The sequence below is a fragment of the Tachypleus tridentatus genome, chromosome 1 (assembly GCF_004210375.1).
Source record: "Tachypleus tridentatus isolate NWPU-2018 chromosome 1, ASM421037v1, whole genome shotgun sequence".
Taxonomy (NCBI): Eukaryota; Metazoa; Arthropoda; class Merostomata; order Xiphosura; family Limulidae; genus Tachypleus; species Tachypleus tridentatus.
In genome coordinates, this window is record NC_134825.1 from 133,264,718 (window position 1) to 133,508,909 (window position 244,192).

The 244,192-nt window shown below is 31.4% G+C and overlaps 1 protein-coding gene across 1 annotated transcript; it reads left to right on the forward strand.

The window, feature by feature from the left end:
• The first annotated feature begins 1,934 nt into the window (after nt 1-1,934).
• On the forward strand, nt 1,935-213,006 carry LOC143233166 (KICSTOR complex protein SZT2-like). The gene is made up of 65 exons (XM_076469126.1): nt 1,935-2,112; nt 2,218-2,328; nt 9,931-10,068; nt 26,583-26,765; nt 38,719-38,796; nt 40,005-40,097; nt 47,363-47,500; nt 51,040-51,190; nt 60,085-60,305; nt 60,815-60,948; nt 68,892-69,033; nt 69,714-69,786; nt 70,009-70,105; nt 70,442-70,600; nt 72,031-72,174; nt 73,290-73,355; nt 80,488-80,691; nt 82,114-82,228; nt 82,920-83,107; nt 89,635-89,859; nt 92,028-92,106; nt 94,261-94,391; nt 100,696-100,855; nt 108,547-108,865; nt 119,046-120,018; nt 120,249-120,503; nt 122,619-122,796; nt 123,366-123,495; nt 124,855-125,124; nt 125,866-126,094; nt 127,411-127,492; nt 130,746-130,931; nt 133,504-134,148; nt 134,539-134,818; nt 135,337-135,475; nt 136,297-136,393; nt 137,407-137,557; nt 137,752-137,898; nt 138,402-138,501; nt 138,937-139,010; nt 145,957-146,024; nt 147,818-147,956; nt 151,552-151,676; nt 154,018-154,176; nt 155,859-155,952; nt 157,162-157,338; nt 160,882-161,082; nt 163,453-163,613; nt 170,657-170,876; nt 171,902-172,086; nt 172,382-172,544; nt 173,171-173,400; nt 175,435-175,627; nt 176,594-176,896; nt 178,893-178,954; nt 183,852-184,040; nt 187,879-188,141; nt 191,538-191,784; nt 192,124-192,337; nt 195,657-195,787; nt 197,750-198,147; nt 200,345-200,582; nt 203,053-203,256; nt 209,550-209,618; nt 211,054-213,006. Exons 1-65 carry the CDS (start codon nt 2,041-2,043, stop codon nt 211,195-211,197), a joined length of 11,934 nt encoding a protein of 3,977 aa, XP_076325241.1. The 5' UTR covers nt 1,935-2,040; the 3' UTR covers nt 211,198-213,006.
• Nucleotides 213,007-244,192: the final 31,186 nt, after the last annotated feature.

Below are 244,192 nucleotides of genomic sequence, written 5' to 3' on the forward strand. Positions count from 1 at the left end.
TCTTACTTAGAGATATCAGAAGAATTGCATTTTTTGGAGTACGTACATCAAGGGAGCTTATATATCCTCAACTGGAACTAAAGATACACAGAAAACTCTTGTATTTGTACTCAGAGGCAAGAAAAAGTCGATTAGTGCATCAAAATGCGTTTGTAGTTTTATTCATACAGCTAGAAAACCATATCTATACACTTCTCTGTTTCCTACTTCTTATTCTCGTAAAGACATCAGTATTTGTCTTTCAGTTTTTTTAACAGGAATTACGAGCATTAAGAATAAAGAAGACCGCAGGTCTGCTGGGTTCAATAATTGAATATTTAATGATAGAAGTTAGCTGATTTACTACCGTCTTCAGATAAGCTCTCACATATGAAGAAAGATAATGCAAGGACCAAACTTTCTGCACCTCTATTCATTGTTTGTTTTATAGCATATTTGTGCAGTGTGATACAGAGCGGAGGTACATTCGGATACTTGAGGCTCAATTTACTAAATTTTTTGGTTACAGAAATAAAGTAAAATCTGAGTGCAGTTTTAACATTTTCAATCAGATATTCAGTTGTGATTTAAAAGAGTTAACTCACTGTAAAAATGTTGTTGAGAGTGCTTTTTTGTAATCATCATAAATATTTATTTATAAGTAAACTTTGTTAAATAAAGTTTCACTATCTTTCTGTATGTATAATTTCATACATTTATTTTGTCACAATACAGTAATCATGTTTGTAAAAGATTAGCCAGTTTGTAATTCCGCCCTTTGTTTTCTTCTTTAATCAATAAAGTATATGCTTTTGCCTGTTTTTTCCATAGAGTTCTGCTTTAATTATATCACTTGATATACATTACTACAAATGTCTTTCTACATACAAAAATCTGAGAGTGTGCTGTTATGATAAATATCAGGTGTGTGACATGAGAGCATATCTTGCGTTTTCTACTTTCTATAGTGGCGCAGAAATCTTTTGATAATTTATTTTTGGCACTGTCATGGTAAATACAAGTTCTTAACATTTTCATGTCTTTTTTTTACTTCATGTCTTTGGTTTCTTTAGTTGGTTTGGTAGAGCTGCTTTTTTGTTCTCTGTGGCAGACAATACATATTGAAATGATATTGTGGCGACATCGCAAATACGTGTTGAAAGGTTTACCGCCTGCAATATTCTCTGCTGGTCAAATGGATAACGTCTATACGTTACAATTAGCGAATGCCGTGACAGAACAAGAGGCATAAAGTGATGCCACAAACTGAATAAAGAAACCGAGGTTATCTGGTCAACTGAATATTTATTTTGAGGTTCAGCTTTACATGAAGATCTACAAATTCAGTTTATTTATTTTCTTAGATTAAGGTGCATACATCTATAGGATGCTGGGAAATAGGTACTACACACACATATGGGAGCGTAACTCATCTCACAATAATAATCTGCTGAGTAGTAAGTATCTTGCTAAGATTTTAAAAATTAAAACCACGATGAAATAGAAATGACATTCTTATTGTATGAGCAAATAAACAGGGTGTTTTTCTTTTTGTGCAGGCCCGGCATGGCCAAGCGTGTTAAAGCGTTCGACTCGTAAATCGAGGGTCGCGGGTTCGAATCCCGGTTGCACCAAACATGCTCACCCTCCCAGCCGTGGGGGCGTTATAATGTTACGATCAATCTCACTATTCGTTGGCAAAAGAGTAGCCCAAGAGTTGGCGGTGGGTGGTGATGATTAGCTGCCTTCCCTCTAGACTTACACTGCTAAATTAGGGACGGCTAGCACATGTAGCCCACCTGTAGCTTTGCACGAAATGAAAGACACAACAAACAAACAAATATGGCAATTGTACTACAAATTTAATTTCGCACATTTTCACTTAAAAATATAGCAAATACTAACTTAATTCATTCATTCCTCTAAAGGGGGTGTTGGTAATAAATACACACAGTTGTGGCTGATGAGTGGGGGTGAGAGATATTAATAAGAAATGAACTTTGTGAGTTGTACTTTGGACTGGTACTAGACTGTGATAACTATAATATATACGATTAGCTGATGTGTAGTATAACTTACTGTGAATTTCAGTTGGTTATCCATATTGCTGCGATAGAAAGAAAGGAGAGTTTTGTAAGGAAAGTAAATTAAATATATATGTGCTTTCCTTTTTCTTTTTTTTTATCCTGTCAAATGTAATGATTAACGTTGTGTGATTGTGTTTTTGTCGTAAAATAGAAAATGCCGTTTTCGCCTGTACTTCTTGCCTCTACTTGTAGCAGTACTACCAATACTACAGATTTCAATGGAATTGATTGCGAAGATGCTAAACAAGCATGCATTTATGAGGTATAAGATATTTTGACACTGTTTTATACTTAGTTTATAGTAACTATAAAGTGTAAGGTAGTTTAATACTGGATAACAGCAACAGAACGTTGCCCTTGTTGTTTGAGTGACGTGCATACATTTATACTAAATTTCATTTTAATTGGACCAAAGGAAAATGAAACTAATCCGATACAAAATCGTTAGTGGTTTGAATTCGTAATTAAAAGTTTAGGGCTTTATTTTACCCAACCATAACATGTAGAGGACAACAAAGATCTTGTTGGTCCATTGAGGCGATTGCATACAAATAAAATAAAATTCAGCCTTAATGATTTAAATATTTAATGAGTTTTATGTTGAAAAATGTACAGTTATGTCTCTTAATCCTTTAAACTCACCACTAACATGTTTTAGTGTGTGCATATAAAAGGATGCATTGAGACTTAAATGTTTCACTCAAGTTGTTTACTACTTCTGTTTTTGAAAGAAAACAATTTTGGAGATCTTAACTTCTTGCATGTAAATTTTCTATCCAATTTATTACATAGCACCTATCTCTTGAACACTTTTGAACAATTTGGTGTTTTTCCTTAAATGTAAGATGAGGCATTATCAGTAATCTGTGTGATGAAATGATATTCCTATTGTCTTGGTTGTTTCAATTTATTCAGATGTATAAGGGGTATGAGGGGGTAGGTGGCTGTTAGTTATTAGTTGAATGCTATCCCATTAAAAAAATATATCACCATTCTTATTTGATTGTGCCAAAGGAAACTGCAGTTACGTACCATGTGCCTTTTTGGCATGAAAAATATTAACTTGTGTATTTACAAGTGAAACACATATAGTAAAATTATTAAGAATAGATATTGGTTGAATTAATTTTTTTTATTACATATGTAATATGTATGGTAAGTGAAAGAAAAAAATCAATTTAAAAACATTTTTTTTTAGAAGTGTGTGTAGTATGCTATAAGTTTGAAGCTCTAAAAATATGTGTATTAATAATATATGTAGTAATAGCTATAACAGAGGTTTACCATCATTATTTTGGTCCTTTTAATATAATTTGAAGAAATTTTTCAATTATTTTTAGGTTTATCTGTACTGTTCTAACACTGTTTATTATGTGAATATAATGGACATACAATAAAAAATTTTCTTGCTAAGAATATGTTAGTAAATAAACTTGTTCAATTTATACAAGGAATTCTATGATATTACTTTTATGGGAGTTTTATAACATTTGTGGTGTGTGTAAATGCAACAAAGTTGGGTATTGTGAAGTGTAAAGTTAAATATGTGGGATTTGGAACTTTGAAAATATTTCTTTTTATGAAAGTAACATCAGTACTGTAATAAGAAATAATTTGAGAAAAGTTCAATTGTGATTACTGGCAAAACCCAAAAATTCTTTGCAGCATGTTTAGCTATAGAGAAAATAGTTTTTGGTTTTGTATACTGGAGTTTTAAAAGTACAAAAAGTTGGTTATCTACAAAAGTCTTTTGTTTAATTTGGAGTGTTCTGTATTGTTTTGGTACTCTCTTTTCCATACAGGAAGGATATCAACAGATGTAGGCTAGTGAAACAAAAGAAACAGCATTATTTGAACTGTTTCAATGTCATTCACCCTTGAATAGTTATCATAAAATTTCATTTATTTCTTTATAATTTATGTTCCATTTTCCTTATTATATATGCAAAGTTAAAGATTATGTGTAATAGTGCCCTTTCCTCATCAAATTTACTAATTTGAATTTCAAAATTCAAATTTGAAAAGGCATAATGAGAGAATTTTTAAATTTTTACTTTATTTTACCCCTGAACAAAACTAAAGAGCAGTGAGTAGCTTCCTTATTAAAAAAAATTTTTTTTGTACATCTTATAAATTTTATATGAAGAGAAAAAAAATGACTATCAACATATATCAGTTAGCAAAATAATTTTGTGTGATATAATAAAACGGAACAAATGAACGACTATAATAATGTACAACTTTCAAAAGTAATTACTGGCAAGTGTCGTACATACCATTACACATTTAAAAATCTGTTTGTAATGTTAGTGAATGGAGTGTTCATACGTTCCTGCGATGAGCTACTAAAATTGAGAATTAATTTCATTCCCCAGAGCATCCCACATCAATATCTAGATCAGTTATTCACCCAAAAAGTTTCATTGAACAGTTTAACCCTTATAAACTGTAACCATCATCAGTTGATATTGCTACCTACAACATTCTTGCAGTTTAAGGGGTAAGAAGCACTGTCATAAAGTGGTGTAAGCAATATGTATGAAGAACTAACCTTAGTCTTGAATATCCATTCTCAGAAGCACAGAAAAGTTAGAGTGGGCTTGACTTAAGTGTTCAAAGTTTTTTAAAGTTTGGTCAGTGTTTCTTTAAGTGGCCTGATTTAAATGATGAAATTTAAAATATCAAAAAGATGAACTTAAATATTAGGCTAAAGTATGTCTTGGTCAGATAGCTTAGAAACTGCTTGTTCAGTTTAATTTTGTTTTAATTGTTTGAAGTCTGTGAGGTAGCTGAACTTTTAAATGTTAGTGTTTTGTCTGTTTTTTCACGAGATCAGATATTATTGCTATTTCTAACCACAAACATGTTTTCGGAAATGTTGAAATTGACCTGAATCCTGTAGGTATTAATTTGGTAATATGTAGAAGGATTGAGACTAAAAGTGCATAAAGCACCATGACCAGACAATATTTCTCCAGTGTTTTAATGGTTAGAGATCAGATATGTTTGTGTGAATCACTGAATAGTGCCTGAGAATTAGAGAGTTGCTTGTTTATCCTATTTTTAAATAGAATAAATTACCCTGAAAATTATAGGCCAGTTACTTTTTTTTTGTATTTTAGTTGGTATTTGATAGAAAAAGCTTTACATTTCATTCATTTAAATATGACATCATTAATGAAATGTTACCTTCAGCATCATTTAAGGGCCTTGTACTAATTCTAATATTTTGCTTGTATTTAACATATTTAAAAAGTTCTATAGCTGATCAGCCCTTTTGGATCTTATGATTTTGTTTTTTGCCAGATTTTTAGATAACTTAATGTTTTTGTTCCTGGATAGTATGCATTATTTCTTAGTTGCTTATGTTGTAAAAGTACAGAAAATGGCCATTATTCCCTTCAAACTTTGCTTTTGTGACCTGAATAATGAAATTTAGAAACTAACCTATTTTCTATGTAAAAACGGGCAAATTTGCACATTTTCATTTACATAAGGTCTCAATAAAACAACATATGAATCAAGATTTACAGGTATTTATACTAAAGTTATACAAAAATGTTTAGAAGTGAGTAGTTTTTTGAGATTTGTGACTGCAATATAAATTACTTTTATATATCAGCCCCCAAATATAGTCTCATGTTTTTGTTATATGCTCCCAGGTCACAAAAGCAAAGTTTAAAGAGAAAAATGGGTTTTCCATTTCCTTTACACATAAACAATTGGGAAATAACACTTTCTGCTGAGGAACAAGAACAAGTAAAAAAGTTTGTTACATAGTGTAATTATTACTAGATATGTAAGAAAAGTGTATTTCATTAACTATGCTGCAAACCAGGTTAATTTCCCATTATACTCCAAGTATATAGCTTACTCTGATTAGAAGTTATTGTTTCTGAGATGATACCTCACCTCTTCACAGAGAATACCAATGTACCCCTTGCACTTTTCCCTACAAGATTTGCATGCCATTACCTTTGAACTGATTTTCACCCAAGACTTGTGTTTTATATAAATTGAACTGGTGTAGAACAACAACATGTGACAATATCTTTCCACCAATAGGAGGGCAACATGTGTAGTAACTTTTTAAAGAATTTTAACTTGGAATAACTTCATTCTTTCCTTTGTTATTATTTTGAATAAATGTGTTAATTTTTTCTAGTTTACATTCAGCATATTGAGATTTGCATTTGTTTAAGAAACTTGTTTTGCTCAGCCTTAGATTTTGTTTCAAAGGTATCGGATATTATAAGGAATTCTTGAGTGGTAGTAACTTTGAATTTGTTCAGTGGAGGTCAGAAAATTACAAATGCATGACATGTTTCTATTATGGCTTCTTGAAGATTGATTACTTTTGAGGTTGTTATAACTATTATTCACCATGCTATAGGTCCCGTTATGTACATAGGACTTTCTCTTCCCATCCATTTGGCTGACATATCTTATTTTTTACTTGAGAATGACCAGGAGGACAACAAGACTGACTTTCTCCTTACATGGATTTGCTTTGGGTACTGCCTTATTGGTTAAGGAAAATCATTCATTTCTTAATCTTTTTTTCTGTGTGATTTCTCAGGAGTTTTTTTTTTTCTTTCGCTTTTGTATTGTTTTCCTCCTTTGTTTTTTTGAAAGAAACCTATTATTGGGATTAATTAATCTTTTACATTGTGAGATAATAGGGTTTATATTGAGTTATTTCTTAAAAAAACACTCTTCCCCAACCCCTCATCTTTCTTGCCTCCTTAGCTCTTTTTATATTGACTTACAACCACTTTTCCTTTCCTTTTCAAGATTCCAAATTTTTGGAATCTCTTTCGTGCTTTGAGAGTGAACCACTTTTGACCTCTCTTTCACTCTATACTGTCTAGTTTTCTCATCTTCATCTTTTTCTTACTACCTTCTTGCTCTACACTTTCTCCCTCTCTCCATTATGTTTGAGACACTTCTTTGTGCTCCAAAGGGGTTTTACAGAGAGATTCATTCTCTTCTCTTTACAACTTTGGTCCATACTGCTTATTCTGCTGTTTCTCCTCCTTATTTGGTTCCTCTGATTTTAGGACTTGAGTCAAGATTCACTCTTCACTGGTATTCACTACCACTATTCTTAGCTGTGTTTTTTGTGCTTTTTTTCTCGTGTATCTCCTCCAGTGTGACAGAGGTAAGCATGGAGACTTTCAGTGCTAAAAATCAAGGTTCAATTCCCTGTGGTAGATAGAGCAAATACCTCTTTATGGCTTTTCTCTAAAACAACAAATGAACCTACTTCACCTATAAGTCTGGTGGTATTCCTGATTCACAAGATTCATGCTGAAGCAACCTGACATCAGTTTTCATTATATTCTCTCTTTTATTGACTTTGTTTCTCACTTTGCTAGTCTTTAGTCTTAGATTTTGGCTGACAGATGGGTTCTTTAGATTTTTTACACATGGTCTCTCTCTCTCTCTCTCTCTCTCTCTCTCTCTCTCTCTCATTTAAATTTTTCCCTCATCTGAACTTACACATCTTCAATGTGTTGAAAATGTGGTCTTGGATCTTTTGGTTTTATAAACCAAGATATTCAACATCAGTATCATTGAGTTTAGGTGTTCCACTTCTTTCTTTTTTATTTTCAAATTTACCAGTTTGAATCACATGAACTTTAAAATGCTTGAATTTCAAGTCTGCATCAATTTTCAGAGTCCAACCAGTATCAAATAAAGTTTTTATTCAAACTCTGTCCTACTGACAATTCTAAATTTTGTTTTGGGACATTGCATGACAACAAAACTTAACATGTAGTAATTTTTTTCAGTTTATTTGTGGAGGACTGTTAAATTGCTTTTTGTTTTGTTTTTTCTAGCATATACTGATATTTTATGCTAGTTCCTTGCTTGCTTCTTTCTATGTAGTTAAGATGCTACATTGGGTGCCATAACAATTATTTCAGACTAAATTTGATGAAGATGTTAATTCAAGGAGAACCCTTATGACATGCTTTTGGTACAAGTATATGAGAATTCTAAACAAATAAAATATTTTTATCCTGGCTCATTTAGTTGTATTGAAATTTACGTTCTTTAATGGCATGGAAGAATTAGTGCAATAAAATGAAAAGAATAACAAAATACTCTCTTGCCCTTTATCAATAAATTTAATGGCACACAGAATACCAACAGCTTTGAACAAATTTCCACCCAAGATTTGTGTGTTTAATATAAATTGAACTGGTGTATAGCAACATCATCATGTGACAATATCTTTTTACCAATAGGAGGGTGATATGTGTAGTAACTCTCTTTAAAGCTTTTGAACTTGGAATAACTTCATTCTTTTCTTTGGCATTATTTTGAACAAATGTGTTGATTTTTCCAGTTTACATTCAGCATATTGAGATTTGCATTTAAGAAACTTTAGTTTTGTTCAGCCTTAGCTTTTGTTATAGCTGAAGGTATTGTAAAACAGTGAGTGTTCTCAACAGATTTCTTGCATTTTAATAAAAAAAACAATTATGTAAGAATCTTAATCCAAGGAAACTTTTCTGTTATTTGGAGCTGTTGCATGATACTAACTATACATATCAATATGTTGTATACCACGACAATGTATGAACAAAAACAATCTACAAAGTGCTGTGGGTGTGATACATAAAAGAAAAAAAAAAGCATTAAAATATTCTAAATTTTAACAAACAAAAATAAACTTTGTGGAAAGAAAAATACTCATGGTAAATGGTTTTCAAACCTATAGAAAGTATCTGAATATAAACATAATTCAGAAAATTTTACAATAATGAACTTGGTGTGTGTGTGTGTGGGTGAAATAATAAATACAATATGGTACCATCTATTAAATGAAACCACAAACAAAAATCCATAAACAAATTCCATGCTTTAGGTATTCAAGATTAAGGCAAAGAAATTATTACATTATGTGCAACAACAATTTCTTTACCACAAAACATGGTTTTAAATAAAAGTACTGTCCTCTTAATGAGAACATGAATTTTACTAAAGCTGTATTTGAGGGTTTATTGTTGTAATTTGTAAATATAGGTACTAAAAATTGGAGTATTTAAAAAGGTTTTTAAATGAAGGGTACTGTTTTTAATGTACACAAACATTATAGTTTATATCAACAAAATCTGAAAACTTTTTTTCCCATGAAGTACTTCCCAGAAAAATCCCTTTTAGAAATTCTCACTTTTTCTAAATTTTTTTTTGTTTTTGTTTTAAATGAGTTACCGGTACAATGATTAGTAATTACTAGCCCAAACAACCATCTGTAGGGAGGTGTTTGTTAGTATGTATAATGGTCATATACATTCTACTTTACTAAGAACTAGCATGTTTTTATCATTTTGTATACACCCACTTCAAAATTCTTGCATCACCCTAGGGTAATCAAAATATTCAGAAAATAATACTAGGGCAGTTCATCACAGATATACTATAAAAGTATAAACAAAAGGTTCCTCAATTTTAGAAGTAATGCAATAACATGTTAAATTTATATACTTTATAATTGCATGTGAAAGAATTATTTGTTTGTTCTGTTTTAAGCCATTTTAGAATGCACAGGTTGTCATAATGGAAATATTTCATAGTTGCATCCCAGTAAAATGTTAAAAGCATTTGATAGAAACTGTAAGTGAGATGGAAAGAAAGACTTGTATGTACGTGTAAAATGTTTGTATGTATGAATGGTGCATTTATGTTGTATTCTACAGTACATACAACTGCGTAAGTATACATAAATCTAAAATATCATAAATTTATTCAGATTATTGTACATTATACTTAGTTGATTTAAACTTCATCCTGCAGTGACTTGATATCAGAGGTTTGTATTTAATTGGAATAATGACTTATTTTTCTGTTTCAGGAGGAAAATAAAATATTAGAAGCAGAACATGTGTTTGTATTAATGAAGAAGGAATATCGTATATCTCGCAACATTCGAGCCCAGTGGTATTTTGGTCATTTAAATAAAACAATTAGTGTTTTACCAAGGAAGAATTTGGTGAGTTTCACTCTTTTTAATGATTCATGTATGCAAGTCTAGTATGATTGACTTTAGTGAAATGCTCATTAATGCATTGGCTCCCAAGCTTATTTTGCTGCTACTTTCCAGGGTCCCACTAGTTATTTTACAACTACCTTTTCGAGGAATGGTATATATGTAACTGTTGTGCCCCAGCCAGTAGGGGCCCTTTGAAATGTAAATAGAGCATGACTTACTGGTGGGTCTTGTTAGAAGACTATCATGACCCACCTGTGGGTTGTGTGGGAGCCAACATGTTGAAGTGGAAATACTTGTGCATGTCAAAGTCAGCAGCTTAATGTTTGTGATTTACATGTTATGCATATATTACATAATTGCTTTTGCTCATTAACATTGGTTATTTACATATGCATGTATGAATAGGTAATTCTTTTAAAGAGAAATGACCATTTCACATCTTAAGGTATGCATTTTTCCATTTCAAATGCACTTTATATTGTGTCGTATGATAATTCCAGGTTGAACAGTTTCTAAGTTTAAACTTGTATCTTATAAGTTAAGAGAATGTAAAATCTTTGCTGTATTGAATGTACAACTGTATTAAGTCAATTACCAAATATTTTGCAATGAATCAGTATGTTAAGAAATTTGCCAAAATCCAGGCTTTAAATTTAGGACCAAAGCTTATATTAATGCTTTGACTCGCTTTACAGCTCGCATGTTTTGGTCTTCTTTCAATTAACTGCTATTAGTACTCAAACATACAATTACTATACCAGGCCAACTGCTGGGTCAGGTGATTTTCTTTGCCATTAATTCAAATAAAATGTTTTTAGGATATGGGCACCTTTAATTGAGCATAAGTTATGATATCTACCCTGACCATGTCTTATCTCTATAAGATATATATCAATGTAAGGTAAACACATGAGCTATAAAATATATCCTGACATTGACCTGACAAACACAAGAAAGATACCAATATGTGTGAACAGGAGTAATAAAATCTATTTATTTTAAATTCTTAAGGTGGGTACCAGTATAAACAAGAATTGACATCTATCCTGACCATAACTTAAGTCGAATCAAATGATTCAGATCATTACAGTAAGATTGGTTTTCATTTAATACTTGTGTAGCTTATTTTGAAGAATATATAAAGCTAATTTACACTTGCCATATTTGCTATATTACTAACTTACCCACTTTGCCAATCAAAAACTTTATATAAATATATGTATTTGGTGCTGCTTGTGATATTCTTGTAGACAAATACAATAACCTTGCATTATGCAGCTACACCCAGTTTTATCCAGTTAAAAGGACTGGAGCTGACCTAAACAAAATAAACTAGTGTAAGAGTAATGGCATGAAATAGGTTAACAGTTGTAAGGTTTTTGAACATAGTTCTTGATTAATTAAACATACTTGATGATTGTAATTAACAAAAAACAAGAGAGAATGAGAGAGACAGAGAGAGAGAGAGACTTAATTTGATAAGGAAGTGCATACTTTAAATTACACAAGTGTGAACATTGTTAGCAGTTGTATTTTGTAACAACAATGTATTCTAGGCATTTGGTGTATTTCATTGAAGCAATGCAGTTACTTAAGGTATTCTGCACTCTCCCATAATGGTCTGCTCCAGTGCACAGGAGCTGCTACACATACACATAATGCTTTGCTGTTGTTTTCAATACAAATTGAAGAATGAACATTTCAGAAATCAAAATATTGAACTTTTCATGTGAGAAACATTTAACATGTGATTGATATTAAAACGTTTTAAAATGATTATTGTTATCAAGAAACAAAAAAAAAAAAAATTACCTCTTACATCACCTGACAAACCTTTAAACATTTAGAACATTCTTTAAATTTCAGCCACTGAGGCATTCGTAGCTCCCAGACTGGGGACATTTAATGTGGTTCTTTATCTCTTCACCTTACCTCTGTTTGTGGCAAAGAGGTACCTGGCTCAGATGTGGTGCAGTGCCACTCTTGAAATCTTCTAATCTGTTCCTTTTCTTTTTTTATAGCTGATTTTTTGCATGTTTCTATGCTTCTGTTCCATCCTCCCTCCCCTCGGTGTGGATCCCTGTACGTGGTGAGGGGACCTCCCAGGGAAGGTTCTGTTCTTTCTGGTTACCTTCTCTGGGATCTAAACATCCACCCACGTGTTTGCCATGCGTGGTGACCCGTGAAGGGGAGGAGAGGATCCTGGTGGTTGAGGGGTCCAACCCTAACACACCACTTTGTCCTTGAATTCCTGTAGACGGGCAGCTTTTGGGTGGCCCCCTTTTGGGTCATTCGGCTGGTCCACTTGGGCTAGAGCCAACCAAGTACCAGTGTTGGAAGTTCTCAATGGGTGTTGTGGACATTGTATCTGATGCTGGTATGTGGGTATAGTGCTCACGAAACCTTGGCCTTGCATCCTCTTTTAGGGCTCCTTGGTAGGTGGGGTTATTGGGTACTGAAATTTTCCTTTTCTCCAATGGATCCTCCTATGAAAAATTTAAATAACATAGTGAAAAACAGTCCACAGGTAAACGACCATGCCTTGAAGATTCTGAGCAGCAATCCTCACCATCTGTAACACGCGTACCTCATTTTCTTATTACATTCTCTTTCAGAAAAACCTTTTGTCCCCCTTTTTATTCAGAAGGGACTGGAGGGACATGCTGGCTCTCCAAAGTTGGTAAAGAAGCTTTGATCTGGAGATATATTGGTTGAAACATCTACATCCCAACACAGTGAACTCCTCTTGAATTCAAAGGCAAGTGGGGATGTACCTATTGAGGTTACCCCTCATGCTACCTTGAATTCATCATGAGGAGTTATTGTTGAGAGGGATTTGAAGAACGTCCCTGAGTCAGAGATTCTTGCTGGTTTCTCCACTCAAGGAGTTTCTGCAGTGAGATGCATCTCCACTTGCAAAGATGGAGTTACACTGCTGACAGATATCCTCGTTTTGACATTTACATCACCATGTGCACCTGTTGCCATCAAAGCAGTTTATCTAAGTTGCAGGGTTAGGCTGTACATTCCAAACCCTCTCCGATGTTTCTAATGTTAGAGGTTTGGCCACTCAAAGACGTCATGTCGTGGTTCCCTGACATGTGCTCGTTGTGGTGGCAAGGACCATGATGCCTATGAATGTGACATGGACCCACATTGTGTCAACTGCAATGGTTCTCACCCTTTTTACTTTTGTTCTTGCCCAAAATGGTTGGAGGAAAAAGAGGTGCAGTGTGTGAAAACTACTTGTTATAACGTTAGTTATCCTGAGGCTCGGAAATTGCTGTCTGCTACTACATCTCGGACATATGCTGCTGCATTTTGTTCCACAACTCCAGTGGGAGTGCAGACAGATCTCTCTCTGCCTCCAAGAGAATCGTTTTCAAAACAAATGAAAAGCCTTTTAACCTCCATAGTTAAAAAGGTTGATGAATCAACTTCTACACCCATCTCTGTTCCTCTCATACATTCCAACGGACCCCAAGATCCACATCCTTTGGTTTCAAATACAGGCATTTCTTCAGATACATCTTTTTCTCCCACCCCAAGATGCAGAACAATAATTCCATTGTGCCATCAGTCACTGGAATCCTCTTCCAACAACAAAGACCTGCCCAATTGACCCAGGGCAGGATATAATGGAGGTTGATAGACCTCCTCCGAATAAGGATAGTAAGGAAAAAAGACAAAGTCATAAACATAAGGGCTCTCCAGCCACTTCACCTACCTGTCTTTAAAAATGGCCACTTGATACAATGGAACTGTCGAGATTTATGTTCTAATCTGGATGACATCAAAACACTGATTACTTCCTACCATCCTGTATGTCTATCCTTACAGGAAACATTTCTGAAACCTGCTGATACAGTCACCTTTCGGCAGTTTTCTCTGTACAGAAATGACAGGCTGTGTGACAGATGAGTGCATGGAGGGTTGGCACTGTTGGTTGATCAGCATATGCCCAACCTGTCTTTGTCACTCAACACACCCTTGGAGGCCGTAGTTATCCATGTTTCCTTGGGTCATACCATCACTGTTTGTTCTCTCTACCCGTCCCCTGGAGAGACATATGATCAATCAGACCTTGATGCTCTCGTTGTACAGTTGCTGTCTCCATTTCTAATCCTGGGGGACTTTAATGAGCATCATCCCCTCTGGGAAAGTGCTGTTATTGATAGGAGGGATCGCTTTGAAGAGCTTATGCTCTCTGATCACAACCTTTCTCTTTTCAGTACTGGTTCTTCCACGTATTTTCACACACCTAGTCAGTCATTTCCTGCTATTGATCTCTAGGTTTGCTCCCCTTGATTATTCTCCCATTTTTCATGGTGGGTTGACAATAATCCACTAGGCAGTGATAATTTTCCTATACTTTTGAGACTGGCCGTGGTCGATGCCACTCTACCTGCATGCCCCAGTGGGAGCTGGATCAGGCAGACTGGTCCACTGTCACAATTTTCACAGAACTTGATCCTGCCGTCATAAGCCAGCCATCAATAGACGACTGTGTGGCAGCGGTAACTGACTGTATTATACAAGCAGCTGCTCAATGTATTCCTAAAACCTCGACACGTTTTCCACTATATCTTCGTCTGTGGTGGATTCCTGCCTGCCACATGGCACGGAAGGCTCAAAAACGGGCCTGGAATTCATTCCATAGTTATCCTACACTTTCAAACTGCATTGCTTTCCAGCAGGCATATGCACATGGTAGGTGGATAAGACATCAAAGCCAGAAGGAATCTTGGGTTACGTTCACAACCAGCATATTTTCTACCACCAGTTCCAAGGTCATATGGGACAAGGTTCGAAAGGTCAGTGGGCACTACAATTCTGTCCCCTTCGCGATCCTACTCTCTGATGGCCAAGAGATAGCTGATGTCCAGAGCATCACTAATACTCTAGGTGAAAGCTTTTGCTGGGTATCTAGCACTTCTGCTTGTTCCTCCACCTTCTTGGCCATTAAGACTCGGGCAGAGAGTTCATCTCTTTTCTTCTGAATTGACTGTCTCTTTGACTATAATCGTCCCTATACACTGGTAGAATTGTCAATGGCCCTTCATCGGTCTAGCAGTACATCTGTTGGACCAGATGATGTACACTATGACATACTGTGCCATCTATCTCCTGCTTCTCTTGATATTCTTCTAATTGTTTTTACTGGATCTGGCAGGAGAATGGTTTTACTAATACCTGGCATCAGGCACTCTAAGCCTGGGAAAGATCCCAAGATTCCTTCAAACTACTGTCCAATTGCTTTGACGAGCAGTCTCTGTGAGACCTTAGAGAGGATGGTTAATGCTTGTCTTGTTTGGTTCCTCGAATCAAACAACCTCCTCTCGCCCACCCAGTGTGGGTTTAGGCAACTTTACTCCACCATGGTCCATCTAGTTTGACTTGAAACGTCAATCAGAGAAGCAGTTCTCAAATGACAACATCTTGCACCAATATTCTTTGACATTAAGAAGGCTTATGACACAACATGGAGGTATGGCATTTTACGAGACCTCCATATATACCCATTTACCCATGTTTATTAAACATTTTTTAACGGACAGGAGATTCCAATTTCATGTGGGTTTGACACTTTCCTGTTCTTTTCTACAGGAACTTGGGGTCCCTCAGGGCTGTGTTTTGTGAGTCACACTTTTCAGTATAAATATTAATGCCATCACTGAACAACTCCCTCTCACTGTTGCAAACGGGCTTTATGTCGATGACTTTGACATCTCGTGTCAGTCGTCGAGCATGAGATATATTGAGAGGCAACTACAAACTGCCCTCGATCGTGCACTGAAGTAGACCATGGAGAACGGCTTTAATTTTTCTCTCTCTCTAAAACCGTTTGCATGCACATTTTCTGCCAACGGGGTATTCACCCTTTTCCTGAACTCCGTATTGGTGAAGTTTTGCTGCCAGTGGTCCTTGAGACTAAGTTCTTTGGGCATATCTTTGACCGTAGGATGACATTTATACCACACTTAAAGCAGCTATGGGTCAAATGTGCAAGAGCACTGACATCCTCCGTGTCTTCTCTACCACCAGTTGGCGAGTGGATCGATGTTCTATGTTAAAGATATATTGTGCTCTTATTCGATCGAAACTCAACTATGGATAAATGGTCTATGGCTCTGCCAGACCCTCGGCTTTAAAGATGCTGGACCCATTCATCATCAAGGAATTCGACTCTGCACTGGACCTTTCTGCACCTCCCCATTTCAAAGCTTATAAGTAGAATCTCATGAACCTTCTCTGCACCTTTGTCGTTTGCAACTGTCTTTACTATATTCTTCAAAACTTCGTTCCTTACCAAAGCATCCCACCTGGGGATGTGTTTCCCTTCCTCAGTGGGCCATACTTTTTCAGAACAGAGAATTTGCCATTGCTCCTTTTGGCCTTTGCATCCAGGCGAAATTGGATGAATTGGGTCTGTCCTTGGATAACATTGCAGAATCCCACCAGGACTTATGTGACCTTTCTTTAAATCATCTGAGAAAAGCAGATACTCCCTATTGGAAATACTCTCTGCTATTTGGTGAACATCTTTCGAACAATCTTTCCATTCCGATTTATACGGATGGTTCCAAGTCAGGTGACTCTGTGGGCTCTGCCATGGTTTGTTGTGATTCGGTGGTTGTATGCAGAATCCCCTCTACAGCTTTTGTGTTCACTGCTGAACTGTACCCCATTTCTCTTGCCCTGGATTATATTGAAGCTAAGCAGTACTCCAACTGCACTATTTATACTGATTTGCTTAGTTCTCTACTGGCTCTGGAATCTCTTCACGTTGGCTCACCCCCTGTTCTTGCTGATATTCAAAACCGACTGGCCCATTTCTCATTAACATCTACTTCTATCCAGTTTTTCTGGATACCAGGCCACGTTGGTATTTGTGGGAATGAGCTTGCAGAAATGGCAGCTAAATCTATCTGCTCTGGCGTTATCACCTTGCTTTCATAAGGATTGGAAGGAGGAAGTTGTTCTGACTAGACTGTGCATTGGTCACAGTTTTTTAACTCATCGTTTTTTTTTATCTGGAACTGATGCACCAATGTGTAGTTTGTGTAACACTCGGATCATTATAAGCCATATATTTCTGATAGGTTCTTCTCTCCCCTCACTCTTCCCACTGTTATTCCCCACACATTTCTGGTATTTGAATCTTCTATCAAACTTTGAAATGATAGTTTGGTAATGGTGCATAAAGGGAGTAACATGCTCCACATGATAGTGTTCTCTTATTGGTGGAGAGGCAACACATGATGATTTGCATGAGAGAAGTTGAATCTTTGGATTCAAAACAGAGGGATGATGATGGTTTATGGTGTGCATTTTAAAAAGTTTGCAATGAGAGGGCAGCAAAGAATGAGAAAATTTAATCTTCTGAGTGGAGAAAAGTAGCTATTGGAAATGCATTTTCATTTAGGAAAATAACTTTCCTTCATACACTGTGTGTAAAATTAACAGGTATGCCTCAAGTCAATTGGTTAACAAGGAAAATCTGTCTAAATGTAACTTCATAAGGACAGAATGACTCCTCTGTATATGCTGAATTATAATATAAAATATAAAACTATCATGCTTATTTACAGTTTACATAAAATAAATGAGAAGAATAAATACATTCCTATGAAAAAATGCCATGAAACTATTAATTGATTATTTAAAATATTCACAAATACTGAACCTAATCAAATCAGAAACATGAACGTAGTAATATTTCATAAATGTAAACCTGTGAATATTTGTGTATGGCTTTGCTGGAAGATTTCCTTTGTACTGTATATGTATTTTCCAAAGATTATAATGAAAACTGTATGGTAACTTTAAAAGATTTAATATATATTTGTTAAATACCAAGGATGTATAAACCAATAAGTTTCCTTTTGGATTAAAGTGAGAGAGAAGTTCCTAATGGAAACTTTAGAAATCTATCATTATTCAATTAATAGTATGCAGTCTTTTAATTGTGTTTGTATACAAACTAATCAACTTGGTTTTATTTTTAATGATTAACTATTGTTTTTTAATAAACATCATTACAGTGCTTACTTGATATTTATGGAAATAGCAAAATTTTGATTTTTAGGCTGTTAGACATTATCATAGTTTGATCATTACTTGTGTGGGAGTCACTTTTGAAAATAGGGGGTTATATTTCAAGTTCATGATGCTTACCTGTTGGAAAATATCTACACATGCCAAAACATATCAATGTATGGTGGTTTTAAGAAAGGTAGGTGTAGATTTCTGTGAATGGACAAAATTTAAACACCTGGCACAGTACTGTTTAAATAAAAATGAGTCTTAAAAATGAAAAGGAATGTCAAAGTTTGCATTATACATGATGATATGAAGGCAAAACTAGGATTAAATAGACTTTAATGTTTTGCATTTTGTTTATACACAAAGTTTTATCATGTTAAACTTGAAATGCACATGCATGAAAAAGAACCTAGTCATGCATCAGCCAAAACCAGATCGTTAAATTGTGTTCTTTTATGAACAATTTAGATATTACTAAAACAGAAAAACAGCCTTGAATAACACTCTTTTGAAATGATATTTATCACCTATAAAATATGATTCCAGACTTAACATGAGAGTTTAATTTTAATAATGTCTTGAAGCATTGTTTAATACGTGGACAATTTAAGAGCAGTCATGAAATTTTGCCCCTCTGTTCCTATAGTCTAGAAATAAGACACTGGAGACAGGTTTATGTAGTAATAAGTAAAGACTGAAACTTTAAAAACATTAACTAACTTGAATGTATAGTGTATTGATGTGTTTTAATAAACTTCACTTTATCATGTACATGTGTGGGTATTTTTACAAATGTAGTTGAATATATGTTTTAGTGTTTGGTATTCTAGATCTTTGGGTTACAACCTACTGATGGGTCACAAGAAGTGTAGAAGTAGGTTTCAGAACAAGATGCAGTAAATCATAGATATTCTATTATAAAATCTCTTGTAGAATATCATTAAAGATTATATTCAAATAAACAAAATAAAACTACTTAACACAAGAACACTATTAGACGTTATTGAAATATATAAAAACAGTAATTTCTCAGTAGAACATAAGTTCCGTAACGTCGAATGGCCACTTTAACTGGTCATGAGGTGAGGATATATGAGAACCCTTGTTGTAGAATAAATGTAACTTGACATGAAAGATTTAGTATAAGGAATAGACATTCAGATATTGTACTTAATGCAGAAATGTTTTCTCACTGATGCTACTAAATTCATTTGGAGACCAGTAAGTATTGAGCATTATTTAATTTGTTTATTTAGTGTGAAAAAAGTGCCTCAATTCCTACTTTCAGACCCTTCTGAAAAGGAATGTTAGTTTACATGACTTTTATTCTGGTTTTGAGATTCTTATTGGTTACATATTTTGCCTTTTTTCTTTTTTTTCCAGACTCAGTGGAATAGATTTATTACCTTTTAATGAGAGTTAATTCTTTGATAAGGTGATAATTGTTGGATATTAAGACAATATTAAAGAGGATATTAAATTGTTAATGAATACCTTAATTTCAGAAGGTATATTTTATGTGGATGGGGAAAGTTTATTTGAATAACAATCAAAGGTTTAGAAAACTCTGCTGCCATGTATCAAATGTTTGGAGGTGATGAATGTTTTGAAAATCCATTGATAATAGCATTTAATTCAGATATTGAGGACATATGAGTCGGGGAAGACATTTTAGTGAGTACATAGTTAAACTATAAATATATTTAACCCATAACAAAATACCTTATTTCAATGGTTAATTACTCGGAATCAGAACAACCAGGTATCAAATTAACTTGAATATGTTACTAACACCTATATGTATTAATCACTAGTTTTCTCACCTCTATCCATTAGTAGAGGTATACATTCTACTTTTTCACACACCTTGAGTATCATGTGAAAGGCTGCTTGGAATATTTCTACCCGAGTGTGTTACAACATTATTTTTGTCAATAAGTTGCTTTCATACTATTAACTTTTGTCAGCAGCTAATACCCATTTAACAGAGGCCTAATCTACTGTAAAAATCATCATTCACAATAATGATAAAACCTATAGTGAATTTTTCAAGTAATTATTATGAAATTATTGCATGCGTAAGCCAGTCTGATTTACAATCTCGGACAGCCCAAAAGTCAATTCAGGTACTTCCAAATGCTGTTGTTAAAACACTGTTTATGGAAATATGCTATGTGACAGTATGATTTCATTAAATGAACATTTCAAATGCAATTTGAGGGTCCTAAATGCTGCCATTACAAAGTTGGATGGGCCATATAGTATTTTCTCTAATTTTAAGGGATATACCGGTAAAATAAATAATATAAAATTACAGTTGACATATTTTTGTTCTGTGTTTAGTTGAACAAATAGGTAAATATTATATTAACAATCTGATAGAAGCTTTAGTTGTTTAAAAAATAATCTTGGTGTATTTTCAACATGTTAAAACAACGAAAACAAAAGTCTAGTACACAAAATGTACTGGCAGAAAATTTCTTAACAATTGAGAGATTAACTGTAAATGTGTATGTGGATCTTAAAAAGGAGACAACCTGATAGATCTTCAAATGAAGAGAAGTGCCAATAATATTTGTGACTACTGTTTTGTACTTGGAGCTCTTAGAATCAACATGAGGCCTTCAGAAACACAATTGACAGACTTTCACATAACAGACTCAAAGCAAACACCGTGAGGGGAATATTTACTATCACAATGAGAGATTTGCTAACCGTAGGACATTATAGATGAGAAGCCATTGGATGAACACAGGACTCTTCTGAAAGATGCATGGCAGGAGACTTGCATAGATGTTTTGGGCAAGAAAGACAACATAATGAATGACTGTCAACTAAAACATGGACTTTGTTAAAGTAAAGAAAACAGTCTAAGCAATAAATTAACTGTTCTGGAAATATTGTGAAAAAAGAGCTTCAAATAAGATGCAAGTTTTTAAATAAAGATGTAAAAATAAAGAAGTTCCCAAAAAGACAAAAGAAAAAAAAAAAAAGACGTGATATTGCAGTGAAAGCAGAAGTTGCAGACACAAGGGATCTGAGTACCCCCAGAAAACCATCAGACTTGTTTCAGGTAAGAATAGGACTCAGTCAAAACCTATTTAAAAAACAAAATAAACCAGGAAATATAATCATAAAGGTTAAGATGAGCTGAGTACTTGTAAATACCTAGGACAGTGCAGTAGCTTGTTTCCTAATGGGCAGCACATAGAAACAAAAATTGATAGGCTGATCATGAAAACAGTAAAGACAAAACTTGTTGTGCACAGAGAAAATAGAAGTAATGAAGATCCAAAGTAAGCAGAAAGAGGCCATCACATTAAATTAGAGTAACCTGAAAAAGTTGCTTGTCCGAGTAGTATTTCATCCATCAGCTGAGACAAATTAAGATGTAAACACTGAATGGAGAAGGCTGGCCATGCCTTCATCACCTTAAAATAAGTTTGGAATTTAAAGGTTTTATATGTAGAAAGAAAAACGCATCAAGGTTTATAATAGCAACATTAAGTCATTCATGTTGCATGGCTTTGGAACATGTAGAGTAAATGCCACTGCATTCAACAGACTCCAGGCTTTCATCATCAGATGTTTAAGAAACATCTTGTGAACTAAGTGGCCATTAAATTTCAGTAATAATGATTTAAAACAGAGAACCAACTAAGATCTAATGATCATTCATACTGCCAAAAGAAAATGAGACTGGATTGTACATGCCCTTAGGAAATCATTGGATGTCACAGGAAAAGTCTTGAGTGGAATTTGTTGAACAAAAGAAAAGTGGGCCATCTGAAAAGAAGGCAGCCCAAAAATATGTTTGATTTTAAACTGTTGTTGAAACTATATGCATTGTTTAGAGTTTCAAAGTGTAAATCTTTTGTAGGCTCTTAACTTGAAAATGTGTAGTGTTAACTAGAGGGAGTTTTGTGTAAGAAATAGGGTGAAAGCTATAAAAACAAGAGGATTGGATTGATTATTGAGTTAAGTGGGTTAGTTAATTTGTCTGTTACTTAGTCCATTTATCTAGTTTTGTTAACTTGAATTTATTTTAAAATTTAGTACAAGAGATATGGATAAGTTTGCAAGTAAGTTAGCACGATTTATGAAATTGGGGAATATGTCTTTGAAATTTGTAGAACTTGTAGTAGAAGTAAAATGCTTTCCTTTTCATTAAGTGGACTTGATAATGTATTGTTCTTCACCAAATATGGGGCATATTGTTTTTTTGCTTACAACCAAACAACTTTATCAAATATTTTAAAAAGAATCAACTCAAGGACACAAGTACTTTCTTTACTATTTAAGCTAAGCATGAAATGCAGAGCTGATAAATATTTTTTGAAAATCTTTATTCAACATTGAGTTTAGAACAAAGATATAGATATAAAGTAACACAGTTAATTATTCATATTTATGATGTGTAAATTTGTTATTTTAGCTTAGATTGTAATTTAAATGTGTGAGATGAGTTTTTTTTGTTTTACATTTCTACAAAAGTTCAAAGCTTTTGTCTCTGGCATGCAACATACACTGGTCATCCTTACCTACCAAAAATAACTAATATTTTGTACAAAAAGAAACCAGGTAATCATCTCCTAACTAATTCATTGTGTCAGAAACGCATTTCAATAATATACATGGATGCTCGAAGTGGATTCCTGTATGTGATGAGGGGACCTTCCAGAGAATGTTCTGTAATTTCAGTTTACCTTGTCTGGGGTCTGAACATTCACCCATATGTTTGGCATGCATTACAACCTATGAGAGAGAATCCTGGTGGTTGAGGAGTTCAACCCTAACACTCAACTTTAGCCTTGAATTCCTGTAGACTGGCAGCCTTGGAATGGCCCCAGTCAGCTAGTTCACTTGGGTTGGAGTCAACCAAGTGCCAATATTGGATGTTTTCAACAGGTGTTGTGAACATTACATCTGTTGCTGGTGTTTGGGTACAGTGCTCACAAAACTCTGGCGTAACTGGAGTATGGTCAGTGGGCACTGAAATGTTTTGTTTTTATTTTATTATGGATATATCCCCCATTCATAAACAAATAAAAATGAAAGAAGAGAAGAAAAATGATTATTAGAAAATAACTATGTGAACAATTTTGTTATATAGTCATCAAAGTCAGACTCAATTTCTTATTCTGCATTCATTGTCTGTGAAATCATTATAGCAGATGTCTCCCTTTTTCATTCAAAAGGATTTAAAGGGAGTTAGTGGTTCCCCAAGTTGTTAGGGAAGCTGCGCTTAGGAGACATCTTGGTCAAACATCTTCACCAAAACATGCCAGCTTCTTCCTTGGTTTGAAGAGCATTAAGAATATACTCATTAAGGTTGTTTCCCATGCTACACTGAGTCCCTCAAGAGGAGCTATTGTTGAGGGATTTGAAGAACATTCCTGAGTCAGGTCCTTGCTGATTTTTCAAGCCAAGATGTTTCTGTGGCATGCATAATCTTCACTCACAAAAACTGAATTATGATGCCTACCAATGTTCTGATTTTGACATTTATTTTGCCATGCCCACCTGCCATAGTTAGGGCAGGTTATCTAAACTGTGAGGTATAGCCATACATTCTCAACCCTTTCAGATGCTTCTAGTGTCAGCAGTTCAGTTACTTGAAGACATGATGTTTGGATCTTTAACATGTATTCATTGTGGTGGCAAAGACCACAATGCTTATGAATGTGAACTGGAAATAGTGTTAACTGTAGTGATTCACACCCATCTCACTATAGTTCTTGCCTTAAGTGAGCAGAGGAAAAAAGTGCAATGCTTGAAGACTGTGAACAATATCTTGTACCCAAAGGATTGGAAGTTATTGTTTTCCAATCCTTCTTGGACATAAGCTGATGCACTCTGTTCCACTGCCACAGTGGGAGTGTGGACATATCTCTATGTGCCTCAAGCAGTCATTTGCAAAACATCTGAAGAGTCTTTTTGTCCTCCATGGTTAAAAGAGTTGAGTCAACGTTTGGTCCCACTTATGTCCCTGCTACTCCTTCTAGGTTCAGGCATTTCCTCAGGTCCATCTTGTTCTTCGGGGACAGAAGTGTAAAATTATTATTTACTGATGAACTCAGTCGCTGGAATCTTTATCCACAGGCAGAAACCTGCCTACTTGATCCAGAGCAGGATCCATGTAGGTTGATAGACCTCTGTCCAATAAAGAAAAAATGTGGTTGAAAACGGAAGGGTGCCCTACCCCATTCACTTCCACAGTGGAACTGTCAAGTTTGTTTAAATATAGATGACATTAAGGATTTGATTTATTCTTATCCTATATGTCTTCCCTTACAGGAAATGTTTCTGAAACCTGCTGTTTCAGTCACCCTTTGGCAGTTTTCTTTGTACAAAAATGAGAGGTTATGTGATGGGCAAGTGCATGGAGGGGTGGCAATGCTGGTCGATTAGCATGTGCCTGTCCTGTCATTACCACTCGATACTCCTTTGGAAGCCATAATTGTGTGTTCCCATGGGTTGTATCATCAGTATTTGTTCCCTCTGCCTGTGATCAGTCAGACCTTGATGTTCTCATTGAACAAATACCATTAAGGGATACTGATGGACATAATCCTCTATGAAGTGGTGCTGATATTGGTTGGAGGGGTTGTTTCATAGAGCATATGCTTTCAGATCACAACCTCTCTCTCTTCAAGACTACTTTCTATACTTATTTTTGTGTACCTAGTCAGTCTTTTACTGCTCTTGATTTCTCTATCTTCTCCCCCCTTTAATTTTCTTGGAGGAAAACTCATAGGGCAGTGATAACGTTCCTAATATTTTGAGAGAGACTGTCTTTGGTCAGTACCACCTGACCCCCATGCTTTGATGGAAGTGGGACTAGGCCAACTGGCCCTTTTTTCTTTGCTCTCTTGGAACTTGATCCTGCCATCGTGTATAATCTATTGATAGAGGAGTGAACTGTCCAGGCAGCTGCTCAGTATTCCTAAAATCTCGACACATTTTCCATGGCATACTGAATTGGACCACAGCAAACTGTTTTATCCTTTCTCTCTAAAACTATGTATGCACATTTGCTACCAACAGGGTATTCACCCCAATCTTGAGTTCAGTTTTGGTGAAGTTGTGGTTCCTGAGGTAAAGTTATTGGGGCTTATATTTGACCATAAGTTTTCTTTCATTCCACACATCAAGTAGCATCATGTCAAATGTACAAGGGCATTAAACATCCTCCATGTCTTCTCTTTCATCTCTCGGGAGCAGATTGATATTCTGTGCTCAAAATCTATCGAGGCCTCATTTAATTGAAACTGGACTATGGATATTTGGTTTATGGCTCTGCCAGAATCTCACTATCTGAGGCTTAGGCTCTGCACAGGGGCTTTCTGTACTTATCCAGTCCAGAGTTTGTGCACTGAGTCTCGTGAAACCCCTCTACACTCTGTGCGCTCTGCCATTTGTTACGATTTGGTGGTTGCACACAAGATCCTCTCTACAGTTTGTTCACTGCTGAATTGTATGTCATTTCTCTTGCCCTGGCTCATGTAGAAGCTATGGAGTACACAAAATGTACTATTTATACAGACTTGTTTAGCTTTCTGCTATCTTTAGAATCACTTCACTTTATTTATCACCCTATTCTTGTTGATATTGAAAACTGATTGGCTTATTTCTCTATCAGCTACTTCTATCCAGTTTTTTTAGATACCAGACCATGTTGGTATTTGCAGGAGTGATCTTGTTGACACCTCAGCAAAGTCTGTCTGCTTTGGTGCTATTACTACCGTGCCTATTCTATACATGAACTACAGCCCTGTATTCAAAGCTCTGCTCTGATCCAGTTGGTAGTTGACTTGGAGCGAGCAATGTAATAAGCTTTTCCAGATAAGACCTATTTGATTTTGGCCATCATGTTTCTGTAAGGATCAGAAGGAGGAAGTTGTTGTAACTAGGCTATGCATTTGTCAGTTTTTTAATCCGTTGTTTTCTTCATCTGGGACTGATGCACCAATGTGTAGTCTGTGTTGACACTCAAGTCACAATAGCCCATATTTTACTGTCATGTTATAATTATGACCATGAGCGACAGCACAATTGTAGATGTTTTTTAACATGGGTTTACTCTAGATGTTGGATAGTGCAATTGGCGATGGTGACACTGTCCATCTTGCAAATGTTTTTCATTTTATAAGGACCAGTGGCCTTTTTAATTCTATATGACATTGGGTTACTGTCTTTGTTTTAACTTGATTTCACTTTACACTTTATAATACTTTAACTGTTATTTTATTTTTTACCAGTTGCTTGGTGCAGATAGCCTGGTTGCTTTGCACCATAAATTGCCAAACAATGACTATGTGTACTTATAAGGAAAGACAATTTATTATACCATGACTGACATTTGTACAGATATTTAATATATGCTTATTTGCTCATGATCAGGTTCTTTGTTCATATATTTTTAAAGGTATCATTGTTTGAGTAATTGTTATTATTGTACTTATTAGGCTGAGTTCACAGAAGAAATTGGGGTAGTTTCTGTCCTCCCAAAGACATGTCCTGAAGGTTGGAACCCTAAAGAAAGTCACAAATACCAGTATCGCGTAACACCTTTCACGAAAATGATGTTTTTTGCACATCAGTATCGTATTGTGTTTTGCTTGGATTTGAGTTCATCAGTTGGTACAGTGGTAAGGATGTTTTTAAATATGCATTGATATTTTTTGATAACTATGGAAATAGTCAGTGAAAATTGTGATATTTCATTATATCTATGAGCTGTTTTATTGGTATGTAGTGAAACTGTGATATTTACCCTATCTGAAAAATACTGATAAAATGCAGTGAAATTTCCTTCTTTAAGCACAAATATGGATCATACACGTATGTATTTTCAGTGTTTAAAACTTTTTGTTTCTGTATATCAGGAAAAGTAATGTTTTAACAGATTACTGTTAATATGATTGTGGAAATGAGGTATAGCTTGAAGAAATTAAAATTATAAGAACTTGTCAATAAATATAAAGCCTGTTTTTCTGTTACCAGTGGTCTAATTTTTTAATTAATAAACTTGACAAAATTAGTTAAATTATAAAGTAACAACTTCCCTTTTTGTCCTCTAATTGTAGTTTTTAGAAGCTTGATAAAAATGCAATTTAAATTACATCATACAACCATTTTAAAGTAAATAGTAGCAAACAAAAAGTAGCAAATTGAAAATAAATTAAAAGTGGTTGAGTGGGCGGAATTAAATATTGTTTGGAGCTCTCTTGTGGAATATTTTATTACTTTTACAGCTGGAAAACGTGAGAAATCAAAAATGAGGCTGAATATTTTGGGTTTAGTTAAAACTGTAATTTCTATAAGTTTTATCAAAAGTATTTTTATTTTGAAATTGTCAGAACAGCTGAATGTCTTTGTAAACTTATTTGGATGTAAAATTTAAATTGCTGCATTAAATATAGGTAAATCAGCAGCACTAAATTTCTGTAAAATATCTTTGGTGTTATGTTCACTTGTAAGCAAAGTGTTTGGCAAATGCTGTTGTACGTTTAGGGTTTCAATCAATATTGAATGAGTTCTGTTTAGACCTGGGACATCGTGTCTTATCATGAGGGCCAAATCAAGTTAAATTTCAGATTTTTTTTTTTTGTAAATATTAGCAGAACATTCAATTATTTGTACTATATTGTATTACTCAATGAAGTTTGAGGAGAATTTTAATTAAAAAATTGTAAAATAAGTTTGAGACTACAAAAACAAATGCCCTGTGAGAAGAGCATTTTTTCATATTAATTTTTTTCTTGCACTTTAGTGTTGGTTCTGCCATCTACAATTTGGCATCTGAAGCTTTTTTTTCTAGTCCATTTTCCTAATAAAACAGTGTCTGGGTGTGTTAAACCTGAGTTATAAAATTTAGTTACTGAAATTGATACCTTCGATTACAATTATTACGTTTTCCAATCTTTGTATTTCACAAAGTAAAGCACATGATGAAATGTTTTCTGGATTTTATAGCATGAACATGGGTGTTTGTTATTATAATAACTGCCATTATATGTAGAGGTTGTATTGAATAGTGGTCAAAAGTAATTTTTTTATATGTCTTTAAAATATTTGCTTCTGTGAAAAACACCATAGGATGTGACTTTTTTGTTTTTGTGATAGTAGCTTCAATCATGCTGATTCATTTATCTTCTTGAATTAATCATTTATGTTGAAATAATAACTCAACAGATATATTTTTAGAAAGGAAATTGATCTACGAATATTAGGGTTAAGTTCTGTCAAGTGGTGAGTGTACACTCTTTTTGTGAATTAGGTTCAACACTTTTGACTGAAAGAATTTGCAGTTGTTATATTCTTTTAAATTTAAATTAGCAGTTGTAGGATGAATAATTTAGGGTAATTTTATATTTAGTTTATAATAAAAATTTGATTCTGTATTTAGAATTATTACCTTGTGTGATTTTTACATACTACCAGTATCACATAAGAACTTTTTTTCCTATCTTTATTTTATCGTAAGACCTACACTTCTGTTGTTGCTTTACATTTAAAACAGTTTAATTCGTATATTAAAAACTTATTCTGATTATATTTTGAAGGGTTTGAAACTTAGTGTATAAATGACAACAATAAAACAGCTATTAACTTCTGCATCTGCTAAGATGTCCTTGCTGGAAGTCTTTTATGGAACTTCCACTCTTACACACATTAATATATATTGTGCCATCGTATCATTATTAGAAAATAAATACCGAGTAATACAGCAACACATCTTTTATGTGCAGCAAACCTGGAAACACTAATATAGTAACAAAGGTTTTGTTTCCTTCCTCAGAACTGCTTTTAGATGGGTATTCTTAAGAATTGTCAGGTTTTTGTTATTTGGAATGTTTTGTTACAATTTGTGATATAATTTTTTTTCTTTTTTTTTTGGTTATGAAGAATATGCCAAATTTTGAATGTCTTTCATATATTTGATTTAAATATGTATTGGCTCTCAATTTTTTTTTTTAAATCGGTGAGTCTCACAAAATTTATTTTGTACCTCCTCCTGGATTTATTTTCTCTTCCTTTCCTGGTCCTGTTGTTACTATTGAGTGTTCTTCCTTCTCTGAGGGCTAGGCATAACTGGTTTTGGAGGTAACTTGTTTCTGAAGTTGCCCCTCATCTTCAGTTTGGGAGCTAATCTCTCTCAACTTCTGTATCTGTAATGCAGTTACTGGGGTTACTCAGATGCTTCCTGAAGGTTTTTCCCTGCTCTTTCATCTCGCTTGCTCACACACTAGGGTTTAAATCTCGTTTTTGTGTTCTGATGAAGATAGGAGGTTTGTAACATGTTGTAGACCTGTCTCATTTGAACCTGCTTTGATAGTCTTTCAGTTAAGATGAATTGTATTCTCAGTTTGAGGGAGGTACTCTGTGTAGAAAAGTATCTAAGACATAAATCCTAGTCATCCACATTTCGGCATTCTTTTTTATCCTTTCCTTCAAATCATTCTGTTTATCAATAACAGTTAAACATTGTTTGCTCTTTGTGGCACTTGCATGTTGTGATCTTTCTCCTTTGGGAGTTAGATTTTTTTGGGGTGGCTGGTTTGAATTTCTAGCTCTGTCTTGACTTGCATGGAATTTTTCATTCACTTGGATCTTTTTCAGTTCATATGTTGTATGTACGTGGTCTTTTACTTTAAGGTTTTGAGATGGGAACTTTCTGATACCAAGGCTCTTATGCTTCTTTCTCTCTTTCACAAAAAGGTTTTCTCTCTCTTTGGGAATTCTTTTGTTCCTCCTTGATATATCTATTTACATTCTCTTTAATGGATTCTGGTTAATTAGTGCAAATATATCCAGAAATTTACTGTTTTTCTTGTGTTTTTCCCTCCATCCCTTAATCACTCGCACAATTCTGGACATCCGTCTTTCCACCTCACCTTGACCTGGCATGGTCAGGTGGCTAAGGCACTCAACTTGTTATCTGAGGGTTGCAAGTTTGAATCCCTGTCACACCAAACATGCTTGTCTTTTCAGCCATGAAGGCATTATAATGTTATGGTCAATCCCACTATTCATTGGTAGTGGGTAGTGATGACAAGCTGCCTTTCCTCTAGTCTTACACTGCTAAATTAGGGACAGCTAGTGCATATAGCCCTTCAGTAGCTTTGTGCGAAATTCTACACAAACAAATCAAACCTACCTCACCTAGATTTGCATCTTTTTGGAGTCCCCAATGGCTCAACAATAAGTCGGAATGTTTATAATGCTCAAATTGTAGGATATCATACTTGTGGATGGTACAGCTAAGGTAGCAAACTGTGTAGCTTTACACAACCAATCCTAGGAATGAAACTTTTCAACTAATTCTTTATTCATGTAAGGTGTGGTTTTGGCTTTCTGATCCATTTCTAGAGCTTTATCTCCAGTGGATTGTTTTTTCTGTACCAATGCTCTCAATATTATGGTTGTTCAACCAGCTTGCCACCATCTTCTGACTTGTTTCTCTGGCTTTTTTTTATCATGATCCATTCATATACCCCTGCTATACCTTCCATCCATTGGTAGGGAAGCACTTGCTCTCATACTCTGTTTTCCATGTTATATGCTTTTTTCTTTCAAACCCACAGTCATTAAGTTCACTTGTTTGACTAATGTCTTTGTGTTGATTATCTTTCCCTTTCTGGATTATTCTCAGAGTGGTCTGTCTATACTTTGGTGTTTTTGTTGAATTTGCTGTCTTTTTGGTGCCCTATCATTGCTGTTTAATTGACCTTTCTCATCACCTAACTTTTGATTTTGTAACTTCACTACAGCTCTGACAATGGATTTTCTGAGCATTGATTTGTTCCAATTTTGTATATACCTTACCTCCTCTTTATATTCCTATTTCTAAGTGGTTCAGGTTGGTTTTGTGCTTGACCTTCCATCTCCTTACTGTTTTCTTTTTTCTCACTTTTATAAATCTTTTTTTTAAGCCTTTTTCACCAGTTTCTCTACTTCTTCAATTTCTCATAGGTTCCATTCACTATGTTTAGATATCAGGACTCTCATATTCTCCATTTGAACTGCTGGCTGCCTGTTCCCCATACCATTTTTCGCTTATTTGTTTCCCTACTTGTGGAAACAATTGTGCTAACAATTTTGCTTCATATGCTTCCTACCCTTTATAACAGGAAGCAGATTGATATTAATCTGTCATAGCTCATTCCTCCTTAAAATCTGAGTTGCTTGCAAGGTATTGGATGCTTTCACTCATCATTTATTACCTTTATAGCTCCCCTCGGTGTGGATTCCTGTACGTGGTGAGGGGACCTCCCAGGGAAGGTTCTGTTCTATCTGGTCACCTTCTCTGGGATCTAAACATCCACCCACGTGTTTGCCGTGCGTGGCGACCCGTGAAGGGGAGGAGAGGATCCTGGTGGTTGAGGGGTCCAACTCTAACACACCACTTTGGCCTCGAATTCCTGTAGACGGGCAGCCTTTTCGTGGCCCCCCTTGGGTCAATCTGCTGGTCCATTTGGGCTAGAATCAACCAAGTACCAGTGTTGGAAGTTCTCAACAGGTGTTGTGGACATTGTGCCTGATGCTGGTGTTTGGGTATCGTGCTCACGAAACCCTGGCGTTGCTGCATTATCCTTGCGTGACTTTGTAGTGCATCCCCTTGTAGGGCTCCATGGTGGGTGGGGTCAGTGGGTACCGAAATTTTTCCTTTTTCCTATGGATCCTCTAAAAAATTTAAATAAAATTGTAAAAAAACAGTCAATGGGTAGCGACCACGTCTTGAATACTCAGAACAGCAATCTTCAACATCAGTAACACACGCACCTCATTTTCTTATATTACATTCTCTTTCGAAAAACCTTTATGGCAAATGTCCCCTTTTTTATTCAAAAGGGACTAGAGGGACTTGCTGGCTCTCCAAAATCAGTAAAGAAACTTCGATCTGGTGACATATTGGTTGAAACATCCACATCCCAACACAGTGAACTCCTCTTGAATTCAAAGGCAATTGGGGATATACCTATTGAGGTTACACCCCATGCTACCTTGAATTCATCATGAGGAGTTATTGTTGAAAGGGATTTGAAGAACGTTCCCAGTCAGAGATTCTCACTGGTCTCTCCACTCAAGGAGTTTCTGCAGTGAGGCATCTCCACTGCAAAGATGGAATTACACTGCCAACAAATACCCTCGTTTTAACATTTACTTCACCACGTGCACCTGCCACCATCAAGGCAGGTTATCTCATTTGCAGGGTTCGGCCATACATACCAAACCCTCTTCGATGTTTCCAATGTCAGAGATTTGGCCACTCAAAGACATCCTGTCGTGGTCCCCTGACATGTGCTCGTTGTGGAGGCAAGGACCACGATGCCTATGACTGTGACATGAACCCACATTGCGTAAACTGCAATGGTTCTCACCCCTCTTACTTTCATTCTTGCCCAAAATGGTTGGAGGAAAAAGAGGTGCAGCTTTTGAAAACGACACATAACATTAGTTATCCTGAGGCTCGGAAATTGCTGTCCACAACTCCATTTCGGACATATGCTGCTGCACTTCATTCCACAACTACAGTGGGAGTGCAGACAGATCTCTCTGTGCCTCAAAGAGAATCGTTTTCAAAACAAATGAAAAGCCTTTTGACCTCCGAGGTTAAAAAGGTTGATGAATCAACTTCCACACTTATCTCTGTTCCTCCCATACCTTCCAACAAACCTCAAGATCCACGTCCTTCAGTTTCAAATACAGGCATTTCTTCTGATACATCTTTTTCTCCCACCACAAGAGACAAAACAGTTATTCGTTCGCGTCCTCAGTCACTGGATTCCCCTTCCAATAACAAAAACCTGCCCACCCGACACAGAGCAGGATCCATGGAGGTTGATAGACCTCCTCCGACTAAAGACAGTAAAGAAAAAAAGACGTGGTCGTAAACCGAAGCGTTCTCCAGCCACTTCACCTACCCGTTCTTAAAATGGCCACCTTGATACAATGGAACTGTCGAGGTTTACGTTCTAATCTGGATGATATCAAAACGCTGATTGCTTCCTACCATCCTGTTTGTCTTTCTTTACAAGAAACATTTCTCAAAACTGCTGATACTGTCTCCATTCGGCAGTTTTCTTTGTAGAGAAATGACAGGTTGTGTGATGGTCGAGTACATGGAGGGGTGGCACTGTTGGTTGATCAACACGTGCCCACCCTGTCTTTGTCACTCAACACACCCTTGGAGGCTGTAGCCATCCGTGTTTCCTTGGGTCATACCATCACTGTTTGTTCTCTGTACCTGTTCCCTGGAAAGACATATGATCAATCAGATCCTGATGCTCTCATTGAACAATTGCCATCTCCATTTCTAATCCTGGGGGACTTTAATGGACATCATCCCCTCTGGGGAAGTGCTATTATTGATGGGAGGGGCCAATCTGTAGAGCGGATGCTCTCTGATCACAATCTTTCTCTTTTCAATACTGGTTCTTCCACTTATTTTCATGCACCTAGTCAGTCCTTTACCGCTATTGATCTCTCAGTTTGCTCCCCTTCATTATTCTCCCATTTTTCATGGAGGGTTGACAATAATCCACTAGGCAGTGATCATTTTCCGATCCTTTTGAGAGAGACTGGCGTGGTCGATGCCACCCTACCCACGTGCCCCGGTGGAAGCTGGATCAGGCAGACTGGTCCACTTTCACTGCTCTCGCAGAACTTGATCCTGCCATCGTAAATTAGCCATCAATAGACGACTGTGTAGCAGCGGTAACTGACTGTATTACACATGCAGCTGCTCAGTGTATTCCTAAAACCTCGACACGTTTTCCACGATATCCTCGTCCGTGGTGGAATCCTGCTTGCCACTTAGCACGGAAGGCTCTAAAGCGGGCCTGGGATAGTTTTTGTAGATATTCCACACTTTCAAACTGGGTTGCTTTCCAACGGGCCGTGCACATGCTAGGTGGGTAAGACGTCACAGCCAGAAGGAATCTTGGATTAAGTTCACAACCAGTATATCTTCTACCACCAGTTCCAAGATCATGTGGGACAGGATTCGAAAGGTTAATGGACACTACAATTCTATCCCCCTCTCAATCTTACTCTCTGATGGTCAGGAGGTGACTGATGTTCGGAACATCGCTAACACTCTAGGTGAAAGCTTTTGCTGGGTATCTAGCACTTTTGCTTGTTCCTCCACCTTCCTGCCCATCAAGACTCGGGCAGAGCGATCACCTCTTCCCTTTCGAACTGACTGTTTTTTTGACTATAATTGTCCCTTTACCCTGGTGGAACTAAAAATGGCCCTTCATCGGTCTGCCAGTATGTCTGTTGGACCTGATGATATTCATTATGACATGCTGCACCATCTATCTCCTGCTTCTCTTGATGTCCTTCTGATTGTTTTCAACCGGATCTGGCAGGAGAATGTTTTTCCTGATGCCTGGCGCCAGGCTATTATTTTACCTTTCTCTAAGCCAGGGAAAGATCCCAAGATTCCCTCAAACTACCATCCAATTGCTTTGACGAGCTGTCTCTGTAAGACATTAGAAAGGATGGTTAATGCTCATCTTGTTTGGTTCCTTGAATCAAACAACCTCCTCTCGCCCACCCAGTGTGGGTTCTGTCGACAGCACTCCACCACAGACCACCTAATTCATCTTGAAACATCTATCAGAGAAGCCTTTTTCAACCGCCAACATCTTTGTATCAGTATTCTTTGACATAGAGAAGGCTTACGACACAACATGGAGGTATGGCGTTTTGCAAGACTTCCATACATATGGGTTACGTGGCCATCTACCCATGTTTATTAAAAAATTTTTAATGGACAGGAGATTCCAAGTTCGTGTGGGTTCGAAACTTTCCCGTTCTTTTGTACAGGAAGTTGGAGTCCCTCAGGGCTGTGTATTGAGTGTTACACTCTTCAGTATAAAGATAAATGCCATCACTGAACAACTCCCTCTCACTGTTGCGAATGGGCTGTATGTCGACGACTTTCACATCTCATGTCAGTCATCAAACATGAGATATATTGAGCGGCAACTACAAACCGCCCTCAATTGTGTACGGAAGTGGACTCTGGTGAACGGCTTTAATTTCTCTCTCTCAAAACTGTATGCATGCACTTTTGCCGTCGACGGGGTATTCACCCTGATCCTGAACTTCATATCGGTGAAGTTTTGCTGCCAGTGGTCCTGGAGACCAAGTTCTTGGGGCTTATCTTTGATTGTAAACTGACCTTTATACCACACTTAAAGCAGCTTCGGGTCAAATGCACAAGAGCACTGAACATCCTCCGTGTTCTCTCTTCTACCAGTTGGGGGCAGATCGCTGTTCAATGTTAAAGGTATATCGTGCTCTTATTAGATCGAAACTCGATTATGGATCAATGGTCTATGGCTCTGCCAGACCCTCGCCTTAAAGATGCTGGACCCGTTCATCACCAAGGACTTCGACTCTGCACTGGGGCTTTCCGTACCTCTCCAGTTCAAAGTATATACATTGAATCAAATGAACCTTCTCTACACCTTTGCCGTTTGCAACTATCTTTACAATATACTTCGAAACTTCATTCCTTACCAAAGCATCCCACCTGGAAATGTGTTTTCCTTCCTCGGTGGGCAGTACTTTTTCAGAACAGACGATCTGTCATTGCTCCGTTTGGCCTTCGCATCCGGGAGCAATTGGATGAATTGGGTCTGTCCTTGGATAACATTGCAGATTCCACAGGTCGGCCCATCCCACCATGGCTTATTACAGCCCCCAAATGTGACCTTTCTTTCAGTCACCTAAAAAAGGCAGATACTCCAGATTGGAAGTACTGTCTTTTATTCAATGAATATCTTTCAAACAATCATTCAGTTCCCATTTATACAGATGGTTCCAAATCAGGTAATTCAGTGGGCTCTGCTATGGTTTGCTATGGGTCAGTAGTTGCGCGCAGAATCCCTTCTACAGCTTCTGTGTTCACTGCTGAACTGTATGCCATATCTCTTGCCCTGGATCATATTGCAGCTGAGCAGTACTCCAACTGCACTATTTATACTGATTCGCTTAGTTCTATACTTGCTTTGGAATCTCTACACGTTAGCTCACATCCTATTCTCGCTGATATTCGAAACCGACTGGCCCATTTCTCATTAGCAGCTACTTCAATCCAGTTTTTCTGGATACCAGACCATGTTGGTATTCGCGGAACGAGCTTGCAGACATGGCAGCTAAATATGTCTGCTTCAGCACCATCACTCCTATGCCTATTCCGTACATGGACTATGGTGTTGTCTTCAAGGCTCGGCTCCGTGCCAGCTGGCAGTCCACTTGGAATGAGCAACGTGACAACAAACTTTTCAAATCAAACCCAAAATTGGACTTTGGCCATCTAGCTTCCGTAAAGTTCGGAAGGAGGAAGTTGTTCTCACTAGGCTACGCATTGGTCACAGTTTTTTAACTCATCATTTTCTTTTATCTGGAACTGATGCACCAATGTGTAGTTTGTGTAACACTCAAATCACTATCAGCCACGTTTTACTTTCTTGCCATCGTTACAATTCTCAACGACGGCAATATTTTAAACATATTTTTCCCAGGGTCAATCTGTAACATTGGACAGAGTTATTGGTGATGGTGACTCTGTCCACCTTGATAATGTTTTTAATTTTTTAATGGCCATTAACCTTTTTAATCTCATTTAAGTGTTGCATATTTATTCATTACACCTTTTTAATTGTGGTTCCCTTTTAAGAGTCTCAATCTCTCTAGTTCAATTGGAAAATGGCCATAACATTAAATAACTCAACACCAGGACTGGAAAGACCAACTTCAGGTGACTAACGCTGCTGTTTGAACTACTCGTTAGTCGTCCTGGCGAGTTGTTATTATACTTTTGCTGCATATCGTTTCACACTTTTACTACTTAACTTTTTAGTACTGGCCATATTGACTCATAACCCGGAACCAGGACTGGAAAGACCAACTTCAGGTGACTGACGGTGGTTTTTATACTTACTTGTTAGTCTTCCTGGCGGGTTATGAACATTACCATTCTGCTACAGGTAGTTCTTTACAACTTTGTTGACTGGATGTCAACATTGGTTTTTACGCCATTTTCTGTTTTAATTGCCGTTTTGCTTTTATCTTCAATTACTTTTACAAATTTTACTCCATTTACTGGACTTTTATCTTTTTACTGGACATTTGGCTACTCATTATTACGATTTTATGGAGTGTCTTTTAAAACTTTTATTCTTTTACATTTTGATAATAGCTGCTATGACACATAACCCGGAACCAGGACTGGAAAGGCCAACTTCAGGTGATTGACGGTGGTTCTTGAACTTACCTGTTAATCTTCCTGGCGGGTTATGATCATTACCTTTTTGCTAGAGTAAATACTTTACAACTTCTTATACTCTGCCTTCTATCTTAACATTGTAGACTAGGTGTCAACATTGGTTTTATACTTTTTTGTTTTACATTCATTTCCATTTATGTCTATTACTACATTTATTTATTTATTTATTTTATTTTTTTTTTACATTTTTACCGAATGTCTGGCAGATAGCCTCGCTGCTTTGTGCCATAAAACACTAAATCAATCAATCAATCAACCTTTATAGTTGTTGTAACCTTGAACATCTCCTTTGTTTTGTATGGAATGGTGATTGGTTGTTTCACTTGTACTGTTTCTTTTCAAGGCAGTCAACTGTACCTTTTCTTGCTATAGGAGGGAATGGATTTATCTTCCTCCTGTAACTTATTTCCTTCTATTTTGATTGGTTTTGTTAACTACCTCATTTTGTCTTCTGTTTTTTATATCTCTTTAGTTTGTTATCTCATGATTTCTCTTGCCTTGATATTCCCTATACAAGATCTTGCAGAATATGGATGACCCTCAATACATTTGTCAAATTATTTAAACTACATTGCAGGTTTGTCTTCCTCCAGTTGCCATGTTTTTATCTTCTGTAGGTAGGGTTTTTATTCATTTTTTCTTTGGCTTTAATTCAATGTCAACAGAGACAACTAATCTTACCACATGGCTAGTGTTACCTCATAGGGAATACTTCTTTCTCCCAAATTCTGAATAAAGGTGGAGATAAATCTGCCCCTGCTCAGTGCTTACTATGGAGATGGTGTTTTTGAAAGACTGTTTCAGAGCTATATCAATATATATTATTAACCACCCAGTGTGAGCTTGTCCTTAGATCTGTTTAGCATCTGCTGTGTATCTATTCACAGCAACCCAGTGCCTAATCTATCAGTGTGATATTTTCTGCAAATGATAGAAAATTACTGTTTGATCTATGTACTTTTCTAGTGTTTCTTTCCTAAGTGAATTCCTTCCCCTTTTTATTCTAGTGGAGTAATGGAAGATTCCTTCCTTCTCCAGTCCCAAGCTGCTGGAGAAGTCCATATGGACAGTTTCCCTTTATGTCAATGTAATCCCATTCTTCAGTGGTAAGTGGGGCTGGGATTTTTACAGGATGTAAAATCTGTATATTGGACACACTATTAGGCTTTTGCAAATTAATTTTCATGAACTTTGTTCACAGAAAAATTATCATTAGTGATGTGCTATTCTTACAACTTAAGACTCTTGAATTTATAATGCCAGTGCAATGTGTGATGGTTTATAATTTATTACAGGATATACAGCATGGAAGTATCTTGTTTGATGAGATCTATCAAGTACTTCGAAAATGTACAAAAGGAGCAGTAAAACCGGTTTGTACAAATTTTATAGTAGATGCTTAAGTTCATTATTGAAAAACTGTGGTTTTGTTTTTAGTTTTGGAAGATAAGCATAAACATTATAAAAATAATTTACTTTTAAAGTGGAAACTTGTTTCATATGTATCCTTTTAGTTTGAAAACATTTGTAACAGATTAGACAAACATTTTCAGCTTATTTTAGAGAGTATATTTAGAATTTATTTTGAAAATTAATTACTAGCTAAAGAAAAAGATGCATTTAAGCACAGCCAAGTTCATTGTTAAAGGGTATGGATAATCTAAAATTTAATTTTCAAATACCATTTTAAATGTCGAAGATTTAGTATTCATAAAAACCTTTGCTGTACTAGCTGTACATTTATATGTTATTTTATCATGTTTACCATGTAATGTTGAACATTTGTTATATATATATATATATATATAAAAAACAACAAAAAAAACAATCTAAAAATATAGCCATTATGACTTGATACATCTCATGTGTGTAAATAGTTTTATAAACTTGCCTGACATTAAATGATTTTTCACTACATTCCAAATACAGTTTAATGAAATTGCTTTTAAAAACACAATCAGATTTTTGAAAGCATTTTCTGTCTTTTACAAATGTACATTTAACAATCATTACATTTGTTATGTCAAATGAAATTTTTTTTTGTGTTGTTGAAATAACTCGTTTATAGGCTTATGAAAATAATTTTTCGTGCAGTTGGTAACAGATCGACTAGAGAACTTGTGAAACAAATTCTAAAGTTTATTCTAAATTTATTTTCGTTGACTGCAGTTGTTTGGGTAGTGAAATTAGTTTTGTGTATTCATAATTATTTATCAAAACTATCAAGACTAAACAACATGGTACCATAATGTTAACTTAGGTTTCCATATTTGTATTAAAGAAGTTCAGCAATAAAGCTGCCCTTACAAGAACTTTTGAGAAGTTTTAGTATTTTTATTTATTTGCTAATATATTTATTTACTGAAGTTTGTAATTTGTTATATATAGGTAACTAAAGGACTGCATGTAGTTCTCCTATTTCCATCTTCATGATATTTGGGGAATTGGATTTTGCAGGAAAATTGTTACCTTCATTTTTGTGTAAAACAAACCAAAAAGATTGTATTGTGTAATATTGTTGAAATTTTTCTCTATTTTCATTAAGTTCTGAATATTCTATTTTATTTCATAATTTCACTAGTTTGAGATTCCTGGTAGTGGATTCCTCTTCAGACCTAATATTTATGTTACTGTTATTGCCCATATACCATTCTACAGATCAGGAGTTAATCAAGTGAGTTTTTTAATTAAATCTGTTTTCCTCTTATTTTTACTTTATTAATTTTTTATACCTTTTAAATGTTTTATTAAATGTAAGTAAAACTATTCAAGATTAGTCTTCAAATGTTTGGGTTCAAAGTGTAACTTATTTCATAGAACATGATTGCTGATAAAATGCATTATTTTTCTTGCTAATCATTCTGATTTATTCATTATTATAATGATTTCTTATTGAATGTAATGTAAAAATGTGAACTATTTAAAGTCAACTTTCAGAGGGTAGATAGTAATAGTGGCTTTTCAGAGTGCATTTAAGCTGTGGAATATGCTTGTTATATATGAACTAACTGGCTTAAGCTTTTCAACTTCACCTTAATGTTAAAGAATAACAATCAAATATTGCAGGCTACAATATATAGTTTGTTTTCTTCTTTTGTTTAGTTTCCAAAGGTAATATTATTTTATGTATATAAAAAGCATTATTCTTGTTCTTATAACATCTTTTACAATTGAAGCATGTATTTAAAAAACTACTTTTTCCTTGAAGTTTTACTTTGTAGCATCCTTAGTGATTTAATACTTCGGATCACTGTCTTAGGCTTAGAACATTCAAAACCAGATTATATGAAACCTCAAAAGTGCATTGTATTCTTGTACATTTCCTTAAATGTTCATGTGCTCTGCATTATAATCTTTCTTTAATGAAAAAGTACAGGGATTAAAAAGTAGAAATTATAATTACACACAAAAATATTTTACAAGAATGAGGTTGTAATGAATTAACTCCTGTAAACATTTTTACTGTTTTGTTTTTCACTTTTAATGTTGTTCCTCTATCCATTCAGATACTGACACACTGATGTTATTCTTACATGAGCTTAATCTTTAAATTGAGTATAATATGAAGTATCATTTCTAATACATAATGTTCTACGTATGACAAGCATGTATCGGACATGAGAGGTGACTTTGGATCACAGTACAGTTGTAATTTTATAGTGATTTTATAAACTCAACAATAATTAGAGTACTTCAAAAATAGATAGTCTGTAAGACATGGCATTTCAAATGATGGTTTTAACAACTATTTTCACTTTCATTAGTTTCAGAACATTTTTTAATAACAGAACAATTTGAGACATTGATTTCTGTATTTATTCAATGGAGGAAGTAATTAGTCGTGTATTTAGGTAGTAATTTGAGGGGGCTTTTCCCCAGGATCCAAGGTTTTGATAAAGACTCCTATTTAATAATTTTATTTTAGGTAAAATTACATGAGGTGCAGTGTCCACAAAAATTATTAGCCACTGGCCCCACACAGCCTTAAATCTGCTACTAGTTCAAATCATAACATTTGTAATTCATGTGATATATTTGTCATTCAAACCTGTTGATCCTTGCTAGATGTAAGAAAACCATTTTGGTGAAAAGGATTTATCAGATTTATACATGTTTTTGGGAAATGTCTTATTGAAAAACTGAGAAACTAATTTTGTACAGTTTCTGTAAAGAAGGTTTTTTTTTACTATTTTGATAGGAATAGGCAAAAATGTTTTAAATGAAATGTTAAGTGTGTATAATTGACAACATTTTGACCACTTTTTTGCTACTGAGAGTGAGAGAAAAGATCTGTTTTAAGAATGTCTATTTTTTTAGAACTTAAAGGCCTATACAGTTCCTATTTTTATTGTTTATTATGATTTTTTAAATTTTCAGTGGTTTAATAATCTATGGACACCTTGTATATTTTGCATAAAACATCTGGAATTGTGCTTCATACTTTATTCTATATGTAGATTTGTAATTATTTTTTCACATACTTGTGTATCTCTTACTGAAAGAGTTCACTAAACTGAATTATTGAACATGTGAAAATTTAAGATTACATTTATTATTATTATTATTATTATTATTTGCTATTGCTGTTTCTCAATGTATAACTTTGATAGGTAAAGTAGACATGGGAAGAAATTGCATGTTCAAATATGAAGGTTATGAAGCATTTATCACTGGTAGAGGACTTTTTTTTTGTATGATGTTAATGCATTAATATATATATATATATATATATTGTACTAGTTGTTTTGCTGTTTCTTTAGTTAATTGCCAGTTCATAAAAAAAACGTTTTTGTCATCATTTTGAAAGGATGGCATTTTGTACTGAAAGGACAGTTGTTGCAACTTGTTGAGTAGAATTAACAAATGTTTTATCACATACATATTAATTTATATCTGCTTAAAATTGTTACATTAAACAACAGAGCTTGCCGTTTAAGTTATCTTAGGAAGTATTGGTGGAGATTATTACTGAGGGCTAAATTATTGCTGCATAGCAGTTTTTTGTTTGTGAAATTTATATTGTTATCTTGTACGTGAAAGCTTTTTTTAAGTTTCTCCTAGGATTTAAATTACTTTAAATACTTCCATTCACTCGCATATGTGGTACATAAATTTGGTATTTAAGAATACTGTCTTTTGATTTTTATATTAATAGTAGAACATTTATGGAATTAATCTGCTATTGAGTACATGTGCAGTTTTCACCTGTTGAAAGAATGTTTGAAGTGGATTTTATTCAAGGCTGCAATGTTTCTTACTTTTGAAATGAAATAACCAGTTATGTAAATAACATTGATTAGAAGTGCACTTGTACACATCACTACCACCACTGTCATTTACTAAACTGTCTTTGGTGGAACTTTGGGGTTGTGTGAGAAAAGTTTGTTGTGTAATTGCAACCAAATGTTGAGCATAAAAGCTTATCAGCCATTAACTTGCACTTCTCTGTATCATTTCTGTCATTGGTTATTTCATTTATGGGTGGAGCCTACATGCTGACTAAAGTTTGTACTTGATTTTCACTGTGTTTCAGTGTAACAAATAGAAAATAAAGGGTTTCTTAAGGGTTCCATTAGTAGTTTTAGAGCCCAATGGTTGAAAAAGTTTAGGAATGTTGGTCTCTACCGTCTTATCCCCTATTTGAACTCTCAAAAAGAATGAAGTTTAATCTAAATCACTTGCTGTAAATTTGTCAGTGCTCAGACAAACTGTAATTTTTATAACCATCCATTTCACTTTTATACACCTTCAGTTACAATAGGTAGCTTAGATGCATTTGTAATATGCAATTAGAAAACCAGAAAAATTGTGATTTGTTAGAGGAAATTGTCTGTTTTTGCATGTTGTTAGTTTATATTTAGTGATTATTTAATAAATTAAATTTAGTGCATTGCTACCATAAGTATTAAAAAACAAACTTTTTTTTTGTATGTGGAAGACTTATGTTAATTAAAAGACTGCCAAAATTTGTGAAGATATATATACACGTTATATTGGAAGTTAAAAGCATTAAAATCTATAAAGATAAGTAGCTGTCCTATGAATGTCTTTTAAGGTAAAGAACCCAATACTAAACAAAACACTCCAAATGTGGCCTACATTATAACCTCTTTGGACTTGTATTTTGTCTTTCTGTAGATACAGCCTAAATTCCTATATGCTTTACCACTGGAAACAGCATATTACTCAAATGGTTTAATACCAATCATCTACTACACCAAGATCTTTCCTTCCATAACATTGTTAAGGTTATTCTCATAAACATTAGATTCATAATTCAAATTGTGATATCACACATGCATTACCTCACATTTATTGTAATTGAATGTATCTCCTATTTATTTATATAACTTGCCAAATAATCCAAATTATTTTTTAAAGCAGCACCATCTCCTCATAGCGAGCAACACCTATAACTTTATCACCAGCAGACTTAAATAATTTACTATTTATTCCTTATCTATCACTGATGCAAGTCAAATAAGAGCAAAGGTCCTAATACTGAACCCTGAAGTACCACACTTGTGATCTTAGTCCATTATGATTGAACTCCATTTGCAACAACCCTCTTCTTTCCTCCATTCAGCAGCTCTTCTCTCCAGTTTAACTTGTTCTCCATACATAGAGATGATTTTTTTTTTTACAAGCCTTTTATATTTCATCTTTTCATATACTTTCTGAAAATCTAGATACTCAAAATCTACCATCTTACTCTAATATACATAAGCAGTAACATTTTTCAAAGAATGTCAAAAGATATGTATGGCAAAATTTCTTTTAGTGAAACCATGTTGACTATCCAATTCTAAACTTTGTTAAATAACTTTGTACAGTACCTTTTTAATAGGCTTTTAAAATTTTTCCACCAGTGACATCACTGTAAGATTAATAGGTCTATAATTACTGGGACAGTTTTTATCACCTCTCTTGAAAAGAAGAATAAAATTAGCTAACTTTCAATCTTTTGGCAACCTACCACTATTCAAGAACTTAGGAAAAAAAAAGTAGCAAGCAGTTCACATATTCAGTCGGTAACATATTTATAAAACCCTTGGGTAAATATTATCTGGCCCAGGAGATTTATAATTCTTAACTTTTCAGTTTTTTATTTTCTTAAGTTCAGAATTAATATCTTGTTCAATTGTGTTTCTATTTTGCAAGTGTTCAGGATGAAGAATATTGCTTATATCTTCATTAGTAAAATTTGAAAAAAAGTTCAATGTAATAAGCATGAGATGTTAGTCTTGTATTATTTCTCACAGGACAAATTCTCACCCTATTTTGTGTTCACCCTTAATGTACTCAAAGAAATCCTCACTACTAAGTTTTACATTTTCCCATAAACCAAATATCTGTTAAACCTAATTTTCTGTTTGACCAATTCTTTTGATCCTCTCATCTTCCATCATAGCAGTCAGTTTAAACCTCCTATATTTATAATGCTTTTATTTTACCCTTTATACCATGTGTGAGTTAACCTAGTTTTTCATATTGCAGCCATTTTTTTCATAAGTAATGTGCTTATATTAAATTTAAGGGTTTAAAAGTTTTTCATATTCAGTATCTCTAATTCATTTGCCCAATTTACAGGTGACAAGTCTTGTTCCTTATCTTAGTATGCAGCAAAACATCAATTCTGATTGAGCAATGATCACTTGCACCAGATGTTTCCTAACCTCCACCTTGTCGGGCATTATTGCATTAGAAGTTAACAGTAAATCTAAAAGAACATTGTATTAAAATTTGTAACCAATTGGTGAAGAAAACCATCCTGAAAAGTTTCTAAAATTCTCTCTCTCATGATTTGATTTTTAATACTTATCAATATATATGCTTAAAGTTAAAATCTTCCATATTTATAACCTCATTAATAACCAAATTCTTTAGTTTTTAGTGGTTTCATTTGTTTAATCTGGTATTCTTTACAACTTTCAAGTAAGTCTTTCCCCTTTTGAATCTATCCCAAATAGATTCAACCTCTTTGCAGGAGAAAAAATAATTTGGGGGATTTCTTAAGCAGAAAGTGCTAATCAGTATTAAATTTGATTAACAATTAGCTTTGAAATTCTCAACTTGAATAGGATGCAACTCTCATTTCACGTATAGAGCTACTTTTTTCCATCTGGTTTAGTAATTTATCCTTGCTAAACAACCTATAAATATGTGTATCAGAAACACTTGTCATCAAAATTGTTTTTTTTAACCAAATTTTATTAATTCCTCTTACATCACACTTCTGTTTCAACCAGTGCAGTTAAGTCATCTATTTTATTACTTTTACTTCTGTTATTACAGTAATTACTGTTTTATATTTTTCTGGCTCTCACCACTGTCTCCCCTGATCATTCCTTCCTTTTTTCATTAGCACCTAAGTTGTATGTGCACAGTGAAAACTGCATCACAGCCAACACTTTACTGTATCACTCACTTTGATTCCTGTTTACTCCACAAACCATGTGCCATGCTAAAGTTTGGTGATAACACAGCTTCTATATTTTAAATTTCCATTCTTATATAGCCCTTTTTTGTTATGTCTCCCTCCCATAGTTTCTTATCTGCAGAAGCAAAGCTTGAGATCTGTTACTTAATGTTAGCTTTCTTAATACTGTTTTTATCTTACTGAAAGTGAATATTGACCAGTATATCCTTTGTATAGAAAAGCTTAAGTTCTTCTTTCAATTATCCTGCAATTTCTAACAGTTTACACTTTTTTTTAGCTCATTGTTTCTTACCTTACTTAGGGCAGTTTCTAATTTTTCTTTCAACATACAAACTCTCTATATTAATTGTGTATCTTCATTACCAGCTTCTTTAAATGTACATGCTGTTTTTGAGTTCGCAGATAAAACCCACCATCTTGCATCTGTCACACCATACAAACTGTGAGTGTTTAATGCTAAACATTTAGTCATTGCAGCCTGGGAATATATAATCAACACTAAATACAAGTAGCTTTTTGACAATAGTTTTAGCCTAAACTTAGAGTTAAATATTATTTCATCATTAACTTGTGTTGTCATTAATGTAATTAAGTTTATATTCCAAATAGGAAGTGACAAATACCAGTCTTTAGCTTACACTTAGGATTATACAGGTTGATTATCCTGATTTATAACTTGTCAGCAGTTTGTTCAATTGTCCAGAAGAATGCTATAATCTAAAACACAAGTATTCTTTGTCTCAAAGCTAAGCTCATATCTTTTATCTGTTACTCTTTACATTTCCCTTTACTTCAAGAAGTAAGTTTTGAGAGCAGTTCAGTTCCAGTAAAAGTGATAGTTTGGTCTAGCATGGCTAGGTGGTTAGGGTGCTTCACTCACAATCTGAGAGGTGTGGGTTTGAATTCCCACCCCACCAAACATATTTTCTTTTTAAGCCAAGGAGTGTTATAATATGATGGTCAGTCTCACTAGTAACTGATAAGAGTAGCTCCAAAATTGGTGATGGGTGGTGCTTTTCCTCTAGTCTTTCACTGCTAAACTATAGATGACTAGTACAGATGGCTCTTGTGTAAAATTCAAAACAAAAGTGATAGATGTGTGTTTACATGCCATGTTTAGGTTATTAATAAAGATTGTTCTTTATTTTTAATATCTATCTTGTTTTTACAAACTGAGTTGGTAAGCTCAATTATTTCATGATAAATATCTTATTGAATCTCCTATTACTCAGCAGACTTGTTATATTGCTTTTAGGATAACATACTACAAGCCTTTTGTGTGTGTGTGTGTGTGTTTTATACATGTATGAAAACAAATCTTTTTAAATGTGTTTTAATATTCATTAATCATTTCTTTAATGTTCTTGAAATATACATTTGGGATTTCAATGAAAGTTTTTTTCATTTTTCAAATTCTTGTTTGCATTCATATTAGTTTATAATTTTTTTAAGGAAAAAGATTAATTATCAAAAAATATTTCACACTGTATTTTCAACAGGTTCTTGTCCATGGTTGGCAAATGACAGAAGACAATGTTAACAGGTTTCTTGACTTGATCAACTGTAAGCTGTATGAAGTTCTAGCTTGTGTAGTGGAAGCCACATCAAAAACTAACGAGCAACAACAAATCTGTTTGGTAGATCAAATTATTTTCTTCTCATGTTCTTAATTTTTCATAACCAGTTCTCAGCAAAAAACCATAACTGGTAGTCTAAACATTATTTATTATGATTTTTTTCTGTTGAATTGTATGTCTTTATTGTTAATAAATCCAAAGTATGATTTGAGGAATTTCAAAGTTAAGAGTGTTCATCTCTGAAGTTGCCAAGCACAACATCAGTTAAAGAGCTGGTAGTTATTTGACTTTAACTACCTGAAACCATTTGCTTTTAGATTGAAACAAGTTTTTATTTTTTTCATAAAGACAAGCAGGGATTGATAGGTTAGTGTATAATCAAAAGCAAGCTGAAACAGTAGTAAATGTTGCACTAAATAGTGCAACATTTTTTTATTTTTGTTTTTGGTTATAACAAACTAATGTAATTAGTCAGAGGTTTGGTTTTGCAGTTTTTAACTCGTACCTTTATTTTGATTTTGTTGACTTAACTTTATTAGTATTAATTTTCTCAAAAACAAAAAAAGGGGTGCGGGACAAAATATTTTGGATTTCTTTAACAGAAGCTGCTAATTGGTATTAAATTTGATTAGCAATAAGCACATATCATTTGGTATCCATTTGTCATATTATGGCAACTAAATCCAGCACTAAAATTTTTTGTTCTTTGTAAAGATTTCCACTGATGAAAAAAAAATAAATTGGATGTTTACACAGGTCGAAACCCTAATATTTAATTGTACCATACATGACATTGTGCAAAACAAAATATTTCTTGGTATATAAGGTAAAACCTCAAAACTGTAAGAAATACCATTCATAAAATAATGCAACAATGAATTAACCAGAGTAGGAAATAATTTGAAGATATTACAACTGAACAACGTTGCCACAGATTGTTTTCAAATTACTCTATTTTATTTCTCTTTTGGTGAGACATCATCATCCTCTTTACAAAATGGCTTCTTTTATTTTTTTGAATAAAAAATATTCTTACTTTAAGCAGTAATTATCCTACTTGGCACAGGCATTCTTTACTGTTTGTGTGTCACAAGGTTTTTAATGAGTTACATTCAAAATTTAATTCAATAACGTTTTCTTTGTTAATGTTAAATAAATTAGTATGATATAAAGTTGTAGCTAATAAGTCCTATTTTAATAGTATACAAGTTTTACGTTCGTAATTTTAGATAATGATAAAAAAAACTAGTGCAAGGAATTACTTTTTTTGTCAGACATCTAGGTTCCTTAATTTATCTCTATAAGAAATATGAAATTTAAAGTAAGTAATTTTTTCAAATATTACCATTGCTCAGAAAAGCATAATTTTTATAGCTTTCAATTTTGTTTGGTTACAGAACCATTAAAAACAAAATTTGACCCCTCTTGCTACGCTCAACTGCCATGTCCTGTTTCAGGATTTGTCGACAGTTCTGCTTTGTTTAATATTATTTTTAACAAATAAAAATCCAAAGTTTTTATTTTTACTCTATCAAATGAATTATATTATTACATTGCTTGATTTACAGAAAATATTAATTTCTCTTTCAGTACAAGCTTTGTTATCACTAGAAACACTTCAGTTAGCTTGGATGAATTTGTGATGGCTTTTTTTTAATAGTTAGCCAGAAAAATTGTTTATTATCATTTCAAATAACCTAAAACTGAGTTAAATTGTAACTTAGAAGTTAATTAAATGTCTGTATCAAATTTATTTGCCATCAAGCTTTAAATACATAGTTTTCTTTCTTAACATAAATATATTTTCATATACAGACAAAAATACAGTTGTTACAAGTTATTACAAATAATGATTTATACACAAAAATTTTACACACTTCCAACCCCTTTGCTAGTACAGCAGTAAGTCTATGGATTTACAATACTAAGATCAGGAGTTTGATTTCCCTTATTACATTTTACAGGGCTGTAAATCTGAAACTATTAGAGATATTGAACTAATCTTTGGTAATTTTTCATTATGTGGATAGATGAGCACATGTGAATTTTTTCAAGGCATTCTGTTGGGGTTACCTGCAGCCCCCTGGATGATTTGACATGGAATGACCCAAGATAATGTGACCCTACATTTCTTAATAGTGGTTCCAAAGTTTACAGTTAGTCACTATTTCACATTTAAAAGAATAAAAGAGTTGATCAAAATATGAGATTTCTATATATATCGCTTTTGTTCATAAAGGAACTGCTATTTATACTGGAAAGACAATGAATAGCATAAGTGTATTAATATTCTAACGTGCCAATTTCTAAACTATTATTTATACAGAAAATGAATAAACTTGTTAGATACAACAAAATATTTTGCTAAATCATCTGGGCTTACTATTTATATGGAAACCAAATATTTAGTAATGGTATAACAGTATACAAATAACTAACATGCTGATTATTTACTATTTATTAATACAAAAATTGTTTCAAAGCAACAAAGAGTGGGGGTGGGCTCAGCAGATAACCCGATGTGGCTTTGCTATATGAAAACATGCACAAACATGTGCCTGCGCATGTCCAACAGTATTGCCAACAGTATTCAAAGATGTGCTAGTGATTTCATAAAATATGTATTATTCATTATTACAATCTATGATAAGCAAGACTTTTGCAACACATTTAACAGTATGTTACATGCATTTCTAAGTATATATTTGACAAAAACATTATTAAAATATATAATGGGAAATCTGTTTCACTTGGATTTTACTGCTCATTGAAGTGTATTGAGTTGTTAAATTATTTGAAATATAAGAAGAGTAAACAAAAGAAATGTAAAAATGTCACAGTAAATTAGATTTATGGATTTAATTTCATAATTGTTTAGGTTTCTTGTATCATTTATGTTTGTTACTAAAAGCATGTACGACTGAAAAGAATCATGTTTCAAAGTAACAAAACATACTGTCTCAGGCAATTAAGCCAATAATTATGATAGTGAAAAAACTGCAGTTTAACCACATGTTTCTCAGTTTGTTTCTGCAACAGTTTTGCACATTGAGTTCTAACAGGTAGTATCTTGTGTGATCAAAGTGCACAAGTGAGCCCAAATGCCAGGGCTGCTCGGCCACGAGAGAGACCCTTTATCACCTTAGCGGTAAGTGTCCAAAGCTTAACTCTGTGAGGACAAGACGTCACAATAAAATCTGTGACCATTTGGTAGCTGAAGCTTCATATAAAGGGTGGAAGGCTCTTAAAGAACCTAACATTGAGAAGGCAATGGTGAATGCTGGAGACCTGACCTAATCTTCTATTGTGATGCTTTAGATCATGATTTCAGGATATAATGAGTTGTGATTGCTTTGTTTATTCAAACACTTACATTTTGGTTTACTTAACAGTTTTTGGAATTCTGAAATTTATTGCTATTAGTCTATTAGTCAGTGAGAATGAATTTGGCACACCTTGTGTACTATAGTGTCATGGCTTGCAATACTTAATAGATGTTTATATGAATTCATAAACATATGTTGTATTTAGTACAGTCTGTGTTTAATATACTTAAATCTTTCAATCTGTTTATTACTTCTATTTTTTTATTTACTTAGGCAGAAAAAGATAATGCAAAAGATGCAGTTGTGGGGGATGCCCCAGATAGTTGTGAGCATCAAATGACAATAACTCCTGATATAAATACAGTAGACATGCTTCGTTATGGCATTTTAGCTTTACATTTACTTCCAGAGAACAGTGGTGCTGGTAAGTTAAGGGACTAACAATGCTGTTTTCATTTATAACTATTTTATAAAATTAATTGTGTTGGAAGCTATCTTTAATTAGTTTGTGCATCTAGAATCTCTGAAAAACTTTGTTTTAGTTAATGGGTTATGTACTTGCCATTGTGTTAAGTTTTTAGTCAAGTTCTTTAGAACTGTCTCTGAAAACAGTCCAAAATTAGTTGATTACTTTCTGTATAATATTAATTATTGTTCTTTCACTCTTGTTTAAACATTCTGTCCAATAATTTCTTTAATTCTAAGCTTTGTTTCAATCATGCTATTTATAGAACTTAAAATCTTCATTTATATTTGTCAGTTTAAATTAATGCAGTTATCCTTATCTTTTAACTTGGTTAAATTTCAATTCATCTTGGTGAAAGTCAAAGGCAGTGTATAATATTTAAATAAACACTTGTCAAATTTTGCACATTTTACTTAGTTATGGTTTTTATAAGATTTAAAAATATAAATTTTTAGAGTGGGTGTTGTCTAACCTTGAAATACAATTAAAATGTTAAGGGTGTACTTTAAAAAGTCTTTTTTTAAACTTTGAAATTATTTGTTTTTGAGTATTTAGAAAATCCCTGTTGTAAAATAATTTAATTTTTCAGTTATATTGCATTAATTATTAACTGTGATAGAAGAGTTTGTAGTATAAGAAAACCTTACTACCACTGAATGGTTTGTAAATTTGAATATATATTAAGAAGCAAATACATTAACTGTAAAATAAAACAAAGTAATTTTCAAACACTAATAAGTTAATTTTTCTACTTATAGTTAATTTTGCCATTTGTTTATTGTAAACTATATTATACAAGCAGATTTCAAAAACATAAACTCTATTAATATCCAATATTTGTAACTTTTATTAAAGCAAGTGATAACATTGTCATGTTGTGAAGTGAATTATGGAATATGATGTTTTAGATGTTTTTCATTGGTTTTGGGTAGAATAGCTTTTGCTGAATCAAATTTCAACAACTGTTGCATCGTGACTTCCTTAGACAAGTTGAAATATCGGCAACCTATATAATAGTGAACCAGTGACAAATTTCCTGCTTTTCTTTCTTTTTTTATGGGAGGAGATGACAAATTGTGGCAGTTTCATGAGTTTGCATATAGTAAAATAAATTTCAGGTCAAGTATCAGGAATGAAAAGGGCTAACTTTGACAACATTGTTAACATGCGTATTTCACAAGTGTAATAAAACATCAAACTTCTGAGACAAAACAATTTTGACTTTCTTGAAATGAAACCTATATTTTTCAAACTAGTTAATATGAGATCATATATTAATTTCTATTAAATAATCTTGGCTTTAAAAAGGTTAAGATAGGAGATTTTTATCAAGCTTAGCTATTTGCTATGTTATTTCAAAATTGTTAATGCTTTGTAATTGATACAAAAAAGACAACAGCATATATTATTGATAATCACTAATATGAATCTTCAGCTGCAGCATGAAGTTCTGCTTTATTTATAAGTTTGTGTATCGTCACATTGTTTATAGTTACTATCTGTAACATAATTCTACTTCTAGTACTACCTTTATGTTCATGCATATTAAATTGTTTGCAACACTGTCCTCATTACCAGCTTCACACACACTATCACTATTAAGGTAATTTTAATTATGCTTTGTATTCTCATTTTGACATTTGTCTACAACTCCACTTCCCCTCAGTGTGGATTCCTGTACATGGTGAGGGGACCTCCCAGGGAAGGTACTGTTCTTTCAGGTTACCTCCTTTGGAATCTAAACATCCACCCATGTGTTTGCCATGCGTGGCGACCTATGAAGGGAAGGAGAGGATCCTGGTGGTTGAGGGGTCCAAACCTAATACACTACTTTGGCCTTGAATTCCTGTAAACGGGGAGCCTTTTCGTGGCCCCCCTTGGGTCAATCTGCTGGTCCATTTGGGCTAGAATCAACCAAGTACCAGTGTTGGAAGTTCTCAGTGGGTGTTATGGACATTCTGTCTGATGCTGGTGTTTGGGTATAGTGCTCACAAAACCCTGGCGTTGCTGCAGTGTCCTTGCTTGACATTATAGTGCATCCCTTTGTAGGGTTCCATGGTGGGTGGGGTCAGTGGGCACCAAAATTTTCTTTTTTTTTTCCTATGGATCCTCCTAATAAAAATTTAAATAAAATAGTGAAAAAACAGTCAACAGTTAAACTTCCACATCTTGAAGAATCTGATCAGCAATTTTCAACATCTGTACCACCAGTTGTACGTCTTTTTCTCATCCTACATTCTTTCAGAAAAACCTTTAGGGCAAATGTCTCCCTTTTTTATTGAGAAGGGACTTGCTGGATCTCCAAAGTCAGTAAAGAAGCTTTGATCTGGAGACATATTGGTTGAAACATCCACATCCCAACACAATGAACTTCTCTTGAATTCAAAGGGAAGTGGGGATGTACCTATTGAGGTTACCCCTCATGCTACCTTGAATTCATTACGAGGAGTTATTGTTGAGAGAGATTTGAAGAATGTCCCCAAGTCACAGATTGTTGCTGGTTTCTCCACTCAAGGAGTTTCTGCAGTGAGGCGCATCTCCACTCACAAAGATGGAGTTACACTGAGGATAAATATCCTTGTTTTGACATTTACATTACCACGTGCACCTTCCGCCATCAAGACAGGCTATCTGAATTGCAGGGTATGGCCGTGCATTCCAAACCCTCTTCGATGTTTCCAATGTCAGAGGTTCGGCCACTCAAAGACGTCATGTCGTGGTTCAAGATGCAAAACAGTCATTTGTTTGCATCCTCTGTTACTGGAATCCCCTTCCAACAACAAAGACCTGCCCAATCTATCCATGGAGGTTGATAGACCTCCTCCGAATAAGGACAGTAAGGAAAAAAGACGTCGTAAATACAAGGGTTCTCCAGCCACTTCACCTACCTGTCACTAAAAATGGCCACCTTGATACAATGGAACTGTCAAGGTTTACATTCTAATCTGGATGACATCAAAACACTGATTGCTTTCTACTATCCTATATGTCTTTCCTTACAGGAAACATTTCTGAAACCTGCCGATACAGTCACCATTCGGCAGTTTTCTCTGTACAGAAATGACAGGCTGTGTGACAGATGAGTGCATGGAGGGGTGGCACTGTTGGTTGATCAGCATGTGCCCAACCTGTCTGTCACTCAACACACCCTTGGAGGCCGTAGCCATCCATGTTTCCTTGGGTCATACCATCACTGTTTGTTCTCTCTACCCGTCCCCTGGAGAGACATATGATCAATCAGACCTTGATGCTCTCGTTGAACAGTTGCCGTCTCCCTTTCCTGGGGGATTTTAATCGACATCATCCTCTCTGGGGAAGTGCTGATATAAGATAGGAGGGGTCGCTTTGAAGAGCTTATGCTCTCTGATCACAACCTTTCTCTTTTTAATACTGGTTCTTCCACTTATTTTCACACACCTAGTCAGTCATTTACTGCTATTGATCTCTCGGCTTGCTCCCCTTGATTATTCTCCCATTTTTCATGAAGGGTTTACAATAATCCACTAGGCAGTGATCATTTTCCCATACTTTTGAGAGAGACTGGCCATGGTCGATGCTGCCCTACCCGCATGCCCCAGTGGAAGCTGGATCAGGCAGACTGGTCCACTTTCACTGCTTTTGCAGAACTTGATCCTGTCATCATTTGTCAGCCATCAATAGACAACTGTGTGGCAGCAGTAACTGACTGTATTATACAAGCAGCTGCTCAATGTATCCCTAAAGCCTCAACACGTTTTCCACTATATCTTCGTCTGTGGTGGATTCCTGCCTGCCACATGGCACGGAAGGCTCAAAAACGGGCCTGGAATTCCTTCCATAGTTATCCTACACTTTCAAACTGTATTGCTTTCCAGCAGGACCATGCACATGGTAGGTGGATAAAACATCAAAGCCAAAATGAATCTTGGATTACGTTCACAACCAGCATATTTTCTACCACCAGTTCCAAGGTCATATGGGACAGGGTTCAAAAGGTCAGTGGGCACTACAATTCTGTCCCCCTCGCGATTTTACTCTCTGATGGCCAAGAGATAGCTGATGTCCAGAGCATCACTAATACTCTTGATAATGTTTTTAGTTTTTTAACAGCCATTAATCATTTTAATGTCATTTAAGTATTTTATATTTCTTCATTAAACCTTTTTTATGTGGTTCCCTTTTGAGAGTCACAATCTCTTTAGTTCGATTTGAAATTAGAAAATGGCTGTAATATTAAATAACTCGACACCAGGAATGGAAAGGCCAGCGTCAGGTGACTAACGCTGCTGTTTGAACTATCCATTTGAACTTCCTGTTAGTCGTCCTGGCGAGTTGTTATTACAGTTTTGCTGCATGTCTTTTAACACTTTTATAACTTTACTTTTTGGTACTGGCCATTATGACACAGAACCAGGACTGGAAAGGCCAACTTCAGGTGACTGACGGTGGTTCTTGTACTTACCTGTTAGTCTTCCTGGGGGGTTATGATAATTATCGTAATGCTATGGAAAGTCTTTTACAACTTTTTTTACTCTGGTTTCTCTCTTTACATTGTAGACTAGATGTGAACATTGCTTTTATTCTATTTATGTTTTTCAATGCTGTTTTCTTTAACCTTCATTTCCGGTTATGAATTTTACTACATTTACTTTTACCTTTTTACTGGACGTTTGGTGCAGATAGCCTAGCTGCTTTGTGCCATAAAACACTAAATCAATCAACCAACCAACCAACAGCTCCACTTTAACATAAGGACATACATGAAACCAGGACTGGATTATTTATTAGGCACAGTCCTAGGGTCTGAAAATATGACGGCATGCAAAAAGTATGGGTCCATAAAATTTTTTAATCAAGTTAATGTGAGAGGGCCAAAAAATAATAATCATAAAAAATGAAACTCATTCTACTGTAAAAACTTCATTACATTTTTAAGTTACATAATATTTTTGTATGTATGCATTATATTGTGTACTCACATTCACATAAGTATACAGCTGATATTTAACTACAGTGTATTAACACACATAAATGCATGTCAAACTAGAATTAATAATTTATATATCTATAATTTGTTTTGCCTTTTGTCTACCTTCTACAGCTGGTAGGGCCTATGAGTAGATGGTGCCTAGGCCCTATAATCATCTTCGTCCAGCACTGCACGAAACCCCATTAGACTTATAGCTGTATCTGTTATGAGAACAGTGGCTGTGTGTTTAAACGTTACATGCAACAATTGTGGTTAGGAAAGTAACTAAAATGTAATAGTTTGAAATTGAAGTCAGATTTGGTTAGTTAATGAAAAAAAATCTTTACAAGTTATGCATGTGTGCATCTGACGTATTATGTCATTCAGTATGGTAACATGAACTATATGTTTGCCGAGTACTTTAAATTTTATTGTGTTACTGCCCTTTGAAATGTGTCTAACTAATTATCCTGCCCCATAAATTGTAATTATAAACAAATATATACTGTTGCAAGTTTAAAGCTATTTAGCATAAACAAATGTGGTTTCATGTTACAATCTGTAGTCATTCTAGAAAAAAAAAAAAAGTGTAATTTAGACTTATTTCATCGTTTTGTATGGTTATTATGGGGTTGGTCAAATCAATGAGCCTGTTAAGAATTAAAGAATATATTAGATCAAATGTAAAGTCTTACTGAGAAAAATGAGATTCATTTAGTGGTTTTGAGGCTGTGCAAATGAAAAACAAGTTGTAAGATGAAGCAGTATTTTTTTTATTTTAATATGACAAACACTTTGCACTTGGAGTAGTCAATGTGCACCCTGACTCCATATGTGCATTAACAAAATTTTTTTAAGTTAGGCTAGGTAATGAAAAAAATATCTTTGCATGTTATGCTTGTATCTCAGAATGCCTGGTATGGGTATTTGCACTTTTATTATAAAACAGAGAACAACGTTTCAACCTTCCAAGGTCACCTGAAAATGACCTAGGAAGGTTGAAACATTATTTTCTGATTTATTAATAAGTATTAATATCCATACCAGTCGTTCTGAGATTTTTATTCTAGGTGGGTTTCTCATCATTAAAAAGTTATGAATGCATGAAGCTGTTGCGTTGTGTCATTCAGAATGGTAATTGTGTCTTGTTCTTCACAATTTATGTAGCAGGATAAATAGGTATACTTACATCTATTTTGACATGAGTCAAATGGCAATTAAACAATCAAATGTAAATTTTACAAGCTTTAAGCTACAGTACTGTGCAAAAATGTTAGGACAAGAGAATATTTTCTTTCCATTTTATGGGTCTAGTTTTTCCATATAATTACAGAATGTAAATTTCAACACATTAGTAATGTTTCACTAATCCTTGATAGCAAGCAAATGACCCAGGGTGTGATTTGTTATTACTTTTTAGAATTCCCATATGTTTGTACCTAAGGGGGGTGTCATACAGGTTGTGCTTGAATGAACATACTGATCAAACTTTGGGTCTGGAATGACTGTCATGGCACCCCATGCAGTGTCTTAACTATATAGAAAAAAGTTAGCATATGGTATCAGTATCTGTTAGAAGAAATCAACATAATAGTACTCCAGAAAATACCTTGATAAAAACAGTTTGACACTACATTTTAAGTTTTGTTGTTATGCCATGGCCCAAAAAGCATTGATTGTTGTCAGCACAATATAGTTTGTATAAAAGCTTTATGTGATGCTCACTACACTTTGTAAGAAATTGTTAGACTTGAAATGCTCTCCAAACCCTTTTCCCCTTGGTTTGGATTCCTGTACGTGATGAGGGGACCTCCAAGGGAAGGTTCTGTTCTTTCAGTTTACCTCCTCTGAGATCTAAACATCCACCTGCATGTTTGCTGTGTGTGTGACCCATAAAGGGGAGTAAATGATCCTGGTGATTTAGGGGTCCAACCCTAACACACCACTTTGGCCTTGAATTTCTGTAGATGGGCAGCCTTGGGATGGCCCCCCTTGGGTCGGTCGGCTGATCCACTTGGGCTACGGTCAACAAAGTACCATTGTTCTCAACAGGTGTTGTGGACATTGTATGTGATGCTGATGTTTGGGTATAGTGCTCACAAAACCCGAGCATTGCTGCAGTGAGATTGTTTGGCATTGTAGTGCATTCCATCATAGGTATCCATGGTGGGTAGGGTCAGTGGACACTGAAATATTCCTTTTTTTATTATTATTATTATTATTATGGATCCTCCAAATAGAAACGTAAATAAAATAATGAATAAACAGTCTGTAGGTAAACAATCACATCTCAAAGATTTTGAGCAGCAATATTAAACATCTGTAACACCTGTTGTACCTCATTTTCTTATCCTACATTCTCTTTAAGACAAACCTTCAGGGCAAATGTCTCCCTTTTTCATTCAGAAGAAACTAGAGGGCCTTGCTGGCTCTCCAAAATCAGTAAAGAAGCTTCGATCTGGTGATGTATTGGTGGAAACGTCCACATATCACAGTGAACTCCTCTTGAATTGAAAAGCAATTGGGGACATACTTTTTGAGGTTACATCTCATGCTACTTTGAATTCATTTCGATGAGTTATTGTTAAGGGGGATTTGAAAAACGTCCCAGAGTCAGAAATTCTCACTGGTTTCTCCACACAAGGAGTTTCTACAGTGAGGCATATCTCCACTTGCAAAGATGGAACTACGATGCTGACCATTGTCCTCGTTCTGACAGACCTGGGATACTTTTCATAGGTATCCCACACTCTTGCACCTCATCACTTTCCAACCTGCCCGTGCACATGCTCGGTGGGTAAGACGTCAAAGCCAGAAGGAATCTTGGATTAAGTTCACAAACAGCATAATTTCTACCACCAGTTCCAAAGTCATATGGGACAAGATCCAAAAGATCAATGGGCAATATAATTCTATCTTCCTCTCTGATGGTCAGGAAGTAGCTGATACCTGGAGCATTGTGGTGTATACCTGCCACAGTGTGGGCCCTACTTCTGCAGTCACCTCAAAAACCTAGGATACATTTTATAATTTCATGTTGTAACTTGTACCCTAGGGTCCTTTTTTTTTTTAAATATGTAGCATATTTTGTTTCCTGTTAATGTATTTTTTTACAACTTAAAAATTCATGGTGATGTGTGTGTGTGTGTGTCTCTGATATAGGGAAGAGTAAATGGTGATAACTAGTTAAATTACTATGTCTCTAAAAAAAAAAGTATTGGTAAAACTTGGAGTTGTTGAACTATCTTTTTTTTTCACTAAAAATGTCAGCTTTTTCATTATGTTATCATACTTAATCTGGGGCATTGTTCTGTTTGAGACATATACAATAGTTTATCAATAGTTACTATTTTTCATGGTGAAGAGATGGTAATAAGAAAATGTATATTTTCTTATACTTTAGTTTATGATCTTAACATTATCTTTTGTACAGTGGTCTAATATCTGGCATATTTCTATAACATTTGGAGTATTAGAAAAAATTGCCTTAAATTTTGCAGTATTTGTTATCATTGTATTATACAGTTTGCTGTGATGTTGAGTTTATAAATTATGCATAAATGTTGTTAATGCTGAAGATGAGGAGCAATGTATACTGGTTTATTTAAATAATCAGTGTTACATTTCTAGTATGAATATGATAACATTCACAATATTTTAAAGTATACTTTCAGAAATACATTTAAAAAAACTTAATGAATTTTTACAAAATGTTGTAACTCCTTATCATTAATAAATTCTATTACATAAAGTTACTATGGAATAAACATTTCTGGGAATTCATTTTATATCATGTTTTTTTAATGAACCTTCTCAAGCTCTGCTAGTTCTTCCATAACATGAATTATAGTTGATAAGTTATTAAATGAAATGAATGTTATAAATCATTTTTTGTATATTTCAGCTATTATAGTCATTACAGATGGAATGTTAAGCATGCCAAATGTTTCTCTCCTTGAATCTCTTCTCACACAATTGCGAAATAGTACCATTGCCTGTTCTTTTTTTCAACTTGGTAGCTGTTACCATCCTTTCTCTAACCTTGGATTTGTGCCATATACAGATCTAATGAACTTCATTGCTACAGCAACCTTTGGCACTTACCTCCCAACATGTCCAGATGTGGTAAAAAATTTTTTTTTATATATAAACATTTTTTTCAGCATTTTGAAAAATCTTTATAAGTCTAATTATCAGTAGTATATATTAGTGACATGATGCTCACTTGGTAAGTCCTATCAGTTAGGTTTATTTACATTCATACTTGTTAAAATATTGATAGTGCTTCTGATACTGCAGTGTAGATTGTAGATTTCATTTGACTATATGATAAAAGTTTCCTCTAAAAATATTTTGCTTATGAACACAATTAACTCATTGATAATGTGTTAATTAAGATATGTTTTTCTTATAAAAACTATAGTTTTAGTACATCTGTTTTTAAAAAAAAAAAAAAAAAGAATATTTTTCTGATTTGATTACGTTAGATTCAAAATTGAAGTTAAGGGATACATACAACTTCTGAAAATTAAAAAAGACTAATTACAAATTTAAAGTTATTGTATGCTGTGTGGAGCTGATGTATCTTTATAATGTACTGTAGTGCTGAAGAATTAGTTTTGTTCTGAAACTAGGAGAAATGTTCCAGGCCAGATCTAAATATTTACCACCAGGCCTTGTTTGCATGGAACTTTCAACAGACATATCCAGATGATAGACTTTTGCTACATGACATGCTAGATATAAATGTGGTGGAATGGGGTATAGAGTAAGTCTTAATCTTTGTTTTATGGCACTTCACCTTTTAGTTATTGGTATATTAAGCTAACCTTTAGTTTTAAAGTATGTAGGTAGTTTGCTTTAATCAGATGTTATTGATAGTACACTTAATGTTTTTCACATGTATGTATTTTGTATGTGTTGAAAGGTAATTGGATTTTATTTGATAACTTGTCTTCTAGTGGTTTTGTTTTCTTATCTGTTAAGTATGTGTTTCTGCAACATTAAGCAACTTAAACCATTTGATATAATTAAATTATATGTTTTAGTTATTTATACAGGGTGTTTCCAGTCACTGTGCACTTGTATATTTATTAACAGACAAAACTGCACAGTGACTTTCGAACACCCTGTAGTGTTACATTTAACATATAACATTGAATTTTTTGGATAGTAATAACTGCATTGGTTAAATATGTCAGATATTGTACAAGAAGCTTTAAATGTGACAGTTCTTCTATGTTGCCAAGTAATTTGTGCAAGCAGTGTCAACTTCAAGTGTTCTTGGTATAAGGACTTAAAATACTGCTAACAGCAGCAATACCCAACTGGTGACCTACAACAGTGTGGTTGTACAACTTTTTGTAGTTTACCTTGTAATTAAGGCAATTTATTATTAATTATTATCTTAACTTTTCAGCAGCTCTTGCATGAATTATATTTTTAAGGTGCTGTTTTTTAGTGTAGCAAAATCATTATTTTTGACAAGTAAGAGTAATTATAAAATTGCTTGCCAATATGACAGTTTTTACTTATTATTATTTTTTGTAATATTGGGCTGTATTGAGGTATGTTGTATTTCATTGACAGATTTAGCCTAAATATATGTTATATTGGCAGTTAGCTTTTACCATTATAAAAAGCAATGAGAAACTATTTCATGAAATGTATATATATAATTTTTTTTATGTGTATTTTTATGAATAATGGGTGCAATGTGTTTGTGTTTTTCATATAGCAAAGCCACATCGGGCTTTTTGCTGAGCCCACCAAGGGGAATCGAACCCCTGATTTTAGCATTGTAAATCCATAGACTTACCACTATACTAGAGGAGGGGGCATTTTTTTCATGTGTATTTTTATGAATTATGGGTGCAATGTATGTGACCTGTAAAATATATTTTTATTTGGGAAGCTGAGCAACTATGCCTTCATTGATATTTTTTACATTGTTCTTTTGATGTTGGATGGTTGATATTAATTAAAATTTATTAGGATAAGCAAGATATGTTGGAAGAACAGCAAGCATGCAGTTATTAAAAGAAAGGATGTTTTTTTGGGTTGTATAATACAACAGCTAGTTAAGTATACTCATATATTAAAAATGCATTAAAAATTGCATAGGTGTGTTTTATCTGTAGCACAATATTATTAACTAAGCAGAATATACTTTTCATAACAGCTAGAAACTTTCACTTTAGCTCTGCAGTTAGCCCTTAATATTGGTTGGCAAATTTAGAATGCTTCATTTTGCTGAGTGGATCACAACACCAACAAAAGTCGAGATAGAAAATCATTTTAAAATCTGTCCAGTTGGAATCTCGTTACATTGTACACTTTTAATTGCAACATTTATTTTGTTTTGAATACTTCTTGCAGCAATTCTACAAATAACCATTGATCCCTACTTTATTTTTACTGTTAACTTGTTCAGTTCCTATATGCACATGTAATGGACACATCTATCAACTTTTAGTAGAGCCACATCCCTGATAACTATAATATTTAGAATAATTAAAACTACGAATTTATCGAACGTAATCCTTACTTTGGCCTATAAAGCTGCAAAAGTAGGGATTAGATTTTACAAGTTAGTGATTATGCATTTTAATTATTATACAAAGTAATTAAACGGCAGGATTCCAATTTGTTTTAAAATTGATAATTTTTAATACTCCATACTTTTTCATGTTATTTGTATAAAGTATACACTTTTCTAAAGGTAAAGTGTAATTATATTAATTAATTAAGTAAATTAATATTTATTAATATTAGCTCCATCTGTTGGATTAAATTGATTGAAATGATATTTAAGTAAATGATGATGTGTTTACTGTTCATATAAGAAAAAAATGTTTTATATATTTATCATAATATCAAAAGTGGATGCCCACAGATCATTCAGGTAAGCTGAAAATATCTTGCAGGGATAGTTTGAGCCACCTAGAGACTAGCCTGCTAACATGATCAAGCAAGTAGATAGTAGATGAAAAATCTGCTGTTTTAGAAATTTTTGGTTTGTTATGCCAGAAATTTTATTCACCTTTTTAGCATAGTGTGTATAAATGTATGTATGTATAATAAAAATGAATTATTAATATATTATAAAACTAATATTAAAAAAAACAAACAAATGTATGAATGCTAAGTTGTGAAACAAAAGTATTGAAACCAGTTTTAAATAGTTTGTTATTTCTGGTTGTATGGTAATTTAATTTTTATTGTATTAATTATTCAACTCAGATTTGAGCCCGACACCTCTTGCAACGAGGCAAGTTCTTTAACAGTTGAACTAGAGTTAAACTTCTGAAATTTGTGAGTAAGATACTTTTTAACAACATAAGTTAACACATATGCCCCCTTCACAACTGAAGCCCCAAATTGGACACAAGTTTTCTGTGGTTATTTTTCAGTTTTTTTATTTTCTCAGTTCAGTTGTGTACCAATACTTTCTCATCATTAGGTGAGCATTAACCAACTGACTTAAAGGATTAACCTATGATTTCTTGATGGTAAAGGCCTTTTTAGAAATTAAATTATTGCATTTACTATGAAATAACAAATTATTTATTTTATTCACCTACACATCTCTTTATATTTTTCTCATATAAACTTAAGTTTAAAAAAGAACATAGAACAAGTGAAATATAATTCAGTCATTTTATTCTGTGATGTCTCTAGTAACATGTTTAAGCCACTGGCCTGGATAATAGTGTATTATATTTTGTTTACAAGAGTGATTATGCATAATTGTGTGCCTTTCTACTCTGTAGACAATGTGAAGATACTAAGCATACATAACTATTGAATGAGAGTAAATTAATTTCAGCTATTTTTATTTTGGAAAAGTTGTTCCTTTTAAAATATGCTGAACTAAAACTTATATGAGAATAAATATGACTTTCTGATTATCTTTGACAAAAGTCATTTGTTATTTTCTGTTGCTTTTATGTCAGAGCTAGAGTTTTGGTTTGTAATATGTTCCCTCGATGTGTATTCCAATATTGTTACCTACATATGTTCATAAAATATGGAAAGCACAATCGTCCTAGTCGCTTAACAATTAACAGTCACCTGACCTGCAGCTGGACTCTGCAGAGGATCTAGTATAATCTCTGGCCTCTTATAAATGAGAACTGAAGCAGCATGGAAAGACTTGGAAGAGTCTGCTGAGGATATATGAAAGAAAGTGGGAATATGCACTGAGACAGTGCATCAAGGTGGACAGCGATCTGCGTCCAGACATCTGGGCGAATTCATAATCACATCTAGTGATGAACCAACACCAGATGCTAGGAGACACATCTTCTATGCCATCATAAACAGGATGCTCAACAAGCTGAATAGAAGATTCTCTTTTGATGCCTGCAGTGTTCTGATGGGTGCAACTGCATTGAACCCCAAACACTCCACATTTCTGGACAAGCAAGCACTCTTAGGAGGAATGGCAGCAAACTATGGTGTGGCAGAGGATGACCTTGCAGTGGAGGTCCACTAGTTGAACTGGTTAATTGCCAGGAAGAAAGACAAGGGGCAGGAAGTATCCACACCATTGGAGCTTGCAACCATGCAGGAGCCATACAAGGATGCCTTCATGGATCTCCACAAACTTGTATGCATCGTTGTGACCCTGCCTGTCACTTCAGCTGCCTGTGAGAGATGTTTGTCTGAAGCTTCTCAAGACATAGTTGCACAACAGCAGTGGTAACAACCATATCAGCAACCTTGCTGTCATATCAGTAGACTCCAGGAGGGAAAAACAACTCTATTGATACTGTAAAAGACACATTTGCTGCCAATCACCAGAACAGGTGTATTGTTTTGAAGTAATATTGACTATAACCACAACATGGTGAAGGATAGTTAGCCTGATAGTGACTTTACTTTTCCTCAGTGTATTAACTTCACATGGGATAATTCCTTTCTGCTATGTAAACTGTGTTTCACTGTTCTCTAGGAACTTGATCCTGCCATCTTATGTAAATCATCAATAGATGATTGTGTAGCAGCAGTAACTAACTGTATTGCCCAAGCAGCTACTCAGTGCCTCTCCAAAACCTCGACATCTTTCCAACAACATCCCTGCCCTTGATGGAATTCTGCTTGTTCTATAACACGAATAGCTCAGAAACATGCTTGGGATAGATTTCATAGATATCCCTTGCTTTCAAACTCCATTGCATTTCAGCGAGCCCGTGCACGGGCTCGGCAAATTAGATGTCAAAGCCAGAATGAATCTTGGTTTAAATACACCTCCAGCATTTCTTCAACCACCACTTCAAAAGTCATATGGTTGCAAAGTCTACAGTTGCAAATGGTCTTTTGTTGATCTCATATCTTTCACATCTCATATCAGTCATCAAACATAATGTTTATTGAGCAGCAGCTATCAGCTATAAACTTCAATCAATTGTATACTTAAGTGGAACACAGCAAATGGTTTTTAACTTTCTTTCCCTAAAACTGTTTGTGTGCATTTCTGCTGCTAACGGGGTATTCATCCAGATTCGGAACTTCATATTGATGACGTTGTACTTCCTGTCGTCCCTGAGGCAAAGTTCTTGGGTCTTATATTTGACTGTAAATTGAACATTATTTCCCATATCAAGCACCTTTGTGTCAAATGTAAAAGAGCACTGAACATCCTCTGTGTCCTCTCTTCCACCTCTTGAGAAATGGATCGATACTCCATGCTTAAAATTTATTGTGCCTTTATCCAATCCAAACTTGACTATGGGTCTATGGTTTATGGTTTTGCCAGAAGCTCAGCACTGAAAATGTCGGATCCTATCCATCTTCAGGGACTTCGGCTTTGCACTGGGGCCTTTCCTACTTCTCCAGTCCAAAGTTTGTATGTGGAGTCCCATGAACCCCCTCTCTATATTTGCTGTTTGAAACTGTCTCTTATGTATGCTTCTAAACTTTGCTCCTTAACACAGCATCCCACTTAGGGTTGCATTTTCCATCCTCAGTGGGCCACACTCTTTTATAATAGAAATTCTGCCATTGTTCCTTTTAGCCTTTGTATCTGGGTACAATCAGAAAAATTGGATCTATCTTTGAATAGCATAGCAGTACCAACAAATCAGCCTCTTCCACCATGGCTAATTACTATCCCCAGCTGTGATCTATCTTTGAGTCATCTGAGGAAGGCCAGTACTGCTGATTGGAAATATTGCTCTCTATTTGCTCAACATCTTTTCATCCATTTCCATATATATATATGGTTCAAAATCAGGTGACTCTGTAGGCTCTGCCATGGTTTGTTACAGTTTGGTAGCACACAGAATCCCCTCTATAGTTTCTGTGTTCACTGTCAAATTGTATGCTATTTCCCTTGCTCTGAATCATATTGAAACTATGCAATATACGAGTTGTATAATCTATACTAATTCACTCAGCTGTTAGTTACCATCCTATTCTTATCAATATCCAAAACAAACTGGCCCATCTCTCTCTGTCCAGTTTTTTTGGATACCAGGTCATGTTAGTATTCATGGGAATGAACTAGCTGACAGAGTGGCAGAGTCCATCAGCTCAGGTTCTGTTGCTACTGTCCTTGTTCCATTCATGGACTATGGTCCAGTTATTAAAACCCGACTGTACATCAGTTGGCAGTCGATCTGGAGTGAGCACTAAAATAATAAGCTTTTTCAAATCAAGCCTTTGTTAGCTCTTTGGCCATTTTGTTTCTGTAAAGATCGAAGGGAGGAAATTGTTTTGGCTAGGCTGCGCATTGGTCACAGCTTTTTAACTCACCACTTCCTTTTATCTGGTACTGATGCATCAATGTGTGGTCTGTGTGGCATTCAGGTCACAAGCCTACATATTTTATTTTCATGCCATTGTTGCAACCAAGAACAACAATGCCATTTTAAACATATTTTTCAGGTAGGTTTGCCCTTGACATTAGATGATACTGGCTGACTCACTTTTTTTTCATTTTTAAGAGCCATTGATCTTTTTAACATAAGATTTTTATTGGACCATACACTGTTTTAGCAGGATTTCTTTTACACATTTTAACTTTTATTTTGATCTGCAGCCAGAACTGGAAAGGCCAACTTCAGGTGACTGGCAGCTTCAGTCTTTCTGGCAGGTCTTAATTTTACATATTTTATGTATTTTTATCTTAATTTCCATATATTGTTATAGTATGCTACATCTTGTTTGGCATAGATAGCCTAGTAGCTTTGTGCCAATAAACATTAAAAACCTACCTACCTACCTACCTACTTGCAATATTTTAGCAGAAAACATCCCACATATTACATCTTCATTTTACAGTTGGCACATTTTTCAAACTCATTCTCAGGGGGTAAGAAAAATAGCCCCTCAGAATAGTCAGTTTGGGTTTTTTTGGAAGGTGAAGCCATTGCTGTTACAGTATTAACTTGTTACATTTTTTTGTCTAACAACTTCAGTCATTGGTTTAAATATGGGACAAAATTACTAATCATTTGGGAAAAATCTGGATTTAAAACATTTTGTCAGGTATCTGAAACTCAACGTTTCAAGCCAAATAATTCATTACTTGATACAGGCCAAAATATGTTTGGACTATTGTGGATTTACCATAATAAACTGACTTTTTTGCACATATATATTAACAGAACTTGCTATTACTATAATATGAATTATTACTGATGACAGTAAGGTATTAAAGTTCTGCTTGTGGAGAAAACGATGTTTTGGAAATCTACAATTTGATGTGTGAATAGAGAAGTTTTGATGTCTGTCTGACTATTATTGCTGTGCTTAATTAAGTAACCATAAAAACAAAGATGGAAGTGTACGAGTCCTTGGTTATCTAATCTTCCTTATTTTATATTTAAACTCTCATTGCATTTATTTTTTACATGAACTCAATGGCTTTTAAACCATAGAATAAAGAGATATGTTTATTTTGTGTTTTAGGTATGTTGAGTATTACATGTGATTCTTAACAGTTGTCTCAGTATGCATTGATAGATTATGGAAGAAATTCATCTGAATAATTTGAGATTATCTCCATTTGTTTTTTTTTATCTTATGAATAAAAAAGTTTTTAAATTTAAGATGAAGGTTATGTCATTTCAAGAAAAAAATGCTCTTATCATGAATAGTCAAAGAAATTATTGCTCAAATATCTTAACATGCAAGTGTAATAAATTAATAGTGTTTATGGTAAATGATTTTGAAGTTAAATTATCAGAGGAAGTTGAGTTAGTCAATTATGATCAAGTTAGGAGAGAGAGAGAAAAAGAAAAGGTTTTATTACAATTAAAATGGAAAATGATTCATTTAAAATAAAGGTAATTTGATGAGAAACTAACATATTTAGGGAAGAATTTGTGTAAGATATATTGGAATTTGAAAAATACAGGGAATGTTGAGTGTTGAATCTAGGTGAGAAATAAAGATGGTTAAAAAGAAAATTTTCAAACATTTTATTTTCAAATTACAATACATACTGCCTTTTTGTAATACTTAATGTTAAATATTTACTTCCACTGACTTTATTCTAAATTGCATATAGGAGCTGGGGAAGTAAGCTTACTATATCCAGAACATTGCTATTCAGTTTCTGAGCAGGTAGAAATTATTTTTTGATATAGAGTTGAAAGTTCAGTGAGAGGAACTGTAATGTTAGAAATGTATTAAAAAAACTTGTGTTTGTAAATGTGTATAAACTTCAAGTAACAAAGTCAGAATATTATTGTTTCATTTCAGGAATTGTAATTTTTATACAAGTCAAAACCAACCATTTATTAAGAAGAGACAACTTGAGACCAATCTTGTTGCACCTTTATCCAGTATTTTGTCTTGTAGACTTGAGAAGGTTATACTGTTAAGAGTGTTAGTTTTAGGAAAGGTTAGTTTATTGTTCTTCACACTGCCAGTGAAATGTTGTGCAAAATATGAAACTCATAATAGGTTGGGGACAAAACCAGAACTTTGCCTAAATCAATAATATAAACCCACAAATATTTATGTAACAAGTTTTTGCTTAAAATTAAAATGTAACATTTTCAAACAGTTGTTGAAGTCAAATGAGGAAAAAATGGTTCAATGTAACATACTTCATTCAATGTAAACTTTCATTATTTGGTTTCTATTATGAAAAAATGAAATGCAAATTTATTATGCTATTTTTATTTCCTTTTTTTTCATCTTGCAGCATTCTTATTTCATTAAATGTGCTGTTTTATTAATCATTATTAAGTAGCTCTCTTAAGTTTACAAGTTAGCAAATTGCAAGTAAAACATGTTATTTTCTGCTCTGAAAATTCCATCAAATATTTGCATGTATTTTTTTTTTTAATTCTTTAATGCAAAATTTTTGTTAGGATTTTTGGTAAACTAAATGTATTATATATGTAATGATTGTTCAAAATTATAGTACTGTTGCACAATAATAATAGGAATTATCAGTGGGTACTAATCATTCATATTAGTACTGTTATGATTGAGAATTTATTTCCCAATAAACAAAAATTTGTTCTTGGTTCCAATCATTTTGATTTAACTGAAAAATCTGAACTTGTTAAACAGGAAGTACTATTGTTAGAATATCTTAATTCATACATCTGTGATAATGGGGATGCGACTTCATGCTGTAACAAAAGTAAAGAATGGTGTTTCTTTTAGAAACATGTTGCAAGTACTAATTTAACTCGTAATTGTTTGTTTGTTCAAATTTTTATGGTAGATTGCAATGTATTGTATTTAGTATATTAAAAACAAGCATATTTATATTTTTACTTCTGTACTGATATATATATCTCAAGTTTTGATGTGTACACACACACGTTTCAGTACTTCATTTTTTTATTGACTTGGTTTTTAGGAGACGGTAAGATTCAAGTTAGGCTTGTTCTACCCTGGAAGTCAAACATTATGTTAGAGTATGTAGTTCTTGCTGCATGGCCTCCACGATCTAAGAAGTGAGTTGTTTTCTGTGTGTATAATGCAAGAGCTCTGTAAAACGTTTTTTATATCCATATGCTAACAGTAGTAGCTGTTAACAAATTTTAATGATTTTCAATAAATATTTACATACTGTTTATTGGGTTCATTTTAACAACATTTTTAATTTTTAAAGAATGTAACTATTTTTTCATAAAGTGATTTAATTTGTACTGACCCTAAAAAGTGTTTTAATTGGTGAAATTATTTAGTTGATAGATACAACTGATAGATGGGTTCATATTTCTTGCATTGTACATGCGATTTTTTTAATGTCACTAAAAAACAGTTGACATGTTTTATTTTTGTGAAAGTGATCACCCACCTTGTTCTGCTCAACCTGAAAGTTGCCATTGTGAACTGATTGTTGAAGGAAGCTATGACTTCCTTCATGATGTCACATGTGTGAAAAAGCCTATCAAAAGTTTTTATAGAGAAGCTGTTGTATGTAACTTCTGGAACACACTGAAAAAGTAAGAGACCATATCTAGTTTTTTTTTCATTATTTTTTGTGTAATGACATTTAAAAAAAATTATTTATTATTTCAAATGTGTTAGTTCAGACAATTTTTAGTTAGCTGTTTTAGATTAAATTTATCACCAAGACTTAGATTACAAAGAGTGGCTTTCTTAATTTCTGTCAAATTAATTAAAAATTGTTTTATTTATATTTTCTTATTAGCTGCTGCTTTTTAACTGAGTAGCTATCAACTGTTATTTAATGAAGGCTTGAAACAAAATTTGACCTTTTTTCTGTAAATGTTAGCTTATTGATGGATTAGCAGATTGTGTTTTGAGGTGTATACTCAGGCAGTATGTCAAGGAGCTGAAATGCATTTGCTAAAAGTGAAAATATTAATGAAATTATTAGCAACTAAAATGTTGAAATCAGTAAGAACTTGGACTACTAGAAATGAACTAAACTTTTAAATACTGAAACTTAAATAGCTTTCCAAGTTTATAAATATTTTCACTTTTAACACTAGCATTTTAGTTTCATGTTAGAATGTGTGTGTGTGTGTGTATATATGTACGCATCAGAACACTGTTTTAATCTAAAGAGTGTTAAATGTAGTATTTGACCTCTAGTTGAAGTAATTGAATGTTTGAGATAGAAGGGCTTGTCCAGTAACAACTCGTATTATGTCAAAAGTTTTTTGTGTGATTCCAAATAGAAGTATTTATAATGGGTAATATACAGTGGAATTATTTGCTGTTCCAGATCCTTATACATGTGTTTTAGAAAACACATTGCTTGTGGGTATTTCGTGTGTGAATAATACCTTTCGTTTGTGTATTAGGAATTAATTTTTCACATTTTATAACCTCACTGTGTGATATACGCATATCTGATAAATTATTTTTTAATTTTTTAATAATACATATCAAGATGAGATGAACATTGAAGTTTCATTCTGTTTACTGTTATGATGCTGATAGTTTAAGATTTTACTACGTTTATAAAATTTTATTTTAACTTTTTTAAATTACCTGTTTCACCATTAATTAGCTTATTGTTATGTCGGTAAGTTCTAATACATATGTTGTGTGCATAAATAACTAAAAAGTGCATTGCATCAAGTTTATTTTGAAATCCAAGTATTTTATTGTTCAGTGCTGAATGTGAAAAGATTTTAAAAATGGTGAATAAAAATATTTTTCACACAAAATTCTCATAACATGTCTATAATGAAATTAAAGATTGTGACATCAGAAACAAGTAGGACTTTTGTAGTTTCTTTCTTGTTTTTGCATTTCCTTTTTGCATTATGATGGAGGAGCAAAGATCTTAAGTTTTAATGTATGCCAGGGTCAGTACCTGAAGAATCATTGTTTAAATTATTTTACACTTTTTTGAAAATTAATTTTCTTACAATTAATGATTTTTGCTCTCTTGTTTCAGCCTTTCTCATACAGATCAGCTTTTGGCTCACCTTCATTCATTCACATACAACTCAGTGTTTTATACTATTCTAGACAGCATAAAAAATGGAGTCCCTCTCTTCTGCTTACCACCAAACACATCCAAACCTATCTTGTTCTCCAAGTAAGCAGATGTAGTAATTTATGACTTCCTGTTTGAAAGAATGTCTTCTTATTTAATTAGTTATCTAAAGTTTCCTCATTTCATTTCTTTTAGGTTAAGTTCTCTTTACAGTAGATGTTTGTAGCTTATTGCCAATAAATTTGAGAAACCAACAAATGGCAACAATTGCTGCATGCTCATGCACATTACGTGGTTAATTACAGCAGTTGAATCCAAAACATGGATACAAAGAGACAATTATTTATCGTCCACAGTTATTATAAAATACAATTCACAAGATGTATTATTTGTTTCTGCTCTATTTTTACAATATAGTCATTGATAATGTAACATTGTCAAGTACTATCTTTAATGCTAAACTCACAATTCTGCAGTCCAGATCTATCTGAATACATTTCTCACTTACCTGACATACTTTAACTTAAACTGCATTGTGGTTGTGTATTTATAACCTAACTGAGTACTTAGACTTTCTACACATTGGGATATTATCTAGTAATAATATTTGATCAAAACATTGAGAAAAACTTAGTTCTAGTAGTATGATGCATTGATAAAAGCACCAAACCATAACACTTGAACTACATGATAGATGATTCACATACGGTTATGTAAATAAATCTGTAGAAAACTATTTCTTCAAAAAATAACTACATTTAACACTCACATTAAGCATGAAGAGTTGTGTATATCTGTAAGCTGCCTTAAAATTACATTTTCATAATATCTGAAGATTTTCTATTTTATTTTACTCTCTAGTATATTATTAGCCTTGATAATATTTTAGGATATAAATGTTAGTTCACAAAGTTTAATTTGTAGTTAATATTCTTGATTTGAATACAGTAATGATGCATTAATGTTGTTGATGTATGTTTGGTATTTAATAACATTAAGTTAATATAATATTTTTGTTCTGTTGCATATATTTGCAGTTTTAATTTATTACAATGAAACAAATTATTTTCAGGTTGATGTTTAGGCATGTTCAATGTAAGTATGCTAAAAATATTATCTGGATAGTGAAGTGAAATTCTTGTTACTCACTTCATTAAATAATTCATAACACAATAAATGTATGATTGGTTAGTGTAAAACTTAATTTTATTTCTTAGGAATTCATCACATACACAGTTTGCTTCATTTTGGAAACCTATTTGTATGCTGGATAGTAATGTTTGGTAAGAATTTTTATATTTTTTATCATAAAAAAATGTAATATGAATTTCTGAACTTTACACTTGATAAGAAAAAAATTATTCCCGTACTCTGAATTTTTATACTTTTTTTGCTTCTGTTAAGTATCTTTAAATAATTAGTAGGTTTCCTAAAAAAAGTTTGTAAGTTAGTTTGCGAGTTTTAACAGTCAGCATTTGGACAGTAATCATTTTCATTTTGAACGAGATTACTTTTACCTGTAGCCAATGATTCTCTATGCATTTACAGAATAAGAATAACACTGTCTTATATACCAACTCGGATTGTTGTTACGTCTTCAAGAGTGCTATTTCATGTATTTTTACTGCTATTTACAGTCTAGTTTCAGCCATGTTAATGTTGTGCTTGTTTGATTTCATCTGTGCTTGAGTTGGATTTCTATAACCTATTTCTTAATAGTCTAATGCTAACTGCATATGACTTATGACATTTCTATTGTTGTGCAGCACACAGGCTTCTTTTTCAGTTCCAGTAGCATTTAATTCACTAAAGTTTATTTTGTGCAAATTGGTGCCTATTTGTACTACTTTTTTTGCTGTTAAAAGCTTTAGGAAGGTCACCAAAATCGTTCTGTAATATTATTCTTTTTTATTTTCTATTTAATAAAAGCAAAATATTGTACTAGTTTCCATTTCTAAATCATACTAGTTTGAACATAACTATCTGTCATCCTTCTATTGAAAGGAATCAGAGACGTATCTCTAAATGATGAACATAACTATCCCATTTGCTTGTTTTTTCTTTCTTTCTTTCTTTCTTACTTGTCTAAACTGTTTGATCCTGTAACTTGTGCATGAGGCACCTTTTACATGTTATGTTCACTTATTTTGTATAGCAGTTGATTATACTTCTTACAAGGTTTTCATGAATGATGATTTTCAAATATGAGTACTTTGAAACATCAGTTTTTTTTAAGTGGCTGCTGAGTATTATTGGCTTTCACTTTTTAAGTTCTTGTCTTTATCACTCGTCGTCAATGTGCCTGCAGTGCCAGTTTTTTATTTGATAATTTCAAAATAAGAACTTCTTGAAGTCACTTGCAAAAACTGTTTTTTATTGTTTTTGATATCTCTTTAATATTGCTGTATTTTTCTATGAAAATTTCTTTAAATATTTTTATTGATTTCTTTAATTTTTCATAAATTGTGAAGTTATTTTCTTCTATTTGATCTTGGTTGAAGAGGCTTATTCTCTTTTGAGGACATTGAACTTTGTAGGGCATAGTTTCTTTTGATAGTACCTATTTACACTTTAGGTCTTTAGGCCTTCACCTCTTAGTGGAAGAAGTCTAGAGACTAGTTAACAGTTTATTTATTTATTTTCTTGAAAAACGCTGTCCATTCTCTTAGGACTTGATGATTGCACAGCAACCGTCATGTAATTTTCTTATGGATGCATCTACAATGGTGCAGTGAGATGGAGGGACATTCACTAAGAATCTGAAACATGGATTTTGTGGCATCTAGAACACTTGACCATCATCTGGAATGTTTTATTGTTTTTGAGCTTGTTGAAGATGTTTCTGTATTTCTTTTTATATTTCCTTTCTAATTTTTGTCCTTCAAGAAGATACTTATTCAGGGTTTTTGCATTTTGAGATTACATTTTGTTTTCAGGAGTTGGATTTTTTTTTTTCTTGTGGAATGTGTTTTGTAACATGCAATTCCTTGACTCTCTAATTTTTTTCCACTCAAATGTTTCACTGCATTGTGATGGTTTGATGGCTTGAAGATTGTCCTGATCATAACATTTGCCTGATGCTTTTAAGATACGTTTCAGTGACATGTATTATTTTGGTTTTAACTATGAATTTGTTTTCATCTCTTGTAATGGTTGTCTTTTTAGCAAGCCCAGCCTTGGGTCTCTCTTTATTTTGGTTTGTTGTGGATCTTTGCTGTCTTAGCATACATGTTTTAAAGTTGTGGTTATATGGTATTCTCAGTTGAGAGCTTTAGAATAACAGGAAGCTTTCCAGAAATTATTTTGCAGAGTGAAATGTGATCTTGATAATCTTGATTGAGATAAACAAGAGACTGAAAAGAAGTTAAACACATTAAACAATCTGAATTTCAAATAACAACGATCAAAGTTGAAAAACTGCAGTAAAAGTACTGCAGGCGTAATAAACTTAGTATATTTGAAATCAGTATCTTTCTCTTGTTATTTCTCATGTCTTAAGTCTCAACCTCCTAAAATTTGTCATTTAAATCTCGTTTGAAACTGCAACAATATGGAATTATGTATGAAAAACACAATTTTATTCTTATGATGTAAGTGTTATCAATGTAATTGGTCACTCAACCAGAAAAATTAAGATTTTATATCCTTCAGAGATTATTTGGCTTTTCAGTGGAAAAAATGTTTTGTCCAATGCGATATTCTCCACTGAATTGGAATTCTTCCCATTAAAAGCTACATTTGACACCCATGTTGAAAGACTCAGTTTAGTTAAGTAGGGTTGTAGGAAAATAGTAGCTACTTGAGTACATATACCCATTATTTTGACAAGTTTTGAAAGTTTTATATTAAATAAGGGGGAAGGAAACAAACAGAGCAGAAACCACAACAAAGTTAGTAAAATATATATATAAAAACGGCTCGTTTGGGTTGAGAAAATTTTTTACGCAGAGGAGCGAACGACATTTCGACCTTCTTTGGTCGTCGTCAGGTTCACGAAAATGACGACGACCAAAGAAGGTTGAAACGTTGTTCCCTCCTCTACGTAAAACATTTTCTTAACCCAAACAAGCCGTTTTACATATATTTTTCTTTCCAATCGGTTTTCTCGACATCATTGATTATTAAATTTATCACTGCGATTGTACAAAAAATGTAAGTCTTTGTGTTTTCTTTGTGTATTTGTACTTATCTGTTACCGTTATGTCTGAACTAGCATACCTTACACCACTATTAACAGTACATGCTCATACGATTGTTAAGAAACTAAGAAATTTAAGCCAAAGAATTATCAATAGAAGAAATGATATTTATTTCATTCAACAATGTAGAAAAGAACAACTAACCCTTATGTAGAAAGGAACAACTAACCCCCAATTTTGTAAAGGTAAAACTATCAAATTTTAATACATACACAAACATTATCCAAAATTTACAGAAAAACTACTTAAAGCCACGTTGAACATGAAATACAAAGAACTACATGACTTACAAAAACAAAAAATGAACCTAGACCATCAACTGGCATGCTGCATCAAACCAGTGATTTATGGACTTGTACAATGAAACATAAACCAAATCAACACTAGGAATGACAGAGACAAAAAGATCTACCACAACACAAAACTAGAAAAACTAGATGCAAACAACAGAAAAGATACCACAACAAATTGTTGACTAACCTCATAATTAACAGATCCGACCGACAATTAAACACAGACGAGATACATCTACTTAACAAAGGACTCAACTTTTCAATAGCATCTAGGTACATTCCAACCTTAGAAATCAAAACATGTTTAGAAGATCTAGCCAGGAGACTTCTAATACTTTCCACAGAGAACAAAAACAAGAAAACAACCAACAGAAAGAAGATAACTTCGACAATTTTATTGACATCCACCAGCCAAACTTCTCATGAAAAATTAAAAATTAATATTTTCCAGAAACACCTTAAAACAACATCTTAAAACGATTTTTTCAAAGAATTTTCTCACAAAACCATCAAAATAATGTCACAAAACAGAAAGCTAAAAAACAATCTTGCAAAAGGAGACATTAATTCCATTAAAAATCTAAACCAAGACAAAAACATAACAATTCTAAAAGCAGATAAAGGAAACGCTATAGTCATAATAAATACCAATGAATACATCCAAAAAATGAAGAACATCCTATCAGACACTAACAAATTTAAACCAGTACACACGAAACGAAACTAAACAAAATACTACTAAAAATGTAAAAAGCCAACACAATTTCACAAACACTTTATTCCTACTCACGCAAAACCGACTCACGCACACCACAAATATACGCCATCCAGAAACCTCATAAACCAGATTGTCCATTACGACCAATCATGTCCACATATAAATCGTTTAATTACAATCTTGGTAAATACATAGCATGGACATTCTCCAAATATGTAACATCAGCCAGCTCATTCATCAAATATTCTTTTAATTACAAGTCTAATCTAAATCAACTTAATCATAAAGCCTTAATGGCCAGTTTTGATGTTATATCCCTCTTTACGGAAGTTCCAACTGCTGAAGCCTGCAAGATAGCCTTGGAACTCTATATCCGAGACCCTAACTCGTTTATAGACGTTCCCAGCAACCACTTAGCTATCCTCATAGAATTTACCACGATGAAGACAAACTTCTTGTTCAACAACCACAACTATATGCAAACAAATGGCTTAAGCATGGGCAATTCAGTATTGCCAGTTCAAGCCAATATTTTTGACACAAGTTGAAACACAAGCAGTTAACACAGGATTACATCCACCACCATACTGGTACAGATATGTAGATGATACAATTGTGGGATTCAAATCTACAGAACACATACTTAATTTTTTCAATCACATTAACTCTATACATCCCAACATTAACTTCACATGTGAACAGGAAGAAAGCAATCAAATATAGTTTCTTAACCTCAAAATTACAAGAACCGATACACAATTTGAAACAGAAATCCACTGAAAAATCACCCATACTGGACTATACATTCCTTGAAACTCAGCACATGAAACAAAACAAAAACTCAACATACTAAGAAACCAAATAAACACAGCCATAAAACTATGCTCACCAGATAAAATTAACGATAAATTATACAAAATAAAATGATACTTCATTAACATAAATAAGTTTCCTCCACAAACCATAGAAAACATTATATGCACACACCTAGACAAAAAAGCAAAATCAACCAATAAAAGTAAATATATCTACAAATAAAACAATTGCAAAACTATATACTGCTGCATACCATGTATTCCCAACATTATGACATGCATTTAGAATTATGTTTTTGTCTTGGTTTAGATTTTTAATGGAATTAATGTCTCCTTTTGCAAGATTGTTTTTTAGCTTTCTGTTTTGTGACATTATTTTGATGGTTTTGTGAGAAAATTCTTTGAAAAAATCGTTTTAAGATGTTGTTTTAAGGTGTTTCTGGAAAATATTAATTTTTAATTTTTCCTGGGAAGTTTGGCTGGTGGATGTCAATAAAATTGTCGAAGTTATCTTCTTTCTGTTGGTTGTTTTCGGTTGTTTTCTTGTTTTTGTTTTCTGTGGAAAGTATTAGAAGTCTCCTGGCTAGATCTTCTAAACATGTTTTGATTTCTAAGGTTGGAATGTACCTAGATGCTATTGAAAAGTTGAGTCCTTTGTTAAGTAGATGTATCTCGTCTGTGTTTAATTGTCGGTCGGATCTGTTAATTATGAGGTTAGTCAACAATTTGTTGTGGTATCTTTTCTGTTGTTTGCATCTAGTTTTTCTAGTTTTGTGTTGTGGTAGATCTTTTTTGTCTCTGTCATTCCTAGTGTTGATTTGGTTTATGTTTCGTTGTATAAGTCTGTAAATATAAATTCTGAGTGTCGGAATCGAAAAAACATGAAACAATGCTGCATACCATATATTCCCGACATCAGCAGAAAAATAACCATCATTTGGCAAAAACTAGTCACCGAAGAACGTCGAAACGTTGTTCGCTCCTCTATGTAAAAATATTTCTCGACCCCAAATGAACCGTTTTTACATATATATTTTTCTCTACAAGTGGATTTTCTCAACATCACTTATTTCATAGAAAACACTCAAATACTAAATAAAGAAACAAACATAAACAAATGCAAAATTAAAGAAACCTTTCTTATACTACAACTCAAGCCCAAAATAAATCAATACAAAGGAGCACCTTTATACCTGCATTAAAATGATAATAATAAAATAAGTAATATAAAATTATATATTCAAACATCCAAGCATGCCCTTTACATTCCGACACTCAGTTACACAACCCCTTTCAGTCGTCAGCTTCCGGGCAGTTAACTCTTCCTTTCTTTGTGAACCTGACGATGACCAAAGAAGGTCGAAACGTTGTTTGCTCCTCTATGTAAAAAATGTTCTCAATGCAAACAAGCCGTTTTTACACATCTATATATAACAAGTGGGTTTTCTCGACATCACTGAAAGTTAGTAAAAGCTTCTCTTCTGTCCATTTTCTATTTATTTTATAGCTCTCATTTTTATTTCAGCTTTCTTTCCATAATTGTTCATATACTGTTTTATTTAATTGTCTTGGCTCTGTCTTGTTTGCTTTTGTATTTGTAATTCTTTATTTATTTTTCATATTATGTGGGACTTGTACTCATCTGTATACACTTTTCCTTCTCAGCATGGTTTTTTAGGAAACATATGACCTTGACCTGGACCATTTGGAAAAGGTTTTCCCAGCATTGTTTAAGTTATAATGCAATTCTAAGATAAATGGCAACGTTTGTGTACCAAACACCTATGTTTGCATCTGCATTAATGATGTTAGAAAAATGCATAGGTTCAAAAGTCTTGACTGAAATGAAAAACAAAAAACTCTAACACGAATGCCTTTCAATGGCCCACATTTCAAAAGCACTTGCATTGTAGGCTTTTTATTTCATTTGTATGTGTATGTATATTTTGTTTTAAAGGTGAGCTTGATTATTAATGTATATAATTAAAAAAAATTGGGTATTTTAATGTACAAATGGTTTAATTTTTTTGAAAATGTATCTGAATTTTTAGCCTGAGGGGGAAGTATAAAAAGTTTTTATATCAGTTTTTCTTAAATTGTCAGTGAAGTCCCATCAGATGACAAATCCATATTTCAGTCCTAATGTAACTAGCCATTATTATTTTTTTTATCTTAATTGTGGGTAACTGCAAAAAAGCTTTAAGTTATTTATCTTTTGATATTAAAATATTTAAATTAAGGGAATATTGTTTTAACTTCCTACCATTCAACAGTTCTTCTATTTGTGGAGTTTTGAACTGTGCAAAACTTGAAATTGGTTTCTAATTTGTTTCATACATTGATTCTGTCATTTTGTTGATTTTTTTTTCCTTTCTTTTTTAAATTTTTAGGCAGAAATGGATGCACACTCATCGTATTGGACTAGTCTTACAACATGATGAGCCCTTACCTAAGAATGTTCTTTTTCCCAATTCTAGTGGTCGATATGGTCAGGTCCAGTGTCGTCAAGCACTGACGTTGGTGGATGCACTGTTACGTGACTACAGTTCTTTTGTACTGATTGAAAATCATTCTTACATTAAGTTTTTGTTTGGGTTAGTGATTTTTTTAAAATTAATGGGCTTAATATTGTTGTATTAGGGTTTGTTATACCTAGGTTTTTAATGCTTGATTTAACATGTACAAGTCTTAAGTTTTTTTCAAAAGTGAAGAATTATAGAATTTTGTTTAAAAGGCATATCTCACAAAGTGTCAAATGTTAATATTGTTAACTTTTTGTTGGAAATTTTGTATTTTTTGAATTGGTTGGTCTTCAATATAATAAAAAAAAATAAAATATAGATTCTTATGGGATAAAATACAATATAATAAGTTTTATTTGATAGTTGTAGGTTCATACACAAAGAAGCCATAAGGCAAATATTATAATAATAATAATATTTTAAAATTAAAATAGGCTACTATGGGGAAGCTGCAGAGAAACAGTGTTGCTTATAACATAACATTTGAAGTTTAATGATCAAGAGAACCTGTCTCTGATGTTAGAACATTTATTTGTGTGCAATATGTCAGAATTATGTTTTGTGATGCTTAGCAAGTCAACAACACAATTGTTTATTAATAAATAAGTATATAGTGCAAATAATCGTTTTTTGTATGAAATGGTCACTTTTTAACTTTATATATTTTATTCATTCTACCAGTTAAAATAATGTTTATCAGTTCATTCTTTTTGCTGAATTTTTACACTATAATTTTATGAACTTTTTTCTTGTGCAATGAATTCTAAAACTTATCATATATGGAATGTTAGTTTTTACAGTAATCAGTGAAGCATCTTAATGTTTTAATTGCCACAGAAATAGATGATTGTCTACCATTACAATATTTAGCATGTTTGCAATAATTAAGTTTCAACTATGTGGTACTTTTGCAAGTAAATGCCTTATGGCTTCTTTGTGTATGAACCTACAACTATCAAATAAAGAAATACTTTGCACCTACAGTAGTTTTCTTGTATTTTATCCCATAAGACTAGTTGTAAAAAGTGTGCATATATGAAAACATTTGGTAGGTAACAGAAAAAGATGTTTTGATTAAAATGTAGATTTATCTTAAAACGTGATCACAATTTTCTGTTTAAAATATTCTCTAAAAGTAGCTTTAATAAGTGAGGAAAATTTTAGCAAAGAAAATTTGAAATGGTAAGCTGCAGTCTAATGTTAAAAGTTTTTGTGCAGTTTTCTGAGAATGTTTTTCGATATGTGATTGATTGATGTTTAATAAGTTAATTTACATCATAAGAAAGCCTTTGATCTACTGTTAAAATAGTTAGACTACTGTGGAAACGTGTTCCCTTTCTGGCTTGTACATGATGATAGTACACTGTTAGATTATTCTATTAAATAAATAAATAAATATATATATATATAACTATTTTTAATTCATCATTTGAGAGTGCAGTTTTTTAAATTAAAAAATTACTTGTGGAAATGATTTTTTTGTCTTCTCCAAAGTGAGCTGGAGAAACCTCCAACAGCTTTCTACATTATTAGAGTTATATCAAAAGCATCTTGCATGGTCATAAGGCTAGCTTTTCTTGGAGGGACTTCTGGTTATAAAAGAAACATGGTAAGAACACTTCATGCATTTCTTGCAAATTGGTAGGTGTTAATGTTTATATAGTAACAGAGCAGACTATAAGAAATTTTTCACACAATTTCTAAAAATGTAATTAGTGATTTTTATATATGTGAGTAATATGTTATACCTTTGAAGTAAATATTAAGAATTTTGCTACATATATATTGTAAAACTGGTAAGCTTATAATTGTGTTTATCGTAATTGAAATTTTTATAGATATTCTGTGTCTGTAATCAAATCAAGGTGATTTGGTTATTATATTACAATTTACAGTATCTTTTACTATTAAATATTATGTCACTCAGTTTCTTTTATTCTGTCTTTGCTTTGTTCTAAGTGTCTTTAGATGTTTCAATTCCAACACTTTCTTTCATTGAAGGTAATTTTGTTTAAAATGTTTATGAAATTGGTTGGAAAAAACTTGCATGGAGTATATTAAATACATTTACAAAATAACAAATATTCATAGGATTAATTTGTTATATTGAATACAAAACACAGCAGTGAATCGACAAAGTCTTTAATTCTGTACCTTTGCTACTGAAAGGACCATTGGTGAGATTTTTTATTGGATGGAAATTGTATTGCAAAATGCACACCCTACTGTGTTTATTTAAGTTATAAAATGTGTACTTAAAAAAACTGACTATTATAAACTGAAAGTGATTTATATTTTAGATTGTAAATGAACTTAAGGATAAGCTGTTGAACCTCAAACTTCCCAAACGGGGAAAAAACAAGGAAGTACGAGTACAGACAGATAAAAGAGAGGATTCATTAAGAAATGTTGAATCATCAGAAGCTCTCATTCAGTCTAAAAGTTGTTGTGTATTATTAAGGAAACCAGTGGAGAAAATTTTAATCAGGTATCATGAACTTAAGAGTGCATAAGATAATTAAAGTAAAAGTTTAGAAATAGCTTTACTGGGTAATAAAAAAAAAACATTTTATAAGCAAATGATGTTGTTGCATAATATCATCAAAATGTCTTACATTTATAATGCAGTTTCTTTTGTTATCCAGTGAAGCTGTCTCAGAATTGTTTAATATTTAATATTAATATTTAATAACGCATGATATGCGTTGATGAATTAATTCAGTAAAATTGTGTTTATTGGGCTGATGAATGGTAATATTTTGATTTGATACTATTAGAATGCTTTGTGTTGTTATCTAAATTACCATGCCGTTATCTTGAATAGTATAGATCTTTATAATATTAAAAAAAAGATAAATTTGTAAAATGAAAGTAAAAGTTAATGAATGCAACATTACAGTAATTTGTTCAATTCATTGTTATATTAGCTGTTACTTATTTTTTTTTAATAATACTTTTTATACTTATTGGAGGGATGATGGGTAAAATAGAAGAGAAAATACCAAGAGAAAATATCACATGTGCCACTTGGGGAAATTTAGGATTTTGTAATCAAAATAGTACTGTATAAAATTAAGAATTTACAACTTTTGTATTATTCAAATATGAATTATTAGCTAAGATTTTATGTTATACTAATGGTAGGATTGAAACAAAAAGTAATTTAATAAAATTTTGAATTAAGTTGATAAAACCTCATGATGCACAATAAAGAATGCCTATCATGATAAGGTTTGAATTAGCCAAGAATTTAAAATTTTTGTTACTCATCCCACAGTTTTTCTTTATGATAAATATGACGAAGTTTGTTGTAAACATGCAAACTTTTACACCTCTTTTTATAGGGTGAGTTCTTAAAAATGAAATGTAGAATTTGACCTTTTTTTTTTTGTTAATACTTTTTTCAAAATCAAAATCCATAGAAGTAGCACTTGGGAAGGAGATTCAGGGACGTTTGAGCATTTCAGTTGTTGCACTGTGAAAGACTTTGTAACAATGTTGGGTAAATCCACTTATCACGTCAAATAGCTGTACGTGCAAATTTGGTAAATCTGGTTATAGTATCGTTGATGTTTTTAACAATTTATAAAGCTTCTTTGGAGTAATGGTGATTTTTTAGTAAAGTTAATCATTTATGCTTTTCTGTTATGAATATTACTTTAGAATTACTTGATAAACAATCATCATGCTTTAAAAAAACAATAGAAATGCCAAAAGTTTGTCTATAGTCCAGTGGGTTTTGCATATGTTTTCTAGGAAGAAAGTTATATTTACAAAAGAATCTGTAAATATAAATGCCACTAATATATTCATATTTTTCCTAAGAGAAAATACTGTTTATAGAAACAAGTAGAATTACTTGTCTCATAATAATATATGGTCAAAGTTGATATTGCCTGCTATATTAGATATACAAGGTTAAATAGTGTGTAATATAACTAAGAAATAGTTTTCTTGATTGGTTGCTGTTAGAAAAACCTAGGTTAAATTGGAACAATCTTCACTGAATTTATTGTGTGATGAATTATAATTATATGTATTACAAACAATACCATTATCATTTTGCCCATCAGTTTTGAACACTTGACATGGCTGTTTTCATTAAGGCCTATTTCTCTGATTCATGACCGTATAATACTCGCAAATACAGTTTTGGTTTAATTGTTAGAATATTCCAGTGTGGTACATATTTCCTCTCACAATATTAGTTCTGTTCTTTGTATGCAGACTTTTTCATTATGCATGTCACAAGCTTCTTCTCCCCTTCTTTTGGAATTACTAATTCCAACATGTAAATTATAATGTATTATTTCTTAACCAAATATATGAGCATGATTTGCTCACCTTATGCTTGTGACTTCCTGTACACTTTACTACCAGTCTATCATTTCTTGTTTGGCAGTGTTTGAGTTAAGATGTACTCTTATGCCTAGTACATTGAGTTTGACAACATTTTTCTGCATGAAATTGTTACGTTTCAACTTTATTTTCATTCATTCCATCAGTTGCCATATTGATTTTTATCAGTTCATTATTGTTGCTGAATTTTTGCACTATAATTTTGTGAACGTTTTCCTTTGCAAAGTATTCTGAAACTCTCATTACCACCTTGGAGGGGTACACCAGAAATCTGACTTTTATACATCTGGGGATCAAATGTTACAGGAGTCAACCTCTGTCCTTGGACATTGCCTCAGCTTATTTACTTTATTTATATAGAGGCATTACAATTACAGGGATAAATCTTGTGAGTTTAGGTTCAATGGGGCTTGGCTGTTTAAGTTTCTTCCTCAGTTGAGTCTTTGTGTCAATGATCAATGTGTGATGCTGGTTATATCAGAAGGATTCATTATCCAGTTTATTCTCCTGCCTCCTAATTCTCATTTTATCCTTTCCTTTCCTCCTTATGTGATTATGTGACCTGCCAGTGTTTCTCAAAAGTAGTTTGAGAAACAATGTTACTAAGGGCAATCACACCAGTTCCTCATTCTCTGGGAATTTTTATTCTTGACTTTTTGTTGTCCCCAAGAAAACTAGGGATTGGCTGTTGGTAATCGATTTATCTCGCCTTAACTGCTTCCTTGCTTTACCAAAGTTTATCATCAAGTCTCCAATGCTTACCTACACATTCCAATAGCACATTGGTCTTGCCCTTACCTTTGGTTTGTGCATCTCATTGTGATTTACCAATTTTTCAACATTTTCTTTGAGATTGCCTTGGCACCTTTTGTATTTTATCAAATAATAAGAGCTTCACACATGATCTCCGTGCTCTAGGACTGCAATTTCATTGTTACATGAATGACTGGATTTTTTTTGGTTCATTCTGAACAGCAGTTAACCATTCATATTCACTATCTTCTTTCTGTGGTGTCTTATCATTAAATTGAAAAGTCATTCCTTCAACCTATTCAATATCTTATCCATTTGGGGTTTGCTTTTTGTTTTTTTTGGCATGAATATTACTTTCTTTGTTCAATGGAACTTCTGATTCACCATGCCCTCTCAACTCAGTCATTTACTGCTCATGCAGCTAAATTATTTTTTGTGAGGTGATCCTCCATATCTGCACTTGACTCTGTTATGCTGACATGAGATTCATTCAGTGGGCACTTTATGAACGATGAAACATCACTCAGGATCCTCTTTTTGTCCCCATTTCCCTTCATTCTTCCTTATAAGATGATCTGCAATGATAGCTGGCTAAAGCCTGTTTGTTAATGGATGTACAGGTTCCTCTGCTGTGTGTCCCCCTGCTGGGACAGCAGTAAGTCTTTGGATTTACAATGCTGAAATCAGGGATTTGATTCCTCTCAGTGGACACAGCAGATAGCCCCAAGTGGCTTTGTTTATAAGATTATACATTTCTCTGCTATGTCTAGATCTCCATCTTTTCATGGATGCATTCCTTCAAGAACAGTGGGCAAGGGTCACCAGGAAGTTTCTGGCTATTGGTCTTTGGAAGAAACTGTCTTGCATATCAGTGTTCTTGAACTTTTACTTGTACATTGAGCATTGCATCATATTCTTCTTTTTGTCTCTCATTGTTTGGTGATGGTAGCACAAACAAAATCCCAAAGAGTTCACCTGCTCCAGAGACTTGTTTTTGAACATTGAATCTACTATACATAACCATGTAACAATAGTTTATGTGCCAGGTGCTTTTATTCTAGTCATTTTTTGTACCCTAACCAGATTTGTCCAATGGAGTAGGCATTAGTTTCACTAATTTTCAGGGATCTTTTCTATCTGTGGATGCCTTGGGTATGGGCCTAATAAGAAATTTGCCTCTTTTTATTTTGGTCACATTTACTGCATCTGCAGGTTTTGATGGTTGATGCCTTCATTCAATATTAGTTACAAAAGTATGTTTGTGTACCCTCCCATCCAGTTGCTTCATCAGGCGATTTCTCTTGTCCACTCCATTCACTGTTGGGTCATTATGGTTGTTCCCTATTGGCCAATGCAATCTTGGTTTCTACTATAAATGACTGCTCCTATTTCCATTCATCCATCTTTCGTGGAAGTATACTTGTGCAAGGGTAAAGTATTCTGCTGTGAGTCTACTTAAAGAGGGAGGTTTCTTGCTGAAAAGCCTACTGTAACTTGTGGCAGAATTCCTCACTTGGGTCTTCAGTCTATTTGCTTTTCAGATATAAGGTTTCTTATTCCATACCTTTCATTTTTCCTGATACCTTTGGGTTTTATTTTCATGTCTTTACCATGCTTATGTGTTACATCAGGATAAGTCTCTGTTGCAGGTGTCCTGCTTTTCTGGATTGGGGCATTAATGTGGTTCTATATTTTCTTACTTTACCTCTGTTTGAGCCACTTGTCTTGTGTTCTTTGGTTCATCATTTCCTTAAAACGTATTTTATTCTTCTCTTAGGCTGTCGATGTTGATGGCCAGATTTGTTTACCAGTGTTTTACATACCCTTTATCATCTTACCTATCTTTTTCTTTGTTCCAATTCCATCTATTTTTCATCTTTACCTTTATCAGCTCTTTTTTGTTGTATAACCCATACTGCTACCTTTTGAGGTACCATCCTGGCCTTTTATCCTATGATACTCCTTCTCTCTTTGTGATCTTTCATCTTCTACTTTTATCAGTTGGTCTGTCTTTTAGTTTGATTGGCCTTTTGTTTCCTACTTTTTTCCTCTTGTAACTTGTTCCGGCCTTCCTCTTATCAGATCCAACAATTCACTTTTCCTTTTTTTTTCTGATCTTTTTTGCCCAGCAGAGGAGATTCCTGCAGTCCAGCATGCATATTTCTTCTAATGCATTCTTCTTCATTGGGATTTCCTCTATCACTTTTGACTATTCCTCAAGCTTTGGTGCACCTCTAACTGTTAAGTTATATTTATAGTTTCTTTCTTTTTGGGACCTTTTTTACTTCTTTCATGGATCCCATTCAGTGGTGAGTGGTGTTTGACCAGGTATTCTTCAAATCTGCACTGTACAGGCATGTAGACTTGTGCATTATCTTAAAAGGAGCATTCCAAAGATCACTTGATTGTGAATAACCTCACAATATTTTGCCTCTCCTAGATCATACCACTTACAGCCCACATGGAGAAAGCAGAAGGGAATTGCTGCTCTCCTTGCCATGCCTCAAGTGAATAAGTGAGTATGGGTCTGTTTTTCAAAATACAACTTTATGGTCACCCATTGCACTGTTTCCAGTGATGATGATGTTCTGGGACTATCCACCACAATGTCACCCTCACTTCCTTGAGTGGAGTGTTCGAGTCCTTACCACTTTTCAGTTCCAAGCCACTGGTGTGGTTGATTGAATTTGGAGGCACCCTCCTGAATGAGTTTCACAAAAAGATGGTTCTTACCATTCAATCATTAGTAGGGTGGTGATCTCCTGTTGTAGATGAGATGTTAGTCTACAGAAGAGTTGAAAAATCATCTTACTGGATGATGTGGCCTTCTGATACCATTTACAGAACCACTGTAGTTGAGCCATCACTTTATGGGATGATGATGTCTTCCAGTACCATATACATAACCACACTAGTTGTGACATGAGTTTCTAATACTACTTAAATTAACACTGGAGGTGAGATGCTGAAATCAAAGTTAGCCCCTTTGATTGGAAAGCCTCATTCTACCTTTGTGTGAATGCTGGCACCCCATGAGGAAGTTTGGGATTAGAGTGAACCAATTACTGTAAATCATCACATGAATTCTGCTTATCTTGCTTCCTCCTGAATTACTCCATTTGTGTTGTGGATCTTATTTTTAGGGGTATCCTACAAACACTTTCAGGGATACTTCTGTCATTCCCTTGCACTGGCCCCTCTTCTTTCTCAAAGTAGGATTCTAGCTAGTCTTGTGATAAGAGGTAACTAAGTGTCATATTGGAAGTTATACTTTTCCTATACTGAAAGTGTATTCCCAATGGGCACATATCTCCTCCCATATCTCTTGTGCTGACACCTGCTAAACTTTGAAGTGATAGTTTGGTAGAAAGAGTTGCATGTATTACATGAGTATATCATGCTACTGTTGGTTAAGAAGTAATGCATGATGATTTACATAAGAGGCTTGATGGAGTATAGTAATTCCATCAGGGAGGAAGGGAAGGCTTGTGGCACATGTAAAGAAAAGTTTGCATATAGAGGGCAGCATAGAACAGGAACAGCTAACCTTGGGAGATGAGATGCAAGTACCTATTGGAAGTAAATTTTCAATGTAGGAAAATTGTAACTTTGAAACAAGTTATTGTAATACTACAATGAAGTTTAAAAGTAGTAGGTAATGGATTAAGTAACTATTTAAAAAACAAAAAATATTTCTTAAATAGTTCCATGTCACAATACCAGTCAGTATGGTAAACGTATTTTGATTTTATAGTCAGTCCTGGAACATCAGTTATTATCAAACTATACATAATAATGAAACCGTATAATATGGCATTTATTATTTCCGTGAATTTATTTTCTTAAAATATATTTGATGCTTAATAGGTACTTAATTTTGATTTTGAAATGTTTAATTCTTAGATATGAACGTGTACCATCAGATTTCCTGAGCTCTATTCCGTCATTAATAACTGACCATGGGATGAGAAAGCAAGGAGTGTCGATACCAGAACATGCTGTTACAAACACGTTGACTACACTAAGTCGTTATTTACATCATCATCGTTGGATTTGGACAGTTCAGAATAGTCCTAGCACCCCATTGCCCTTAGCTGCAGTTGCAAGGATCCTGTCGACATTGACAAAGTGAGTTTATTACAGACAGGTTTTAGAATTGTTTCTGCTTTCTTACATATTTGTGCATAAAAGTTAAAAAAAAAAAAGTCAAAAACAAGTGCTACACAAAAAAATACATATAAGAATAAGGTAGATACTGCATTGTAGGACCAGTAAAAGGGTACTATAATAATATAAGTTTGAGCATCATTCTTTGCAACAATTTATTTGATGAATTCACTTTTTTGTGAATGTAGGAGTATTTAATACTTATATTTAAAAAAAAAAGTTACTTTGTACAGTAAGTCATTTATATCAGTTTATGGTGTACAATACTCTGGCTAGAAAACACCATCTATAAACACTTTTGCTATGGGTATCTTTTTCAGTGTCAGTAATGAGGTTTCAATAAATTATATTCAAAATTAACTAAACTACTTTCATATCATGGTGTATGACTAAATTTGGCATATAAACATAGCTCATAATCCAAATTTTAGTAGAATGTTTTAAATTCTTAACTTTATATGGCAATATTAAGAAATAAATTCTGGATTTCCCTTAATATGAAAAATGACATTTGCTTTCTAGGCATTCCTCTTTTTTAATATATTTACCACCTTCCAAGAAGTATAAAATTTAATGTTACTTACCTGTTATAATGTTGTCATCACTCTGGCAAAGCATACATTTTATAACCTTCAATTTATTTGGTTGGTTAGAGCTATCATATACAAAATTCAGACAACTCTTGTCACATTCATCTGTCAGATCTTTTGCAATTTACCAATATTTCTCTGACATTTAATACTATATTTTACTAATCAGTAGGAAGCCAAGGTTTTTAATCCATCAAATGACATTATATTAATTTGCTTTTTGTACAGGGAATTGTCTATTTCATTTCCAATTCAAATGTTGAAATGCACTGATGAGAGTAACTGAATTTTTAATGAGTTATTTTGATGTTAGAAGCCAGAAAAATTATTATAATTATGGGACATTGTCTGTTTTTTGCACGTGATTAATGTATATCATTTAATGCATTATTTACTTAACCCTTAAACAGTGGGAATGTTGTAGGTTGCAGCATCAATTGATGGCTGCTGTTTAAGGGTTAAAGAAAAAATTTAGTGCAGTAGTACAATTAGAACAAAAAAGGATGTTTAGTGCCATTTTCAGTCAACAGCAAAAAAAAAAAAAGTGGGAGGAAGACCCAACTAAATACTTTCCTTTTAGTTATTCATGCATGTTATTAAATTTATTATTATAGAAGTAATTAAAATGTAAAAATTAGAAACGTTTTAGGCAAGATGAAGGTAAAATAAATTATAGAACATTTTCATGAGGAATGTTCATTAACAACTTATGACAAGCTTTTGCATTATGTAAAAGCTTGTTGACTAAATGGTCTTTTGTGCACAAAATTTCAGTTACATTACTAAAGCTTTTGTGCTAATGATGTGTTTGAAATGTTAATTGAACTTCTCAGAAGTTGGGGTGCAAGGTGATCTTCATGTGAAGAATAAAAATATGCTTTTGTACCTTGCAGATTGCAAGTTGTATTTACATAACATCTATGACCTCCTCATTGCATACCTAAACGTTATTTGTGTTTCTTTGTATATTATCCAGTATTTTTTATAACACAACTTGTTGCAGAATCAAATGTGTAGGGTAGCATGAAATGTTTAACTCTGAAATGAAATACATGAAATTTTATTGAATGACACTCTGTATAGTGATTGGGACATGGACAGCTTGACTCCCATTGATGCACATAGGGTTAAGAAAACATAACTAATATTGCATAGGTTGTGGCCAGTGTAGTTTACACTACCTTTACTTCTAAAATGTTTGTACTTCTAAGTGGGAAAAAAAATACTAGAATGAGTAAAATAGCATGTAATACAAATTGTAAAAGAATTCTGTCATCTATATCTTTAGAAAAATGGTCAAGGAACTATTTAGTAGTGTTCAACTCAGATGATGATTACTATTAGTATAAAAGAAACAGGATGAAAAGAGAATTAAGTGGCCTAATGATAAATTTTCTCTGAAAGTTTGGTTAAAAAGTCTTTATTCACTTTTGTAAAGCTTTTCACTTCCTGAATAGATGTTCATAAGAGTACATTTATAAACTTACTTAATCTGTTAGTTGAGCAGTTAACATCTGGAATAATTTGTAATTTCTTCAGGATAAGACAGCAAGAAAGGTTTCACTTTGGACACTCCTGCTCTGGAATTACTAACATGGTGATTGAGCTGGATATGCAGGTACATGTATTCAATGACTTTAAAATATGAGTTCTCAAATTAATAAATAGCTTGTATATTCATCACATCTGATTCCAAATGGATGCATCCTGCCTAGAGAGTAAAACTGAATTATTGAATAAAAGATAATGGTACGTAAAATAAAACTTGTAGCCATTTCTCCACAGATAACATAAAAAATCAGCAGAGTTGAAATTTATCCAATAAAGTTGTATACATGTAATTTCATACATAGCAATTAACAGAAAATCAGCAATTTAAAGTTTAGATTAATTTTTATGATCATGATATGATGCTTGTAACTATCTAAGAAGAAAATTATAATAGATTTAAACAAAATAAAACTAGTTTTTTTATGTTGGCTTAAATACAAGTGTAATTTTTTTTCAGTTTTAGCTAGCCATCCTTTCTCAGCTTTTCTTATCATGGTATGATGGAATTGCCTATATGTAAGCTCAGACAGGCCACAGGCTCCTGATCTAAACATGATGCAAAAGCTGTTATTTTTTGTTCATTTAGTCTTTAACAGTATAATGCAGAGATGCTAACTGTTTCAAATGACTGAGCATAATGATTGTAGACAGAACCCTTTCACAGTTTGTCCTTTTAGATTTGCCAGAAACAAGACAATCTAGTGAATGAGGCCTTTTTTTTTCCATCTTGTGAACGATCACATTGGTGTTTCTATGCGGCTTAGAAAACGAGAAATACCCATCTACGCGAGTGCTGATTGGCTGACAAGCACTGATGACGTAACTATGGATTCCCCCACGTACCCAGTATGGAGAAGCACCTCACTCAAACTATTGGTAGATGTAGGAGATACAAATTTTTTATTTCAAGCACAAACTTGATTATTGCAAGTAGCCACTTGGACTGTGTCTTTTACTTACTATCAAAATGTATTTGTATCCCACTAGAATTTTTTTTTTCACCAATTTCTAGCCCTGGGGGAACAATTTATCACTTTATTGTATAGGCCTATGTAATATATAATAATTAGGGAGTTGCAACAAGTCGTAATATTTGTCTGTATGAGTGTATAATCGTAATGTATACACCAAAATCGTAATGATTACACTCAAACCAGTGGTTTGCATAGAAGTCAGAATAAACTAATAAAGGCTTAGCTTTGAGATATGTTACTAGAAGAAAATGCTTGTGGACAACATTAGCTACAAGAATAATCCTGATAGTTTTTTAAATTTATCACTTTTTTTCATAACTTAAATTATAATGATGAGGTATGCTAGAAAATGGCTAAGAAAACCATTAAGGGGAAATTCTGAGGTGTCAGTTGCTTATTCACATGCCATATATTGTATATAAGGGACTGTTTCTAAAAATGGAAAGAGGTGAAAGGGGCTACTGTGTTTGAGTCAGTACCTAAGCCAAATCTCAGCAACATAAGAACCTTGTAAGGTTCTTATTTTATATTCTATCTTGTTAATATCAGTAATTTATTCCTAATTTGTATGAAGTATAGATTTAATATTTTGACATCATAAACATCTAATTTTAAAGAGAGCTGCATTCAACATGTACCTGACTCACTGAAATCTGTATTTAGGTGGATTCTTTTAATATTCACTTTTAAATTAAGAAATTAACTTGTATATAATATTGAGGTTTGCCAAACTTGTTGACATTAATTCATAAAATAGTAGTTCAATAGATTTTGAATGCAAGTCAACAAATGTAATGACTTAGCTTTTGACTTGACTCATCATGAAAGAGTTGAGATAATAATCTTGATTTGGACTGAGAATTTATTTTGTATTGATACCTTCATTAAAAACATACTTTTTTTTAATAATAAAATATATGTGAGGAATTTTTGAAAATGCATTTGTTGATACCTTGGTCATAAAAACAAACAAAAACTGAAGAATATTTTAGTTTTCATTTCTTTTTTTGAAAAAGGATGAACAGTATTTGCATTTAGTCACATAATTTAACTTTTAAAGAGTTTGAGATATTTGGGAATTGTGAAAACTTTTTCTACAGTTATAAACACATCTAACATATACTTTCTAGTCTATTAAACAGAGACAAACCACATTTTACTATAAAATAAATTTAAATACTTTGTCTAGAAATGATTTTTAATTTTTCATAAGTTTGTGGCTCCTTCTTGTTTCCTCTAAAAATTAGAGTGAAGACCATGTCTTGAATAAAACTGATATGCAAGTGCACACTAACAGTGATTTGAAAAAAGAGACTCATCCTTGTGTTGTCCAATATGTTCTTTTTCCACATTACTCCAACACTACACTTGTAGATAGGTAAGTTTTAGTAACTTCTATGAATTAAAATACAGAAACCATATTGATCTCCTTCAATTTATTTTTATGGTACTAAAAGAGTACCATAAGAGTATTATATGTTGCAAACGTTTTTGAAAAAGAGAAGTTAAGTCTTATTACTTAAAGCAGATGTTCTACTTGAATTTTGTGTTAAGCTTGATGTCAGTGCTGCATAACTGGTTCCAGTGAAGAAAAACTCCTAAGCATGTGTCACATTTAAACATCTGTTATGAACTACATGTTTGTTAAATTTACATATTAGATTAATTTTTATGATCATGATATGATGCTTGTAACTATCTAAGAAGAAAATTATAATAGATTTAAACAAAATAAAACTAGTTTTTTTATGTTGGCTTAAATACAAGTGTAATTTTTTTTTCAGTTTTAGCTAGCCATCCTTTCTCAGCTTTTCTTATCATGGTATGATGGAATTGCCTATATGTAAGCTCAGACAGGCCACAGGCTCCTGATCTAAACATGATGCAAAAGCTGTTATTTTTTGCTCATTTAGTCTTTAACAGTATAATGCAGAGATGCTAACTGTTTCAAATGACTGAGCATAATGATTGTAGACAGAACCCTTTCACAGTTTGTCCTTTTAGATTTGCCAGAAACAAGACAATCTAGTGAATGAGGCCTTTTTTTTTCCATCTTGTGAACGATCACATTGGTGTTTCTATGCCGCTTAGAAAACGAGAAATACCCATCTACGCGAGTGCTGATTAGCTGACAAGCACTGATGACGTAACTATGGATTCCCCCACGTACCCAGTATGGAGAAGCACCTCACTCAAACTAACCCTTTTCTCTTTTTTACTTAGTAACACATACATCCTAGTGGCAAAGTACATTCTTTTTTATTAAAGTAATGATTACTGTTGGTATTAGCTCTTTCTGTACAGGCATCCTTTGTGTGTGGTTATAATGTTAAAATATTCAAAACTTAATTAAATGACTTTATTATCATGGTATATAAATAAATTTGGCATTAAAATGTAGCACATAATTAAAATTTTAATATTATATAAGTTTTGAGTTCTTTATTTTTTAAGGCAATATTAAAAATACACTTTAATTTCTTCCAGTATGAGAATTGTGATGTTTGCTTTCTAGGTATTTCCTCCTCTTTTATTTATTTACTATGAGAAGTGTGAAATTTAATGTAACTTACTGATCACTATGATATTACTTGTGCAAAGCAAACTTTTTATATCATTCAATCTTGTTTGTTTATAGAGCCATAAAGTAGAAAATTAGACCTTTCTTGCTACATCCAGTTGTCATTTTCTGAAATTGCTAATAGTTTTGCCTGATGTTTAATACTGTTATTGAAAACCAATGAAAGGCTGGAGTTACAATCTAAAACATGATGCATTATATTACATTATTTTCTGTACAGAGAATTGTCATTTCCATTTTCAATTCAAAAATGTTTATGTACTTGTATGTGTGTGTTTAAATTCATTGTGAAAGAATTTCTTGCAGGAAACATTGTGTTTAGCTGAGTTTATAATTGCAATTATCACATAATTGGAAACTCTGAAAACTATGATAGTCATAAATCATTGTCTGCTTTTTACATGTTATTCTGTGTTCTTAGGTACACTAATTCAATGCAGTAGAACATTAGTATATTGAAAAAAAAAAGGGTTATGTTTTTCTGACAGTTGACTAACTGTAAGAAAAAAACCTATTTAAGTACTGTTTTTATTGTTTTTCCTGTGTATTATTTATTTGTCATATGAAAGTAACTAAAAGGAAAAATTATGAACTTTTTAGGTGAGATTAGGTAAAATAAAGGAAAAAACATTTTCAAGAGGTACTTCTTAAAGCCTGTACCTAATATAATTCATTAGGGTAGTGTGAGATATAGGTTTGCCAAGTGATTTACAAATCGGTTGGATGAATTATTAGCTAAGCGTGGTTGAAAGGGTAATAAACAATAAAATTTATTTAGAACAGATGTCTAGTGTTATGGATTTTAAGCTATTTAGGATAAACAAATGTAGTTTCATGTTAGAATTTGAAGTCATTCTAGAAAGAAAAAAGGATAGCTTAGATTTATTTTATATTTCTTTATAGAGGTTACAAAACTGGTCAAACTGACCAACTTGTATTGAATTAGGTTACAGAAATAACAGATAGGATATTGTTTTTACTAAAAATAAAATGTGTGAACTTTGTTTAGGAAGTTTTAGAGATTACCCAAATAAAATTTGATAATTTTTAAATGAAGAAAAGTGTTTTTAAGCTTAACATAAATCATTTGACACTCAAAGCAGTTAACACTTCAATTTCATATATTAATGTAGAAATATTTAGTGAAAATACTTCATTAAAAATATATATTAGAAGTTATATTATGGAAGCTACAAAAGTCAGTTCAGGTTCAAAAATTTGGCTGATTGAAATGAGCTAATGTTATGGGTTTGAACTATAATTATACATTTTCATTTTTAGTATGGTCTGGAATTTTGATTTCAAATTTACAAAGTTTGAAAAGTGAAGTGTTTTACTCACAAACATTTACAAACGAAGTATCTCTACAACTGTTAAAAGTATGTTTCATGATTCACAATAATTTTAGGACCACTTAAACACACACAAAATATATAGGGAAGATGAATACCCCAATTAAATCAGAATTTTGTTTTTCTGAAAGAACAAGGTATTCATGTGTAACTATGGCACTTTCAAAACATGATCAAAGAGGATTTAACATTCTGTTCAGTGAAGTAAAAGTGTTAATATTTATCTAATGTTTTTGTTATTCAGACACAATATTATGCAAGAACTAGCTTATAACTCATCAAAAAATAAGGCAAGTACCACCATCCCCATCCCATAGTATACCCTAACCTCACATTTCTTAGCTAACTGAAATAAATACATTTTGTGAAGCTTGACTAAAAAGAGGCAGAAAAGTGCAGTTGAAGCAATCCAATATTGTTGAATTCCTTTGTAAACCATTCAAGGTTTATTATTAATGTTATTCATGAAATACATTTGTGGCTTTTTCATAAAATTTTTTATATTAACAACCTCTAATACATAGAAATGCTAGTGCATTTTGATAAGACTATATTTCAACAATGTCTTGTATGTCATGCTACTTAGCAACAAAAATATAACCTAATATTTTTGTAAGTCTGTGTACATAAATTATAAAATTGAAGTTAAACATTATCTGCTACATTTATTTATCTCGTACTAGATTTGAAAAAGTGTGAAAATATGAAATCTGTCAAACTATTATTGAAGTTTTTAATGTCTTTTTCTGTTGCTTAAATTATTTGTGTTTATTATTTTTTTCATTCATGTCTTATTATAAAATTTAAAACAAGTATCTCATAGACATCATACTCCAACCAACTGTTTTAACTTGCATAGGACATCACATTTATAGATTTCTACATCATTTTTCTTGGTCATTGATATTTTAAAACAGCTGCTGTGTCTTTTTAAATATAGCATGTATATTTTCAGTCTATCAGCTAATATAAGTCTTTTACATATAAAAGAAAACATTTTATCAAAGTACTTTTAATAAAATAAGGATTTGTACATGAATATACAGAGTATTTGTTTCTGCAATGTAATTTTCATGTTAAAAATACTTTTAATCTCAATCTCCGATTTTCTTTGTGTAATTTCTAAACCCTCCTAAATACATTTCAAATATATTTCTTCAGTAAAACTTTATAGTTTATCTGGTTTTTTCTTTGTACCATATTAGAAAATGGTATTGGTCAATTTGATTCACCTCCTAACCACCAAAAAAAGAAATTATTCCTTTTTTCTTTCGAGAATGACTTGAAATTGAAACATGAAACCACATTCATTTACTCTAAGTAGCTCTAAGTTTATAACATTATAAATTTATTTATAATTTCCTTTTATTTTATTGCTCTTTTAACTGTGTCTAACTACTATCTACTTTTATAAAATTGTAAATCAGTTGAGGAATGTGCAGCTCATTATGCTAATAAATAACATAACCCACAAATTACTATGAGCTGCTTGCATGTGTGCTTTGTGACACATTTGTATTATTGTTATTAATTTAGTATAATCTAATCTTAACTAACCTAAAACGATCCCTATTGTTGTGTTTTATTCACATTTATAATTAGAAATAAAGAATAAACAAGAAATAAAATACATAACCAATCTTTCTTTTTCTTTCTTTCAATTACCAATTAGTTAGCTCTAACTTTTTATACTAATAATAGTAATGCACATTAATTTTTTATTTAATTAAATAATGCCCCAAACAATACTGACTGAAAACATGCAAAAAATAGTTAACTCTTTCCCAGGAATGATGTGAGTATTCTCAATGAAACTGACATCTAGCTGTTCAGAACATAACATTATACAGTAAATCATTTGATGGATGAAAACCTTGACTTTGTATTTGTTAATAGGTAATATGTAATTAAACATGAGAGAACTATTATTGAATTCTGAAAGAGAGGATGTTACAGTTGGTTGTGGCAGGAGGGGTCTAATTTTCTATTAGATAGCTCTGTAACCAAACAAAGTTGAAGACTAAAAATATGGTTTGTCTGAGCATTGATGATTTTATAGAGCAATTTACATTCAATTTTGTACTTTTTCAAGGAATGATTGATAAAATAGGAAAGAAGACATGTTCAGAGAAAATGTGTCATGTGGGTCATACTAGGGGAAATTCAAATTTTTTTTTTTTTTAATACTGCCATATAGAATTAAGAACTTGTATACTATTAAAATATGGATTATAAGCTAAGATTTTATGTTACTGTAATTGGTTTGACAGAAACCAAAAGTAGTTTAAAATATTACAGAAACTTTAAATAGTAGTCATTAGATACAAATAAAACAGAATTTCATTTTCAGTTTAAGTGCTTTGTATGTTGTATTTTAATTGAGAGTAACCTGAATATGTGTAATAGATGCATGTATCTGTGCTAATAAAACTTCAGAGTAAACTATTCAAACTGTGTAGGTATTGTTAGCTGTCATTGTTCACAATAGTACTTTATAATGGCAAAATTCTAGAAATCTTTGGTTGTGGTTGTCATAACTTTTAGTCTTTTGTATTAACTTTTTCAAATATTGTCCATTGTTAATTCGTATCTTGGCCTGACAATGGATAATATTTCTGAATTCCATTATAAGCCTGTCCTTTCTTGACTGATTATTGTATACTAGTATAATGATATTTTCTGAATTGCTGCAGACCTCTGATATTCTAAACTGTAAGTTACAGTTCTGTTTTTTCATTATCTCCGAGTCATTTTTTTCTTGCTAGTTTTTTTCAAATGAATCAAAATCAGTTAACTGTGCCATAATTTGATGCCACTGTTTTTACTATTTGAATCCAATGTACAGTTGCTGTGTTCACTGCTGAGTAGTCTGTAATCTCTCATTCATTGGTTATGTGGAAACTAAGAAGAATACTAACTGTGTAATGTATAATTATTAATTTAGCTCTTTGAAGGCTCTGGAATTGCCTGACATATTTTTATCTAGTTTTCTTGGATATTCACAAATGACCTAGCTTACTTTTTGTTTTCTTATATAGTTATCAAATTTGTTTTCGAATCCTAGGTGCATCAGAACATAAAATGAGCAGGAAATTGGTCTCTATTTACACCATTAAAAATTGTTTATTTCATACATGGGTTTTAAGGATGCTTTCAAGACTTGGCAGGAAATATGGGTTGAGCAGTTTTATAACAAGATTTTTCATATTAAATCTGCTGTCAGTGGTTGTTTATCTATTTTGGCCAGTAATTAGGAGAAATTGTCCTGACAAGGGTTTGCGTTGCTTGTCTTTTGACACATTGTTTTTGTTCTGCAAGGAAGCAGTCTACTAATGTTTGAGCTATTTGATACTCAAGTCATTATTACCTACTTTTTCCGTTGCTAATGCATTCAACATCTGCATTATTTTAGACATAGTGTAATGTGTGATGTCCTTTTAACATTCAGTAGTATGATTATAAATGAAGACCAGCTTCACAATGTAGGCATTTTTAACATTAATATTTTCAATTTATGAAAATCTAATCTTTATTTTGTACACTAATTATTTACTTAAGTAATTGGATCTTATTGTTACAAAAAGTTTTTTATGAACATCTTCTTGAGCTTTGGATAGAAAAAACAAAAAAAACCTACAATAACATCACTGTAATGACTTTGCAACAAATGTTGCAACTACTTGGTGAAATACTTTTGCTGTGTTTTATTTTGTCTTTGTTAAAAAAAAAGTGTTCTTTTTTCACGTTAGTATTTCAGATGAGGATGGAGAAATTGAGATGGCAGAAGCTGATGGTGAACTTCAGTTGATTACAGAATGTTGGGTTGAGCCACAACATGGAGTTGTGACTGTTCAACCTCCATATTGTGACTTTCTTCAAGGACTGAATTACCAAGAGCTTGTCAATGCAGTAAGATAGTTTTGTTGTTATTATTAACTTTTAAAAACAAAAACAGTCATAGTTTGGTGTGCTTAACATTTTATTTTCATTGTATAAGAATATCAAATATGCTACACAAATTTGAGTTTGTTGCATGTATAAAAGTCGAGATGACACTGAAAGAAAACATTAATGTTCTAATTTTGTAAGTATTAAGTTGATGATTAATGTGAATATTCAAACCAATGCAGAAGTCAAAGCCATGAAATTTTTGTCAGGATAGGTCAAGTTATAAGTCATGGATTTGCATATTAATTTCACTTACTTTTCATAACATTAATCATGTTATTGGCTCTTCTGCTCTGAAAGTTTTAGCTAACCACACTAAGGTTTAAGCATATTTTGACATGAATTATTTACAAAAGGTCATTGTCATCCAAAATGAAAAAAAGAGGACATATAGCAGCTAAAATATTTTTATTAGTTTTTCTGTTGATCATTTATCTCTCTCTTACTGGGAGAAAATGACAGTTCTTCTGTCCTTGTTGTCATACAGGGTCAGGTTACAGAGTTTGGATCTTTGTGTAAAAAAAACAACCAAAAAAACTGTCAAATCACATAGTGTCATTTATTGTGTTGATTCTGGTTCTAGATTTGTTAATGTGTCATGGACTCTTTTGTGAATCTGATTTAAAAAGTTATGGACCCCTTCCTCAAAAAAATGCACATAAAAACATTGCCCTCACATACAAAATAATGAAGGGAAAAAATCAATTATTTTGCTTCTGGTTCAAGGACCTCCTGAAGTCCTAGGGGTCCATAGACTACCAGTGAAAAACCCTTGGGTTATATGGTAAACGTTTCTGAGTTAATTGCTGTCATATTTTCTTTCAGTTGTAATGACATTGTAGTATTACTGTGCTCTAAATTGTTTCAAATTGGATTGATCAAATGACAAACATTGATATTTACATCACTTTACCTATGTAATCATTATCACTTTTTGTGAAGAATACTGCTATATGGTTGTTTTGCAAACTATGGAAGAGGTGGCATAGCATTGAATTTTTCAGCATCAGCCCCAAAACAACATAGTCTCTGAGGTTGTATTCATATAAAACTTTTCATAACATTCACAAGTTTATTTTTAAAACTTCTCCAGTAGTAATTTAAAAAAAGAACTAGAAGAATGAATTACTTCAGTACTTACATATATCATTAATGGAATGTGTTAAGTGATCATAAATGCTAATGCTTGGCACCTGTGACTACAGGATTTATGTTGTAGACATATTTTACCATAATACTTTGCCAACTGGCCAAATGCTTTTTTTTTTATATACTTAATTATTTTTATTGCAACTTTGAAATTACTGTATCATTATCATAGAGTAATTGCCCTTGTGAGACTGAACATATGAACTTAAAATGTATAGTGACCAAGCATTAATATGCAAAACAAGTAAAGAATGTATCTACTGTTGGTAAGTTATGAAAATAAATATAATACCAAAAGTTGCATTACACATACAGTATTATTTTGTAAATAAATGCTGTATAAAATGTAATTTTCAACTGTGATGTCTACCTGTTTTACGTAAAATATTGGATCAAACTAGTTTATTTGATTTAACATTATTTCAGATTGCCTATGTTGACATGCAAACAGTAATAGAAATTAAAGAATATAGTGTTATGTATTATAATTTCTCAGATGAGTTTCCTATTTATTATTTTGTGTGTGGTAGGAATTATGATTTCAAATAACCAGAAATTTTAATTTAAAGTTAATATCTTTTAAATTTATATTTGACGTCTCTTTCTCTCAATGTGCCATCGCTGTTGAGATTGGGCACAGTGAAACTGCTGTTGCAAATTTCTTAAAAGACCCTGAGGGATACAGAAAGAGAATTTCAAATGGTCAGTGCAAGAAAATTTCGCCGGCGTTGATCAGGAGGATTTGGTGGGTTGTCTGGCAAGACACCAGCCGATCGTCGACCCAGATCAAGGCCCTTATGCACGCAGAATGCAGCTCAAGAACAATAAGATGGCATTTACAAGAGAAAGGCTTTAAAAACAACTTCAAAGGCCAAGCCTCCTTCCACACCACAAAACAGTTCAGTTAAACTTTGCTGAGAAGCACCAAACATGGGATGTAGAAAAGTGAACGAAGGTTTTATTCTCTGATGAGAAAAAATTTAACCTGGATCATCCATATGGCTTCCAATGTTACTGGCACAATAAGGATATCTTGCCAGAGACATTTTCTACATGACACAGTGAAGGAGATTTCATGGAACAATGGAGCTTCAGGTTATACAGGGGTGTCAAACAGCAGCTGGCTACATTGGCATGTTGGAGAGAGCATCCTTATTGATTGAAGGCCCTCGGTTGTGTGAAATGACTGGATCTTTCAGCAGGACAACACTGCAATCCACAATGCCAGCAGGATAAAGGACTTTTTCATGGTGAATAGCGTGATTCTTTTGGACCATCCAGCATGTTTGCCTGAACTTGATCCCCTTTGAAAATATCTGGAGGTGGATGGCAAGGGAAGTCTACAGAAATGGACGTCAATTCCAAACAGTGCATTATCTTCGCGAAGCAATCTTCACCATTTGGAATAACATTCCAGCCAGCCTTCTGCAAATGCTTATATTGACCATGCCAAAGCGAATGTTTGAAGTTATTCACAATGACGGCCATGCAACTCACTACTGAGACCTCTTGTTGGGCATTTCCTACCCTGTTTAGGACTTCTTTTTGATATGGTCTTAAACTTTTGACCAGCTAGTATTTAGTCTAATTTAACTGTCTTCACATTTTCCCTATTAAATGCTTAAAAATTTTTTTATTTTTATTTTCCCATTTTTTATTTTCATCTTTCAAAGCTGTAAGCTGGATCACACAAACTGGCCCTCTTTCACTGCTCTCGCAGAACTTGATCCTGGCATCATCTGTAAGCCATCAATAGATAACTATGTGGCAGCAGTATTATACAAGCAGCTGCTCAATGTATTCCTAAAACTGCGACACATTTTCCACAATATCCTCATCCGTGGTGGAATCCTGTATGCCACATGACACGGAAGGCTCATAAACGGGTCTGGGATACTTTTCATAGGTATTTCCCGACTCTCAAACCCCATTGCTCTCCAGCAGACTTGTGCACATGCTCTTGTGGGTAAGGCGTCAAAGCCAGAAGGAATCTTGGATTATGTTCACAACCAGCATATCTTCTACCACCAGTTCCAAAGTCATATGGAACAAGATTCGAAAGGTCAGCGGGCAATACAATTCTGTCCTCCTCTCAATCTTGCACTCTGATGGCCAGGAAGTAGCCGATACCTGGAGCATCGCCAATACTCTAGGTGAAAGCTATTGCCGGGTATCTAGCACTTCCACTTTCTTAGCCATCAAGACTCGGGCAGAGCAATCACCTCTTTCCTTTTGAGCTGATTGTCTCTATGACTATAATCGTCCCTCTACAATGGTGGAACTCAAACTGGCCTTTCATCGGTCAGACCTGATGATGTACACTATAAAATGCTATTCAATCTCTCCTGCTTGTTTTTAACTGGATCTGGCAGGAGAAATTTTTTCCTGATGCCAGGTGCCAGGTTATCGTCCTACCTTCCTCTCATGCTATTGCTGTGCAAGTAGGTGTGTAATGTGTGTTTTTAGTGCAGCTGATTCTTTGTATTCTGACTGTTCATTCATCACTTCTCTGTATGGTATTCTGGTAATTATATGTATCTTTTATGTTTAAGGACTTTACAAGTATAAGTATTTTTAATGAAAGTATCTATAAAGACATAACCTATTATGGGAATATTATTGTGGGATTTTCATTTTCCAACATTTTTTGCAACTTTATTTCATAAATAGCAATAATTTCCACTTTGTCTGGTGTGATATTCATGCTAGTTTAGCAACTACATTGGCATTGAGTTGTGTGGTGAATGGTGAAGTCTTTCATGTATCTTGGACTTTCTTTTGCACCTGACATACCTCCACTTATGCTTCTTGCTTATGATGGAAGGGATTTTGCCTTTTTTTTCTTCTTACTACCTACCTTTGTCTAATCTTATACTTCTACTGTCTTGAATCTATTCCTTTTCCATAATTTCAGGGCAAGAATTTTCAAGTATATTTGCTTCCTTCACTTTGGAATTCCTTCATTGCTTGCTTCTAATTTTGTTTTACCACCTATGCAAATATGCAAGTCCATATTCTACTACTTTGCATGCGTGTCTCATTCTCTCTCTCTCTCTTTTTTTTAAATCTTGTATGAATAACCATAACTTTCATATTGTATTACTTTTCTTTGACTCCTAAACTCTGGATTCTTTTCTTCAGACTTGGTGGTTAGATCTATTATGTCCCTCTCTTTTTTTTTTGGCTTAATTTTTTCCATCTTCATCTCGCACTCTTTCCATAAGGGTTTTTAGCAGTTGCTGATTCGCTTATTGTCTCCACAGTGAAACACACTTAATATGTGGTTGATCTATTGCTAGAGTTTTTATTACTGAAATTTGTCTGACTCCTTTCATTTTTGAGCGTGATTTTACTGGAGTGTTTCTTATTCCAGAGTTGCATGTTGGTGTTATTTACCAGTGTTTTTCCTTTTCTTCTCTTCCATGCTTCCTTGCCTCTTTCTGTCTTCTGCCCTTCTACTTCCTTCTACTCTGTATTACCACTTTTTAATACTCTGTTTCAATCTGGCTTTCCAATTCTCACAGATTTCAGTACTGTCAGTCTTGGTAGTCATCATTCTATAGGCTTAGTCAATAGGACCCATTTAGTTCAGTTTATGGGTTGTTTCCTTCCATTTTCAGCTGATTGTTGGGTGCTGAGAGTTTTGTTAGAATTTTTTCATTGGAATATACAATGTATTGTAATGAATACTTTAATTTTGTAACAATTTATTATTGTAGATCTTCCCCAAAATAATTTGTTGATGGTAAAGATTCACTTCATACGTAATAGCAGTGATTAACTGCGATTAGTTAAAATCTATCAAAAACCATTAGTTTTTTATATGCAAAAACGGCTCGTTTGGGTTGAGAAACTATTTTACATAGAAGAGCGAATAACGTTTCGACCTTCTTCGGTCATCGTCAGGTTCACAAAGAAAGAGGTAACTGACCGGAAGCTGACCACATGTTTGAAAGGGGTTGTGTAACTGAGTGTCGGAATGTAGAGGGCGGTGTTAGATGTTTGAATATATAATTTTATTTATTTTATTTTATTTATATAGGTATAAAGGCGTTCCTTTATATTGGTTTATTTTGGGTTTAAGTTGTTGTATAAGTAAGGCTTCTTTAATTTTGCATTTGTTTATGTTTGTTTCTTTATTTAGTATTTGAGTGTTTTCTATGGTTGTGTTTATTTGACTTGCAGTGTTCGAAAACGTGTGAAGGTGACTTTTTATGTTCTTTGAATCTGGTTTCCATTTTTCTACTTGTTTCTCCAATATAGAAGTCGTGGCAGTTATCACATTGTATTTTGTAAATAATGTTGGTGTGGTGTTTGTCAGTGTAGTTTTTACATAGTATAGACCTCAGTTTTGTGCCTGGTTTTTGAATAAATTTGGTATTAACTGGAATGTCATATTTTGTTGCTAATTTTTGCCAAATGTTGGTTATTTGTTTGCTGATGTCAGGAATATATGGTATACAGCAGTATATGGTTTCGTGATTTTTCGATTCGTAAGATATATTTACTTTAGTTGGTTGATTTTTCTTTCTGTCTAGGTATGTTTTCTACGGTTTGTGGAGGAAACTTATTGATGTTGATGAAGTATTGTTTTATTTTGTCCAATTCATTGTTAATTTTATCTGGTGAGCATAGTTTTATAGCTGTGTTTATTTGGTTTCTTAGTATGTTGAGTTTTTGTTTTGTTTCATGTGCTGAGTCCCAAGGAATGTATAGTCCAGTATGGGTGATTTTTCGGTGGATTTCTGTTTTGAATTGTGTGTCGGTTCTTGTAATTTTGAGGTTAAGAAATGATATTTGATTGCTTTCTAATTTTGAGGTTAAGAAATGATATTTGATTGCTTGACTATACATTCCTTGGGACTCAGCACATGAAACAAAACAAAAACTCAACATAGTGAGAAAAAAATAAACACAGCCATAAAACTATGCTCACCAGATAAAATTAACGATGAATTAGACAAAATAAAACAATACTTCATCAACATCAATAAGTTTCCTCCACAAACCATAGAAAATATTATATGCACACACCTAGACAGAAAGCAAAATCAACCAACAAAAGTAAATATATCTCACGAATCAAAAAATCACGAAACCATATACTGCTGTATACCATATATTCCTGACATCAGCAGACAAATAACCAACATTTGGCAAAATCTAGTAACAAAATATGACATTCCAGTTAATACCAAATTTATTCAAAAACCAGGCACAAAACTGAGGTCTATACTATGTAGAAACTACACTGACAAACACCACACTAACATTATTTACAAAATGCAATGTGATAACTGCCACAATTTCTATATTGGAGAAACAAGTAGAAAAATGGAAACCAGATTCAAAGAACATAAAAAGTCACCTTCACACGTTTTCGAACACTGCATGTCAAATAAACACAACATAACCATAGAAAGCACTCAAATACTAAATAAAAAAACAAACATAAACAAACGCAAAATTAAAGAAGCCTTACTGATACAACAACTTAAACCCAAAATAAACCAATATAAAGGAATGCCTTTATTCCTATATTAATATAATAAAATAAATAAAATTATATATTCAAACATCTAACACCGCCCTCTACATTCCGACACTCAGTTACACAACCCGTTTCCAACATGTGGTCAGCTTCCGGTTACCTCTTTCTTTCTTTGTGAACCTGACAATGACCGAAGAAAGTCGAAATGTTGTTTGTTCTTCTATGTAAAATATATTCTCAACCCAAACGAGCTGTTTTTGCATATAAATTTCTCAACAAGTAGGTTTCTCGACATCACTAACCATTAGTTTTGTTGAGCTCGGAAAATAATTATTGTAAATTTTGTAGTATTGATAAATAGTATGCAATGATTGATTTTTATTCCTAACCAGCTTCCAACCAGCCACTGCATGATCATAACAATATGAAACAATTGATCTTGTAATTTTTTTTTGTAAAATAGTAGTTATAACTATAGCATTTGATATTGCAGCAAAATTATTTTAAACTGCAATAATGCCATAATGATAATTCTCTGCAATTGTGATCATTATGAATTAAGATATTGTTTTGTTCATAATGTATTTTACCTATTTAAATGCATAATTTTTTATGCACTTTGCCAAAATTATGTTCATGTTCTAATCATCATTATTATACCTTATAACATTTTTAGCCTGTTTATAAAATGTAGATAATAACATAGTTTGGATTAGTTTTCAGTCAAAGACATAAATGTTCTCAGATGCTATCACTACTTTATGGGTAAATCTGGGTTTTTGGCTGGAAGCTGGGAGTGTCTGCATGGTTTTATGCAATTGATTTGCTTTAATGATTAGCCTTCCCAACTAATTGCTATTACTCCACATTAGGCTTAGTTTACAATGTATGTATTTTATCAGCTTCATATAATACTCTCTTTTCAACCTACTTTGGATTAGCTTAAGTTATTAATGAATTCTTAAATTTTTATGGAGGAATATGATTTTAAAATAAATTTTTGTATGTTCAGTTTCATTTAGTCGATCTGGAGTGCATCTCAGCCTTGATTACTTTTGAACATTTGTGCTTGATGTGCCAGAATATGAAAGTTCCTTCTCCAACGTCAGAACCTCTCAAGTTGAATTCCTCAACTTGTTCGAGTAAAGCAGACCAACAGAATTCCATCCTCTCAGGAGCAAGGTCCACTCCAGATGTTATGCTATCCCAGACTTCAATCTTAAACCACAAATATGAACCAACTATTACTCAGGTGCCTTTTAGTTTTGACTTGTTGAATTTACTTCCCAAATGTCAGCAAGCAGAACTTCTGTTTTCCACATTTATTCAAGGTAGGTTGAAGTTATTAATGTTATAAGTTAAGTTCTTTTCTTTTATTATTTGATGTCTTGTTTCCATTTTTGATCAGTGCAATGCAGAATAAATGTTTCATACAAATGATAATTTATTTTTGTTTCTAAATTATGCAAGGTACCTATGGTTTGTTTTAGTTGCATTTTTTTAAAAATGTGTTTAGATACTTGTTAAAAGTGATAGTGTTTAGTAATTTGGGTATTTGTTTTCAAACAAAGTTAAGTTCTAAAAAATTTTTTAAGTATTTAAGTAAACACTTTAAAATGATAGATATGTTAACTATACTTGTATAGAAATGTTTATTTGAGATCCTGTAAGTTGACTGTCATTATTAAAAATCTTTTTAGTGAAGATTGTCAGCATGGATAACCTAAGAAATATGGTAACCCAAATTATTTGCTCTTGTGTAATAAGTAGGTTTTTGCCATACTTTATCTTTTGTTTTCTATGATTTTGAGAAAACATAGATAAATAGTTGTTTACAAAACAGTCTTAAGTGCAATTTATATAAAGTGATAACCTGTGTATTTTATGATTTTTTTTAATCATACAGTTACTTTTGGACTGAAAGCAACGGTAAAACTTCCATATAAAAATTGTAAAGTGAATCATCAGGATTAAGTAGTTAAATGTATCATCTGACTGATTTTCTCTTATTTTATTATAATTAACATGTACATTTACATAAACGTATACAAACATGTATGTATGTATTTTGTACGTATACTACAAGGAAATATGAAAAAATTCAAGTAGAAGCATTATTTAATGATCTCTTTTAGTGTGTTTTTAAAATTGTGCATAAGAGTTGTTCTCTTAATTACAGTTACTGTATAATGATTGTTTATTTTACTTACATTACTGTCTAATGTCATGTTTGGCCACATTTTGTTAGGATAATTGCCTGGACTTTTAAGTAGCATGTGTTCCTGAAGATGTTGAAAAGTCATATTTTAATGCATTCATTGAATGATGCAATTTTCATTTGATTCAAAGGTGTCACCATTGGATTAGGGTGGCAAATGTAGTATTCAGATTTATCCTGTGTATTCTTAATTGATTTAAGGTTTGGTAATTGCTCAAGAAAGATGAATTAAATAATTAATTTGCTCTTTAAATGAGAATTTTTTGTTAGAATATCTTGGAAAAGTTATTGTTCATCATGGTGAAAATGTAGCAGTGTATGATGAACAGTGTTCATAAACATTCTGGTGATTACCAACTTTTCTGAAAGAAGGAGAATCCTTTTCTTTTTACCATGAGAATATCTCATACTTCCCCTGACTTGCTCTGGTATAACAACATAAATTCAGTCAATTGCTTTATCTTATTTTCTTCATTGTTTGTACACAGTAGTGTAAATGCAACTTATCAGACCACACTTCCAAGTCATTACTTGACCACAATTTGTGTAAGGTACCAATTAAGGCATGGTTTGTTATTTGCATTTCGTGGGACTTATTTCAAAAATTGTACTACCCCTTCTTGCCCAAAGCTGTTGCAATCCTGGTTTGCCCTTTAAGCATTGCTTAAAAAAAAAAAAGTTACAGTGCACCTTTCTTTATACTGCTAAAGTTGTGTGCCATTTCAGAATGTGTGCTAATCATATGACTACTCCCCACCAATCGTACTGTGCCATTTATACTCTACTATTCTAGAATAATTTTTACTTTCTCCATTGGCACTCTAGTGTGTTGATGTGTTTTAACTCATTGTTTATGAGACTATGAAATATTGATTGTGCTTGATCACAAATTTTATATTAGTTTCAATTTGAAGTTTTGACTTTTTGTATTTGATTTCCATTGTTTTTACTTGTTTGCTTTGGAAATGTTCATGTCAATCTGAGATTTCATATGGCAGATAATGAAATTGATGAGAAAGGTGATAATGGTTCTGACATGATTACCCAGGTCATAAGGTTGACATTGTCTACTGGTGAAGTACAAACTTTAGTTTGTAGGGAGTGTGTCTTATATTCAGCCAATAATTTCTTCCTTTTATATTATGATCTTTTGGAGGAAGGATGTAATTACTGAATGGAACTTTCTTGTGATGAAACTTTTCACATGTTACTGTGCTTCCATATAATATACTTGGTTAGTTATTATACTTTTTCCTTGAAGATCTATGGTAAGATTTTCAGTATTTCTTATTTGCAGTAGGTATGCCCAAGTTTAGTGAATTTATGAGCCTTTGTTGATTAACCTAACTTTTTCACATGATTATTTAAATTTTTCATATCTTCTCTGTTCAAATTTTCTTCTGTTTCAAAAGTCAGATTTTTTTCTTTTATTGCTTCAGTTACTGAACTTTAAATTTGCATTTAGTTTGATTATTACTTTGTTTAATTTTTGATATATATACAGGTTTTGCATGATAGTTATTGTTTAGTAATAGTAACGTTTGATAAGTTTTCTGGGTGAATTGGTTCCTCATTTATATTTCCTTTCACTGGTTATGTTAGTTAACCGTTACGTGACATATCAGGGCTTAAAGGCAATGTCATCTCATTTGTTTACTTGCATTCAAGATGTTATTAAACTACCATTTTTGAATTTATGTTATTAAGTTGGAATCATATTGTAGATTATAATTCAAACTTTAACATTACATATGATTTACTTTCTAAATTTAAAAGTGAATATTAGAAGAACATGCCTAAATATAGATTTTAGTGAGTCATGTGGTTATGTTAAATGCAACACCATTTAAAATTAATATTTGATGTCAAAATACTAAATCTATAGTTTCATACAAATTAGGAACTCAAATGACTAATACTGATAAGCTAGAATATCAAAATAAGGACCTCGTATCTTTTTATTTTCCTAAAATATGGCTTCTGTAATGAATCAAACATGGTGGCCCCATTCAACTCTTTATATTTTTTAAACTGTTTTTTATATACTCTTACTACAGTATATGACATGTGAATAACCATTCAACAGCTTAGAATGCCCCCCCTCAGATTGGTTTTCTTAGCCATTTTAATCTGTAAAAAAGCTAAGATGTTCTTTCTGTCTAAGTTTTCAAGGAGGTAGGTTGTGTCTTTAATCTGATTGAAGTTTCATATTTTTTAAAATTTAAATAAATCTTAATTGCTAAGCTTAATAAATTATAGTGGAATTCTATGGTATTGGTGCAGTTATTTATAAGATTTTAAAAGGCTTAGCAACCCATGTCCAGCAGCAACCAAGTACAAAGGTTGTAAAGAGAAGATAATTCCTTGATTTACTTGTAAAATAGCAATAATATGTATTTGTGTAGTATATACGTAAGTATAATAATTTAAATGTAACTGTATATTACAAAATACTTTCCACTAAAACACAACCAAGACAGGTCAGTTTTTGTACTGTTGGATACAGTAACATGAGTATACATGCACTGTATCAATGCAAGTTGTATAATGCTATCTAGGCATAACTGGAAGGTCAATATAATGGGGGAAGAATTGTTATGAGGCTTAAGCTACTTAGACTAAACAATTATACTTTCATGTAGTCATTCTGACAGGAGAAAAGCATACATTATATTTTTTCTAATTATTTATGATGTTTATACGTTAGTTAAGTTACAGACCCCATATTGTTAGATTAAAGAAAGATAAAATATATAAAGTCTTGCTGAAAATAAACATTTGAAAATTAGGAGGTTTTAGAGATTACTCAAGTAATATTTGAGATTTTGGGGATGAAGAATATATTTTTAAAGCATAACATCAAATAACTTTGTAGTCAGACTAGTAACAAAACAGACTCTATTTCCACAAACAAATCTTTAGCATAAATATTTCATTAAAAACAAATCTGATTCTTTGTATACAAAATACTTGTAATCTTTACTAAATACCTACCTAATTTTGTGAAGATATGAACGTTGAGTCAAAAGTGAGCATAAATACTTGACATTTGCAAATGTGTACACTTGTGTATATTATACTGAGCCTGTAGTAAAAGGGTTAAGTTGTAATTTCCTTTTTCATTACTACTAGCTGCATCCAGTTGGGGATTAGGCTTGAGTCAAATTTTCTTATTATTAACTTGTTGTCTTTTCCTCCAAGATAGTGTTTTTCTATTGTGTCCTTTATCTTTTTTTTTAGTGGACTTGTAAGTTTGATAATTGTTTTTTAACATGTAAGTTCCTTAATGGTTTTGTATGTCAAATGTTGTTTATTAATTTATGTTAACTTATATTGCTGCACTTCATGACAATTCTGTGGGCTCTGAGTTCTGTCTGAAGGTTTCTACCTATAGTTCTGCCTCCTCCCCACATCCATTTCCTTCCTTCCTTCCTTCTTTCCTCCTCTTTGGGATCATTTTTCTTCAAAGATTGGTCTGTTCAAGATTTACTACACAAAGGGGCTGCCAAATGGGTGGCACTCATTCCACTTGAGTTTAACTCTCATCTAATTGTTGTCCCTCAAAAGACAGATGTTTGGAGACCTGTTATAGAATTGTCCCAGTGAACTTTTTAACTGAAGTCACTGTGCTTTACCATGGAGTATTATCTCTCACTTCAGGTTTTTTTTATGAAGTGGAATAATGTTTCTTTGGTGGATTGGGTGGGAGGAGCTTTCCTCAATTCCCAAGAGATTTCTGGTTGGTTGTTTATTGAGGAGACTTCTTTCCATTTGATATATTATATCCTGGAACGTTTTGCAGTTTATTGGACTCTGTATTATTTCCTCCTGCTCCTGAGGGGCCAGGTGGTTGTGGTTCAAACTGATTATTCCACTGTTGTCAGCTATATCACTAAGCAAGGAGTAAGTAAATTTAGATCTCCGTTTTCAGAATATGAATCTTCTTCACTGGGCCTACTAGCACTACCTAGTAGTCTTCACTTACGTATCTGTACTCAGATCAGACTCTTCTTCAGCGTCTTTCTCCCCTTATCCAGACGGCAACTTATTTCTTTCTCACTACTCTGTATTGGCCTGCTCAGACATGGTTCCCTCTACTTTGGCCTTTACTGGAGGAACATCCCCTGGCCTTTCCTTTGTCTCAGTCTCTCCTCTGACAATTGCAATCAGATATAGTTCATACCATTGTCACTGAATTCCACTTGTTCATGTGGCTTTTGACTAGTTCCTTGCATCAGCATGGACTTGCTCATCATATAGCATCTTTCCTTTTCCATTCCATTTTTTCTTTCTCCTTGTCTATAAAGAGAGAGAGAGTGGTTTTCTTCAGATTTTGGTTTATTTGTTGTGGCTTTCATCCTTCCTGTCCTTTTGTATATCTTGTTTACCAGTTCTTTGCCTTTGATCAGGGTTTGTTTGTATCAACTGTTCATAGTTATAGGGCTACCCTGTCAAACACCTTGAGATTCTCCTGTTTACAGAAGACTCTCATCCCATATTATTTCCCTCATTTTTTGTTCTATTCTTGTCTGCCCCCTGTTATTTTGTTTTGGCATATTGGATCTCAACTTTGTACTTCATGTGCTGTCCAGTTGTCTATTGGAATCCATTGCTACATGTACCATGTCTCTCTTCCTTACTTGTGGTCATCATTATTCTAATATTTATGCCATTGATGTTTCTTGCATACTTTATCATTCCTCTTATGTTATCCTCCATCCTTATGAGACCTTTCTTTCCTTGACATCTGTTTGCCCAGGCAGGTGGTTTGGCCTTTTTGCCTTCTCTCCTGTTTCCTTCTCTTTCATTTCTTACTTGTTACTGTCCTTTGGTTCCAAATAAACTTCTTTGTCCAATTTGTTCCATAAGATGTTGTGTGGTCCATACTACCTCCATTCATGTTGTTATTTCTGTCTATTTATTCTAAGGATTCCCTGTGTCCCCATTGTACTCACTGGTTAAGTTTATCAACTTGTATGATTGCTTATTCTGATTTGTTCATAGAAGGTCACCTATAGCACAATGTTTCTTCTCCCCCAGATCATCATATAACTATCTCTTTTATCTGTTTGCCAGTCTTTGCAGGGTATCATTCAGGCTGGAATGTGAACACCTTCACTATACATTTGTTGCACGTTATATGCATCACCTAGTATAGGTATTGTTTGCCTTCTGTGACGATTCTACACATCTTTGACTGTGCTAGATCAGAATATTACTTTTCATATGTATTTTTAGTTGATACATAATGTATTTAAGGATCTCACGTGCTGACAGGTCTTATATGGTCAGATGTGCTCCATATTATACTTGCACTAGAATTCAATAATTATATAATGGTCACTCTTGATATGGGGTGTTTCTGTAAGTCTGTAAAACTACTGGCAGCTTGTATATGTATCTCTCTCTCTCTCATAATGTATGTATGTTGTTTTTTCTGTTCATCCCCACTGATTTCTGCAATCAGGCCTTATCTGCTTTTCAAATAGGGAATTATGGACACCCATTGCACTGTCCTCAGTGTGTTGTTCTTCTGGCTTCCTCAATGCATATTCTTTGCCACGTTTCTTCATGTGGAGAATGGGAGTCCTTACCACTTCTGGTTCTAACTTGCCAGAGTGGTAGGTCATAAAGATTTTCTCTCGAGTGGGTATTGGAAAACCACTTTCTAGCCCATGTGTATCCACTAAGTGAAAAAGAGAGCTGTAGTTTTTCTTATGGTTATAGTACAAAATAATGAATTGTACAATAATATTCAGTATCCAAGATGCTTCTCCTGGATGTTTCTGACTGAGCAGATCACATTTGTTGATCATATGTTTCTTATGCAAGGTACTGCTGGATGTTTTTTGCTTGGGCAAACTGCACTTGGCCTATCCAAATACATTTTGAGCTTTTTAAGCCCTAGCTACTTATTGCTGTTTTTCTCTAGCTCATTTACTAGCATCATGATACAACTCACTATCACTATGTTTGGTATTGCATCTTGTTTCTTATAATTGATGTGGACAGAGGTCTAGTTATGAAGATTCTTACAATCCTACATGTCCAGGGCACTTCACCCTGACAATTTTTTTATTGCTAAATCTTATATGAGGTGTTTCCACTGGATGTTTTTTCCAGATTGACGACACTTGGCATAAACAAATGTAACCAAAGGCACTTTCTTTAACATTGCATACACACAAGCCTTCCTAATTTTGTCAACTCCTTACTGTATCTTGTCATAGTTATCCAGTACTTCCTACAGTGATTTAGTGCAATACATCTTTTATTGTGCCTGTCAATTCAGTTTAGACCCAATTATATCACTATTTATTCCTGTTCCAGAAATAGTGTTGTATCCCATTAGTACACTTTCTTTTCATATTCTAGTATACCTGTTCTTTCAGTGCAGTTGATTTCAGTTTGGTGTATGATTTATGTACCTTCACTGGCCCTTCCAACTTGGCAATGTACGATTCCAGCTTTGTGTGAAAGGAAGGTTGTAATGTTTCAGAATCTAACATTTTCTTAATCTGAAAACATACTCCCAGTAACTACTTATATTCTCTCATCTACTTTTACACCCTTCCTCTCACTGAGGTTCTTGGGTTTTATAGTTTGTGCCTGCACAATTTTCAAAAGTTAGGATTGTTCTTGAATAGTTGAGGGAGCGAGTTGTATCAGTATAGATAGTACAGTATGCTTGATGAAAAGTAGTTGCATTATCAGCACATATTCTGAAATGGTATTATGAATTGGTGCAGTTTTGCAAAATATTTTTTTAGCAATGCTTAAATGGCAGACCAGGATTAAGAAAGATTTAGGTGAGGGGAGGAAGATAAGTACCTATCAGAAATACATTTTCAAAGTGAGAAAATGTTAACACTCAGACATCATGTGACAATATTTTGTAGTGTTCTTCATATGATATAGTTGAATATGTCAGATCCTTTGTGGTGTTGAAGAAGTTGACTATTTGAGACATGATCATATGTTTTTGCAATTTATCAGTATGTCTTTGTCTTGATGTATCAACAACAGTTGGTATTCTCATTAGTTTGTAGTGAAATGTGTATTCCCTTTCATATATGTTGTTGATAAATTGTTACAAAGAATGTCTTCGAATAAGTGACTACAAAAGTACATGTTTAACCTTTTTTCCCCAAGTGGGTCAAAGTGTACTAGTCAAATTTTGGAGCATTATTTCAAAATTTTATTAAGCAACATTTTTACTACATATATAAAATACTAAAATATAGATTATAAGCTATGTTTTGATGCCAATTTCATTAACATATATTAATTTCTTAATTTAAAAGGAAATGTAAAGAAAAAAGTTAAATATTGATTTTTGTGTGTCACATGTCTAGTTGTCTTATTGCTCAGTTAATATTTTATTATGCCCACCATCCAACATCTACAAGTAGCCAACTAATTAGAAATGCTAATTTGAAATACATACAAGCTAAATATGAAATAAGAATTTCCCTCCTTTTGCAGATTCACAAAAAGTAGTTATCTTATAAAATCATAGAGTGGTTTCTCACACATCTTTTAAAAGTTCTTATTTAGTCCCACATACTACTCTTTAACTTCTGTTTATAACCAACAGAAAGAGTATTTTTTCCCTTTACATAATTTATACAGTTGCCATCTGATTTTGTAGTGATTCTGTCAGAGCCATTTGAACATTAGCTGAAACTTCAACTTCAGATGAGAATGTCACATTTAGAAGATGCTATATCTCTTTCTCACTGATGTTTGAGATTCCATTTCTAGAAGAATAAAACATTTTTTTTAAATTGGTGAATATAATTTGTATAACATTGCAGGAGTATATGATGTGCTAAGATACAGAAACAAATACTCTGAATTTTGATTAACAGATGTGTATTAAACTTATTGAATAAATATTCTGCATGTGTATTAAATATGATCTCTTTGATGTAATGACCAAAGAAAAGTGTTTTACAAACTTTGATTGCAAGTTGGAAGAAGGTAGAGTGCTTTTTAGAGAAGACTGCTTACAAGACTTTCTAAACCAATAACAAAAACAAATCTAAAAGTTGGTAATATAACCTCAGTTTCTGTTGGTTGGAAAATAACTGTGGTGAAAGTGAAAGAGCATAGTAAATTTCATTAGAATGTGTCCAAGTAATGTCTTGCTTATGCTGCAACATTTCACGCATATCAAATGGATGTCCAGTAGTATTGAAATGTCTGCAATATCATTGGATAGGCCCTGCTCAAAACCTACAATGTTTGCTGGAGCATCCCAACTTTGAAGCATTTTCATATGTTCTAATTGTAATTTTATTATGCTGGGAAATTCCTTTTGTAAGTGTTGTAGGAAACATGAGCTGCTAAGTCCAATATTGTGTTCTTGGTGTCCTTATGGTTACAAGTAAACAGTCTAACTTGAAATTCACTGTAAATAAAATTTAACTCGCAGCTCAACTTTATATTTTCACAGTAAAATAAACACAAAATATATATGGGATATGTTTAGCAGTTGAAACTCTTGGGGTAAGTACTTTGAAACTTCATGAAAAAAGGAAACAATCACTCATTTCTGATTTTACAATTTTTCTTCTCATTATATTTGAGTTTCTATAGGCTGAAGAATCATCTAGTGAAAGTATTAACAAAGAAAATACAAAGTTTTACTGAAACAAATTTGTATATCTATTTAAGAGATTTTAAATTTTATGCAAATTAAATTTAATATTTTTGAACTAGTTAAAATAAATTAATATTTTTATGGACAAGTATTAGTAAAAATACTTCACTAAAAATCAGATTTTTCAGTGGCAAGACTTGTAATGTTTACTAAAAGTCTACCAAGTCTGTAATGAGTACAAGTGATTACAGGGTCATATGGACTCAACCCCTGTTGAGAGTCAGTATCAATCACCATTTTAGATGGACCCTATTATGCCATTCTGAAAGTTGGAGAGAATGTTGTTACACATTTTGCAGCCCAATAATGACATGATCAAATCTGTCTCTTGGTGGCTCAGTGGTATGCTGGATAGCTTAATGTTAAAACTTGGAAATTCAGTTCTTGTGATGGATAGAGTGTAAAAGACCCATTGTGCAGGTGTGCATTTAGTAACAACCAAACAAGCTTTCATTTTCAGGATTTGAGTTATCACCAAACAAATCACAAGATAAGCTTGTTTTGTGTGTGCAAATAAATGTAGTGTTGTTCAAATGTAAATAAAGGATCCTTGATGTTGGGTGTTATATATCTAATCTTGTTTTGCTCTTATTGGTTTTATGTCAATTTTGTTTTTTTCTTTCTTTAGATATTAACAGACCAGGTGATGTTAATACTGAAGAGAAAGACGTTTCCAATATAAAATTGTTTCACTTTCTTATGGAAAATCTAAATAAGATTCATGATAGAGAAATTATTTTGGGACCAAGAGAAATTGAACAACTTCGTAGGAAAATATTTGAAAGAGAAAGGAATCCAAAAGCACCTAGCATACCTTTTCTCTACCAGTGTGGCACAGACATCTTTGTTAAAGGAGGTAGTAAAGACATTTCACCAATGTTAAAACATAACTATCAGAATGGGAAACATATCTTGAAAGACGATTATGATGATGAAAATATAGTGAACTGGAGATGTTTTGCAAAGTATGCTTCACCAAACCATGTGTTACTTACTGTAATTCCTGCTTCTTACAAAGACCTAAAGAAGCTTGTTTTAACTAAATTGGAAACAGATGAAAATTGCTTGAATGTAAGATCTGTGAGACATGTTGAAAAGGTTGTTGATGCAAATAGTCCATCATCACAGAGAGAAAATGAAACTTGCAAGGTTTTTCAGGATGGAGAAACCAAAGAGGATGTTCAAGGTAAAAATGAATTGGTAGATGGTGCAACTCTCCCATCCCCTGTTGAACACATAATGAAAGATAATAAACATGAAAATACTTCCACAAATCACCCATATGGTTTTGTCATATTACCAGTCTACATCTATGATTGCCATCTTGGATCAGTTATTAACCAACTTGTTTATGAAGAAGACTTTAAAAAGTACCAAGATATTTACCAAGACATGACCTTTAAGATTGATAGCTCATACAGTGAGGCAGAAAGCATAGGCTTTTCATATTGTGAGTCACAACAGAGCCAAAACTCTAAACAACCATCACCAGAATGTAGGTCAGAGGAAGGAGAAACATATTCTGATAAATTATACCTTAAACGGCACTGTAATCTTGTTGAAGCTGCGTTTTCAAAGAGCTTTGTTTATGCATTGTTCAGGTATGGTTTGGTTTGCTAATTTTTATTAAGTAAAATATATATATGACGGAATCTGAGCAAAATATCATTTATATGTACGTGAAACTTAAAATTAATGTTTAGAATACTATTTCATTGTCAATTAAACTAATATGCATGCTAAAATACAAATACACAGCTTAAAAACACTTTTAGTTGAAGATTATGCAGACTTTTAATTCATGTTTTGTTTGTTTTGCTGATTTACCTAGGTGTCTTCATCAAGGCTACCACCTTGAAAAACAAGATGTTGAAGCAGTTGTGGATGGAATCTGCCAGGAAAACCTACTAGAAGTGGATATTACTCATTTTTTGCAGATGATCTGTGGGCATGTAAAAGACTTTAAGGTCAAAATGTCTATGGAAGAGACTTGCAAGTCATTTGAAAAGAGTTCCAACAAAATTGTTTTGGAGCAGGATACACACAAGAAAGGTGGAGATGCCAGTATGATACCAGAAGGAGAAAGGTGTGTAATTAAATATGTGAAACAAAATTAGGGTACCATGTAAATTTGTGAGTTATCACCCACAATAAGCCATTTATAGGTATTAAAGATGTGCATGTACAAAGTAAATTCAGTCATGGAACAAGATTGAAATTAAACAACTAAACTGAAGAAAAAAGTTACAACATTAAAAACAGTAATTATTTTACAAAACATCATTTTCAAACCACATGACTAAAAGTAAGGTTGAGAAGAAGAAATGTTCTCACAGAAAAGCATTTAAAATTCATTCTGAGGGCCAATAAGGCCTTAGATCTATGCTTTAAACTTTTTTTGTATTATAACTTGATCTTTTATTCTTTACTTTTTTGATTTTATATGTACAAAACTACCCAAGTCAAAAGATGGTGTCCACAAAAATTATTGTTAATGCTGACAAAGGAAGCATTAACATTAAAAATTGAATTTATGTAATCTTTGAGAATATACCAATGTTGATTGCACTTTATATTGATAATATATGCATGCAATGTTAAAGCAGTGGCTTGTCGCTGCAGTTGCAAGTCATGGTGCAATGGGTGACATGTTTAGCACTTGTTTAGTTCATTATAGAGAATTCCCAACCAGTTGATAGACATGCATATATCAAAAATACAATTTAATATTTGCAACTATTTGTGCTAGGGTGGTTATCCCTAATAAACCAGGAAAAGGAAATAATGTAAGGGAATGGGAAATAAGATAATTATAAAAATAAATAACAGAGAATAATAAGTAATTTCTTGAAGTTTGCATTCAAATCACATCATGCTCATTCCACATTGGAAGTTTATGTAGTTTGTTATGTATTAGTTCTAATTGTATTGTGTTGTGAATACTCTTCTTATTTTGTTAAACAGTCTAAGTGTGATAATTAATACCTGATCTCAACAAATTGACTGCACCCATGTAATTAAATTATTAAAACTTGTAAATCTTGATTGATGCTTCTTGTAGTACATTTTGTATGTGGAAGTTTTGTAAGTTATTTATGTGGTTAGATAGGTTCTTATGTTTGCACATGTATATAATATGTCTGTGCATCCCAGCTTTATATTGTGTTGAGAGTAGGGACTATTTTAAAGAATTTTTCAGAGCTGTAGAAACAATGGGTTAAAATGTATACAATGTTGTGAAGTCTTTTAGAGGGTTCTAAGCATTATCTTGCATATTTTTGTTATTTGAACTTCAGGATACAAAAGTTCATTTTTGGACTTAATGAAAATTTTAGTAAAATTGTACACTCTTGTATTAGATGTGAAGGAAACTTTTCTTAAAATTTTATCTGAAGATGCTGAAGTCTACATTTTATTGCAACATCCATTATTATACATAAAATGTGATGTACAATTTTTATTAAAATTTAGTGCTTTAGCAGTATTTGCATGTAAAAGTCCAGTTGCACAAAATCCAATCTCTTAACTGTAATGTGAACTTTAGAACTACATAAAATTGTTTGAAATGCATGTTATAATAGTTCCTGGTTGAAGTAAGCTGAAATAGAAACAACTCTCAACCAAAATTAAACTGATGAATAAGGAAGCCAAAATAAATTATCAAACTTGCTAGTGTGTGAAATAATTTGCCCCAGAAAATCTAAAGTATTATTCATTGTTCAGGAGACATGAATGAAATGTATAATATGACCAAAGAAATTATATTTATTTGTCTTATTCTTGTAAATTAATAATTTAAACCCCTATGGTCAGTCTTTTATTTTTGTTATTTTGTGAAATTAAATTGCTGTATATGTGCATCAGATTTCACTTTGTTAGTATTTGTAAGATGCAATAAATTAATATATAGAAAAGTAGGGAAAAGTTAAGTGACTACTCTGTATTATGCAGTTTTGTTTACTTGTGAAAATAAATTAATTCCTCTTAAATATCTTCAAATTCCTTATGTGGTACTAGAATATTGTAGATACATGTGTACTACAAATAATTGTTTTTTAAAAAATAGCATGTTGAAGGTTAATTTACATTATTTGAGAAGCAAAGAAAAAATTGTGCTCGTTTTTGATGATATTTATCATTGGAGCATTCTGTATCCGAGTATGATCTCGTATTTTTATTTTTCTACCCTGTTGTTTCCTAGTTGGAGGAAAAATTTTCCTTTGGACCTTCTACAACGCCATCATCCTTGTGAACCTCTCCAACAACTTCATTCAAGCATTAAACAGAAATTCACCAAAGTCTTTCAGACTTTCTTTCATCCCATTCCCTCACTTCCAGACTTTTTTTTTTTTTTCTTTTCAGAACAGCAGGTGCACCAGGTAACATTACAGTTTTATTGAGCTAAGATAATAAGAAAATGTATAATTTGAGTGAGATCAGGTTAACCTCATGAGGCTACACTTCTGTAATTTGTAGATTCAAGGTATTTATTACTCTTTGTTTGAAAATTTTTTTTTGCTAGAAACTGTGAGCTTCATTACCTGTAATTATAATTTTCATTTTCTTTTTACAAATTGTTTCATAAAACAAAAGTTTAGAAGTATGAGTAAAAAGTTTGCAAGACAATGACAAGCTATTGTTTGGTAGTCATGAAGCTAAGGTTGTGAATATTCAGTATAGCTTTGCTCCAAAATGAGTTTTGTTTTTGATTAAAATATACTTTATTCAGTGCCCACAAATAAGCAGAGGCATTTCATAAATTAGGGAATTTTTTATTGATTTGACAGTTAATTCAAATTTATTAAAGCTAGCTTTTGTTGTTTTGACTTCAGTGTTTGCTTTTAATTAATTGGTTTTGAATATTATTATGTGCAATGTAAAATGAAATGTATAATTTAATCATAAAGAATTTTTATTTTCCATTAATTTTCTTTGAAATTTATTCAAGGTGGAATATAATGATGTGGCTGGAGGTATAAATGAACAATCAGATGATAATGAAAATGCAGAGAGGAGTGAAACAGAGGCAGATTCTCAGATGGAACATGTTAGATTTGTGCCTGATCAAGAACTGAATGGTGTGATTTATTTTTGTAGTTCACTATGAATGTTTTAAAGCATAAGTATGAAATATAATTGTATGTAACTTATATTTGAGGTACCACTAAGTAGTCTAAAAATGACTTTCAATAGCCTAAAAACATATACTGTCAGTATCTTTTGAACTTCAATACATTTCAAAGTATGAAAAAAAAAATTAGTAAGAGCTAATTCAGTTTTATATTATTCCATTTCACATATTTGAAAAACTTTCTCGACATCTAATTGAATTTGGTCTATACTTGCTCTGATAATGGTAAAGATTGAACTTATCGTGCATGAAAAATTTATTTTAAAAACTTCTTAGGTAAAATGGACGTTTCTGAATAGCAAGAAACATGACATTGTTTTTATGAAAGCTTGTACAAACAAACTTGCTGTTCAGTTTTTGCTATTGTATATATGGAAATAACTGCATTACATGTACGTGTCCTAGAATATGAATTGTTCCTGTATTTAATGATGAAAGTAGTGAAGTTATTTGGAGTTTTTAAAGTTATGTATTACATGTTTGTTTTATTTTTTCACTACTAAGTTAGCTACTGTTTATATCAATGTAGAAAGCTTTATTTCATTTGTGACATATTATGGAATTGCTTTTCTCAATCATAAAATTTAGCCGTATGGTTATAGTACCCCACTTGCCATCTGTCGCTGAATATGCTTGATCTTTAAGCCATGAGGTATTTTAATGTGATGGTCATTCCCATTAATCATTGGTAAAATAGTAGCCCAAAAGTTTCTGATGGGTTGTGTTGAATATTTGCCTACTTTGTAGCCAATGTCTTCAAAATTAGAGACTGCTGACGCTGAAAGTTTTGTGGTTTTGTGTAAAATTAAGAAAACAAACTTGAAATTTCGACAGAGCCAACTGTGTAAAACTGCGTAGTAATACTTTTGATGTGTTCAATTTAAATGCAATGTTAATATTAAAATAAACCACAAGACTACCATATCCCCCCTCTCCCCTTGTATATTTACTGTTAGTAAGAATTGTGTGAAGTTCTTTCGAGCAAGTGAAGTATTACTTACCGCATTTTTACCCTTTAAAGTTTTATTTTTGGTAGGTAGATAAGTGTTCTTTAAGTAATAAAGAGAATTGCAATTTACAGTATTTTTACTTTAATTTTTTTTTATTCACCTGAAGAGATACTGTACATTATTTATCAATAAAAATGAATATATAATGTGATTTATATTTGATGTTTTGATTATATTATAAAGGAAAATAGGTAAGTGTATGAATACTTTCAATGTGAGTTGTTATTGTGAAATATAAATATTTATGGAAGTTATCCTGTTTCTTTGTGATCTTAGAATAATTTTCATAACTTTAGATTTTCCACCTAAAGAGAGTGAAGCACCACCTTCTTGTGAAGAAGCTAGCAGTTTGTCAGAGGACACAAGTATTGGTAGGCAGTCTGCCTTATCTTCACTTGAAGATGAAGATGAGAAGAATATTCGGCAGAATGAAGGAGTTTCTATTCCACCACTTTTTGTTCATTTGACATGCTCAGTACGAACAAACCGTAATGTTGGAAATTGTTCTTTAAAATCTCTGCCCACCTGTCTTGGTAAGATACTGTATTCTACAATTTTGTGTTTTTGTAAGTAATAGCCTAACATGCTACAGAGCATTTGGATAAAGATTTCATTAACGTTCATTAATAGTTTATGTGCATTATGTTATCCAGGTGTTTTGCAAAAGATTTACCCCAAGTACTAATGTGCGTTTATATCATCGTATACTGCCATTATAGTTCAGCCTGTTGTAAGTTCGTAGACCTAAATAAGCTCTTAAGTTTACTTGAATCAAATTTTTCAGGTAAAACATTGTTTCCCAATGTTGTTATATTTATTTCCATAACTTTATTCACTTAGCCTCACCCAAATACTAAATTTAAATGAAGAACTTCAAATCCTCTTGAAATCAACTAATATAAGTATGCTTGAAAATGACAGTGTAGAATATTAATGCATAAGCCATAGCTTGAACCTAACTGTGACCTGTATCATTTTAATGTGTCAACATTGTAAAGTAAAATTTTAACTTCAAACTCGTGATGAGGAATCCAGTTCAAGGCAAGTACATTTATTTACTGTTTAAACTTACTTTAAAGTTTTTTATTACCCATTCATGTTTCTCATTTTATTAGTTCATTTGTGTAATTTTTATAGTTTTTGTGCATTGGGTATGTGGTGTTTTAATACAGTAGCTTCATAACTGATGTTATTAGTAGTCATGATTAAAGAGAAGCAGGACATAATAGAATTGTATTTTGTTTTTAGTGTGAAAGATTTGATAGGAATACATGGAAAGACTTAGAGATAATGTGTTTATTCTTTAGGGGAAGTAATTTCTTCATTAGAGGAGCCTGGCTCCAATATTGATCTGGATGATCTTCAGATAACACTTGATGTGTTGTGCTTGACTTTACATCCTGAAATGGAGGAACTGGTAGAATCGGATAAAACTGTGCATACAGTGTCCTATTGTAGCACCTCACCAATGCCAGAGTCTGAACCTTGGAAATTTATTGATGAAGACGAGGATGATTTGTCAGCATCTCATTCAGAGTAAACAACCTTGTTTACAGTAATTTTATAAAAACTGATGAGTACTTAGTGGTTTGACTTTATCTTTTAACCTGATTCTATATATGTATTCTTTATATATATTATAAATATATAATATTATATATATGCTTGAAGAGAGATTCTACTAAAAATTATTTTTCATTAAAAAATAAGGTCATGTAATACTTGGCACTACGTTATGCAGATGCTCACCTTAAGCTGCATATAAAAACATGAAAATCACAGTAAACTATTACTTCACTGATGTCATGTTAATTAGTGCCTCTACCATACTGGGGGCAGGAATGCTAACTTCAAGAGAAGTTTTATCTTATTTACCCCAAGTGGTTATACCTTATTTTCATTTTTCATTTTATATTTCATGTTTTTATGGGTTTCTTTTTTTCTCATTTTAACTTGGGAGAGCAGTCACCTTCTCACAACTCACTGCAAGCAGTGAAAGGTGATATAGATGTGGGACATTGTGTGCTTGAGCACCCACATCTCTCTCTCCAGTTTCTAAATATCTAATCTTCTTATGTGAGACTAGCGAAATGGAGGTTAAGACTGATCGATGGTGTATCCCCACTGCAATGTGGGTCCTACTTTTTCAGCCACCTCCAAAATGTAGGACACAATTTATAATCCTGTGTTTAAGCTTGTACTGTAGGATCTTTTTAAAAATATGCAGCGTATATTTTGTTTAATTTTAATGTGTTTTGTTTACGGCTTAAAATTTATGGTTATAATATTGGGTTGAGGAATAATTTGTGAGCGTTTTTTCAAGTTAAAAAAATATATTCATAAATGAAACGCTTTCGCAAAATATTTCATGTCATTTGGTAGATAATTTTTTGCTCTAATAGATGGTGTGTTTGATTTTCATATGTCTTTAATGTTTGCTTTCATTTTCAGCTCATTAAATGGAATGTCAAGTGGACAAAATTGAGCATTTACAACACCATCTGCGTTTTGCATTTAATTTCTTGCAATTTCATTTAAAACAATGCATACTATATACCTATGTATTACATGAAATAAAGTATCATAATAAATGTTTTGAGTGTAATGTGTTCATGCATTGAAGTATTGTATAGTCTTGCATGTAATGCTTGAATGAAATTATTTAAAAACGCTCACGAATTATTCCTCAACCTAATATAATTAATCAGAGGCTGTTTTTAATGCAGTTGTTCTTCATGATTTTGTTTACTCATTTTGCTTCATTTGGATGTAATTATCAATAGTAGTATTGAGTTGGAGGTTAAATATTTTTAGGAACTTGTAATATCTGTATTTAAATATTTAATTTTCAGCATACAGAGAGAGATTGCATGCCATCAGCTTAGTCATTTGCCAAGTTTTCAACAAGAGACCATGAAAATGTGTATTCAAAGGGTAGGAATCTTTACTTCAAATGTATAAACAATTTTATTATAGTATTAATAACTTTAATGTCACAAAAACAAAAATATGTAATATATTTTTTTTCACATCACATGAAAATAGTTTTTCTACAATCACATACCCATTTTATCTAATCTTGCTGTATTGGTTACAGGAATCTTAGAGATAAAAACTTATTTGAAGTACTTGAAAAATAGGTTATAAACCACTATAAAGAATATGGAAATGTGTGCCATAATAGAACAAAATACATGTTTATTTGTTATTCTTAACAATGAAATAGCATGAAGATACTATACCGATAGACAAGGTTAACATTGATTACAATATTTACTGCATCACTAATTTTTAAAAAAAATTCTTGTAAAAGAAAATGTATTTGAAGAAATAAAAATATTTAACACTTTTAGCTTATTGTAATGGATTGATCTTCAGTGAATGGTAGTTAGTGTTTAATCTTGGAGAAATTTTGTCTTTCTAACCTTAGCTCCTTGTTGGTATTCTTCTACAGTATTTGTCTGTGACTTGTTGGGGATAAATAAACTGACAATCTACCTGATTTAAAATAAGATATTCAAAACAAGTCAAGCAAGTGTAAAAAAATTCTTTACATAATGGGGTATCACAGTTATGGCTAAAATTCTAAATTTTCTTTTCTTGTCAAAAGCCCACACAGGTATTTCAAGGCCCAGCATGTTAATTTTCATTTCGACGTTTGAGTTGACATAATTATTGAGTAATATAGAAATTTATTTATTTTGATCACTGACAATTGAGCTCTTTTGAAATTAAAAAACATTAAGTGCCGTAGTCTCTCAACAAATTATTGAAGTAATAAAAGAGAAAGATATTTCTATGAAGAGTGTTTCTGTTTAACAAAACTACTAGTTTTTAACAGTAAACTATAGTTTATATGTTATCACTTTTAGTGTATATCACAGGTTTAATGTAACAATCTTAAAATATTCAGTGCAAAGTAAAATATTATCTTTTTATATCTTGTTTTCTAGAAAGTGATTATATCATTTTACTTCACATGATTGCACAAACATTTTTAAACATATATATAGGCCTAGCTCGTCCAGTTGGTTGACGCACTTGACTTCATCTGAAGGTCATGGGTTCGAATTCCCATCACACCAAACATGCTTACCCTTTCAGCCGTGAAAGCGTTATAAATTGACAGTCAATCCCACTATTCCTTGGTAACAGAGCAGCTTAAGTGTTGATGGTGTTTGATGATGATTAGTTGCCTCTTTCACTGCTAAGTTAGGGACGGCTAGCACAGATATCCCTTGTATAGTTTTGCGAAAAATTTAATACAAAGAAACAAACCATCAGTTACGTCAGAACCTAATTGACAAAATGAATTACTGTTCTTTATTCTTCTATCTCTCCCTGGTACAGCAGTAAGTATATGGATTTACAATGCTAAAATCAGGAGTTCAGTTTCCCTCGGTGGACAAAGAACTCCTGATGTAGCTATGCTACATGAAAACACACATGCACTATTATTCAATCACTTGCATTATCCTTATGGGTTGCTATACACATGTCCAGAGCTTTAAGTAATTCTTCTTTGTGTCAAAAGTCCACATAGGCCATTTGAATTACTACTGAACAATTTTTGAAAAGACAGATTTATTATTTTTTTCTCTGTAATCTGAGAAACTCTCATTAAATATTGCCCATTACGGTTCAACTAACACTTATGTAGTTTAACTTCATTTTCACAAACTTAATGTTTTCTGACTGAACTTTCTTTATTTGCACACACTTGGTCACCTATATTCATACATTTTCCAAATTAGGCCTAGAACTTTCTCTTAAGCTATGAGACACTATGATGTAACAATACACATTCATAGAAAAAACTTAGAGGCTTTAGGAAAGATAACATCAACAATTAAACTCTGTACACAATGCACGACTTTTACTGAGCCTTTTAATGAAACCTATCATATCTAACACTTTTAAAACAATCAACCTGTCAGCATTCCTACCATGGAAACTAAACAATCATTAAGTACTGAACCAATCAACAGCACTCTTGCTAAACAGTCTTGTATATTCAACAATGTTTCTCAGTCTTAGTGAAGTTCAGCCAAGCTGCATAGGAGTCAGCTGTATTAGGATTTGTCAAAATCCTATTGATGGAGAGTTGTTACATGCTCTTTTGCATGCTATCATGCAACTGCCTGACATGAAAACAGAGTTATTGGGAGAATAGTTTTGCAGTGGGTGAAAGTTGTGCATATAGAGGGCAGTACAAGTTAAGAAAAGCTGATATTGTGAAAAAGTGTAATAATCTGTTAGAAATGCATTGTAATCATAAGAAAATGTTAATATTTGTTCATCTTTTATGATAGACTGAAATCATGAGCTAATGAAAGTTATTGATATTCTAAGAGATGTATTTATGTCGGTTAAAATTAAGTAATGTTATGCAAGTTTTCAGTAGTTGCCAACTTGTCCATTCCATAATGTTGTAAGAGAGATATAAACAAGGAATATTGTCTTTTCCTTACAAACATAAGTGCTTGTTATAAAATGACTTTTCAGTTGCTTTTTCTTGCAGCATTTTTGTTCTATATATTGTCTAGCATATTCTTTAGGCAAGTCATGATAATGATTTTCAGTCCCTAAACTAAAGTTTCAGTAAATTATTTAGTATTCAAGTAAATATAATGTTTTGTACTTTTAAGCACATTTGAATGTAGCATATTCATTGCCTGCCTGTACATCATACTGTATTATAAAAGTATTACTTGGACACTGGTAATGAATGTGAAACAGCATTGATTGGGAGAGAAAAAAAAAGTTAAAAATTTTGTTACTTAATTTTTTTTCTTTCCTACAAAGATACTTCAATGCATTTTAGCAGTATATAAAATACAAGTTTTTATGCATTTGCAAGAAAGTGTTTACTGTTTATAAACAGTTTAACACTGTTTAAACAACCTAGGTTAATTAATGTTGGTGTGCATATTTTTGTAAAGTATTTTAACAATAACTAGTTATAATCCAATAGTTAATGTATTGAGCTGTGGATTGGAAGATCTTAGGTTTATGCCATGATACTCTTATACACATATTACATTTTCAGCTGTATGTGCATCTTAAGAGTAACAAAATATCATTAATTGGATTAAAGGCACTTTATATGAAAATTATAATTTTTCTGTAAAGGTATTTCTCTTGAAGCACCATTGAAAGTTGTCAAAAATATTTATTTTGCCTGCAGATTGAGTGGATGTTCCAAGATGAAATAGCATCAGCAGCTCTTGGTAGTTTTCCCATTGTCCCGTCAACATTGGATTTTGTTGTAAATCATGTTGAAAATTCAAAGGGTTTCCTTACTTGTTTGAAGGATGAAGTACCTCTCCATTTTGTTTTTGGTCCAGATCTGAGTTTAGATAAGTTTATTGAGGTAAATAAAAAAATTGTTAATATGTTTTTTAGATGTTGATTTTTTTGAATTGTAAAATAAAGAAATTGATTATTTTGTCCACAAAAATACAAATGGTTATTCTAAGTAACTTAAACTCTTATAAAAAATGCAATTATTTTTTATTATATTGATATTCCAGTTGTGCCTGGTTAACGTTACTGAAGTTCCAATGGTGTGGTTCATGTGTATTGATTTTACTGTATCTAAGAATATAAAATTGGCCTTTGGGTTTTACAAAGTGACCTGATTTGGCTGTGTTTTTATTCACTAGTATTTTATAAAATAATCACATTTCACTTATTTTATATGTTTATACATAATTCTTGTTTGCAGATAAGTTCTTTAACTTTGAAAACATAACAGTTTTCTTTGAACAGTAAATAAATAAGTATAGCAAACAGATGCATCTTCTAGTTAGGAATATAAAGATATTCATTTGCTGCTTGCTGTAGGTTGATAAGCCTTATAAAATTTAACGTGGAGAATATCAAAGAAAATAATTTTTTTTTTGGTTTTATATATACATTTGAAATACAAAAAATTATAAATTACTACATCAGTATCATAGAATTCCAATTATCAAGCTTAATTAACTAAGTTATATTTGGGTCTAAAAAGCATGAAGTCTTCTATTTAAATAATGAGTTGACATCATAGTACTTGTAAATGGCTGAGAAGGCTGCTTAGGGAAATTTTTGAGCTCTTGATTAATTATTTGCATGTCATAGACAGAAGTAATTGTATGTGAAAGAGTGTTTCCAAAAATGGAAATAGGTGGGTGAGGCCACTGTTTGATTCTGTAAATGAGTAATATCTCAAGAATCAGAAATATAGGAGGTTGTTGTTTTATATTTTAGCTTGTCAGTATTGGTTATTTGTTAACGGACAATACAAACACCTAATTCGAACAAGGGCTGCATTCAGCATGTCACATGACACGCATAAATCAATGGTTTTGTGTTTAGTGTTTTTCCTTTAATAATTACTTTTAAATTAAGAAATTAAATATAGTATAATACTACACTTCTGAATTATAATGTACAATTTGCTACCAAAGTTATTGACATAAATTCATAAAATATTAGTTCAATAAAATACTGAATGTGAGTTAACAAATGTGATGACATGCCTTTGACCCATGACCAATATGGAGAGGATTAAATGAAGCTTCTGCATCCAACTAACAGAACTAACTTCATTTGTTGTATGCAATTGGCAAGAGAAGCATGGTTCATGTTTGAAGAAACATTTTAGAAGTGGCAAGGCATGCTGGTAACATTTTTAAGCTATTTGGTGCGTAGAAAAAGCAGTTGACAATTTTCATGTGCACATGATCTTTATATTCTCAAGTCTTGTGCCAAGTTATAGTTTCATAACAAAAAAATTCTAAAACTAGTGTTTCTGTTGTAATCTCAGATGAACTTGAGTTTTATGTAAGTACATGTAACAGAATGTAAACAACACCTTGAATATTTATTCAAAACTGACACTTCAAACATTTAATGAATTATTTTAAAGCTATAAACACAGTGAATTATACGCATGCAGAAACAATGATATAATCACAATTAACCAAGCATTACTAAGTGCCTATGAAAGCAATATGGATTAGTATTTTGTGTTGTAGATCTGAGTTTTTCTGTTGTTACTTTAAAAAGAAAATTGAGCTTCACACTTTGGAACAGGAATTATAAGGGTGATGGTCAAGTCCAACTGTTTGATTAAAGTTGTCCAAGTTGGCAGTGGGTTTCATCAATAAGCTGCCCTTTCTCTCGTCTGTCACTTCAGAATTAGCGAAGAATGGTAAATTATAGACCTTGAATAACGTTATCCAAAACTCAATAACAAACAAAAACAGCAGACATTTTGCATGAAAATTAGTGGGTTGTTTTTGTAATACCAGGTGATGCATTTATTAATGTGTATATGATGATTAATATAAACACGTACTGGAAAAATTAATTTATTTTTTGCAAGAATTTTCAGTAAAAGCATGAAATAACTACCTTCCCAATAGTGAATGGTAAAATAAAGTAAGAACAGCCAATTTTTTCAGTTTTGAGGGTTTGAAACTTTGAGGGCTTGAATTAAACTTTCTTGCAGTTGGGCATTTGTAAGACTGAACATTGAAAAGGTGTGTTAAGATTATTGAAATGTTGTTTGTCAGCTCATTTATTTTAGGCATTTCCAGATTTTAAGCTCAGTTGTGTAATGTAAGTACAAAACCAGCTTTTCCATGCTGATAAAATATACAAATTATTTATGTGAAAAAAAAAAGCTGGTATAATATACGAGATCCTGCAATTTTTTCTGCCTTTGTGAAATTCTTAATGCTATTGTTTTTTGTAATATGTTATTTGAAAATAAAAACATTACTTCAAGTAATATGTTATGTATTATGAACTTGTAATTATTCTTATCAATGTAAATGCAATAGGGAATTAAATTTTTAAAATATTATAGGGAAAATTTTTTATTCATCTTCTATCTTTAAGAGAAATAATATGTAAATTATTTCAATATTGCATACTTTACATACTTTTATCTGTAGGAGCTAAAACAGATGACCCTTCCAGGCTATCATTTGAGTAAGCTAGGTGAATACTATTATCTTGTGGTAGACCCCGAGTCTGAAGAACATGCGCATCGTACATTTGGGTCTCTTGTGCCTCCACTGGGTCTTGCTAGTAGAGACTTGAGGATTCCACAGCATCCACATGGTGATGACAGTACAGTGCTGAAGAAGGCTAGTTGGGAATTACAAAATGTAGTATTTCCTCTTTTGGATCAGAATTCCAACAGAGGGCTATTGATAAGACAAAATAAATCTGGTGAAATGGAGGATGATAATCAGATTATGGGAATGCCACTAATAATGGAAAGGAATATTGATCATAAGTGTGTTAATTCTGTCAGTCAGGCAGTCAGAGATGAAGACAAGGGTACAGAAACTGAAGAAAATGAGACCACTGAATTAAACCGGTCACGTCCAGTGAGAAAAGTATCGTCCAAAAACCTGAAGGATAAGTCACATTGTGCCTCAAGATCTGCATTATTTGCACCAGAAGAGTCTTCAACTCAAAGTGCTTCAAGGTCTGCATCAATGGTACCTAGAGAATCTTCAACCATGGTTTCTGAATCTGTGTCAGTAACAGAGACTCCTGTTACTTTGTCCTCAGAAATAGCTTTTACAAAGGTATTTAAAAATTTATTTTATTTTGTATAATAAAGACTTTTCTTAAATAGCTCACCAAACTGACTGCTCAAGTAAAAATTGTTGGCAGTTATGAGGAAAACTATTTTTAGTAGTTTAAAGATGGTAGATAAATGAGGTACAGTGTATGAACAGTACTTTTGTTTTTTATGTTTTTACAATAAGGTTGATATGTTGTTTTAATACATTTGAGTCTGAGATAATGCTTTATCTCAGACTGTTGCTGTGTAAGTAGATTTTGGACTTTTGTTATCACACTCTGAAAAAGCCTGTTGTATAAAAACGTTTGTGTTATTGATAGTTATGTTTTTTTACATACATTAACTGTAAACTCATATGAAATCTTTATTAATTTTCTATATTTTTCTGCAGAACAAAAATGCAGTAAAATCTGGAGAGCAGCTTACAATTTTACTGAGTACCAGTGCAGTTGATAATGTCACTTGTGGCAGTGCTGTTCGAGATAGGTCTGACAGTATCAGTTCCTTCTCTGGTGAATCTCATCCTGTTGAGATTCCTGGAACTCTTGTTCATCCAGCTGTACAACAGCTACAGGGAACACAGGATTCCTTACGTTCCACTCCTGTTTTATTCCATGATACTGAAGTCTTGAGTTTTATTGGTAGTGAACATGTTAGCAATACTGAAGATGGTAGGTTAGAGTTTTTCTGGAAATGAATCTAAGTGTTACATTATGGAAGACAACAAATAATGTTAGTACTGTTGAAAACAAGTAATACATTAAAACTTCAGAAAAATTATTTTATAAAATATGTAATTTTGGTTTATTGTAAACATTTATCTGCATTCATAAACTGCTTACTTGATTCTTTTATAAAATGGATCCTTGCTTCTTATTCATGTGAAGAAGTATTTGAATTATATTTTTAAAAGTTATATTCTTATATTTGACAATTTTAATATTCATTGCTATTGCAAATCAGTTATAGGAAAATTAAAACTAGAAGTATTAATAACTTTTGACATTTAGAAGTATTTCATCAATATTAAATAAGTATAAGGACAGAGTACTATAATTAATTTTTCCTATTGCCAGTCATGTTTAGGTTATTTTTACTATATAAACATTATATTTGTGTTGAATAGGGATCCAAGCTCTCCGGGCAGTGCTAAATCCATTTTCTGTCAATAATAATGATATTTGCTTAGGGTACGAAGGGGACAGTAGTGATTCTGCAAGTGACTGGGATTGGTTGAATGTTCTTGACACCAGACGTCCTCTTATGCCAAGATTTTGGTTTATTCTGAAAGTTCTGCAGGATTATGTTTATGTATACTGTCATATACGGTTAGTATGAAATGTTGGATGTGTACAAGTTTTTTGCTTAGTTTTTCTTCTGTTGAATCCAACAAATTAGTAATGTACAATCATTAATAGAAATCTTTAATCAGATTTCAGTATTGTGATGTATTTCAGGTTTTGTTTTAGAATTAACTTTTTTATTGGTAACTGAAAAAGAACTTATTTTGCTAACCTGCATTACCATTGTGTGTATAATTTTGTGATTATTATATTAATTTAGTACTGGCAACCTATTAACACAGTTATGAGACTGGGCTTATAATACAGAATTAAGCTTTGACACCCATGGTGGGCAGGATAAAGATAACCCATTGTGTAGCTTTGCTTACCAACAGACAACAAGATTTAGTACTATATACTAGTTGGTTAAATAATTCCCTTTGATAGTTTTTTTCCTTGAAGTTATTCTATAAATTGTGTGCTAAGTCAAAATACTGTTCTTGTAATACAAATAACAGGAAATATTATGTTGTTACTTTGTGTATGGAAATATTTTGACTTTTGTTACCTTTACCATAATGTTGCTCATTAAAAAAATAATGAAAAGAGAAAGTCCTAAACTATATTTTTTTCAGAAAGTGGACTTTTCTTTATGTTTGTTATCAAAAAAGCTCTTAGATTTAGATTTTCTTGTTGGTATTTTTATTTGATTTATAGCTCTGTTATGTTACAATGCTTTGAACAAAAGCACTGTTGTAGACTACAAATAAATTCAATATATCTGTGCAAATATTATTTTTAGCTTTTTAAGACTTTATAATAGCAGTATATTTGAAGAGTAGTTTAAAAACATGTTTTTAATTCAGTCACAGAGAACAAGAAGATGATGAGCTTCGTCAGTGTAAGAAGATTTTTTCACAAGTTGTACAGATCATTAAAGATATATGCAAAGTTGTAAATCAGGTAAATAGTTGATGACATTTCATATTATTTTAAGTATTATATTACTTGTACACATAAAGTAATATGTTCAATAAAATGAATAGTGAATTTTGTCTTGCAGCCAGTGACATATTCCACTTGAACTATTGGTATATCCAGATGTTGATAATTTGAATGCATTTATTGTTGCTAATTAATGCATAGAAGCTTATATTTGAATATAGAGAATATTTGGTATTTTAAACATGGAATTTATTTGTTGGTAAACAGGATTTATGATCAAACACGACTTTTTTGATTAATATTTGAGTGTATAATTTATTAATGTAATTAACAAACATATCTAAAGAAGCTTATGGCTTATGTTTGTCACTGACTTTTATATATGTTTAACTATTTTACCATTATTTTTGTTATAAAGTAATTCTTTAGGAATATTTTAAAATTTAAGTAAATAATACACTAACTCACTTAGCACGTATGTATGTAAACTAATAAAAGTTGATAAGTATATTTTCTCTAACTTGTGACAGTTTGCAACAAGTGTCATTTACTTCTTGGCAATGTGAATATTTTAACACCAAGTCGTTTGTAATTTTCACTGTTTACTCGGTTTGATCACTTCAGAGCTATTTTAGCAATTCATAGCTTGATTTATTACATATACAGTATTCTTTTTATATATTATTATTTGAAGTTGAAATACATTTCCTCTGTAGATGTTATTTCTATATCATTCTGAATAGTATGTTTCTTTGAAGTGGAATAATGCTATTTAGAGAGGATAATTTTATTTTGGAAAGAATTATTTGTGTAGTGTAATATATTTACTTGTGGAATGTATACATTTTCTTTTGTAAGTATTATTATTATTACTTTTTACTTAGACTTTCATATTGGGTTGGCATATCATTATTAAATGGGCATAACTAAGTTTGCAGAGAATAAAGTCATATTAGATATTACAATTATGTGACTTTTCACTTCTACATTTTTTTTTTTCCAGATCATTAATATTTTTTGTATTATCACAGACTCTTCTTCTTCAAGACTTGCATGAATCACGTATGTGTAACCAGTTGCTGGTACCGGAAGCTAGTGAAGACATATGGAAACAAGAAGGAGGTTTCTTATCCTCAGGAAAAGTAGCTCATATGTATGGGCACAGTATGTTAGGAGCAGACGGTATGTAGACCTTTTATTACATACACCATCTACATGTGAAGTTCTGTGACCACTCTTACAAAAGTATTGTACAATTTCCATTTGTGCATTACTGATGGATTGCTGCTTTTGTACAATCATCTTTTGTAAGTAATTTTATACATTATCTGTTTACAGTTTTACTAGTTATTATTAATTTTAACTTTATTCTGTAGAACATGATGCTCCAGAACAACAAAGCTACTTAGAAGCCACCATGAAGTTTATGCCTGGAACGTTTGATTGTGGAGTCGTTTGGGAAACTCACTTCACTCTTCATCCTAGGTTGAATACAGGACCAGGTCACAGTGTTGTTTCAAGAGGTATATTGAAGGCTCTGAAAATTATATTAGTGTCAAATATAACTTTAGCAATAGGTATAACTTGATGACTTATTAAAACATTTTTTGAAGATATAAATATTTCAAAATCTTTAATTTACTTTTAAATAAATAAGCTGTAGCATTTAAGTTAAAAATACCTAATTTATATTTAGTCACATAATAATACTAAAGAACATTTATTATGTTGAGAAGAAGTTAAAAAGGATTGAAATAAATTATTTAACAACCTGTTTTTTCAATAGTAATGATATAACAAATGTAATGACAAAAGTATTGTGTCCAGAGAACTCTTAAGGTACATGGAAATAGTGTGTGCATAGTTTTATTTTAAAATTATTTGTTAAGACAGGCACTTAATGTTTTTCTTCTGTTATTATATTATGGATGTAAAATGCTTATTTCTGTTCCTTATGTTATATTTTAATTATTATTTATCGATTCTCCAACTTTCCAAATCTGAAATTTAAATTTGTGTTCAACAGGGATCCGAGCTCTTCGGGCAGTGCTAAATCCATTTTCTGTCAATAATAGGAAAAATATGTTTGTATATCAAGAAAGATCTGGATCAGTATTCTATCTGAGGTTTGTTAATGTTAATTTGTTGTGTAACTTATTCTTTCTGAGACGCTGATATTGTTGTGTTCATTAAAGCACACAAATTATTTATTTACTTTTAAATGTTTTATGATAACTATCTTAGATTTAATTTTTTTTAATCAGGTGAAGCATATACTGTCATTTTTTGTATTATTATATAATATTTTTAAAATATTTTCTTTCTGTATATAAACTGACAGTGTTCATTGTTTATGAAACTATGTAACCAGGTATTTTAAGTGTCTTTATAGTTGAGTTTGTGGGAGATTGCAGCCTAATTGGTATAATAGAGATATATAAAATAATGCTATACATAACTAGCAAAAATTAAAGGTTTGCAGTATCTATTATTAATAATTCATTACCAGTACATTTGTAGTTCGAAGTGCAAAATAACAAAATACTTTTGTGTTATTATAGACTGAATGAAACACTTTGTCAAGGACATTCAGGGTATGGATTAAGCAAGAGGGAAGACGAAAACTCACTTTCAGGTTTGTGTTTCTATTAGTGTTTTAGAGACCTTTAAAACGACATTCTTAATATTATAGTATTTTACTGTGGTAGTAATGGGTCTTTTGTCTTACCATATTCTATATATATCCTTTTATTATTTGTTTAGTAAGTATATGTTGTATAATCATTACCTAAGTTAGATACAGATAATTGTAAAACGTTTTTGCAAGGAAGATATTTAGTGGGTTTGTACGTAAATAAAGCTTTCCAGTACACCCTTTTTTTAAAATTTAGTATAGAAATTTAAACCTCTTGTGACATCTGAATTGCTTACCAGTGTGGCTGAATCTGCTATAATTTCCAGGCTTATGGAGAGTAAATTCTGTATCATCTTCCTCCTTACAAAATTCCACACAACACATGATAGTGAATACATTATCTGGTTCTTAACTTTATAAAGGTGTCTTCTCCATGGATATCTTGCATTCTGTTGACAGATATTGTCAAATAAGTCTCGTTTAAGCTTGTTAGTCACTATAAGGTGTTTAAGTGAATATGAATAATTCTAGTATTTTATGGAAGAGGGACAGTTCAGCCAACCTTCTAAACTCTATCTTCATAGGTGATTACTATTAATAGACAAGTTCTTTTGGCAGTGAATTTTATTTTTGATGTTAATAAATCAAGATTTTGGGCTGTATTCTGTATACTGGAAATTGTGACATCCTTTTCTAGCCTACCTAATTACCACCCAGATTCAATTTAATTAAATTGCAGAAGAGGACCTTCTTTTTTTTATCAAGTTTTTTAAATTTCTGTATTGGTATATTGAACTGTTGTTTTTTTTTAGCTTAGTGTTGATGGTCATTTTAACCCCTTAATAAAAATATATTCAAATAAGATCTGTTATACCTTTCAACTAATTTATGCAAAAATATTTAGATTAATATTACAAAACACAGATTTCTTTTGTGCATTTTTATTAAATAGAAACTGGTTTCAGGAAAATCCCCATTAAAAAAAGAAAGTGTGAAATTTCTCTAATCCAAGAAGGTTTTTAATAATGAGCTTTGAATGCATTGTATCTTGAAGGTATCTTTAATATCGTTGTAAGAGAGTAACATCTCCATGAAGGGTAGTTGTCTTGGATGGTATAATCACTGTTACTTGTGAGACTATGCATATTTATTTTACAGGCCAAAAATGTAAGAATTGCTAACTTCAGTATATTAAGAGACAGTTGTCCTCAGACTTTTTTATTATTATTATTATTCTTTACATACTCAAAGTAAATCTCAGTGAAAGCACTACTCTTATGTGAGATCAGTGGTTAACTTAATTTGGATGATTATTCATATCTAGATTATTTCATTTGGTTCATATATATTGGCTAAACTTCTCTGTTAAGAGAAACAGTTACACATCAAATTCCTTCTATAAAATGCTTAACAGTTAAGTTTTTGAGTGGCAGTTTTCATTGTATCTATGATATTACTAAACTTAATTACACAGGATAAGGAGGCTGATCGTGGAGATCACATAACTTTACAAACTTTCCATACATCCTTCACTATACATAAATATAGGCTTCTAAGACCATATTAAAGGTTAAAGCTTTAAAATTTCTTGTTAGGCCAAGAGGACCTGTAATTATTCCAGTATGTTTAGCTATGTTTCTTACTTTAATAAACAGCTGTTGTTCAAAGATGTGGTTTTATTAATATTTGGCTTGTAAATCTTTGTAACTTTATAAGTCTAGTATATTATATGTTTTTGAATTTTGCACAAAGCTACATGAGAGCTTCCCTAATTTAGAAGGAAGGCAGCTAGTCATCACCACCCACTGCCAATGTTTGGGCTACTCTTTTACCAACAAATAGTGGGATTGACTGTTACATTATAACACCCCCATGGCTGAAAGGGGCAAGCATATTTGAGGCAACGGGGATTCAAATTCGTGACTCTCAGATTACGAGTCAAACATCTTAACCTACCAGGCCATGCCGGGCCCGTGTAGTATATTATTTTGTTAATAATGCTAAAAAATATTGCTTGGTTTTATTGCAGTGATTGTTTTTGTTTTTCCCTAACCACAGCTTTAACATTGTGAATAAAGGAGTTGGTACAGAGTGGTCTGGGGTGTGGTGTTGGAACTCTGTTCCTTTCCCAAGTGCTGTGCTGTGCAAATTTTTCTGCTTCTGTTAAGAATATTTACGATATTTCTCTTTGAAATGTTCATTGTTTTGACTTTACAGTGTTTAATGATCTTGTTGTTATATAAGTATTTTACCTTGCAAATGACTGATATAATCTCAAGTATGAGCCTGCCAGTGACAAATTTCACTGTTGAATTGTTTGAAATTTTCTATGAGTAAACTGGTAGCCAACTGCTAGAGAAGTAAATTAAATAAAAGTTATAGTATTTTACATTTGACAGAATAAAATAGCTCGTGCTCATTTTATACACCTCACTGTGTCTTGCTGATCTAGATATTTGCATAGGCACGGGTACTGGAAGGTAATACTCTAAATATAAAACAAGTGTATATGTTTCCAGAAACTACAGAAATCTGTACTTATGATAAGACAAGATGCAGGTATTAGCTGCACCAGGGATAGCATGTTACAATCTTGCTTATATCAGCATAATGCCTGAAGTGAGCCATATTATTCTAATATACAAATCATTCATATATAATAAGATTAAATCAGTTTTGAACGAGACTATGTATTTTTCCACTATATATGTAATTTACAAGTGATCTTGGTTCATTGGACATACCTTATATCTTTGAAGTTATGAATGACTGTTAACTACAATGCACAAAATATCAGTTATTGTTAAGGGAATTTTTACTAAATATTTGTCTGTAGATTTCCAATACGTTTGCTAAGTTGTTCTCAGAGATAAGTGATTTTATGCTAATAATAAAAATACTTTTCATTTTACAGTTATTTTACTTTCATAACCTTTAGAACCTCCTTAATGAATATCAAAACTTTATTTTGATAAAACATTATTTTCTCTTATTTACATTATTCTAATACTAACTACAGTGAAATTGTTTATGTATAATAGTTAAATGAAAATTTAAGATACAAAGTGCATTGAATAACACCATTTTTCTTTCTGCATTGGTTGCAGAATTTTCAGAACTTTTGAAATTAACTATCTTAACAGCTGCAACAGGTAACCTTTTAACTTCTGCTTTCTTTTCATTTTATGGCACTATTAGCGTAACTTGGGATACAAGAGTAGTAGTCTTCCTCTGACAAAATCAAAAAACCCAAGCAGGATCTCATTAGCTGCATGTTTAGAGCTAATTTAAGTAGCTCATGTATAGGTTTTATGTTATCAGGTTATGGAGGTCCTGAAATGTTTGGACATTTTGTTTTACTGACATTTTGTTAAGCTAAGCCAAGAAATTAGTTTTGTTAAAAAATATAAAATGTGTATACATAAAAAGAAGAATTTGATTACTGACTGCTTTCTACAACTCGTCTGTACTAAAAAACTAAAGATGTTCTTCTGTTAGCGTCATTGAGTCTCACAAATTTACATGTTTATGAAATAATTCAGGTAGCTTTCAAATATATATTTCAGAACACAAAAATGTATTGGTTACTGCAATAGAATTCCTCAAAATAGCTGTAATGAATAATACAGTCAAGTGAAAAATTTAGGATACCTTATGAAAGCCTGTGTATTTGTGTAAAATTTTTGCATATATAGATATTTAATCTCAATTTCAACAATACTGATAGATTATAGGAATATAACTAAACAATTAAAACTGAAGAAAAGACTTTTCAAGATCTTCTGTAAGTGTAATTCTTCAAAAATACATATTCTACCTGAGGAAAAAGTTAGGACACCCTACCCCCTAATAGCTACTGTTACCCCCTTTGGCTGAAATAACTGCAGTGAGACGCTTCTTGTAGCCATCTACCAGTCTCTGATATTGGTCTTAAGAAAGTTTGCCCCACTCCTCAATGCAGAATTCTTTCAGCTGTGAGATATTTGAGGGGTTTCTTGCATGTGCAGCCGGTTTCAAGTCACCCCACAGCATCTCAGTGGGATTAAGATCTGGGCTTTGACTTGTCCATTCCAGGACTCTCCATTTCTTAGTTTTCAGCCAGTCTTTGGTGGATTTTCTGGTAAGTTTTGGGTCATTGCCTTGTGCAGGGTCCAGTTCCACTTCAGCTTTAATTTTTGTACAGATGATCTCACATGATCCTCAAGCACCCTCTGATACACAGTAGAATTCATAGTGGATTCTATGATTGTGAGCTGTCCAGGTCGTGCTGCAGCAAAGCAGCCCCAAACCATGACACTTCCACCTCCATGCTTCACAGTTGGTATGAGGTTCTTTTCCTGGAATGCTGCATTTGGTTTACGCCAAACATGTCCTGTGTTCTGGTATCCAAATAATTCAAATTTGGACTCATCTGTCCAAAGAACATTATTCCAGAAGTCCTGGTCTTTGTCTCCATTCTCTCTGACAAACTTCAGTCTGGCCTTGATGTTTCTCTTAGAGAGCAAAGGTTTCTTCCTTACACACCTCCCATGCATGTTAAACTTGTGCAGTCTCTTTCTGATTGTAGAAGCATGCACTTTCACATCAACAGTAGCCAGAGCCTGCTGTAGGTCCCATGATGACATGTTTGGAGACCTCTGTTAGCATCTGGCAGTCTGCTCTCGGGGTGAACTTGCTTGGATGACCAGACCTGGGCATGTTGGCAGTTGTTTTGAAAGCCCTCCACTTGTTGACTATTTTCTGGACAATGGAATGACTGATTTCAAAATCTTTTGGGATCTTTTTAAATCCCTTACCAGACTCATAAGCTGCTACAATTTTCTTTCTCAAGGCCTCAGACAGCTCTTTTGCTATCACTATGGTGCTCACTTTCACTTCAACAATCAAACTAGTCTCACACCAAACTAAATGTCTGAGGTTTAAATAGGGCAAGTCTCATTCAAAATGCTGAGTAACGATCTTCTAATCACGTGCATCTGGTGTGATTAAAACTTTCTTCAGTTTTAATTGTTTAGTTGTATTCCTATAATATCTCAGTATTGTTAAAATTGAGATTAAATATCTAAATATCCAAAAATGTTACAAAAATACACAGGCTTTCATAGGGTGTCCTAACTTTTTCACATGGCTGTATATACAGGATAATTTGCTCCTCCTACTGTATATGCTTATAATCATGTAAACTTAGCAAACTAACTCAAAATTTGGAGAGAGGGTATAGGAGCTTTTGTGTGGATTCGACATATGTATTGATATATCAGCAAATCATTAATGTTAGATTTTAAGATTTTAAATTATTGCTTTTGGTTGGAAAGTGTAGGAACTCATTATTGAAGTTAGAAAATTTTCATGTTGAAAATTCATGTTTTAAAGGTGACATGAAAAAACTATTGATAATTTATTAGATATTTGTGAAATTAAAAAGTGAAAACTCAGATAATATAAAATAATTAAATTATAAATAGATTTTTATGTTAGGTTCATTGACATACATTGGTAATAAAGTGATTTAGTTAGATTCCAAATGTACTGGAAAAAATTGTCACTTTGATTCAGCCACAGTGAGAAAGCTGAATAACATCCTTTGAACTTTGTCACTTATATATCCTTGTTTTTGTTCTGAGATTTTTTTTTTAAATTTGAAAGGTTTTTTTTTTAGGTTTACATTTTTTAGTAATCAGTAGCATAAGGTCAGAGCAACTTTATACCTTGTGCTAAATATTGTGTGTTTTAAAATAAGGCTTTTTTAAAATTTGAAATCATCTTATTGTCAGTTAAAGATATCTGTATATTCATAGATGAATGGTGTATGTATGTTTCCTCTTATGCTCTGTTAACTTCTTTTTTTTTTTTTAAATCTTATTTTGATATCCAATATTTGAATTTTATTTTGGTGAAATGTAATCTAGTACCATTATTTAGAAACTTCTCTTTTGCAGTAAATTAATATTGGATTGGTAACTCTGTCTCTTTCTTCACCCATTCCTCAATACAAGATGAAAAACGTTGGCAAACGTTGTTATTTCTAACATGAATCTTGAACTGTATCAGACACTATGTAAACCTGGGAATATGTTCTTGATCAGTTGTTTCAGTAACTTGTTTATAGATGTTTTGAATATAGTTTACTGACTAAGTTTACTTTTAAAGTATTCCATACTCAGTGATCTTGAGATTATATTTGGGTATTTTTAATTTGAAAAGACTTCAACATAGTAACTTAAGTTACAGAACATTTAATAAAATTATTTCATATAATCCAAGCAATCCTAAGTTCAAACGATACTTATAGGGTAGCAATTACTGTATCCCCAAATAACCAATCTGTTTACAAATTGTTCATTATTGGTGGATCACATTGTGTCATAGGATTTGCTTTATATTAAACTTAGTATGAAAATCCTAACATTAAGCAATGGGAGTAATGATAATGGTGTTTTTAATTGCATATATTTTTTTGTTACTTGTATCTTGTATTAGGAACTCTGTTATGAACATTGTTGTGATTCCACAAGAATTAGATGCATAACTAGTTGAGAAAAAATCATTTGAAAAAGCTAATGGGGTTCTGGACCCTACTGTTAATTTTAAGGGAAAAAAGTTATTTTGACTATTCAAAACTACTATAACCATAAGTTTCAAGAAAAGTATTTATTTTTAGTTTTTTTCTCAAGAAGTACCTTTGTGAAAATATACTTTGGATAGATATTTTACAAGATTATGTGTGTAATTATTTAAATGATTTAATAACAATGTTTTAAGAAGTTGGGTATTAACTTCGAAATTTATTAAGAATTTCTATGGATGTATGCATGAGATGGATAATCATTTATTAAACATGAATTGACATTTTTCATTGAGAAAAAAATTTAGTTTGTGATAACTTTTATTTGGCAAAATTCTATTCATTGTATTAATAATGTTTCTTGTACAATAAATACTTTAGATTCTCCCAGTTCTTTAGTTTCCAGTAATCCACAGAAAAAACTTGCAGGTGACGAAGAAGAGTTTAATGTAAGAACTACACTTCATTGTTTTTTAACTTTGTTGTAATGTAATTCTTTAAAAGAAATGAGCTAATTAATGAAATAGTAGATAGTCGCTTGTTTTAGTTGAATAAAAAATGCATAAAAATATATTTGGTTTATTATGAGCAGTCCTACTGTTTTGTATATATGTAAGGTTGAAATTTATTTACATTGTCTTGACTGATAATGAGTATATTTAAAATACATATATGTTACTGAACATTTATGCCCAGTGTAAAAGAATGTGAGAGAAGTTATTTCAAACAATGGATAATTTTCACAGCTGCATTGTCTCTCCTATAAAAGTTTTGTTGTAGTAGGAGGTCCATATTAATTTTTAACAGGTATATTATTGTTACTCTGATCTGTTTTGCTGTTTACTTATAATTTTTATTAGTATTTTTATTCATTCATTTGGTTGGTGTCTTTATCCTAGGTATATGCTTAATTAATCACCAACATTGTTAAAATAAAATTCATTAATAACATTTTCTCTCATAGCTTTTTGGTACATTTGAAAGTCTGTTGTTGTTATCCTGTTATGCTTTGTTGTTTATTCATTATGTTTAGTAGGTGTTTAATTAATCAATGATTTAATGTTAAAAAGATTGACTGTTAACCTGCTTGGAGTGGTAATTCTTAGGTAAATATTTGTTTTGCTCAAGTCAGCTTCAGGCTTTTTTTCAATTTGATGAAATTAGGGCATTACTGTATGGAGCTATATGAGTATCACACATAGCATCAATTGCATTTATATTAAATGTGCACTTTATATATTTATTTGAAATACAAAAACATGATTACTTTTCTGTGTATTCCTGAACTACATGTTAATGTTTTATTTCAATTTTGTACAGTACATGTGAAGTAAAAAGGGTTTTCAGACTAATATGAACTAGTGATTACTGTGATATTGTCAGTGCATTTTGCTAAATAATACTATCAAAGAATTTAACCTTTATTCATTTTATGTGTTTCAAACCTTACAAGGTCAAAATTTACCCTTCATTAGAGGCGTAATGTGTGTGGGTTTGTGATATACATAACTATAAAAGTGAATGTAGATAACTTTTTTTTTTTTTTTTGGCCCCTGTTGGTTTCTAGTGAGAAGACAGTATAATAATACTTCAGCTATATCTTGTTATATGTATGCTACTGATGACAGCATTATTTGTTTAATTCTAAACTAGTGTGTGTACAATATTCTATTGATATAAGACTGGTAACAATTTAAATCATCTCATTTTTATATTGTCTATATGTGTAAGTTATGGTCATTGTGATTTGGCTTTGATTATATCCTAATTCAAATTCTAGGTTGAGTACATGATATGGATTGGATATGTAAAAAAAAAAAAAAAAAAAATGTAGTGTACGTGTGTGATACTTTGTGATCAGTGAATTAGATCCACTAATAACAGCAAATTTGCCCAGGAAGTGTGGGGTACTGTATTTAACAAGTTTTATTAGTGTATATAAAATAAGGGGATTGGGCAAGTGTATACAATTAACAAAATATTTATTAAAATAAAACAGAAATAAGGGATGATGTGATACTTGTGCAGACTGTAACAGTTGATGTTTATGCTAAACTGTGCTTAGTCCTACAGGTTTCACTCTCAGGATTGATAACTGAAATCGTATAGACTGAAACTGTTTCAGTCATAACTTATTCTACTAATTATCTTTCCCCAGAAAATAAAACCATGTTTTGTCAATAATTTAAGTAAATATCTCTATGCCAAAGAGAATAAAAACTATTTTTATATTGTAATTTAGGACTTTCGACCTCGCTTTGGTTCAGGGTTCTCAGACCATGACACAAATCTGGACAACATTTCTATATCATCTAGAACTTCAACAACCAGGAAGAACCAACGGTGTATTGCATTACAAGTTCATGGAATTGGAGAAGTTGGTATGTATATGTAATAAAATATTGGAAATGAATATTACTTGTTAGTAATGGAGGATTAATACATTATCATGTTAGCTGGCAACAGTTTAACATATTTAGCAAAGTTATGAAATGGATTGAAACTAAAGTGAAAACAAATTTTAATGTCATAAAACAATATATTAATTAAAGCAAAGAGGAAAGAATATAATATTTTAACTTCAAAAAAAGGGGAAATAATCTACATATCAGAAGCATTAAGCTAAAAAGATCCTAAAGGGAAAACTTACCTTTACCTCACTATCAAATTTTACCCATTTAAAATGTAAAAAATTGGGCATTTTTTGTACTTTTCCATTTTGCCCCATATTTTTCTTATTTGTAACAATGTACACTTTTTGAAACTTGTGAGTTTATTTTGTTTAATCTCTTTCATATCATTCCCCAGTGTCACAATGATATATCTGTGAACTTAGTGCTAGAAACTGGGTTTCATTGCTGTGGTTGGCATAGCATGGATAGCTCTTTGTATAGCTTTGTGCTTAACAACAAACAAACAGTTTCATGTCTATCCATCTTTCTATGTTAACTTTTTTTGTACTTTGTTTTTGTGGTCACTGTTATCTGTGTTTTGAACTAAAAGTAACAGTATTACTCACTTACTGCATATTCCATTTTTTTTATTTGTTTGTCAGAGTTATCTATGGTCATTATAATGTTCTTTTGTTTCTGTAGAATCTGTAATTAATTTTATAAAATGTTAATTCACGTATTATATGTAGTTTTGTTTTTCAAATTTGTAGCTTTCATCTTGCTTTTTCTTTTTACTATGTGGCATACACTGCTCTGTACCTTACTTCATACATATTAAATCTATGTTATTTTAATTTCAAGAGCATTAGATTTTCTTGGTTTGAATAACCCTTTTCTTTTAACTGTTAATATGGGCTCTGTTGATTTGACTGAGCATGTGACCTTTTTGTACTCATTTAAAGTTTTTTTTTTTTTAGATTTAATACTTCTAATTTTCAATATATTGTGTATATCTTCACAAAATTTAACAGCTTCTCAGATAATATTACTAGTCTTTCACATATCAAAAAAAGTCATTTTTAGTGAAGTATTTGCAGTAAAATAATTTGTCCATCGAGTATTTGTTTATAATAGGCAGTGTGCAAAGTAATTTGTACATTAAAATTAAAAATACATTTCCTCATCTCAAAATTATATGCATTTCAAATGTTTTGTTTAGTAAAACTTTGTAGTTTATATATTTTCTTTTACCCCATCTCAAAATTGAATTAATTTGACAAACCTCTTAACCACCAAAAAAAAAGGAAATAAATCTAAATTACCATGTTTTTCCTTTCTTTCTAGAATAACTTCAGACTGTAACATGAAACAATATTTCTTTGTCCAAAGTAGCTCTTAAATTCTTACTATCTGCATCATTATAAGTTGTAAATTACATGCAGCTTGGTTTAACTAACAAATTATGTTATCCATGAGCTGTTACAACCTGTTCTTGTGGCTTTAGAACCATTTTTATATTATAATTTTACTTAGTCTAATCTTAACTAACCTAAAAATACACCTATTTTTACATTTCAATTACTTTTATACTTATACCTGAATAACAAACATTAAAAAAAGAAATAAAATACTCAACTAATCTCCTTTTTTTTTAATCTTTTCTATTTGTTAGTTCTGTAACCAAACAAATTTAACATATACAAAATATTGCTTGTCTGGGCAATGATGATTTTGTAGAGTAATTTATGTTTAATTTCATACTTTTTTGAGGGGTGTTGGATAAAATAGGGTTGATGACATGCTAAGAGTTTGTTTGTTTTGTTTTTGAATTTTGCACAAAGCTACTCGAGGTCTATCTCTGCTAGCCGTCCCTAATTTAGCAGTGTAAGACTAGAGGGAAGGCAGCTAGTCATCACCACCTACCGCCAACTCTTGGGCTACTCTTTTATCAACAAATAGTGGGATTGACTGTCAATTATAATGCCCCCACTGCTGAAAGAGCGAGCATGTTTGGCGGGCGCGATGGGGATGAGAACCCGCGACCCTCAGATTACGAGTCGCACGCCTTAACACACTTGGCCATGCCGGGCCCATAAAAAGCTAGCATGTTTGGTGTGACTGGGATCTGAACCTACATGTTAAGAGAAAATGTATCACGCATGACACAATATGGGGAAATTTGTGATGTTTTTGAAGTATTACCTTATAGAATTAAGAATTTAAAACTTGTGTATTTGAGACCTAGTGCTTGGCTTATGCTTCTCTACTGAAGATACTGTAATTATTTTCCAAGGGCACTATAGATACGTGCTGAGATAAATAATAGACTATAAAGAACAGAAAAGCAAAATGAAACATTAAAACAATAACTATGTGAAATTATGAATGTAACCAAACAATCTTTTAACCTTTTCTATGATAAATTAAAAGTTTTCTACATGTTATTCTGTTTATTAATTTTAAAATTTACTGTTTGTTAATGACAGTATCTGCTGTTAGTGATATGGTTGAGAAAATTAAAAATACATTATAAACATTTGTCAAAGAAACATAAAATTTTTTGATGTTTGTTGAAGAGGTTCTAGAGATTATCCAAATAAAATATGAAATTGTAAGATGAATAATTCCAAAGTTTACAAGTTTCTTGTACACAAATAATGACATTAATTGTATTTCTACTAGAAACGTTATTTAACTACTGTAGCCATTTAAATTTAAAGTTAACAAAATGTTATCAGTTTTTGGCATGAATATGGTAAGAAATTTCAGTTGCAAGTTAAATTCCTATACAACCCCAGCAAATTGCAAGATCCTAAGTCCCATTGCAAAAGAGTGAAGTTGCTGTAACTAGTTATTTAATGATTATTCTAAAATGTAACTGTGAAATACTAACTGTTAATAGATTTATAATCCTTCTATTTAATTTAAAATTTAAGTTTTGCCATTCTATACTTCCATATTACATCAGCACTTGATTTTATTTATATTTTGTCAAAGAAATGTTTCAAATTTATTTTATGAGGTTTTGGATATTAAGAAATTGAATATTTAGAAGAAGATAATTAATTTTAATGATAAACATATAAATATCTTTTTCACTTGGAGCAGTTAACACTGCATGAAAAAACTTTTAGTGAAAATACTTCATTAAAAGTTCTGATTTAATGACTACAAGTAACATAATGCTGGTGAAACCTACAAAATTTCATGAAGATACACAAAATATATTAGAACTTACTGTTTGAAAACTCTGAAGGTCAATTTGGATTAAGATTTTCAGTCAAACCTACTGAGCCAGTAGTGAGAGACTTGCAATCATTACATCATTCTGTAGTCTTTAGCTAACGTTTAGGAAGATAAACAAATATTTTACTGTTTGCATAAGATTTTATTTACATTGATTTTGTTTTTTGAAAATTTAGAGATTTTAGTGAGAATGCTTTGTGTGAAAAATTAAACATGCTATTGCTGGTGTTATTAAAATAATGAAAAAAAGAAAGGAAAAGAAATTCTGTGAATGGCTTAAATGATCAGGGTGATGAATTGTTAATTGAATAAAATGTATATTTAAATGTGTTTTTAGGATCGGAAATTAAAGAAGATTTTGTCCAAGTTCTTCAAAACAGATTAGATGATGCAGTATTGGATATGATTTCTGTGATGCTAGAAAGGAACCCAATGTGCAAACTAACTCCTGAAGATGTTCAAGTAAAGCTTTTAGTTGCAAGTTAATATTCCAGAAATGTAAAGCAGCCTCTTTTACCTGTTTGTCTTTCTGTTTCTCTTTGTGCATCTGTGTATTGATTATTGAAGGATCTGTGTAGATGGCCTAGTGGTTATTATATCCAAACATTGAATATGAGAATTCATGATTTATGACATGTTACAGAAACAAACTTGTTTACATACTCTGAGGCCATGGGTGCACAATGAGAGTGACCATCAAATCCTATTCCTTGGTCAGATAGAGTTATCACAAGAGTTGAGCAACTATGTTCCTTTTGTTTATCTTTTCAATATTAGGGAAGGCTGAGAATAAAATGACCCATTATGTGCATGATTCTGAAACAAACGAAGTATTGTTGTATATGAATTGCATGTTCTACTTTGTCATTATAACCAGTTTGTATAAATGTCAGATAAAAAGGCTAGTAATTTTTTTAAACTTCATGTGCCTTCATAACTAGTTTTTTTTAAAATTACATTAGTGAATGCTTTGTATTGAAATGTTATCTGTTGAATGAGGTTGTGTATTGACTTCAATATATTTTTAACTTTATATTAATATCACTCTGTTCCAGACTTGCTTTAGTTTTTTTTTATATTTGTAATATGGTAATTGCATAGGAATTGGCATTGGATTTACCTTAAATAGCTAACAAATAATTTATCTGTATTATCTAGCAATATTATTTTTCAGATTTTGAAAAATTTGTAAAGCATAATTTGATATGAAAAAAATTAGGAGATGTTTGCAAAATGTAACAAAACAATATTGGACTTGAAAACATACATTGAGAATAGTCCATAAATTCACTGTTAGCATTTAGTTAAGGCTGTCACTGAATGTAATATAACATGATACAGATGTTTAATAGAAGTGTAATTTTGTGTTAAAATTCCATCAAGTATATGTTGCTCCTCACTGTCATATTTTTATCAAGAACAAGTAGCGAAAAAATTGCAATGGTTTGTTTACAGATGTAAAATCAATAAAAAGGCATGATTGACTAGAACTTGATTGAGGGTCTTAACTTAAGAGAGACATATGTGAAGAATAGAAATAAATTAATATATTTTTGTATTTTATGATTTGTTAGAAGTACTTACTCTTTTCATGTTTCTGTTAAACCTTTTTCTGTTTGCAATAAGGCATACAGGATGATAGCTGTTTGTATGTGTTGTTCATACTTTTTTCTACCATATACATATCTCTGCAGGTTTGCACTTGACTTGGCTACAATATAGTGCATTCCAGGGAAATCTCCAAGTATTCTAGTGTTTATGTCTAAATCACATGACAAAGTTTACCTGAGTATTGCATATTTTCAATGGGATAATGTTCATTCACAGAAATTTTGGTATAAATCCTATGGTTTCTTCATTCCTTCTCAACATTCATTGATTTACTTCTACAGCTATTTATTGCTGTTTAGCCATAACAAACATTAAAAAAAGGGGGGGTTATCTATGCTTTCATTTTTACAAAAGGCTTCTCCTAACATCCCAGAAAAAATCAAAGCACTGAGTGATGGAGAAGCCCCAAGAGTTTATTCCAATTAAGTAATAAATGTTGGATGTCTGTAAAAGATAAGTTACCTATCTGAGAGCAACAGATAAAGAATTACAATATGAATTTGACAAGATTGTTTGTTTGTTTTTGAATTTCGCACAAAGCTACTCGAGGGCTATCTGTGCTAGTCGTCCCTAATTTAGCAGTGTAAGACTAGTGGAAAGGCAGCTAGTCATCACCACCCACCGCCAACTCTTGGGCTACTCTTTTACCAATGAATAGTGGGATTGACCGTCACATTATAATGCACCCATGGCTGAAAGGGCGAGCATGTTTGGTGTGACGGGGATGTGAACCCACAACCCTCAGATTATGAGTTGCACGCCTTAACACACTTGGCCATGCTGGGCCCTTATTTGACAAGAAATCAAACATTCTGTTGTAGTTATTTTGAAACTACATTGCAAAAACTTCAGTGTTACAACCAAATTTTAAAAACAAAATTTTTTGCACAAGAAATAAATACTGCTGCTTTGGTGAAGGGATAATTGAGTGTAATATTTTTTTTTCACTTGTTGAATTATTTTTTGTTTACTTCTTTGCTGAAATGTAAGAAAAATAAAGAAAAAATTTTCTTTGAAGTTAAAGAAATGTATAACTGTGTAATGTTTCTTGCACCTTAATGCAAAAGAGCCACAGATAAGATTGAAAATACAATAGTAGACAAATACAACAATATATTGATTATTAAATAATGTTAGAAGTTTGTATATGGATATAGATTGTTATTAAATCTTTCTTGTGATGTTTCTGCAGTTTATTCAAAAGCCTGGGAAGAAACCAGCATCAGTATTTCATTTTACCATTCCTACTCAAACTCATCTTCATGCTGTGGAAGTTTTCTTGCGACAGAATTTGCTCAGTTTCTTGAATAATCCCAAATATACTGACAGTAAAGCAGAGAATCGTTTTAAGGTACTGATGCGTTTATAGCTCAGCTTCTTTCTGTGTCATAAAACTGCCCATAAATATTACCTTTAGATTATTTTACAAAGTGTGTTAACTGGGTTAATTATGTTATGCATCTAGTAAGATTCCTGTTTTTTGTTTTGTTTTTTAATTACTGCACATTGTTTTAAGGCAATTGTATTGACTGTGAACACTTAGTCTGTATCCATCAGCTATACAGCTATGAACAAGCATGTGTAACTTTGTATTTGTAGGAAAAGTTAAATGCAGTATCAGTATCAATTAGATCTCAACAGTTAAGGGAATTTGCAAATACACTGATCACTTGTTCTAAGATGAGATTTTCATACTTAAAATGATCAAAAATAATAATCTGGAATGTAAATTTCAATTAGTTGATTTTATGGGTCATAACACTAATCAATTAAACTTGAACATATTGATTTAATAAAACAATAATGAGATATAATTCCAATATTTTTATTACTTGGATAGTTGGAATAAACCCAGCAGTCACAATTAGAAACACCAATTGTGTTTAATTCATTATTGTCATGACTTTAATTGATGCTCATAAGTAATCAGTTAGTCGAGTCAATCACTGAGCTCTGCCTGTAAGATAATTTCTCCATCTTTCATGCATCCTATTAATTCTCCTCTGTATTCTTTTCAAAAAGTCAATATTGTTTTCCTTACTGAAAAGAGACCAAAGCTGCACTGCTCTACATGAGGCTTGACTAGTGATTTGTACTGAGGAACTGTTTATCTATTTTTGACTTGTAATCAATATAAGTATATCCAAAAAGTTTTAGCTGTATTACTGTGGTATATGAATATAAAACACATCTTTTTGTATTACTGTAACACTTTTTTTTTCAATCTTTTGTGTGTACCGTATATGTCAAGAAAGTTAAGTTCATCTCTTTCTAAAACTAATTAATTTAGCTAAACAACCTTGAATTAAACAAAAATAATGGTAAAACCATTACAGCAATATTTTAATTACTTGGACAGTTGGAAAATCAAAATTAGTATTAATAGGAAACTAATTAATTGAAAAATAATTTTAATTATTGTACAAGTTTATGGACTGTAATCAATGTAATTGATGCTCATAGGTAATAAGTTAACAGTTATTCACTCAGCTCTAGTATCAACATATTTGTTTAGCATGTTGACTAAAGTTAGTAGTAGTGGTTAATATTGGTTGTTCAGTTGAAGGTATTTTAAGTTAAGCAATTAAATAAGGACTTCTTACAAGTCCAGTTTTTATATAATTTTGTATATCAAACATAATTCAGTTGCAGAAATAACATGCAATCACTTGTTTGAATTGCTATATAAACTATTTTTAAAAGTTTTGTTTAATAAATAAATAAATAAAATGCAAAACTCAAATTGAGAAGAAAAGTTTAAAATCATTGTAATTAAATAGAAAGTCAATACTTTGGTTGTAAGATGTCTCGATGAATGTCATTTGAATGAAACAGACCACAATTGTCATGTTGAAACTGTTTGTTAATTACAATATTTTATAACAAAAAGTAGCCAATCTATTTCATTTGTATTTGACTTTTATTCTTATTTTAGTGATTGCATTCATTGTATGTTTGTTATTTTTGCTTTTAAATTGGTTTACAAAGCTTCTTTTTTTGTCACAGTTAATGCTTTTTTCTCTTTTTTTTTAGCATTATAATGAGGATGCCTCATCAGCATCTGTAGCAGATAATAATGTTTTTCTCTACTGTTTGCAACAAGCTTCAGGTACCACTGGAAGTAAAGGTAAATAAGGATTAATCTGTACCAATAGGCTTTTTAAATACATTTTTACCAACTGTCTTCAAAACAGATTGTGCATGAATATAGGGTGTTAATCATGTATAAGACATGCATGAGAGTTATCAGAACTACCATCAGTATTGTAGTTATTCCTACAAAGTATTACTGGAATATTCTGTATTGTGCGTGTGTGTATGTGTACAGTAGAATAAAAAAAATTATTCTACTCCAATTTGTTTTTGGTCAGTTCTTGATAATGAATGTATTGACTGGTAAAAACATGAAAGTATAAAATGTGAAGCAAAATATGCCAACCCCTATCAGTAGTAGTGATTTGTATAAAAACAAGTTAGTAATTTAAGGGCTGAGTTATTTCTTTTGCTTGCTATTGTTTGTGCATATTTTTATATATTTTAGGGCATACACATTCCTGTGTGAATATTACTATCTGAATGACCTAAAACACTTTTGGGAAGATAATGCTCTTTCACAACTCTTGGATTATTGTGTTTCTTAAATGTAATTTATCAACTTTTGTGGTCATATGTGCTTTTTATCAAATTGTGTATACATGTATAGGTCTTTTGGCTTTTTATAGATATAGATGAAATTTGTTTAACTCATTGGGTCCAAAATGAGAGAATGTAGAATAAAAACATGTTAATCTTGTGAGTATGTGAAAAAAAAGAAAAAAAAGGGGTGTAATACAGTTTTCTCACATGTTAGTATTGTGTTATTGAATGTTAGTTTTGAAAATGTCATAAAAATCATAAACCTAAAATTTGTTTTATTGGAAAATTACTTTAATAATTGCATTTTAAAAAAAAAAAGTATATGTAAAAATTGTGTTGTGCATATGAATATGTATAAATCACCATTGAGTGTATATACACATAAGAACACTTGCAAACCTGTCGAGCATTGAATGACATGTTTTAACAAAGTGTAATTTTACCACTGGCATTTTGGTGCAGTTGAGAATGAGCAGCATCTACCAAACTGTTTATAACTCAGCAGAAGCTGGCATAACTATTTTTTTTCTCTGATTATAAATAAGCTTTTCATAAATTTTGTACACAAATTTAATTGTCCATCATCTTATAACAGTAATACCTGATATCCATCAATTATTCAATTTTATTCCATAAAATATTGTTGAATAGAATTGTTCAACTTTTATAGTATAGATATGAAACTTGTATATTTTATTAGGTCTTGCATGTGTTATTTTCTCAATGGTCAATGGTCATGGTCAACTTATTGAACGTCTTTACTGCCCTCCACCATCACCCCTTGCCTATCAAGATGGTCTCTCAAGCTACGAATTAAATGCACTAACATCCACAGCTCTTTATGAAGACAGTAGTAATTGTAATAGCAAGATTCCAGGTTTGTTTCTGTAATAACAAATGCATATCATTAAATCATCCTTTTGCTTGTTTTCTAGTAGGTAAATTTAATAATTTGAATGCATCAGCAAAATGAAATGTATGGATGTAATAAGTGTATCCAAATCTGTTAATTCATTATTGCATCTAGTTCTTTAAAAATTTGTGATATGCTGTAGAAATAACATCAAAATGTTGTTTATTTGTATGGCTTGACACTTGTATACAGAAATTCCAATGTCAGATATTTTTAACCTGTTCACTGAAAAATATACATCCTGGCTGCAGGGAAACAGTTAAAGATAATAATGTTAGGTGAATATTTAAGATATTGCAAGAAACTATCTGTGATTTTTAGATTTACCTTGCACTGTATTTTTTCAATTTTTTAAAAGTTGCAGTGTGATCACAGTATGGACAGGATTTACAAAACATGCTTTTAATTTATGTATTAAGCTCCAAATAACATTTTACACTGAGTTGAAAACAGTTGATGCTCACTTTCATAAAATTAGCAACATTATCTTATTTAAATGAAAAGTTTTTGTGTACATTTCAATACATTTAATTGTCTTATTAGAGATGCTGATTAACCTTGAGAAATAAGAACGCTAAATGAATAGCAGGAGAAATAACAGAAAATGTATAAATGTAATTGAATTTCTAATTTGATTGAGTTTTTAAAAAAATTAACAAAATTGAGATGTACCAATGCATTAATGTTGCTGAAAGTTTTGAGTTATGAATAAATGTTCTGTAATAAATGATTATGTATCAATTAAGTATTATTGTCAAATTAATAATGGATCTTAGGGTAGGAAATAATAAATATCTCATTAGTTTTGATACTTTTTTTGACTACATTCTTGGCAGTATTGTATAAAAATTATGGCATACTGATTCAGAAAATATTTATTGCCAAGTTTTCTATTAATGTTCAGGACATTCATTGCGAATTTTAAAATGGATGCAGTTTCACTTATTTCAGACTATTTGCATTTAAATAAGAAACTAGTATTAATATGCATTGATATGTTAGCATGATTTATGGACTAGATCCAATCATTTACAAAATGAAATGTAGAGTTGTTAAGCAAAAGTTTATACTAATATTCACTAGGAATATTTTGTAGGAATTGCATAATTTTCACAAAACATTAATTTTTCTTGCAAAAGCTTTTATGCAATGCTGTGATATGAATTATCTAATTGTCTCTTCATTTTCAGTTTTGATGCTTTAGTGACTTTAGTCATTGAAGTTTGAATATCTCAGAGTTTATATTATCACTTGAAAATGTTAATTCTCTTAGGCACTTTGTTATGGAAGAAAATTCTAAGTCATTTTTTTTTTAATGCTTTTAATTTACATTCTGAAATATATGTTTTATATAATACATTTCACTACCGTGTTGAAGATTTAAACAAATAACAGTTATTTATTTTTTACTGAATATGGCACTGCGTAATGTGCATAGTTTTCTGGAATATCTTTGTAGGTATGTTAAGAACATTATTGAAATAGTATGAATCGTGGTTTTCTAACCATCTTGTTAAATTTTAAATATGATTTTTCTTAATTAAGATGAGAAAATAATGAAACAAGATAATTATTCATAATAGGGATTGCAAGGAATTGCACAAAATAATAGAATGAATGGGCAAAAAGTAACTTAAACAGTAAAGATTTAGTTCAAATAACACCTTAAACTATTTAGTTTTGCCTGTTAAGACTACATGTATTAAAAAAAAAAAAGCATGCATGTTAGATTTACAAGGAAAAGAAAACTCATCTTAAAATGGCTTGTTTTTAATTATTCTCTTCATACCAACTGACATCAAAAACGGCTTGATATGTTGCACTCAAACATTTTGTGGAATACTAAATAAGGAACTGTAAACCTGTAGGGGTATTGAAAAGTAGATTTGTTTCTTCTGTATTTTGCATAAGTCAAAAAAACATCATAGCTACAGTATAAATGATGTTATAATTACCCCCTCAAGTTAGCTTTTTTTACATATTCTGGTGTTCCTTTAAAAGGCTGAAGTACAGAGTGAACAGGATATACCAGATATAGGTGCATATTAAATGACTATATTATGTACATACCCAATGCTTTGTACACTATACAATTGGTGTCTTTAGTGAGACAACCCCTTTACTATGTATGAAGTGAAGGAATAAAGACAATCAATACATGTAATATTGTATTTTATTACACACATTCATAGAATAATTACCTTAAAAGATACAAATGTTTGTTTTAAAGTGATGTTTTAGACATGTTTTAATTGAGAAAGGCTTCTTTTCTAATGATAAAAATTTCTACATACTTATTTAAAGCTGTATCTTAGCCTGACCTTTTATTTGCCCATTTCTATGCAGTTTGATGCAACCAGGAATTTAAAGTTTGTTACAATATTTATTGTACATTCTGTTTACAATTTAAGGTTGATACCCTTTATTGATTGCTACCTGTTTTAATTGTTAATTCCAACATGAAATTCTCAACATAAGATGAAACATTAAAAGCTCTATAAACAACAGAGGGTTGTCAACACATTAAACATTGTTAAAAAATAAACAAAATTTCAGAATTGTAAGCAACAAAAATGGAAAGTAGGAAAGGAATGTGTTTGCTTGATGTTTCACAATGGCCACTAAAAATAGATTGTGTTCAGGATAAATATGAATTACCAAGTAATATTCCTCAATTAAAATTAAGTCATAAAGAATAAATGTGATATATATATTTATTTATATTTATTGTGGTTTAAGCTATATTGGATGGATGAGCAGGAATATTAAAATTTAGAGTAAAAGAACATCAAAAGGAGGTGGATAAATTAAAAATGGATGGATCAGGTGTAACGAGAACACAAAGCAAATTCTACATGTTGTTGTCCAAAATGTTAAAATACTTAAAACAGATAGTGGAAGAATGAATGAAATATAAGAGAATCTTTAGAAATTGATAAAAAATAAAGTGAATATAAATAGAGATTTAGGCCCAGGAGAGACTGAAGTGAACTTTATTTATGGAAATTGTTGTTGTAAATGCTGCCGTTGTAAGCAGAACCACGGAAATGAATTATCCTCTAATATTTTGTTTGGTTTCTTTTATGATGTAATAACTTTCACAAATAATAGACTTAGTCATAGTTTTGTTTTCACTGTTGAAATGTATGGTGATAACATTTCTCTTTTGTTTTTACAAAAATTTATTGACTTTTTTTATTGTGGTTTTCTAGTTTTTTTTAAGAAGAGTAAGTAAGTAAAAGCACAAGAAAAAAATAATCTTCCAGTTTAAAATATCCTAGCTGTACAATTATTTTACTGTTCATTTAATGGTGACTTTCAGTTTGTTTTTTTTTGTCACTGAAATATATTTGCTCATACATTATCCTTTTATCCAGCATATTTGTTTGCAAATTACATATGTGCATGCATGCATATTTTTCTGATAAATGTTGTTGATGCTTTATAATCACAAAGTGAAAAAATAATAAATCAGAATCTAGATTTTGTTTGTCCTTTCATTTGTAGGACCATTAGCTCTGATCCAATTCCAAGTTTGGTGTGTTGGAAAAGTGGGTATGGATCAGCTGGTAAATAAACTCAAAGCAGCAGTAACTCATGCACTGTGGGATATTCTGATGGAGTATCGAATCTTAACAGCACCTTTAGCTGAAGCTACTTCTCGAAATGACTCTGAATATTACAGTGAACCAACCACCCCTGTTAGAAGTAAGGCTATATGTTTATCTCTTTATAAATGTTGTTACAATATTGTATTTGAAGTAGTTATTACAGTACTGAACAGTTAAATGTATAGCTTTATCTAAAGTTAGTGTGTTTTTTAGATTTATTATTTGTTCACATTCTCTGTTTTTATTTTATTTATATGTAGTGAAGTTTAAAATATTATTAAATTCTGTGAACATGTATATGTTTTAAAAACAGGAATTAAAAAAAAGTGCTACAAATTCCTAATTTGTTCTTAATTCAAGCCTTTGTGTGGTCAGCATGTGTCATAATACTAGATTTTCCTAGACATTGAAGTATATGCATGCTCAACAGTTAATTCTTTTCTGGAGAAATGAAATATGATTCTTTCATATTTTATGTATTTACTTTATATTCACAATAGTTTGTACCAATAGATATCAAATTAGATTTATTTCACTCTAAAAAAAATTATTTATGATAAAAATTTTGTTATTGTTTATAAGGAATGTAGAGATCACAGTGAACAACATTGCATGAAATTTTTTAGAAGTGCTTTCTCATAAGTGACATTAAATTTGTAAAAGTAGATAACATATTTGATCCATCAGGGTTTGAAATATTATGTTGAAAATTATTGTTTTACATTTTCCATTTGATTTGGTGGTATGTTTAAATATGTTTGATAAAAGTTGAGTTGGGAAGTAGAATCATGATACAGGAGTGATGAAGTACATTAACAAGAAATTAATGACTTCTTCATCAGTTGTTGTTTTGTTTTTTAAAGAAGTTTTTGAACTTCATAGTAAAGTAGTTCTAATGGAGCACTGTTATTGTTAAACTTTGTAGTAAAGAAGTTCTTGTAGAACAATGCTATCATTTTTAAACTTTATAGTAAAGTGGTTCTTGTAAAGTAATGCTATTGTTGTTTGAATAGATATAAGATGGGGTTAGATTTCTATTCTAGTAGCATTTTTGTTTTATGTTTCATTGATCTCCGAAGAGGGACGTGCACAAGACTTGTGGATGTATTTCAGTTTACCTGATGTTGGGTGCTTTTAGAAATTATATGATCTCGGAATATTCTTTTAAATTCACTGTGTATAAAAGCAACAAAATAATTACAGGTTTACAGCATATTAAGTTTCTTTCCTGTATTAACATATTTGACTGCTTTAACAATGTTATAACTGTTTTTAGGATTAGAAACCCATTATTGTGGAGTAAACTTTGTTGTCATTAATTTTATTGTTAATATCTAAGAACATTGAGTTAAAAGCAAATTCAGAAATTGGTGTTTCCTAGTATCAAGTGTTGTTCAGTTTCAGTTGTGCAAATCACTTTTTACTTTTCTGATTAATTCCATTGGTATAATAAATCATATAATTGTTTCAGGAAAACAGCTGTTTTTAGAAAGCTTTGGAATTTGAAGCTGACATGGAATAAGTCTTTTTTTTTTATAGAGCAAGTTCTTAATCTTTGTTGATTATTATATTCACTTTTAAAACCATGGTATGATTTCTAAAAGAAATTGTAAATTGTTTCATGGCACTAGTGATTTTACTCCAGTACTCTTAAAATTTTGCACTAGGAACTGTACTTGTTAAAAATATATATAAATAGAAAAGTTTGTGTTTTCAAACCTTGAAACAACTATAACTGAGGGTAGTTTTAAGAAGATGGATTTTATAACAATGCAGTTTTTTAATATTTGGCACATTAGCAAAATAATGTTATAGTGCCAGTAGTATCGTGGTGTTCAAGTGTTCTCATAGATGTACTTTCATGAGATGCTCACAGTAATTTGATATTTAGCAGGCAGTAACATCAGTTGAATTATTAAAAGCAAGAAAGACACCTTTTTGGATTTATGTTTTCTGTTGTATTTTATTTACATAGTTAGAAACTTGAAAATAACATCTTCATGTATATTTTGCTTTGAATGTGACTTAACCAACAAAAACACATCTATGTAAGTAGTTAAATTATAAGTCATTCTTGTATTTATTTCTATAGTGTTTCATTCGGTAATAGTTTTTCTTCTTCTTTTTTTTTACAAAGTGCATATTAAAGGGTTTTTTTTTAAATTCTGATCATTTTATAATTGTATTTCAGATAAAGTATATTAACAACTTATTGCAGATTCATGATTTACAAAGAGTAAAGTAAGCATTATTTTGAAGTAATTACAAAAGCTATGATTTAAAATTATAAATATTGTATAATGATGTAACAAGTAACAACAAACACTTCTGGAATTGCATATTTCTTGGATTACAAATGTGTTACAAGACTGATGGTAATTATTATGAGAGTTAAAAACAAATATTGAATAAGTTAATTATTTCTTTATTTTAAAAATTGGATATAGAAAAAAATTGATTTAATTAGCTCGTAGATCAGGTTATGGCACAATACAAGAAAATTCCCCAACCACTGGTCCACTCCAACCTTCTCTCCACACAAAAGAATTGTCTGCTTCAGTGCCAGATATACAAACCAGATCTCACTCAGTTATCACATCTCCTAAAGAACCTTCCTCCATTTTTAAAGTAAGTGTAATTTATTACAAATTTTGTTTTAGTAAAGTTAAGTATGATAAAAGTTTATCAAAGTTTATGTATATAAAAACTTATATCTAGTTATTTGTAGAGATAGTCTTATGATGTATATAGTTATACATTGTTTTTTTGTGTTAAAAGTTGTGAAAGCTGCTCACCTATATAAATAGTTTCTTTTTTTTAACCTTTTTCTTTTCAAGAACATTGTTTTTAGCCATTTTGAATCTGTGTGTGTTCACTACCATTTAAATTTTTTGTTGAAGAGTTTTATGATTTATAGTAAAGATTTGTGAATAATTGTTAAAAAACATAATAAGCTTTTTAATAACTGAATATTAGACATGCTAGTTAATACATTCCTAATCGCAAGATTATGTTAAAAGTGAAGGACTGTTAAGCCCAGATATGCATAATGACAAAATACACAGTTGAAAAGATAAAACAACAACTGCATCACAATTACAGCATTGGTATTAAATAAAAACAAGGGAAATGATTAAATAGTCCAATTTAAGGCTTATAATTTATTGTCAAGGTACTTTAAAAATGTTTTGCAGTATTTTGGTTTTGGAAAGTGTAGTATGCAAATACCTAATATCTTACACTTCTGTAATGTATATATTTCCAATTTATAGTTATAATTTGATCATGCTTATTCTTATTGAGGTTGTGTAAATTCAACCATAGTTTTAACTTTCTTTAACATGAGTAAGTCCACAAAGTTACCTTATGTTTTTTGGGCCAGTCTTAACATAGTATTTAGTGTGCTTGGACTGTGAATATGAGGATTCATATTTTGTAGCCTACAAAATCACACCCACTTGAAGGGTCCAACCCTAACACACCATTTTGGCCTTGAATTCCTATAGACAGGCAGCCTAGGAGTGGCCCCTTGGATATTCTCAACAGATGTTGTAGACATTGTATCTGATGCTGGTGTTTGGGTATAGTGCTCACAAAACCCTGGCATTGCTGCAGTGTCCTTGTTTGGCATTGTAGTGCATCCCCTCATAGGGCTCCATGGTGGGCGTGGTCAGTGGACACCAAAATATTCCTCTTTTTATTATGGATCCTTCAAATAAAAACTTAAATAAAATAGTGAAAAACAGTCCACAGGTAAACGACCACGCCTTGAAGATTCTGAGCATAAGTCTTCAACATCTGTAACACCTGTTGAACCTCATTTTCTTATCCTACATTCTCTTTCAGCAAAACCTTTAGGGCAAGTGTCTCCCTTTTTCATTCATGGGACTTGCTGGCTCTCCAAAGTCAGTAAAGAAGCTTCTATCTGGTGACATATTGGTAGAAACACAGTGAACTCCTCTTGTATTCAAAAGCAATTGGGGACATACTTATTGAGGTTACACCTCATGCTACTTTGAATTCATCATGATGAGTTATTGTTGAGAGGGATTTGAAGAACATCCCTGAGTCAGAAATTGTCATTGTTTTATCCACCCAAGGAGTTTCAGCTGTGCGAGACACCTCCACTTGCAAAGATGGAGCTACAATGCTGACCAATGTCCTCGTTCTGACATTTACATCACCACGTCCACCTTCCACCATCAAGGCAGTTTATCTTAATTGCAAGGCATTGCCATAGATTCAAAACTCCCTCAGATGTTTTCCAGTGTCAGTGGTTTGGTCACTCGAAGATGTCATTTTGTGGTTTCTTGACGTGTGCTCGTTGCAGTGCCAAGGACCATGTTGCCTTTGAGTGTGAAATGTACAGTCATTGCATCAATAGCAATGGCTCTCATCCATCCTACTTTCGTTCTTGCTCTAGATGGTTGAAAGAAAAAGAGGTGCAGTGTTTGAAAAAGATTTGAAACATTACTTACCCTGGGGCTCGTATGTTGCTGTCCACCACTTCATCTTGGATGTATGCTGCTGCACATTGTTCCACTACCACAGTGGGAGTACAGATGTATCTCTCTGTGCCTCCAAAAGGATCATTCTCAAAACAAATTAAAAGTCTTTTGACCTCCAGCAAATCCCAAGATCCACTTAATTTGGTTCTGGATAAGGGCATTTCCTTGAGTATATCTTCTTCTCCCACCTCAAGATGCAAAATGATCATTCATTCATGTCCTCAGTTGCTGAAATCTTCTTCCAACAGTAAAGACCTGCTCAATTGACCCAGGGCAGGATCCAAGGAGGTCTATAGACCTCCCTCGAGTAAAGACAGTAAAGAAAAAAAGACATGGTCATAAACAGAAGGGTTCTCCAACCAATTTGCTTACACATAAATAAAAATGGCCACCTTGATTCAGTGGAACTGTCGAGGTTTACATTCTAATCTGGATGACATCAAAACACTGATTGCTTTCTACTGTCCTGTATGTCTTTCCTTACGAAAAACAGTTCTGAAACCTGCTGATACAATAACCTTTCGGTGGTTTTCTTTGTACAGAAATGACAGGTTGTGTGATGGACAAGTGCATGGTAGGGTGGCACTGTTGGTTGATCAGCATGTGCCCAACCTGTCTTTGCAGCTTGACACACCCTTGGATGCTGTAGCTATCCGTGTTTCCTTGGATTATACCATCACTGTTTGTTCTCTCTACCCATTGCCTGGAGAGACCTTGATGCTCTCATTGAATAGTTGCAGTTTCCCTTTTTAATCCTGGGGGTACTTTAATGGACATATCCCCTCTGGAGAAGTGCTGATATTGATAAGAAAGTTCACTCTGTAGAAAGAATGCTTTCAGATTACAACCTTTCTCTTTTTAATAGCAGTTCTTGAACTTATTTTCAGGCACCTAGTCAGTCCTTTATGGTTATTGATCTCTCAGTTTGCTCTCCTTCACTATTTTCCCATATTTCATGGAGGGCTGGCAATAATGCATGAGGCAGTGATCATTTTCCTGTAATTTTGAGAGAGACTGGCCGTGATCGATGCCACCCAACCCAAGTGCCCTGGTGGAAGCTGGATCACGCAAACTGGCTCTCTTTTCACTGCTCTCACAGAACTTGATCTTGCCATCATCTATAAGCCATCAGTAGATGACTGTGTGGTAGCAGTAACTGACTGTATTATACAAGCAGCTACTCAATGTATTACTAAAACCTCAACACATTTTCCATGATATGCTTGTCAGTGATGGAATCTTACCTGCCACATGGCACAGAAGGCTAAAAACAGGCCTGGGATACTTTTCATAGGTATCTCACTCTCTCGCACTGCATCACTTTCCAGCAGGCCCGTGCGCATGCTCGGTGGGTAAGATGTCAAAGCCAGAAGGAATATTGGATTAAGTTTACAGCTAGCATATCTTCTACCACCAGTTCCAAAATCATATGCAACAAGATTCAAAAAGTCAGTGGGCAATATAATTCTGTCCCTCTCTCGATTTTGCTTTCTGACAGCCAGGAAGTAGGTGATACCCAGAGCATTGCCGATACTCTAGGTGAAAGCTTTTGTCAGTTATCTTGCACTTCTACTCCTTCTTCCAACTTCTTAGCCATCAAGACTTGGGCAGAGGGATCACCTCTTTCTTTTCAGCTGATTGTCTCCATGACTAATTGTCGCTTTACACTGGTGGAACTCAAACTGATCCTTCCTCAGTGTGGCAGTACATCTGTTGGACCTGATGATGTGCACTATGAAACACTGTGCCATCTATCTCCTGCTTCTCTTGTTGTTCTTCTTATTGTTTTTAACTGGATCTGGCAGAATAATTTTCTTTTTTATGCTTGGCACCAGGCTATTGTCCTACCTTTCTCTAAGCCTGGGAAGGATCCCAAAATTCCTTCAAACTACCATCCAATTGCTTTGACAAGCTGTCTCTGTAAGACCTTAGAGAGGATGGTTAATGCTCATCTTGTTTGGTTCCTCGAATCAAACAACCTCTTCTCGCCCACCCAGTGTGGGTTCCGATGACAGCGCTCCACCATGTACCACCTGATTCAACTTGTAACGACTATCAGAGAAGTCTTTTTCAAATTACAACATCTTGTGTCAATATTCCTTGACATTGAGAAGGCTTATGATACAACATGGGTTACGTGGCCATTTGTCCATTTTTATAAAAAAATTTTTAATGGACAGAAGATTTCAAGTTCATGTAGGTTTGATATTTTCCCTTCTTTTCTACAGGAACTTGGAGTCCCTCAGGGCTGTGTTTTGAATGTCACACTTTTCAGTATAAAGAATAATGCCATCACTGAACAACTCCCTCTTACTGTTGCAAATGGGCTCTATGTCAACGACTTTCACATTTCATGTCAGTTGTCGAACATGAGATATATTGAATGGCAGCTACAAACTGCACTCAATCGTTTACTGAAGTGGACCATGGCAAACTGCTTTAATTTCTCTCTCTCTCTCTCTAAAACCTTTTGCATGCACTTTTGCTGCAGATGGGGTATTCACCCTGATCCTGAACTCTGTCTCAGGGACCACAGGCAGTGCAACTTCATTGATACAAAGTTCTTGGGGCTTATCTTTAACTGTAAGCTGATATTTATACCACACATCAAACAGCTACAGGTCAAATATACAAGAGCACTGAACATTTTCTGTGACCTCTGTTTCATCACTTGGGGAGCAGATTGATGTTCTATGCTAAAGATGTATTGTGCTCTTATTCGATTGAAACTCGACTATGGAATGCGGGTCTGTGGCTCCACCAGGACCTTGGCTTTAAAGATGCTGAACCCCATTCATTATCTGGGATGTAGGCTCTGCACAGGGGCTTTCTGCACTTCCCCAGTTCAGAGCTTATACATAGTTGCAAATAGCAGGAGGTGCAAAGAAGGTTCATGAGACTGTCTTTACTATATGCTTCGAAACTTCGTTCCTTACCATAGCATCCCACTTGGGATTGTGGTTTCCTTCCTTGGTGGGCCATACTTTTTCAGAATAAACGATCTGCCATTCTTCCTTTTGGCCTATGTATCCAGATGCAGTTGGAGGAATTGGGTCTGTACTTGGATAATGTTGCTGTTTACACTGGTCAGTCCATCCCACCATGGATTCCTACAGTCCTCAAATGTCATCTTAGTAAAGCAGACACTCCCAATTGGAAATACTGTCTGTTATTTGCTGAACATTTTTCAAACCATCCTTCCATTCCTTTTTATACAGATGGTTTGAAACCAGGTGACTGTGTGGGCTCTGCCGTAGTTTGTTAGGGTTTGGTGGTTGGGCACAGAATCCCCTCTACAGCTTCTGTGTTCACTGCTGAACTGTATGCCATATCTCTTGCTCTGGATCATATTGAAGCTAAGCAGTACTCCAACTGCACCATTTATACTGACTCGCTTAATTCTCTATTAGCCCTGGAATCGCTTCACATTGGCTCACACCCTGTTCTTGCTGTTATTCAAAACCAACTGGCCCATTTCTCATTAAAATCTACTTCTATTCAGTTTTTCTGGATATTGGGCCATGTTGGTATTTGCGAGAACAAGCTTACCGACATTGCAGCTAAATCTATCTACTCGGGCACTATCACTGCTGTGCCTGGTCCATACGTGTACTATGGTCCTGTATTCAAGGCAATGCTCCGTACCAGTTGGCAGTTGACTTAAAGTGAGCAACATGAAAACAAGCTTTTTCAAATAAAACCTTAAATTGGACTTTGGCCATCTTGCTTCCGTAAGGATCAGAAAGAGGAAGTTATTCTAACTAGACTATGCATTGGTTACAGTTTTTTAACTCATCATTTTCTTTTATCTGGTATTGATGCACCATTATGTTGCATGTGTAACACTCGGCTCACAATAAGCCACATTTTACTTTCTTGCCGTCATTATGACTCTCAACGACAGCACCATTTTAAACGTGTTCTGTCCCAAGGTTTATCCATAACGTCAGACAGTGTTGTTGGTGATTGTGACACTGTCCACCTTGGAAATGTTTTTAGTTTTTTAAAGGCCATTAATCTTTTTAATGCTATTTAAGTTTTTCAATTTATACATTAGATGTGATTTCCTTTTAAGAGTCAAAGTCTATCTTGTTTGATTTGAAATTAGAAAATGCCCGTAATGTGAAGTAACTCAAAAGCAGGACTGGAAAAGCCAACTTCATGTGACTAACACTGCTGTTTGACCTACCCGTTAGTCACCCTGACAAGTTATTATTAAAATTTTGCTACAAGTCTTTTAAAACTGTTATTACTTTACTCTCTGAAAATGGCCATAATGTCAAATAACTCAGAACCAGAAATGAAAAAGCCAATTTCAGGTGAATGATGGTGGTTTTTCAATTTACCTGTTAGTCTTCTTGGCGAGTTATGATAATTACTGTCGTTTTTTTCTTACCACTTTAGACTAGATGTAAACATTGGTTTTAATGCTATTTATATTTTTTAAACTTTAATTTGTTTTAATTTAATTTCCTTTTATGAATTTTACTAAGTTTAATTTTAACTTTTTACTGGATGTTTGGCACAGATAGTCTAGCTGCTTTGTGCCATAAAACACCAAACCAAAGAAATCACACTTCATGCTTTGGAGTGCTTTGTAAATCAAATCACACTATACAGTTAGGCAAGAGCAGTCCAAGATTTTGTTAGATGGATGCTTTCTCTCTCATCAATCAGATATAGCTGTATATCACACAGTCCTCCTTATAGCTTTGAGCAGAAATTCTGATACAAAACCAGTTGGTTTCATGGTCAGTGCTTATTATATGTCTCAAACTCTTTAATACTGGAAATTTGTTTTAATTTTGAAACCCACATTTCTTCACAGTACATAACTTTTATTATTAAAAAAAAGTCTTTTTAAGATAAAATTACTTAGTTCAGAGTTTTACAGTAAACAAAAAGATGTGTATTTGACCACCTATCATAAATATTTATAGGCTTTTCATTTGAGTGACAGACTTTTAAAGACCAAAAAGCAAAACAAGTTTAATATCAATGTTCATAAGTAGATTATGGGCAAAAAATGTACTTTATTTTAACACATCAGTGTTTTAACTTTGTTTAACTTGTGTTTTCATTTGTTCCTTTTTATTTATTTCTACAACTCGAACATTGCCTATTGTATTTCATAACATACATTTTTTGGTCTGTTTGTCTCAGTTTGGTGGTGTTGGTTCATCTCAAGATGCTACTCGAACAGAAAATGGTGTTTCCACTGAGATATCGACTGACTCTTGTATGTCTCTACAACTGGATAAAAATAAAAGGACTGAAACTTTGCACCATATCACACATGCTTATGAAGCAGGAGACAGGGGAAAATTATCTTCCATTATTCATCAAAACATGAAATCCATTTTAGAATTTGGAAAAGATCTTGGTAACAAACTGCCAGTTGTTATTTATTGATTTATTACATTTCTTATTTGTACTTTATATTTATGGTGCTTTTAAGAGTATTATAGTACATTAACATGAACTTGCAGATGGTTTGTGAGATATAGAAGTTGATTAAGAATTTATGACTTTTCTTTATCATCCAAGTAATATCAGTGAAGTTTTATATAAAATCTTGCTATAGATCTACATTAGTGATAGATTTTCATCACAAGCTAATAGTGTTAAATATGTGTGTGTGCATGTGCAATGAAAACTGTGATCAATGCTAGTAATAAGTCACTGTAAATAACGTTTACTAGTCTCTCTAGTTATATTTGGATGTCAAAGGGCTTTGAAAAGTCTGTAATAACTAACAACATGAAAGATGTGTGCACACTATAATTCTTAATGCTTTAAAGATGATATGGGAAAACTTCACATTTGGGAGACAATAATCATACCAGTAACACTTAGTGATTTAACTTTAAGAAATGTTCATCTTGCTAATCATACTGAATGTTACACACATGCAATTTATAATCTTTAATAACCAATATTGATAGAATATTATTGTAAGTATGGACACAATGCTGTTATATGGAAGTAGTTACACTACTTGGCTTGCAGGTGGTGTTTTCTTATCATTTTCTCTCTCTTCTGTATGACAAGCAATAACAAAGGAAAGTCTTTTATGTACTGTGGTATAGCACCTTATTGCTTTTTTTATGAAATATAGTTAATTGAAAATATACCATTATTACTGATATTATGTTTTGAAAGTGAGTGCATTTTTTCTGAAGAAACAATATTAACAGAATTAAAAAACATACAATAAAAGAAAGTTCTACAGTGATAAATCAAGAAAGAAACATTTTATTTGAGATTGATAAATCAGTCCAAAATGTCTCTTATCTCAGAGAATGTGTTAATTATTTCATACTAGTTAAGTATAACAAATATTAAGAGTAATAATTATTAAAAATAGTTTTTACCACAGTTTCTTTTATTAAATAATGTCATCTGCAGGTGTACCTACAGTTGTGAAACACAAGTTTTCAGTTACCTCTCAACATTGCATTAGAATTGTTCTGAAAGAATATCAAACAGCTGTGAATGACCTAACTCCTGATGTTTTGCCAAAGGTTTTCATCAAATTGACAGATGGCAGTGAAGATTTCTTATCTTTTAATACCATGTGGAAGTATTATTTGGTGAGTTAATGAGCAGTTGTACATAGTAATTATTTTATTTTTAATAAAATTTGTAAATGATTTACAATTGAATAAGCCTTCCATAAAGTAAGTTGTGTTTTTTACCTTTTCAGTACATTTTGAATCAATTTATCTTTATTTCTTCTTGGTGTTGAACTCTGTGGATGATACATAGAGTATGGAGTATGGTAACTGCAATTTTTACAAAACATTCTTCAAATTTTAACTTTTTATACATATTCTACGTTTGACCTGGGTGTACATTTTTCATTTTTTAAATACTAAATTTACCCAGGGAGGAAGGAAACCTGGTGATCCCTATAACATGTTGTGTACTGTGGCACCTGGTGAAAAGAAACACTACATAGCTGTTGGGAGAAATGTGAACCAATGGCGAGCTTTTATGGGCTGTGATGAACTCTCATGTTTTCTGGAATCTGCATTTGTGCCACAAAAAGGTAACTTAAGTCAGGAAACCAATCAGTGCATTTTCTTAAAGTGTAGTTTGAACTGCATTTTTAAGTTTATCAAATGTACTATTTCTAGGACTTTCATTGGAAAATTTTATGAATATCATTGTAATGTATTGTTAATTAGTATGTGTGTACTGGTGACTTAAAATGTAAAAGATAACTTTGATATGAAAACTTTGTATTCAAAAGTAAATAAGTATAATCATGCATGTTATGGAATTTGTGTTTATCAATTCATTTGCTACATAGATGAATTTAAGTAGATTTGTTTAAAGTTGGAGTAATTTTTTTAGTATCTTATTTGCATTAAAAAAAAGTTTATAATTGTTAGACTGCACAATAAGTTTTACTTTTACATTTTGTTTAAACTTTATCCATATTATATTTATTTGAAATAACTAAGAGTTTTTCTTTCACTGTGCCCAAAATTTTTGTTTTTTATTCTTAATATACAGTAGCAAGATGTGTTAAAGAAATTCTACTTAATCAGTTTTGCATTTGATTTTGTTTATTTATTTAGCTTTAATTTAAAAATTACAAGTTTTAAATATGTTAGTTTCTGCAATGTTTATTTCATTGAAGGTTCATTATCTGTGTCATTAATTTTATAGGACAGAAGACATACCAACTTTATCAACCATATCTTTGTCAAGACAAGTCTCGGGATAGTTCTGCAGCAGTCAGTCATTCAAGCCTTCTCACAGTAACAAGCCCTCTCCCATCAACTCCTCTAGCTGATATATCTGTCAGTGAGTCACCACTGAGCTGTAGTAATGAATCTGCGACCTCTCCATTTGTTCCTCGACAGAGATTTCTGATTCTTTTTGTGGATGATAAAGAAGTATGTTATGAATTTTTATTTTTGTAATTAACTTGGTAAGACACCAAAATAATAGGAAGGACCATGAATGGCTTACCAATTTCTTTGATTGTTAATGTTTAAAGATTAGCAAAATTCTAATTCACTCAAAAAAAATTTCTATAGTTTTTTGACCATTTTATTTTATTAAATGGTTAAAAGCATACATAACATAAAAGTATCACTGCAGTGTGTGTCTGTGTGGTCACAGTATTCTAATCATTAGTTTATCAGTACTTGTCCAGTACTCACAGAGCACATACTGTTTAGATGTATAGGGAAGAGATTGTATTGTTTCAGAATTTGCTGTCTGCATGGATGATTTTAATTTTGCAATCAAGGGAGTAAAAGCATATTCTTATTTTTAATGACCATGAAAAGGGAAAGGGGAGAAATAAGTGAAGTGCTTTCTTTAGAAATTTGTATAACTAAATAAATTAATAAATGTTGTGTAAATATCCTATACAGATGGCTTAAATAATATTCACAACATGGATAAAGGGGGGGAACCCTTTCTATACACCAAGCACAAGCTTTTTATTTCCTGTGAAATGAGGAAGTTAGTGGTTGTTGATTTTACTTTGTTGTTTTATCAAGTGTTCACAACTGCACAAAATAGGAGAAAGAAAATGTTAAGATTCTATATTTGTTTCTTCATAAGTATTTCAATGAAGATTATCTCAGCATTACACATGCACAAACCATTTAAGTGGTAAATGCATGAAATAATCAATTTGAGGCAGCAGTAGTGACCATATCACACTCAACAAATAATGCTGATTTGTCTGTTTTTTCAGTGATGTCGAGAAAACCCACTTGTAGAGAAATATATATGCAAAAACGGCCGTATTTTAAGTTTTTAAGTTTTTCTATGAATCCCAAAGTATGCATTTATATTTGCTGAGAAATGATTATCCCTTGGAAATATAACTAGTCATTTCATTTGTTATTTCTTTCTTCTCTGTTTGAGGTTTTACTGTTAGAAGGCCTTTTGAGTATACTTCTCATAATGCTACAGCATCCGGTCTGAATAATCTTTAAAGAAGTATAGCTTTGGAAGCAACTACAGGCAAAGTCTAATTCATATTGTAGAATACAGATTATAAGCCTGCGTATAGATTAAATAAAGTGGTGTGAGCAGTAACGTTGGGAAGTGACTAGACAGAGCTCCTGCAGGGGGTGAACAAAAGAATCCAAAGGGAAGTTTAGAAGTCTTATAGAGATATAGAAAGTTTTTATACAGTTTCTTTAGATGTTTATTTAATTCCTAAAAATGTTTTTATTTGAAATTATCTGTTTGAAATATAATTGTTTTATGACAAAACTTCAGCTTTGTGAGGTGAGCAACTATAGTAAAGCGACAGCATAATATTTAAATTATTTAAATCTTTATTTAGTCAATGTTATCCTTAAGTTTGTTGCATTTAATTTAAACAATGTAAATAAGTAAAATATTATTTATTAAAAATAAACTGTATTTGTTAGAAGGAAATTTATTTTGAGTAAGAATTTGTTAGCAAAAATAGGTAGTAGTGACACCACTGGGAAAGGTTAGACCCATTGGTAAGTCTATCAATTTTTTTCCATATTTTATATAACTTATAAGTGGAGACTACTGCAGTCTGCAAAACTGTTTCAAGAGAAATGTGTTAATGAATGGCAATGAAGTAGAAATTGACTAAATATATGAAATGGAACTTTCTGATTAACAATTTAAAAAAAATGAAATTTTAAGGTTAAAGAAATTACTTTTTTTTCTTCAAAACAATGTCTTACAATAACATTTTAGAAAGTTCACAACCTAGAGAATGAGAGAATTACTAAATCAACTTGCATGAATTTTCCTCCAATCTACAAAATGTCAAAGGCCACTACTTATTTGAGAGGTGTTTTTTTGTGTATGATTTTTTCTTTTGTTATAATTCATTTATCAATAAAAGTAAATGATATATAAGAACTAATTTGGTCTTAACTACAACCATAATTGTATTATAGTAAAATATATTTTTCCTACAGCTTACCTTATATTTGTATAATTGGGCTACTGAATTGTGCACCAGTATTATCAGTATGATGACTCGTCTGGTTTTGTGGCATAACTCTCGTGCCATTGTGCTGAACAGTGTCATCTCTCAGAAATTGGGCTTCTTTAATAATCAGCCTTTGGAACGTGCTGTTAAAACAATACATGGGACCCAAAAAATCTCAAGTAAGAAGATAATAAAATTTGTCTATTTAATATGAAAATAGTATCTGTGTACATAATTTGGATCATTCATACTAACTAGTATCTAGCAAACATGAACCACTTTGTTGTCAAACTTCTGAGCCTGTAGTCTATTAACCTACCAAATTGTTTAGAGGAACATTTAACAATACTAGAAAACATTTCATACTCATGAATTTTTAGAAGTTACATAGGGCTTTTAAACCTAATAAATGAGTAAATTTGTATTTGTTTGAAGTCACTATAGATATAATAGTTCTAACTTTCAATGTATTTGGTATATCTTCACAAAATCTAGCAGTCTTTCAGTTGACGTTACGAGTCTTTCACATACAAAAAATGATTTTTCAGTGAAATAATTTCAATAAACTGAAACAAAAATTTGTTAATGTATATATTACATAGTTGTTTTGAACAGCTCTTTTCCAAAGTAATTTGTGCTGAATGACAATGAAATAGAATTGTTATTCACCTTCAGAAAAGTCTATGAATAGCAACACTATTAGTTCAGTGTAGAGCATTTAAGAAACACTAAACATTTTTTTGTTTATTTGAAGTTGTGCATTACTATTGAAATTTGTGGAAAGATAAAATATTAACACCAGTCCTGTTGCGCTACATGTATGTGAAGTTTTATTTAAGTCAAAATGCATCCAATCTTGTGATACTATAAAGGTTACTTTTATAATTAATTAGCTCTTATTAGATTGGAAAAAAAAAAAAAAATGTCATTGTAACTTATGGATTTGTGTGTGTGTATGTGTGTTAGGAGCTCACTTTTGTAATCTGTTGTAATTAGCTTAGAAAAAGATATTTAAAAATTAGTGGAGTTATTACATACTAGATACGACAAAGATTTCACTGTGTATTTGAAAGTTTATCATTAATAATTTAAAATAAGTTATTTCTTTGCCACTTCTTCCATAATACTGTGTTTGTTCCTAACAGTTTTTGTTCTGTTTCCTTTTCAGACAGTGGTGACCAGTTTCCTGCCCATTAATGTAAATCAAATAACTCTTCTCATAAAGTATCTCAGCCCTCCTCATCGAGATATTCAGCATGGCAGTATTGTAGGAGGTCGACATGTTATTTCTGGTAGTAGTCAGACAAATTTCCCAAACATGCTTGAATTCCTTCGAGATTCACAACCACCACATCCTTTACATAAAGCTCATTATGGCCTTTTGAGAGATCCAGTTATGAGGCATGGAAAGCAACTTGATGAAACACGTATTAACTCGGAAGGAAGAGGTAGTTGTCTTGGTCTTTTGTTTGTTTGTTTTGAATTTCATGCAAAGCTACGCGAGATCTATCTGCACTTTTTGGTCTTTTTATACTGGTGATTAAAATATTAAAAACCTGTAATTTAGCTTTGGGGGAAAAATTAAGATCATTATGGTTTCTTTCAAGTTTTTTATTAAATAAGTGATCTCCATACTCTTAAGTTCTCAGTAAAATGCACTTAGGATATGAGTCCTTTTAATTATCCCACTGAAAGTTAGCATTTGAGAAATGTTGAACAAGCATTGTATTAAAAGGTTAAGCAAACTATTTCAAAATACATTTTGTTCAAGTTATCAAATATTAAGCTTGCAAAAGTAAAACCTTATTTGTTCCCTTCACACAGTAATCCATCATTTATGGGGTGGATAAAATAAATGTAATCAATATATTTAGATCACTACATTATAAAAACTTTATCAGAATTTATATCAAACAATCAGTGCTGATGAAGTGATGTTCATCATCCACCAGAACTTATTTGTATTAACAGATTGATTACATCTGCTTTCAGAAAAATAGCCATCATTCAGTCATTTATGGTTAGATATTTAATGGAATAGTTTCTCTCATCTTGACTCCTTTTAAGCTTGTACATTCTTATGGCAATTTTGTAATGAAAATAAGCCTTACTGATTTTTTAAAAAATGTTTTACTGTGTATTAAAATTTTCATTTATGCAAATCAAAATATTTTCGTCCAAAGATTCATAACTATAAGTAGGCTTTAAAGTGTGCAGTACAGTATGCATAGTTAGTTTTGCATTAATTAAAATCTACTGTAGCTTCAACATTCAATTTGTTTTGCTGAATCTGAATTAAATATTAATTTTATCGATTAAATAATTAAATTTGCTGATCTACAAGTCATTATAAATTTCAATAGAACAAACATCATTTATTACAAATTCTACAGTATATGTTTATTTAAAATATTATACTATGAATTATTATGTGAACAATCTTTAAGTTGTCTTAAGTGTAATAATCATTTACCACACTGCTCTGTTTAAGCTACTCATGTACCATCGTGTATGTTAACGAGAATGTATTTTAAACTTTCTATGAAATACACTCACAAACATCTTGATAAACAAATTAATGTAACAGAGTGTGTGCTTTTATAAAAAATAGTTTTCATGAGAATATTTAAAATAAGACAAAGGCAATAACAAAATTAGTGAAAGGTCACTATATAGATATCAGCGAAAAGAATTGTTTTAACTATTGAAATCAGTATGTATTACATATATTTGTAAAAAGTTTTATAAAAGTCGTTTTTTTTTAATTTTGGGAGTGAACTTTGAAATTCTGTTATAGAAAACTAATGTGGATATTGTAGTGATTAGGTACTTATCCTAATTTGAGTCGTGTTTAATTTATTCTAAAACTATAATTATTGTAAAAAATGTGCTGAATGACAATGAAATAGAATTGTTATCCACCTTCAGAAAAGTCTGAATAGCAACACTATTAGTTCAGTGTAGAGCATTTAAGAAACACTAAACAATTTTTGTAGTTTATTTGAAGTTGTGCATTACTATTGAAATTTGTGGAAAGATAAAATATTAAGCTGTACAGCTGGTCAGGCAAAATGGATTTTTTTACCTTTTCATCAAAATAATTTTACATAACTGACAAAAGGAATTCAGTGTATGCAACTTTTAAATATTCATCAAATGAAAATGATATAATTTTATGTAAAATTTTGTTCACTCAAATTTTGATTCAAAAGCTTTTAAGATAATTCATGTTAAAAATTAAACTTTTCTGAACAAATGCCTAAATGCATCATAGAATGTACCATGTGTATTATATTTTCTGCATTATTCATTAGTTCCTCTTAATTTTACCAAAATTAATATAATCATCTAGGACATGATAGTTTTATACAACATTTGGACATGTGTACTCAACATCTGGTGTTATTACAGTTTTATGACACTTCACTTTTATTGAACTTTCAGACTTACAAGATTTACAAACAATGTGGCAGGCTCGAGGAAGTAGCTCAAATGTGCCATTTATGGTAAGTTGTGCAATTTTATATATGTGTGTGTGTGTGTGTGTGTGTGTGTGAAAGTAATATTGGAAGATTGATTGTAGACTTTTAATAGCAAATGAAAGAAAATGTTATTAGGTTGAGAAAATCAGTTACAAAATCAGTTTTTGAGTTGTTCAAAAGCAAAAGTAAATATTGAATTAGCCAATTTGAGCAAATTATTTTAATTTTCTTTTTTATTGAAACAATTATGACCTTAAAAGTTTTACTTAATTTCATTTGTTAGGCTTTGTGATATAGTTCATTAATTTATCAAGCCAAATTATTATTTAATCTACATGGTATATTTACATATTTCAATATATGACCCAAAGTGCTAAGAAAATTCTTTCTGTTCCTACCACCATTTCTTGAGTAGTGAGTGAAGGTTTTTCTTGTAAATCATCTTACATTTATTTTTAAATCATATAGGCTTTAATGGAACTTTCATACATGTTTAGTGGTTCATGTATACCTCTTATTTTAGTTTTGTTCTTAACTCTGGATCAATAAAATTGTTATTGTTTACTATTAAGCAGTTAAATTCTATTTTAGATACATATCCTTAATTTTACAGTTATAAGGATTATCTGTATATATTTTTATCTGATATTTTTGTACTAAATACATTAGCCACATTATACATGAATACTTTAAGTTTAGGATATATCTGTAATAAGGTATACAGGTTATTTGTTTGCATTCTTGTGCAGGTTTGCTGCATGTAGTTCTGACATTTTTTAACAGACTCTCCAGCTTTGTTCAGTTGTAATAATTATGCTTATAATATTGACCATAAAATGCAAATGAATGTAAGCATATGTTTGTGAATTAGGCAACTCCATGATTATGAGAGCCTGTGCATCATTAGTAAGTTGTTTCCTTACAAAACAAAGACATTTAGCCAATGAATGATGCTTTAAGAAACGAGGGCTTTCTTTGTATAATGGTTGAAAGTCTCTCAAAATTAGCACTTTCTTATTGGTGATTGTATGCATTTTACTTAGTACCTTTGTTGTGTGGTAATCTTATTGATACTAAATTTGCATGCCATGAGTATTGACCAAGAAAAGAATGAGCAGAGTTAAACTGAGTCACATTATACATTTATATCAATAGAATATAAAGAAGAAAATGTAAAACATTTTTTTCATTAAACACAGCTTTTATTTAGATACTTCATTGTTAAGAAAAATTGTCATAGCCTGTAAACAGAAATCTGTTAAAGGACTAGCCACATGATCATTATTCAAAAATCCATACAGACTTTGTCATATATCTCATTAATTTTAAGGGTTTATGAAGTTACTTTAAAACACCATATTTATGCATATTTGAAAAGAAAATTTAGTTATAGTTGTAGTGGAGAGAGGGGATAAGAGTATCCATTGCAACCCTCAAACCTCAGACTGACTTTCCTCAAATTTATCCATGACTCACTTATATACCCTGTAGCTGGCTATAAAAATATCATAAACATGTTCTGTGAATTCTTTTATTTATTTTAGCCTTATGTTACATTTATCTGTCTCACAGAAACTTCTGTTGAGTATGTGTTCTCAGGACAGCTGTAATGGGTATTAAAACTATAATTAAAATAAAATACAGGACAACATTTTGACCTTATTAGTTCATCTTTATGTTAACAAAGAGAGTTGCAATTTAATACTTATACCAGACATCTTGAGGATACATTTCTACTTCAAGTGGATTTTTCGTCATCACGAATGACTCACTAAGGTGATTATAGACATTCTCTGGGGTAGGGCAAATCCTATCTCAATTATGTGTAGAAATTGAAATATTACTTTGAATGTCTGGCTGTATATGAACCCTGTGAATTAATAGAATATACACTTGGATCTTTTGTCTGACCTGTTTAATATAATTCTTTTTCTTACTTTGTTCAAATATTGCAAAAGTCGTTTCAGCCACAGCATCCAGTTTTAAGTATAAGCAACTAGAAGCCAACATGTTTAGAACCCTCACACATGATTTAATTAATAAAAAATCTTTATTGTTTCCTTGAGTTTGTATTCCTTTGGTGTTTCTTATAAATTTGTCCTGAAAAATAATATTCTTTATAATATTTCTGGATTTTATGGATACATTAAGGAGATGTGAGAGTAACACACACACAAGTTAAAAAGTAACATTTTGGAGCTGTAATCAAGATTTTTTTATTGTGATTTGTTTACTTTAAACATGTTTATTTTCCTTCCATTTGTTTATTTGATACTTAACATTTGTAAGTCATTTATGGAAGGGTGCTTTCTAAATTCACATAAAATTTATGAGGGAGAGCTATGGTTAAATGTGGAGTCAATTTGAGAAAAAGGCAAAGACTAGGAGAGAATACTCTCTTATATTCATAGTTTTTACTGCCAGTGGTGAGGTCTTTAAAGACATTTTTGATCCATCATCAAAGAGGTGTCAAGATGTAAATGCTTGACAGTGATGCATGTCATTGCAATGCCATCAGACAGTAATTGGCATCTTATGATTCAGCTAGGGTAGGAGGTACACACAGTATTGGCAGTAAGATTTTTCTGCAACAGACTGAGCCTGGAGATGTTGCATTTCTTTGGACTTCTAGGAGATGAGAGTTTCATTTGAATGCACACAGCCTATCAACTACACAGCAGTAGAGAGGTTGGAATCAGGTGTCTATCAGCTCCACCATTTAACTGTAGAAATGATTTGAAGTAATCATTTTCTGTTAGTGCTTAATGGAATGTTCAGACAGGACTTGGACTGTTTCCTTAAGTGTTTTGCCCAAGTTGTTGTTTGTAATTTATGACCCCGAGAACATGTCATGGAATTTCTAATAATTTGGATAAGGGACAACTTGACAACTGAAACATAGTTGTTAATGTGTTATGCGAAAGATTTGACCCTATGGAGAACAGAGTAATCTATAGGGCCACTTCAAAATCCTGAAGGCAAATGCCACGTGTAAATTTAGCCTTGTTAATGAATGATTTAAGGAGATTTTGTGAACAGGCATTGGCAGGTATGTCTGCAAAGAGATTCTAATTAATAAATGAGTTGAAGCTGTTTAGTAAACTCGCATGGCACCACATAGATCTGAAGGACATATCTTCTTTCACTGATTCAATTTGAAATGTTGTATCATACTATGTATAGGAGTGGAGGAAGTATTCAGTAGCAACGTTAATTGTGGATCCAGATCCAAATAGTTTCCAGTGTCTCTGTGATAACTGTAAAGGCATGATGGAAATGTTTTACAATTACAAAGCTGCAGTGAGAGAGATGTCCCATGTGTCGATATTGTTCTTGTCATTGGTTGCATGTTTCAAATTGTAGCAGAAAACTTAAAAATGGTATTCCAGTACATTAAAGATACAGGCTTGAAATTGAAACCTGGAGATTGTGTTCTCATGCTTGCACAAGTTGAATTCTTCAGTTTTGCAGTCACTGGAAGTGGTGTAATAGCTAATCATATGAAGATTGTAACAGTCCAGAACTTGATCCCCTCTTTTAATAAAGAAGAAATCTTTAATATTCCAAGTTTTTGGCTAATTTTTCTAAATGTCTGTAATGTTGTTTGCATTGACTAAATTTATAATGTTTTGTAAAGACATATTCCCAGTTTGTTTTTCTCTCAAGAGAATTCACAGAATATAGCTGTTCCTGTACTCAAAGTTGAGAAAGACATTTGGTATTTTATTGCTGCCATTGATTCATTTACTGAGTGGTGTGAAGCTTATCCATTGCCTGTCACATTAATGTTGTTTCAGTCTTTTTCAAATGTATTGGTTGAAGAATGGATTCACTCTTCAGTGCATGTGTAAAACTCCACATGGACTAAGGTGGTAAATTCAACAACCATTTGTGCAGAATTAAATTATGTGTTCTTTGAAAACTTACACTTCACCCCATGAAACTGAATCTCATAGTTTGAATGAATAGGCAGTACTGACTGTTCAGTATATGCTTGATGATTTCTTTTTACTCTGACTGATCTGATTGGGATGAGCACCAACTGTATGTCATGCCATTCTGCACAAATGAGCTATAGTTGGCCAGTTTTTTAAAGACTTCTGATGTTTAGATGAAAGTAAATCTCCCTATGAATCTGATATATTGTGCACTACTCAATGTCCACAGGAGTATGTGCAAAGACTGTGTTCTGATGTAATCAGTATGCTGCATTTGTTCAGCTGCAAGTGAGTAAATAGGTCATGTATCAAAAGAGATGTTATGACAAAAGTTAACAGAATAGAATTTTGTGTCTGTTGACTGGGTATGGTGTTGGTGTGAGCCTGCAACATAGAAACATCTTTTTGGTGCTAAACTTGTTTGTTGACAATTTAATGAAGTAAAATACATGTTAATGTAGCCATGTAACACATTTACACATGTCAAACACATTGAGAAGCTTCAACTCATTACACACTTACAAGCCTATAGAGAACTGATTACCCCAGGAATTAAGAGTAGAAGAACAGGTTAACTCTGATCAGAACACTGTGTTGTAATGTTATCTATGATGAGTAATATGCTATTATTATTTATCTAGTTGTTTGATAAACAAACATGCAAAGGGACTTTGTGAGCATATAGTAGTATAATAATTAATAAACAAACAAAAATTAGTTTAACATTATCATGCATCTTATTGCCTTTATATTTGTAATACTGTTAATTTTATATGACAATGAAAGATGCTCTGAATTAGGTACTTGTTTAATTTCATCTCTCTTTTGAAAGTTTTTAATGTAGATAATTCTGAAGTTTTATCTATTAAAATTTGTTATGAAGGCTGACATTAGTTACATAGTGTAGATGCTCTTTGTCTTGGGGATAAAGATGGAAGTACTGATTATAGTTTTATCATTAATTTATGTATTTGTGTGATCAGGACAAGCTTCATCTGGTGAGGAAAGTGGGTCGACTTACTCACTTTTGTCTGACGCCATTATTATTTAGCCCAGCATGGAGATGGAAGGTGGGCCCCATTCGAGACCATACTTTTGATAACAGTATTTTTGGAATTGGAACAGGAGAGAAAGCAACTGAACAATCCCAGACAGAACAGAAAATATCTGGTGTAAGTTTTGTTTAAACTGATTTAGGTAATAGCTGTTTTTTAAGCTGTCAGAATTGAGGAAAATGTATTTTATGCTATACTGAAGGAATTTTGTAATAATAGTTGAATTTGATTTACAGCACTGAGTAAGGTGAAAAAAGTATATACTTAGCAAAATAGCTAAGCAGTAGATAATACGTAAAATATTAAAAGTAGCAGCTGCACAACTGTAACTCAATTAAAATAATCTTATAAGTAGAAACAAAGAAGTTTGACTCCATATCTAATCAAAGGAAAGATATTAAATAGTTTTCATCAAAAATTGTTTTTATAAATTCACATTCTAATGTAGCTATTTTACCACATTTGTCCACATTTCTTCTACAAAATTTTATTTTACAATTACTTACAATATTACTGAAGTTTCTTTCACTCGTGTGTGTAATAAACCCCTCTGTATATATTTTTCCATTAATGGTTCAGTATATTTTTCTTATATATCTGTCAAGCATGTTTGTTCTCTACTCCTTAGATTTATTTTCTGCTTATAATCAGTTTTCTGTCTAACCATTTTATTTTCTTTGTAATTTGCACAGGAATTATTCCTTTATTGTCTTCTGGTATCCTGGTGGAAACACTCATCTTTTTCTGCTTCGTTGCATATTTGCTCTATGCTATTTTTCTTATATAGTGCTGTTATAATTTTTATATAATTGTAATTTCATATTTCTTCCATTCAGTACTTTTCACTATCCTATCGGTTTTTATTTGTTGAGTATTGCTTTTTATTTTTACCCTCTCTCTGCTATATTATTATTTCAAAGGAGAACTGTATTTTTATACACTTTTTTAAATATTCTGTTCAAGTTTCAAAATGAATTTCAATATCCTTATTTTTAGTATGTGGTCAACACTCCATGTTTTTATCAAATATTTTTGATACATTTCTATATAAATTTTTTTTCTGTTGTTGTTTATTGGCTATTACTTTTTGTTTCTTCTCTCTCTCCCATCAATGTAAAAACAAAGGCTTCCATTTTTTGGTAAATTTTGCTTTTCCTTGTAATAACATATTTCAATTTTCATATTATTCAAATTTTAGTCTAATTTTCCTACTCTAATTTCTTCTTTTATTTTATTTTATTTTAACATTTTTTCTTGTACATATGTTTCTATGTTCTTCAATGGTACTCATTCATTTTAAATACTTATTCTTCTGTTTTGTATATTTAACTATAGTCAGTGTTGGTCATTTCCTCCTTTTCCCACAACACAGAATGCTCTTGCTATTCTCTCTAATTCTTTTTTAATCATCCTAAAAGGAATCTTTTTCATTTTAAACCACATATACTCAGCAGACTTTTAACTCAACTGTCTGGCACAGCCTGGAGGTTAGGGCATTTGAGGGTCACTGGTTCAAATACCATACCTGATGGTTCATTCTGCTATGTGTTGGTATGGAATAGCCCAAGAGTTAATCAAAATGTTATTTTTACATCTTTACTTTTATTCAGTTTGACAGCTTATGTTATGTTTTTGTTTTGTTTTTATCCTCTGTGGTCGTGTTTCTTCATTTTCTTTTCTTTTGCACTTTTCATCTGTAATTGCTGTGCTTTTTTTTAAAAAGCTTTTCTATATTTTTTACACTGATTTGTTTACTAATTCCTTCCCAATTTTAGTATGGACTCCACTTAAGTTGTATGTGTACAATAAATTATGTCATATATTAATTAATTTTGGAACTTAATTGTTCCTTCAATATTTGCACTGCACTATGTAATTGACTTCAACACAGTTTTTTTTTTTTTAGATGTTATATTTAAAACTTGTTTTTCAACAAACATGTATGTTGCTATCTTATGTCACACAGTGCCCATAGTCAAGATATTATCAAGGCACTTGCCATTATGTCATGCGACTAAGACAATCCATGATAGTTTAAAGATTTTCCACTACCTGTGGCTTGGATTGTGGTGATCTAAACTATTACATATTTTTAGTGTATGTGCTGTATGGGACCTTTACTTCACATACAAATTTCAAGACAAATTATTAAGATATACATGAAAAATGAATTCTGCAGTTTTAATTAAAGTTGTTTTTTTCTTTTCACCAAAAGTATGGAAAGTTATTTGATAGAAAGACATTCTTAATTTTTATGAATTTCTGCCAAGTTTGTACACTGATAGGCCCTTAAAACATACAAGTAGGTGCCAAATTTGGTTTTAATATAAACCACATATGTAAAGTCATTCAAGAAAAACAGCTCATTTTTGACAACAACAACAACAAATTGTACATGTGTCTGCAAAATGGTACATGAGCTATCAGTTTAAAAATTTTAATACAGCTTCACCTGAGAGCAAAAGTGAACCATTTATAATATTTTGTCATTTATACTATAGATGAGTGACTTAGAGTAGCAAACCTGTAAGGTTTTCAAAAGGGCATTCAAGTTGGTTAGCCCAAGCAAATTAGTAGTTTTTAGCTCAAGGTGTCAAAAGGATGATCTGGGTGTAGTGATGGGTAAAACAAAATATGTAGTGTAGCTAATTAATGAATGAGTATTTTTTTATAAAATTTTTATCAGTGTAGCTATTAGTTTGGCCATAAATTTTGATTTCATTTCTTTCAATTGTATTCTTAATTCCCTCCTTCCTTGACACATAAGGTGTATTTGTTTAATTAATAATATCATTGATTTTAATAATAGGATATCATTATGGGGTTTCACCAAATGCAGACAGTTTTGGATATTAATTAGATTCCTGGAAATATTGTTATATGTAAATTTACAAGCTTGAAAACTGAAATTGTTTGATAGAGATATATTTGTTTGTAGCACAGAAACTTCTAATATACATGTGTTTGACGATGTAAAAAATATACTTGTGACTCTGAGAAAAAGACACTTCTGATAACAATTTGACTTATTACCATGTTGTCACTTTTGCATACCACTTTGCATCACAAATTAACTTTTTATTTTTTCTATATTTGTCTTTGTGTGAGTACATGCAGTAATATGAAACTAAATTGAAGTTATGAAGAAAAAATCATAACTTAGTAAAGAGGATTTTTTTGTTACTAAGGAATTTATTGAATTGAAATCTGCAATTTGTGTAACCATAAAAGCCAAACATACTTATTGTTAAACTAAAAATCAATCATTATAGATTATATCTAAAAAAGATGTTATGAAATTATGAAATATCCAATTCTCTATTAGTAACAAATATGGTTTAGTTTACATGAAAGATAGAAAGTGAAGTGTGCATTTTGGTCAGTAATTTTGTGCTTTGAGTCACATGTGTCATTTTGTCATCATGAGTTATTATATATTTATTAATAATAATTTGATGTATAAGCTGTGTTTAAGTAGGTAGTTTATAGTTAGCTGTTATACACAGTGAAAATATATGTAGCTTAGTCTTCATAGATTTTATTCGGTGTACTCTTCACTAATAAAGTATCATTATGATAGAAAAAACAAGGTACTTGCACAAACCATTCAGTTTTAAATCTAATATTCAAATAAAAATGAACACTTGCAAAAACAATTCGCTGTTGTATTAAAAGGCAGGGTTACTGTCATATATCAGTCTTCCAGTAAAGTATATTTTAACAGTTGCAAAGACTTTTATTTGTCTTTTTATAATATGCTCATCTCAAAACTCTTCATGATTGATTATTAGAAAATTGTATAGAGTAAAAGATACAACAGTAGTGAAATGTAAAATATTACAACTATTTTTGTTTCTATTAAATTTCCTTTGTTTCTTATTAACTTTCAGGGAAGGAAATTGGGTGGTCTGCTTTATTTTTTGACTTGTTTGTTATTTTTTCATTTTAATTGTAGAGATCTCGCCATAACTCTGGTAGTAGTGTAAAAGGATTTGACTCGATTAGTATCTCAGTCACAAGTCGTTCAAGGTGGATGAGTGGTACAAGTCAGCAGACAATGATTACTAGTGCATCAAGCTCTCCAAAGTTAAGACGATCTGCACCTGATGAAACGTGGCACTTTGCTGTGTGCTCTAACTATATTCAGGAGTATATCCAGTATTTACAGAGTCAAGGATTTGTAGCTGTCCAGACAAAGACAGCTGAACAAAAACAAGGGTAATACTTTTTATTATTTAACAAAATGATTTTATTTGTGAAGTAAAATGTTAAGTTGATTAGCAGTTAAAGTTTTGAATATTGTAGCTTGTACTGAAAATGTTTATTTGAACCTTCAGGTTAATTTGGTAAAGAAAAAGAGAATTGTAAAAGTTGTATTTAATTGTGTAAAAATAGATTCATAATCAGAAATAGATTTTAGTTAGTAAATTAGTGAAAAGTTTTTGTGTATGTGATATTCTTTCTGACCTTTTATGTTGATGATTGAATTCTGCAATTTAACCAGTTTCAAAGGATCTGTAACAAAGAAAGTTTGGAAAGTGAAAGTGGGTAAGTTGGAGTGGAATTAAGAACATTATGAAAGAGATAAACAAAGAAGACAGTAGGGTTGGCTAATAACAAGAGTGAAACATATTTGATTTATTTTTTCTCTGCATTAGAAACTTACAAAATACTAGGTCTAGTATGATAAATATTGCTTGACAAGTTAAGAAAGTGGAATAAATTGTTTACAAGCCTAACCAACAGATCACGAGTTCTCCGACATCTGTCTCCAGAAACAATAAGTTAAAACATTGTAACATTTTTATTATTAATGCCTAAAATTATGTTGTTGAATTTGTAATAATATACCATTTTTCAGTACTGTCTGTAACTACATCAACAATCAGAACCCAACTTGGTTGCAGAGAAAAAGTGAACAAAAAGAGTATTTGAAGTTACTTAAATGAAGATAGCATTTCTTTAAATAAATTAAAATTCATTAATATCACTGTTAGACCATAGAAAATACTAATGTAATAATTTTGGATTTCAATAAGATTTTATTCCAAAATCACAGGATCTGAACAAATTAACAGAAGTATAAGTTGTGATTTTAGGTTCTACAGTGGTCATAGATTACTGCTAATTGAAAATATTATGTAAGAAAACAAGATAAAATTGTATTGGGTAATTTGGAATGATGATCCACAATATAGGAGAAATATTCCAGTAATATTATCAAATTGCATCAAATAATGTTTTGCCACCAGCAGTTAAATCTCTTAGTGATCTAGTCATTGACCCCTTAATTGTAGTTGTAATTCAAATATGTACAACTGTTATTTTATGAGATTCTTCCTTTTGCTAAGGTTACTCTCATCTACAAGGGTGGGGTTACCTATCATTTATTAAAATTATTAGCCTATTTTCATTGTATCTGCATTCACTCATAGTTTTGAGACTGTTTTATAAGATTCAAACAAAGATAGTAACATTATTTACTAGTGTTAAAATTTGATTTGTAAAATGTACATATTAAATTACAATGATTTTCCTCAATTAATGACATAAATCTCAACTCTCTTGTTTCCATTGTGGGATTTCTCAAGGCTCAATTTTCTGTTATTTATCGTTTATGTTAATGATTTAATTTTAGAATGTTCAAAGATGCATGCAATTTGTATGTTGACAATATGACTCCTACTGTATAGGTTGATTCACCTGCTGATTGTTTTAAAATAGTGAACAGTGAGTTGCTTTAGTAGATATCTGGCTTGTTGATAACTATCTAGTTTTAAATATTTGTAAATCATATTATATGATTACATCAAAGAAACAAGTGAATGATGTTTTAAGGAAAATGTACTCTCCAGAGCTCATTCAGTAAAAGTTCTTGAAGTAATTATTCAGAATAACCTTAGATGGGATGAGCATGTTCAAAGTATCTCAAACGATTTGCTAAAGTAGTCCACATTATGACTTTGTGTAAGAGGGTTTATCTAATTAGAAACCTTTATCAGATTTATAATGCCATCTTCTACAGTCAAATGACTTATTGTTAAAATATTTGGGGCTCACATTTTAATGCCTTAAGACCAATCTGGTTAGTTATTGAAGCTAATGGTAGGCCTTCATTATAAAATATTGGCTTCAAACAAATTTAAGAAATATGGACTTTCATCTATTTATCAGGCTGGTATTTACAGCTTCATTTGTGTCACAAGAGATAATATTTATTTCTGAAATGAATTTATTACTCCCTTCTAGAGATAGTTATTTCTCTTACCATAGAAATGTCTATTACTGTCAAAGAAGTACTTCATATTTCAGTTCAAAGTTTTTATTATTTGGCTCCAATGATGTTTAAGTAGATTGAACTTTGATTGGTCTACCTCAAGTATAAACCTAATTTAAAATAAAAATGTGTAATTATATATTTAATAATTATTCTGTTTGGTTTAACATCTGTGTAAATAGTTTTTCTTTTATAGTTACTTATTCTTTTGGCTGTAACTTATTGATTAAATAATTTTAAAAAATATTTCATCTTGATCTGAGAAATTTCTTAACTGACTTGATCTGAGAATTAGTCTATTAGTCAACCTCACAATTTGGTGATATGGAACCTAGACTAACTACTTTGTTAACAATCAATAGATAAATCAGATATAAAATGTAATATTTCTATTAACTGTTAAACTTAAGGCTTATTTGTATTTTTTTTTGTTTCATACCTTTTCTAATTTTTCATTATAACAGTTTATTTTTGTTTTGGTGTTTAACACTCAAAACATGTCAAGGAATGCTCATAAAACACTGCTAGTTTTAAATTGTTTAACTACAGTGAATTTGTAGATGTGTAGGATATAGGATACAAACAACAATAGTTGACTTCACTTTGCATTATGTTTTGTAATATTAAGCATCTTTTTATATATATATTATAGGACCATTAGCACCATGAGATTCTTTCTCAAAGTGTACAACTTAATGCTGCTTTAATGATATCATACTATGAACCATCATTTTGTTGTTGGTTAATCTTTAATTAAACTTATGTGAATTTATCTAAATAAACATACAGAAATTGTTTATAATGATATACATGCAATTAAAACAATAGAAGTAGTTACATCTACCAGCAGCAACCCCAGTTTCATAATTTCTTCTCATAAAACAGCTGAAGGTAAAAAAAAAGAAAAAACATGGAGAAACTTGCAAAAACAATGTACAATCCTTTTACAAATCAGATTTAACTCTATGAACAGAAAATGTTTTAACTGTCTTTTTTCCTTAAATATTTTTATAGTGTAAACTTTATCCTATTTTTTAACTTCTAAATTTTAACCATAACAAAATCACTTTTAATTTTAGAAAATTCAGTTGCTCATTTAACTTCAGATACAATACAGATGTAAAGTTTAATTTTACTTATCTTTATTTATTTGATACTTTAAACAAAATTGTTTTATCTATAGTGATTTTTAACATTCTGCTTGAGCTTTCTCTTTTGAAACTACTTTCACTTTACCCAGTAAGAGTTTTTAATTGAATTTTTAAATCATACATTCTTGTTTTAAAGAAAACAGGTGACTTAGATAACATCATGTTGTACTTTTTAAACTATGTTAGAGCTGATCATTCAAAGGATGAAGATTCTAAACAACTCCTTAGGAATATAAGTTCAAGTGGTTTGCATTCTTTAGTGACTCCCAGGATGAGTACTAAAGATGTTCCAGCATATTTTCTGGTTCGTTTTCTTCTCGGTGGATTATTAGTTTTTGAAGTTGGTCTGTGTGACCCATATGCATATTGCCATTTGTATTCATTGGAGTTGATGCGCATGCCTTATACTACACCTCGTGCCTTGAATTCACAGGTGAGTAATATTGGTCAAATTCATCATTATTTTTTTCTTGTTCTGAAGTAGGGGGTACATAAAATTGTTAAGTACATTTCTTTCTGCAGGTGACTGAAAACCTCCAAGTTTTAAAATATTTTAATTTTATTGCCTTAAGTATCTTTACAATAATATTTATTTAATATTTTTTTCTGGGCCACTCTTTTGTCTAATACACTTTGTTTATTGATTATTTTAATGACAAGATGATTTCAATAACAGTGCTATATTCTCCAACTGTGTTTTAATTGTAAGAATTATTTTACATATTTGTACATTTTAAATGTGATATCCTATTATTCTTTTCCTTTACCTTAGTTTACTACCACATTTCTGGATGAACTTGAGAGAATTAAAGTAAATATGCATCAACACTCCTTCACATATGACTACCACCTTCGAACTATACACTCGTATATATCAGGAAGACAGCTGATATTTCGTCAAGGTTACCATCTTACCAGTTTCCTGGATGACTTTCTTAACTATTACCAGAAGTCTCCAAACTCTGCCCACAATCTTGTATATTCAGGTTTGCATGTTTAAAATTTAATTGTCTAAATAAGGAAAATATGTTATGGAATTTAACTTTAACACACAAACACCCAAACATCTGTAAAAGATAGATGTTTGAGACTCTAGCATGTGGAATGACAGATTTGGTGATTTGGTAAAATGAAAGAGACAAAACACTGTTAAAGTCAAGGTAAAACGCTATTTATTTGAAGTATGGTGAATGTCATAAGTTAGTTTTCTGGTGAAAGGACAACTGCAAGATATGAAATGCTTAATTAAAATGGAATTAACTGAATGATGGATGTAATAGCTTTGTTGTAGATTAAATAGTAGGTGACCAAACAAAAGGTACCCACTGATTTCTTGTAAAAAGAATATAATACACTAAGGTTCTCAGGTAACCATATTTTACTATTTCAATTGACAATGTTACAGACAAAGTCTTCTATTTCAGTGATGTATGTTTGTGTCATTAGTGTATTATACTCTTTCAGCAGGTTATCTATCATTGGATTGCCTGTAGAACAGTGTGCAATCAGCAAGCAAAGGTGGAATAACAAGTTCTTGGCAGCCTCAAATTGAGATTTTCTTCAAAAGTTGAAATGAATTTGATCTGATTGTGCTAAAACTGGATTTTCTGTACACATTCTCTATAACTGGCTGATGAGAAAAAAGGGTACTGTAATACAAAAGCATTTCTGTCTATGTGAAACATTTGCACAGCAGTTTTCTATAAATAAAGTAGGACACAATTAAAGTGTTTCATTAAACAACAGATAAGTTCCTAACCTTATTGTGCATATCAAGTTCCACAACAGAATGTAGAAAAGTTTAAATATTTGAAGATAAACTATATGCTATAGGGAAAGCAAGATGCTTTAGTATATACATAATAGTGTTATTGTTATTCAGATGCTATACTTTAAGCTTCAAATGTCAATACAAGTTCAAAAAATATTATTTTTCCCATATTTATATTACAGAGGTTGAGTACATAGTATTGAACTTATTTTGGTGCTTCATCATGTTTTTATGTTTACATTATGCCAGGTCATACTCGATCAGATGGCTATTTTCTTGATAATAGCCCTCAACATAGCTTCTGTTGCAGAACACTTTGTCATCAAGCTGCAATGTCAAAAGCACATCACTACTCCATTCATGCTTTCTACAAGACAGCTAATGTATGAATGCAACAGTTTCCTAGTGTTCATTTCAAGAGTCTGATTGCACAGAAATCTACAGGCACTGTTTGATAACTTGACCAGTATTTCTTTGCATGTAATAACAGGAATACCCATTTCCATTCTCCTGCTTATGGGCCTGGCATGGCCAAGCGTGTAAGGCGTGCGACTCGTAATCCAAGGGTCGCGGGTTCGCGCCTGCGTCGCGCTAAAACATGCTCACCCTCCCAGCCGTGGGGGCGTATAATGTGACGGTCAGTCCCACTATTCGTTGGTAAAAGAGTAGCCCAAGAGTTGGCGGTGGGTGGTGATGACTAGCTGCCTTCCCTCTAGTCTTACACTACTAAATTAGGGACGACTAGCACAGATAGCCCTCGAGTAGCTTTGTGCGAAATTCCAAAACAAACAAACCTTCTGCTTACAGATGTAGATCATTCTCTAGTACCCATATTTAAATTTCTTTCTGCATACCTGTTACCTTCAAACTTTAATTAAACCATTTTACCATCATTATATGTGAGTAAAATTAACATTATAATGGATGTAATAATTTAAATTTTTGTTATATAAGGTTTAATTCCATTTTTCAAAGGAAACATGTAAAAAGAAAACTACAGTTTTGTGGCACGTTATCCACACACTGAAAAATTTACACTATAGAAATGGTTTACTCTTAGCTACATAAGTTGCCAATCTATATGCTAATATACATGTATTTAAACTATTTGATATATGATATCCACAGTCTGCAACTGCTTTCTCTGGCAAACAGGTACACATTTTTCAACCCTTGATGGTTGTCATCCTTAATTTCTATACTTTGTCTTGAGACCTACAGCATAGATGTAGGAAAAAAGTAAACATTATATATTTCTGAAACTACATACATTTCAGAACTTTTTTGACAAATTTCAAATGATTTTATAAACCAGTTTTATTTTTCTAACGAAATTTGGCAAGTGACATTACATTTGCTCTGAAGGTGTAGTTGGAGACTGTAGGGTTAAGTTGCATTCTTCTACCTCAGACATGTGGAAGGTTTTTGTCACTGACCTTGTGAATTTTCACTTGTTACATTTCTACTTCTGGATAGTTCTGCCCTCTTGAAGTTGATCCATAAATTGCCGTTAAGTATAAGCAATAAATTTTAAGTGGCATCATACTACCTACAACACTTGGTGGTCCACCACCACTTTAAATTGACTATAATTGTCACTTAACTTACTGATACAAATTCATAATCATTTCAACAGAATATTCTTAGCCTTTTCTGTGTAAGCATCCTAAGTTTCAGTTAATAAGTAATTTTTAATATCAAGTTTAACCACATCACTAGGCTAAACAGATAAGAATATAAGGGTAACATTATCATAAAAGATAAAGTAAATGTCAAAATTTGAAATTAACTGTAGATTTTTTTATTTTAGAGAGCACGTTTGTGTTGATGACACTGAATGTTAATAAATCTATCAGCCTTCGAGTTATCAAGTACATATGTACTTTTGTGATATTAGTTGGAAAGGAGGGTTAAAACACAGTTATTTGGAAGAAACTAATGTATGCCCTAGATTTCTAGCTCTGTTTAATGCCTTATAAAGAGGAAGGTTGAAAATGCACATTAAAGATTGGTAAGATAGAACAATTAATATTTTTAATGGTTCGACACCATTAAAGTATGCTATAAAAAGAATAAACTTTTTACTGACTGTCCCTTTCAATAGCTCTTTAGTAGAAATATTTGATGACACAGCTTTTGATAATTATTTGTTTAACAAAATTGTTTTAAATATCTATCTTGAAGAATTATAGGAAAAAATATGTAGTTTTAAATTTAAAAAAAAAAATCAAATTCTGAAATTATCCTAGTTAAACTGTTAAGTTAGAGTGACTTCTCCTGGTTAAAAATAAATTTTAATTTACTTAATAAAAGATTACTGTCTAAAGTTCAGTTTTTGAGAATTAATTTGTAGGTATTTATCTAGTACTTTGGTCTTTTGTGTTGTGTGTGTGAAAACAACTGTTTTTGGCCTAATTTTGTGTGAAATGTACTTTGTTCTCTTTACTGTACATTACTGTGTTTCAAATAATTAAAAAACAAGCAATCAGAGATATGAAGGTTCTGAAATGGATTGATTTGTCTAAAAATTACAGGATCAGTTGTCATTGACAGTACTAGCATGCCACCCCACCAGCTATACAACTACATAATTAGTCATAATGAAGTATATGGGATGAGAGTCTTGAGAATGGTTCCTTTCTTACAAGATCCTGTTTTGGAAATGGTAGGTTTTTTTTGGAAAGGTTTTAGTTTTTAGAGGGACTTTTGTATTTTATTATCAGAATACTATTTAAATAAATTATTTTAGTAATATAAGAAGAAAAAATTATGATAAGTCTTGAAATTACAATTTACAAAAACCTATAAAAAAAAAAGTAGGGTGAATTTATTTTAATAATAATGAAAGAAGATAAAAGTAAAGACTATGGAATATTTACTTTTGTGTTAATTATTACTGTGTTAGATATTTAAGGGATTTTGTTTGAATTAACCCTCTCACCATAAAGAGATCAAAGTGTGCATGACATGACTTTTTTGAGAGTGGAATATAAAACTTAAACTACCTTAGTATGAAAACCATGGTATTTGTTTTCTAGATCTTTCCTCTTTTTTTAATCTAGTTATCAACCCTGTGAGAAGTATGGAATCAAATGTAAATTACTTGCTATAACATAGAAATTAAGGCAGAGCATAATTTTTATAGCCTTCAGTTTTATTTGTTTAGAGAGCTGTGCCAGCCCCACCATTACAGTAGCACAACAGCATGTATGCCACTGTAAGAGTGGGCAGTGCACAGATAGTCCATTGTGTAGCTTGTAGCTTTGTGTTTAACTACAAAAAACAATACAAAGCCACACTATAAAATCAGACAATTTTTCACATTCTCTCACAAATTGCTGATAGTTCTTTTGGAAGGTTTATACTATATTATATATAACTTGTAGAAAGCCAGATTCTAATCTGTTAATAGACATATTTTATTACATTGTTTGCTGTGCAGATTATTGTCTATTTTACTTCTAGTTTGAAAATTTCTCATGCTTGTTTGACATGAACAAACTTAGCTAAATTTTTAGTCTCTTTTTGCATAGCTAGAAAGCCAAATAATTGTGGTAGTTATAAACATTGTTTGCTCTATTCTATTATTATTCTATGTTCTTAGCTATATTATTTAATAAGAAAAAATATTTAGTGTTCTGGTACCATTAATGTAAAAAAAACAACAAAAAGAAGTAGGTTAAATTTTACTAAGCAACAAATGAGAAGCCACAAATAATTATATTTTTTCATCTATATCCTTTATTTATGATTATAAAATTATCTGAAATGTAAAAATTAGAAATTTGTTAGGCTAGAAAAGTAAGATAATAAAAAACAACAATAATAATTCTTGATGAGGTATGCTTGTGAGGAGCACAGTAACACAGTAACTTGAGCTACATGTTTACCAAATGAGTTACAACTTGTGTGGTGGGATTATTATTTATACACAGGTGGAAGGGCAGTAAAACAAAATTAAATATAAACAGATGTATAGTGCTACTTAGGAAGAACAATTATAGTTTTCTGTTGCAATTTGCAGTCAATTTGGAAATAAATGAAGATAATTTAGCTTTATTTAAAATGAATGTGTATCTAGTTAAGGTAGAGAAAATAATAGATAAAATACAAAGTTTTTATTTAAAAAAGGTTTATTTATTTAGAAAGTTTTAAACATTATGCAAATTAAATGTGACAATTTTTAGTTGGAGAAAAGCATTTTTAACCTAGACATGAAAATTGCTTTGCACTTGGAGCAGTCAACACTTTGACTCAGTATATTCACAGACAAATTTTTTAGTAAAAATACTTTTAAAAAATAATTGATGCTTTTTATGTACAAAAGATGTGTAATGTTTGAAAGCATGCTTGATGTGGAAATATATAAAATATACTAAACATTATATTATGGAAACCCTGATGGTCACTTTGGAGTTATGATCAACAGATTTAACCAAACTTGTAGTAAGAGGGGTTAAATGAATATAGTTAATACTTCTTCATAATTAAAAAGATTAATTTTTTTTGTGATTAAGCAGAACATGAAGTGTTGAAAATAAAATGTGCTATTAGTTATTTGTTTATTACTTTTTGTTAGCCTTATGATATTTTATTTGAATTTGTAATATTGAAACAATTTTTTTAGGATACGGAATATGTACTAGTTGAGTTGTCAACGCGCAGAGTAATCTACAGAGATGCCAATGACTTCAGGCAAACTGCTAGTTTTGATGTTGGCTTGTTGATTGCCCATGACACCATTTCCATCATACAGAAGGAAACTCAGAATAACTATCAACCTTTGGTGCTCAAATTTTACATTCTTTTAACTAGTCAGCGAGAACTGTATCCTAAACTTTTTAACTTTGATTCCATGCTTGGGACATTTAGGCTTGTGAGGATTAAAAGGAAACATTCTTCAAGCAACTTTAGCTCACGCAAAACTAGCTCAAACACGGATCCTATATCTGATAAGAACAAATTAAATGATAGTCTTGGATCTTCTACTGAAACACAAAGTGACCAGGAGCACCCTCAGTACCGGTACCAAACTTATCACATTATAATTTAGTTTCACCTTGTTACATATATATAGCATTAACCATTTTTATTTAGTTGTGATTACATGGAATTACTATTTTAATAATAAAAGTAAAAGTTGTGTGTAAGATAGGGTATAAAATAAATTATAAAAAGGTGAAACTGTCATATGTGTATTAGTTACATATACCTTATATCACAGAAGATACTTGAAATTGGTACTATAGTTAAGACTAGGTACAGCTGCTATTATAAAATAATGTCAGTCTCTCCCTCAGTTTATTTCCATGCATATCATGAGTGTAATCTGTTGCATGGTCTTGAAATATAAAAAGTTTTGCTCTGCCCTTATAAATTAACATATGATTTAGTTGGCTTCATGCCTTTAATTTAATGAACATAACAGTTCATTTTCTTATTGAGTATGATCACCATGAACAACAAGAGCAGGCTGGCGTGGATGTTCTTTAAGTTATGTCATCGAGCTATCCTCAGTTACTCTTGAAAGAGTTCTGTTTGGGGAATCCCAAGTTTCCTAAGTTACATGACAGAATGGTAAGTCTCACAAGAGTGTCCAACACATACTTGTGAAATTAAAATCATTTGAATATGTAATCCATTCTACTACAACAATACTCATTTCTTCAAGAAAGGTATTAACCAGTTTAGCATGGCTGGAGTGGTTATCTTCCATTATGGAGAAGTTAGAGCCAAATGGTACTAGGATGTGGCAGTGAAAAAGATTGTAGGATGTGTAGTCCCTATAATATATTGCATTAATGGTACCACGACAGAGGATTACAAGTTCATTAATACCTGTGCTTACTTCTGTCTTTACTGTACTTCCTCCAGAACCATAGGTACCATATAATATGTTCCAAATGAGTATAAATTTATTTCGCATGAAGTGTAAATCATCTGTAAAGAATAGTCTTGTGTGTCATTTATTTTTGTCTTCTTGTTTTGGAAGTGATTCTGCTAATAGCACTATAAAACACTTTTAACCAATTTGCAACAACCTGCATTGATTGATTGGATTCCTTATTCTATTATTGTTTATATATGTGAAACTTTCAGATGTCTTTGAAGTCTAGCTATAGTTTAAGAACGATTTGGGTTTGCTTTAGTGTTATCCGAGACAAGTTTATGCATGACAAAACATAATTGCAGGTAAATGGCCAGTTACTTGTATTTCAAATTATACTGGATCCCTGATTTCGAAAACAATGAACTGGTGTATGTGCCTGATATTATTTTATAAAAGTGGCCTTATTTTGTTACTGCTGTAATATTTTGAATATTGATTGTCTTTTTGTATAGGGGTATCAAACCTTTTAAAAGTGTTAGAGCTGCACACTTAGCTGAATGGTTAACTTAATAACTTAAGATATGATGTCCTGCTTTACAGTCTCTCAGTCCTGAGTTTTCTATAAGCATTTAATCAGTCATTTTAGAAATTAGTAACTGACATACTAATCTTCCTTTTATATGTTTAAATTTTTGCCAAAATAAAAAATTTTGTATTATCAAGTTCTTGAGGTTGTCAATGGCTGACAATATGTAGTAATATGTAGAAATTTGTGATTACTACAATGCATTACCAGTAATAACACTGTGTAAATGCTTTAATATTAGTTTGTTACTTTTAAGTTCTTACCTTTATAGTTAGGTAGCTTACTTTTGTTTTTAGAAGTTAATAATAATAGAAGAAAATAAAATAAAAAATTCTATTAATTATTTTATGACTATTTTCCTTTTATAATGATATAATGTTATTAGATGTATTTGATTAGCTCACCTGTAAAAAAAAGGATATTGTGTTTTGCCACTTTTTCTAGGAAAATGCTCAATTATTACTTTAATGACAGCCTAGACTGAATTACTAATGCTTGTTACCAACTGTTGGTATGCAGTAATGTCACTTTTCTTTCAAAGCAACTGCAAGTGTTTTGAGAACTTGTGATCTTTCCCTCATGGAAACATTGCAAGATGTCTCAAATTGTTCAGGTCAAGACTTTGTTAGCTGATGCAATCATTACTTTTTTGAAGCCATTTAAAATTGTTTTCTTTTCAGACTCGTATCACTATTGCTTCCAATATACAGTCTTCTGAACTTTGTTTCTTTATACCAACATTGAAACAAAAATTGTTGAAAGAATTATATACTGTTAAGGAGTAATGCATTGTAATATTTGTTTAGGCCTTACACAGCTGTCCATAGAGTTTGTGATGAGGAGGTGTCCTACTTGAGCTATTATAGTAACCATGAAACAATGATGCAAGTGATATTACAGGAGCAGGCTGAACGTGCCAGGAGTCATCTCACCAAAGTTGTTCAGCAAGCTGCTGTAGATTGTCGACGAGACTATCTGTGGAGCTGTCTGATGAATCAAGGTCTGAAGGACCTTGAAGGAAGTGGAGCAGGATCTAGGGAAGGGGTCTGTACCATTATTTCCAAATTTTAATAAAGTTGGTTGTTTTTGTTGAGAAGCATTGCAGATATTTATCTTCACTCTCAGTTCAAGAGACAAAATATCCAGAGTCACATTGCAGTTTGTGAATAAAAACAATCCCAACAGTGAATCATTTTCCTCTTTGCTTAGCATAACGTGCAATTCATTCCTTTCTCTTGTGTGTTGTCTTCGAGACTTACAACAACATAATGACAGTGGTATAACATTTCAGTTTGATAAACCAAAACTGGTGTTCATTTCTTAGATATTCTCACCAAACAGCACATATGGTATTTGCACACTCTATGTGCACATCGCATACAAAGCACTTTGTAGTAACCCGTTCATGATGTTTGAAACATGCTTGGTCAGTGCTCGCAATTTTACCAACAGCATTGGAGTATGTACCTACAATATGTGCACTGCATATTTAGCATTGAGTTAGTTACAAACTCTCTCATTACATGCAACCATGTGACCATTCTTATTTACTTAGTTTTAATAGTATAACTTTTAATATAACATTTACATCTACACAAAATTTGACAGATTTCTGGTAAACTGTACAAGTCACTTCTACACGAAATGTTTTTACAAAATATTTTTCTGTGAATATATATAGTACTTTTACTAGTATTGGTAAAATAATATAGTATCATTTATTATTCTGTCAAATGGTAGAAAGTAGTGCCAATGTAAAAAACAAGCAGAAACAAAGATAAACAAAAAAAATGCTGCACTGTTTCAAAAGATCCCAGGGTATAAGCTTTAATGTAGATTTATAAGATGTACTCTAGGCCTTAAAGGATACACTGTATTAGTCTTAACCTCCACTTGGAAGTCTTGCATAAGAAATAAGAGTAGCAATAGATATAGAAATAGAAATTAGGAGAACAAGATGTGGGTGCTCAAACCTACAACATTCCACATATGTATCACCCTCCATTGGCTGCAGACAATGGTAGGAATGTAACTGCATTCCCAAGTAAAGAAGAAAATTACCTGAAATAAAAATAAGAATAAAGGAAATAAATTAGTACCATTTTGGGGGTAAGTAAGTTGAAAACTTGCCTCTTGAAATTAGCATTTCAGCTCCAGATATGGTAGAAAGGCACTAATTGATAGCATAGCAAATGAACTATACCAGTATAGCTCCCAACTGTCACTCATTCATGAAGTCTACTGTGACAATCATGTTCTACACAAACCTTTATGTGCTGCAAGGTGTACATCTGCATAAAGTAGTGCCAAGTTGTTAAATGACGTTATTACAAATCTCAAGTAAAATTGCTCTAATTTTTATTTCTTTCTATTTATTTAATACATCGTTATTTGTTACAGATTAATGGATTTAATAAAGAAACTTTAAATAAACTAAAATTAACTTTTAATTTTTGTATCAGTATTTCAACATTACTGATAAAATATTGTAATTTATTACAAATTTTATAATATCTGTTTAACACTTAAAGAATAGTGGCACGTTAATTACAAATTATTAAACAAAATATGAAAGAGGAACTTTCTTCTAGAGTAAACATTCTTCGAGTATGTGTCAAGCTTTAGCACATGCATTATGAAAGGCTTCCAAAAGTGTGAAAAAAAAAAATTATTACTTTTATTTCTAGGTTTCTTAGTGCATATTGTAAAATTACAAAATCTTAAGTATTGTTGTGCATGACATGGTTTACTGTTGTCAACAGATCAGTATGATTGTGAACTTTAACTATACAGAGCTTATAGGTAATCTGTTAACTTCATCTTGTTTCTTATTGCCTAGTAGTGAATGGACATATGTTCTTTGAGTTTCTGAAATGAAGGGATTTCATATCCAACTATCTTAAATTAAAATTCTTGTATTTGTTATAACTAGAAGAGATAAACACAAATTTAGAATTTTTATGATAATTTTTCCAGTTTTTAAATCATCACTGTACATCAGAAATGGCTTTTTTACAACACTCCAATTCATAAAGGATTTCTTTTAATTATGAAATATTCAGTTTTTTGTGTTTTCTTTAAATTGTGTTCTTTGCTGATACTACTAGTGAAGTTTTTCAGATATTTATCTTAATTTTGTGCACTTTTCCAAATAAGGTAAAACTATGAAAGTAGGTTAAACATTTTTATTTCCTTTAAGATTTTTGTTTCATTATGTTATGAAAATGATCATATAATCACAGATGCATTAAATGTTTCACTACTACATTTTCAATTACTAATCTGTCCTCATTTCATTGATTATTGAAGAGAATAATTTATACCAGTTGTTTGGTGGAAGTGCAAGTTTTAGTTATTTTATTTTTGTTTTAAAATTCAGTCATTGTAAGTAGTGCAACAAGATTGTTGCTAAATATTCAGATTCAATCTCAACTTTATTTCAAATTTTAGATGACAACTATTTAAATAAAATCATGTCACTAACAAAATATCCTAATTTTCACAACAACTACAGTCATCCAATACCATCAACTATAATGAGTTCACAGAGCTGATGAAACTAGTAAAGACTGTAACTTTGAGTGACCTTGATCCTCAACTCTCTGTTTTCGACAACATGCACATTTCGTGGTACCAACGTTTAACTCGAGTTTTAACAGTTAAATATGCAGACTCGCATGTGTACTTTGTGTCACCTGATGGGAATATCATTTATATGGTAGGTAAATTTAATGTGACTGAAATTTAAAATTTTTCTTGTGCATTTATATTGTTTCAGAGTTTTATATTGATGGTTTTATATTTTTAATATGTTCTCAGACGTTGTGTTTTATAATGAATTTTTGTAGTGGTAGCTAACAAAGATATATACCATAAACGTATGTCATGGTACTAGGCAAGTCACTATTATGTGTGTGTTGGTGTTGTCTAATCAGTTACAGCTTCTTTTAACGTTGCTTTCAAGATGACTACTATATAAGCAGAATGAAGCAGTATGAAGTCCTTTATTTAAAATGTTTTACTAGGACCTTTCTATTATGTATAGTCACTACTGCTATTTGAGCTATATGTTAATTACTTGGAGACTATTTTGCAAGATGTACTTATAAATGGAAGTATATAAAACATTAGGTTTTAATATACCTAATATGCAGACCTAATATACCTAACAAGTTCTTGTAAGTAGGATTCATGGAAAAAATATTTCATGATGTAATATTAATTTATTAATTTTTAAGAAAATTTAAAAGTGCTGTGCATGCCATTTTATATTAATTAGTAAGATAAAATAGTAACTTGGCTTACCTATGAAACATTGAAGGCTTTTGCTGTAAACAAAACATGACTGATAATTTCTTATTGTCTTTTACATGATGCAGCATATGCATTACCCATAATTCTCCAACCTCCTACCTTTCATGCGAGTCGCTACACATGTGATGTGATAGGGAATCTTGCATAAACTCTATTTCCCAACATTAATTTATATTTTTGTTTTGACATTCTTGCTATTATCTTTACTGTGATTTTATTTGTTATGCAACTATTGGTACAAGTCATGAAGATTCCTAATTTGCATTACACATCATTTTATTCTATTTATTTTTATAATGATTGATTTCTTGCTCACACCTAATCACCTTTAGAATATGAAGAGCTGATATTGTCTGTTATAATCTCCTGATGACTTTTCTACTGGTCTTTTGTTTGCTCTCAGATATGCTCTGTATTTACCCTACTGAACATGCTTCAGTTCTGTCTGTGGGTGCTTGTCATATGAAATGTTTTCTGCATTTGAATCTTACTTCTTCCACATTCTTATAATACTGAGGTTGCAGATGCTTTTTAAACTAGTTTTGTATACATACACTTCATGTTCCTCTTTCCTTTCTAAGTTTTTTTACTTTTATAATAATAAATTATTATAAAAGTATTATAATTATTATAATAATTATTATAATAAGTATTAGTGAGAAGAGATTTTACTTTGTCCCATCATTATCATTTTTCTACTCTATATTGTTATAATTGTTATATTTATATAATTGTTATAATTTTTAAGACATTCTTCTCTTTTACCATTACTAGCTGTTCTCATTATTATTTTACTAACAATCACGTACACAGTTTATTATCTTTACCATCTATGGGTCTTACTGCTATTGCTTCAATTATCCCTTGACTCTGTTGCCTATTGAGCTGTGTTAGAGTATTCATTTTTTAAAGAGATAACAGAATGTACAAGTTTGTAGACAGCTTGAATCGGTAAGGAGGAAACCTTTATTAGAGATGTATATGCAGTATGAAATATAGAAGTTACAAGTCTGTTGGGAACTATTTTTAGTAGTTTATAAAGTATTGCAGATAGATATACAAGTGTGTTGGGCTAAGGATTCTTGTACAGTAGGTGTCTATGATTTGTTGGTGATAAATTTGACAATAAAGGAACAGCATGCACTCCACTTGTTTTTAAAATAATATATATTATATATATGCGTATATACAAACATTATTTACACTATGGAGATCATTGTTGTATCTTAAACACTGTACAGTTTGCTTCATGTCAAAACCCTGTTTAGGCTAGTTCAGTTACTTTACAATTCTATTATTTTTCTCTTTTTATCTGTAAAATTAATTTATACTGTGTGAGTTACTGCAGTTGTATCTTGAACTTCATTAATTTTCTGGCTTTTGTCAAAGTCTACACAAGTGGATTCAATTAGTTTGAAACATCCTTTGACAAGACAATTTATTCTACTTAACCCTTTCAAACTGTTAATCTGGCTCTAGAATATCAATCTTTAGGCCATTAACTCCCACAACAGTTAACTTTGTTTTCTAACATTTCTGTCACTGATATTCTTTTTCACATGACTTATGCTCTGTTTCCATTTGTCTGGTTGCAGGTATTTATACATCTATAGGCCTTCTAGAAATTTCCATAGCCTCTACATGAATAAATTGCAAACACAAAATTAATTAATTAATAATGTTATCTATGCCAAACAGTCTTTCATATCTGACAAAACTGTTTATAAATTATTTTTTTAAAAAGTGAATTTATCATTATCAGATTGTGTGTGTGTGTGAATCTTCAAAAAAAGAAAAATGGAACCTCTTCGTTTTTGTTAATTTTGATATTTCACTTTAACTTGTTTCCCTTTAATTGATAGTTTGCTGGTCAACAGAAGTTAATATGGTTTTAGGACTTCATTTTCATTCTGGTCATCATTCGTTTCTAGGGTCTTGCATGTGCATTTTTTATTTATGCTCACTAAAGCTATTCATACTTTTAGTATGGCCTAGTGTGGATCTTTGACTCATTCATTGATGGTTTTTTTTCTGGGTGACTTCTCTGTTTCAGTTTTTGTTAGTCATTTCAGAGTTTTGTTAATCTGTAGAATCTTTCCCTTTGTGTTTCTTGGGTTCATCAAATTCTTTGCTTTGATATTCTGTTCATCATTGAAATTTGATTGGTTTTGAATCTGGTAGTTCCAAAACTTTTTCCACAAAATGGGGATATTTGTGATGTACGTTTTTCATTGGAGTTCCACTCTCATCACTTACTGGTGTCAAAAAAAACAGGAGATTTGGAGATTGATCTGCTTAATCCTGTGAATGTCTTATGAAAGTTCCTTCATCAAAGTTTTTGAATAATGAATACAAATGCTTATTTACACATTCTGATTCACCCATCTTCATTATTTTAGTTATTGTAGTTATTTGTCAGTTCCTATTCCTCTCTTTTCAGACTGATTTCAATAATGTGTAGTCACAGCATTAGCTATTCTTCTACATGCATGCACGCACACACACGCACACAAAATTTAGACATATTCAGTATTTCTCTAGATGGGACCTAAAATCCTATTTGCCTTAAAGCTAGCAACAGCACACTATTTGGATGGCTTTAGCTATTACACCAAGATCTGTTTTCTTCATAATACTTAAGATTACTCCCATCTAAGTTATACTTAATTCGTATTTGGATAACCCACAAGCATTATCATACACTTATTGTAATTTGAAATCATCTGCCATGATCCTTTTGTAAATCAGCAGCATCCTCTTCACAGCTAGCAACACCTAAGACCTTAATATAATTTGCAAGTTTAACTAATTTATTGTCTACGTCATTGTTGCAAGTCAAAAAGAGAAGGTTCCAAAGATTAAGCCTTGAGGTGTACCCCATGTGTAACATTAATCCAATTGACTGAGCTCCATTTGTAACAGTCCTCTGCTTTCTGTCATCTAGCCACTCTTCTATCCAATTTATTAATTTCCACACCTATAGAAATAATTTTTTGATTTTTTTTTTTAATACAATCCTTTTATATTGCACTTGGTAAAATACTTTCTTAAAACCCAGATGTACCAAATCTACACCCTGATTCTCATCTACATTAGGACTAATGGGTCTGTTATTACTGGGACAGTTTTTATCACCTCTCTTGAAAAGAGGAGTTACTACATTAGTTTACTGTGGTACCTGCCTGCTCTTCAAGGACCAACAATAAATAATAAGTGACTCATATATGCAGTCTTTAATTTCCTTCAAATACCATGGGGAAGTATTATCTCGTTCTTTTTTAAACTTTCAAATTTTTCTTAACTAGCTCAAAATTAATGCATTCACCTTGTATGATCTCATTTCCATTTATCAACTGTTCGTGATGTGGAATACTGTTTAAATCATTTTGTAAAACCAGAAGAATATGCAAAAATTTAATAACCTAATCATATCATAATCATCAAATTCTAGCCTTTCTTTATATCCTTCAAGACTCCTACCCCCATTATATTTTGTGTACCCTTAATGTACTTAAAGAAATCTTTACTGTTAATTTTTACATTTTCAGCCAACCTTTTCTCAAACATCTGTTTTAATGTCCTGATTTTTTGTTTTATAAACTTTCTAGATCTTCTATAATCTTTTAATACTCCTGTTACACCAGTCAATTTAAATTACTTAAATTTATATTGTTTTTCTTTAATTTATCTCTTAAACTCTTTGTAAGCCAACCTGTCTTTACTTGCAGCTACTCCCTATTTTGTTAGAAGGAATATCTTGAATCTTTAAAACATTTCTGCATCTGATCAGATAATTGTTCTGGCTTTTCTTCAAAATTTGTATTTTTGAAACTTGTAATCATATTATCGTTATTCCTAATCTTCGTGAGGCAGCAAAACCTCAAACCTAATACAACAATGATCATTTGCACTCAGTTTCCACCTTTCTCAATTAAATATATATTTAAAGTTAACAATAGACCTAAAATAGCATTTTTTTTCTAGTGGGTGGTTTGACTAATTGTTGGAAAAAACCCATCCTGGACATTTTCCATGAACCATTCATTCTTCTGGTTTGACTCTAGCATTTCCAAATCTATATGCCTGAAATTATGACTTCTTTAACAGTTGGAATCTTAATCTCATTGTAAAGTTTCTCACTAAATTAATCAGTATCATTTGGTAGTCTGTAATAATTTCTCACTTGAAGCCTTTTCTCTTTATATACACTAATAGAAACACAAGTGGATACAATCTTCTTGCCATTATCTTTGATGTTCTCAAAATTCAACATGATCTAACTCACATTTTACATATAAAGCCACTCCTCCCTCTCTCTTTAATACTCTATTCCTATTAAATAACCTGTAACCCTGTATTTCAAAGTAGTTTGTCATCAGAATCATCTACATTTAACCATGTTTCAGTTATTCCCATTATATCAAAATCCACCATTTCTACTAGTGTTCTAAAGTCCTCTGTTTTATTTCTTGTACTTGTAGCATTACAATAGTAACAAGTAAGCTTATTCTTATAACTACTTTTATATTGATTTTCTGTGCTAAACTTTTAAGTTTCTCTTATTCATTTTGTATTTAGCTTTTCTTACTTCCACCACTATCTAGTCCTAGTTTAAAACTTCCCTTACAGCTGAGTTAATAGCCTTAAGAAACAAGCCAGCTCCTACCCTATTTTAATGTAAACCATTCATTCCAAAAATCTCCTTTCTTTCATTGAACTGATTCCATAAGTCTATATAGCCAATCTGCTCATCTTTACATACTAACCCAAGCCTACCATTTAGTCCTAGTGACCTACTTATGGGTTCAATCCAACAGTTAATTTTTTGCAGTATCTCTGACAAAATTAAGTTATGAATTATTTCTTTAAATGCCTTTATCAACCCCTTGTACTTATTAGCTTCTCTGACCTATTCTTCCCTACATCATTAGTTCCTACATGCACTACAAAAATTGCATTTCTGCTAGCTCTTTTTATCAAAACTCCTGCTCTCTCAGTTATATCCTCCATCTTTGTCACTGGGTAGTATAATCTGATTCTTTTCTCCGTATTTACACCAAAGACTACTTTATCTACGGGCCTCTTTATCATCATACTTCTCCACCCCCTTATTTTCAGGGGTAAGTTTGCCTGGTTTGAATATTACATTTTGAAAATTCGTTTATCTCTGAAAAACTTTCCATCTCCCCATAGCTAAATTTTCATCATTAGCTAGCAGGAAGATAGTCTAGCAAATTTTGCTTGTTCATTAAGTCTCATGACTTACTGTGTAAGCATCAGGATATCAGAGAATTATGAGTAAGTACTGTGCAACATGTAAATGATGTTCTGAAATGCTTAGTGCACTATTTTGCACCATTTTTCTAAAAATGGAAAAAAATCTGAATATATATTTTATCGGATATTTTAAGTAACTCGTAAATATTGTACGTAACAATTAAATCAATGTTTATTGAAATAAGAACTGAAGTGTTATAGTACCATCCTTGTTACATTCTATACTTTAGTCATTTTTATTACAATTGCTGAAAGAATTTTTAATCAAACTTCCAAAATCTCATCATTTTTTGCATATTGTCATATGTGTCAGCTTTAAATAATCTGTGTACTTGAGTGTAAAGTTTCTGTATGAGTTTAATTTGGCATGTTCTTTCATGTTTTTGTTGAATATTCATTTTATTTATTATTTTATTTTAGACTGTTCTACATACCAGATGTCCTGATGTTTTTATTTTACTCTCAGTGAACCTTCATACCTATAGAACTGTAAGTTTAGTTAGTTAATTTTATATTATTTTGAACAAAGTTTTTTATTGTTTGTTTTTAAATATGAATCTTTATCAGAAATAGTTTGGTTACATTTTAAATAGTTACACTCAGGAGCATAATCATTATTCTTTTCCTGAATGTTTGAAATATCTATTTTTATGTTGGCATATTACATCACAAATTATAGTGATTTGGATAAATTACTACACTAACTTATTGAGTAATGTAATGAATAGCATGTGTGTCATTTGTTTTCATGAGTTTTTATTTTACAAGATAGTTGGGTAGAGTTTTATATGGTTATGGGATGGGATAGGTTTCTGTAAACACTTTATTCTGTGAGACAATTCTACTTATAAAAAGGCTTTCATTAGTTTATCTAAAATGACAATGATTGTAAAAATTCAGTGAAAAAATGAATTATTCTTAAAGATATAAATAAATACGCGATCATCTAACAAAAGTATATATATATAATGTATGTATGTATATATATGAAGTGTTGATATAAATACACATACTATCAAATATATATATATATATATATATATATATATATGTATATATGGAATTTCCTAAAAGACATGATTATGTAGCTATATTCATTACATATATTACAGAAAGTATATAATTCTGTTTACCATATCTCCAGTTATTATATTAAAAAAAGAACTCTATATGTGTAACACTTGATATTGTTAAAATCTTTATTCATTATTGTTTAAAAATAGATGAAATTATTACAAAAATTATTAGATAATTGTCATTTCTTGTAGAATTGGAAAAGTTTATTATAAGCAATAAAAAAAATTGTAACATTCAAGTAATGATATCTTTGGTATTAATGTCTATAATTTAAAAATAAGAAAAGATTGCTCTTTATTGTAACAAACTTTTGGTAAAAGTAATCTACACATCATATCTATATAGGATAATATATAGGTGAAGTTGTACTTCAAGACAGAGGAGTGTTACTTTTAACAATAGGCTTTATGTGAATAGGCTTGATGCAAATATAGAAAGAAAGGACACAATTCAGATAGTAAACTTGAAGTTTTCGAGCCTTCATTAAACAGTTCAAACATGAATCCACATATTTAGAAGCTTTAGAAAAGTTGTGCAAAGAGGTTTCAGTTTTAGAGTGAACTACATGTAATAAGCCCTAGGTTACGGTTTTGAGTAATAGAGTTTCTAGCATAACTTACGTTCTATTTTGTCTGTATCTATCTGATTTCTGCAACAGTTTGTTAGTTTTATTTAAATTATATAGTTTTTATTTTATTTTGTTAGGTTGATTTTGTTGTTGTTTTATCATAAATTCTTGCATGTGGTTTTTTTGTGGTTGGTTGTATATATGTTAGGTTATGGGAATAGCCATATATTGTATGATCAACAAACTTAGCTTCTTTTTCTTTTTTTCCCATGCTTTTAGAATTTGTGTCTTGTGTTCAGACACCATGTGGAAGAAAACCATACACCTAACAGGCCAAATGTTCGTGTTTTAGCTGTTCAGTCCATGGTGGAAGATTTTGTAAATGGTTGTTGCTATCATTTATGGACTGGAATTGTTAGTTAAACGATATCTTTCTCTCCCAGGTTAATAAAGCAAAACAGATGTACTATGAAATATCACGTTATGTGAGTTGAAATAAAATACTGAAATAAATTTTCTTTAATTATATGTATTAATAAAATAACATACAGAAAATAATAGGATAGGATAATGTTCTTATATTTGAATGGTCATTATATACTACATTTTGCTACATTTAATGAATTAAAGTTGCAGGTGTTCAAAGAGGTTAGAAATTACAAGTTATGTCATGTAACTAATAATTGTGTTCTTAATAATTACAGAAGATCCAAACTAGTTTTACTTTAAAATATATCAGGTTGTTAATAAGTGGCCAAGAAGGTTCAATGTGAGAATTAATCAGAACTACTTTAAAATAACTTAGGATATTCAGAATAGTTTGATTGGTAGAATAGTTGTAGATTAGTTAACTATAGGCTTTACATAATTTGGTTGGTAAAAATCTACAGGTTATTTAAAACAATTTTATAAGAGTTTTCAAATTGTTTTTGTTAGAAACTTAATTTCTAAAACATTTTATATCTGATGGGATATACTTTTTTATTAATATGTAACAATGATTTTTAGAAATCTGTGAATTAAACAATAAAATGCATGGGCTAGTAATGTGTAAACTTTAGAAAAAACTATTTAAAAATTCAATAACTGGATTCAGTATTGTTATGTATATTTCTTTTCTTTTCTTACCAGTTTTTCTCTACCTGTATATATCATTTTTGATGCACATACTGTAAAGAAATGTCATGTATTTCCTTTTAAACTCAAGCTATTAGGATCTGAATTTTGATAAATAAACCTATTATGATGAGTGTTAAACATGTTGCATAAAAATTATATTTACAGTTAAAATAAAGTTTTATGATAATAAAGTATGTTTTCTAATTCATATTATGCTTCTTATCACACATTACTTATGTTTGAAATCTGGTCTGAATGCTAACCAATGGTGAAACATAAATAAAAGTGTTCAATATTTTGATTTTTTTCCTTAATTTAATTGAAGGATTTGAAGAGTACAAGTTCTATGGAAAAGCAGAGGATTTACATAGTAATAGGTCAATTTTAGTACCAGCACTTTATCACTGATTTTATACTGGTTCTAGATATAAGTATTTGTATGCAATATATATTTTTTTAAGCTTCTGTGGAAAAAGTTCAAATCTGCATATTGTGTGTGTGTGTGTGTTGTGAACATACCAGTAAAATAATGCTCTATGTATGTGTAAGTAATATCTGTTTGAAATGTATTATAAAAAAATCTGTCATACTTGTGAAAAACATAGAATGTATATTTGCTAATATCTGTATCATATATTTCACAATATAACTTTCTGGCTATAAATAGTTTGTTATAACGCACATGCACACTTTATATACTTTTGTAATCAAACGTTTTACTCTGAAAATTTGCTTTACTATACGTATTTCATTCCTGTGCTTGTCCTTTAAAGCCATCTGTACTTCTCTTTAAACTATTACAATAATTAGATGACAATTTAAGGCATCTTAACCATTCAATTGGTCTCAGATTATTTAGGAAAATAGTATTGACTAACTGACATTCTGCTAACTAGTATAGAAGTTAATTTGAACATATATGCATGTATTCTCACTCAATATAAAATGATTGGTTGAAATTTTATTATGTATCACCTTCCAAAACAAACTAAAATTTGCTTGTGCTAAATGACTTGTAAGGTGAAAATAATTGCCATGTGGCAACTGGGTAGGAACTAAAATTTGTAAATATAGTTTAACTTGTGAAGAAATAAAGTATATATTAATTGTGTACATCTGAATTCTTTCTTCTATGCTGAAAGTTTTTCCATTTTATTTTTGATTTTTTTTGTATATTATAATTATAAATTATACAACTTCAGAAATATTGTTGAGAACCTCTTTATAAAAAAAAAATGATATTTTTTAGACTTGGTATTATTCAACACTGTAAACATTACTGAAAGTTAATTTATTGCAAGGAAAATTTTCCCCTCTTCTTGCCAGCGTTGGTAAGGAAATTTCCCCCACTTTTGGCCCCCGTTGCTAGATAAATTTTCCCCTCTTTTTGCCCACGTTACTAGGAAAATTTTCCTTTGTTCTTGCCCCCATTGCTAAGGAAATTTCAACCACTCCTTGTCCGTTGTTGCTAAAGAAATTTTCCCCAATTCTTTCCCCACGTTACTAGGGAAATTTTCCTCTCTTCTTTTCCCATGTTGCTAGAGAAATTTTCCTCTTTTCTTGCCCCCGTTGCTAGGGAAATTTCCCCCACTTCTTCCTCCTCGTTCTTAGAAAAATCCCCCACTTTTGCCCCCGTTGTTAGGGAAATTTCCTCCACTACTTGCCCCCAATTGCTAGGGAAATTTTACCCACTTCTTTCCCCTGTTGCTGGGAAAATTTCCTCGAATTCTGTTCCCCCGTTGCTAGGGAAATTTCCCCCACTTCTTGCCACACGTTGCTTGGGAAATTTCACCCACTCATCCCTCCTCGTTGCTAGGGAAATTTCCCCCAATTCTGTACCCTTGTTGATAGGTAAATATTCTCCTCTTCTTTCGCCACGTTGCTAAGGAATTTTCCCTCACTCCTTGCCCCCGTTGCTAGTTAAAATTCCCCCACTTCTTGCCCCTGTTGTTAGGAAAATTTCCCCCACTTTCTGCCCCTAATTGCTAGGGAAATTTAACCCACTTCTTGCCCACGTTGTTAGGGATATTTTTTTTTCTGCCACCGTTTCTAACGAAATTTCACCCACTCCTTGCCATTCGTTGCTAGGGAAATTTCCCCCACTTCTTTCCCCATGTTGCTAGAAAGTTTTTCAACTCTTCTTCCCCATTGCTAGGGAAATTTCCCCCTCTTCCTGCCCCTTTTGCTAGGGAAATTTATCCCACTTCTTTCCCAACGTTACTAGGGAAATTTTCCCCTCTTTTTGCCTCGTTTCTAGGGAAATTTCCCCCACTTCCTTCCCCACGTTCCTAGATAAAATTCCCCCACTTCTTTCACCACGTTACTAGGGAGATTTTCCTCTCTTCTTGCCCCTATTGCTAGGAAAATTTCTCCCACTCCTTGCCACCGTTGCTAAGGAAATTTCACCCACTCCTTGCTCCTCGTTCCTAGGGAAATTTCCCCCAATTCTGTCCACCCGTTGCTTTGGAAATTTCCCCTCTTCTTGCCCCCGTTGGTAAGGAAATTTCCCCCACTTCTTGCCCCTTGTTGTTAGGTAAAATTCCCACATTTTTTGCCCCGTTGTTAATAAAATTTCCTGCACTAGGGAAATTGCTAGAGAACTTTTACACACTTCTTGCCCCTCTTGCTGGGGTAATTTCCTCGAATTCTGTTCCTCTGTTGCTAGGGAAATTTCCCCTACTTCTTGCCTCACCTTGCTTGTGAAATTTTACCCACTCTTCCTTCCTCGTTGCTAGGGAAATTTCACCCAATCCTGTCCCCTTGTTCCTAGGTAAATATCCTCCTATTCTTTCGCTACGTTGCTACGGAATTTTCCCCCACTCCTTGCCACCGTTGCTAGGTAAAATTCCTCCACTTCCTGCCCCCTGTTGCTAGGGAAATTCCCCCCACTACTTGCCCCTAATTGCTCGGGAAATTTAACCCACGACTTGCCCACGTTGCTAGGGAAATTTCCCCCACTTTTCCCCACGTTGGAAGAGAAATTTTCCGCTCTTCTTTTCCCATGTTGCTAGAAAAATTTTCCTCTCTTCTTGCCTTCGTTACTAGGGAAATTTCACCCAATTCTCTCTCCCGTTGCTAGGAAAATTTTACTCACTTCTTCCCCCGTTGCTAAGGAAATTTCACCCACTCCTTCTCCTCGTTGCTAGGGAAATTTCTTGTAAAACGCTGAAAACTCCATTAAAACACAGTAACAACTAGGAATTTGAGACTACAAATGCTTTAAACCGGTCTAAAAGACGAATTCTTGTAAAACAGTGTAAAAACCAGTAAATTTATTCTTGTAAAATGGTAAAAACAGAGAAAAAAAACACTTTAAGAACATGTAAATTTAGTCTAGAAATGCTTAAAACTGGTCTAAAAGAACAATTCTTATAAAAATGTCAAAACAGCAAAAAAACACTTTAAGAACATGCAAATTTATACTAGAAATGCTTAAAACTGGTCTAAAAGAACAAATAAAATGGTGAAAACAAAGAAAAACACTTTAAAACTGGTGTAAAACCTAGAAAATTTAAAAAAAGAACAATTCTTGTAAAACTGGTAAAACCAGAAAATTTATTCTTGTAAAATGGTAAAAACAGCAATAAAACACTTTAAGAACATGCAAATTTCGACTAGAAATGCTTAAAACTAATCTAAAAGAACAATTCTTATAAAAAGGTGAAACAGCAGAAAAAACACTTTAAAAACCAGCAAATTGACACAAAAAACGATTAAAACCGGTCTAAAAGACGAATTCTTGCGAAACGCTTAAAACTCCATTAAAACACAGTAACAACTAGGAATTTGAGACTACAAATGCTTTAAACCGGTCTAAAAGACGAATTCTTGTGAAACAGTGTAAAAACCAGTAAATTTATTCTTGTAAAATGGTAAAAAACACTTTAAGAACATGTAAATTTAGACTAGAAATCCTTAAAACTGGTCTAAAACAACAATTCTTGTAAAACTGTGTAAAAACCAGTAAATTTATTCTTGTAAAATGGTAAAAACAGCAATAAAACACTTTAAGAACATGTAAATTTAGACTAAAAATGCTTAAAACTGGTCTAAAAGAACAATTGTTGTAAAATGGTGAAAACAGCAGAAAAACACTTTAAGATGATGTAAATTTCGACTAGAAATGATTAAAACTGATCTAAAAGAACAATTCTTATAAAATGGTGAAAACAGCAGAAAAACACTTTATAAACCAGCAAATTGACACAAAAGACGATTAAAACCGATCTAAAAGACGAATTCTTGTAACACACTGTAAAAACCAGTAAATTAATTCTTGTAAAATGGTAAAAACAGCAAAAAAACACTTTAACAACATGTAAATTTACACTAGAAATACTTAAAATTGGTCTAAAATAAGAATTCTTGTAAAATGGAGAAAACAGCAAAAAAACACTTTAAGATCATGTAAATTTAGTCTAGAAATGCTTAAAACTGGTCTAAAAGAACAATTCTTATAAAAATGTCAAAACAGCAAAAAAACACTTTAAGAACATGCAAATTTATACTAGAAATGCTTAAAACTGGTCTAAAAAAACAATTCTTGTAAAACTGTGTAAAAACCAGAAAATTTATTCTTGTAAAATGGTAAAAACAGCAATAAAACACTTTAAGAACATGCAAATTTCGACTAGAAATGCTTAAAACTAATCTAAAAGAACAATTCTTATAAAAAGGTGAAACAGCAGAAAAAACACTTTAAAAACCAGCAAATTGACACAAAAAACGATTAAAACCGGTCTAAAAGACGAATTCTTGCGAAACGCTTAAAACTCCATTAAAACACAATAACAACTAGGAATTTGAGACTACAAATGCTTTAAACCGGTCTAAAAGACGAATTCTTGTGAAACAGTGTAAAAACCAGTAAATTTATTCTTGTAAAATGGTAAAAACAGGAAAAAAACACTTTAAGAACATGTAAATTTAGACTAGAAATCCTTAAAACTGGTCTAAAACAACAATTCTTGTAAAACTGTGTAAAAACCAGTAAATTTATTCTTGTAAAATGGTAAAAACAGCAATAAAACACTTTAAGAACATGTAAATTTAGACTAAAAATGCTTAAAACTGGTCTAAAAGAACAATTGTTGTAAAATGGTGAAAACAGCAGAAAAACACTTTAAGATGATGTAAATTTCGACTAGAAATGATTAAAACTGATCTAAAAGAACAATTCTTATAAAATGGTGAAAACAGCAGAAAAACACTTTATAAACCAGCAAATTGACACAAAAGACGATTAAAACCGATCTAAAAGACGAATTCTTGTAACACACTGTAAAAACCAGTAAATTAATTCTTGTAAAATGGTAAAAACAGCAAAAAAACACTTTAACAACATGTAAATTTACACTAGAAATACTTAAAATTGGTCTAAAATAAGAATTCTTGTAAAATGGAGAAAACAGCAAAAAAACACTTTAAGATCATGTAAATTTCGACTAGAAATGCTTAAAATTGGTCTAAAAGAACAATTCTTATAAAATGGTGAAAACAGCAGAAAAACACTTTATAAACCAGCAAATTGACACAAAAAACGATTAAAACCGGTCTAAAAGACGAATTCTTGCGAAACGCTTAAAACTCCATTAAAACACAGTAACAACTAGGAATTTGAGACTACAAATGCTTTAAACCGGTCTGAAAGACGAATTCTTGTAACACACTGTAAAAACCAATAAATTTATTCTTGTAAAATGGTAAAAACAGCAAAAAAACACTTTAAGAACATGTAAATTTAGACTAGAAATGCTTAAAACTGGTCTAAAAGAACAATTCTTGTAAAATGGTGAAAACAGCAAAAAAACACTTTGAAAACCAGCAAATTGACACAAAAAACGATTAAAACCGGTCTTAAAGACGAATTCTTGTGAAACGCTTAAAACTCCATTAAAACACAGTAACAACTAGGAATTTGAGACGAATTCTTGTAAAACAGTGTAAAAACCAGTAAATTTATTCTTGTAGAATGGTAAAAACAGCAAAAAAACACTTTAAGAACATGTAAATTTAGACTAGAAATGCTTAAAACTGGTCTAAAAAAACAATACTTGTAAAACTGTGTAAAAACCAGTAAATTTATTCTTGTAAAATGGAAAAAACAGCAAATAAACACTTTAAGAACATGTAAATTTAGACTAGAAATGCTTAAAACTGGTCTAAAATAACAATTCTTGTAAAACTGTGTAAAAACCAGTAAATTTATTCTTGTAAAATGGTAAAAACAGCAAAAAAACACTTTAAGAACATGTAAATTTAGACTAGAAATGCTTAAAACTGGTCTAAAATAACAATTCTTATAAAATGGTGAAAACAGCAAAAAAACACTTTAAGAACATGTAAATTTAGACTACAAATGCTTTAAACCGGTCTAAAAGACGAATTCTTGTAACACACTGTAAAAACCAGTAAATTAATTCTTCTAAAATGGTAAAAACAGCAAAAAAACACTTTAAGAACATGTAAATTTAGACTAGAAATCCTTAAAACTGGTCTAAAACAACAATTCTTGTAAAACTGTGTAAAAACCAGTAAATTTATTCTTGTAAAAGCAGCATAAAAACACTTTAAGAACATGTAAATTTAGACTAGAAATGCTTAAAACTGGTCTAAAAGAACAATTCTTATAAAATGGTGAAAACAGCAGAAAAACACTTGATAAACCAGCAAATTGACACAAAAAACGATTAAAACCGATCTAAAAGACGAATTCTTGTAACACACTGTAAAAACCAGTAAAGTAATTCTTGTTAAATGGTAAAAACAGCAAAAAAAACACTTTAAGAACATGTAAATTTAGACTAGAAATGCTTAAAACTGGTCTAAAACAACAATTCTTGTAAAATGGTGAAAACAGCAGAAAAACACTTTAACAACATGTAAATTTAGACTAGAAATGCTTAAAATTGGTCTAAAAGAACAATTCTTGTAAAATGGTGAAAACAGCAAAAAAACACTTTAAGATCATGTAAATTTCGACTAGAAATGCTTAAAATTGATGTAAAAGAACAATTCTTGTGAAATGGAGAAAACAGCAGAAAAACACTTTGAAAACCAGCAAATTGACACAAAAAACGATTAAAACCGGTCTTAAAGACGAATTCTTGTGAAACGCTTAAAACTCCATTAAAACACAGTAACAACTAGGAATTTGAGACGAATTCTTGTAAAACAGTGTAAAAACCAGTAAATTTATTCTTGTAGAATGGTAAAAACAGCAAAAAAACACTTTAAGAACATGTAAATTTAGACTAGAAATGCTTAAAACTGGTCTAAAAAAACAATTCTTGTAAAACTGTGTAAAAACCAGTAAATTTATTCTTGTAAAATGGAAAAAACAGCAAATAAACACTTTAAGAACATGTAAATTTAGACTAGAAATGCTTAAAACTGGTCTAAAATAACAATTCTTGTAAAACTGTGTAAAAACCAGTAAATTTATTCTTGTAAAATGGTAAAACAGCAAAAAAACACTTTAAGAACATGTAAATTTAGACTAGAAATGCTTAAAACTGGTCTAAAATAACAATTCTTGTAAAATGGTGAAAACAGCAAAAAAACACTTTAAGACCATGTAAATTTCGACTAGAAATGATTAAAACCGATCTAAAAGAACAATTCTTGTAACACACTGTAAAACCAGTAAATTAATTCAGAAAAAATGGTAAAACAACAAAAACACTTTAAAAACATGTAAATTTAGACTAGAAATGCTTAAAACTGGTCTAAAACAACAATTCTTGTAAAACTGTGTAAAACCAGTAAATTTATTCTTGTAAAATGGTAAAAAACAGCAAAAAAACACTTTAAGAACATGTAAATTTAGACTAGAAATGCTTAAAACTGGTCTAAAAGAACAATTCTTATAAAATGGTGAAAACAGCAAAAAAACACTTTAAGAACATGTAAATTTACACTAGAAATGCTTAAAACCGGTCTAAAAACAATTCTTGTAAAACACTGTAAAACCAGTAAAATTCTTGTAAAATGGTAAAACAGCAAAAAAACACTTTAAGAACATGTAAATTTAGACTAGAAATGCTTAAAACTGGTCTAAAACAACAATTCTTGTAAAATGGTGAAAACAGCAGAAAAACACTTTATAAACCAGCAAATTGACACAAAAAACGATTAAAACCGATCTAAAAGACGAATTCTTGTAACACACTGTAAAAACCAGTAAATTAATTCTTGTAAAATGGTAAAAACAGCAAAAAAACACTTTAAGAACATGTAAATTTAGACTAGAAATGCTTAAAACTGGTCTAAAACAACAATTCTTGTAAAACTGTGTAAAAACCAGTAAATTTATTCTTGTAAAATGGTAAAACAGCAAAAAAAACACTTTAAGAACATGTAAATTTAGACTAGAAATGCTTAAAACTGGTCTAAAATAACAATTCTTGTAAAATGGTGAAAACAGCAAAAAAACACTTTAAATTCATGTAAATTTAGACTAGAAATGCTTAAAACTGGTCTAAAAGAACAATTCTTATAAAATGGTGAAAACAGCAGAAAAACACTTTAAAAACCAGCAAATTGACACAAAAATGATTAAAACCGATCTAAAAGACAATTCTTGTGAAACGGAGAAAACAGCATTAAAACACAGTAAAAACTAGCAAATTGACACAAAAAAACGATTAAAACCAGTCTTAATTTATTCTTGTAAAATGGTAAAACAGCAAAAAAAAACACTTTAAGAACATGTAAATTTAGACTAAAATGCTTAAAACTGGTCTAAAACAACAATTCTTGTAAAACATTGTAAAAACCAGTAAATTTATTCTTGTAAAATGGTAAAAACAGCAAAAAAACACTTTAAGAACATGTAAATTTAGACTAGAAATGCTTAAAACTGGTCTAAAATAACAATTCTTATAAAATGGTGAAAACAGCAGAAAAACACTTTATAAACCAGCAAATTGACACAAAAAACGATTAAAACCGATCTAAAGACGAATTCTTGTAACACACTGTAAAACCAGTAAATTAATTCTTGTAAAATGGTAAAACAACAAAAAAACACTTTAAGAACATGTAAATTTAGACTAGAAATGCTTAAAACTGGTCTAAAATAACAATTCTTGTAAAACAAAAAAACACTTTAAGTGTAAATTTCGACTAAAATGCTTAGTAAATTTATTCTTGTAAAATGGTAAAACAGCAAAAAAACACTTTGAAAACACTTTAAGAACATGTAAATTTAGACTAGAAATGCTTAAAACTGGTCTAAAACACAGTAACAATTCTTGTAAAATGTAGTAAATTTATTCAAAATGGTAAAACAAAAAAACACTTTAAATTCATGTAAATTTAGACTAGAAATGCTTAAAACTGGTCTAAAAGAACAATTCTTATAAAATGGTGAAAACAGCAGAAAAACACTTTAAAAACCAGCAAATTGACACAAAAAACGATTAAAACCGATCTAAAAGACGAATTCTTGTAACACACTGTAAAAACCAGTAAATTAATTCTTGTAAAATGGTAAAAACAGCAAAAAAACACTTTAAGAACATGTAAATTTAGACTAGAAATGCTTAAAACTGGTCTAAAACAACAATTCTTGTAAAACTGTGTAAAAACCAGTAAATTTATTCTTGTAAAATGGTAAAAACAGCAAAAAACACTTTAAGAACATGTAAATTTAGACTAGAAATGCTTAAAACTGGTCTAAAATAACAATTCTTATAAAATGGTGAAAACAGCAGAAAAACACTTTATAAACCAGCAAATTGACACAAAAAACGATTAAAACCGATCTAAAAGACGAATTCTTGTAACACACTGTAAAAACCAGTAAAGTAATTCTTGTTAAATGGTAAAACAGCAAAAAAACACTTTAAGAACATGTAAATTTAGACTAGAAATGCTTAAAACTGGTCTAAAACAACAATTCTTGTAAAACTGTGAAAAACAGTAAATTTATTCTTGTAAAATGGTAAAAAAAACAAAAAACCACTTTAAGAACATGTAAATTTAGACTAGAAATGCTTAAAACTGGTCTAAAATAACAATTCTTTTAAAATGGTAAAAACAGCAAAAAAACACTTTAAGAACATGTAAATTTAGACTAGAAATGCTTAAAACTGGTCTAAAAGAACAATTCTTATAAAATGGTGAAAACAGCAGAAAAACACTTTATAAACCAGCAAATTGACACAAAAAACGATTAAAACCGATCTAAAAGACGAATTCTTGTAACACACTGTAAAACCAGTAAATTAATTCTTGTAAAATGGTAAAAACAACAAAAAAAACACTTTAAGAACATGTAAATTTAGACTAGAAATGCTTAAAACTGGTCTAAAACAACAATTCTTGTAAAACTGTGTAAAACCAGTAAATTTATTCTTGTAAAATGGTAAAAACAGCAAAAAAAACACTTTAAGAACATGTAAATTTAGACTAGAAATGCTTAAAACTGGTCTAAAATAACAATTCTTATAAAATGGTGAAAACAGTAAAAAAATTCTTGTAAAATGGTAAAACAACAAAAAAAAACCAGCTTTAAGAACATTAAAACCGATAAAAGACGAATTTAGACTAAAATGCTTAAAACTGGTCTAAAATAAAGTAATTCTTGTAAAATGGTAAAAAACAACAAAAAAAACACTTTAAGAACATGTAAATTTAGACTAGAAATGCTTAAAACTGGTCTAAAAGAACAATTCTTATAAAATGGTGAAAACAGCAGAAAAACACTTTATAAACCAGCAAATTGACACAAAAAAACGATTAAAACCGATCTAAAAGACGAATTCTTGTAACACACTATAAAAAACAGTAAATTAATTCTTGTAAAATGGTGAAAACAACAAAAAAAACACTTTAAGAACATGTAAATTTAGACTAGAAATGCTTAAAACTGGTCTAAAACAACAATTCTTGTAAAACTGTGTAAAAACCAGTAAATTTATTCTTGTAAAATGGTAAAAAAAGCAAAAAAACACTTTAAGAACATGTAAATTTAGACTAGAAATGCTTAAAACTGGTCTAAAATAACAATTCTTATAAAATGGTGAAAACAGCAGAAAAACACTTTATAAACCAGCAAATTGAAAACAGCAAAAAAAAAAACGATTAAAACCGATCTAAAAGACGAATTCTTGTAACACACTGTAAAACCAGTAAATTAATTCTTGTAAAATGGTAAAAACAGCAAAAAAAACACTTTAAGAACATGTAAATTTAGACTAGAAATGCTTAAAACTGGTCTAAAACAACAATTCTTGTAAAACTGTGTAAAATCAGTAAATTTATTCTTGTAAAATGGTAAAACAGCAAAAAAAACACTTTAAGAACATGTAAATTTAGACTAGAAATGCTTAAAACTGGTCTAAAATAACAATTCTTGTAAAATGTAGAAAACAGCAAAAAAACACTTTAAGATCATGTAAATTTCGACTAGAAATGCTTAAAATTGGTCTAAAAGAACAATTCTTATAAAATGGTGAAAACAGCAGAAAAACACTTGATAAACCAGCAAATTGACACAAAAAACGATTAAAACCGATCTAAAAGACGAATTCCTGTAACACACTATAAAAACCAGTAAATTAATTCTTGTAAAATGGTGAAAACAACAAAAAAACACTTTAAGAACATGTAAATTTAGACTAGAAATGCTTAAAACTGGTCTAAAACAACAATTCTTGTAAAACTGTGTAAAACCAGTAAATTTATTCTTGTAAAATGGTAAAAAAAAAAAAAAACACTTTAAGAACATGTAAATTTAGACTAGAAATGCTTAAAACTGGTCTAAAATAACAATTCTTATAAAATGGTGAAAACAGCAGAAAAACACTTTATAAACCAGCAAATTGACACAAAAAACGATTAAAACCGATCTAAAAGACGAATTCTTGTAACACACTGTAAAAACCAGTAAATTAATTCTTGTTAAATGGTAAAAACAGCAAAAAAAACACTTTAAGAACATGTAAATTTAGACTAGAAATGCTTAAAACTGGTCTAAAACAACAATTCTTGTAAAATGGTGAAAACAGCATTAAAACACAGTAACAACTAGGAATTTGAGACTAAAATGCTTTAAACCGGTCTAAAAGACAATTCTTGTAACACACTGTAAAACCAGTAAATTTATTCTTGTAAAATGGTAAAACAACAAAAAAACACTTTAAGAACATGTAAATTTAGACTAGAAATGCTTAAAACTGGTCTAAAACAACAATTCTTGTAAAACTGTGTAAAACCAGTAAATTTATTCTTGTAAAATGGTAAAACAGCAAAAAAACACTTTAAGAACATGTAAATTTAGACTAGAAATGCTTAAAACTGGTCTAAAATAACAATTCTTGTAAAATGGTGAAAACAGCAAAAAAAAACACTTTAAGATCATGTAAATTTCGACTAGAAATGCTTAAAATTGGTCTAAAAGAACAATTCTTATAAAATGGTGAAAACAGCAGAAAAACACTTTATAAACCAGCAAATTGACACAAAAAACGATTAAAACCGATCTAAAAGACGAATTCTTGTAAAACAGTGTAAAAACCAGTAAATTTATTCTTGTAAAATGGTAAAACAGCAAAAAAAACACTTTAAGAACATGTAAATTTAGACTAGAAATGCTTAAAACTGGTCTAAAACAACAATTCTTGTAAAACTGTGTAAAAACCAGTAAATTTATTCTTGTAAAATGGTAAAAACAGCAAAAAAACACTTTAAGAACATGTAAATTTAGACTAGAAATGCTTAAAACTGGTCTAAAATAACAATTCTTGTAAAATGGTGAAAACAGCAAAAAACACTTTAAGATCATGTAAATTTCGACTAGAAATGCTTAAAATTGGTCTAAAAGAACAATTCTTATAAAATGGTGAAAACAGCAAAAAACACTTTAAAACAGTAAATTGACACAAAAAATGATTAAAACCGGTCTAAAAGAACAATTCTTATAAAATGGTGAAAACAGCAGAAAAACACTTTAAAAACCAGCAAATTGACACAAAAAACGATTAAAACCGGTGTAAAAGACGAATTTTTGTAAAACGCTAAAAAACAATTCTTTTAAAATGGTGAAAACAGCAAAAAAACACTTTAAATTCACGTAAATTTAGACTAGAAATGCTTAAAACTGGTCTAAAACAACAATTCTTGTAAAACTGTGTAAAAAAACCAGTAAATTTATTCTTGTAAAATGGTAAAAAAGCAAAAAAAACACTTTAAGAACATGTAAATTTAGACTAGAAATGCTTAAAACTGGTCTAAAATAACAATTCTTGTAAAATGGAGAAAACAGCAAAAAACACTTTAAGATCATGTAAATTTCGACTAGAAATGCTTAAAATTGGTCTAAAAGAACAATTCTTATAAAATGGTGAAAACAGCAGAAAAACACTTTAAAAACCAGCAAATTGACACAAAAAACGATTAAAACCGGTCTAAAAGACGAATTCTTGTAAAACACTGTAAAACCAGTAAATTAATTCTTGTAAAATGGTAAAACAGTAAAAAAAACTTTAAGAACATGTAAATTTAGACTAGAAATGCTTAAAACTGGTCTAAAACAACAATTCTTGTAAAACTGTGTAAAACCAGTAAATTTATTCTTGTAAAATGGTAAAACAGCAAAAAAAACACTTTAAGAACATGTAAATTTAGACTAGAAATGCTTAAAACTGGTCTAAAATAACAATTCTTGTAAAATGTGAAAACAGCAAAAAAACACTTTAAGATCATGTAAATTTCGACTAGAAATGCTTAAAATTGGTCTAAAAGAACAATTCTTATAAAATGGTGAAAACAGCAGAAAAACACTTGATAAACCAGCAAATTGACACAAAAAACGATTAAAACCGATCTAAAAGAACAATTCTTATAAAATGGTGAAAACAGCAGAAAAACACTTGATAAACCAGCAAATTGACACAAAAAACGATTAAAACCGATCTAAAAGACGAATTCCTGTAACACACTATAAAAACCAGTAAATTAATTCTTGTAAAATGGTAAAAACAGCAAAAAAACACTTTAAGAACATGTAAATTTAGACTAGAAATGCTTAAAACTGGTCTAAAACAACAATTCTTGTAAAACTGTGTAAAAACCAGTAAATTTATTCTTGTAAAATGGTAAAAAAAGCAAAAAAACACTTTAAGAACATGTAAATTTAGACTAGAAATGCTTAAAACTGGTCTAAAATAACAATTCTTATAAAATGGTGAAAACAGCAGAAAAACACTTTATAAACCAGCAAATTGACACAAAAAACGATTAAAACCGATCTAAAAGACGAATTCTTGTAAGACACTGTAAAAACCAGTAAATTAATTCTTGTAAAATGGTAAAACAGCAAAAAAACACTTTAAGAACATGTAAATTTAGACTAGAAATGCTTAAAACTGGTCTAAAATAACAATTCTTGTAAAATGGAGAAAACAGCAAAAAAACACTTTAAGATCAAATTTCAACTAAATTTAAAATTGACTAGAAATGCTTAAAACTGGTCTAAAAGAACAATTCTTAAAAAATGTTAAAACAGGTCAAAAAAAACACTTTAAAACACATAACAAATTTAGACTAAAATGCTTAAAACTGGTCTAAAACAGTAAATTTATTCTTGTAAAATGGTAAAACAGTTTAAGAACAAAAAGACAGTAAATTTATTCTTGTAAAATGGTAAAACAACAAAAAAACACTTTAAGAACATGTAAATTTCGACTAGAAATGCTTAAAACTGGTCTAAAAGAACAATTCTTATAAAATGGTGAAAACAGCAGAAAAACACTTTAAAACCAGCAAATTGACACAAAAAACGATTAAAACCGGTCTAAAGACGAATTCTTGTGAAACGCTTAAAACTCCATTAAAACAACTAGGAATTTGAGACTACAAATGCTTTAAACCGGTCTAAAAGACGAATTCTTGTAAAACAGTGTAAAAACCAGTAAATTTATTCTTGTAAAATGGTAAAAACAGCAAAAAAACACTTTAAGAACATGTAAATTTAGACTAGAAATGCTTAAAACTGGTCTAAAACAACAATTCTTGTAAAACTGTGTAAAAACCAGTAAATTTATTCTTGTAAAATGGTAAAAACAGCAAAAAAAAACACTTTAAGAACATGTAAATTTAGACTAGCTTAAAACTGGTCTAAAAGAACAATTCTTGTAAAATGGTGAAAACAGCAAAAAAAACACTTTAAGATCATGTCTAAAATGAAAACTGGTCTAATTCTTATAAAATGGTGAAAACAGCAGAAAAACACTTTATAAACCAGCAAATTGACACAAAAAACTATTAAAACCGGTCTAAAAGACGAATTCTTGTAAAACAGTGTAAAACCAGTAAATTAATTCTTGTAAAATGGTAAAACAACAAAAAAAACACTTTAAGAACATGTAAATTTAGACTAGAAATGCTTAAAACTGGTCTAAAATAACAATTCTTGTAAAATGGTGAAAACAGCAAAAAAAACACTTTAAGATCATGTAAATTTCGACTAGAAATGCTTAAAATTGGTCTAAAAGAACAATTCTTATAAAATGGTGAAAACAGCAGAAAAACACTTTATAAACCAGCAAATTGACACAAAAAACGATTAAAACCGGTCTAAAAGACGAATTCTTGTGAAACGCTTAAAACTCCATTAAAACACAGTAACAACTAGGAATTTGAGACTACAAATGCTTTAAACCGGTCTAAAAGACGAATTCTTGTAAAACAGTGTAAAAACCAGTAAATTTATTCTTGTAAAATGGTAAAAACAGCAAAAAAACACTTTAAAAACATGTAAATTTAGACTAGAAATGCTTAAAACTGGTCTAAAAGAACAATTCTTGTAAAATGGTGAAAACAACAAAAAACACTTTAAAAACCAACAAATTGACACAAAAAAACGATTAAAACCGGTCTTAAACAATTCTTGTGAAACGCTTAAAAAACACAGTAACAACTAGGAATTTGAGACGAATTCTTGTAAAACAGTGTAAAAACCAGTAAATTTATTCTTGTAAAATGGTAAAAACAGCAAAAAAACACTTTAAGAACATGTAAATTTAGACTAGAAATGCTTAAAACTGGTCTAAAAAAACAATTCTTGTAAAACTGTGTAAAACCAGTAAATTTATTCTTGTAAAATGGAAAAACAACAAAAAAACACTTTAAGAACATGTAAATTTAGACTAGAAATGCTTAAAACTGGTCTAAAACAACAATTCTTGTAAAACTGTGTAAAAACCAGTAAATTTATTCTTGTAAAATGGTAAAAACAGCAAAAAAACACTTTAAGAACATGTAAATTTAGACTAGAAATGCTTAAAACTGGTCTAAAATAACAATTCTTATAAAATGGTGAAAACAGCAGAAAAACACTTTATAAACCAGCAAATTGACACAAAAAACGATTAAAACCGATCTAAAAGACGAATTCTTGTAACACACTGTAAAAACCAGTAAATTAATTCTTGTTAAATGGTAAAACAACAAAAAAAACACTTTAAGAACATGTAAATTTAGACTAGAAATGCTTAAAACTGGTCTAAAACAACAATTCTTGTAAAATGGTGAAAACAGCAGAAAAAAAACTTTAAGAACATGTAAATTTAGACTAGAAATGCTTAAAATTGGTCTAAAAGAACAATTCTTGTAAAATGGTGAAAACAGCAAAAAAACACTTTAAGATCATGTAAATTTCGACTAGAAATGCTTAAAATTGAAAAGAACAATTCTTGTAAAATGGAGAAAACAGCATTTAAAACCAGCAAATTGACACAAAAAACGATTAAAACCGGTCTAAAAGACGAATTCTTGTGAAACGCTTAAAACTCCATTAAAACACAGTAACAACTAGGAATTTGAGACGAATTCTTGTAAAACAGTGTAAAAACCAGTAAATTTATTCTTGTAAAATGGTAAAAACAGCAAAAAAACACTTTAAGAACATGTAAATTTAGACTAGAAATGCTTAAAACTGGTCTAAAAAAACAATTCTTGTAAAACAGTGTAAAACTTTACCAGTAAATTTATTCTTGTAAAATGGAAAAAGTAAAGCAAAAAACACTTTAAGAACATGTAAATTTAGACTAGAAATGCTTAAAACTGGTCTAAAACAACAATTCTTGTAAAACTGTGTAAAAACCAGTAAATTTATTCTTGTAAAATGGTAAAAACAGCAAAAAAACACTTTAAGAACATGTAAATTTCGACTAGAAATGCTTAAAACTGGTCTAAAAGAACAATTCTTGTAAAATGGTGAAAACAGCAAAAAAACACTTTAAGATCATGTAAATTTCGACTAGAAATGCTTAAAATTGGTCTAAAAGAACAATTCTTGTAAAATGGTGAAAACAGCAGAAAAACACTTTGAAAACCAGCAAATTGACACAAAAAACGATTAAAACCGGTCTTAAAGACGAATTCTTGTGAAACGCTTAAAACTCCATTAAAACACAGTAACAACTAGGAATTTGAGACGAATTCTTGTAAAACAGTGTAAAAACCAGTTAATTTATTCTTGTAAAATGGTAAAAACAGCAAAAAACACTTTAAGAACATGTAAATTTAGACTAGAAATGCTTAAAACTGGTCTAAAATAACAATTCTTATAAAATGGTGTAAAACAGCAGTAAATTTATTCTTGTAAAATGGAAAAAACATTAAAAAAACACTTTAAGAACATGTAAATTTAGACTAGAAATGCTTAAAACTGGTCTAAAAAAACAATTCTTGTAAAACTGGTAAAACCAGTAAATTTATTCTTGTAAAAAAACACAAAAAAACACTTTAAGAACATGTAAATTTAGACTAGAAATGCTTAAAACTGGTCTAAAACAACAATTCTTGTAAAACTGTGTAAAACCAGTAAATTTATTCTTGTAAAATGGTAAAACAGCAAAAAAACACTTTAAGAACATGTAAATTTAGAATAGAAATGCTTAAAACTGGTCTAAAAGAACAATTCTTGTAAAATGGTGAAAACAGCAAAAAAACACTTTAAGATCATGTAAATTTCGACTAGAAATGCTTAAAATTGGTCTAAAAGAACAATTCTTATAAAATGGTGAAAACAGCAGAAAAACACTTTAAAAACCAGCAAATTGACACAAAAAACGATTAAAACCGGTCTAAAAGACGAATTCTTGTGAAACGCTTAAAACTCCATTAAAACACAGTAACACACTTGTAAAACAGTGTAAAACCAGTAAATTTATTCTTGTAAAATGGTAAAACAACAAAAAACACTTTAAGAACATGTAAATTTAGACTAGAAATGCTTAAAACTGGTCTAAAACAACAATTCTTGTAAAACTGTGTAAAAACAGTAAATTTATTCTTGTAAAATGGTAAAAAACAGCAAAAAAACACTTTAAGAACATGTAAATTTCGACTAGAAATGCTTAAAATTGGTCTAAAAGAACAATTCTTGTAAAATGGTGAAAACAGCAAAAAAACACTTTAAGATCATGTAAATTTCGACTAGAAATGCTTAAAATTGGTCTAAAAGAACAATTCTTATAAAATGGTGAAAACAGCAGAAAAAAACACTTTAAGATGATGTAAATTTCACTAGAAATGATTAAAACTGGTCTAAAAGAACAATTCTTATAAAATGGTGAAAACAACAGAAAAACACTTTATAAACCAGCAAATTGACACAAAAACGATTAAAACCGATCTAAAAGACGAATTCTTGTAACACACTGTAAAACCAGTAAATTAATTCTTGTAAAATGGTAAAAACAGCAAAAAAACACTTTAAGAACATGTAAATTTAGACTAGAAATGCTTAAAACTGGTCTAAAATAACAATTCTTGTAAAATGGAGAAAACAGCAAAAAAAACACTTTAAGATCATGTAAATTTCGACTAGAAATGCTTAAAATTGGTCTAAAAGAACAATTCTTATAAAATGGTGAAAACAGCAGAAAAACACTTTAAAAACCAGCAAATTGACACAAAAAACGATTAAAACCGGTTTAAAAGACGAATTCTTGTGAAACGCTTAAAACTCCATTAAAACACAGTAACAACTAGGAATTTGAGACTGCAAATGCTTTAAACCGGTCTTAAAGACGAATTCTTGTAACACACTGTAAAAACCAGTAAATTTATTCTTGTAAAATGGTAAAAACAGCAAAAAAACACTTTAAGAACATGTAAATTTAGACTAGAAATGCTTAAAACTGGTCTAAAAGAACAATTCTTGTAAAATGGTGAAAACAACAAAAAAACACTTTAAAACCAGTAAATTGACACAAAACGATTAAAACCGGTCTAAAACACTTTACAGAATTCTTGTGAAACAAACTTAAAACTCCATTAAAACACAGTAACAACTAGGAATTTGAGACGAATTCTTGTAAAACAGTGTAAAAACCAGTAAATTTATTCTTGTAAAATGGTAAAAACAGCAAAAAAACACTTTAAGAACATGTAAATTTAGACTAGAAATGCTTAAAACTGGTCTAAAAAAACAATTCTTGTAAAACTGTGTAAAAACCAGTAAATTTATTCTTGTAAAATGGAAAAAACAGCAAATAAACACTTTAAGAACATGTAAATTTAGACTAGAAATGCTTAAAACTGGTCTAAAATAACAATTCTTGTAAAACTGTGTAAAAACCAGTAAATTTATTCTTGTAAAATGGTAAAAACAGCAAAAAAACACTTTAAGAACATGTAAATTTAGACTAGAAATGCTTAAAACTGGTCTAAAAGAACAATTCTTATAAAATGGTGAAAACAGCAGAAAAACACTTTATAAACCAGCAAATTGACACAAAAAACGATTAAAACCGATCTAAAAGACGAATTCTTGTAACACACTGTAAAAACCAGTAAATTAATTCTTGTTAAATGGTAAAAACAGCAAAAAAAACACTTTAAGAACATGTAAATTTAGACTAGAAATGCTTAAAACTGGTCTAAAACAACAATTCTTGTAAAATGGTGAAAACAGCAGAAAAACACTTTAAGAACATGTAAATTTAGACTAGAAATGCTTAAAACTGGTCTAAAAGAACAATTCTTGTAAAATGGTGAAAACAGCAAAAAAACACTTTAAGATCATGTAAATTTCGACTAGAAATGCTTAAAATTGGTCTAAAAGAACAATTCTTGTAAAATGGTGAAAACAGCAGAAAAACACTTTAAAAACCAGCAAATTGACACAAAAAACGATTAAAACCGGTCTAAAAGACGAATTCTTGTGAAACGCTTAAAACTCCATTAAAACACAGTAACAACTAGGAATTTGAGACTACAAATTCTTTAAAACAGTGTAAAAAACCAGTAAATTTATTCTTGTAAAATGGTAAAAACAGTAAAACAGCAAAAAAACACTTAAGAACATGTAAATTTAGACTAGAAATGCTTAAAACTGGTCTAAAAAAACAATTCTTGTAAAACTGTGTAAAACCAGTAAATTTATTCTTGTAAAATGGAAAAACAGCAAAAAAACACTTTAAGAACATGTAAATTTAGACTAGAAATGCTTAAAACTGGTCTAAAACAACAATTCTTGTAAAACTGTGTAAAACCAGTAAATTTATTCTTGTAAAATGGTAAAAACAACAAAAAAAACACTTTAAGAACATGTAAATTTAGACTAGAAATGCTTAAAACTGGTCTAAAAGAACAATTCTTGTAAAATGGTGAAAACAGCAAAAAACACTTTAAGATCATGTAAATTTCGACTAGAAATGCTTAAAATTGGTCTAAAAGAACAATTCTTATAAAATGGTGAAAACAGCAGAAAAACACTTTAAAACCAGCAAATTGACACAAAAAACGATTAAAACCGGTCTTAAAGACGAATTCTTGTGAAACGCTTAAAACTCCATTAAAACACAGTAACAACTAGGAATTTGAGACAATTCTTGTAAAACAGTGTAAAACCAGTAAATTTATTCTTGTAAAATGGTAAAACAGCAAAAAAACACTTTAAGAACATGTAAATTTAGACTAGAAATGCTTAAAACTGGTCTAAAAAACAATTCTTGTAAAACTGTGTAAAAAAACCAGTAAATTTATTCTTGTAAAATGGTAAAAACAACAAAAAACACACTTTAAGAACATGTAAATTTAGACTAGAAATGCTTAAAACTGGTCTAAAAAAACAATTCTTGTAAAACTGTGTAAAACCAGTAAATTTATTCTTGTAAAATGGAAAAAACAACAAAAAAACACTTTAAGAACATGTAAATTTAGACTAGAAATGCTTAAAACTGGTCTAAAATAACAATTCTTGTAAAACTGTGTAAAAAAACCAGTAAATTTATTCTTGTAAAATGGTAAAAACAACAAAAAACACTTTAAGAACATGTAAATTTCGACTAGAAATGCTTAAAACTGGTCTAAAAGAACAATTCTTGTAAAATGGTGAAAACAGCAAAAAAACACTTTAAGATCATGTAAATTTCGACTAGAAATGCTTAAAATTGGTCTAAAAGAACAATTCTTATAAAATGGTGAAAACAGCATTAAAACACTTTAAAAACCAGTAAATTGACACAAAAAACGATTAAAACCGGTCTAAAAGACGAATTCTTGTGAAACGCTTAAAACTCCATTAAAACACAGTAACAACTAGGAATTTGAGACTACAAATGCTTTAAACCGGTCTAAAAGACGAATTCTTGTAAAACAGTGTAAAAACCAGTAAATTTATTCTTGTAAAATGGTAAAAACAGCAAAAAAACACTTTAAGAACATGTAAATTTAGACTAGAAATGCTTAAAACTGGTCTAAAACAACAATTCTTGTAAAACTGTGTAAAAACCAGTAAATTTATTCTTGTAAAATGGTAAAAACAGCAAAAAAACACTTTAAGAACATGTAAATTTAGACTAGAAATGCTTAAAACTGGTCTAAAATAACAATTCTTGTAAAATGGTGAAAACAGCAAAAAAACACTTTAAGATCATGTAAATTTCGACTAGAAATGCTTAAAATTGGTCTAAAAGAACAATTCTTATAAAATGGTGAAAACAGCAGAAAAACACTTGATAAACCAGCAAATTGACACAAAAAACGATTAAAACCGATCTAAAAGACGAATTCCTGTAACACACTATAAAAACCAGTAAATTAATTCTTGTAAAATGGTGAAAACAGCAAAAAAAACACTTTAAGAACATGTAAATTTAGACTAGAAATGCTTAAAACTGGTCTAAAACAACAATTCTTGTAAAACTGTGTAAAAACCAGTAAATTTATTCTTGTAAAATGGTAAAAAAAGCAAAAAAACACTTTAAGAACATGTAAATTTAGACTAGAAATGCTTAAAACTGGTCTAAAATAACAATTCTTATAAAATGGTGAAAACAGCAGAAAAACACTTTATAAACCAGCAAATTGACACAAAAAACGATTAAAACCGGTCTAAAGACGAATTCTTGTAAGACACTGTAAAAACCAGTAAATTAATTCTTGTTAAATGGTAAAACAGCAAAAAAACACTTTAAGAACATGTAAATTTAGACTAGAAATGCTTAAAACTGGTCTAAAACAACAATTCTTGTAAAACTGTGTAAAAATCAGTAAATTTATTCTTGTAAAATGGTAAAAACAGCAAAAAAACACTTTAAGAACATGTAAATTTAGACTAGAAATGCTTAAAACTGGTCTAAAATAACAATTCTTGTAAAATGTAGAAAACAATTTAAGATCATGTATAAAATGCTTAAAATTGTCTAAAAGAAAACATAAAATGGTGAAAACAGAAAAACACTTGATAAACCAGCAAATTGACACAAAAAACGATTAAAACCGATCTAAAAGACGAATTCTTGTAACACACTATAAAAACCAGTAAATTAATTCTTGTAAAATGGTGAAAACAGCAAAAAAACACTTTAAGAACATGTAAATTTAGACTAGAAATGCTTAAAACTGGTCTAAAACAACAATTCTTGTAAAACTGTGTAAAACCAGTAAATTTATTCTTGTAAAATGGTAAAAAAACAAAAAAAAACACTTTAAGAACATGTAAATTTAGACTAGAAATGCTTAAAACTGGTCTAAAATAACAATTCTTATAAAATGGTGAAAACAACAGAAAAACACTTTATAAACCAGCAAATTGACACAAAAACGATTAAAACCGATCTAAAAGACGAATTCTTGTAACACACTGTAAAAACCAGTAAATTAATTCTTGTTAAATGGTGAAAACAGCAGAAAAACACTTTATATGTTGACACAAAAAACGATTAAAACCGGTCTAAAAGACGAATTCTTGCGAAACGCTTAAAACTCCATTAAAACACAGTAACAACTAGGAATTTGAGACTACAAATGCTTTAAACCGGTCTAAAAGACGAATTCTTGTAACACAGTGTAAAAACCAGTAAATTTATTCTTGTAAAATGGTAAAAACAGCAAAAAAACACTTTAAGAACATGTAAATTTAGACTAGAAATGCTTAAAACTGGTCTAAAAGAACAATTCTTGTAAAATGGTGAAAACAGCAAAAAAACACTTTAAGATCATGTAAATTTCGACTAGAAATGCTTAAAATTGGTCTAAAAGAACAATTCTTGTAAAATGGTGAAAACAGCAGAAAAACACTTTAAGAACATGTAAATTTAGACTAGAAATGCTTAAAACTGGTCTAAAACAACAATTCTTGTAAAAACTGTGTAAAACCAGTAAATTTATTCTTGTAAAATGGTAAAAACAGCAAAAAAACACTTTAAGAACATGTAAATTTAGACTAGAAATGCTTAAAACTGGTCTAAAATAACAATTCTTGTAAAATGGTGAAAACAGCAAAAAAACACTTTAAGATCATGTAAATTTCGACTAGAAATGCTTAAAATTGGTCTAAAAGAACAATTCTTATAAAATGGTGAAAACAGCAGAAAAACACTTTATAAACCAGCAAATTGACACAAAAAACGATTAAAACCGATCTAAAAGACGAATTCTTGTAACACACTGTAAAAACCAGTAAATTAATTCTTGTAAAATGGTAAAACAACAAAAAACACACTTTAAGAACATGTAAATTTAGACTAGAAATGCTTAAAACTGGTCTAAAACAACAATTCTTGTAAAACTGTGTAAAAACCAGTAAATTTATTCTTGTAAAATGGTAAAAACAGCAAAAAAACACTTTAAGAACATGTAAATTTAGACTAGAAATGCTTAAAACTGGTCTAAAATAACAATTCTTGTAAAATGTAGAAAACAGCAAAAAAACACTTTAAGATCATGTAAATTTCGACTAGAAATGCTTAAAATTGGTCTAAAAGAACAATTCTTATAAAATGGTGAAAACAGCAGAAAAACACTTGATAAACCAGCAAATTGACACAAAAAACGATTAAAACCGATCTAAAAGACGAATTCCTGTAACACACTATAAAAACCAGTAAATTAATTCTTGTAAAATGGTGAAAACAGCAAAAAAAACACTTTAAGAACATGTAAATTTAGACTAGAAATGCTTAAAACTGGTCTAAAACAACAATTCTTGTAAAACTGTGTAAAAACCAGTAAATTTATTCTTGTAAAATGGTAAAAAAAACAAAAAAAACACTTTAAGAACATGTAAATTTAGACTAGAAATGCTTAAAACTGGTCTAAAATAACAATTCTTATAAAATGGTGAAAACAGCAGAAAAACACTTTATAGACTAGCAAATTGACACAAAAAACGATTAAAACCGATCTAAAAGACGAATTCTTGTAAGACACTGTAAAAACCAGTAAATTAATTCTTGTTAAATGGTAAAAACAGCAAAAAAACACTTTAAGAACATGTAAATTTAGACTAGAAATGCTTAAAACTGGTCTAAAACAACAATTCTTGTAAAACTGTGTAAAAATCAGTAAATTTATTCTTGTAAAATGGTAAAAACAGCAAAAAAACACTTTAAGAACATGTAAATTTAGACTAGAAATGCTTAAAACTGGTCTAAAATAACAATTCTTGTAAAATGTAGAAAACAGCAAAAAAACACTTTAAGATCATGTAAATTTCGACTAGAAATGCTTAAAATTGGTCTAAAAGAACAATTCTTATAAAATGGTGAAAACAGCAGAAAAACACTTGATAAACCAGCAAATTGACACAAAAAACGATTAAAACCGATCTAAAAGACGAATTCCTGTAACACACTATAAAAACCAGTAAATTAATTCTTGTAAAATGGTGAAAACAGCAAAAAAAACACTTTAAGAACATGTAAATTTAGACTAGAAATGCTTAAAACTGGTCTAAAACAACAATTCTTGTAAAACTGTGTAAAAACCAGTAAATTTATTCTTGTAAAATGGTAAAAAAAGCAAAAAAACACTTTAAGAACATGTAAATTTAGACTAGAAATGCTTAAAACTGGTCTAAAATAACAATTCTTATAAAATGGTGAAAACAGCAGAAAAACACTTTATAAACCAGCAAATTGACACAAAAAACGATTAAAACCGATCTAAAAGACGAATTCTTGTAACACACTGTAAAAACCAGTAAATTAATTCTTGTAAAATGGTAAAAACAGCAAAAAAACACTTTAAGAACATGTAAATTTAGACTAGAAATGCTTAAAACTGGTCTAAAACAACAATTCTTGTAAAACTGTGTAAAATGTAAATTTATTCTTGTAAAATGGTAAAAAACAATTCAAAAAAAAACAGCACTTTAAGAACATGTAAATTTAGACTAGAAATGCTTAAAACTGGTCTAAAATAACAATTCTTATAAAATGGTGAAAACAGCAGAAAAACACTTTAAAACCAGCAAATTGACACAAAAAACGATTAAAACCGATCTAAAAGACGAATTCTTGTAAGACACTGTAAAAACCAGTAAATTAATTCTTGTTAAATGGTAAAAACAGCAAAAAAAACACTTTAAGAACATGTAAATTTAGACTAGAAATGCTTAAAACTGGTCTAAAACAACAATTCTTGTAAAATGGTGAAAACAGCAGAAAAACACTTTATAAACCATGTAAATTGACACTAGAAATGATTAAAACCGATCTAAAGACAAATCTTGTAAACACTGTACCAGTAAGATTGTAATTTAGACTTGTAAAATGGTAAAAACAGCAAAAAAAAACAGCACTTTAAGATCATGTAAATTTAGACTAGAAATGCTTAAAACTGGTCTAAAACAACAATTCTTGTAAAATGGAGAAAACAGCAAAAAAACACTTTATAAACCAGCAAATTGACACAAAAAACGATTAAAACCGATCTAAAAGACGAATTCTTGTAACACACTGTAAAAACCAGTAAATTAATTCTTGTAAAATGGTAAAAACAGCAAAAAAAACACTTTAAGAACATGTAAATTTAGACTAGAAATGCTTAAAACTGGTCTAAAACAACAATTCTTGTAAAACTGTGTAAAAACCAGTAAATTTATTCTTGTAAAATGGTAAAAAAAGCAAAAAAACACTTTAAGAACATGTAAATTTAGACTAGAAATGCTTAAAACTGGTCTAAAATAACAATTCTTATAAAATGGTGAAAACAACAGAAAAACACTTTAAAACCAGCAAATTGACACAAAAAACGATTAAAACCGATCTAAAAGACGAATTCTTGTAAACACTGTAAAAACCAGTAAAAATTCTTGTAAAATGGTAAAACAACAAAAAAACACTTTAAGAACATGTAAATTTAGACTAGAAATGCTTAAAAAACCAGTAAAACAACAATTCTTGTAAAACTGGTGTAAAATCAGTAAATTTACTTTAAGAACATGTAAATTTTGTAACTAAAAATGCTTTAAGAACATGTAAATTTAAACTAGAAATGCTTAAAACTGGTCTAAAATAACAATTCTTAAAATAAAATGGTGAAAACAGCAGAAAAACACTTTAAAACCAGCAAATTGACACAAAAAACGATTAAAACCGATCTAAAAGACGAATTCTTGTAAAACACTGTAAAACCAGTAAAAATTCCAGCAAAAAAACACTAAAACATGTAAATTTAGACTAGAAATGCTTTAAAACATGTCTAAAATGTTAAAACAATTCTTGTAAAATGGTGAAAACAACAAAAAAACACTTTAACTAGAAATGAAAAACCAAAGAACAATTCTTGTAAATTTCCAGACTACAAACTAAAATGCTTAAAACCGGTCTAAAAGACAATTCTTGTAACACACTGTAAAAACCAGTAAATTAATTCTTGTAAAATGGTAAAAACAACAACAAAAAACACTTTAAGAACATGTAAATTTAGACTAGAAATGCTTAAAACTGGTCTAAAACAACAATTCTTGTAAAATGGTGAAAACAACAAAAAAACACTTTAAAACCAGTAAATTGACACAAAAAAATGCTTAAAACCGATCTAAAAGACAATTCTTGTAAGACACTGTAAAACCAGTAAATTAATTCTTGTAAAATGGTAAAAACAACAAAAAAACACTTTAAGAACATGTAAATTTAGACTAGAAATGCTTAAAACTGGTCTAAAATAACAATTCTTATAAAATGGTGAAAACAGCAGAAAAACACTTTATAGACTAGCAAATTGACACAAAAAACGATTAAAACCGATCTAAAGACAATTCTTGTAAACACTGTAAAAAAGTAAATTAATTCTTGTAAAATGGTAAAACAGCAAAAAAACACTTTAAGAACATGTAAATTTAGACTAGAAATGCTTAAAACTGGTCTAAAACAACAATTCTTGTAAAACTGTGTAAAAACCAGTAAATTTATTCTTGTAAAATGGTAAAACAGCAAAAAAAACACTTTAAGAACATGTAAATTTAGACTAGAAATGCTTAAAACTGGTCTAAAATAACAATTCTTGTAAAATGGTGAAAACAGCAAAAAAACACTTTAAGATCATGTAAATTTCGACTAGAAATGCTTAAAATTGGTCTAAAAGAACAATTCTTATAAAATGGTGAAAACAACAGAAAAACACTTTATAAACCAAAAAACAAATTGACACAAAAAACGATTAAAACCGATCTAAATTTGAGACTACAAATCTTGTAAAGACACTGTAAAACCAGTAAATTAATTCTTGTAAAATGGTAAAAACAACAAAAAAACACTTTAAGAACATGTAAATTTAGACTAGAAATGCTTAAAACTGGTCTAAAACAACAATTCTTGTAAAATTGTGTAAAAACCAGTAAATTTATTCTTGTAAAATGGTAAAAACAGCAAAAAAACACTTTAAGAACATGTAAATTTAGACTAGAAATGCTTAAAACTGGTCTAAAATAACAATTCTTGTAAAATGGTGAAAACAGCAAAAAAACACTTTAAGATCATGTAAATTTCGACTAGAAATGCTTAAAATTGGTCTAAAAGAACAATTTGTAAAATGGTGAAAACAATTCTTATAAAATGGTGAAAACAGCAGAAAAACACTTTATAAACCAGCAAATTGACACAAAAAACGATTAAAACCGATCTAAAAGACAATTCTTGTAACACACTGTAAAACCAGTAAATTAATTCTTGTAAAATGGTGAAAACAGCAGAAAAACACTTTAAGAACATGTAAATTTCGACTAGAAATGCTTAAAACTGGTCTAAAAGAACAATTCTTGTAAAATGGTGAAAACAGCAAAAAAACACTTTAAGATCATGTAAATTTCGACTAGAAATGCTTAAAATTGGTCTAAAAGTACAATTCTTATAAAATGGTGAAAACAGCAGAAAAACACTTTAAAACCAGCAAATTGACACAAAAAACGATTAAAACCGGTCTCAAAGACGAATTCTTGTGAAACGCTTAAAACTCCATTAAAACACAGTAACAACTAGGAATTTGAGACTACAAATGCTTTAAACCGGTCTAAAAGACGAATTCTTGTAACACAGTGTAATAACCAGTAAATTTATTCTTGTAAAATGGTAAAAACAACAAAAAAACACTTTAAGAACATGTAAATTTAGACTAGAAATGCTTAAAACTGGTCTAAAATAACAATTCTTGTAAAATGGTGAAAACAGCAGAAAAACACTTTATAAACCATGTAAATTGACACAAAAAACGATTAAAACCGATCTAAAAGACGAATTCTTGTAACACACTGTAAAACCAGTAAATTAATTCTTGTAAAATGGTGAAAACAGCAAAAAAACACTTTAAGAACATGTAAATTTAGACTAGAAATGCTTAAAACTGGTCTAAAATAACAATTCTTGTAAAATGGTGAAAACAACAGAAAAACACTTTATAAACCAGCAAATTGACACAAAAAACGATTAAAACCGATCTAAAAGACGAATTCTTGTAAACACTGTAAAAAAAACCAGTAAATTAATTCTTGTAAAATGGTAAAAACAACAAAAAAACACTTTAAGAACATGTAAATTTAGACTAGAAATGCTTAAAACTGGTCTAAAACAACAATTCTTATAAAATGGTGAAAACAGCAGAAAAACACTTTATAAACCAGCAAATTGAACAAAATGTAAATTTAGATCTAAAAGAAATTCTTGTAAAACACTCTAAAACCAGTAAATTAATTCTTGTAAAATGGTAAAAACAACAAAAAACACTTTAAGATCATGTAAATTTAGACTAGAAATGCTTAAAACTGGTCTAAAACAACAATTCTTGTAAAATGGTGAAAACAACAAAAAAAACACTTTATAAACCAGCAAATTGACACAAAAAAAACGATTAAAACCGATCTAAAAGACGAATTCTTGTAAAACACACTGTAAAACCAGTAAATTAATTCTTGTAAAATGGTAAAACAACAAAAAAAACACTTTAAGAACATGTAAATTTAGACTAGAAATGCTTAAAACTGGTCTAAAACAACAATTCTTGTAAAACTGTGTAAAAACCAGTAAATTTATTCTTGTAAAATGGTAAAAAAACCAAAAAAACACTTTAAGAACATGTAAATTTAGACTAGAAATGCTTAAAACTGGTCTAAAATAACAATTCTTATAAAATGGTGAAAACAGCAGAAAAACACTTTATAAACCAGCAAATTGACACAAAAAACGATTAAAACCGATCTAAAAGACAGATTCTTGTAAGACACTGTAAAACCAGTAAATTAATTCTTGTTAAATGGTAAAAACATTAAAAGAAACACTTTAAGAACATGTAAATTTAGACTAGAAATGCTTAAAACTGGTCTAAAACAACAATTCTTGTAAAATGGTGAAAACAGCAGAAAAACACTTTATAAACCAGTAAATTGACACAAAAACGATTAAAACCGATCTAAAAGACGAATTCTTGTAAACACTGTAAAAAAAATTTCCAGTAAATTAATTCTTGTAAAATGGTAAAAACAGCAAAAAAACACTTTAAGATCATGTAAATTTCGACTAGAAATGCTTAAAACTGGTCTAAAAGAACAATTCTTATAAAATGGTGAAAACAGCAAAAAAACACTTTATAAACCAGTAAATTGACACAAAAAACGATTAAAACCGATCTAAAGACGAATTCTTGTAAGACACTGTAAAAACCAGTAAATTAATTCTTGTAAAATGGTAAAAACAGCAAAAAAACACTTTAAGAACATGTAAATTTAGACTAGAAATGCTTAAAACTGGTCTAAAACAACAATTCTTGTAAAACTGTGTAAAAAAACCAGTAAATTTATTCTTGTAAAATGGTAAAAAACAATTCAAAAAAAAACACTTTAAGAACATGTAAATTTAGACTAGAAATGCTTAAAACTGGTCTAAAATAACAATTCTTATAAAATGGTGAAAACAGCAGAAAAACACTTTATAGACTAGCAAATTGACACAAAAAATGATTAAAACCGATCTAAAAGACGAATTCTTGTAAGACACTGTAAAAACCAGTAAATTAATTCTTGTTAAATGGTAAAAACAGCAAAAAAACACTTTAAGAACATGTAAATTTAGACTAGAAATGCTTAAAACTGGTCTAAAACAACAATTCTTGTAAAACTGTGTAAAATCAGTAAATTTATTCTTGTAAAATGGTAAAAACAACAAAAAACACTTTAAGAACATGTAAATTTAGACTAGAAATGCTTAAAACTGGTCTAAAATAACAATTCTTGTAAAATGGTGAAAACAACAAAAAAACACTTTAAGATCATGTAAATTTCGACTAGAAATGCTTAAAATTGGTCTAAAAGAACAATTCTTATAAAATGGTGAAAACAGCAGAAAAACACTTGATAAACCAGCAAATTGACACAAAAAAAAACACTTGATTAAAACCGATCTAAAAGACGAATTCTGTAACACACTATAAAACCAGTAAATTAATTCTTGTAAAATGGTGAAAACAGCAAAAAAAACACTTTAAGAACATGTAAATTTAGACTAGAAATGCTTAAAACTGGTCTAAAACAACAATTCTTGTAAAACTGTGTAAAAACCAGTAAATTTATTCTTGTAAAATGGTAAAAAAAAAAAACACTTTAAGAACATGTAAATTTAGACTAGAAATGCTTAAAACTGGTCTAAAATAACAATTCTTATAAAATGGTGAAAACAGCAGAAAAACACTTTATAAACCAGCAAATTGACACAAAAAACGATTAAAACCGATCTAAAAGACGAATTCTTGTAAGACACTGTAAAAACCAGTAAATTAATTCTTGTTAAATGGTAAAAAAAAACACAGCAAAAAAAAACACTTTAAGAACATGTAAATTTAGACTAGAAATGCTTAAAACTGGTCTAAAACAACAATTCTTGTAAAATGGTGAAAACAGCAGAAAAACACTTTAAAACCAGCAAATTGACACAAAAAATGATTAAAACCGGTCTAAAAGACAATTCTTGTAAACACTGTAAAACCAGTAAATTAATTCTTGTAAAATGGTAAAACAGCAAAAAACACTTTAAGAACATGTAAATTTAGACTAGAAATGCTTAAAACTGGTCTAAAAGAACAATTCTTGTAAAATGGTGAAAACAGCAAAAAACACTTTAAGATCATGTAAATTTCGACTAGAAATGCTTAAAATTGGTCTAAAAGTACAATTCTTATAAAATGGTGAAAACAGCAGAAAAACACTTTAAAACCAGCAAATTGACACAAAAAACGATTAAAACCGGTCTCAAAGACAGATTCTTGTGAAACGCTTAAAACTCCATTAAAACACAGTAACAACTAGGAATTTGAGACTACAAATGCTTTAAACCGGTCTAAAAGACGAATTCTTGTAACACAGTGTAAAACCAGTAAATTTATTCTTGTAAAATGGTAAAAACAGCAAAAAAAACACTTTAAGAACATGTAAATTTAGACTAGAAATGCTTAAAACTGGTCTAAAACAACAATTCTTGTAAAATGGTGAAAACAAAAAAAAAAAAAAAAAACACTTTAAGATCATGTAAATTTCGACTAGAAATGCTTAAAATTGGTCTAAAAGTACAAT

What these genes read in the sequence shown, in the direction of transcription:
- LOC143233166 (XM_076469126.1), top strand. Translation starts at nt 2,041, where the DNA reads ATGTGTAGTATAACTTACTGTGAATTTCAGTTGGTTATCCATATTGCT. An exon ending in GTGGAGAAAATTTTAATCAG is followed by an intron (nt 83,108 to 89,634) that starts GTATCATGAACT and finishes TTTAATTCTTAG; the next exon opens with ATATGAACGTGTACCATCAG. An exon ending in AAGATCCTGTTTTGGAAATG is followed by an intron (nt 195,788 to 197,749) that starts GTAGGTTTTTTT and finishes CAATTTTTTTAG; the next exon opens with GATACGGAATATGTACTAGT.